This window comes from Delphinapterus leucas, chromosome 1 (assembly GCF_059928025.1).
Source record: "Delphinapterus leucas isolate spDelLeu-1000000601 "Yukka" chromosome 1, BTC_Dleu_Yukka2, whole genome shotgun sequence".
Lineage (NCBI taxonomy): Eukaryota > Metazoa > Chordata > Mammalia > Artiodactyla > Monodontidae > Delphinapterus > Delphinapterus leucas.
The window spans coordinates 90,214,094-90,464,413 of NC_143129.1; the positions used below are offsets into that span (position 1 = coordinate 90,214,094).

At 45.8% G+C, this 250,320-nt stretch overlaps 3 protein-coding genes and 1 long non-coding RNA gene across 15 annotated transcripts; 1 reads left to right on the top strand and 3 right to left on the bottom strand.

The window, feature by feature from the left end:
• Nucleotides 1-45,541: 45,541 nt before the first annotated feature.
• SYT6 (synaptotagmin 6) lies at nt 45,542-104,033 on the top strand. 4 transcript variants are annotated; one of them, XM_030759930.2, is made up of 7 exons: nt 45,542-45,848; nt 56,373-56,721; nt 58,501-59,056; nt 91,475-91,595; nt 96,080-96,251; nt 97,462-97,612; nt 102,896-104,033. In XM_030759930.2, the coding sequence occupies exons 1-7, from the start codon at nt 45,686-45,688 to the stop codon at nt 102,965-102,967; spliced, it is 1,584 nt and encodes a 527-aa protein (XP_030615790.1). In that variant the 5' UTR covers nt 45,542-45,685; the 3' UTR covers nt 102,968-104,033. The 4 variants fall into 4 exon arrangements, with proteins under 4 accessions (XP_030615790.1, XP_089773662.1, XP_089773666.1 ...); XM_089917536.1 differs by lacking the exon at nt 102,896-104,033 and adding an exon at nt 101,155-101,172 and having other exon boundaries at nt 45,557-45,848; XM_089917540.1 differs by lacking the exon at nt 102,896-104,033 and adding an exon at nt 101,155-101,172 and having other exon boundaries at nt 45,557-45,848; nt 97,462-97,591.
• Nucleotides 101,053-152,729, bottom strand: LOC111180002 (uncharacterized). 2 transcript variants are annotated; one of them, XR_004022170.2, is made up of 4 exons: nt 152,322-152,728; nt 103,436-103,627; nt 101,536-103,204; nt 101,053-101,430 (listed from the first exon to the last, which is right to left on the bottom strand). It is a non-coding gene; the product is annotated as an uncharacterized LOC111180002 (long non-coding RNA). The 2 variants fall into 2 exon arrangements; XR_004022168.2 differs by having other exon boundaries at nt 101,053-103,204; nt 152,322-152,729.
• Nucleotides 152,730-174,438: 21,709 nt separating this feature from the next.
• OLFML3 (olfactomedin like 3) lies at nt 174,439-195,777 on the bottom strand. Its single transcript, XM_022584011.3, has 3 exons — nt 193,746-195,777; nt 192,754-193,039; nt 174,439-192,441 (listed from the first exon to the last, which is right to left on the bottom strand). The coding sequence occupies exons 1-3, from the start codon at nt 193,857-193,859 to the stop codon at nt 191,621-191,623; spliced, it is 1,221 nt and encodes a 406-aa protein (XP_022439719.1). The 5' UTR covers nt 193,860-195,777; the 3' UTR covers nt 174,439-191,620.
• Nucleotides 195,778-195,881: 104 nt separating this feature from the next.
• Nucleotides 195,882-243,489, bottom strand: HIPK1 (homeodomain interacting protein kinase 1). Of its 8 annotated transcripts, none has more exons than XM_022584013.3 (16): nt 243,406-243,489; nt 231,883-232,960; nt 224,242-224,365; nt 218,041-218,160; nt 217,174-217,260; nt 216,287-216,471; nt 215,781-215,943; nt 214,691-214,916; nt 210,757-210,878; nt 209,677-209,811; nt 206,905-207,047; nt 206,314-206,496; nt 205,617-205,820; nt 203,784-204,025; nt 201,759-201,889; nt 195,882-200,678 (listed from the first exon to the last, which is right to left on the bottom strand). In XM_022584013.3, exons 2-16 carry the CDS (start codon nt 232,956-232,958, stop codon nt 200,190-200,192), a joined length of 3,630 nt encoding a protein of 1,209 aa, XP_022439721.1. In that variant the 5' UTR covers nt 232,959-232,960; nt 243,406-243,489; the 3' UTR covers nt 195,882-200,189. The 8 variants fall into 8 exon arrangements, with proteins under 8 accessions (XP_022439721.1, XP_022439723.1, XP_022439720.1 ...); XM_022584015.3 differs by lacking the exon at nt 243,406-243,489 and adding an exon at nt 243,007-243,111 and having other exon boundaries at nt 206,905-207,044; XM_022584012.3 differs by lacking the exon at nt 243,406-243,489 and adding an exon at nt 243,007-243,111.
• Nucleotides 243,490-250,320: the final 6,831 nt, after the last annotated feature.

Here is a 250,320-nt window from a genome sequence, read left to right on the forward strand (position 1 = left end):
ATCAACATGAACTTGGAAAGAGAACACCAGAGACAGGCCACAGGGTTCTGTCTTAGACGCTGACACAGGTTATTTTAAGCAATAATTCAGACAAAGCAGTGGAAATCATACTTATCAGATTTAAAGATGAGACAATACTGGGAGGGATAGCTGCTCAAATTCAAAAAGACCTCAAGAGGCTAAAAATAACAGGTGATATTTTCTAAGCACTTAATGCAAACCAGGCTCTGGGTTAAATGCTTTCCATAAATGATCTTGCTTGATGCTTATTATAACCCTATGATGTAGGAATATCATCTCCCTTTTCAAGATGGGAAAACAGAAATTTTGAGAGATTAAGTACAGAGCTGGTAAATGAGAGCACTGGGGTTTGAACTTGGACTCTGTGGTCCTAACCACTGTCCTAAGGTCCTAGCCACTACCTGACTTAAGTCCGGGTTCATCTGGGACAGTCCTGGTTATGCCTGCTGTCTCAATGTGATTATTATTAGCAATAATTGTACCACTTTCGCTCTCAAAAATTTCCTGATTCAGATGATAAATTATAGGGTCCCCTTAGTGATTCTTGCCCAGTCTGAAACTGACAAGATAAGATTAAGGAGAAATCAATGTAGAGCTCCATACATCAAATGTGGAAAATTCAATGAATTTTTTTCTTGTTAACATCATACTGAACCAATAGTATGATGAGGCTGTCAAAATGCCACTGGAAACTTAATGTCATTATTGATAGGTGTGAGGAGTCCAGAACAAGGTACAGGATGGTTCTATTGTACTTGGTGCTGGAGAGGCCATATCTAGACTGTTGAGATCTCTTCAAGGAGCCGTATGTTCAGAGGGACAAGCACAAATTGGAGCACATCCAGAGGATGATGTGTTAGTGCAATATCAGGAGACTACATCATAGGAGGACTGGGGGAGGGCACAGGGAATGCTTTGCCTGGAGTCAAGCAGACTTTAGGGACATGTGAGCTGTCCTCATATATCCCAATGGCTGCCATGTTGGGGAGGGATCAGGCTGATGCCAGCGACTCCAGATGGCAGATCCAGGACTAGGTGGAATGACAAGAAAACAGATTCCAGCTCAATTACAGGAAGAGCTTTCTAACAATCTGAGCTGTCTGAATACAAGCCTGCTTTGCAAAGGATGGAGCAGCCGGTCCCTGATGTGTTCAAGCCAAGGCAGGCTAGACCCCATACCTTGGGAGGGGGTTGAACAAGGTGACCTCTGTTTCTTTCTCAAATTCTGTGATTCCAACAACAGAAATAGAAACAGACTGGTGACACCAACAGGGCACAGAATTCATTCAGAGTGTGAGTAGAAGAACCAATCACAGCCTGGATTTTTTTTTTTTTTAAAGACAAGTAGACAGTGCCCTAAATCTGTGCTTTGAGTGGTCCATGGTCCCTAAACAGCTCTGAGTTACTAGACCTGCTAAGGCAAGTTGGGGGCTTGAATGAAGCTAGTCAGGGATGATTCTGTAAGTGGGACCAGGAGTTGGGGATTGCGTCTTAGGCAGATAGAAGAGCTCCTGAGTCTGCAGGGCCCAGGGGAGCTGAGGGAGGGACGTCTGACCAGCCTTTGAGTAGGAATAGGGGAGACAGAAGTAGAACCAGCCTTTCCAGTTACCAGAGTAGAGAGAGCTGAGTGCTTCCAGGGCCTGCCCTGTGCCTGTCCCCAGGTTTCTTACCCAGAACAAAGAAACTTCTTCATTCACTCAAAACAAAGTGTGAGGTGCTATGCTGAGGCCTCCAGAGAGGGTGGTGATAAGGCAGAATTTGAAATTAGCATGTTCCTTAGTTGCAAGTAGCAACAACAAATAATCAAACCCTCAACCTGGTTTAAATACAAGGGGAATTTATTGGTCTGTGTAACTGACAAGTCTAAAGGTAGCTCTAGTTTCAGGCAATGCTTGATCCAGGGGCTCAAATAATGTGGCCAGGACTTTGTTTTTTTCTCTCCATTTCCTAACTCTGCTTGTCTCCATTGTTGGCCAGACTCACCCACCCTAAGCCTCACCCGCATCCGTCCTGGGTGGCTTCCAGTATCCCAGGAGTTTACATGAACGGTAGGGGAGAAAGGACAGGGTGCATCCTTTCCAGGGGGGAGCACTGAGGTTCATTCTGATTGGTCCTGCCTAAGTCACATGTCACCCCTGAGCCAATCACTGTGACAGGGAGAATGGAGGTAGGGGAATGGTGGTTAATCTAAGCTCCACAACTGGAGCTGGGCATTGGTGTCAATCTCACACAAAGCACATGGCTGAAATGGGGAGGAAGGACATTTCCCAAAGGAAATATGATAAGCTGTCTCTTAGAGGAGAGTGAATAAACACTAGGCTGCAAACAGATGCCCAACAGGTATGGTCCCTGATCTCAATGAACCTCTATAGGGACATCAGGTAATTGTGAATCCAAGGTAGTAGTCCCCTATTGCAGAGGAAATCTTGGTTGCCAGCAGAGCAGAGACATACCCAGGCAGGGAGTGAGGTGGTTAGGGAAGTCTCCCCGGAAGAAGTGACATTTGCACTGAGACCAGAAGCAAGAATGGGCTTTAATCAGGCGATAAGAGGGAAAGATTGTTCTAGGTAGAGGCACAGGCATGACCTAAGCCAGTAGGTGAGAGAACCTGATGAGCTCTGGGACTGAAAGAAATTCCGCGTGGCAGGAGCAGGGAATGATGGGAGGCAGGTGCTCCACACGCTGTCGAGAAGGGGAGGGTGAGGAAAAATTGATGGGTGGGAGCTTTGTTTGTTCATAAGGCGGTAGCCAGCGACAGCAGTGGAGGCTGAGTACCCTGCATTGGGGGACAGTCCTGGCTTGTCCTCGCCCAGAACCCTGAGGGAAGAGGCCACAACATGGGTAAGTGTGGGTGAGGAGGGCAGAAACCCAGGGCTGCCCAAGTCTCACCCAGGACTCTGGGTTGCCCCGACCTAAATGTCACAGTTTTGTCCAAAACTGGCTTGAGAGTAAATAAATGTTCTATTAAAGTATAGATTGAGGTAGGCACTGCATTAATATTTTTCACTGGATCTTGAAGTATAAGACAGGATGCTTTAGAGCAAAGGTTCTTATCCCAGGCTGTACATTAGGATTTCCCAGGGAGAAGCTTTAGAAATGGTCTAATAGTGACTGGGGTCCTATGAGGACAGGGCCCATGCCCTGCAGATGCTCTTGGCGGCCTCTGCCTTGTTGCTGGGGAGACAGTATACCTCAGTGGTGAGTGTGGGCCGTGGAGTCAGACAGCCCTGGGTTCCGATCTCAGCTCTTCCTTTTACTGTGTGACGGCTGGTAAGCTTCCTCCTCTGTAAAATGTTGGATAATGGTCATATCTACCTCGTGGGATCTTCATAAAGGTTAAATAAAATTATGTTTATATATTTCCTAGAATGTAATACCCCCCAAATGGAAAATACTATTATTACTGTGTTAGAGATGATTTCATCTTTACATACATTTAAATGGCATTCATTCATTCATTCTGGCAACATTTACTGAGAATCCCCTAAATCCCAGGCACTGGGAATATAGTAATGAACAAAACAGACAAAAATCCCTGCTCTCATGGCTCTTACCTTTTAGACAGGGAGGTGGACAATAGACAAACACAAACATATATACAATTTCAGTAAGTGTTAAGTGGTCTGAGGACAAGAAAATAGAATAAGGGGGAGAAGAGGAGCTATAGGGGGATGTTTTAAGTGGGGGTGGTCAGGAAAAGCCCCCAGCTCTGTTAAGAGACCCAAATGATGGGAGGAGGACCATGTGGGAAGCATTTGAGGCAGGAGGAACAGCTAATGCAAAGGGCAGGAATGGGTTCTGTGTATTCAAGCAAGAGCAAGACAGCTCCTGTGGCTACCGCAGCATCAGTCAGGTGTGGTGGGATAAGTGTGGGCAGGTAGGCAGAGGTCAGAACCTGAAATGCGGATGTTGTGCTAAGATGTGATGGAGGGTTTGCAGAGATTAGTAATAGCTCTTGCCTACACTTTATAAGGACCACTCTGGCTGCTACAGGGAAAAGTGACTGGGAGGTGTAGTCCAGGTGACTATTAAAGGATGTGCATGCCTTTGTTCTATTCTTGGGGTGGTAGGCAACCTTTAAGATGCCTTCAGTGATCCCCGCATCCTGGTATTCACATCCCTCTGTAATCCCGTCCCCTTGAGTGTGAGCTGGACATAATGACTCTCTTCCATAATATGGCAAAAATGATGAGATGTCACTTCCAAGGTTAAGATATAAAAAAGACTGCGACTTCTATCGTGCTCACACTCTTGCTGGCTTGCTTTGTTGTGAGCTCCAAGTGGCAAGGATCTGATACCTTCAGCTAGGATTCTGTGAGGACCTGCCAACAGCCACCTGAGTGATCTTGGAAGTGGGTCCTCTTCCAACTGAGCCTTGAGATGACTGTAGCACTGGCTGACACCTTCAATGCAACCTTGTGACAGACCCTAAACCAGAGGGACCCAACCAAGCCACACTTAGATTCCTGACCCACAGCAACTGCGAGAAATAAACATTGGTTGTATTAAGTTACTAAGTTCGGGGGTGATTTGTTACACAGCTACTGATAACTAATACCCTTGGTATGAGTTAGTAAAATATAAACCCAGTGTAGCCAATCAGAAGCGTGAGAGTTACAAAAGAATCACGGTGAGTTCTTCTCTCAGCTATGTCACAGCTCACCCACCTCCGTCAGACCTTTAGTCAGATGCGGTCTTCTCACTGAGGGCCTTCTCAAGTACCTTTAGAAAATGACACCTCCACCTCCACACTGTCCTGCTTTCTTGTCACCATCTGACACACTACACATTCCCCTTGCTTATTTTGTTTATTACCTGTCTTTCCCCCACCCCACCAGCTCTAAAGTGTAGGTTCCACATGAGCAGGGGTTTTCGGCTGTTTGAATCACCACTGTATTGCCAGTGCCTAGAAGTACATATCATGCCTGGAACGTACTAGGTGCTCCAAAATATCTGTTTCCACATTTACTGCTGTGCCTGAGCAGCAAAGGTAGGAACAAAAGGAACGACTAGAGTTGGCTGGAGACTCTAGTATTCTGTTCATCAGAACTCCGCTTCACAAAAACAAAGAGCAACAATTAAAGCAAACCACAGGGTCTGGGAGGCAGTGAGAATTCCAGAACATAGAACACGAGCAGCAAGACAGGGTGTGCAAACGGTGAGGAATGAAAGGGAAGTCTGGAGGAGCAAGATTTGTGGGCAGAGCTCACCACGCTGAGCAAAGCTCTCTTTTGTTGCGTGTCGGCCTGGCACCTTGGGCTCCCACGCCACTTCCACTGTGGCTGAATGTAGTCACTCCCATCAGTGTGTATGTCAGGTTACGGCATCTAGTGCAGCTCTGAACTGTCCACTATGCTCTGTGGTATTTGTACATTATGTAAGCTCTCTTTCTCCCAAAGTGGTGTTAGGGGAGAGGAAAAAGGAGTTAGATGGGGAAAGTGACGCATGTCCCAGTGGAGAGTCTATTAGGGCGCAGAGTTTCAGATTCTTAATCTTTGGTCTTTAGACTGAACATTGTTGGCTTCCGTTTGGGGGAATGATCATGCGGAATTTTCTCCCTTCACAATCCCAGTAAACTTTTCTTTAGGTTCCTTAGAACCCTAATTTCCCCATCCCATGGCATCTGTTTCAGGATAGGCTGCTGTCAGCCTATAAAGTATGTAAATTCTAAAAGGATACCCCTTCTGTGTGGACACACTCCACCAGCATATGGCTTAGTGGAAAGCTGCCGCTTTTGTGCAAAAAAAAAAGGCATCCCTTCCTGCAGGACTGGAATTCAGCCCTATTTGCCTCCTTGGCTGGGCACCTTGGCACAGTGTATAAACTCACATCCATACGCAGTAGCTCAGTCTTCAAGTTCTTTCCTGCCCTCATCTGTGAACGTGAAATGCTTAAAGAGTAAAACCCTAAACCATCTGAAGTCAAAGGGGGATGTTGAATGGGATTGCTCAAGAAGTGACCTAGAATCTACATTTCTCTCCAATGGGGGAAGCTCAGATTCAGTCCGGAAGCAATTCTTGATACCAAGAAATCCAGTTCCCAACCCAGTCCACCACAGAGGCAGCTGAGCAGAGGCAAACAGATGCTGATGGTGGAGCAGAAGGGCACATTGCAAGCAGAGAAAGGAGCCATTTGTGGGTTATAAATAAGTGACCGTAGGCATTTTGCAGAACACATTGGAAAAGGCAACCTTCCTAGATGTTAACAGATACGGCCTTTGATATTTAAAATCTGAACTTTGAGAGATTCCAGATATGGAGATTGAGATTTCTCTGCAATTGATAACAAGAGCCTTGATACAAGAAACAATCCCCTGAACCTGGACCAGTATGAGTCAAGAATTAGGTGGAATAGAAGAAGCAGAGCAGCTAGACCTGGATACCATAAAATCAGCAGACTTCTCAGTTCCTTAGGAAGGAGTGAAACTCAACATCAGAACCCAGCTGCAGTTTTCCCAAGTTAACAGTATAGGAAATTTTAGATGCTTCTCATTACAGAATGTGAGACTCAGCCATTCTCAATTAACCTTGGTTTTGTCTTTATTGAAGTCTAAATTAAAGAACACTTCCAGGTATTTTCATAGATGGAATCTGCCTGGGAGAAGAGCCCCACCTAACCACTGCTGACAGGATCCTGGTGTCCAGAGCGGACAGGGCAGGGAACACAGCCTCTCTCAGGGGATGCCGCCTTAGCCAGCCCTCGCCCGGTCCAGAAGGGCTGCACATTCAAATCACATGATGTATGGCTGCTGGCCAGGCTGGCTTTCATGTAGCCATCTGTGTGACAAAGTTTCCACTAAGCTGCCTTTGTGTACATCACCTCATGGCATCAGTAACCCAGCATATTCCTGTGCGGGCCTTGCAGCTACTCCAGAGCGATCCCTGGGAGCTCCATCCTTGCCACGAGCCAGCTCCCCGAGGTGGGTCTGTCTTTGCCTGTCTCAACCCTCTTGTAGCTGTGGGGGTTAGGATGGGAAGAAGGCAGAGACTAATAAAATTTAAGTAAACTATTTTGTGGGCTGCCCTGGTGGTGCAGTGGTTAAGAATCCGCCTGCCAATGCAGGGGACACAGGTTCGAGCCCTGGTCTGGGAAGATCCCACATGCCGCGGAGCAACTAAGCCTGTGCACCACAACTACTGAGCCTGCGCTCTAGAGTCCACGAGCCACAACTGCTGAGTCTGCATGCCACAACTACTGACGCCCACGTCCCTAGAGCCCATGCTCCACAACAAGAGAAGCCACTGCAATGAGAAGCCTGCGCACTGCAACTAGAGAAAATCCCGCACAGCAACGAAGACCCAACGCAGCCAAAAATAAAAAAAAGAACTATTTTGTTTCAAGAATGAAATAATGCCATTTGCAGCAACATGGATGGACCTAGAGATTATCATAGTAAGTGAAGGAAGCCAGAAAGAGAAAGACAAGTACCATAGGATATCACTTATATGTGGAATCTAAAATATGACACAGCTAAACTTACTTACAAAACAGAAACAGACTCACAGACATAGAAAACAAACTTGTGGTTACCAAAGGGGAAAGGGGGTGGGGGAGGGATAAATTAGGAGTTTGGGATTAGCAGATACAAACTACTATGTATAAAATAGATAAACAACAAGGTCCTACTGTATAGCACAGGGAACTATATTCAATACCTTGTAATAAACCATGGTGGAAAAGAATATGAAAAACAGTATGTATTATATATGTGTATAACTGACTCACTTTGCTATACATCAGAAACTAACAGAGCATTGTAAGTCAACTACACTTCAATTGAGAAAATAAAAAAGAACAAATAGAAATAGTTTGTTTGTAGGAAGGGAGAAGGCAGAACCAATGTATTGATACAGGCCAAAATTTTACTGGTAACATTTGTCTCTCTTCTCACCCTCCTTTCAAGGCCTTGCCCCTACCTCCTCTAGCTGGCCACGAATACTCCCTTTCACCTGCACAGATTACCTTTTGACAACTCAGAACTCCTGGCCTTGGCCTGTTTACCATCATAGGGTTCTATGCCTTCAAACTATTCTTTATCTCCATTCCATTTTCTTACACTAGGTGTGGGGAAAGCAATCTGATTAAACTCCAGAACGTTTACCACTGATTGGTGAGATTTTAATTAGTCATAAGCAATCTTTCCCTGCCAGCAGCATGAAGGGCTTTTGTGACAGCTGTGGTGACACTTTTACACTTTGTACAATGCCGGATATGACATTGCTGCATTATTTTGGAGTTTTTTTTGGTGTATTGTTGAAAATAATCCTTTTTTTTTTTTTGCGGTACGCGGGCCTCTCACTGTTGTGGCCTCTCCCGTTGCGGAGCACAGGCTCCTGACGCGCAGGCTCAGCGGCCATGGCTCACGGGCCCAGCCGCTCCGCAGCATGTGGGATCCTCCCGGACCGGGGCACGAGCCCGCGTCCCCTGCATCAGCAGGCGGACTCTCAACCACTGCGCCACCAGGGAAGCCCCAAAATAATCCTTTTTAAGACTACAAGTGCAGCTTGCTTCTCACCACTCCTTCCCTTCCTCTCTCCTCTTCTCCCTATTTCTGAATGTTCCTTTTTCGAACTAAATTACTCCATGTAGATTTTTCTTTTGACCTTTATTCTGCCAGAGAAGGGATCACTGTCACTTTTGACTTCCAAAGGCTACTGGGATTTGATTCTGGGACCAATTACTGCCTCCCCACCCCTGCATTTTTTTGCTTGTTTCAAATGACTGAACAGCTCAGCCCTAGTTTTCTGTCTCTTTCTTTTTAAAAAAACTTTAAAAAATTGTGTAGAAAATGCATAACGTAAAATTTATCATCTCAACCCTTCAAAAATATACAGTTCAGTAGTGTCAACTATATTCACATTGTTGTGCAACAGCTCTCTAGAACCTTCTCATCTTGTAGCATTGAAACTCTGCATCCACTTAACTCCCCACCCTCCCCCTCCAGCCCCTGCAACTCTCATTCTACTTTCTGTTTGTTTGACCACTTTAAGATACCTCGTGTAAGTGGAATCATACAGTAATTGTCTTTCTGTGACAAAATACTAACACTTTCACTTTGTATAACGTCCCCAAGGACATTACCCTTGAGAGCATAACAGTGTAATGTGACATTACATGGACATTCCATCCATGTTGTAACATGTGTCAGAATTTCCTTCCTTTTTAAGGCTGAATAATAATCCGTTGTATATACACACAATATTTTCTTTATCCATTCATCTGTCATTGGACATTCGGGGTGTTTCTACCCCTTAGCTCTTGTGAATAATGCTGCAGTGAACAAGGGTGTGTGATCTGGTTCTCTCTTATACTATAAGTACATTAAAAACATCCAGAAAGCAAAACAGAACTGAAAGGATAAAGCTCCACTTTGCCACAATGGCAAAAAGGAAAAAAAACAATCTGCTGCCTACTTTGTCACTCACTCTGGAAGCTGCTTGCTAGTAAGAACTTTATTTTGCATAAGATTATCTATTAACTCAAAGCTTTCACCTCTATTGAAAGCTCCACTTTAAAGTTTGACTTTTTTTTTTTTTTTTTTAGCCCTTCAGAAGTTTTTATTATCTGAAAGTACTCAGAAATGTCTCCATTCTTCTGCGATCTCTAGAATACCTTATTCTAGTACAAGGGTATCCTATAATTCACTCTGATATGCCAGCGAATGTTGAGCAGTCTCCCTACCTAGCTTTAGCTTTTAAAACCAATATACCTTTACTTAGTAGAGTTGAAAGTAGGTATTGAGAAGGTATTTGTGGGCAGAAATCCTCCTTTAAATCGATAATTCCCAACCCTTTCTCCAGTAGGGCACACAAGCAAGAAAATCTCCCCGAACCAATGTCAGGGTGATGACGAGGTCATGCCTGCTTGCTTTAACATCACCTCTCTCCCGCTCAAGAAAGCATAAAATACAAGTGAATGCAATGGGTGTTGTTATAGGGATAGCCTTGGATTTTCTCTGGTTTATTTTTTTAAGGGTAAATCGTTTGCAAACTCCAATATTTTAACTATTAGTAAAAGAGATCATTTGCAAGGCACCTTATGAGTGAGTCACCACACCAGTGTGAACACGTTGTGGTTGAGAACTTTTGCCTTAAATGATGATGCTTGGCTTATTCTGCATACTGTATATTCAGCCTTGGAAGGGATAATGAGGCGTGTGCTTGTGGTTCCCTCATTCTTTCCCTCCAACTGGGAAAAGGCAGAAGAATATGAACGGAGCAGAGCAAAAAGTTCCTTGAGGATCCAGGGGTCTTGAACTTACTGTCAGGCTCCCTGCAACATCAGTTATTTTGGGAGCCCTGAATGACAAGCCCCAAGTATTTGAGCTGAGATAATTTAGTTCCTGGGGATCCTGGAACAGTTTAGATAGTAGAGTTTAGTGGTTAAAACATCCATATTGGAGGCAGAAAAATGTGACTTCAAGTCCAAGCTCTGCAACTTTCTAGTTTTGTGAACTTAGGTGAGTTATTTAACCAATCTAATCCTCAATCTTCTCATCTGCAAAATGGGTTTAAAAACAGCCTATTTGATATGTATGTACGTAATTAAATTAGGTACAGTTTTATGTAGAGCCAAAAAAGAAATTACATTGCTATATCTATAGGATGTTAGTATTTATTTATGTGCAGCAAATTATATATTTCTAAGTTACATATATGTATTTAAAAAGCAAAGAAAACTGTAGGCGATACTAAGAAAATGATAATATTGATTTTATCTAGGATATTTTATTGAGATTTTTGCCCTAGACGTGTCTCTGAAGTTTAAACTGTTACTATAATTATGTATTCATGTATAAGCTATATGATTAAAATAAATGTTTCTTTAAAATTACAACGTAAAAAAAAAACAACAGTGTATTTGAGGACATCTGATGTCTTCATCTGTCTAGAATCCCTTCTTTACCCACTTCTTTCCTGTAGGTAATCCATGCCCTGGGGTTCAAGTGGGGTTGGACCTCACCCACTTCATCCTCCCAGTCACAGGGAAGGCATGTGACCCAGGTCTGTCCACTCAGAGAATTTCATCCCTCGGCCACAGAGTTTGATTCACAGAGTAGCATGTGACTTAAGCTGGTCAACCAGATTTTTCTGGTGGGGTTAGTGAGAAAGATAGATTTTTTTTTCTGCTGGAGCTGCTAACTGCGAAGGTGGAGTATGGGGTGTGGTTGGCAAACTATCCTACCATGTGGGAATATGCTGTCCAAAGAATGTAGCCAAGTAGAAAGAGCAGAGGTTAAAACAGAGAGAGCCCTAATGAAATAGTTTAATTTCTGGTTCCAACTATTTCTGAAAGCAGCCCTCAGTTTCCTAGTTATCTGAGTCAGTAAATTCCCTTTTGTGTTTAAACTGGTCTGAGTTGGGCTTCTGGCAACCATCACCAGAAGTCTTGACCAGTATACTACTTGAAGGGTGTTGTGGGAATAATGTCTGTAAAGGGATTTAAGGCTGGGTCATGGCATCCCATCTTCCTCGCCCAGAACAAGGCGAGGCAGCCTGGGCCTCAGTCATCAGCCCTCAGGCCTGTGGAAGCCAGTGTTCCTCCTTCTGTGTGAACACGGCAGGGCAGAGCCCACAGACTCTTTTCCCCTCTCGCTTTGCTTTGTGCATGTGACACCAGAAACAGCTGTTCTGGAGGGAAAAGTAACACTAAGTATAACTCTTTGAATGAACTTCTGAGCATTTGTTTCTGTAGCTCAGTAACAACTATGGCCTTCGCATACCTGTACTGGGTTGATATGGTTGTAAGTTTTACTTGATTTTTACATTAAACTCCATTTATGGAACTATAGAATGTTAGAGCTGGGAGGTACCCTGCAGGAGGAAATGTCTGGACTGGATACCCCCTGTAAACAGAACAAGAAGCATTGGGTTGATGCAGCCCCTTCCTCCAGCCAACTGGCCAAGGCAGGCCTACATCTAGTCTCCTGATCCCCAGTTCTCTGAAAGGATCCTGCCCTCAAAACTGAGCTGGGCCTCTTCTCAGCCACACATCCAGCCCTGTCTTCCCTCTCACAGAGCGCCCATCTGGTGTTGCAACCCCCCGAGGTCTGCTTCATTCACAGGTAAGGTGGGGTGAGACCCAGGCCCAGGGGTTCTGAGCAGGGCCGAGTCCCCACCTGCTCCTGCAGTGGGCTCTCCTCTGCCTCCCGGCTCCTCCAATCTCTCTCGCTCTGTCCTTTCTCCCCACAGTTCACTAGCTCAAGCCCTTGCCACCTGCCCTTGACTCCCGTGCTCTCTCCCTCTCTCCTTTTTTTTCTCCCTCTCCCACTCTTCCCTCCTTCTCTCTACCAGCCCCCTCCTTCTTATCCTGTCTGGTTGGCCCATTATTCCTGGAAGGTTAAGTCCCAGATATGGAGGCTACTGTTCTAAAGTCAGAATTTCCCAAAAAGCGATCCAATGACCAACAATTCCAACAACTGTTAATATGGACTCCATGTGTTCAAAAGATTTCTGTGGACAAATAAAGAGTTACCAAATTTAACGGTAAGAATTTAAAATCAAACTTGGCTGTGTAAGAACTGTTCTTGATCTGTTTTTTTTTTTTTTTTTTTTGCGGTACGCGGGCCTCTCACTGTTGTGGCCTCTCCCTTTGCGGAGCACAGGCTCCGGACGCGCAGGCTCAGCGGCCATGGCTCACGGGCCCAGCCGCTCCGCGGCATGTGGGATCTTCCCGGAACAGGGCACGAACCCGTGTCCCCTGCATCGGCAGGTGGACTCTCAACCACTGTGCCACCAGGGAAGCCCATGATCTCATTTTCTTAAAATCAGTTTGACACAACCTGAGCCTCCAACCCACCAGGCTAATGGAAAACTCACCTCCTGATCCCACCCGCCCCCTCCAGGATTATGACAATGTCCCGGGGTTTGACACAGGGCAGGACCCTTGAGGCTCAGCGTGGCGTGGCATCATCAAAGGGCTCTTGGTGCAGGGCCCATGGCCACGTGATGGGGTGGCGCCACTGCACCTGTGCCAGGCTTGGGCACAGGGAGCTTAGCTGAGGCTGGAGCCTCAGTGCCCGGAGTCCGGCTTCCCCACAGGCCCCCATCAGGTCCTGACAGCTCTCATCAGGCCTGGTGCCAGCTTCTCCCAGAAGCCCCCAACCTCTGCTTGCCTTTCATCTTAAAGAATTTCTAGCACCTCTCTCTGCTTTTGCCTCCCCACCCCATTCTCCACCAGGCAAAAGCACTTGCATTTGAACTATTACATATAGAATGGGTAAACAAAAAATTCCTACTGTGTAGCACAGGGAACTATATTCAATACCCTGTGATAAACCATAATGAAAAAGAATATATATATATATATATATATATAATTCGGTCACTTTGCTGTACAGCAGAAATTAACACAACATTGTAAATGAACTATACTTCAATAAAATAAAATTTTTTAAAAAGCACTTGCCTTTGTCTTCCCCTCTGGGAGAATCTAGGAAATTTCTCCCAAAGGCAGGAAAGGGTGTATCAGCAAGTGGCTACTGAGACCCTACAGAACTGATCTCCCCTCCATTGACAGGGAACAAAAGGCTGGTTACTTTCTCAGGGAGATGGAGTTGGTGGAGGAAAAATAGAGTGAGAACAAAATGCAAAATGTTATCTCAATTAATTGCCCTGTCATGAAGAGAGACTGGTCACTTCCCAGAGAACCTCTCAGGAGGCAGATGGACAACCTCTCCTATGTGCATTTGACCTGGGACCCTCTTCTCTGCCCAGAATCTCAAGGACTAGTCCATAGAACATGCCTCAGGAAATTCTGCATTAGGAGTTAGCTGTTCACAGTTCCTAACTCTGGCCTTTGCCTGCCAGCAGTTTATGACATTATCAGGTGGACACATGAAAGGACAGAGAGACACTGAAGTACAGTGGTAATGCACTGGCTGAGGGTTCAAGTCCTGGCTCTGCCACTTTCACACTATCTCTGAAGCTCAGTTTTCCCATCTGTAAAATGGGATTAGTAATAATACCGACCTAGTGAGACAGGGTGAAGATCGCATGACATCATGTACATGAAGTATCCAGAATAGCTTCTGGAATGTAGCCAATAGTCAAAGTGTCCTTGTAAGCACTGTTGTCCGGCAGCCTGAATCTGAGAGGTCTGTGAGCAGCGGAGTGACCCATCCCAGTGGGCTTGGGAGAGTTCTACCTGGCAGAGCTGAGGAGTATGAAAGGGAAGCCAGAGCTGGAAGTCAGAAGAGCAGCTGCAGGAAGAATGAGGGAGAAGGGGGAGCAGCATCCCTTCCCAGCACAGCTCCTCAGTGTGGTGCCCTTTCCACAATTTGAAGAAGTATGTTAACAAGGCTGCTCTTAAGACCATGATAAAAACAACAACAACAGCAACAGAGACCTTGGAGTGCATGCAAGACTGAAACACTGGCCCATCAACTTAGAGCACAGGCCCCGGTCCCCATGTCTCTATCCTGCTGTTTAGAACATGGCTTCACCACTGTGAGAAGGCCATTGTGACCTCTAGGTGAGCATGTAAAAGGATCTGAATTCAGGCAGCATCAGGAGAAATGGGGGAGCAGGGAGAGCTGCCCCGATCACACAGAATGAACCTCCCCATCAACCATGGCGGGCGGGGTGTGCCATGGGCCTGGCCTCCTCCAGCTGGGCTTCGCGGGCAGGAACTGGACTGAGGTGTGGTTCAAGGCTGGTGTTCAGGGGGATGGGTGCCTGATTCATTTCGGTATCCCTTTCACTTAGCACAGGGCATGGCCCTTCTGTAGCTCCTTGGTGAGAGGGTACTAAAAGGAGAGAAGCACCCCCTTCTTCCTCATGGCTGCAGGGCTGGCAGGCAGGGCTCGGACAGGACAGGACAGGACGTGGGCACCTGCAAGACATGGCTCCCACTGTCCCCTTCAGCCCCTGCACAGCTGGCTAAGAAGCCCAGGGAGGGGCGAGGACACTGAGCAAGGTGCAGGGGCAGCTCCTGCCCTCCTCCCGCCCTCCCCTCTCTCCCCGCATTCTGTCTCTTCGATTTCTTTGCAGCCCAGATTAACAGTTGTCAGTATGAAGGGACTCTCGCTCCCAACACAAAGCCATTTTCACAGGCACAGCTGATGCTCTGCTTGGCCTCCTCCTAACGCTGCTTCAGGGGCAAAGTGATTTCGGCTGCGTGTTAGGGACAGGCTGTCAAGCAGTAACGGCACATTAATTTTGAGCGTGTGCAGAGGTACAGGTGGCACCTCTGAACGTAGATGTTTTATTCATATAGAATTAAGGCTGTGACAGCATCCACCCACCATTAGTCTTCATTCACTTTGCTTTGTGGAGCAATGCAGGGTTGTCTTCAACAGCTTGGCTTCCGTGACAGGATCTATGAGATATAGGGCTCCGCATGGTGGGAAGGATGCCTCAGAATCGTCAGATCATAGACTGAGAAGGGGCCTTCGATATGGTCTAATCCCAGAGACTTGTTCTAGGGTGTGGCTGACCCTGAAGGCCAAAGAGGTAAAGGGACTTGGGAAAGGACACAGGGTTTGTGCCAGAGCAAGGAGAACCTAGGGCTTCTGTATCCCACCTGCATAGAATCCCTTCCGAGGACCTGGATGGTCTAGAACTCTTTGCCCTGAGCCATGTCTGCTGAGGGGACGGGACCCCAGTAAGTCAGCTCCACCTTGGGCTGGGCTGTCTTGAGTTTCCAGGAATCTGGGTCCAGGTAACTGCAGCATCTTGGTACAGTCCTGTCCATGGGGCCCTACTCACTGGAGGGCAGGACTACGTCTGTCCACTAACCCTGCTCTTTCTTCACCAGTCCCCTTCCATCTTCTCTACCTTTAAGAAAGCACACAGGGCTTCCCTGGTGGCGCAGTGACTGGGAGTCCGCCTGCCGATGCAGGGGACACGGGTTCATGCCCCGGTCCGGGAAGATCCCACATGCCGCGGAGCGGCTGGGCCCGTGAGCCATGGCCGCTAAGCCTGCGCGTCCGGAGCCTGTGGTCCACAAAGGGAGAGGCCACAACAGTGAGAGGCCCGCGTACCGCAAAAAAAAAAAAAAAAAAAGAAAGAAAAGAAAGCACACAGCACTATGGAGAGCAGCGTGGAGGTTCCTCAAAAAACTAAAAATAGAACTACCATACGACCCGGCAATCCTGCTCCTGGACATATATCCAGAAAAGACAAAAACTCTAATTCGAAAAGATACACACACCCCAATGTTCACAGCAGCACTGTTTACAATAGCGAAAACATGGAAGCAACCTAAATGGCCATCGATAGATGAATGGATAAAGAAGATGTGGTATATAAATATATACAATGGATTTTTACTCAGCCATAAAAAAGAATGAAATAATGCCATTTGCAGCAACATGAATGGCCCTAGAGATTGTCATACTGAGTGAAGTAAGTCAGAGAAAGACAAATATCATATATCACTTATATGTGAAATCTAAAAAAATGATACAAATGAACTTATTTACAAAACAGAAATAGACTCACAGAGTTAGAAAACAAACTTACAGTTACCAAAGTGGAAAGAGATGGGGGAGGGATAAGTTAGGAGTTTGGGATTAACAGATACACACCATTATATATAAAATAGATAAACAGCAAGGACCTACTGTATAGCACAGGGAACTATAAATATCTTGTAATGACCTGTAATGGAAAAGAATCTGAAAAAGATTAGATATATATATATATATAAAATTGAATTATTTTGCTGTACACCTGAAACATTGTAAATCAACTATATTTCAATTAAAATAAAATAAAAAGAAAGCACACAGTTCTACCCCCAGTGGGCTGGACTGGGGCCCTGTCTCAGAGGCTTTCCCACTTAGAACTGGAGGGACCCTCAGAGCTCACCCAGTTCAGTGTCCCAGGAAGAAACTGGGGACAGAGAGACCAAACTAAGGCCATACCTCTGAGGAGAAGCTGGCTGAGGTCAGAACCTAGGACTCTTTTTTTTTTTTTTGCGGTACGCGGGCCTCTCACTGTTGTGGCCTCTCCCGTTGCGGAGCACAGGCTCCGGACGCGCAGGCTCAGCGGCCATGGCTCACGGGCCCAGCTGCTCTGCGGCATGTGGGATCTTCGCGGACTGGGGCACGAACCCGCGTCCCGTGCGTTGGCAGGTGGCTTCTCAACCACTGCGCCACCAGGGAAGCCCAAAACCTAGGACTCTTTTTTTTTTTTTTTTTTTTTATTTATTTTTTTATTTTTTTAAACATCTTTATTGGGGTATAATTGCTTTACAATTGTGTGTTAGTTTCTGCTTTATAACAAAGTGAATCAGTTATACATATACATATGTTCCCATATGTCTTCCCTCTTGCGTCTCCCTCCCTCCCACTCTCCCTATCCCACCCCTCCAGGCTGTCACAAAGCACCGAGCTAATATCCCTGTGCCTTGCGGCTGCTTCCCCCTAGCTATCTACCTTACTACGTTTGTTAGTGTGTATATGTCCATGACTCTCTCTCACCCTGTCAAAGCTCACCCTTCCCCCTCCCCATATCCTCAAGTCAAAACCTAGGACTCTTGACCCCAGTCTTAGTGCCCTTCCCTCCCAACCCATGACTCGGGAGTGAAGACCCAGTATACTCTAAGTGGGGTTCCTCCAAGTGGAGCCTAAAGACCAATTGGCTTCAGAATCATCCCGGAAGCTTGCTTAAAATGCAGCTTTCTGAAGCTACCCCAGACCGACTAGATCAGAATCAGTGGGGGGGGGGACCAGGAATCTCCTTCTGATGCACCGCATTCTTTGAGAGCCACTGAAGGCGGATGTTACAATCGGTTTTGAAGGGTGTTGCAAATAACTGGTTACTAATAATACTTAAAGCACTCAATTTGGCGGCATTATTTCCTTTTTGAACAGAACAGATACAATAGCATGGATCTCACACACTTGCATAATGATTAGCTTCCTTGACCAGCAGAGAAAGTTATGGAGCTCCAGATACCGCACAGGGGAGGCACGTGCCTTAGAGGCTGCGTTTTTCCACACCACGTAACCAGACCCTTTATTTGTGTTTGGGCCTCCCCTAAAAGGATATCTGGGGGGACAGACGAGTGCACCAGCTTTGGAGAGAGGCAGAGCTAGGTTCGAATCCAAGCTCTACTGTTCACCAGTTGTCCATCAGACCCCCTGACTTCTGTCAGTTTCCTCCTATGCAAATTGGGAGTAGTAGTTCCTACCCCCAAGCGTTGCTGTGAAGATTAAACTAAAACATCCTAATGTATGTGTATTGGAACAAAATGCAGGCATGGGATGCACAGCTCCCCGCAGCCTGTAGCAGGGTCTCTGGGCATTGTCCCGCTACACCTGGCTTGTTCCCCTTACCCATTCAGAGGAGAAAGACCCTTGTGCTGGGATTCTTGAAGAACTGCACTCTGCAGGGGCTGTGCTCGTGTTGAGTAAGAGGCTCAACAAACGGGAGAGGCAGTATAACCCCAGCCATGGCTATCTTTCCCGCTCTCGCCTTCCCTCTGTGGCTTTCTGTGACCATGGTTGAAGCTGGGGTCCTCGCCCTTCTCCTCTTCCATCCCGGAAGTTTTTGCCTAGCCCTGAATCCACTTTGGTGAGAACAGGGCTGGGCAGGGCATCTGGTGGGAGGCTGGCTTTGGAAGCATTAAAAGACACACCCCTGGCTCTTGAGACGCTTCCAGCAAAGGAGAGAAGGGATGCTAAGCCTAATCATTTCTTGCATCTTTGCTTTAACGCAATTCCACTTCACTCTCTGGTTCATTGCCCACTCCTGTCTGACAAGGAGACAGCAAAGGAGCGGCATGCTTGAGGATTCTGGTGAGCTGGCAAGTCTGACTCCTACACAAACTCTCCCCCATCCCTGCCTCTGCCCACACCTTACTCCAGAGTGTGCTCACCTCCTGATCTAAGCCGCTTAATGGGCTTCTCTGTTGCAGTTTAAACGTATCGACAGGCGAGCGTTCACCAATAACGACATGCGGTATGAAACTAATTTTCTTATTCCTTGCACATTGGCTTCATTAAGGCCGCTAGTACATTTGACATCTCGAGAGGAAACAAACTTTTTCTCAGCGTGTCACCTTCTCATAAATAATGGGTGGAGGCCCCCTGGGGGCCACTGTTCCTACTAATATACTCCCCAGTTTCACTCACTGCCCAAGAAAGAAACATTCTAAGCAAGTGGAGAAATGGAATTAACGAGAGATCTCCATACTGGATCGGTACTCCTCAGAGCAATTGAGAAGAGAGAGGTGACCGTGGCTCTTCGTGGACCAAGAGCTTCGGGAGTGGCCTGGTCAGATGAGAGCCCCGGCTTTGATTTCTGATGGCAGACCCCAGAGAGTAGTTTTATGAACAGTGGCTGCTCCCCCAACCTTGCAGACAGCACGTCCGAGGCCCTCTCTCCACCTGTCGGCAGAGAAGCTCATTAGCGCTTCCGAGACTCACATCAAATGTGGCTCTCGTTCAAATTTGTAGGAATCAGGTTGCTTTAATTAGCCATGCCTTGGGGGCAGGGTCCTTAGGGCATGGACAATTTTTAAAACTGCAGTTTATCTGGACAGGACAGGATGGCTGTGGAAGGCCTGTGAGTTGATTAAAACAATTTGGGTGGTGGGAGCAATGTTGGGATAGTGTTAAAGAAGAGCTGGGTTTCTAAGCTGTCTTAGTTTGTTCATTGTTTAATCCCTTGGATGCACATAGACTCAGAGGTAGAGGCAACCCAGAGCTACACTTGGTAACCTCAGGGGGCTGGACTTGGATGAAAACCTTACAAGTGACCTGTGCATCATCGGGAGAGAGACCCATCCTTCTTCCAGGCTGCACGGAGGCTTCACAGGGACTTAGACCGGACTGTGCCTTTTCTGTCGGCGTTTCCCTTTCTCCAAACCCACTGTGCCTGAGTTGGCCCAGCCACGCCCCGCATATTCCAGGGGAGCCGAAGCTCCCCCCTCATCACCCCCACCTCCTCTATGACATTTCACAGATGCCCCCTGGAAAACTCTGTTTTTTTGTCCTCAGCAGCCTCCCTCAAGTCCCAGCTGCCCGACTCTAGGAAGTGGCCCTGACTGTGCCTCAAGCTTCTAAGTCAGTGTTAGGTATCTCTCCTCTGTGTTTCCTTGACACCCTGGGCTCACTTTTAGTGGCTATATTTTACAAACACTTACATAGCACTTGCTAGGCACTTTTAGGAATATTTACTCATTGAATCTTCATAACAACCGAGAAGGTATTTACTAATATGATGCCTCTTTTATAGATCAGAAAACAAAAGACACAGAAAGACAGCAATTTGCTCAAGGTCACCCAGCGCGTAAGTGGCAGGGCTAGAATTCAAATGCAATCTGGTCGCAGAATTTGGGCTTTTAACCACTCTGTTAAACTACGTGCCACCAGATGCCTTGTAGAACAGTCCATTTACAAGTCTTTTCTCCCTCACCCACCTGTGAATTCTGTGAGAGCTGGAATTCACTGCCAGGTACACAGTAGATGTTCCAAAAGCTTTGGGGAATAATATGCCCTGTGTACATACAGTCCTGCCTTGAGTCAAGCGGGAGCATATATCAGCCAGTAGTTTCTCCTGGTGCCAAGAAGGGGGCTCCAAAAACAGAGATAACGCTCTCTGCCCGTAAAGGACATGTGCTGGTTTTAACTGCTCATTCCCATCAGCACGTTGATTTCCTTTGGGGAAATTACCTGTTTCCTGCTGGGTATAGGATTGACAGGATTGTGAATGGAGGTGACCTGTCCTCCCCCAGCCAGGGAAGGCAAGGACCCCAAGTTAGGCCAGCTGGACTCTATTTTCCTGGACTTTGAATTTGGAATAGAGTGGCACGTGAACGGAAACACCAGTGGATGGCAGGGTTGCCTGTTCCCTCTTGCCTTGTCTGAGCCCCATCTGGATGTTTGCACTCCGCGTCTGCCTTCCTCTCCCTGCCCGGTCATCACCTCTGCCCCTTGACCTTAGCTTACTTTGTACTGAGTCTATTTGGCCTGGCTAGGCCTGACACCTTGGATTCCAATGAACTTGCACTGCTTTTTTCTATACAACTATCCTATCTGTACACTTGCTGTGGGTCACGCTGCTGCCACCTGGCCTGTTCTTGCTCTGGACATTCTGTACCCAGCTTCCTGTTCAGGCCCTCCCTGTGCTCTCCTCCAGCTAAAGTTTCCTGCTGTGTTCTCTGAGCTTCAGGGTACCACCCTGGGGGTGGGGTGGGGAGCAGAGGCCCAGCGAGAGGCTGAGTGGGAAATCTATTGGTGCCACTTTTATCTGTCTTATATATTCAAGTTCTACTTAAGACTGCAGTTAAAAAAAAAAAGCTCCTCTACTTCAAAAAAAAAAGTTTGAAAACCATTATCTTAGATCTTTCTGAAGCTATCATTTTATTTCTGTATATCGCTCTAGAATTTAAGCTTTTAGTTTGCTCAGAACTCAGTTAGCCATTCATTTGATATCTACTTAGTTCATACTCTGTGCCAGGCACTGTGCTGGGTGCTTGGGAAACCAGGTGAGGAAACACAGCCTCTGTCCTCAAAACACTCATGAGCTAAAGTAATGCCCCTCAAATTTGATGTTCACACAAGTCACCTGGGGTCTTTCAAAATGCAGATTTTGATTCTGTAGATCTGAGTTAGGGTCTGAAATTCTGCCTTTCTAACAAGTTCTCCAATGATGGAATCAGGAGCCCAGTGCTCTGGCATGCCCTCTGGGATGACTTTAAAAATCCTAATGTGTAGGCCGTGATGAAATCAGCATCTGTAATTTTTAAATATTCTTAGTGGTTCTAATATGTAGTTAAGTGGTTCGTAAACCACTGATCTGTAGGGAAAGACAGACTGTATTAATTTCCTATATCTGCTGTAACAAACTTCCACAAACAGTTATTTAAAGCAACACAAATTTCTTTTCTTACAGTTCTGGAGGTCAGGAGTTTAAAATGGGTCTCACTAAATCAATCTCACTAAAATCAAGGTGTTGGTAGGTATTCCTTTCTGGACATTCTAAGGGAGAACTTGTTTTCTTGTCTTTTCCAGCTTCTTCAGGCTGCCGCGTTCCTTGGCACGTGGCTCCTCCCATCAGCTCTGATGTAGTCTTTCTCGCCTTGTATCACTCAGACTCTCCTGCCTTTCTCTCTGATTTATAAGGACCCTTGTGATTATATTCAATCCATGCAGATAATCCAGGATAAAATCGTCCCAGCTCAAGGCCAACTGTCAGTAATACAGCATAATTTATGAACAAATTCTGGGGACTAGGAAATGGACATCTTTGGGGGAGACATTATTCTGCCTACCGCACAGACACTGAATAAGGTGAAGTAGTGCAGTGTGGTTCCGCCTTGAGGGAGATGTGCACAGGTGGGGTGGTCCTTACTCAACCTTGGAAAAGGGAGAGGAGAAGGAGGCAGGAAGGACTTTCTGGAGGAAAGTACTACAGTTGGCTCAGACTGGCTCTTGAGAGCTGACTGTCAAATTTCCAGGAGTGTTACCCAAAGCAACCATTCGTAGCTTGAAATCAGCCATGGGAGGAATATTTACACCATAGAAACTGGAAAATGCTACACATCAGGTGTCTTTTTTTCCCTCTTTTCCAGAGAGCCAGTTGGTAAACATTTACCAGCACACTACTGAGGAGGTACCCCAGAGTCTTAAAAGAACAGACATCAGCCAGCCAGGTGCATAAGGCACTTGCCTTTGAAGTATATCTGCTCTCATCAAATACAGTACAAGCTCCCACTGGACAAGTCCCAAATTTCAGTGCCTCTAGAGCAGGGCTTCTCCAACCTTAATACGCCCACAAATTATCTGGGGATCTTGTTAGATCTAATTTAGGAGGTCTGGGGTGGGGCCTGAGATTCTGCTTTTCTAACAAACTCCCAGGAGATGTCCATAATGCTGGTCCCAAAACACACTTTGAGTAGCAGGACTCCAGAGCAGTGCTCTCCAAAAGTGATCACAAAACAATCCATTCAGGTCCAAAGAAGATGATCCTGGGATTTCTATTTCTCATATTTTATTTACCAAAGATGTCAGTGATTACCATTATTTTGTGTACATTGGGGGAAAAAATTTTAATTTATTTTTAAAAGTCAAAATATAGTTGATGTACAATGTTGTGTTAGTGAAAAAATTTTTTTAAACTACCAATTAAACTATGACATGCTATCAGTTGTATGATGCATCCTAATTTCGGAGGTATTAAAATGTGAAAAAAATGTGTCTTTGAATCAATAAAATGCAGTGCTTGTATTTTATATTTAAAAAAAATAAGATATCACACTTAGCGTTATTTAATATTTTAATGACACTGGAGCCCTTACTTGGCCTACATGTTGAATGGCTCTGAACTGTGAATGGTCCAGGGACTCAGAAGCAAAAGTGGGGGCCAGAGGGGTTAATGTGGTGTTGTTTGTCAATACACTTTTTTTTTGTTTTTCTATAACCTTTAGTTTTTATGGAGTTAGAGATTATGTCACCTAATTTTAGCTAAAAGAGCTCTCATAAAATAGACAAATGGTTTAAAAGAATTCCTGTGGTTAGAAGTTAACACCGATAATAGAAGCCTGAATGAGCAATAAGAAAGAGGCAGAACTGGGCTTCCCTGGTGGCGCAGTGGTTGAGAGTCCGCCTGCCGATGCAGGGGACACGGGTTCGTGCCCTGGTCCGGGAAGATCCCACATGCCACGGAGCGGCTGGGCCCGTGAGCTGTGGCCGCTGAGCCTGCGCGTCCGGAGCCTGTGCTCCGCAACGGGAGAGATCACAACAGTGAGAGGCCCGTGTACCACAAAAAAAAAAAAAAAAAAAAAAGAAAGAGGCAGAACTGACATTTCTGCTCCCAAAATGCATTCTGCATCTGCCACATTGCACAGTAAAACAATGATGATCTAATCAGATCTGACAAGATATTGGCAAAAAAAAAAGGAAAGAAAGAAAGAAATGATCAGAAACACTTTTGAAATGTGGATTCACATTCATTTTTATTAGGGATGAATGTCACCCTTGGGACCTTGAGGTGTGTGTTAGTTATGGTGGTGCATGTGTATAATTCACGCATACTAGGAAGAGCAGGTCTGCTCATTGCAGGAACCCAGGGACCCTTGCTGATGGAGCTGCCACCAGCTCAAGCTCTCCAGAGGCTTTCACACCAGCAGTTAAGTGCTCTGGTGTGAAAGTGTCACATGTTTCTTTGGTTTCCAACTCACTGGCCCAAACCAACCATGTGAGCCCAAACACAAGGAGAGCCGGAAGCACCATCCTGGCAAACAAGACTAATGACTGCCCTGACTCTTGATTTTTTTTTCTTCACCTGTTGTGCTGTCTCCTGCCTATCTGGGGTCATGATCTTTTCAAAAAACAGATAAATCTGGATGCTCTATGCCAGAGAAATGTGCCCAGATAAGCCTGTTTCGCTCAGAAAAAATCTTGCCTGGACTTTGAAAGGCATTTGAGTATGATGATGTCTAATGTTTGGAGAAATTGCAAAGCTTCTGAACTGATGATACAGTCAAGCCATAAAGAAAAACCTACAAGACCTTGAAAACTTGCCTCTCTCCCAAGTCAGCCCTGTTCTGTGCTGGAAAATGACTGCATTCTCTCTTAGTTTTATGCCAGGGACTGAGCTAAGGAGATCTTTTCTCACCCTTCCCTTCCTGGCTTCAGTGGCATGAAGAGTAAATGAAGTTGGTCAATACGGCATTGAAGAATGGATTTAATCAGTGGAGAGGATCATGCCAAGGAGAATCTGGAAGCAAGAAAAAAAATCCCAGTGCAGATCATCTGTCCAAAGAGAATCCAGTTACAAGGGAATGTTTTCCACCTACAAAGATTATATATACATTCTGATCTTTAAGAGCACCAGGTGGTAAAATAAGCATCACTGGAGAAATAACTTCTTGGTGACTCCATAGGAATGTGTCAGAGCTGAATCTTACAGGAAGCAAACTTCATTCACATTTAGTACTAAATAGATGAGTGGGAAACAAAAGGCAGTGTTTAATTAGGATGTAATTATTCATCCATAGTGGGATCCCAGCACCACTGTGTTCATTAGAGGAACATCATGTCTTCATTAGCAATTGGAGTTGTGTCCCAATTTTACCTACCTGGGGGCCAGCAATGTTTGGAAGAAGCAGCAGCTGCTCCTTAGGGAGGAGATAGCACGATGGATAAGGAAAAGTGGCTCTTGTAGCATTTACTGTGAGTCTGGGGTCTGGCAGCCTTGCGAGCAGATGAACAAGGGAGGCTCTGCTGTGAGGAGTTGTGTTGTGCCAAGAGTATGGCCAGTTTGGCCTATCGAATTAGTACCAAACCTGGGATTCAAAGACATCTATCTAAATATAAAACTTCTGAAGGACCTAGCAGTCTCTTCTGAAAACTCCTCATAATACCCATGACATTTTCACAGAACTAGAACAAATAATCCTAAAATTTATTTGGACCCAGAATTGCCAAAAGACCCAGAATTGCCAAAGCAACCAAGTGGAAAAAGAATAAAATGGGAGGCATAACCCTCCCAGACTTCAGACTATACTACAAAGCTACAGGAATCAAAACACTGTGGTATTGGCACAAAAACAGACATACAGATCAATGGAACAGAATAGAGAGCCCAGAAATAAAACCACATACCTATGGACAATTAATCTTTGACAAAGGAGGCAAGGATATACAATGGGAAAAAACAGTCTCTTCAGCAAGTGATGTTAGGAAATTTGGACAGCCACATGTAAATCAATGAAGCTAGAACACACCCTCATACCATACACAAAAATAAATTCAAAATGGCTTAAAGATTTAAATATAATACAAGATACCATAAAACTTCTAGAAGAGAACACAGGCAAAACATTCTCTTACATAAATTGTACAAATGTTTTCTGAGGTCAGTCTCCTAAGGCAATAGAAATAAAAGTAAAAATAAACAAATGGGACCTATTCAAACTTATAAGCTTTTGCACAGCAAAGGAAACCATAAACAAAATGAAAAGACAACCTGAGGAATAGGAGAAAATATTTGCAAGTGATGCAATCAACAAGGTCTTAATTTCCAAAATATGCAAACAGCTCCTACAATTCAATAACAACAACAGCAAAAACAAACAACCCAATTGAAAAATGGGCAGCAGACTTAAATAGACATTTCTCCAAAGAAGACATACAGATGGCCAGTAGGCACATGAAAAGATGCTCATTATTATCACTTATTAGAGAAATGCAAATCAAAAGAACAATGAGGTACCACTGCACACCATTCAGAATGGCCATCCTTAAAAAGTCTAAAAATAATAAATGCTGGAGAGGGTGTGGAAAAAAAGGAACCCTCTTACATTGTTGGTGGGAATGTAAATCAGTGCAGCCACTATGGAAAACAGTATGGAGGTTCCTCAAAAAACTAAAAATAGAGCTGCCATAAGATCCATCAATCCTACTCCTAGGCATATACCCAGACAAAACTATCATTGGAAAATATACCCCTATGTTCATAGCAGCAACTCTTTACAATAGCCAAGACATGGAAACAGCCTAAACGTCCATCAATAGATTATTGTATAAGAAGATGTAGTATATATATATATATATATATATATATATATATATATATAATGGAATATTACTCAGCCATTAAAAATAATGAAATAATGCCATTTGCAGCAACATGGGTGAACCTAGAGATGATCATACTAAGCAAAGTAGGTCAGAAAGAGAAGGACAAATACCATATGATATCACTTACATGTGGAATCTAAAACATGACACAAATGAACATATCTACGAAACAAAAGCAGACTCACAGGCATAGAGAACATGTGGAGGGGGCTGGGGGGCTGAGTGAGGGATAGATTGGGAGATGCAAACTATTACATAGAGGATGGATAAACAGCAAGGTCCTGCTGTCTAGCACAGGGAACTATATTCAATATCCTGTGATAAACCATAATGGAAAAGAATATGAAAAGAATATATGTATGTATAACTGAGTCATTTTGCTGTAGAGCAGAAAGTAATACAACATTGTAAATCAACTATGCTTCAGTAAACTTTGAAAAAATCAAAGTCTTCCTGGAAACACCCCAGACCAGTTTACGTGCCTTGCTGCTGTGCCTGCCACGTCCTTGTACCTATTATAGTGCTGCTGTTATAATAGCATAATTGTGTAAGCACGATTGCTTACTTTTCTCTGCCTACTGGACTATGAACTCTCCGAGAATGGAGACTGCATCCTATTCAGTGCCATCCCCTGGGATGTGACACATGACACATACTTGATATATTTGATGGAAAGGATGGGTGGATGGGGTGACTCATTTCAAGTCCTCAATTGAAAACCCTTTTGAAATGCTGTGGAGGGCTGGGCTGTGTACGCTTTATTTAGAGCAGGAATCCTTAATCCGGAGTCTTTGTACCCCATGGGAGGGCGTGCGGTTCATGCATGGGACGGGTGGGTAAGTTTGAAAAAATTGAATACAATATTTATGTGCATGTTCATTTTTCTGGAGAAGGTGCCCAGAGCTTTTTATCAGTTTTTCAAAGTGATACATGACCACAAAAAAGCATGAGAAATTCATGTGCTTATGTAATCTTTGGCCTTGACCCTCATGGAGGAGGAGGGATGGGAGCGAGTTCTGGCTTTGTAGGGCAGCACCAGACATCTGCTGGAGATACTGAGTGGTAGACAGTCACTGGCAGGCCCTGAGCCTCTGCAGATCATGTGTCACTCTGCCCAGTGTTTCCTTAACACAGTGAGATAAACACATGTCTGAATTTGAGTTGCAATCTTAGAGTTTTACCATTTTGGATTTTAGAAGGCCACGGGCAGCAGAAGAGACCCTAGAAAATGGCAATCCCAAAGAGAAGTGATCAGAGATGTTGGACCAAAGGGAGATGGAAAGGTTGCCTTTTGATACATGAAGAATTGCTGTGTGTGGGAGGCTCTGGAAAATAGAATTGGGATCAACAGGTGAATGTGGCAGAAAGTCCATTTCTGTCCTTATGGAGGAAGAAATTTCTCCCAATTAATATTGCTTAAAAATGGAACGGTCTGTCTTCGCAGGTAGTGAGTTCCTTATCACTAGAGAAATTCAAGCAAAGGCTGAATGAACAAATATCAGGGATATAATGGGAGGGGGTATTGTTTCTAAGGCTCTGAGTTTTCTTTTCATTCTCTGCTTCTCAAGTAATTCCGTTCATTTTGAAAGACATTTCACTTTTCTTAATTTGATTCCTGTAAGAGATTCACTTTCACCAGCCTCACCCACAGTTTCTAAGCTTTTGTCTTCAAGTTGAAGTCAAGAGCTTGTGCCGGCAAGCTAACTCTAAATAAACTGATGAGATTCTGAGCAAATTCTCTCTGGAAAATGTACTGAAATATATTCTTCTAAACAATGAAACAGATAAGCAAAATAGCTTTTATTCTGACGTACTGTTTTCTTGAACACCCTAGAAGCAACCACTCTTGAAGATGGAGCTGTTGGAGCCAAAGGCTCTGAAATTAATAGAATGCAATTTCCTGCCATTTCTGATAAATTTCTGGCCTTTCTATGCATATGAAAGTCATAGGGATGAGCAGAAGCAAAACTAGTAGCCAAGAGGTTATTTTGACAAGCTTCTTCCAGCCATCCCTCTATTGTCTTTTCATGATCACAGCTTTTTGTTTTGCACTGAATAACAATAAAATAAAAAATGAGAACAAGTGAGAGAGAAGACCAATGACTCAATGTTCAGCCAACAATGCAAACAGAATAAAAATGTTCTTCGATTTTAGACAAAGATAGAAGACTTTGGTTAAGGGCAAAAAAAAAAAAGTGAAACTTTATAAAAAAGCGGGTATTGGGAATACTATAACTTTTCTGAGCCATACAGAGATTCATCAGGAATGTTCTTTTCAGTTCTAATACATCCCGAGGCATTGCAGACAAACAACTCCAGTTCAGGTCTTATTTCTTGGGGGCTCTGTTTGGCTAAGTTCCTCTCTCAGACTTGGAGCCCAACCCCCTAAGTCTGGAGGATCCTGACCTTTTCTGATCTTGCTTCAAGCATCATGCTTTTGAACTTGTCTTTACACTTGCTTTTCACTATTCCTGGGAATCTGATCCCCACAGGCAACTCACTGAGACCACCCTAACTGGAAAGCAGCTCTACCCCACTCCCAATGGCCAGACACCATCAGTAACATCACCATTTTCATTTCCATCATAACACTTCTCATTTTCTGACATTATCTTGTATATTTATTTATGTACTTTTATATTATCTGTCTTCCTCATTTGAAATATAATCTTCATAAAATCCATGCCTGTCCGGTTCGCAGCATATTCCCAGCACCAGGAATCCAATATCACATACACCTCCCTGGACCCAGACCTAGGGTCGGTGCCCTCACTCCTCTTTGCCACTTTCAGGTGATTTTCTCTCTTTCCTTCCTAGAACTCCTCAGCTGCTTAGGAGCAAGGTTGTCATGTCATACCACCCAGTATCTTCCCTTTTTGCAATTATCTACTGTCCCTCCTAAAGACTCCCCCATTCACTGATTACTTTATCACCTGCTTTACTTGCTCTCTCTACCTGTCATGATTCCTGGTGACTTCCACAGCCATATCAAAGTCCCTGGCCTTTCAGTTTCTTGGCTTGCTCACTGCCCCAGCCCTGTTCTCCTCCTTAGCCACTTGCTCCCATTCATCTTTACCTACAATGTCACTCTGACTTGATCACCCCTCACTCTCCATTCCCCAGCTCATGCCCGCCTTCTTCCTTATGTAGTTTAGATTCCCACATCCATCTGCAGAATCACCACCTGGCATCATTGTAATAAACCCTCTTGCCCCTGTCTCATTCTTGGTATTTGCCTGGCAAAATCCCAACCCTGATTAAATCCAACTCTGCCTACCCCTCACCTGCAATCATGGCTGAAAAAAAAACAAACCCACACACCCATATTGATTTGTCTCATTTTAAATTCAGGACCGCAAACCTCAAGTGGGCCCTCAGTGCGGCTAGGCAGTGCTCCTACATTCATCTAGTTGATTCATGCTCATACGCTCCAAGAGGACTTTTTCCTACTTTCTCCATCTCCTCAAACCCCCGATACCCATGATCCCATCCTCACTCCCAGCTGATGACCTAGCGTCACTGAAAGAACAGAAATTCCCACATCTACCCACCCGCACGGTGTATGCATGAAGTCCACCTCCCTCCTGTTACCAGGAATGAAGTGTACATGCTGCCATCAGAGGCTAAGCCCTCTCTCTCAGTACTGGACCTCTCCCCTCCCACTCAAGGTCACCGTTTCTGCACAGACTCCTCTTTCTGCTGCATCATCACTTTCCCCTCCCTCCTTGGTCATCCTTATCAGCATACAAATGTGCTGTAATATCTCTCATCTTAAAAATAAAGGTATCCCTTGACACCACAATCTCCTTCAGCAGCTGCCTCCTTTCTCTGTGCCCCTTTATAGTAAAACTCCTTGAAAAACTTGACCATTCTTGTAATTTCCACAACTTCACCAACTGCTCTCTCTTGCATGCTCCCCAGTCATGTTTTTCTCCCAAACACTCCTCCCATAGAGTGATTGTCAAGGTCCCCACTAGTCTTAGCTTTAAAGGCTGCTACTTTAAAAATGCCATGGACTGCATGACTTAAAAGAAAACATTCATTTCTCAAAGTTCTAGAGGCTAGGAAGTCCAAGATTGAGGTGCTGGATGATTCATTTCCTGGTGAAGGCTCTCTTCCTGGCTTGTAGACTGTGGCTTTCTTGCTGTATCCTCATATGGTGGAGAGAGAGAAAGAGAGAGAGAGTGAGCACATGCTCTGGTCTTTTCTTCTTGTAAGGGCACTGATCTCATCTCAGGGGCCCCACCCCCATGACCTCATCTTAACCTAAGTGCTTACTTCTGGAATTCCATGGGAGATGACTTAGCATTGGCAAAAAATGCTTGTATAATGTGGAAGATCCTGTGAGAAATGCTGGGACCTCCACTGCAATCATTGAGTGCAGTGTGTGTGGGCAGGTCTGCAAAGATTGACAAGGAGAGCAAAAGTGATGCAAGAGAAGCTTTCCTGAAGAAGAGTGTGTGAGGGCAAAAGTGATGCAAGAGAAGCTTTCCTGAAGAAGAGTGTGTGAGGGGCACGATATGACTGAAAGGGTTTAGGCAGGGTCCCTAAGCCAGGAGAACACCTTGAGCAAGGACACTGAGGCCACAGACTAGACTGGAAGCCTTCCTCTCTCTTTATGTGTGAGACCTCCCTGAACTAATGATCCACAGCTTCTCCTGGCCCATGCTAAGACAAACTTCTCAACGTCAAACTCCAAGGTCCACTCTAATGAAGCTCTGACCTGTTTACAAAGCATTTTACAAACTGCCTGGTATTTCTTTAATGTTGCCTTCTCTTCTCTGCAGCCTCAATGCTTCCCTGTTGCATTTAACTTAAAATCACTCAGGACGAGGAGCAGGCAGCCCCTTTGGGCCTTGGATCTAAGCTGTTTTCTCCAATTCAGCTTTACCTCTGATAAAGTAGATATTTGATCTCTTTCTGATTTCCATGTCTGCTTCTGATTTAAAATCTGCAGATTTGACTTATTGGCCCCTCAGAAACCACAGAAGCAGTTCAAAATGTGACCCCTTCTGGAAGTCTTCCCTGACTCCCAGCGGACTCAGTGGCTCCCTCTGGCTTCTGCCACTCTTTGCACACACTTGCCAAGGGGCTTAAGACATTGTCTTGTGGCAAGCTCCTGTAGCACCCAGACTGTGTCTTCTCCTTGTCTGTTCCCCCAGCTCTCAGCTCAGAACAGATGCCCATAACCATCCCTTAAATCCATGAGTGGAAGAGACAGCACAACTTCTGAGGCAGGAGCAGCACAAAGGCTCTGGCAAAGCCCCTAGCCCAGTTTGTAGTGATCACGGGAGACCTATCCCAGAGGATGGCTATTGTACTATGCCAAAGGGGTATCTCTGTTCCCAAGGCTCCGAGGCACGCTCCCCAAAAGCCCAAGCTTAAAACAATTTTCTGGGGCTCAGGCCTTGTCTTTGGAAAATGTAGATTGTTTTTCCGTATGTCCTCATCCCCACCCTACATTAATGACTACCAGATTTTTCTCTAGATCATTCCGTCGGGTCACCAACTTTGACTAAAAAGCCATTAAAAACCAACCACTTTGAGGACTTCCCTGGTGGTGCAGTGGTTAAGAATCTGCCTGCCAGTGCAGGGGACATGGGTTTGATCCCTGGTCCGAGAAGATCTCACATACCGTGGAGCAACTAAGCCCATGTGCCCCAACTACTGAGCCTGCGCTCTAGAGCCCACGAGCCACAACTACTGAGCCCGTGCACCACAACTACTGAAGCCCACGTGCCCTAGAGCCCACATGCTGCAACTATTATTGAAGCCTGCACGCTCTAGGCCTTGTGTGCCACAACTACTAATCTTGTGTGCTGCAACTACAGAAGCTTGCGCGCCTAGAGCCCGTGCTCCGCAACAAGAGAAGCCACCTCAGTGAGAAGTCCACGCACCTCAACAAAGAGTAGCCCCTGCTCGCCGCAACTAGAGAAAGCCCGAACACAGTCAAAAAAAAAAAACCAAAAAACCAACCACTTTGGATCCTAATTGAAACAAGGCAACTATAAAAAGACATTTTTTCAGACCACAGGGTAGTTTGAATATGGACTGGGTAATATTATAGAATTATTATTTTGTTAGTTTTATTAAGTATGTATAATATATATGGTTTTTATTAGTTAGAAGCATATGCAGAAGAATTGGTTGGCGAGTGAAATGATATAAAATCTGTAATTTGCTTTAAAATACTTTAGGAAAGTAAAGGGATGGGGGAAGAGACGAAACAAGATTGGGAGGATGTTGATAACTTTTCAAGCTAGGGGATAGGTATGTAGAATTTCATATTACTCTCTTACATATGTTTGAACTTTTCTATTAAAAAAAAAAAAGGTCAACATCTTGGTTCTTCCCTCTCAAGGCTGCAAACTAACAGAATCCCCCTCAGGTTCCAGAGAGTCATGGAGTGCCCTGTGCATTTTTTGTATCAGTTCAAGAACACATAGATCTATTAGTATCTCAGCTTCATTAATAACCCTCAGGTTCAACTTAAAAAAAAAAAAAAGAGCTGGCAATGATATCAAGCTTAAAAGAATGATAAGTTAATTCTGCAAAGGTCAAGGGATTAGAAAAGCCCAAAGGGGGACAGCACCTGACCTAGGGTGTGACATTCACCACAGTGAGAGAATTTTCCTCCCACTAAAATAGCCACACGAACCAGAGTGGATGAAAGCAGAAGCTCTAGGCCATGGGCTTGCTGACTGTGAGAAGAATTTGCACCCTGGGGGCCTAGCACCAGAGCCCGGACCACCCAGCAGCAGGAGTAATTAAGCTAGGAAAGGTCACCCATTCATAATTTATGTCAAATGGCTCGATTTAACCAGCAGCCCCCTCCTCCACTAGTGCCCACCTCAGTGTTGAGGCAGAGGGGCCATCTGAAGATTTCCAGGCCCGCAAAGACCCTGCCTATCTTATCTGGGGGCAGAGCACTCCTGCTGGACCTGAAGACAAACTGGGGCCGGGGCAGGGGTGGGTCATGACTGTCCCCATGTGGTTAAGGTGCTCATTTGGGGGCCTGGGATAGGGGACTTTACCAAGGCCATCCCCTTGTACTTGAGGTCACTCAGTAATCACTTACCAAGTCCGAATCATCATTATTATTAATAAGTGCTTACTGTATGCTAAGTCTTTTTCAGGTATTACCACATTCAATCCTCCAGACAACTCAACAGGTGGTCATATTAGCCCCTTTTACAGATGACAAAAAGGAGGTTAAGTCGGGGGGTGGGGTTTTATATACATTAAATTAATAGGATTCCCAGTATTTATAATGATCTCTGCCTAACTTCAAGGCCCATGCTCTTAACCTCTGCTGGGTCTTGCCCAATGACAATTGCCTTGGGCTGAAAATGAAGGTCATCCAACTCTCTTGGTGACAGTTTACTGTGGCCCTATTTCATGTTTTGATCAGAGAGGTCAGTGTAGCATGACCAGCTCATCTGAAGATTGGCAGTGGCTGGAAGGAAAGGAAGCTTTCTGCTCAGCCCCAAACTCTCTCATCTTGCTCAATCCACACAGCCACACTCACACCACAACCACTCCGTAAAGGCAAGTTGTGAACATTCACAAGTGTTTGTGGCACTTGCCCTGGGGCCCAGCCTGCTTTGTGTTGACCCCAGCCCTGCTGGCCTCTGACATTCTGGGTCTGCGGCAGGGATCTCAGCTCCTGCCCCCGGTTCTGGTAGCCTTTCGCTTTGGCCTCTATGGAATTGCACAAGCAACAGATGAGCTGCTGCTGCAGAGCTTACAGTGAATGTCAGGACCCCCTCGTTCCAGCCACTTAGTTGGTGAGCCCTGAGAACCCAGCCCTACTGGCTCAACCTCGCCGGGCCAGGACCCCAGTGAGGCACTGGTGACGTTCACCTGCTCTTTCTGGCTTGAGTGTGGTGACTCTGATCGTAGGCTCTGCTTTGGGAATCTAACTACCCAAAACTTTTTATATGATCTAAAATTCCTTCTTTAGTTGTTCTTGAGGTTCTTTTGCAAACTGCCAACCTGTCATTGCACCCTGAGAAGACCCAAGGAAGAGAATTCTGTCTTCACTTGGGTGGGACCACTAAGGGATGGAACAGCTCCTCCCGGAAGCAGAAGGTGGCAGCAGAAATCTGCAACAGCTCTCAGGTGAAACTGAGCAGAAGCAATGAGGCTCCTGGTCCAAGAAGAGGATTTCCAGGGTGTGGAGCCAGTCAGGCAGCACCTGCCCTGAGCTACATCTCTAGAGGCACCTAGCATTGGATCCTGGGAGATCAGAGAAGGAAGGGAAAGGCCTCCTCTGATGGTTGCCCCTGGCTCTGGTCCAGGTGACTGAGCTTCTGAGAAGGTCTCAAAGCTTTACTTGGCAGATCTTCAAAGCAGTTATTCTCACTGTGCAGCTGATTTTAGGAATTTCAGGTTGAGGACACGCCCCTTTCCCATCCTGTGGTCCACAAACCTATCCTTTGCCTTCAAACACTTCATGGCTATTCCCTTCTTGGCAAGAAGGAATTAATCAAATTAAAAACAACTCCCCTCATCACTACCACCAATTTTGAAACTCTTAGTTAATCCATCTGATTAAAATTGATTGAGCACCTACTAGGCAAAAGACCCTAAGCGAGGACTGAGAAAACCAAAGTGAACAAAACAGATGCAGAACTTGCCCTCACCCGGCTGATGGTCTGGTCCTTATCTGGTCTAGGAGACAGATAATTAGGTAAGTCGTTCCCATGAAGTCTGAGGACAGTTAAGGCAGCAGATATATAGGGTCTATAAAGGGTTCTCGGGGGTCTAACCCAGATAGGAAGATGGGACCGTCCCCTCCTCCCAAAGCAGATCCTCAAAATGAGGAAAGGCTCAATGTTTGTGTCTCGGGGCCGTGTAGGGGAATGAGGAGGCAGTCAGAGCTGAGGGAGGTGCATGGGAATTGCTTTCTCGGCCAGGGAACTGTCTGAGCAGGGTTTGAGGGTAGCCAGAGGGAACTGAGGAAAGCAGAGCCCAAGTTCCACTCACAAACCGCAAGGCAGCCCCCAGGCCAATCAAGACGGCTTTCAGGGAGAGCAACTGACTTCCTTTTGTTGTACTGTTTGGCTCTAACAATTTAATGCAATGAATAGTGGAAAGCCCCCCCCCCAACCCTCCCTGCCACCTTCCACCCCAGGTGAGCACAGCTGTGAGGAAAGCGATTGGGTTTTGGCAGTTTTCACGTGCAAGAATCATGAACAATTGGATATGAGACAAGCCAGGCTGTTGGCGCCTCCTGTAGGGCTGGAGGCACTTACCTCACTCTCTGTGGCTTCCCCGAGCTATGGCGCTGTGGCCTGCCTGCCACCCCAATGCCTGCTGTATCTGGAAGTCTCCTCTTCATCCAGACCCCACTTCAGCCACCTCCTGTCCCTGATTCCTCCTCCTTAAGCCCTAGGCTTAACCGTTTCCTCCTCCTGCCTTGTTTCTTCCTCTCTGCCCACCGCCCCACCTCCCCGCTGCCCCCATAGTGCTAGGCTTGGGCTCCATCAGCCACTGTTGGTTTCCGCTGGCTGGGGCAGTTGGGGGCTCTCCAGCCCTCCCCCCACCCACTGTGAAGAAGCCCACTCAGGAACCGAGGCCTCAGTGGGCTCTGGGCCTCCCCTCCATGATGTTCTCAGTACTTTCAAAACTTGCCCCACTCCATCCTGCAAAGACTGCTGAGATTTCCTCAAAGCTCAGTAGCCTCCCAGAGGGAGAGTAAGTCAGAGAAGCTGTCAGGTGCTTTCAGGAGCAGGGCTGAAAACCCCCCCTGGCGGCATGTGTCTGACTGTGGCCCGTGTGTGTATGTCGCTGTGGCACGGTAGGTGCGTGTGCGCAGGGGAAAGAATTGGTCAGAATGAAGCAAAGCATGTTCCCGTCAGCATGTTCCCATGTTAGCTGCTGTCCTTACCAGCAGCCTAAATGAACAAAAATGCATAACCTGGCTTCAGCACTGGGCCATCTCCACACTGCTGGGGCAAATCCCCCAATTTCCAAGGCGCTGGACAGGGTCCTGGGGGGCAAATAGCTGTCAGGTTGCTCCCCCAGGCTACAGGGATCCTCCCTTTGTAACTTTACAGATGTTCTCATCCGAGGCCAGCCTCCACCTCCCCTTCATCCAATGCCCTTTGTTCTCTGCCCCCCTCCCAGCTCCAAGGGCACTTTGCTAATTTGGAAGGCCTGAGAGTCCCACCCTGGGCCCTCTCTTCTCCCACAGCCAGCTCAGCAGTTAGGGGGAGAGATGGGAGGAGAACGTGTGTGCAGGGGTAAGAAAGAGCAGAGATGGTAGAAAGGGAGGGAGGCGAGTGGGAGGTGGGGTGTGTACTCCGAATTCCCCTTGCAGCGCTCATTGCACAGTAATGACTTGGTATTATCAGAAACGTTTGCTCGAAAACAGTGAGCTGTGCCAGCAGACACACGCTTGCTTCCCAGCAATGGCTTGATACCTGGAAAAACGAGCAATCTCTTCTCATGAAGAAACTTTTCAGGACCCAGACTCTGGTGTGTTCACAGAGGACTTTGGAGCTGGTTCCCCCCCAGCTTCCTGTAGCTTCATCATAATCTCTCTGAGGGCAGGGTTTGGGTCTTCCTCAGCTGGCCTCCTGACTGGCTGGAACAAACTGGGCTCTTTGTAAAAATCCAGCCAAGTGAGATTGAGCTTCCTAGAGGTGAATCTGGGAATGCGTGAAGGCTGGTGGTTCTCTCTCCCACCTGTCCCTCACCTATGCTCCAGCCAAGAAAAGCTGCTCACTTCCCCTTCACATGGAGGGCTTATTTTTGCCTGAAAGCCTTACCCCAGGCTGCTCCTGCAGCCTGGAAGGAAGGTGTTCCCCCATTCCTTCCAGTCTCGCCTGCCTAAAAAACTCAAAACTCTACCCCCCCAGGAAGCCTTCCCTGATTTGGCCCATTTAATTGTATTCTGGGATTCTTCTGGCACTCACATCCTTGCTTTGCACTGTATTACATTCACATATGTACCTGTCTTCAGAGCAGTAGTCACTCACTGAATGTGGATTAGGTGTGAGGCACTGAGGAGATGAAGATGAATGAGATCCAGACCCCAGCTCAAGGAGCTCATAGCCTAGTTAACCAAGTTAATGGTGTGCCGTTGCAAAACTCTGTGAAAAAAAAGTGAGCATTGGGCTGACGAGAAAGGGGACATCTTGAGACAGCTTTGGAAGTCAGGGAAGCGGCTGTTCTGAGTGCTTCATGTATGTCAACTCATTTAAACCTCTTGGTAAACTGACGAGAGAGGTACTGCTATTATCGTCTCCATTTTATGAACAGGAAAACTGAAGCACAGATAAGTTTAGCAACTTGCCCAAGGTCACACAGCTACTACACGGCAAATCTAAGATTTGAACCCAGACAGCCTGGCCCCAAAGCCCACAGTCTTTACCTCTATACCCCTCTATGTCCTATAGGAACCAGCTGGGTGACGAGGAAAAGAGGAAAGGTGTTCAAGGCAGAGGGACAAGCAATTGCAAATTTCCAGAATTTAGAGGGGTCATGGGTAAAGGAGAGAGGATGTGCGGGAACAGTCAGCAAAAGCACGAGGTTGGGTGGGGTGGGAGGATGAGAGACAGGAATTATCACTCTGTGACCGCAGCACAAGCAGCCTCCAGGGATACCCGGAGTGTCTGGAGAGGAGGCTACATAGGTGGACGGAGGCCATGTCTGGAAGGGACTTGTATGCGATGCTAGAGAGTGTCAACCTCATCCTGAAGGCCCCGGGAAGTCTGTGAAGGGTTTCAAGTGAGAGGATGACATAATTACAGTATCCCGTAAGGTGACTTCCATGATCCAGAAGAGGAAGTTTGAGTGTCTAAGCTGGGGCAGTGACAGTGGTGCAGAGAACCGGGGTTAGATCATTTTCAAGATAAAAACAAGAGGATTTGGTGACAGGCCGAATATGGGTAGAAAAGGAAGAGGCAAGAATCAAGGTTTTGGGTTTAGATTGGTTTGGTTATGTCCTCCTTTAAGGAGGTACAGCAGGTTTGTGAAGGAAAATATGAATTCTACCTTGAACATATTAGATTCAGGAGGTCTGGGGTAAAAGTGTTCAGAAGGGGAATTTAGAAATGCATGTGTAGAACCAAGGAGAGACTGAAGAGTCAGATGCAGAATTGGGAGTCCTTAGGATCTAGGTTCTGGAGTGAGACTGCCTGGGTTCAAGTGCTGGCTCCATCACTTGATACCTATAAACTGCAGATAATAATAGGGTTGTTGTAGGAATTAAATGATGTAATCCATGTTAAGCAAGCAACATAGGCCCTGAAACACAATAAGTCTTAATAAGTGTTTAGTACTATTACTATTCATATTATTTAGTATTTAAAGCCCTCTGAGTAGATGAGATCACTGGAGAGAATGTGCAGAGACAGAAGAAGGGATGAGAGTTGAACCCTGGAGAAAATGGAAGGGCTGGGAGGAGTCAGAGGAGAAAGTGAGAGAATCAGGAGAAAAGAGCAATCCAGAGAGAGTCATGTCACAGGAGCGAATTTCACAGTCGATGTGGGCATGGGCAACTCTGCAGCAAAGAGGTCAGAGAACTCATCTTAAACCAATTTCATGTGTGGCCTCTCTCTGCAACCGATTATGCACACTCCCCCAGGACAAAGGCCGTATATGCTTAGGGCTCTGCACACTGTGTGTGATGGAGGGCTAGTGCTTATGGGAAACAACACAGGACTGTTCTTATGTGCCTGGTCCAGAACTGGGACTTAGTAGGACCTCAATAAATGCTGAATGAATGAATGACGTAAAAAGACAGGCTCAGGTTCTGGCTCTGTCACTTGCTAGCTGTGATCCCAAGTCAGTTATTTTTAGCCTCTCTTGAGACCTCACCAGTAAAAGGAGGATAATAATATTCACTTCCTAGGGCTGTTGCAAGTATGAAATGAGACAACATACGTGAGACCGCTGTATAAACGGTTCCACTTTACAAATGTACAGGAGTAGTAATGAAGGTGGGGACTGAGCCAATAAAACCACTCACTGTACATCTAGCAAACAGCAGACACATAGATGATGCTTGGGGGCTGGGATGGAAAAGAATTTTTATCCTACTGAATGGATGGAGGCTAAAATTTAGGGAACAGATTTGTTCTCTCCAGGGGCTCCAGCCCTTCATTGCACAGGGGGCAGTAGGCCCCTGACCCAATGCACACTCTGTTGATTCTTCCTGCTTGGGTTCTGTTGAAATCCAGGATTAAGACTTCCTAGTTTTGACAGGGCCTTTTTTGGATTTGTCACTTTAATTAGTTTTGGCTTTTTTTTGCGTTTTTTTTTTTTTGCAGTACGCGGGCCTCTCACTGTTGTGACCTCTTCCGTTGCGGAGCACAGGCTCTGGACGCGCAGGCTCAGTGGCCACGGCCCACGGGCCCAGCCGCTCCGCAGCATGCAGGACCCTCCTGGACCGCGGCACGAACCCGCGTCCCCTGCATCGGCAGGCGGACTCCCAACCACTGCGCCACCAGGGAAGCCCAGTTTTGGCGTTTTATCCGGTTTCTTTTCATTAGTGGAACAGCCAGAGTCCTGAGATTACAAAGTCTCTCCAGGCTCCTTGGGGATAATTCCAGTCCTTGGGGTCCTGGTCGTACAAGAATCTTGGCTTGGACCTTTCCTGGAAGCTGTGCTATGACCACAGGACACAACCCAGCTGTAGCAGAGACTCCCTAAGCTGTCCTCTGAGGAGTCCTATCTCTGTTGAGTGAAGCAGCCAAGCATGTCCTGAGCCATGAAGCTGTCTGGTCCCAGCCCTGTGTTTCATCAATGACACTGTCTTTTCTCTAGACCAGCAACGGGGTCCAAAGGGTAATTGGATGGCTAAGGTCAGAGGGCCAAGACCTTTGCAAAGAGACACAGGAGTGAATCTTTCAGTACTCTGTAATTTCTTTCCAAATACTTTGTATTTATTATGAAGTCAATTTGAAAATATTATAACCTTTTTTTGTAAAAGAAAAAAGTTATTCATACCCTCACCATCCTCCCCAGTAGAAGGAAGAGACACTCACCAGGGATCAGAAGGCCTAGATTCCAGTTATCTGCTACATCCTAGCTTGTGTGACCATGGACCAGTCACTTAACTTCCTCATTTACCAAACGGACTACTAGCACCCACCCATTCTGCCTCTTAGGGTTGTTATAAAATTAAATGAGGCAGATTTGCTTTTGGCAATCTTCAGGGTATGGTTAACCTTTAGACAATGTTCCTGCTGGCTTTCCCTCTATGATCTGAGAGAAGGAAGAAAGGGATAGGAACTGTCATTTGTTTGAACACCTGCCATGAATCAGCCATAATATAGTAAGCATTTAACTCCAGGTATTTAATCCTTGTACACCATAAAGCAGGCCTTATATGTCCCAATTTACAGATGAAAAGTTGAGGTTCAGAAAGCTAAGTGCCTCAAGTGATACAGCTACTAAGTGACAGAGCCAGGATTTGAACACAGGTCTGTCTGACTCCAAAACCGATGCTCTTTCTTCTATCCAAGGTCAGTGTGAAGAAGAGTACAATTGGCTTCCTTCCCAGCCCTTCCCCTCCAATATCATTCTCACTTCTCAAGTAATGCAGAGGAAGCCCTGGACTCAACATTGTTAGGTCCATGTCTAAAACTGTTTTAGGGAGGATGTTGCCTTCTGACCTTGAACCTGTATCTGCTTTTCTGGTCCCCAGCCTACGTTAGCCCACAAAGCCAGGCTGGAAGCAGCAAACTCTGTCCAGTCTTCCCAAGTCTGATCTGGAACTCTGTATGCTTGAGCAGAAAGCACAACAGAAATGGGGCCTCTGAAATGGGGAAGAAATGAGACAGGGGCAAATATACCCTCGGCTCAGGAGGTTTGAATTGTCAAGGACCTTTCCTAGAATAAAAGCAAGACTGGACTCTCAAAAACACCTGGGCATCGACTCAGGGCTCTGCAATGTCTTCTGCATCTTTCAGGCAAGGAGGAATTCCTGAAAACTCTTATAATGGCTTGGAAGGGCATGGTTTGCAGAAGTCACCCAGCTTTGGCTAGAGTTGCTATGTTGGTGTGAGGTTGGGGGCACAGGGTGACATCTGCTGGAAACACCGATAAAGCTGTTTTGGCAGAAACCCCATGGGGATTCCATAGAAGAGTGTGTTCCAAATAATGGGATAAAGTTACTCCCACTCCCCAATTCAGGACATCAACTGAATTCTCCACCAGCAGTAGAACAGGTTCAGTCTGTTTTCTTTAAGTTAAAAACCTTCGCAGAAAGTGGCCAGATGCCTCAGTAAGCAGGAAATGGGAGAGGTGAAGAGAGGCGATCAGTGGTCCTCGAGGTTGGCTCACAGCCCCCTTGGCGCCAATCTGCTCGGCAAAGCAGTGGGTCTGCTTGTGTCTATTTCTCTGTATCTCTCCCTGAGCGTCAGACAATCCACCTATGAATATCAGACTGATTCCTTCACATCTCTGCTGGGGGTTTGGAGGGGAGGAGGGAATGGGGAAAGGGTTCCCTATTTAGAAATTGCATTGAGATGGAAAGACAATATGACACATCGGCTCATGTCAAAAGAGCTCATTCTTCCCGCCTACAGCATTAGCAATTTCCTACTGAGGTTTAATTTCTTTTTTGAAATTATTATTTTGTTTTAATTTATTTTATTTGTAGCATAACTCAACAGGACACTGCTGCTCAGAACAGGTTGGGAAGCTTCCAAGGGCAGTCAGGCCACTGCCTAAGAGACTTGGGGTGGGGGACGAAGGGGAAGTGTACTTTGGCTATTTCTGATCAGAGGACTGATGGCAAAGGAGTGGGAGGCCGCTGGTTTTTGCCTCAGGCCTCTTCTCGTTCTTCCTCTCGCCTCACCCCCAACCCCCTCTCCTGCTTCTGAGCCGTCTGGCCTCGGGGGCTCCAGGCTCAGGATGCTCCAGCCATGACTGTACAGGAGATGAGAGTAATGAGGCAGGAGAAGCCCAAAGTGGGTCTGAACATCTGTGACACACTCTTTTCTTGAGAGCCAGAAAAACCTGCTCCTCGCTCCCTCCTTCCTTTTCCCTGCTCAGCTTCCTCCTTTCCCCTCCTGTAAAATCCTAGAGTGTGGTTGCTGGACGGAGACTCAAAGAGCTCCTTATCCCACTTCATTGTCTTGCCAATAAGGAAACCTAGGCCCTGGCAGGGGAGGTGACTGCCCCGCGGCTGGTTTGGTGCACCAGTCGTGGAACCCAGCCCCCTGTGCCTTTGTTTGCCTATGCCATGCTGGCTGTCTCCGCCCCTCCTTCTCTTCCCCACCCCTAAATAAAACTCAGAATGGTCTTCCTGTGAGAAGTAGCATTGAGGGGCAACAATTTCACTTCTTCCCTCTCCTTCCCTCCCCAGGTCTGAGTAGGACGGACCCTGGGAGTCTGAATTTGGTCTCTTCACATGGGAAGAAGCATAGATGTGTTTTGGGAGTGGGCTTGTAAGGGAAAGGGGTTCTAGAGAGGAAAGGGTCCCATCTTTACATGAGGATATTTTTTCTGCTTTGTGTCTGGTTATGTGACCACAAGTATCAGCAATTAACTGTGGGGGAGAGGGCAGGAAAATGACCACTAAGGCAAAGCTTTGTTCTTAATGTAAGAAAAACCACCTTTCTCTTTTCTCTCTCTTTCTGAATGAGTGTCCCTTTATACATCCCTTTACATGCATGCCAGTTCTGTCTCTCTCTCTGCTCTCTGAATCTATCTCCTCTATTTGTCTCTTTGCATGTCTCTCTCATTCTCTGCCTCTCCAGGTGTCTCTGTCTTTTATCTCTATCTCGGTCTCTGTCTCTCTTGTTTCGCTCTCTCATTCACACGCACACAGTCACTTGCACAATCCAGATTCAATGGTTATTGACTGGGGAGCCCCAGCCCCTTTCCGCAGCCCAATCAGAGCAGAACCTTTTTCTCCCCGTTAGGATGAGAAATGCCAAGTCCGGAACTGCTGCCGGGGCACCAGAGACGCTGCAGAACCGCCTGCTGAGTGTGGAGGCAGAATCCTGGAACAATGAGAAATTATCTGTTAATTCTCGGTTCCTACCACCTGCTCTGCTCCGAACAGGCTCCTTTGCCTTCAGTTTAGATGCAAATTCCCCCACTCGTTGTAAAGCAAAATATTGATTTCCCTGCATCAGGGGCCTGGGCCCTTGGAACAGACCTGTGTTTTTTCATTTTCTGCAAAGGCAACACAAGGCGCTTTGTTCTGCAAATTTCCCCGGGAATTTGAGAGGCGGAGGGAGAAATCGCCGCGGAGTGAGAGTTGCCATAAACATGGGCAGAGAGCGGTTCTTCTCCATTTGTTGTTTTACATAAACACAAACCAACCCCCTCGGAAACTGCTAATGAGCGTGTGACAAGGGGCCTCTGAGCTCCAGTCTCTCCCAGCTACTGAGCTCTGCATAGGGTGGTGGAGGGAAAAGTGATGGGGCCTCTGGGCCCCTCAGGTGAGTTCTAAGAGCACTGGGAGAAGAATGGGGACTCCACAGCCTCACCTGTTCTTGGAACAGCAGCTGAGCACCTCCCACAGGAAGGCAGCCTGGATTGCATTGTGTGGCTGGGATCATGCCTGCTCAGTCCCTCCTGCCTGAGTTCCTAGCCCTCCCCTGTCGCAAGCTCCTGAAGTCAGGGTGGAAGCTTCGAACCCACCGCAATTGCCCGCCCCACCCCCCCTCCCTAACGGGGTGCCCACGCGACGGTCGCACCAACTGGGCCTTCAGCACCATGGACAGAGCTAGGAAGCGCATGGGGGAGAGGAAAAACCGCCCAGTTAGGCCACGGTCCTCTTAGGCCTTGGCTTGACCCTCTGTACCCAGGGCATGCCCAGGGCAGTCAAGTGTCGGCTAGCGCGGCTGGTGCAGATGGAGCACGATGGACGCCGCCAGGAGCTGGGGCTCTGAATCTCCTGCCTCCGGAACGTGAGTCACCTCCCGAGCCACTTCCAATTAGCGTGTTAATTAGGAGGAAAGACCCTCCTCCTCCATCCGCCACCCAGGTACACACCAGCCCCGTGGCTTCCAGAGGCTCCAGCTAAAGTTTCCTTCCCAGCTCCGGGAAGGCAAAGGGACCTGAGCCTGGGGTTTCAGGTGAACCGCACAGAGGAAGAGGCCCACCCGCCGACCAGCTGATGACGCAAGACTTTTGTGACAGGGCCCCTCAGGGCCGCGACCCGGTGGCTCTCCACAGACATCCAGGCTGAGTGAGGCGCCTAGGAGCCCCTCAGTCAATCTGCTCCTGGACCTCACGCCACGATTCCTGGAGGGAATTGTTCTGCCCTATCTAGCCTCAATCCTCCCGTTTAGTTTTCGGTCTTCCTGGACCTTGTTACGCTTAATAGCAAGCGTAACATCAGTGGTGTTGCACGGATGCGGAGAGATGGGTCTGGCGGGAACTGAGAGCCCTCTTGAAACACCCCCCATTCCGATTCGCCAGAAACTTTCCCTTCCCGTTGCCATGGAGAGAGACGGCCGCTGCCTCCCGTCGCCATAGCAACGTGCGGGTACCGCGGACCTCAGGATTGCGGGGCTCAGAAAGTCTTTTTGCAGTTCGCATCGCCCCGCAGTCTTAGGGTTTTCTGTCTTCGAAGATGCTACTTGGGCCAAGTCTGACTAATTTCTCCCATCAGGAACCTTGGCCAAGGTCTTCCCACCCCCTGCGGGGTCATCCTTCTTTCTGTAATAGGTTTGTCTATTTCATTTCCACTTGTGTGGCATGTGGCAATTTACCAAGTGTTTTCACAAGCACTATCTTTATATCCCCAGGCAACCCGTGAAACACTCGTAATTATTATACCCCTTATAGAGAGAGGAAAAATTGAGGCTCAGAGAGGCCCAAGGTCACACCAGGCCGTGAATGCGGAGCCAGATCCCAGGCTCTTTCCCGAGTGTTGCACCCTCCAGGATGCAGAACAACCTGGCTCCCCCGCCTTGAACCGCCCGGACTCAGACTGGTCGCTGAATGTAGAGGGGGCGGCCGTGAGGCGCCAGACTTGCCAGCTGCTGCGGGATGCCACGTGAGGGGCGGAGACCCTGCGGGAAGTGATTAAAAGCCGAACGGAGCCCGAGGGGGCCGCTGCGGGGAGGGTCTTCTTGGGGACGCCTTGCCCCGCCCCAGTCCGGCCGTGGCGCGGTTTCGGGCGGCTGCTTGGAGGGCTGGGGTATCCAGGGCATGAGCGGGGTGTGGGAGACCGGGGAGCCTCGGTGCCAGGCGGCGCTCGCGGTCCTGGCCTCGCTGTGCCGGGCTCGGCCGCCTCCTCTCGGGCTGGACGTGGAGACTTGTCGGAGCTTCGAGCTAGAGCCCCCAGAGCGGAGTCCGAGCGCTGCCGACGCAGGTAACAGAAAAGCCGAGGCCCCCTCCCTTCCCGGATTCTCGCCCTGGCTGTCCCCGCTCCCCAAAGCCCCAACCCCGGGAACCCCGGAACCTAGATGGAGAACTCCGGCGCAGGATTCTGGATTCGGATCCAGCCTCGGCCAGTGCCCTGGCCCATCGCCTGCAGGGCAAGCAGAGAGACGTGAAGGGGACCCGGGAGGGAGAGAATCCCACTGCCCCCTCCTGTGTGACTCTGCGGGGCCCCCGCGGAAAGCCGGGCTCCCGGGACGCGGCGCCCCAAGGGGCCTCAGTTTCCCTCCTGTCTCTCTGCTCGCTCTGCGGGCGATCTGCCAGTGGAGGGGTCTATAGAGCGAGCAGGAGACCAGGGACATCCCGGCTGAGGAAGTAACTCGTCTCTTCGGGGGTGTCGACGTCCCTGGGTGCGTCTGTCGGTCTGTCCGTTAGCTTATCTGTTCTCTCGGGGAACGCGGCCCGAGCCCCCTGGGTCTCTCAGGGAGAAACTTGGATCTGCGGCTGGCACGAGGTCTTTGTGTCCGGGTGTCTCCGGCTGCGAGTGGCTTTCTGCGTCTCCGCTGGGGGGCGGGGGGCGGGGTGGGGGAGGGTGTCTCAGCACCCTATCCCCTACCCCCCGCCCCTATAACTTGCTCCCTCGGTCTCTCTCTGACTCACTCGGACTCGGGGCCGGTGCGCGACTGAGCCGGTGCCTCTTGCCGACTTTGCCAAGCGGGCGCCTCCTGCCCGAACGGTGCGGACCCGGCGCCGGACGCAGTCCCAGGCGGTCGGCGAGCCCAGGCGGGAGCCCGCGCCGGTCGAGCTCGCCGGAGCCGGTGAGTCTGGAGCCCGAGCCCCGCGGGGCCCGGGCCCGGCGCACAGCTGCGGCGTCTCCCGGGAGTCGCGACAGCGGGAATGGCGTGTCGCGCCCTGGCGGCCGGAGCCGCGGGTGGGTGGGCAGCTTGGCGGCCGGCCGGTGGCGGGTATTTACCTGTCTCACCGGCTCCGCGCGGCCGCGCTCGCCCGCTACAGCCGGGCTTCTTTGTCCGGATCCCGACGTCTGGAGGGTCCTGGGCGGAAGGGAGTACCGGGTCGCGTTCCCTCTGCGCGGGGAGAGGCTGGGAGCAGTGCGAAGCCTCGAGAGAATGCGGAGTGGGGGTGGGGAGATCCTGCAGGGACCAAGGCGCCGGGGGTTCCTTTGGCTCCGCAGACTGCACCCCTCCTTGTACCCCGACGCTGACCCCAGTGGCACTGGGCCTAGAGGTACGCTGGGGTCGCTCCGCGGCTGCGCACCACCCGCGCGGGAAAGCGAGGAGGGGGCCTCGAGAGGCGGGAATTTCGTCTCCACACGCTTCTCCTGGGACCGGAAGCCGCGGTTTTTGGAGGAGGTACAGGTGGGGTAAGCTCCCCAGAGGCCGCAGGTTCCAGGGCCCTGTTTTCACTTGAGGTTAGAGGTCGGAGATACAGATAGGTTCTAGGTTAGGAACAGTGCCGCTGGGGGATGGGGGAGAGAGAAGAGGGTGGTGGGCCAGGGGAGGCTTGTGTGCGTGAGGTGGAGCTGTGTCCAGCCTCGGGGCGCGTGGAGCCCACCTCGGCCCTGTGTGGGTTGTAGGGGGGCGCTGCTCCCTCTCTCTCTCTCTCCCCGGCCCTGGCAATGTTTAATCAATGGGTCGATTACTGCAGCAGAAGGGACTGAGGTTAGACATGCAGAAGAACTTTTAGAGGGTGGTACAGTGATGGAGGTTGAAGAGGTTGATTCTTCTTGAAGAATCTCTGAGCAAATTAGGCCCAGCAAGTATTATCAGACTTCGGTTCTCCGTGCCCTCACCATCTACACCACCCAGCTCCCTATATCCAACAGACACACAATTTTCCCCAAGTCACGGTGTCTCTTCCTTCCTGCCTCCCCAGCTCCTTCCATTCTTTCCTCCAGTGATCCATCTCCAGTGGGGCCCTTAATGCTGGTTCTGACCCCTCCGATCCTAAAGGGGCTAATTCAAGGTGAGAACACACCTGTCGAGTTCCGTCGGGTATGGAGGCTGTTTCTCCTGTCTGTTTAGCGCAGAAATGCTAAGAGTGGGGGGGGGGCGGCTGGCATATGTGTGTAGCACATCCTGATACAGGGAGGCACTGGTGTTCCAGAGGAACACCCCATAGTCTGGAATGACAGGTACCTGGATGGCCAGGCTGCGGGTGAGAGAAGGCTGAGGGGTGAGAGCCAGCAGGCCCAGATGAATCAGTATGCCTTTCCTGCAGGCTGCTTCAGAAAGCGAGGTTGAGTTGTCAGCCTTGGGGAACTTTAACTTTGGCTGCTGAATCACAAGTCTGAGTAAGCCCTGGGGCCAAGCTGGGGCGGGGGAGGGCTGAAGGGGATGGGGCAGGCCGAAGGACACCCTTGATCATAGCAGAAGAAAGAAAATGGTTGAGTGTGGCTTTGGGATCTTGGGGGTTTAGGGGAGCATGGCGTCTGGGGAGATGCTGTGGTATTCGGGACCAGGGCCCACAGGTATCACATCTCCCAGCCTACTCCCTGCATCCCAGAGCCACTGTCTGGGTCCAGATTCTCCAGTCAGAGAAACGCTGCATCTTTTCATTTGCAGTTTTGTGAAAAATGCAAGTGACAAGAGCATGCCCAGTTCCCTTTACCATTGTATGTTTTCCCCTGCCTTCACTCCTTCTCTAAGTCTCTAGCTCATGGGATTTCTAGTAACACCCTGAGATTCAACAACAGAGATTCAGACTCTGCTATCATTTACTGGGACACTCCTATATGCCAAGGTCTGTGCTAGGAACTGCACAGGAAATCTCAATCAGACCCTGACTGGGAAACATCTCTACACAAACTGTCCAAGCTGAAAGCAAGTCCCATCTTCTTTTTATAAAAAAAAAAAACTCTAAAGGTAAAGGGTCTGCTCTCCTTCTTAATATCCACCCCCACAACCCCACCCCAGGGGAAATTGGCAGGCAGTTCGTCACCTTTCTTTATGTCATTTGCCTTATGGAGGTGAATAAACTTTTTCCATGAGCCAAGTTGAAGAGAGTTAAGTGTGGGTAGCATGGGTTCTGCGTTGTATGGTTCTCAAGGTAGTGAGCAGAAGTAAAGAGTTGTTCCAGAAAATGCAGGAATCTGTTGAGAGAGCCTGAGCTGCCCTGCCCCTCCCAGACTGGTAGGCAGGAATGGTTATTCTCCGGCTTACCTATGGCCATGAGATGTATGTGATGTTTGTTCACTTTTCTAATGACTATGGAGATGTTCTGTGATTCAGCCACCTGGCTTTAAAGTTAGCCTTTTGCAGCACAGGTATTTTTCCTGCTTGTGATGCCAAATTAAATGCACAGCATTTCATCAAAATACAAAAGTCCTGTTTCTATAACTGAGTGAGTCACTCCCTCACTCCTTGATGGAAGGAAGGAATTCTGCAGATTTCGCCTTCTTTGGGGAAAGGTGCAATGCACAATCCTTTAGAACCCATGGTGATGCTATTCGGACACTATGGTGTGTCTCGGGCTTTACAATTCTAGAACCAGGGTCCAGTATCTAGGGGTTGTAGAGCCCTTGGATTTACAGGTCTAGAAGTTCTCTTCTCTCTGTGTGGAAACTTCAAGAGTGGGGATGGTAGATCCAGAATGCTGCATCCCTCCAAGCTCTGTATAAAAGCTGTGTTCTCTTCTAACTGTCCTAATGTTACTCTGTCCTCCCTGTCCACAGAGTTGGGGATGTATGACTGAAAATAAGGAGGAGTAAGACTGAGGCATGTGGATCAGGCCAGGTTTCCTTGGTCTCTGTAGGGCTGTCTGGAGCGGGGTGCAGCAGGCTAAGAGAAAGACCTGACCCAGCTAAGTGGCACCCCTGCTGGTCCAGCTTAGGAAAAGAAGCCTCTAAAAATGGAAGGACTCAGCCACACTTGAACTGAAGGCAGAGGGGCTGAAAGTAGAAGTGAGCAGGGCATCCAGCCCTGAATGCTCCAGGTGTCTGACACTACCTCATCCCTCCCTTCTCTCTGTGCGGGGCGCTGAACTGTTTTTCTCGCTCCACTAGGACCCAGGCAGACCTCTCTTCTCACTAGTTGCAGGTATAAACAGGGAGAGGGGAGTAGAGGGAAAAGAATGAAGCTTTCTGTCTGCCTCTCCCCCCATCACCCCAGGCTTGATTGCCCCATTCAGAGGGGCTACATGCCCTGACCAATCAGGCAGAAAGGCACAGTTATACCATCTGCCAAAATACTAATAATTGCTAAATTAACGCCTATGCTCTAACACTCCACATTAGTCTCTGATTTATCCCTGAATCCCCTAATGATGGTGGAAACAGGCTCCCGGTCATAAAGCTTGGTGCGGCCGTAATTAACCCAGCATTGTCTTCCTCATCACAGCTTTTCCAAGAGCATTAATTCCTTCTCTGTCTGGACTCTGCTAATTATCCCCATCGGTAGTTCGGCCTGGATCTCAGAGAGGAAGCAAAGGCTTTCTGCTCCCCCTCCCCCAAACCCTAAATTTTAATTATACTACGTTCTCCTAATAAATTTACAAGCCACAGCAGAGCTTATTATTAATGGAGAACGTCTGTGAGCCTCAGAACAGAATAGCCCCTGTTGCCCCAACACATACACACACGCTCAGGTATTTCTCAGGTACATCTCTGAATGGGACTTTTCCAGGGGCCATTGGTTATTTGCCTGGTGGCTGTAGTGTCTGCATCTTCCAGGGAAGGAGAGAGAAATGGAGGATGGGGAGGCTGGTCATAAGCCCAGTCCCCGGGGCTCTGCCCAGGTTCAGAGGGTCAGGCCAAAAAGTAGATTATGCAACCCACCCTCTCCTGATTATAGTGAAGAAATACCTCTCTAGCTTCTCTGCCCAGGCTTCTCCTCTGTAGTTCTTCAGCTCAGCCTTCAGACCCCTCAAGGGCCCGGCTCAAGAACCTGGGCTTTGGCATCAGAAAGTCCAGGTTCAAATACCAGCTCTTCCACTTAACTGAGGTACACTTGAACAAGTTATTTTGTTAACATCTCTAAACTTAGTTAATTTAACTTAACTGAATTTCTTAGGGAGGATGTGAAGGTTAAATGAGATCACTGAGGGCCACAGTGCTTACCATGTAGAAATAAATAACAAATACTATTACTAGTATTAGTAGTAATGTTTCTGCCCAGAGTCTTTTCCCTTCCCAGACTACCCGCTGCTCCTTCCAGGCTTTAGGGCCTCTGAGTTTCTTGCTGATTGGTCTCTGGGTTGTGCTGGTCTATCTCTCCATCTGTGTCTGAATGGCAGCTCCTTGGCCAAGGCAGCTCCTGCTCTGCAGAGCCTGGCGTTGCCCGTTTCCGAGGGTCCATCAGCAGCCCCAGACCCTGAAGCTAGCCTTCTCCAGCTTTGAGGGGAGCAGGGAAAATGGTCCTTTCTTTTCACTTCCTCTCCCCAGTTTATCTTTTCAATTACAATCTGTTAGCGAGAATGTCTGTTACTATTACAAAATGGATCTTCCTGACATGGAGACCCATTAGAAAAATGGAAACAATAGCAAGCGATGAGGACTGCTGATAAATCCTAACACTGTGGGTGGAGAGAAGAGGAGGGGGCACTGGGGCACCAGGGCTCTGTCTCTGGAGAAAGAAGTGTCACTGGGGTGATAAGAAAGCCCTGGGTTGCTAATTAATAGCTTACCATTTTCCAGAAAGAGAGGGAGGCCATGAGCCATCACCCCTGTCAGACAATCTCACTTAAGGTGACAAGCAGGTCCTCCCTTGATGGCATTCAGGGGACCTTAACTTCCCAGGAAAGAAGGAGCCTGAGGTCTCTCAGGTGCTTTGCCCTCTGGTCCTGGGTCCCCTTCCCTGCCTCAGATGGCCAAGCTTTGGGTCCCTCCTGTACCCAGTAAACTATTATCCTCCACCAGACAAACAAACAACAGACAAACACAAACAAAACAAAACAGGAAGAAGTAATAGCAGCTTACTTTGGGGAGCATTCACCATGCATTGGGCACTGTGCTCAAAGCCTTAGTTTATTTAATATTCACAATGATTCTGTGAAGTAGTGATAATTAGAATCCCCATTAAATAAAAGAGGAGACCAATGTTTGGAGAAGTTAAGTAACTTGCTCAAGGTCACGCAATTAGAAATGTGGGCGGGTGTGCTCTGTGGTCATTCTGGCACTGGTGCTCAGCTGAGATGTCTGCCTGGTGTCTGAGCACCCAGTGATGCCCACTTCCCCAGCCCAGGCTAGAAGCCACGTGCCCTGCACAGCGCCAGGTCACTGGGTGTGTTTCTGAAGCCGAATTCCACAGCTATTTGCTCTCCCAGAGGCTGCTGGGTGACTGGCCAATAGGGTTTCCCAAACCAGGGACCCATGGAATACTGGTCTCCTCTGATACCTCCATGAAGATGCTTTGCACCTAATACTGGGTAACGGACTTCTTTCCTCCAGTTTCCAAGAAAACTTTGCAAAAGCATAGCATGTTCTCGGTTGAACATTTTTCTTCCATGAATTTCTTCTCATTGCTTTGGAGCTTGCTCCTGTTCACCAGCTGGCTGGTGACAGTAATGACAAAACAACTGAATAAGTAGCAAGCAAATGAGTGTTGACAGAAAAACTTGGAGATGTGAGATCTTTGATATATTATGTATTATGCCTTGAGATACAGAGACACCTAGCTATATATGAAATCGTTATATTATTTCTACTAGTAAGGCGGTTCCTAGTTTGTAATGATAAAGTTAAAGCTATCTCTGTTTATTAGTGTTCATGGTTTGCACGTGTTCTGCCCACTAAACAAATTTCAGAACTAGGAGATGTCCAAAATCATATTGGGCAGAGCTAGATAATTCTAATAAAAATAGCAAATATTTACTATATGGCTTCCTACATTCTAGGTACTGTCCTTAGCAATTTTGATGCACTTGATCTCGTTTAAATCTCACAATGACCCTATGAGGTAGATACTATTACTGTACCCATTTTACAGATGAGGAAACCGAGGCTGGGAGAGATTAAAACCAGTAGAGATGGACATTGAATGAGCCCAGTCTGACTTTAGAGCAGTGCTTCTTTCTCTCCAGCCTGAAGGGGAAATAAAGAAGGAAAAAGACAGAGAGGAAGAATACAAATAAATACAAAGAGCACTGGGTCAGGACTCAAAAGGTGGCTGAATTGCCCGTCAAAATTCTATCTGCCTCATAAGGTTGAGGTTCAAACAAGACATGAGTGGGAAGAAGGCTTTGAAGGCTGCTGTGCACCTGTGATTTACTAGAGGGCAACACATCCTGGTGGGTTGGTCCCAGCAGGCCTAGGGTAGGAAGGCACATATCTTAGGTCATCTGGGCCTTTGGACAGCCCTTGGGCCATTATGTACCTTCAGCCAGGCTACACGGGCTGGCTGAGTTCAAGGCCACATGTAGTGATTTTAAAGGGGCTAAATCCTATACAATCATACCCATCCTGGCCTAATTCTGGTCTTACCAGCCTTGCTCACCACCTTGTTCCCCTGTGTGGGTGAACCCACTCAGCATCAGGACCTAATTCTCCTTGCATTGCCTGCCTGTGAGATATCCCAGAAGAAGATTCTCCATTCCAGAGGAATGGCCTCCTGGTCTTACGTAACCAGTATTGAGCGCTGGGTGCCAATTCCCAATAATCCATACCTCTGCCTTCCCTAATCACATCTCTGAGGGAATGACAGCCAGGGCGGGGGTCACGTGGAGACGCATTCAAAATAGCAACCACACGGAGGAAAAATTGATTCCTCCACCTCTCTTTTCATTTATGAATTCAGTTTTTTTGTCAGGCTGAACATTTAAATGCACTCTCCGCTCTCTGGATTTCCCCCATTCTCCCGCTTTCTCATTAAAATTCTAATTATTACCAGAGCAAGCAAGATGTATGATCAAAGGAAAGCAAAACCCTAGAAATACCTTTTGTTTTAAGGTGACCCATATTGCAGAGACTGCACCCGGAACAGAGAACAGATGTGGAGGGCCCAGAGATGGCCAGATGCTTAGAATAAGGACGCCCATATCCGTGGTAGCGTTCCTGGTGAACCCCAAGGGGATCCAGGCCTAAAAAGCAGTCTTCAAATCATTTAGATCATGAACTCATAACAGCAAAAGCTATTTTGATTTAATACCTCCAATATGTGTTTTTTGTTCCCACGTTCTATACACACATACAGAGGGTGGTATTGTAGAGCTGAACTGTCTGGGTTTTATCTCAGTCCAAACACTTACCAGCTGTGTGACCCTGGGCAATCTATTTAACCCTCTGTGCCTCAGTTTCCTCATCTGCAAAGTGAGGATAATAATCTTTACCTATTTCACTGGAGAGTATTAAATGAGTGAATACATAAAAAGCGCTCTGTACCTTGGACATAGTAATGTTCAATAACTCGACTAAATCCAACAATAAAATGGTATCATTCCTATTACTGTCAACCTGTATATTACAATTTTGCTTTCTTATTTTTAAGATAATAAATAAATATTAAGCAATCTTTTTTTTTTTCTCTTGTGCTCCCAGGATGCATGCACACCATAATTGCAGACCTTCCGTCTAGAAGTTAAATAGGAATCAGTTTTTCTGGTCCCTGGCAGTCTCTGGTGGACTAACCTCAGTTCCTATATTGGGGAAAGACTCCGCTGTCTCCATGCAGGGACTTGGGGGCTGGAGTAGGTTGCTAAGGACTTGAGGATCCTGTGCTCTCATCCCTTATTCCTGCAGGTGGTAGCTGGTCAAGGCCAGTACCCTCCAACCAGGGAGCTGGGAGGCAGTGCTAACTCCCCAGAGAGGGTGGCTGATGTTCTGGCCTCCTTCTCAGGTGCCTTTGGATGGGGGACAGCTTTCGCGGGGGCCCATGTGCCGTGAGAGTACTCTTGATCCCCCAGGGAGGGACTGGGTATCTCTATACTCCCAGTCTAGCTTAGCACCTAGAACATGGCAAGTGCTCAGTAAATGTTGGCTGAGAGATAATGACAGCTGTTTTATGTGCCATTGATTGACTCATTCATTCATTCATTCTCATGTGTCAGTTTCTGTGCTGAGCCCTGAGTCAGACAAATATAAAAAACACAGGGCTATAGTAGCCTATAGTTTAATCAGGGACAAACAGTCTGGGACAGTGGGATGAGCCCCAGGCTGGGCAGTGGACATCTGTACCCTGGTCCAGGCTCTGTGTCTGACCTGTGACCCCAGGCAAGTCCTTTCTCTGGACCACTTCTCCCATCTGCAAAAGCACAGCCTCACTTGTAGGGTCATTTCTCACCTTAAATCCCAAGATTCTTAAGGCATGGGGACAGGATAATCCAGAGACTACAAACTCACAGGCCTGCAGGGGCCAGGAAGGTAACAGTGAGAGCAGCTGGTGAGCACGCAGCCTTCCGAAGGGCATCGCCAGTTCCCACCATGTGGAAGCATAGGTCCAGTTAGCAAGTCCTCAGGCCTTTTCCAGAGAAGCCAGAAATCTGGTGTGATGACGATGATAGTGATGATGGAATTGCTCAACGTTTCAATCATCATGTAAGCCAGACGAGCCTCCTCTGCTGGCTTGTCTACAAGTGACCTTTGTGCAAACCCATCATTGGTTCAAGGCCTCTGACATCTCAGAGTAAGAAGAGAGAGGCCTTGGGCTCAAAGGTTCATTCCTAAAGGTGGGGTGGGAAGCCTGCTTAATAATTTCTCCCAGAGGGAGACATCCTTCACAGCTCTCCTGGGGTATTGGGCATCCTACTGGGGGCAGAGGTGGCCTGGGTGTGGGACAGTGAATGCCTGCCTCTGAACAAATCACGACATTCAGTTTTACAGCAAAGCTCTCACATAGCCACAGGAATGGGGGGAAAGGACAGCTATCGGAATCATCTGTATTTAGCTTTGAAGTCAACTGTGTGGATCAGATTCCGACTTAATACAAGTATTTATTGAGCCTACTATGTGCAGAGTTCCGGGAGTACGGCAGAAGCATTAGACCTAATCCCCCTCCTTGAGGAGATTATGCCCGATCTCATTCACTTCAAGTCAACCTACTAACTGTACATTAGCTCCTGCTGTGGGCTTGGCAGGCGCCGGGTAAGGGAAGGGAATGAGGGTCCCCAAGGCCCCACAGCCTGTGGAGGAAGAGAGCTGTCTGCAAAACCAACCCTGCTGTAAATCTGGCCATAGTGACAGCTCTAATAGAAATTCAAACAGCATCCAAACGTGAATGCTTCACGAATTTGCACATTTGCTTAGGCTGCTATTTAAATTACGCTCCCTTCCCTATACACGTGCCCATGGGGAGGGGAGGCAACCCAGGTGCTCCCCAAGCTGGCAGTGGGGAGAGGGGCAAAGCTGGAGAAATGAGACCGAGGTGAACCCGAGGCTGCAGGTATTTTACAAGGTGGATACGGAGCATCAAGCCTACAACCATCCCTCCTCTACCTGGGCAGCCTTCTCATGACCACTCTTTTCTCTTCTTCCGTCTCTGTCCCTTCTGTGTGGCCCCTCTTTGAACACCCTTCCCTGCTTCTCCCCTCCTGTGTCTGTCCCTGTCGCTCCCCGCCTGGCTGAGGGCAGGCACCTCTGTCAGCCTCCTCACAGTGGTAGTTATTGTGTGTGGCGTGGCCCTGGTGGCAGTTTTTCTCTTTCTCTTTTGGAAGCTGTGCTGGATGCCCTGGAGGAACAAGGAGGCCTCCAGCCCCTCCTCTGCTAACTCCTCCCCGGAGGCCCTCCAGAGCCCCAGCTCCAGAGGCAACATGGCGGACAAGCTGAAAGACCCCAACACCCTGGGCTTCCTAGAGGCAGCCGTGAAGATCAGCCACACGTCCCCAGATATCCCTGCCGAGGTGCAGAGGTCGGTCAAAGAGCACATCATGCGTCAGACACGGCTGCAGCGACAGACCACAGAGCCAACGTCATCCACCAGGTGAGGGGTGGACCCCTCCCTTCCCTACCTCCACATTCCTGGATCCAATACATTAATGAGATTCCGGCCTGTGAGGATCAGAGACCAGAAATAATCATGTGCATATTCTGGTTGGAGAATATGTCCGATGATGTGCTCCTTGGTGGGTGATCAACTCGGAGGTGGGCGCCAGGAGAGGGGAACCTTTGAGGTGGGGTGCTGTGCAGGTGGTAAGCCCTGGGATGTGTGTGGGTGCGAGGTGTTGGCTTATCCGGAGGGAAGGAAAGACTTCAGGCTGAGGGAAGAGAACATGCAAAGGCGCAGAGGCATAGAAGTTCATGATGTGTCTATGTCAATACAGCCTCCTAGATGGAGGCTGCAGTGCGTGGGAGATAAAGCAAGAGATTCCTAACACTTTGAGAATGAGGATAGCTTTTGACAGCGTTCCCCGTATGACAGCAATTGTATACATGGCATTCTTTAACTGAAAAAACAAAATGACAACAAAAAACAACCACCACATAATGACAGAAACCTACTCCAAATTCAGAAACACTTTTAAATGATGTGGTACGTGCAGGTATAAGGCATTGTATTTATTAAAAACTTGGGGCGACGCAAGAGATATGGGAACATATGTATATGTATAACTGATTCACTTTGTTATAAAGCAGAAACTAAGACACCATTGTAAAGCAATTATACTCCAATAAAGATGTTAAAGAAAAAAACAAAAAAAACTTGGGGCTCTTGTGGATTCCTGGGTCCAGGCCCCCAGGGGACCAGCCAAAGGGAAGCAGGCCTGGTCTTCAGATTGAAAGCCAGAAATGATGAACGTGCTGGGTCACGTTTACAGAGTTTGTTGTTTGACCTCAGGCAAGTTGCTTACCTTTCCTGAGCCTCACTTTTCCCAACTGTAAAACAGGGCTAATGACTCTCATAAGGGTATCCATGAGGAGCCAGTGAAAGAATCCGTGTGATAATAAGAGCTTAGTATAGGGCTTCCCTGGTGGCGCAGTGGTTGAGAGTCCGCCTGCCGATGCAGGGCACATGCGTTCGTGCCCCGGTCCGGGAAGATCCCACATGCCGCGGAGCGGCTGGGCCCGTGAGCCATGGCCGCTGAGCCTGCGCGTCCGGATCCTGTGCTCTGCAACGGCAGAGGCCACAGCAGTGAGAGGCCCGCGTACGGGGGCGGGGGGGGGGGGTGGGAAGAGCTTAGTATATACCTGGCCCTGTTCTAAGCACTTTCTTGTATTTATTCATTTCACCCCCACAGCAATCCTATGCAATTGCTACTTTTATTATTCTCATAACTTGCCCCAGGTCATACAGCTAGAACGTGGCAGAGCCGAAATTAACCTATGCAGTCTGACTCCAAAGCACAATAAATGTTAACTATGGTGGTGGGGATGGTAGTGGTGGGGATGAAGGAATGCCACGTGGAGGGTGGGAAAGGATGGTCCTTCTCAGTCAGGGAGCTTATGGTTTAATGGGGGAACCAGACTCATGCCTACCAGGAAAGAAACCTAGAAAGCAGGTAGCAGGAAAGCAGGAAAAATGATAATGATCACAATGGCTAACACTTACTGAAGCTCGTTATGTACCAGGCTCCATTCCAACTACTTTTCATATATTAAGTCATGCACACCGAGTGTGTGCAGAGGGAAAGGGGGTCAACTGGCAGGAGGAAAAGGGGGCCTCACAAGGGGTAGGATGAGCCAGGGCCCTGAGCCATGCCTGCTGGCATTCCCCCACTACTTCCCCCACCTCACTCTCTCACCCCCTCCTGCCCTCCGCCAGGCACACGTCCTTCAAGCGCCACCTGCCACGGCAGATGCATGTCTCCAGCGTGGACTACGGCAATGAGCTGCCCCCTGCGGCGGAGCAGCCCACCAGCATTGGCCGCATCAAGCCCGAGCTCTACAAGCAGAAGTCAGTGGAGGGGGACGATGCCAAAACTGAGGCCAAGACCTGCGGGAAGATCAACTTCAGCCTGCGCTACGACTACGAGAACGAGACCTTGATCGTGCGCATCCTGAAGGCCTTCGACCTCCCCGCCAAGGACTTTTGTGGCAGCTCTGACCCTTACGTCAAGATCTACCTCTTGCCTGATCGCAAATGCAAGCTGCAGACACGGGTGCACCGGAAGACCCTGAACCCCACCTTCGATGAGAACTTTCACTTCCCCGTGCCCTATGAGGAGCTGGCTGACCGCAAGCTGCATCTCAGTGTCTTCGACTTTGACCGCTTCTCCCGCCATGACATGATTGGGGAGGTCATCCTGGACAACCTCTTTGAGGCCTCTGACCTGTCCCAGGAAACCTCCATCTGGAAGGACATCCAGTACGCAACCAGTGTGAGTACCGCCCTGCTCCCTGGGCTTCTTGAGGATTTGCAGTCCTGGATTTGACTGGGATGTGTCCCGCATCCTCCTCACCCCTAGAGACAAATGGGCCTCTGCCCTTCAGGGTACGAAGGGGACTCTGACTAATAGCCCAGCCCACTCTGGGGAAGTCCTTGCCCTGGGGCCCACGTTGCGGGGTGGGGGGGGGCCAGGGAGCAGAGCCCCCATGTGGGTGGGAAGGGAAAGGAACATATCTATGGCTTCTGATCGCATGTTCTGAAGTGGTTCTCTCTACCTGCCAGGCCTCAGGTCTACCACCTATAAAATAATATATGTCTTTAATCATGGGTAAGGATTGGGCCAGGCCCGTAGACTGACTCAGACAGCAGTGTGAGCCATGGGCATTGGTGTGTACTGGAAGCCCGGCACAAGCAATCAAGAACAGGCTGTATTAATTGGGATAAACCAGGTTATGCCGTAGCCACAAACGATCCTAGGATTTGGTAGCTTAAAGTAGCCAAAGTTTAGTTCTCATTCATGTTACATGTGCTTTGCAGCTTGGCCATTCTTCCTTGTTACTTAGGGATCCAAGCCAACAGAGGCTCCGTTTTGACCTGTGCCCCTATAGTTACCACCTGAGGAGGAAGAAGATGTGGCAAATCATGTGCTAGTTCTTAAAGCCTCCGTGCAGAAGTGGCACATGTCACTTTCACTCATATTTCATTAGCCAAAGCAAGACACATGCAACTCCTACTATCAAGGGGGCCGGGCAAAGCAATCCTACCATGTGTCCAGAAGGGGGGCTGGAAGTACTTAACGACCAGCACTAGTGACTACCATGCAGCAGAGCCCCTGCTCTTAGGCCCTGCCTGCCTGGGCCAGTCCGGGAGTTGGAGCGGGGCGGGGGGGCTTGAAGGGAGACCTGGCTAATCCACACATGCGGGAAGGGGATGCTTGGCTGTTCATGATCAACTGGAGTTAACCATGACGGTGTCAAGGAGCTGGGGCTCAAGTTGACTTTTAAGAGGGAGGACAGGTTTGGCACAGAGAGTTAAGAGGGCATCTCCAGAGCCCTTTGGTCCAGTGTAGACAGTGTTCTCCAGTCCCCTGGGTGGCAGTTGAGGAAGCTGTGTAATTGCATCCCACAAATGTAGGTAGCATGCCTCTCTCTAAGCCCAGCCAGACAGCTGAGAGCCCTGCAGGGGTGTTGCCACCAAACACCAGTGGCCTTGTGTCTGGTGTCTTGAACGCTAACTGATCATCTCCTGGGATATTTCTTGCACTATTTCCCTGAGTGCAGACCCTCCCTTTGGACAATCAATACTCAATATCTATGGGCTGAACTTGTAAGGAGAGAGGCTGGGAGAATCAGCCCCACTCTGGTGGGAAAAGGATAAGAATTGATTTGTTCAAAGAGAGAAAGCTTGGTGGACTCCGTTTCTGCTCCAGAGAAGGTCTCTGGGACAGCCCATTCTCCTAGCTGCGGCGGACCTTGACCAGCCCAGTCCGATGTCTCAGTGCCTCCCCTACTTTTGCTCTCCCGAAATGTCATCCGCAAGAACAGCACAAGCAGCGGGGCCGGCAGACAGGGCGGGCAGACGGGGCGGGCTGGAACAGCAGCTGTGTGCCAGCCTGAAGCCCAAGAGCTCCGCTTTATAAATCACTCTGAAGTTTACATCTGGTGCAGCTCTTCCCTTGTGGTCTCGTAAGGCAGCAGCTTCATTATCGTGACTATACAGGTAGAGAAAAGCGGCTCAGTCCCCCCCATACTGAGGCTGAGGCCCAAGTGCTCAGAGAGAGGTAGGTGTGAGGGCCAGGGGCTGTGGGAAGCAGGACTCAACTCAGCCCTCTGAAGAGCCTCCCTTCTCCTCTCCAGAGGCCTCCCTCTCCTGTAACTTGAGCACCAGGCACGATGAAAGCCCTAGTCCTGGAGCATGCGGTCCGTGCCCAAGGATGCCCCTCACCTGAATGCTAACTTCCTACATCCTAGAATTCTGTGGCTGTCCCTGCACTCATCCCACACCCCTTCCTCAGCCCCGCTTCAGAAAAAGGCAGATCGTCCGAGAGGAGCTGGACAAATCATTGCCACCCTCATCATCCTCAGTCAGTACCACGCTAGCCCTCCTCCATCTCCTCCTAAGCAGGCCTGTGCCAGGAACCGGGGAGCATGGGGGGCTGGGATGGAAGGCAGCCTCTTTGACCCACAGAGCTTTAATGCAGCAGCTAGTGATGCAAATACCGTGAGGCTGTAAGATCTGAGAGCTAGGACAGCCAGGGAAGCTTTCCTGGGTGGGGAAGGAGAATTCAGGTGGGTAGGGAGGGACTGTTCTATATAACTTGATAGGCAAAAGCAGGAGGGGTCTGGGCCCAGGAGTTTCTGAAGCAGAAGATCAGGTGATTTGCTCACACTCTCTGTCTTGCTCGCAGTTTGTCTGCACTGAATGTGCTGCCTGGTGAGGCCCCTGGGGCCCTCCCATCCACAGCCTCTCCAGCAGGCCAGCTCTCAGGGGTGGGCTCTTTATCCTGGGGGGTGAGGAATCAGACAAAGGAAAGGAAACGGAAATAAAAGACTGGTGCTTTTACCTGTGCTTACTCTAAAATTGTAATTATTTTGAGGCCAGAGAGGCCCAAGCCCTAGTAACGGGGAATGATTGAGCACTCAGTGTACATGAAATCCTGCAGCCAGCACTGTGGGGCGCGGTGCACATGAGCACAGCCGGCTCCCATCTTTCCTGCATGCCAGATTCCTGCCAGATTTCATTCCTAGAGCTGCATTTTGGCCCCCAGCTCCTCCGGCCTGCAGGCTGGTCGCCGAACACGTCCAGCATTTCTGCCTCTTGCCTTTGCTCCCAAGGTTTCCTCTGGCAGACAGGCTTTTCCCCCACCTCTCTGCGTGGCCCAAACCAATCCACCTTTCAAAGCTTCCCTGAAGTCCTTCCGCTCTCACAGCAATCACTCCTCTGGATTTATTTTCTGGGTCCCTCATTTATACACTGAGTCATATTCTGCCTTGCAGAGTCCCCAGTGGCTCAGGAATGGCTTGTGTCCCACATTTGACTGTCTCTTGTATTTTCCCTCAAGGCTGAGCGTGTCATTTTATGCAAACGTAAGAACTCAGCATGTTCTTGTTGAATGACAGATGGCTTAGTTAATTCAAACAAAACTACGTATTGGTGCACAAGGAAAGGATCATTAAAGAAGCAATGGAATTTGGGTGCAGTTAACCTGGGAAGGCTTCCTGGAGGAGAAGGTCAAGTAGTATTTTGAAAGTGAGTAGAGCCAGGCATGGTGGGGAGAGACCTGGGCTGTGCATTCCTGCAGAGAGATGGTTCAGGTAGATGGTTTATGTCTGGAGTAGCAAAGAGATTAACCAGCCTGGACTGAAGTAGAGGGTCAGGGACCCCACAGTCTGGACTGAAGTGGAGGATCAGTGACCAATAGTCTGGGTAGAAGGAGAGGCCCTGTGAGAAGTGGGCTTGGGAGGCTGCTCTGATGTCACAGGAGTCCATGAATGCTGTCCCCCTGGTACTCCTCATACTTGTGTGGGAGAATCAGGTGCAGCCCTGGCAGGTGGAACCAGGCAGGTTCCTTGTTTTGGCCGCTGCCCCAGTGCCCAAGGTGGTCTGAAGTAGCAAAGCCTGGAGCATTTGTGCTGTTTTCTTACAACCACTGAACATGGAGCTTCAAGGCTCGTGAAGGGGAGGTGTTCATCTGGGGAGGCTAGCCCTTTGTTAATTGCAAACCTTAAGCCCCGAGGGCCACTCCCCTCAGCATCCCCAGGTTGTTCTGGATGGAAGCCTAGGCTGTAATGGAGCTAACATACACCCCACCAGAGGGTGAGAAACAGGCAAACAAGATGTGCTAGGACAGTCAGAGGTCTCTGCTGTTCCCTGGAATCAAGGAGCTCAGGCATGGGCAGGTCTGCCACTGAGGCTCCCACCTCTTGCCTGGCTTGAGGTCCTCTGGTGGTCTCCGGGCATTGCCCGTGGTGTCCTGGGCATTGCCCGTGGTTTGCCATTTTCTCTCCACACAGAGCTTCGATTGGCTGAAATCATTCTGTTCTTCCCTTCCCCCCTCTCCAGCCCCCAGTCTCATTATTTCTATATGAAGCTGTAGATTTATCATTAAAATAGAGCCACCATCACCAGGGTTTGGTAACATCTCTGTATTCTTGTAGTTATTGTTACAGAGGCCTCAGACCCCAGTGCACACAAGTATTCCTGTTGCCATTCCAGCTCCTTCATGGAGGCTGTAATTGGGGCCATAAATATGTGTTGTGCTTGGTGGCATTAATGGACTCGGCCAACTTCCTGCCATACCAGGTCCCCGCCAGGTCAGAATGAGTGTGTGTGTGTGTTTGTGTGTGTGTTTGTGTGTGTGTGTGTGGGTACAGGTATGTGTGTGTTTTGGGGGTGATGGAGTGCTCTGTATAATTCCAGGGAGCCTGGACTCGGAGTCTGCAGGGAGGAGGGGGGGCCTTATGTGGTAGAACAGTCTCTTTTCTAGCCTGGGAATGAGCAGAGCTGTGTACAAAGAGCTCAGGCTTTGATACCAGACAAACCTGTGTTGCATTCTAGCTTCTGCACTTTCTAGCTTTGAGACCTTGGGGACATTGTCTAAACCATGCCTCAGTTTCTACATCAGTAAAATGGGGATAATGATGGTACATACCTCATAGCGGTATTCTGTGTAGTAAATTAAATAAAATGCACAAGATGCCTAGGGCAGCACTGTCACAGAGCAGCCTCCTGAGCCCCATTCTTACAGTGCCTTTCCTTCTAACTCGGCCTGTGGGTCACTATTTGTACCACTCCCAGGCCTGATCCCCCACTTTTTTCCAGATCACCTATTCCAACAGGTTGTTGGTTGTTATTATTCCTGTTTTATTTATTTCTCTCTTTTACTTCTTGTCCTATCATGTGTTCTCTGTGTGACCTTGGAAAAGTGATTTGCCCTCTCTGAGCTGTGGTTTCCTCAGAAACTAGTTTCCAAGTTGTGAGATTCTGAGATTCTCAGCTTCCCCTATAGAGAAGTGGTTGGCTCTCTTGCTTTCAGAGCAGGGATACCCAGTCCCTGGAAGTGTGGTCTCCCTAGTAGAGGCCTAAACCCCAGGCTGACAGGCCACAGGGCAGAACTTCCAGACACACCCTCCTCCTTTCAGTGTCAGTAAGAATCAGTCCTCTCTTTAAGCCCCTTGGAAATGTCCTCCGGGGAGTTCCTGCCACAAGCAAGTCCCCACCAGCAAGCTTCCTTCCTCCTTTTCCCACGAGGCACAGTCCTGCAAATGGGCTCAGCGCCCTCCCCACCTTTCAGATCCCCCATTTACTGGTTATTAATATGCAGGTTATTATTTGAGCTCCTACTAGGAGCCAAGAGCACAACCAACTTTATCGCATTTCATCCTCACCATAAGGCTTATTATTGTGCCCTGTATGTAAGTAAAGAAACGAAGGTTCCAGGTTCAGTGACACCCAGTGTCACCCAGACAGAAGGTGCTAGAGAGCCAAGACTCAAGTCCAGGTCTTCAACAGAGCCCACATCCTTGCATGGCTAGAGGGGGGTGAGTGTGATTACATTGCTCCTTGGACAGAAGATAGACCCTGAAACTGTGCAGCTCGTCAGGGGATCCAGACGAGCGACTGGTTTGATTTTCTCTTTGTGGCCTGGATCATTCCTCTCGTTTCAGGGGGCAGCTTTTGTGCTGACACTTGGATTCCGTTACCACCTCCCCAGTGTTCTTCCTGCGGCACTGAGTTTGACATTCATTCCTCTTTCGTTCAACAAACATGTATTGAGTGTCAGCTATGTGCTGTCAGTTTGATCACTGAGCATGTGTTGGATACAGAAGCTGGGCTGGGCTGTGGAAAGGATGGCAAAGAAAAAGCCCCACCTCTGACCAAGCTACTGGGAAGTGTGGAGCATGCCCAGTGACCCCCAAACCCCTCAACCCCCTTGCACACAGGGCACACACTTGGGGACAGAGCAATTCAGGAAGCTCACAACCAAATCATGCAAGCCGCTGCACTGCAAGCCATGTGCAGAAGTGTTGAGGCGAGATGGAAAAAAGAAATCAGAGTCAGATGAGACTGGTCTGGGAAAGCTTCTAGAAGAGGAAAGTTTTAGGCCAGGATTTGATGGCAGTGAAGGAAGAGAGTGTTGAAAGAGGGAGGGTCAGAGGGAGGGGAGTGTGTTTCTCTATTTTCTTTGGATTGGGGGAAGGATCTAGAAAGAACTTTTCTCGAATACAGTGGGTTTCTTTTCTTTGTGCAGCAACTACTTGTGGTGTAATTACCGTGTACCAGGCACCAGGCCAGCACAGGGGATACCATAACTTCAACTCAGTCCAGTCCTCAAAGCCTCACAGTCCTATGGGGAGTCAGGAAAGCACCTCCACCATCCCAGGGGACACACAGGTCCCAGCATGCTGATGGAAGGCTGGCCTCCTGGAATGAAATTGCCTTCCTTGCCAGAAAAGAGTTAGTTGCATTCTTTTCTCACACCCACATACTCAAGTCCAGTGTGATCCAAGGGTAGCTTACAAGAAGCCTTTTCAAGTAGAGCCAAAGAATCGGCACAATTGATTCGCTGTGACTCAGTCAATCACCTGGGATGAAGCCTCCCAGACGCTCATTGACCAGCAGCTTGATGCAATGCCTTCAAAGTACCCACCTTGGATCTTAGGCTCCCAGTTCTATCCTGGCTAGGAGCCGGGCAGGAGAAGGAGGGAAGCATCATGAACCTTCATCCACTCAACATGTCTTCAGTGATCTCTTAAAGAACTTATTCGGGTCCAAGAACACTGGGTATTGAAGGACAAATATAGTCCTTGCTTTTAAGGGGCTTACAGTTGGGTGGAGCTTTCGGAGCAAGTAAAAATGTAATCCAAAGGACACAATTATTTAAGTTGCACGAAATGGGAGAAGGGGAAAATAGAGGTGATTGCTGAAGCTGGGAGAGTAAGGGAGTGGAATGGGAGATGCAGATGGCAGAAGGAGAATTTGAGAACAAGAACTGAGTTTGGGGAACACCCAGAGTCAAGAAGAAGAAGGACAGGGACCAGAAAAGGGTACCAAGCAGGGGGAGATCCGAGAGAAAAGAAGAGAACTGAGGAAGGCAAAGGAGGGATAGTTCAGGAACTAGGCAACCAGAAGTGATGTGTTCCAGCATCTGTGGGGTACCAAGCACCGTCTTAGACACTGGGGATGCAGTGGTAAATGAAGCTTACACTCGTGTGGGGGAGACAATGAGTATGTGAGATAAATAGTGTGGCTGAGAGTGGTAAGTGGCCTGGAGAAAATAAAGCCAGGAAGCAGCAGGGTGGGAGGGGGGCAGTATTGGGGTTGGGAGGGTGGCTGGAGGAGAGGATTGCAGGGTAAAACAGGGTAGGCGGGGAGACATCCCCAAGAGGAGGCCATCTGAGTAGACCTGAAAGACAAGAGGGAGAGAACCATGCATATATCTGGAAGAAGAGAGGTCCAGGTGAGAGAATGGTAAATGGAAAGACACTGAGGTGGGAGGATGCCTGGCTTTTTCAAAGAACCGTAAGGGTCCAGTGTGGCTGAAGCAGAAATGGGACTGGGGAGAAGAGAGAATAAAAGATGAAGTGAGAGAGGTAAAGGGGCAGGAAAGGTTCATGGAGTTCCACAGTCAAAAGTTTAAAAGCATCACTAGAGTTGATGGGTTGAGAACAGACTCTACAACAAGGGCAAAGACAGGGAAATCCGTTGGGAGGCTATTGCCATGAAAAAGAGACAATGGTGGCTTGGACAAGGATGGGGGGTAGAAATGTAAGATGTGCTTCATTCTGGATGCATTTTGAAAGTAGAACTAGCAGTATTTGCTGACAGATTGGGTGCACGGTCTAGGGTGTAGAGAAAGAAAAATCAAGGTTGTCAGCCTGAGTAACTCAGGAGGGAGTCGCCATTGACTGAGTTGGGGAATGCTGGAGGAAGAACCCATATGGAGAGGAAAGTCAAGAGCTCAGGTTTGAACATGTTGTAGTTGAGATACCGTTGGGACATCCAACTGGAGATGCTGGATAGAAACTTGGATACAGAGTGTGGAATCCAGGGATTTCCCTGGTGGTCCAGTGGTTGAGAATCTGCACTTCCACGGCAGAGGGCACGGGTTTGATCATCCCTGGTCGGGGAACTAAGATCCCGTATGCTGCGTGGCCAGAAAAAGAGTGTAGAGTCCAAAAGAGAAGCCTCGGCTAACCAACTGAATTTAGGGGATGTCAGCATATAGATGGTGTTAAAAGCCATGAGACTAGTTGAGATCCCAAATTTAGAGAAAAGACCTAAGACTGAGCTTTGGGACACTCTAATGTTTAGATGTGGGGACCATGAGGAAGTAAAAGAGACTGATAACCCCCAGCCAGTGAAATAGGAGGAAAAACAGGAAAGTACAGTGTCCTAGGAAACAAGGACAGTGTGTCCAGGATGAGAGAGGGAAGGATCAAGTGTATCAGACACCGCAACGGATCAAGTAAGATGCAGACCGAGACGTGACCACTTTGTTCAGCATCAGCCTTGCCAAGAGCTGTTTGGTGGAGCCCCATTGGAGAGGAGGCCATTTGCGAAGATTGGGACGTGGGTTGTATCATTTTGGGGGAACTCATTTTTATCATTTATGTATCATTTAGGGAGACAAGATTTCAAGGCCTAGGAAGGCTGGTTTTGCAGTGTGCCAGCAGGCTAGCTCCATGTATGGGCCATACTTGGGGAAAAGGTGGGGCGGGGATGGGGGAAAGTGGGTGAGCAGCCCCCGTTCACGCAGAGCAGATCAGGCCAAGACAGCACGTTGCATCAGGAATTTGCAGCGAGTCTAGGTATCCCTAGAATTCTGCCTTGAATTCCCGAGTGTCTGGACTCTTGCAAGCAGAACCAAGCCAGGATAAAAGCAGAGAGAGAGAACCTTCTAAAAGAGATCAGATCAGGGTCACATGGAAGCCCCAGGAGGTGTGAAAGAAGCAAGGCTGGGCCTGGGCTGCCCGCCAAACCCATGAAGACTGTTCCCCAAGCCCTCCAGCCAGAGCTGCTCTGAATCATGTATGAATCCGGCCAGCCCTGCCTACTCTTTGAGTGGCCTGGGCCCCCGCGAGCCCTGGCTGTGCCCTCCCGGCAGCCTGACCCCACTGCCCAAGTCAGAAGCCCTGGGTCACTCCAGGGCTGCAGGCCTCTCTTGTTTACTTTCTGCTCAGCTGGAGCTGCTTGTCTCTGCTAATGTTCATTTACCCACACACTCCCTGGGGCCTGGCCTCCTTATACTCATTATTCTCTGGAATGCTGAGCTCTCCTCCTGCACCCACACCCTCAGGCTTGGGGAAGGGCAACAATGTCCAGTCCCTGCCCCCACGCAGTTTATTCCTTCAGCCCCTGCCAGTGCAGAGGGCAGCTGGCTGGGCTCTTTCCTCTGCTCTCCTCCCTGAAGAGGGGGGGAGGGGAAGGGCCTGGTTGGTTGCCTCCCACAAGGATGCCATGTGATGTGAGGGATGTCGAAGCCAGGAGCAGCTTTTCCTGCTCCAGAATAAGACCTGCAGCCCCGCCCTCCAAGCTCATGTCCTATAATGACCAGGAGGAAGTTGGAAGGGGGTGCGCCAGGGGTCCCTCCATGCTTAAAGCTCAGGTACTGGGAACGTGACTCAACCCGCTAGGCCCCAGGTTCTGCAGCCAATGTGACCTTGACTTTTCTGGGAAATACTCAAAGGGCCAAGGCTCCTCTAGCAAAGGGTTGCTGAAAATCCATCAAGAACCTAGAAAGGGGGAGAGGCGGGGTGTAGGGTCCAAGCTCCATTCCACAGGCAGCGTGTCTGTTCAGGAGAGAGAGGGGATAGAATCCCAGAATGACAACACGGTCCCTGCACCACAGGTGAAAGCTCCAGGCCTGCAGGTTGTCCCTTCAGCAGAGGTGATGGATGTGCACCTTCCACACCCTCTCACTTGGGCCATGTGGGACCAGTAGCTGTTCTTGGGTACATGGGGTTAAAGGTTTCCCATGCGGGGCTGGAAAACATAGTTAATCGTTCCATGCAGGGCTCTGACCCAGCTGTAAATAATGGCTCCACTGGCTTCTTTTAAGTTGTTTCTAAAATCAGCCTTTCACAATAGGTCCTTCCCTGCAGCTTCGGAAGAAGTGGCCTTAAGAGACTGCCAGAGGCTCAGAACAGTGGAAACAGTTCCCTTCTCACCCTTGATAAATTCCTAGCTTCCAGACAGCCCCACTGCCCACTTTGGCCAGCTGCCTGCAGAACCCAACTCCCACTGGCAACCGGACCGCAGCCCTGGTCTGCCTCCCTCCTCTGCCAGCAGCTTGCCATAGCTCCGATCTGGCTGGGCCAGCCAGCACTGCCCTGCCCTGGCCCCACGTGCCCTTCATTAGTATGCTGTGCATCTCAATGGTATAAATATCCAATCTTTCCCTTACAAGAGAATGAACGGGAAATCAGTAGGCAACAAGCTCATGCATCAACAAAAATCTGTTCCTCCAACACTGGTGCATTTTATGCTTCCCCCACCTTGCCGTGCAGAGCATGCACTTGTCTTACGGCTTCTACCACCTGATAACTCACAGTGACATTTTTCTCCTGGAGAGAGATTATTTGGTCACAAGGGAAGCAACAGCCAGACATCCCTTCTAGACACTATCAAGGACATTCAAACTGCAGGATTCATTAGGGGGGAAGGGATTGCAATGGGTTCCCTACATCAGCAGCAATCCAGAGAGACTGGGGCCACTGGGTATAACTACGACCAGAATGGCAACTGACTTGGAAGAATTGGGGCAGTCCCTGAGGGGTTTCTAATTTCTGCGGATCCCGGTGTTATGACTCTGCTTTCTCGTGGACTCAGGGAAGGTCAGAGCTGGAAAGGGCCTCGGAGATGATCTGGCCCAATGTCCTCCTGCCACAGATGAGCAAGTTAAGACCAGAGAAATCGCACAACTTGTCTGGGGTGGCTCAGTGAGTCTGTGTGAATCTGGACCCCAACCCCGGTCTCATGAGACCCAGCCCCGTGCTCTTCTGACTGTCTTCCTTGCCTCTAGGCTTTTATAGGGAATTCTCTTGCCCTGGTTATTTTACTCCCTCCTTCCTCCCTTCCCTTCCCAGGCCTCTGCCCATTCCCTGTCTTCATTCTGTGCCTGTGAACCTCTCTATCCTGTAGGGAAGAGGGCCAAGACTTGGAGTCTAAGGCATGAGGTGTCAAAGGGCACAGAGCAAAGACGACATTCTCTCTGTCACAATTAGTCTCTTCCACGCAAGAGACGTCCAGTCTCTACTGGGAGTGGAAATAGGCGAACCAACAAGCAACGCCAGCAAGGAAACCAAGGAGGGAAGAGAAACTACATATCAAAGTGCCTCGGACCCTAAGCCAACTAACCCCCACCTCCAAGCCTCCCACTGCGCACACATATTTATTCCTTGGAGGAGGAAGGAGACAAAGCTAGCTGTAGAGTCTGGGTCAGCCTTGTCCAAGTGCTAGCCTATTTTTATGATGTTTCCATGTCAGCAACAATGAAGAAAGATGTGGCCTCTCCAGCAGGCAGCTCCCATCCCCACCCCAATCCCTTGCCAACCCCGTGCCCAACTGGTCCTCATTCACCCTCATCCGTCGTCCCCTGTAGCCACGTTTTCTTTGCAGGTCTGAAATGACACCTACTCATTCTCCATGAATGTTTAATGCCTTCCTCTCTGGACAAAGTCTCTGAGACCTTGAGGGTTTCTCTAGGGCTGCAGCGAAACTTGGGATGGAGGGTTTTCCATGGAATCCACTTGGCCTTGGGAATTAGAGTGGGGGAGACAGCCCCTGGGATGGGAGGGGCTGGGGCAAGATGTTTAAACCCTCACCCCTCTCTGGCCAGTGCAGGCTGGCATTGCCTTCGGTCTTGATGGCCCGAGAAGTGCCAATGATTGCTTCAGAAGACTGCCTGTCTTCCTGCTAATGGTCTGGACTTGGCACGGCTTGGAGTTCAGGGAGGGCGCCAACATCCTTGACAATGGGACCAGTTTCTCCAGGAGCTGTTTTCTATTGTGATAAGAAATCGTGTGTCTGAGCACGTACGTGGTGGGAAGGAGTCGAGGTGAGATGGGAACCGATCAGAGAACAAGATTGAGATCGCCGTCTGTGCACACAATTCCGACTGCAGGCATGAGCGGGGCATCAGCTGGGGCCTCTCTCCCTCCACCTGCCAGGCTCTGTGCGCTTACCTTTAACCCTCACTACCACCCTGCAGAGCGGGTACTGTTGTGATCCACTGCTCACAAAGCCAGTGGGAAGCAGAGCCCGGAGTCACACTGGGTGCGTGGGCTCCACTGTATGTGCCCCTAACTCTCTCTGCTGCCTCAAGAGCTGGCTCGGGGGGCTGTCCCCGAGAGCCGCCTCTTCCTAGGATGGATGGGGACAGCAGATGTTCTCCGAGTCCCCCTCTGGCGCTAATTGTCTGTCTCTTCTGAAGGGTCCCCTTCTCAGCCTTTTCTTTCACTGACCCAGTCACGGGATGCAAGCCCAGCTCCACCCCACCCCAAGCAACACAAAGTGAGTAGCAGAGCTCGATTGGAGGTTTGTTCTCGTGGGAATCGGGTATCTATGCCCCTCTGCCCAGTGAACAGCCTCGAGCGGCAGGGGAGGCTGTGGGAGGCACCTGCTCCCAGAGGTTCTTGCTGCCCTGCCTCCCATAGAATGCCTGCTCCCCTCAGCCTAATGGCTCCTCTCCACCTTCCCCAGGCTCTCTGCCTCAATCACAAACAAACTATGCCCCTCTTTAAATTGCCCTGGGATATTTTGTTCTTGCCAGCCCTTAAGCCCGGGCTCAGTTCCAGCCCCATCTGCAAACATTCACAACCCAAGAAGGTATTCAACTGAATGACGGGCCCCCTTCCCCAGGAGCAGTGGAACCCTGAGACTCTTATATTGCCTTTGCTGGCTCCACCCTCCATAGAAGGCAATTGTGGTTTCAAATAGCATTTGTTTTCTCTTTTTACCTAAGAACTGCTATGGCCACTGGCATTCCTTGAGCCCACAAAGGGGCATGTAGGGCCGTCCCTGTATATGCAGGAGAGGCCCCTCTTTAGGGGGACAGGTGAAATTGCTACCTGAGATAGGAAGGGGGACCCACTTTCCATCTCAGCTCTCCCAGTTCTGCCAGTAGGCTGAGAATGAAACAGCCCCGCCCACCAAAATGAGGCCTAAGTGGGAGGCCCCAGGTGGTAGGATTGGATGAGGTTTCAGCCAGGAAGGATACAGGCTGTTAGGAGACCACAGATGAATGTCCGGAAAAGAGAGGGTGCCACTCCCCAGAAACGGGCAGAGAGCTTCCGGGGAGGGGCGTGTGAAGTTGTCCCAGCCCTTTGGGCCTGGAGCCCAGTGGTGAAAGGCTTCGAAGGCGCCCTATCTGTGTGTCGTTGTGTTTTCTGTGGTTACTTCTTTTGTTCACCCTCAGCATTTGGAGTTCTTTTTCACATTGCAGGGCTATTTCAGGGATGCCGTGGGAACCAGGAGTAGACCAGGTATGGGTGTACACCTGGGTTGGAGCTTTAAACAGAGTGCAGAAGGTGATAGGGCAGATAGAACTGAAGAGAAAACCCTAAAGGGAAGATGGGGCAGCTCAGGGTCGGGGGAGAAGGGAGGTACTGCTTCAGCCCTTCCCCCCCCCCAGGCTAGCCTTCTCCAGAGCCCTTGTGGGGAGGGATGGCGTGCGGGGTTCTCCCAGCCCAGCCCTAGAACAGCACTGGCATGGGACTCCTTCCCCGCGGGGCTGATTCCACTTTCGGAGAGCCTTCAATTGACTCACAACCCTGTAGTGACACATTGGACCATGTGCTCGGAACAGTCCAGCTTCCAGAGAGAGAAAAACAGCTCTGGTGGTGTGTCATGAAAACACAATAAGCATATCCCTTCTTAAGAAGTTGGGGACAGCCTGGCTTTGTGACTGGAGGCAGCTGCCTGGAAATGCTCTAAGGGGAAAAACATGGGACCAAACTTTCTTCTTGCTTCTGGGCTGTTTTGGTAGACCTGGGGAGAAAAAGGGGCCAGGGAAAAAAGGCAGGCAGCGAGGGCCTTTGTAATTCCAATTCCTGCTGACACGGCTTTTTGTTTTGGTTTGGTTTGGTTTGGTTTGGTTTTAGTAAATCCTATCCAAGGCTGGGCAGACACCCAGCTCACTTTCGGGAGTGAGTGCACCCTAAGGAAAACTATTTCCCCAGCCCCATTTGGGCAATGTTTACCAGAGAAACTCTGGTTGAGCAACTATTCCTCTTGCGTGAGAAAGGAAGGGAGGACTCAGCAGGGTCTCTAGACCACCTTGGGTCTGGCCAGCTGGAGGCAGCCTGGGCCTCCCTGGGCCAGACCTCAGGCAGCCCTGTACGCACGCGCGTGTACACACACACCTGCACGCACGCTCCATCCATCAGACACTGGGGACCCAGCAAGAGGCTTCTTCCCATTCAATCTTGCTTGATTGGCTCTCTGGGACTCCGGTCCCCCAGAGAGAGACACCTTTTGGTTGCCCCGAGAAACTGCATTTGGAAAAGAAGAATTTCAGGAAGACCTTGCGTCCTGAAGGTTATGCAGCTTGTGACATACCCATATGGGTGACGATAATAAGCCCACAACTGCTTCCACAGGCTGCCCCCCACATGTTGAGAAGGGAGGATAAGGATTATCTCTTCACTCTTGGGGAAGCTGAGGCACTGATAAGGGAGCAGGACTGTTCAAGGCCACACGGCCAGCTCTGGTCTGTCAGTCAGGATCCAAGAGGCCTCCGCAAGGCATTAGGCAAACACGGTGCCATCCCCCAAGAACCTGCAGGTCAGCAGGACTGGGAGTCAGGAGACCAGAGCGAGAATCCTGCCTCTGCTGTGTGGCCTTAGACAAATCACCTCACCTCTCTGTTTCCTCATTAGAAAAATGTGGGAAATAACCTGTATTTCACAAGGTTGAGGTGAAATGCCAATGAGAAAGGGCCTCCAGAGGTTCTTGCCGCACTTGATTGTTCCCGGGACTAACAACAATAACACCTAATGTGTTTATAAAGCATGTTCCAAGTACATTATCTCATTTGACACTCTCGACACAGTAAGAAATCAGCATTTCAATTTTGTAGATGAGGCAAACTGAGGAGATTCCCTGGAGTCAAGTTTTAAAGCGATAGAACAGAGAACCAAAAGTGAGATCATTTTCTTTAAAAGCTGTAAGACTGTAATATATTTTACCCTTCCTTGCCTCAAGGCAAAGCATTATATTTTTGTTTTAGATATTCTGGAAAATACAGAAAGCCACAAAAAAAGAAATGCAACGCACCATAAGCCCATTATCCCGAGATAACCTCCATTAACATTTTGATGAAATCCAGAATCTTCCTCTTACTTAGAAAAATCACCTGACGGCATTGAGGGGCAGGAATGCTCTGGAGACCAGAGAGGGTTGAAGCATTGTCTAGGTTAGGACTGGAAGTTCCTGGGATTAAGCGATTCTGGAAGAATGCTAGCATGAAGGGAAGGATGCGGTGTGGAGAACAGGAGGGAGAGACTGTTAGGCGAGCAGGGCCGAGGCTCAGAGGTGGGGTTGTGAAGACCAGGCTCAGGAACCTGGGCCCCCCAGGCCTGCCTTCTCACCATGGACCATGGCCATTTCTCGTCTTTATCAGTGGACCCCTGAGTTCCTAGGGATGTGAGGAGTAGTCTTCTCTTCCCAGCTGAATGAGGTTGGGACATCCTGGAAGACCCTCTGGGGAGCCCTACAGCCTCACAGTGAGCGTTTGACCTTCTTCTGGGGCCCGGGGGTGGCCCTGGGGATATTACCTCTCCCTCTTCAGCCAGCTGGCTTCCTAGTGGGCAGAGCCCCAGGGACAGCCTCCAGGTATGGGCAGTGTGGTCTGGCACAGCTCTAACCCCACCACGGCAGCATTTGGGCCACTCTGAGAAACCCATCAGCAACTCTGGGTGTCTTCCCAACATGCAGGACTGGGTTGCAGCCGACCAGGCCCTCCTCACGCATCCCTGGGTCCAGACCGCTCACGGGGCACGTGCCCCAAGGGCCGGCACCCCATCTTGCTATTAATAACAATATTACAAGTGCACCTGGTCCTTACATAGCACTATTGAATTTACAGGACCCTTTTACACACATTGCCTCATTCAGTCCTCAGCAAGTCTTCGCAGGGATATTATTCTAATTCTGCAGATAGAGAAAATTAAGCTGAGGCAAGACAGAGTGAATTGTCTGAAGGTTGCACAGCAAGTACTAAAAACTTTCATTTATTTGTGTCTGTCACTTTGTGTTGCTCTAAAAAGGATTTAGCTAGCTCACAAGACCTATAATATGATTACAAATAAACTTAAGACAACATACCAATGTGGCAAAAGAATAAATGAAAGAAAGTCAAATGGAGTCCAGAGGGGCCAGCACCCAGTACGTGTGCCCCACCATCCGAACGCTGTCCGGAGCAGACTCACACTTGCCTGGAAGCATTCTAGCAGCTATGCGAGAGGGAAGCCTAGTCACAGGGTTCTGTGTCCATGAAATAAGTATAAACCAGATGCTTGGGGAAAACAAAGCTACCCCCTGCTCCTGGGACCAGAGGAAATAATGAACAACATCGCGGGGCCAGTTCAGAGCCTGGTCTTTGAACTCCAAAACCTTATGAACACCTCTAAGCTTCAGTTTCTTCAAAGGGGGTGGAGGTAATCATAAGACCTAGTTCATGAATTTGCTATGACATGTAAATGAGGTTCTTAAAGACACAGACCTACTAGAGAATGGACTTGAGGATATGGGGAGGGGGAAGGGTAAGCTGGGACGAAGTGAGAGAGTGGCATGGACATATATACACTACCAAACGTAAGATAGATAGCTAGTGGGAAGCAGCTGCATAGCACAGGGAGATCAGCTCAGTGCTTTGTGACCACCTAGAGGGGTGGGATAGGGAGGGTGGGAGGGAGGGAGACGCAAGAGGGAAGAGATATGGGGATATATGTATATGTGTAGCTGATTCACTTTGTTATAAAGCAGAAACTAACACATCATTGTAAAGCAATTATACTCCAATAAAGATGTTAAAAAAAAGATTTATAAAAACAAGTAACTGAGATAAGAGACGTAAAGCACTGACACACACTGCTTCACCAGGGCTCCAGAAGCATTAGAGGAAACCAGAACACTGGCTAGTGAGGGTAGCGGATATGACCCCCGAGGACAACCTTTCAGAAAACCAAGCTGGTTTGGCACGGTGGTTGAGCGAGTGGCCCTGTGGTCCGGCTGCGTGGGTTTGAGCCACATCTCCCTCCTCTTTAGCAAAGTGGGCTGGTTAATATCTTTGTGAATATCTCTGGTGCTTGCGTCCTCATCTGTAAAATATGCCCAAGAGTAACCCCTAATCTATAAACACAGAGCTCTTAGCCACGTGCCCAGCACACCGCGAGTGCTTGATGAGTGTGAGCTACGAGTGGGACCTTGAAGGCTCTTCCCTTGTAATAATCCTCACCGTGGTGGAGGTTAGCAGTCTCTGGAGTCCAGGGCTCTCGACTTTCCACTGCTGCCCCTCGGGGTCTTGTTTATTTGCATGTCCCCTGTAGCCCTTAACCCTGGCCTTCACCTGTAGGTACTCAATTCATACATGTGGAATGAAACTGGAAAGTGAAAGAAGGGGATTCCAAAGTGGTTTAGGGGTTAAAAAACTCCATCTAGCATCAACTGGGCCGCCCAGGCTTTCAAAGCCTCTGTTTTCTGATCTGTAAAACGAGAAGGGATCTTTGTAATATCCAAAGACCCTTGAGCTCTTATACTGATTATCACAGAGAGGTCTTTACTCTCAAACTGCTAATTGCAGTAGTTGCAGAAGGTGCTTGGCTAGGAATTCTATAAAGAGACCCACTTCCCACCTTAGTCTCTAAGAAGGGCGTGGGCCAAAACAGAGTGGCGGGTGCTCTGCAGAGCCGTGGGGTGCGTGGTTGGTGCTGAACGCAGGTCCCGGAATCTGTGATTTCGCATTGCCTGGCCTGGCAGGAAGGGGCCCGGTTCAGCCTGAGAAAGGCTTACCACCTTGAGGACAGGTGGCCTCGCTGCTGCAGACAGGAGATGGTGCTGTCTGGCGTGAGAGCAGAGGCAGGTGGAGGTGGGGTGAGAGGAGGAGCTGAGAGAGGACGGCAAGGAAAGCCAGGCTGCATCTTGCGTAAGGAGCCTGAGAGGTGGGCCTGAGAGATGGGGGTGTCCAGGGAGTAGCAGGCCCCCGGTCAGCAGCAGTCACCACAGCAGGAGTAGCGGGAACCCTGGGGATGCCCAGCATGAGGGGCTGAGGCTGGGCTGGGCCAGGAGTACGGCTGTGGGGTATGGCCTTGCCTTAATGCCAGGCTGGCCTCTTCCTGAACCTGGGGGCTGTCCAGGCTCATTCAGTGCCAAGAGGCAGTCCCTCCGGGAGAGGGAAGGAAGGATTTGAAGGAACGTCCGCTCTGGAGCTCAGGCAGCACTAGCCGTGGCTCTGGTACAGGGCAGTCAGGAACACTGATTCCACGAAACCTCTCTTCCCCACCCCCGGGGCTGCCTCCCAGCCTGAGCCTCATTCTTTGTTTCTGCCACTCTGCACTTGGTGCCTGGAAGAGAGGAAATAACCATTAGTGTCACCTGCTCCCCAGTGGGAGACATTAGCTGGCTCTGGCAGAGCATGTGGCCTATAATTTTTGGAGGAGTTACAATAACGGGGCTAATTTGGTGTTTCATCATCATGCTTCTGGGTGAGCAGAGGGGGAAGGGAGGCCCTGGGCCTGGTGCAGAACAATCTCCTGGCACAGAGCTCTGTACTTCCTCGGGCAGCTTTAGGGGTCCTGGAGCCACGCTCCCTCCTCCCTTGCCCTCCTCTTCCACCAGCAGCTTCTCCTTCCAGAGGTGGATTGTCAGAACGCAGCCTGGAGACTCCTGAGGCCAAGCCCAGCCCGAGGCAGCGCCACAGCAGGACAGAGCAGGAAGGGGCCTGGGCGTTTGAGGAAGTGTATGAAGAGCCTGCTCTGCACTAGACCCCCCGTGCGAGCGGTTTAAGTGCACACATTCGTTCATCTTCACGGTTAAGCCCATTTTACAGATGAGAAGGTGAGGTCATCTGGTACAATGCTTTCATTTTACAGCTGAGGAAACCGCAGCTCAGGGAGGCCCGATGACGCACCCTAGATCACTCGGCCAACCGTCAGCAGAGCTGGGATTTGAACCCAGGCCTCCTGGCTCTAAGTTCAATGTTACCCCTAAGTTTATCCTGTTGCTGGGGACACCTGAGCTGGTGCCTGGAGCCCAAGAAGACCCACAGGTGTCCTTCCCTAACCCCACTTATTGAAGATGCTTCTGGGTGGGGAAGCCCAGGGCTGGGAGGAAAGAATGAGGCAGGCTGCTAGCCAGCACAGCTTCCCATGGGCCTTGAAGTCAGGAGCTGTGGCCTCTGAAACCCAGGCCAGAAGATGTCCTCGTTCCCACCCTCTACCCAGGGACGTGCCCAGGGCAGCTGCCCCTCTTCCTCTTCCTGACTCAGATGTCCACAGAGCACACCTGGCCCCTCAGCCCACCAGGTGGGCTTTGGATAGCACATCCATTGGGTGCAGGGCCACCGCCTGCCCCAATATGGCAGGAGAATGATTGTATGCTCGCTGCACATAAATTTTGATTTTTCTACTAGCAGCTGGCAAAGTCTTCCCTGTGGTTTCCTCATATGCCTCCAAATCAGGGGCTTAGAGCAGCTGCCCAATAGGGAACCATCTTGAGGATGGCTGATGCTCGTTGTCAGAGAGGGTTAGACAAGTTCAATGGCGTTCACGATTATGCAGCTGGAATGGAGTAGAGTAGAGATTTGAACCCTGGGTTCTGCCCCAAACCCCACGCATCCCCCACTGGGGCTGTTTTGTAGCAGAATTGTGATGCCCTCCCCTCTGGTTAGATGAAGAGCCAGGACCTCAGTGTCCCACCAACCCCCCAGCTGAGAGTTCTTTGTTGATGACTGTTGTGGGTCTGGATGAGGGCCACTGAAATGCCTGGAAACTTGAGAAGGCCAAGGACACTGGACTTCCCAGCTTTGGAGAAGGGAAGGCAGTCAAAACTGATACTGTCTTCAAGACTGTGAAGGCATAATGTCTGCGTTATGATGAAACAGCAGGTGGGAACTAGGAGGGAAGGGTGTAAGTAACCTGGGAGGCACTGGGTTGCACGTCAAGGAGAATTTCCTGAGTTCCAGGATGATGGAACACTGCGAAAGGTGTGAGTGAGATGTCTTTAAAAAAGGCCTCATTTGTTGAGTTTAATGTAGTCCTGCTTGGAAGCTAGGATTGGATGAGTTGACCAGTCACTCGTGGTCTCTTGCTGCCTAGTGGCATGTGGAGCTGTCTTGCTCCGATCCACAAAGATCCCACACCAAGGGAGTGAATTCCAAGATATGATGCTTGCAACTCTCCCAGGAGGCCCACAGGGACTGTAGACCATCCCCTCGCCCCACCTTAAGACCTGAGGAAGCCGGAAAACAAAAGTGAGGAAAATAACTCCAACTCTGCAGGACACAGAGGGAAACACTTTACCTGCCCAAAATTTCTTCATGAAGGGTTTCCTCCTCCCAGACCTGGTGTCTGCACCCCAGAGAAGTTCAGGTGGGAAGATCCATGCAGAGAGAGCACAGGGTCCTTCCACTGCTGGCCCGGCTTCCTCCTCTCCCAATCTTCTTGCATGAGGCAGTGTCCACTGGAGCAACTTAGCACTGGGTGAGATGATGACATATAGGTGCATTTCATGAGGAACGGCTGACTGAGGATGCCGGCACTGGCTGGTTGAAGTGAGCAGGAGATGGATCCCCTCACATCACACACTTGTCCCCTTTGAAGAGGAAGCAGACTGGGGCAGCCAGAGAGAAGCAATGACTCTGAGTCTCAGAGCCTTCCTCTTTAGGGCTTCTTGCTTCCAGAACACTGAAAAATTTTGCTTTCAAAACCCACATGGGAGGGACTTCCCTGGTGGTGCAGTGGTTAAGAATCCCCCTGCCAATGCAGGGCACACGGGTTCAAGCCCTGGTCGGGGAAGATCTCACGTGCCACGGAGCAGCTGGGCCCATGCACCACAACTACGGAGCCTGCGCTCTAGAGCCTGTGAGCCACAACTACGGAGGCCACATGCCACAACTACTGAAGCCCGTGCGCCTAGAGCCCGTGCTCCTCAACAAGAGAAGCCACCGAGATGAGAAGTCCGCACACCACAACAGAGTAGCCCCTGCTCGCCGCAACTAGAGAAAGCCTGCACGCAGCAACAAAGACCCAACGCAGCCAAAAATAAACAAATAAATTTATTAAAGAAAAAAAAAACCCTCACGTGTCCTTAGCCCACCTGATCCTCAATAACCAGGAGCAGAAGGTAGGTGGAGTGGAGCACAATTCCAGAGGAGGCTGGGTGGCATGAAGGAGGAGAACAAGGCCTCAGAGTCAGCAGACGGGAGTCCAAATCCAGACCTGGTCGATCACTCTGAGACCCTAGGTGATTATTTGACCTCTGTGATCCTCAATATGGCAATAATTGTGGGTTCCTGCCAGGAATGTTGTATGAACGAAATAAATTAAGTACAGTATGGTAAGTACCCAGCATGGTCCCTACAAACAAGCAGATGCTCCACATCTGTCAGTCCCCTTCTCTCTTAACTTTGGCTTTGATCACGAAAATAAGGAGACAAAGTGGAAGAAACGTCAAAATCCCAGCCAGAGTGTGTGTGGTCAACTGGTTCTTCTAACTCCGCAAGGCAATGGTTCTCAGCCCCTAAGACTTCCCTACAGGGCTTGTTAAAATATGGAGTGCCAGGTCCCACCCCCTGTGAGGGTGGGCCCAATAATTTGCATTTCTGGCAAGTTCCAAGTTCTGCTGCTGTGTCAGACCTTTCTAGAGTGCCATCCAGTTTTCTTAAACCACCTAAATTTGGGTGAGGCCCCTTCTTGCTAAAACTCAGCTCTGCGGCGTGCCTGAGGCACGTAGGGAAAAAGTGGAGGGTGACGGTGAGCAAGCGCTCCAGGTGGATCAGCGTGGCTTTGATCCATCGGAACTTTGTTTGCACCTAAAAAAGGAGAAGAGGCCCTTCTATGATCCTAACTTTTGCTTGGCAACACTGATATTGAATGACTTTCGTCATACTCCATGTCACAGAGGCTCTAATAGGGTCTTGTCCAGGGCAGCCTCGGAATCTCCTCGTTTGCCTTACGTTACAAACCGAGCATACAGAAGAATCACCTGGGAAGCCTGTCAATCATTCGCACATGTAGGTCCCACCCTCAGAGATCCTGACTCTGTAGACCTGGGGCGCAGCTCAGGAGTCAAGTCCCCACCTCCCCAAGTGAGTCCAACTCAGGAGACCTCCAGACCATGACCCTGCCTATTATGAAAGCTCTGGGTTCGGGAGCTTCACAAGTCATGTCCTCTGTCCCTAGAAAAGGCCGGTGATCAGAAGGGAGTCTGTTGTTAGAAGACAACCCCCTTGTGGCTGAACTGGACCACACCCTGAGCAACAACTTATGAGGCTCCACCCTGAGCTGTCACCCACATGGACACTGCCGGACAGACCCAAGGCTGAGGTTATGCAAGGGCCCACACCCGTCCTTTTCACCGCCTTCTAACCAGGTGCACCTCACGAAGCTGAGTTGCTCATTAATTCAACAAATATTGGTGAGCCTGTGTTATTTATTTACCAGGCACTGTGCTCAGTCCCGGGAATATAGTGGTGAGTAAAATACGGGACAGGGACCAGGGTAAGGTAAGCAAGGCACCAAGAGGGCAGAATGTATGGAAGCATTTGCTCTTGGAGGCATGCGTGAGTGAAGCTAAGAATGAGGGCCTCCACCGCCTTTGCTTTTGCAACCTGGGCACTTTGGTTTACTCTGCCCTAGTCCTGGCCCTGGTAAAACAGATCCAGTCCCTGTCCTTTGGGAACACACAGTCTAGAGCAGGGGCTGTGGCTTTGGAGGAAGCGGCCTGAAGGATGAGAGGACACCTGCCATATGAAGAGTTGTGAAAAGAATGATCAAGCAGAGGGAGATGAATGTGCAAAGTCCCAGGGGGCACAGTTGAGGAGCTGAAAGAGCCTGAGGGGCTAATGCGTAGTGAGGAGGGCTGAGGCAGGGGGAGGGGGAAGGGTTGGGCCCTGATCATGTAGGGCCCTGTAGGTCTTGGGAAGGGTTTTGGGCTTTTATTCTACCACAGGGGGAAGCCACTGGAGGGTTTCAAACAGAGGAGTGACGTGGTCCATCTTACAGTTTTGGAAGTGCTTTCTGGCTGCTGTACGGAAAGTGGGGCAGGAGAACAAAGGGAAGCAGGGGGCCTGTTAGGAGGCTGTGGCATGGGAGCAAATGAGAGGGGATTTTGCCCTCTGTGTGGCACTGGAGGTGGAGAGAGGTGGGTAGACTCAAGATTGAATCGAGAAAGAATTGACAGGGCTTGGTGTTGAACTAAATGCAAAGGAGCAAGGAGGGCAGGCATCTATGACGAGGTCTTGTTTCTGCCTGGAGAAACTGGATGGATGGAGGGGCCATTTCCTGAGTTGGAGAAAACAAGAGGAAAATGTAAACAGAAGAAGCTCAGAGTTCACCCTGAGCATCTGAGAAGTTTGAATTTCTGTGAGATGTCCAGGATGGGATGTCATGTTGGACATACGAGGCTGGAGTCTAGAGGAGAGGTCGGTGAAGGCGCCATAAATTCGGGGGTCACGAGCATGGAGATGGGTGTTAACGTTGTGGGTGAGTGAGGAGAGAATGAGTGTTTAGAACCCACTGCTTAGCAGTAGGGACGGGAGGAGGATCCAGCAGGGACTGGAAGGTAGCTGCAGAGGTGGGAGGAGAACTGAATGAAGAGAATGCTTTAAGAGCAGCATGGGCAACTCCATGAAAGGCTGCAAAGAGGGTCTTCGGAGAACAGCCTCATCACAGCAAGACCCAGAGGTCTGGAGCATCTGGAGACAGGTGAAAACCTAAACCTTCAGGTCAGCAGAGATATGAAGAAGCTAAAGCCCCCATCACTGGTGGTTCAAGCACGTGCCCTCATCTGGCAGCAAAGCCCTGCCTGTTGACATCCCCGGGGCACCTGTTTGCAGAAATGTTCCTCCGCTGTCCCAGGAGACTTGCCCCGCTGGGACCAGGGCAGCTTCCCTCCTGCTGAGAGCCCTGCGGCCACAGCCCTGCTCAGGCAGAGAGCAGATCACTCACCACTGAGTTGCCCGCCCTTTCTGGGGGAAACTGAGAGCTGTTTGACAGACATGCAGCAGGACAACTTGAGGCAAGAAATGAAGACAGATTCTCATCATTAAGTTCGTTAACGTGCCATTAACTCCTCTCTGTCATTAGTGAAGATGCCCGTGGATGGACCAGAGCGGAGGTGAACTCCTCGACCCTGGTCTCTCACAGACAAGCACCCATGGTGCAAACTTTTCCACTTGACCAGGCATTGCCTCCATCTCTTCTAGAACTTCCCCAAACTCTGCTCTCCTCAGACTCCTTCCAGCCCCTCATAGCTCCTCTCCCTCTCTACCCACTTTTTTTTTTAAAGTCATTAGGAAGAGATCTGTACCTCCCAGTGTGATTCTGACTCATGGATATTTGCCCAAAAGTAATGGTGCGTGTGAAATGCTAAACCTCTTTTCAAGGGCAGGTTCACGAAGGAGAGGCTGTGAAAAAGTTTCCTAAATAAAACCATCTGTTTCCCTGAAGATGTTCAGATAGAGAAACATTTGTCTCCCACTGATGTGCTGTAGTGTCTCAAGGGGTCCCCCGGGACCAAACCCACTGCGAGAGTCTCCCTCACCTCCCCGCTCCCTGTGAGCTGGAGGGCCTCCTTCTCCATGGGCCGGGCTGGGTCCCAGGCTTTCAGTGTCCACAACACAGGCTGCAGCCGCAGTGTATGGAGTTCGTTTAAGGCGCCTCCATTCCGCTAGATCATTTATTCATAACGCTGCAATGCCCAGTGGGGCAGAAAACACTTGAGAGAAAAAGCAGGCATGCAAGTCAGAAGAAATAGAAGCTGCCCCAGCTCCCAGCAGGGAGCCCAAGCAGCACAACAAACACAGCCCGCCCTTCTACCCCGGCCACCCCCAGCACTGGGCATTCTCCCCAGCCCTGCAAGCCCAGGCCCGAGGGGGAGCAGGGAACAGCCCGGGGCTCACAGCCGGAACCCCCATCTGGCACCCCAGGAGAAGCACCCACCCCCTCCGCTCCCCTCCCCCAGCAGAGAGTTGATTCAGCCATGCGGGCACGGGGCAGCCGGGGTGCCAGTCTCCACCCTCCTCCACTGCATCCCCTTCGGCCAGTGGGTCACCAGGTCCTGCTGATTTCTTCCCAGATGTGCCTTGCCGGGCTTCAAGGCGTTTGTAACTCCTTTCCGCTAGGCCATTAGACCCAGGGGCCATGGGAGACACCCCAAGTCTGACCAGAGGAGTGAGAGGAGGTGACCCAAGAGGAGGGAACAGGACAGCTGGGCTGGAAAGAGGAGTGTTGTCCAGGACAGTCAGAGGGAGGGAGAGGTTATTTCAGGCAGTGGAAAGAACAGGGTGAAGACACGAAGGTACAAAAGAACCTGGAGGGTTTGGGAGGGGCAGTTATAGAGAGGCAAGATGCTGTAGTGCCTGAAACTGTGGGCTCTCGAGCCTGGCTGCCTGGGGTCACATCCCAGCTCTGCCATGTAGTAGCTGTGGGCTGGGCCAGAGGCACAGCCTCACTGCACATCAGGGTCCCCGTGGAGAAAATGCAGATAACCATAGGCTTTTGTGAAATTTATATGGCTCGGTACGTATGAGCACTTAGGACAGGACAGTCCATAATAGGGCACCTGGACCAGAATGGTTGGCAAGAAAGGCAAGGGCCAAATCATGAAGAAACCTGAATGCCACACGATGCTGTGGGTAAGGGATTTTCAAGCTGACTCCTAGAAGCTCCAAGGAGGGGTTGAAGGTAGGAGCTCTGGGTGCTTTGTCTCTAAGCCACTTTTCATCCGTTGTGTATATTTGGACTTCTAACAATGTTTCATTTGAAGAAGAGTTTTCCAGTTACAAAACAGGTATGGAATGGGGAGCCACTGAAGGATTCTGAGCAGGAGAACGACCCCCTGTTTATAGCAAGAAGGATAGATCAGAGGGGTCGGGGGGAGGGAGTCAGAAAGCTGGGAGGTCCAGGCAAGAGTTGGTGCAGGTCAGAGCTAAGGCAGTGCAGGCGGGAGGGGAAGAGAGGGCCTCGGAGTCTGCGGACTCTTAGGTGGCAGAACGGCATGGCGGGGTAACTGACTGGGTGTGGAGGCTGCAGGAGGGCAAGGAGGCTGGGATCCTTCTGGCATCCACTCTTCCCCCGGCCATTCATTTTCTGCAAGCCTGCTGAGGTCCTGCTTTTCAGAGGAGAGAAAATGCAAACATCTTTCAGGGCCTCTGAAACCTGGGCCTGTCTCCCTAACCCGGGGCTCCCCAGCACAGCGCCTGTCAGCCACTCCCGTGGTGGTCCTCACTGTTCCCTCCTGGCAGGCCCCCTCCCCACCCCCTCAGGTCAGACCGGCTTCCCGACCCCTCTGTCTAAACTGCCCCACCCCCACCCCGCCATTCACTACCCTCTGTCCCAGCCCTGGTTCACCCAGCGCCTTCGGATACTCTCTTGCTTACTTTATTTTTGTCTCCCTCCTCCAGAATATAAGATCCTGGAGGGCTGGGACTCCGTCTGTCTCACCACTACTGTCTCCCCGTATTTGGGAACCTTTAGCAGGCGGGTGACGAATGAATGACACACATGAAGATGGTCTCTGGTGTGGCGGTCTGGGTGGAGGGTGGTGCGGTGGGCTGAGAGGGAAATGGGGCAGAAGATACCTGCAGGGTCAAGGGCAAGCTGCTAGGTGTGGGCCCTGAGGCAGACACGGTGGGCCCTGCCCTGTTCACAGCCTTGTCTGGGCTCCTGTTGCCCACCCTGTGTCCACGTTGCCCTCTAGCCACGTGGGACCTCCGCGCCTGCCCCCTGTGTCTTTATGCACCCACTGACCCCCTGCCTGGAATGTGCTTGCTTGTTTCTTCTGCCGTCAGCTCCTTTCACTCGCCTCACCGGATCCTACCAAGCATCACCCCCTCTGGGAAGCCTACCCTGAAATCCCTCTTAGGGTTTATTCTTCCCTCCTCTACCTCCTACATCTGTCCACACTTCTCTTACAGTGCTCACTGATCAAGCCAGATACCACTGCTTACCCACGTGCCTTTCTCTCCCCTGCCCCTGCACCAAGACTGTGAACTCTTGATAACAATAGTCATTATAGTTATAATAATTATAATAGCAGCTAATGCTTCCTGAGCGCTTACTCTGTGCCAGGCGCTATGCTAAGTGCTTGACACAAATTACCTCATTTAATCTTAACAGTCCCAAGAGGTAGATACTGTTATTAGCCCCATTTCACAGATGAGAAAACCAAGACTGTGAGAGGATTAAAGTAAGCCACACTCCTCATAAACGTCAGAGCTGGAACCTAGACCCAGATCGGCCTGACCCCAAATCCATAGGCTCAACCATTCCTTCGTCAAGCCAGTTATTTCCTGAGCTCTTACTGTGAATCAGGCCCTGGGCTAGACGTGGGGGTTGATGAGTAACACCAAACCCTATCCCTGCTCCCAAAGAACCCACCATCTAATGAAGACACAGCATTCATCATACAATCCCCACAATCAAGGTAAAGGTTACAGTCGTGGTGTGGGCTCTGAAGAGGTCTGGGGGGCTGTGGGAGCAGTCCCGGCATCCAGCCTCCACATCTGATTCACCTCTAACCCCGCTTCCAAGCCCCAGGCCTACACAGAGGCTCACTGGCCATTTCTTTACCCATTGGAGGCAAACTCGCTTCCACCCCATCTCTCTTCCAGCCCCCCAGCCCCAGGGTAACTTAACAGCACTTCCTGCCTAGTGCTTCAGAGATCCTTGTACCCTCCTGTGGCTTTTCTGAAAGTGTAGCGGATGCTTCTCTGCTGTTGATGGGAAATTCAGGCAAGCCACTTAATGATTAAGAGACTAGAAGTGTTCTCTAAGAGATGGGGAAGCGTGGTTCTTGTTTCCGCTCAGACTGGATTCCCAAGAGGGATGCTGAGGCATTGACGCCGCTCATTGCCTATTTAGGAGGAGGAAGGCTAGCCCTGGAGAAGAACAAAAAAACACTTGGGGGGCATTAGGAACGGAAGGAATGAGTGTCTTTGAATTTCAAAACAAAGTTGCTAGATACCTTGAGGTGGGTAATAAACAGACACCAGTTAAGCATCCTTGGGCCATCTCAGTTGATGATGCCTGACAATGGATTTTCCAGTTTGAATGCTTGGTTTTTATGGCTGGCAGGGGCCTTAAGGCTACAACATCTAGTGCAACGCCCTCATTTTTACAGACCGAAGCCCAGAGATATGAAATGATGAGCCCGACATCTCTGGGCTAGTTAGTGGTGGAGGGACTAACGCCTCCACAAGCAGTGACTTGTGGTTCACTGCTCTTTCCGGCACAGTCCACGGATAGGAATTCTTTTTCTATGCCTACGGCTGTGTGAGTGCATCAAGGAGAGAGAAGTGCTTTAATGAGCTGTTGCAGATGGGCAGCTGGGGACAGCAAGGGCAGTGTGGTGCAATAGATGGGCCTTTACAAATCTTCCTGCCCAGACGCCTGGATACTGCAGCCAGGGGAGAGTGCTACCATAACGGGCGACAATGTAGCTGGACAGGCTGTATGCCTGTAAAGACAGACTGCTCCAGGAGCCGACATCCTGGCTGAAGGCCTACCCACTGCAAGCATTAGCCAAGACGCTTACCAGCTGCTACTGGGCTCAGACCCACGCTGTCAGCCCCTGGGTTAGCAGTCGAGAGGGGCAACTTGGATTCTGCTGCTTTCTGGACAGCAGTGACCTCCCCAGCACCAGGGAGCTCATTACCAGCCAGGGGCCCTATGGCGGCCTCCCCTGACAGAGGGTGAAGATGAAAGCAATAAGACGCTGGCTGTTCTGCGGCCCCTGGTCACCCCTGGTTTTATTAAAGCCAAAGTCGCAAACATCCCTAATGAGGATAAAAGGCTGGCAAGGTGCACAGGATCTGGGGCTGAAACCCCCTGAGAAAGGGGGTGGTGCTGAGAGAACCCAGGAAGGCCGCCCATGGTGTCAAGCTGGGCCTGGCTTTGCAGAGAGGAAGGTGGTGAACAGGAGATGCTGACTCTGTTTGCTTAGCTCCATCTATTTACTCAAAAGTAACCCATTTATTTTCCTTTATCAAATAACCCGTCCTCTCCTGCCTACGTGTGCAGGGGAATTAAACCCCCCTTGATCCACGGAGCCAAGAGCAGCTATCTTGCCATCAGGTCCAGCGAGGCCCAGTCACCCACGGCAGAAGGTCCTGGACTGGGCTTCGGGCCCCCTGGCCCCAGTTTCCTCTCTGCGTCCAAGTCGTAGGGGGATATTGGCTCACTCCCTTTGCCTGTCCAGGCCCAACGATGGAGGGTGGACCTCACTATTCAGTGCAGGGACCAGGATGGGGGTGGGGGTTCCAAACCTCGCTGCAGACTCAGCACCACGAGTGCCCCCCAGCTGCCACAGTTCTACCACAAAAGGAGGGGGCCCGCTGGGTCGGTGCTGTCCCTAGAGGGAGCCATCCTTGTGGGCAGCCCATAGCACCCCAGGTGATTCCATTCACCCTGAGGGATCTCCCACATCCCCAGGCAAGTCTCCCAAGCTCACAAACCAATCATCTCAGACTCCTGCGACAAGACAGCCTTCGAAGGCTCCAGAGTAGCCATGTGGGGAAATGGTGACAGCAGCCTTTTTTTCACCCCCCTCACAGGGGGGCCCTAGGAGCTTCCAGATTCCTCACCAGAGCCCTAACATGATCCGGGCGTGTGTGTAGCTCCTCTTGTACTATCGGGCACCCCTGAAGCTCAGCAGGTGTAAAGCAAAGCCCCTGCCCCTAAGGGGCCTCCAGTCCCTGGACGGCATGGGAGGGCCCAGCTGCAGCAAGGCAGGGACTCCGTAACACCTGTGAGCAGCTCAGGGACAGAAAGTGCTGCAGGGGTGTAGGGGAGATAATGCTCTGTGTGGGCTGGACCCTGGGCGAGGACCCCTGTGAGGGGCATGGCCCTGGGCCCTACAAGATGCATGGGATTGTCCAAGCAAAGATAAGAGGAGGAGCCATTTTGGCCAAAGGGACCAAAGATATACCAGCCAGTTGGAGCAGAGGGTTGGCATAGAGGAAAAGAGAGAAATAATCAGGTGAGGAGGGAAGACAGGACCCAGTTGTTGAGGGTTCGGAATGCAAGCTGGGAAGATGGGTCTTGATTCCAGGAGCCGAACAAGGGGAGCCACTGAGAGCGTGCAAGCAGCAGCGCTGGCCTATGAAAGGCTTAACTTCACCAAATAGTCATTTCCTCCTGTGTGCAGTAGGGATACTAAGATCACCTACCTCACAGGCCTGTGGTGCGACTCGACGGAGATAATTTAGCAAAGGATTTGGCGCCTGGTACACATGCAATAACCTTGGTTCTTATTCCTGTTATTGAGTCTGAAAGGGTTTCTCTAAGTCTGGGCAGGATTGGAGAGCTACAAGGAAATAAAGGGAGCTGGGGGTCTCCTTGTACCTCGGTGCCCCCGCCAGAGATGGAACATTCAGCCAGGTGCACTGCTGACCTGACCCCTGCTGCATGAGGGGACAGTCATACACCCACAGCACCTGTCATGGGCCACTTCCTGTGTCTCCCTGAGGGAGAGGGAGATCCTGATGCCTTCTTTTAATTGGTTACACCCCACTAAACATGGTGCCTCTAGCAGGTTCTCAGCAAATACAAACAGAAGAACAGGTGAAGTTGTGGTCTAAGGTCTAGAGGAGCCAGGGTTACCTTGAGGTGCTCCCTAGGTGGGCTGGGAGGGCGTTGCTCTCCTAAGGGTCGGAGTCCAGCTGTGTCTCCCACCAGCCACGCAAGCCTGGTCGGGACTTTACACCCAAGTTTAAACACTGAATTCTTCTCTGTGAGATGGAGGGAATAATGACAATGCACCCTGCCTTGCACAGTGGCTGTGAGCCTCAGAGGTGGAGCTGCCCGTCACAGAAGAGCTTCGTGGGGCACAGGAGCTCGTGGGTGTTGGTCTTGGCTCTTGTGCTGGGGTGAGGGGGTGGGGGTAGCTCTCTCTACGCTGTATCCAACTCTGCCCCAGCCAGACACCACCCTTCCACCCCTCACACCCACCCCCAATACCCCTGCCCCCTCCACCTCTTCACCCAGGGAGCCGGGAGGATTCACCTGCTACTCCTGGGATTTGATTCACCAGCGGGTTAAAAAAGGACAAATCCTGGGCTAGGGAAAGGGTGGGTATCAGTGCCACCTAGGGGAGAGCATTGAGACCACAGGCTCTGGAAGGGGTGGCAGGTTATTCTCCAGGTGAGGCCAAGTATCAGGGGTCTCTTGGCGTCCCCAGTAGAGGGTGGTTCTTTGTGAGGAGAAGGGACAAGAACATTGAAGCCACCCTTGACTGCTCTCTTTCTCAAAAGTCACCTCCTCCGGGAGGCCTCCCCGGCTAGCCTGTCTAAAATTTCAACAACTGTGGTCTCACCCATGAGCATTTCATATCCTGTTTCCCTGCCTTATTTTTTTCTCCTTGATCCTTTTTACCAACTTACTTACCATCTTTCTTGTCCTTTGTCCTATTAAAATGTAAGCTCCGTTAGAGCAGCGATTTTTGTCTATTTTGTTCTTTTCCATATCTCCAGTACCCAGAGCAACACCTGGCACATAGCAGGTGCTCAATTACTACTTGTTGACTGACTGAATGAGCGAACAAATGGATATCTGCATCTGAAATCAGAGCCAGCCCAAACCCTGACCTCCTCTTCTTCTACCCTGGGTCTGGGAGATTTAAGAGAGGAAACACCTCCATGTCTTGGAGCCCCACGTCAGCCTCAGAGCCCGAGGGAGAGGTTTTGCAGTAACAGCACCCTCATCCACCAGGCGTGGCACAGGAAGAGGAGGCAGTCCAGCGGGGTGGGGAGAGGGCACCCCTGATGGCCAGAGTGGGTCTTGTACAGAATACTGTCATGACCCCAGGCCAGGCAGGGTGGGGAGTCAAGGGGTCCAGTGACTGAGAAGGGTAAGTTGGAGAATAGGGCTGGGCCCCAAAAGGCCTGGTGGTCTGGAGGCTGCAGCCAAAGAGCATAGGTAGGGCAGGTGAGGCCAAAGCAGGAGGGGGAGGACCAGGACTAGAGTCTGATTAGAGCTCAGAAGGAATACTGAAGGGGACAAATTCTGCTGAAGAGCCAGCGTTGTTATCATTGCCTTTTATACCCAGTTACTCTCAGCATAGAGGCCAGAGCGTCAGGCCTTAAAGACATAGCACTCTCCCTCAGAGAGCCTTCTCCTGGGCTCCGGAGCGGCCCTGCAGCTGCACTGGAGCTGTGTGCCCCTCATCTGCCCTCTTGTCTGCTTCTTTGCAGGAAAGCGTGGATTTGGGAGAGATCATGTTCTCCCTCTGCTACCTGCCCACAGCAGGCAGGCTCACCCTCACTGTGATCAAATGTCGGAACCTCAAGGCGATGGACATCACAGGCTACTCAGGTACCTCTCCTACCCGAGTGCTTGCCAAGTGGCCTCCCAGCAGCCTAGATATTAGGATGTGGAAAGATGTTCAGAGAGAAGGGGGAAGAAATGTCAGTATTCTTCGAACAGGAGCACAGCCCTGCAGGCAAATGGTCTGGCTCTGAATTCCAGTTCTGCCACTTCTTTGTGGTGTAATGCTTTGGTTTCCTGATCTGGAAAAAAAAAAAAAAAAAAACTTACACAGGTTGCTTTAAGGATAAACGAGTTAATTCAAGTAAATGCTTAGAAATGTGCCAGATACATAATAAGCAGTCAGTAGATATTGGCTATTACTATCATTCTTTCTCTTTGAGGATGGAGAGAATAAGAAGAAAATAAATAGGTGAAAAAAATTAAGGAACATCTTTCTAGTTTGTGTGAGGCCTCAGGACTTCCAAGGGTTATGTCAAGTTTGAGTGTCTTAAGTGTTTGTAGGTCCACGCAGCGACGGCAGCCCTGCAGACCGAGCCAAAGGAACAGAGGCGCTGAAAAGCAAAGTGCACTTGTATTTGAGGTTTTCCTGCAGGGCTCTGGGCCTCTGTCTCAGCACCAGGAGAGCTGCTAGGTACAGCAGGAGAAAGAAGTCCTGTTCTAGCAACCGAGGAGATGCTGGTTTGGATGCAGCCTCAGAGCCTACAGGCTGGACCCGGCGTCAGAGGTTTGATCCTTTTCCACGATTCTGCAAGTCATTGTCAGAGAAGGTTTTTGAGTTTTGATATGACAGAGGAGTCCCAGGAGCCTCCTTCCCTGTGTCGGCTCAAATTAGCCCAAGGGATGGGGTAGAGCATCCCAGAGAGCAGGCACGTAGAACCGCCTGGGCTGCACTCAGTAGCAAATGCAGGGAAAGGCTTGGTTTGTTTCCCTAGACCCCTACCCAAGAGGCTCTTCTGGAGATCCCAGTTAGCGATGTAAATCCACTCCACAGGTGCCTCTGAACTTGGCTGGGAGTATATGGAAGAGTTTTCCTTTTGCTCATTAATTATTTCCTTAGTGTAATCACAGTTGCCATAAAGAGGTGACCGTCTAGCTGAAAACATCTTGGCCCAGGCCCAACCTGGTGCATTTGGAAGAAGATGAGATATTAGGCCTTGAAATATGAGATTTCAGGGAAGGGTGGTCAAGAAACGCTGAAGTGAGGTGTATCTGTTTGTGGCTTTGAATCCCTCAGAGCCTCTGCTCCCAGCCCGCACTGTCTCTCTGCAACACTCATACCTTCCAGGCCCAAAGCTGCCCCAGATAGCGCCTGACCCAATGCCTCTAGCACCTGCCCTGACGCCTCTCCTTCCACTGAAGCTACCACCACACATCAGGATGTGGTGAGGAGCTTAAAGAACCTCTTCCGACACGTGCAAAGCTCTTAGGCAGCAGCAAGCTGGCTTCCTCCAAAAATACAACCAATGTAGATTGCATTTTAATATCAAAATAAGTGTGTGCAGGGACAGAAATTCACTGAGGACGCTCAAGACTGCTGAAGGAAATAGGATTTTGCTACCCAAGTCCCCACACTATCTTCTCTGGTGTAATTAAATTGATGTGCTAGAGAGAGAGCTTACAGCGAAGTCGCCAAGGTAATCGTAAAGGCTGTTCCACATCAGAGGGTTGGGGGTGAGAGACTTTTCTCACGCTAAGTTCTAACCTCCCTCTCATGATTGCCTCTCTTTTCTACCTGGGTTTGGAATCTGGTATTAAATCTCAGCTTGATTCTGAAAATTCAGGGGTCCTCTTTTTGCTAAGGATTTCTATTTTGTTCATTGAGGTAAGCAAGTGTCTGGGACAGTTCATGGAACACACTAAGCAATGAATAAGTATGTATTGAATGATGAATGAATGAATGAATTTATAGGATAAAGAACTTTGTGGGGACACACCTGCCAGGGGCCTCTCAAACTAGATCTCCTGTTTTGGAGGATAAGTTTGAGGTTGCCTTCAGCCCGGACTGCTTTGATGTTGGACTAAACTAGGGAGCGGATGTTCTTGATTCTTACCTGTTCTTGATTTATATGACTTTGACCTCTAAAACCAAAGACCTTCCTATTCTCCTCGATCTCAACTAGTCGTGAATCAATTCTTTAAGCCTATCCACTAGAGCCATGACAATAAAAAATAATACAAAATAATAATAAGGATCAGTATACCCCAAAGGGATGGTGAGTGAGTAAACACACCCATCTCTGCCACATCTGGTCCGTACTGCTTTGAGTCTAGTGGTTACAAATGTAAACTTTGGAGTCAGACTTAAGTTGAAATCTTAGGCAAGTTTCTTAATCTCTCAAACCTCAATGTCTATAAGAGGGGGATGATGAATATTTTACAGGGTTGACATGAAGTTTAAATGACATGATATGTGTAAATCTCTTAGCGTGGTGCCTGACACACACTGCATGCTGAATTATGATGGCCCTCATGACAAGGAGGCTGAAACACACTGCTGGTCGTTGTGCCGCCTCCCTCAGCTGCATAAACATCATTGGCTGCTGGAGGAAAGGACCTCAAAGGTCGTCTGGAGCCAGCATTCCATTAGAAGCACAGGCTTCTGCCCTAGAGCAAAAACCCTAAGGAACAGTCCTCTCTCTGCTTAGCCTCTTGGATGATGGTGAGAGTATGGGTTCCTTCAACGGAAACACCCACTGAATTTTATAAATTAGATACGCCTCATACGAGTGAATAGAGGTAGGGAAGGAAGCTGAGAATCTCCCAGCTAATCATCAGGCATTTGCCTAGTGGCCCGTGGGACAGGTGGCTCTGTCACATCTTTCCTAGCCTGGCGACATGGAGGTTTGCTCTGCTGTGGGCGTGTATGGAAATAGGCATGGCAGGGGATGAGGCAGCACTTGGGCAGCCTCAAGCCTGAAGACGCTTTCCAAGACAATGTTCACACTTCAGGAGCATAGAGGTTGCCAAGTTAACAACAGGTCTCGGAGGTAGCTATCCCACCCATCTGCTTGGACCTCAACACGGTCCGGGGCGTATCCATAGAGAATGGAGCCTGCGGACACGAGAAAGCTATCTCACAGCAGTTCTAGGAACTCCTCCTTCCTTTTTACTGAACGTCCTCCTGAGAGAGAACACTTGCAAATGGGTCGTCAGAGACAGCAGGGTGATTAAACACCTCATGGTCTCCCCAGGTACCCCATAAACCCAAGTGCCCCCATGGCTAAGGCACAGCTGCTGCTGTCACGTTGGTGAGTCCGTAGCACATGTGGGCATCTACAGAACTGCCTTTAAGGCTTGAGTTTCTGATCCCATGTCACGGGTCTCTGTAGCTTCCCCAAAGCTGTGCACCTCTTCTGCCACCTGAACAATTCCCCAGGGAGAATGAGCGCCTCGTTGGGTACTTGGGTGCCCAGGAGATAGAGCCATACGCCTGTGAATGAGGAGCCGGGAGCGGCTGCTTTGTCCGCACCTCCTGACAGAGTCACAGGAGCCCTGGCTTCTGGGCAAGCAGGTGTCTCAGCACATCAGTGTCTCAAAAGCTATTATTACCTGTGAGTTGCCGTCCCGTTTCTTGAGTTGTGCAGCATAAATAACAGTTATGACGGTGACTGAGACACCTGAGCGATGAGATACAATCGGTGTCACTTCACTTGGATGAGTAGAAAATTTCAGGGTAGGAAGCTGACCATGAAATACCCATTCAGAAAACTAAAGAAGAGACAAGGATGGGAGGCGCGTGGGAGGTCAGTAAAAAGACATCTCCTCGAGGGTTGGAGAGATTCCAAGATACCACTGAGAGATGAAATGGCAGCCGGCCACCCTGAGTCCCAGGAGGCTGCCTCACTCAGTCCCCCGGCCACGGCCCCCTCCTCCTCCACTGCCCAGAGTGGGCAGGAAACAGCTTCCGGGGAGGCAGAGAGCAGGGCTCCTACCCCCTCCCTGATGCCAGATGGAAATGAGCTTGATGGGACAATGAGACCCATAATCCTGTCCTCAGGTAGGGAGGACCGGACAAGCATCGTGACTGTCCCTGTTCATTTACTCTGTCTCATTGCTACTCCTCGGGTGTCATTGATTCTATTTTTACCCACTTTATGCTTTGGTTAATAACGCTGACAAGACCCCCCAGAGAAAAGGCTCCAAGTAGGTGAAAGGAACAGAGTGCCTTTGTTCAGCTTCCCCACCCTTTGGAGCCAGCCAGCCAACCATAGAGTTGAGATTTAGTGAACTGCATACCCGTGGGCAAGTATCCTGTCTGATTTGGGGCCAGCTTCCCCATTAGGGGAAGTCCGTTAAACACTCTGCTAAGAAGCCTGAGGTCACCAAAGACTCTGTGTTTATTAAGCACAGAGCATCTGCAGAGACAGGTGTGCTACATAAATACAAGGTGGTTTCATTACTTTAACAGCCCACTGATACCATCTGAGAATAACAGTAGGTCTGGGACTTCCATCCTTCTGCTGCACACGATGTTTAAGGACATCTGTTTAACACGCTCCCTTCCCTTCTCACTGCCCCCATTGGCACAGATCCATACGTCAAAGTGTCCCTGCTTTGTGACGGGCGGAGACTGAAGAAGAAGAAAACCACCATAAAGAAGAACACCCTCAACCCCGTCTACAATGAGGCCATCATCTTTGACATTCCCCCGGAGAATATGGATCAAGTCAGTCTGCTCATCTCGGTTATGGATTATGATCGGTAGGTACAGGTCCCTGAGGGCCACGATTCCCTGCCCCTCGTCCCCACCTCAGTGCAGCACAGGGCTCTTTGACCTTGGACCTTGTGGTTCATGGCTCAGACACTCATTGGTCTCAAATCTGGCTCCACCCAAGGAGGGTACAGGAGTTTGAGGAAAAGCATGGATTCCCCGCCAAAGTAGAAGCTCAAGCTTCACTTCCCAATGGGCTCATTTCCATCAGGGGCTGCCCCACCCATCAATTTCCCTGAATTCCCCCCCGACTATTCCCATTCCTCCATCTGGCATCTGTCCTTTAGAATCCTGCCCACCACCCTCCCCCCGTCCTCTCCATTTCCACTGCTGCTACCACTCCCACTTGGGGAGGTCTGTGCAGCCCTCCTAGCTGACCCCTGGCTCCATCACTTCCTGCCTCAACCCAGCCAACATACCAAGGCACACCTTCCTAAAAGACCACTTTGTTCCTGGGCCTGCCCCTCTCAAGAACCATCAGTAGCTCCTGCTCTCTGGACAAGCTCTTCCCCTGGACTCCCGAGACCTTCCAGATCTGGACCCAGCATATCCATCCAGCTTGATTTCCCCCACCTTGTATGTGTTTCTTCTCCACCACTTTCCAAATCCTGCCTCCCCGTCAAGGCTGGCTCAAACACATTCTCCAACTACGTCAGCCACTGTGACTCCTTCTCTCCAGGTGTCACTTTCACTGAAGGAGAAAAAAAACATGCAGTAAAGCCTCAATCCAGGATCTTTAGCACAAGTTCCCAGACATAGTAGATGCTGGGTGAACAAATATGAGTGATGACTGATGTTCTTACTGAGCGAATGAATCACATCACAGCCGCTAGGTATGGAGAAATGGTGCTCAGAGCAGGTTGATTTATTTCCCAATAGCGCTAATGTCTCAAGTGCTCGCTGAGTCAAATAAAGGAAGAGACTTAAACTCTCCCACTCCCCAGAGTCAGGCCACCTGCCCACCATTCCTGAGATTCCAAACAAGTTGAGAACCTTTTGCTCATCTGTCTGTGTCCAATGTCCACCCAAGGAGACTGGGCAGTATGTCACTGCCGCTGGCACCCTGAGGCCCTGCCGAGCATCTGTTTACAGAGCTCAGTATTCTGAGTTAGACCTGGGAGGCTGAGACCCAGACCGTGGGACTTCCCTTTCTGAGAGCATGTCTGGTCACCGATGCCGGGCCCTTTGTTTCTCCCTTAGAGTGGGCCACAACGAGATCATAGGAGTCTGTCGTGTGGGGATCAGTGCCGAAGGCCTGGGCAGGGACCACTGGAACGAGATGCTGGCATACCCGCGGAAGCCCATCGCACACTGGCACTCCTTGGTGGAGGTAAAGAAATCCTTCAGAGAGGTGGGTGAGGTCACGCTTGGCCCTTGGCATGTTTGCTGCATGGCAGCGTGGGCTGGAGAATGGCAGTTGGCTGCTGCGAGACCTCGCCTTTGTGGGTCCTTGGGGGGCACTGGCGGGGGGAGATACACGCTTCTCACCCAGGGTGTAACAGGCAGAAAGGAAATGGGGGAAGATGGTGGGAAATTGCTTGATAAAAAGCCTTTGATGTTGAGTATATTGAAAGTGACACTGAGTTCAAAACAGAAAAGAAAAACTTGGAGGAAGCCTCCCCAGCAGCTCACTGTGCCAGGTCCGGAATGCTTCCACGAAGCCCCTGAGCCAAGTCAGTCCTTTCAGAGAGAGCCCCAAGAGGGTGAGATCAGAACTTGGCAAGAAATTCTACCCCTGTCGAAGCAGTAAGTCCCCTGAGGCTCTAGCCAGACAGTCCTGGGGCAGTTCTCGCCACGTGGATGGAGCTGGCCAGAGAGAGGATCCTACCCTCGTGAATGTTGCTTCTCCCCGTTGTTGGAGAAGAGAGTGTGGCTTCAAGGTGGCCCAGTTTCCAGCCGGATCCTAACAGAGACGTAATGGACACAGCACTGCCTGGGAGTCCCGAGACTTGGGCTCCAGCCCTGGACCTTTCCAACTTGCCTCATAACCTTGACCTAGTTATTGCTCTCTCAGCTGCAAAGAAAATGTTCCTTCCAGTGACACAAGCCTGCCCCACCTCCACCAAACGGTACCAATTTAAGATCCTGCCGTTCATCACCTTGGTGGTCCTCCGGCCGGCTTTTTCTTAAATGGTTTGGGACATGGGGGTAGCCAAGCAAGTTTTAAACCTCATCTTATTACTTCCACCCATATCCTAGAAAGCCAGGTGATCATTCACTCATTTTAATAGGTTTCCAGCCAGGGAGTCTAGAGAGTTGTATAAAAATTGGAAAATCTACTAATAAAAAAATAAGCCACATGGCCCCTCAGCTTAAAAAACAGCGTAACCCCTTCCCCGTGCTCTATGACACAGAAAAGGTGTGGGCAGCAAACCCAGAGAATCCGCCGTCTCCTCTTCCTTCTCAGGGTGGTCAAGCCTGCTGGCCAGCAGCGTGAGGCTTCACATTTCTGTCTGGTGTTTGCCTTGATTTTACCACAGCTGTGGAGCTTTAATGAGTGAGGCCAGTCCCTCAGCTCCTGGGCTCCCCTTTCTTCCAGAAGGCCCTCTCTGCAGGGTGTGGGTGAGGTACACACAACCAGCCTGCACCTACACAGGAGGCAGCCAGTGGGCATCCAGCACCTCACCGACTGCAGGGCTGATTCAGTCTAGAGAGGGGGTGTGGCACCCCTCCTTTTAAAATCCTTTGCAGGTATTTAAGGGTAGAATAAGTATACTAAAACGTTCAGGATGGCGTGGGGCAGGGGCAAGGAATGGGAGCTGAGAGGCCTCTGATGGGCTGCAGGGCCTCAGGCACCTCACTGCCCCACCTGCTCTTCAGTTTCCTGGTTGGTAAAATGAGGGGGTGGGCTCCTCCCATCTTAGCTTTTCTAGGAAACTCTGGCCCAAAATGACGGGATGACAGGTGGCAGGTGAGCCCACATCTTGCATCGCCTTTCTGACCTTGAAGCTGCAATAATCCATTGCTGTTGCTGGGTTAGTCTGGCCACACAGACTGGAGTAACCAGCCAACAGTGGCTGGAGATGGGGCTGAGGTGCAGGGTAGCACAGAGGGGCTGGGGCTCGGCCCCAGCATCGCTCTCCATGACGCATACCACCTAATTAAGCCAAATAATTGATTTCAAGTCCTGTTTCTTTGAGAACTCCGACTCACTCGTCCAGACTACAAAAGAAAGATAAAGTAGAACCAAGCCCTTGAAAATGAATATTTGATAAGACAGAAAAGGGAAAGTAACAGTATATGGAAAACGGAAAGAGAATAAATTGATTCATATCCTTTGGGTTTACTTTTTTCTTGACCTCGCACACCAAGTTCCAGAGACTTTCCCTTCCCCCACTCCCTGGCCTTCCATTTTCTGCTCAGCTGATCATTTCTCTGTGTGAAGAAGCTGAAAATGACATTCATCTTGGCAACTTAGGATTTCTTCAGTACAAATTTGTAAAAATGTGTACCTACACTTTTTTGCATCTATAGTTTAAGTACCTTTATAGAGATGCATCTAAAAACCACTAGGGTAATATTAAGTACACCCTCTTTGTGTTTATGTGATGCATTGTACTTGAACATTTATCGTCTCAACCATCCTTAGAGCTCCTGCCTTCTTTTTGGTCCTGTTCTGGACACTGAGCAAGAACCTTGCTCTTGGAGCTTGTTTCTCCCGTTTGTATAATACATACAAAACTCTTATTCTCCCCCTCCTGGGAAGATAAATGGCATCATATCTAGAAAGCACTATATTTATATTCCACATTTCTTAGAGGAGTTTCAAGTGCTGTGATCATTTCTTTTTTTTTTTTTGTGGTACGCGGGCCTCTCACTGTTGTGGCCTCTCCCGTTGCGGAGCACAGGCTCCGGACGCACAGGCTCAGCGGCCATGGCTCACGGGCCCAGCCGCTCCGCGGCATGCGGGATCTTCCCGGACCGGGGCACAAACCCATGTCCCCTGCATCGGCAGGCGGACTCTCAACCACTGCGCCACCAGGGAAGCCCTCATTTCTTTTTTATTAACGAGGACAGAGGGCACCATACTGGCTTGTTTGTTTGGAGTTTTAAAATTAGGTTGAAGGAACAAATTAACTGAAAAGGTATTTTTCCCTGCTGGGATTTTTTCATGAATAAAAATTGATTAAGCCACAGTGAGCATCCTTCCCCAGCAGAGGCTGTGGCCTCTTTCCTCTCAGCACTCCTGCCCAATGCTACGTGCTGTCGCTGTCACCACACACACAGCCCACGTTGACCAGCGATCTTCTCCAAGGCGGTTTACTATGAAGGGTCAAATTCAGATCATCTGCCAGAGATTTTATATCTCTGTTGGAATGTCACACATTTCAGAACAATAAAAGATCTCACTGGACCACAGCTGCCCTTGAATAATTATCCTCATTGGTGTCCCGGAGACCAATTCACTGTTATTTCAGAGCCACCATGATAAGCCTGCAGGAACCATTCATCTTCCCATTGTCCAGGAACCCCATCTCCTCCCTCTGTTTATCTTCACAGGAAAAATCAGGGGCTGGCAGGGGAGCCAGTGTGCCTTTTTCATGTGTCCTGGATAAACAATTATGCTCCGTGCGACTTCTCTTTGAGCTATTATATAAAGGAAAAAAGATGTACTCTGTGTAGCCGTTTCTTTTTTTCCTCCTCTGAGCTGGCCTATCAATCAGTCAGGTTGTTTAAGAGGCATGCTTACCCAGGGGAGAAGCCGGTAATTACAATGTACCTTTCACCGACATTAAAGGTTGTAACAGAAAAAGCAGAAGCTCTAAAATGAAGATCTGTTAAATGAAAGCATTAGTAATCATCTTATGTCACCTTCTGGTTAAGAAACACTTGAGTCAGAAGTCACAGTGGGCTCAAAAACCAGGCATTTATTTATGTAAAATATTTCACCAGGGAAACCCTCGGTTGTGATTTCTCTCACGTGGATGCTGCAATCAGAGAGACTGCCACCGGAGTTAGGAGTAAGTACCTGGTATGGCACCAAAGAGGTTAGGTTTCTTATTCCATTGTGTGTCTCCTTCTTCTCCTGATGTGGCCAGGTGCAAAGGTGGCCACAGGATGGAGCAGAGGGAACACTGAGTGTGGACGGAGTTAGGAGACCTGGCCTCAGATCCTGGCTCTGCTCCTAACTAGCTGTGCGTTGACCCCTCTGCGTCTTGGTTTTCTTATCTGCAAGAACAAAAGAGCTAGCCTCGATGATCCCCCAAACCTGCCTCTGGGTTTCGCATGCTAAGATTGCTCAGGCCCAGGTCACGCTATGGTGGTCATCAATACCTGCCTGTCCAGCCTTTGATTACTTGTAAAGATCTTCAGGTTGGCTTGCCCAGTGGGTACTAAAGGACCATGAAGTACCAAGCCTGGGGACAGGTAACAGAGGCTTTCCTAAGAGCCAGGAACATGAAAGCAATCAGCAGGTCTGGGTCTCTCCTCTGCGTTGTGGGTTCCCACAGGAGATGCTGGAAGGGATGGTCTAATCCTTAAGTGGCTCGGCTCTGTCTAGAAAGCGCTGTGTTGTGAGGTGTGGGGTGGAGAAGGGACCGCGTCCTTCCCCATCCTACCCCTACACATAACACAGAGGTGTAGTCCACTTCTCCTCAGCCCCATCACTCCACATGGAGACCCCAAAAACCCATGAGAAGCAAAAGGGGCTGCACTTCAGGTTCAGAAAGGCCATCTCACCCACGTACCTAACTTCTCTCCCTGGAGCCTTGTCCCGCAGGCACCTAGGAGAGTATCGCGTCTCCTCTGCTCACAGAAGGGATGGAGTGAGCAGTGGACACTGACTTGCTTTGAAGTTATACAGTCACCAGACGGCTCTGGAATATTCACAGGGTCAGATCCTTGTCCAGAAAACATGGCTCCAGCTCTGCCTGGCTTTTCAATGTAAAGAAGGGTTCGATGGGCCAAGCGTGGGTCATCCACCCTCAGCCCTCTCCTCACTCCATTACACCTAATTACATCACCATCTTCACAGAGGGGTTAGAGTCGGGCTGAGGGGGTGGCAGCCTGTGAGACAGGAGAGGGAGGAAAAGAAAGGTGGAGGCACCCGAAAGGGCAGGGGGCTGCCATCTCCTCCCACCTCTTCACAAGTTGAGTGTGAAGGCCCCCGGGAAGCGCTCAGACTGAAGAGGAGAGCCCAGCGCTGAAGCGAGATCAGGGCTTTAGCTGCACGAACAGCTCCCAGACAAATTGCTAAGAATTCATGATTGCAGGATCTTGGCCGTAAGGGCATACTCTGCAGACGGCCTCTTTCGCTGCTAACAAAATCCGATTTTCAGCGTGAAAAATGGCTGAAGCATTCAGAAATGGTCCAGTCATAGCACCTCATTAACTAACACACATGCACGCACGTGCACGCACGCACGTGCACACACACACACCTGCACACATGCATTCCACACGCTAGAGAAAGCTTTCATTATCTCTGCAGCAGGTCTTTTCTAAAACTCAGGCCTTCCAAACTAGAAGCTCGAAAGCTGGTCTCCTTACGTTTTTGCATGGCTAACAGCAAAATTCACGAAAGCTTATGAAAAGCCGGGAAAAGGTGAATTCAGTGCATGGGCCGGATGAGCTTCAAAAGTTGAAATGTACATTCCTTTGGCAACGGGTAAGTGGCTTTTTCTCCCCTCCCCAGTGGCAGGGCCGAGCCGCCAGCTTCGACAGCGAGAGCTCGTGCCCGTCTCCGAGACCACCTCCGACACCCTGAGCTGCACGCTGGCCGGGCCACACCAACGAGACTCAGCAGGGTTCTTTTTGCACTTGTTCAACCGTCTAAAGACAGTGCTGTGCAGCAGTGGCGGTAGGGGCAGTGCCTCTCACTCCAGAGTCTTAGCTGCCCCGTGTAGGTCAAGGCCGAGACAATTGTCGTGTGGTCGGATCTGTCTTAGTCTTTTCTGTCTCCCAAGGTGATGTTTTTCTGGTTCTTTCACTTTTTATGGATCTGCTGTCAGGAAGAAAAGAAGAGAAAAAAAAAAAAAAAGAGGGGAGAGCCCCGACATTGGTTCTATTAAATACAGTGTAACATAGTCGTCTTTGAGGGGGAGGTGGTTTGAGTTTCTGAAATTTTGTGTCTCCACTGAACTCCCTAACCCCGGAGGAGAGGGAAGTGGGATGGGCAATGGCTACTTTGTTAAGTGGGCTTCGGCGAAGAACCTTTACAAAGGCTACTACTTACGACTCTTAGAAGCGCTTTGCTGATGTGACATAAACCGAGATGTGGACTCCTGGCCCCATGTTGAAATTGGGAGCATTCCGAGCTATCTGTGAACCTTCAGCTGGTCGTGCAGGGCTCCTCTCTCCCAGTCCTCGTGAATTGAACATGTCTTGATTCCTCATGGGAACTGAGTCACTTCCTTTAGGAATAATTCTGTTGAAACGAACATGCCCTATGTTTTCTGGCGCGCCACAGTTAATGACCATATTTGTTTGAAAACAAGATCTTTGTTCTCAAAAATAACCTTCTTGTAAAAAAAGAAAAAGGAAGCACATATGTTCTGGAATGATTTCTGCATTATACCTAGCTTTATAGTTCCATGAAGTATCAAGCAAATGTTTAAAATGCCTAAAGAGATCAAAGAAAAAACTACATAAAACGTTCTTTTCTGAATGGGAAGTTTTGAAATCCAAGGAATAGGTGTAGTCTTTTTATGAACAGTACCTTCTTGATTAAAACCAAGTCAGCTTAAGTCTATTTCAGCCCCCTAGATGCTAGGACAATGTTCATCTTAAACTTTAGTTCTATAGATTATTAAGGACTTTAGTGTTTGTTTCAGTGGTAATGAAGGATTTTTTTTTTCTTTAGATCTCTACCGTAGGTCAAATTCAGTTTAGGAAAAAAGAATGTTTGAACTATTCTGTATTGTAATCGTCCATTTCTGTTGAGTTAATAGTGGCCTTCCCACCAACCCCCTAGAACTAGATTGATTTGCTCCATCTCAGTCTGTATAGCCCTGGTAGATGTGTGGGTGGGTTTTCACTTCAGTTTGTGGCTGTGAAATGCCAATTTCCAGAGCTGTGTGTGTGACTGCTGCTGAAGTCTGCTGAAGAAGCGCTTCCTTCAACAATGGCAGGTCAAGAACGTAAAAACTGTTCACACACCTTGCGTCTCACTCTTTACATATGTCACATGCTTTAGGAGCAGCGATTCAATAAAGTAACCCTTGTTTTAAGCCAAGTTATCAGGTTTCCGTGCTGATATTACTTTGGGTAGTGTCTCCTAAGTCCTAAAAATGACCAGATTGGGCAGGAGGTAACAGGATATTGTGGCAAAAGAAGTTTGCATCTTAAAACAATGTAGATAAACTGAGAATTCACCCTGTACTGAGCTTTAGGCTGGGGCTAATGTGTCATTGGTGTAAAGATAAGTTTTCTCCCCAAATGTCTTGTGACTGACAGGCCTTCCCAGTCAAGAGCCTTGCAGCTGGATGTTCTCTTGAGAGAAGAAGAAACTCAAGGTCATGACAAGACTTCCAACAGGCCATGAACTTCATTCTGTTTCTTGACTCTAGAATGACCCCATCAAGATGGCCATCTCAATCATTGGGCAGGTGCTGGGGGTCCTGTAACTATGAAGGGGACATTGACTTTCCAGCATCATAGGGAGCCCAGAAATTATTGTGAGGGGTTCCTTCCAGAAGTGAGCTTGAAATGCATCTCCAGCTGTCATCTTCAAACCTGTAGGCAGATGGGGAGGACTGAGAAGGGAATAGGATCAGTGCGAATCATGGAAGAGTCACTGCTCTGAGGCATTCCTTTTATGTCCAAGCAGCTATCTCACACGAGTGAGCCTCCCCAGTGGCTGTGAAAAATCATTTCCTGAGCAGGTTATGGTTAACCTCCACACCACCCTGACCAACTGCTACCAGTCCCGCTATGGCAGTTTTAGTAAACGTCTACAGTCTGGGGAGCCCACACCAGGGAGGCTCTCAGCTCCTGGACCCCCGCCTCCAGCATCCTCAGGGGAGACTAGTCCTCGACCCAAACCATGAATGGAACCTGAATTTCTGCCCATTTCGTTGTCTACCCTGATCTCTCTCCCTCAAAGATGAGCATAAAATGGTTACAAGTTGCAGAATAAAATGAAATACAAGGTTGATTCATTTGTCAGCTTCCTCTGCCACGAGTAACCTCTTTCTTGGGTTGGTGATGTGGGCTTCGCTGAAGTCATGATAACCAGGGCCTTTTGTACATCGATGTCTTTTTGAAAGTGCAAAGTTCCCTTTATGGAGCAGTGTTTCTAGGCTGAAGAATGCTTCTCCCCTCCCCTTCCCTCCCCTTACACTCAGGGTGCAATGTCATTTTAAAAAGTATGCTGTTAATTACTGCTTTGTGTCGTCCCACCCTTGTCACAGCCTGGAGTTTTTATTCAATTAAATCTCCTCTTGCCCGTTTCTCTTATCATCGTACATTCCTGAGGTTTAGCAGTCAGCACACACACAGGACACTGGAAAGCTTTTACTTTTAATCTGTGTTTCACATAGATAACCACTTCTCTTCAATCAAGGTACAGCGGAAGGGCTTGTTCATATTTTATTCTGCCCAAGGAATACCTGTGTACCCCGGAAGGCTGGAATCCACCTGTTTTGTCAGGTTTGTAGCTCACAGGGCATTTGGTACACGGGGCTCTGCTGTTTTCTCAGCTGTTGAGCTCAACAAGCAGCCACTCCAGATGCTGAAGCTTCTCTAGGGAAGGGGTCACACACTCATACTGGGAAAGTGCAATGCTTTCGCCTACCGGGAGAGGAATCCTGCTAATTCTCATAAAACACAACTTGAGAAAATCCTGTTGCAGACTCGAAAATTAAAAGAAAAAGAAAAACAAAAACATTCTAACTTAATAGAATATCCTCTCTGCTCACCCCCAGCTTTTAATTAATTTAGAAAGCAACCCATAGAGTAGAGAGTGGAAGGTACTATCTCTTCCTGCACATCTGCATCTGAATTACTGGCACTCCACAGTGAGATGACACCAAGGGAGCCAAACTGCTGAGACAAGCACTCTGTTGCCCAAAGATGCAGCTTCCTCTTGCTTCTGACTTCCCATCAGGTCACCCACCAGCCACCAGGATCTGCCGATGTGCTAGTCACATCTAGAGCAGATCAGCCATCAGGGTAAATGCGTCTGGCTGGCTGGACTGGGTTATACAGCAGTAACAACATTCAGATTTCAGCGACTGAAAACAACAAAGGCTTATTTCTTATTCATGCTATATGTTCATCACAGGTCGGCAAGGCGGGGCTCTGCTCATCGGAATGATTCAGGGGAACTCAGGATGACAGAGCAGCCAACATCTCAGACATTGCCAGTTGCCACGCCCGAGGGTAAGAGCACTCGGAAGGGTCTCATCCCGGCCTCAGTGCTCTGGCCCAGAAGGAATATATGTCACTTTCCTTCACAGTTCATTGCCCAGAACTACTCATGTGGCCTCCAAAACATAAGGGGTTCAAGCTCCCAGAGGAAGAAGAAGTAGAAATATTTGGTCATCAGGACTTGGTAGGACCACCGTGAACTTCACAGACCCGTGAAGGGTGACAGCCACTGAAGGTCTGATTCCAAGAAACCAATAAAGGGAAACTGTGGTCTATTCATTTTTGAATGAAATCAAGGACTGTACGTTGAGTCACACGGCTATATATTGGGCCACACACCTGTGCTAGCCTCAGACTTGAATCTTGCCCACAAAAAGCTTTTTAGTCTAGTAACTTGGTAATATAAGTAACTCTAGTCCAAGGTAGAAAGTGGTAAATGCAGGAAGGGAGGTGAAATAAAAGGCTACAGAAGTCCAAGAAAGAATACCACAGCTCTGCAGATGGAGTGACAGCTCAAGGAAGAAGGGGCCCCTGATCTAGACCTTTTAAGGATGGGTAGGAGTTGTGAGGAGGGGGCACATTCCAGGCTGAGGGGTCCATACACGTGAAGACCCAGAGCTGAGGAATTCTGAGGGCTGCCAAGCCACCTGCATCCAGGGGAGACAAAGGAGCCCCCTGAGCACCACTGCCCCCTTGCTTGCACCGCTCTTCCCAGACAGAATGCTGGACTTCTGCCCGAGAAGCGCTCCTTTCCCCTACCCTGGTCCCCGCGTACTTCTTGCCAGCTGCCTCCACTGGGAAACAGACTTGCTGCCCACCCCCCATTGGAGGCTAGGCTTCTGCTCCCAAAAGAGCTGATCACCTGGAACTTCAAAACTTGCCTGCATCTGAGACTTCGCCCAGCTGCCACACCTCATCCACTTACCCAGTCTTACCTCCTCAGGCTATTTCTCAGCGACAAGCCACTCGGGACTTTCTGATTTGTCCTGTCCTGCTCTGCTCCTCTTTGAAGTAAGCCCTATCCTCATGTCTGATCTTCTAGCTCAGGGAACAGGACTGGCCTTTCCCTGGCTTTCCTCTGGCTGGGTCGCAGCTGCACCCCCCACACAGCTGTGGCAAGCCCATTGGGAGAGACTGGAGACGAAGAGACCAGCAGGCAGTTGAGTGGACCAAGGGCTGGGCTAGCATAGGCAGTGCACAGGGAAACAAGGGCGCATGCACAGGATGTGGTGATCACAGGTGGAAAACACCACAGAGCTGACAGCTGAGCAAATCTGGAAGAAGGGAGAGGGAAACGGGATTCAGAGTTGTTGGCTTTACACTTGAGGCACCAGAAGAATGATGGTGCCTTCCAAGGGAACCAGAAACTCAGCAGAACAAGAGAAAAACCGATGAGTCCAGTTTGGGCCCAGCTGAGTTTGAGATGCTGGAAGGATGTCTAGCAGGCAGCTGCAGTCCAACATGCTACTTGGCTGAGAGGTCAGGCATGAGATGTTAATTTACAGAAAGCTTACACACCAAAATGAGATGTGAAGACAGGAGGCTGACGCTGCCACGCCAATACAAGGAGAGTCTCAAAGAGATGTTCTTCAGGACCTGTAAACATTGAGAGGTCAAGGAGAACAGAAGTGATGTGAATAATAATGGAGGTGTCCCCAAGTGAAGCTAATCGATGAAAATGCTAATGAACAAAAACATCAATCAAAGGCTTCATAAAATACTTCTTCATAACAAGTTAATCCAAAGTGCTTAAACGTAACTTGACTCACTAGTCTATTTTCACCCACATTTGCAGGGACCCACCTCTTTTTTTTCCACTTCAGCTATGCTCTTGCCTTTTTTTTTTTAATTGTAGTAAAATATACATATCATAAAATTTCCCATTTTAACCATCTTTAAGTGTACAGCTCAGTGACTTTAAATATATTCACATTTTTGTGCAACTATTGCTGCCATCCATCCACAGAACATTTTTCATCTTGCAAAACTGAAATTCTACACCCATTATTTACCAGCCCCACCACTCCCTCTCTCCAGCCGCTGGCAGCCATAATTCCGTTTTCTGTCTGTAAATTTGACTACTCTAGGTACCTCATAAGAGTGGAATCATATGATGTTTATTCTTTTTATTTTATTTATTTTTTGGCTGCACCACACAGCTTGCACAATCTTAGTTCCCTGACCAGGGATTGAACATGTGCCCCCTGCAGTGGAAGTGTGGGACCCTAACCACTGGACTGCCAGGGAATTCCCATGACGTTTATTCTTCATCCTGGATTATTTCGCTTAGAATAATGTCCTGAAGTTTCATCCATGTTATAATACGTGTCAGAATTTCCTTCCTTTTTAAGGCTGAGTAATAGTCCATTATATGTATGTACCATATTTTGCTTTCTATTCATCCACAGTGGACATTTCACCTTTTGGCTATTGGAATAATGCTGCTATGAACGTAGGTGCACAAGTGTCTCTTCGTATCCTTGATTTGATTTCAATTTTGAGGGGCATATACCCAGAAGTGGAATTGCTGTATCATGGTAATTCTATATTTAATACTTTGAGGAACCGTCATACTATTTTCCATAGCAGCTGCACCATTTTACATTCCCACAAGCAGTGTACAAAGATTCTAATTTCTCTATATCCTCACCAATAATTGTTATTGTTTGATTTTTTGATGGTAAGCATCCTAATATGTATGAAGTGGTATCTTGTTGTGGTTTTGATTTGCATTTTCCTAATGATTAGTAACACTGAGTATCTTTTCATGTGCTTATTGGCCCTCTGCATATCTTCATTGGAAAAATGTCTATTCAAGTCCTTTGCTTATTTTTGAATTTTTGCTGTTGTCCTTATTAAGTTTTAAGAGTTCTTTATGTATTCTAGATATTAACCCCTTATCAGATTTATGATTTGCAAATATTGTCTCCCATTTTGTGGGCTGTCATTTTACTCTGTTGATCACGTCCTTTGATGAACAAAAGTTTTTAATTTTGATGTCATCCAATTTTTCTATTTTTTCTTTTGTTACCTGTGCTTTTGGTGTCATACTCAAGAAATCATTGCCAAATCCAATACCATGATGATTTCCCCCAGTGTTTTCTTCTAAGAGTTTTATAGTTTTACCTCTCATACTTAGGTCTTTGATCCATTTTCAGTTAAATTTTGTACAGGCTGTGAGGTAGGGTTCAACTTCATTCTTTTATCATGTGGATATCCAGTTTTTTCCTACATCATTTGTTGCCAAGACTGTCTTTTCCCCATTGAATGATCTTGGCACCCTTGTTGAAAATCATTTGACAATATATGTGTGGGTTTATTTCTGGGCTCTCTATTCTGTTTCATTGGTCTATAGGTCTGTCTTTATGTGAGTACCACACTGTTTTGATTACTATAGCTTTGTAGTAAGTTTTGAAATCAGGCAGTGTAAATTCTCCAACTGTGTCCTTTTTCAAAATTATTTTTGGCTCTTTGGGGTCCCTTGAGATTCCATATGAATTTTAGGATGAATCTATTTCCAAAAAAAAAAATCATTGGGATTTTGATGGGGATTACATTGAACCTGTAGATTGCTTTGGGTAGTATTGATAGAGATCCAACTCTTAAGGACACTGTAATCACCCACAAATGCCATTTTCTGACAATCTGTACACAAATTCATCCTCACCTCTGGGGTTCCTACTTCTAAACACATGTTGTGATCCTTGGTGCAGGACCAAGTCATGGAGTTCAAACCAGCTAACTAGACCTTTTACACTAAATTCAACTCTTGCCAAGTTTCTGTAGAAGTCACCTCCCACAACTGCAAATGTCCTGGCACAACTCCCAACCTGCTGACCAAACTCAACCCTATAGCCCAGTTTCTCTTTCCTGCCCACTCAGTTCCAGAACACTCAAGAACTTCAGTTGGACTCATTCCCATGAATGAAGGCTCATCTGCTTCTGCATGCACATAGGTATTCACTCAGCAAACGTGTTGAGCAGCTAGTATATATCAGGTAACATGCTAGGGCTGAGGGCACACAGATTAATAATAACTAACAAACACAAAACATTTCCTATATGCCAGACACTGTTTTAAGTTCTTTACATCCATTATATCACTTAATTCTTCCTCTAGCCCTAAGAGGTTAAGAAACTTGCCCAAGGTCACACAGCTGAACCCAGATATCTAAATCCCAGAGCTCACATGCTTAAGCACGATGCCAAGCTGTCTTCTAACAAAACATAGCTCTTCAAGGAGCTCACAATTCAGATGAGGAGATAGACACAAAAATAGAAAATTATTCTACAATATGGTAAGGGCAATGCTAGAGATATACCAGAGATTTAAGGCATCCTAGAGAAGGATTTCCTACCCCAGCCATCTATGCATATCCCCTTCATGGCGCACCCCAAATGTACCCTCTGACAGCCCAGCCTCATCCCTTCCTGGAGACAGCCCTACAATGACCTCTTTGTGAACCCTCAGTCACGCATACTAACTTGATTCCCTACATCAGTTACTCCTCTAGGAACAGCTAAAGACTTGGGGAGTCTGCCCATCACACCCAGCCCCAGTTAGTCAGCCCATAAATGTGTTCTATGTTGGACAATACAAGGAAGAGTGAAGGCTGTAATTCAGCAGCTCTACTGGAAAGCAGTGTTAGCACAGTCAAGGGCTCATCACTCTACCATGTGCAGCTCCGAACAAAGCCTCTGCCGTTAGACGGGATGAGAAGGGAAACTGATGATGAGCTGCCATGGGAGAGGACAGGCAGAAGAATTCAGAGGAAGCCTGGAAACTCAGGAATTCACACAGGCTAGCTCTGCCTTCTTGTATCTCTTTCCTTTCAGAACCAGAGTGGTGAGTCTCCTCCTACAGGGATCTCAGCCGAGGACAAGTAACTCGCGGTAAATTAGTCCGGGGGGTAGGAGTGGGGAGGTATGTGACTCTTTTCCCCAGGTGGCTCTTTTTTCTGCACAGATTGGGGAAGTTTGGTGACACATCAGGAATTATCCAGAGAGACACAGAGCGCCAACGTGGGCAGGAGCCTCAGGCATACTGAGACATGTAGCAGTTCTTTTCTCTGTGGCTTCACCTTGCAATCTGTGCCTGAGTCAGGTTTGTGAGGCCCCTTCAGTCTGGAGCAATAAGGAATGAAAACTCGTGGCTAGAAATTCTAAGTGTTTTCGGAAACGTGAGTCCCTGAGATGACAGAGGACTTGCTAATCATGGTGGAAAGGGCTATGGCCCTTTATACCATGGTCTTTCATCTCCCTGGAGAAATTACTGACAATGACACACTGTAGTTAAAATGGATTGTGAAATCAAAGGGCCAGACGAGCTTCAGACACTGTCATCCTTCAATTACCAGGAACTTTCTTTCCCAAATGATCCAAATATACGTGACTTGCTATGCAGAGAAGTTCTTCCTGTAACCCCTGGTCTCGAACCTGGAGCTGCCCTTATGCTCCCAGGGGCTCTCTCCCTGGCAATGAAGCAGGGGGTAGAACTATATTCTCCAGTCTTTCAATCCCAGCAGCTACCTGTTTCCTGCCAGATTTGCCTTGTGAGGGTGGATTCAACACTCTGACCCCAGTATATCTGGAAAACTCAAGAACCTAGAACCAGAAGATGTGGGTTAAGTCCTGCCTGCCTTCTCAAGCTTCTCCAGGCTACCCTGGGCAGATCACGTAACCTCTCTGGGTCTCATTTCCTTCATCTGTAAAACAGGGGTGTAGTTGCTTTGATGGCATGGTCAGGCTCCACCTCGGATCTGCATCCTGAGAGCTTACTGCAGCACAGCGGCCTGGACGCTCTCCGTTTTCCTTGAAGACCTGTCACTTTCACAACTGAGTAACCTGAGAACAAAGGGGATAAGCCAATGTACTGCTCTTAAGCTTGGAGAGGGTGGGAGGGAGCAGGGAGGGGGAATGTAAGGAATAAATCAAGTGGCTATGTAATTAATTTAGAATAACTTAAGCACTGAACGTTGACAATTTCAGAAACAAAAGTGGTGACATTTAGTTAATGTGTCAGTCAATACCTCACTCATTCCAGCTGTCTTTTTAAATGTCAAATCTCTCACAACCCCTTTTCCTTGCAGGTGGAAGGCTCGTGCTAACAACCACCACCAATTCTGGTTGATACCCAGTAGGTCAGCACGGGCACATAATTTCAGAAGTGGGAGGTCCTAGAGGCTGCGGGAACAGTAGACAATGCCCGTCACCCCCAGAGAGCTGGGCACCGCAGCTGTTTCCCCAGGGTCCCCCACTGATCCATTCTCCTGGCCCTTCACCCATCCGCGGCCGTCAACCCCAAAAAGCACACAGGGTGTCCACACCAAGAGAAGACAGTCAGTGTGTTGTCATGTCCATCCTCCATTTGTGCCTCCTCAAACTTCTCAGAACTTGAAAGTTTTCAAGAGAAAACCTTAGCTGAACTCCAGGGAGAGAGAAAGCCAAGAGCCGGTTGCTCCAGAGAACTCCAGGCTCAGGAATTTCCATTCCGAGCTGATTGGCCCTTGGTTCGGTCCTCTATAAATACCGGATACAGCTTCAGAAGCAAACCAGGGAGAACGAGCCAGCTGGGTTTTCACTTTGGGGAGAAAAACGTGAAGCCAAGTGGCACGGATCAGTTTTCATCCCCAACTCCATGCCTGCCCCCCGGAGTGAGCTTCCCCACATTCAGCCACAGCTGAGCGGCCAGTCTCTTCGACCTCACCGGCTGCCGCCGAGGTGCAAGGAGGAGGGGCAACTCAAACCCAAACGGAAAACCAGCTGGTGTTCAACCAATTTGGAAGTTTAAGTGGCCTAGGCGGACGAGAAAGTTCCAGCAAGTCCAGCTCATTTAGCAGAGTGCAGTTTCTGGCTCGAGGAGCAGAGAAGGGCCATGGTGTTCTAGACTGCCTGGGGAGCAGGGCATGGGAAGCCAGCACGGGGCAAGCGGTTACAGCTCAGCCTTGGCCAAGCCAAGTTGCACAAGGAGGACACGGTGACATGTCAGAGGAGGGGCTCCCCTTCTACTGCCCTGTTTGCAGCCCGCTTGTGCGAGAGTCCATGCCAGCCCCTCAGGGAAGCCAAACGCACAGGTGCTCCACCGCCCAAGTGTACCCCACTTAGAGCAGAGCCAAAGCTCGTGAACACTCGCCTCCACTGTCTCCTCACCAGTACGCAGAGCCAATGGCTTGTTAAAGCAAGTGTTCCCACTCCATCTCTGTGGCTCCCGGATGGAGTGCCTCCTGCACCATCAGCTCTCCGTCCTTGAGGCTCTCCCCTTACCTGACTCTGGTCTCCTTCATAGGATCCTGTTTTGCATCCATCCCAACTCTTATACCGACATCCCTAGAAGTGAGAAGGCCCCCAGGCCCAGTGCTTGGCATCTCTCCACCTCTCCACCCTCTCCCTGGACAATTTCACCCACCGCCAACTCCACGTCACCTACCACCTCCGTGCCGATGGTGGTCCACATCCCAGAGCCCATGACCCTTGGAGCACCAGACCCAAACTGCCACCTGCCACAGACAAGGCCCTCCTGCTGCAGCATAAACCCAGGATTTCCCAAAGCAAACTTCTCCCTCGGCTGTCTGTGAACTTCAGCATTATCCTGCTGGTTTGATCCTCGACTCCCAGCTCTCCCCACATCGGTGAACACGATCGGACCCTTTTTCTTGTCCAGCCCCCCCTGCTGCCCTGCATGTCCAGGCGCCCCATCATGGTGGGCCTGCAAGAGAGGAAACCTCTACGGCCAGAAGCTAGAGGACACACGAGCCTAGACCAGAATCAAGTACCCAGATTCAGAACACAAGCGTGTGGTTCAGGAAACAGTTTCTAGAAAACCAAGCGTCATGGTAATACAGATGGTCTCCAGCAGTGGCTCTCAAACTTTACTGTGCATTCGAGCCACCTGGAAACCTTGCTAAAAATGTAAATCATTATCACAGGGATTCTGATGCACCAGACCTGGGGTGGAGCCTAGGAATCTGTATTCCAACAAGCTGGCAGATGATCCTGATGCTGGTAAAGTCCGAGCCCGTGCACAGAGGACCGTTTGGTCCCAGAATTAGAGATTGGCTTTACCTGGCGTGGGACAGCTGTTCCTAATCAAGAAGACCCTGACCCAGACCCACCTCATAGGGTGATTGTGCTCTGAATTCCTGAATTCCACACAGTGGGCAGTCACAGAGGGCCACATTCATGGGAAGTCTTGGGGTGGGATTATGCCCCCCACCAGGTATCTGTCTGGCAGCCCCAAGGGCAGCACACTGTCAACCTGAACAGGAAGGGGTGTTAGCAGCAAAAGTACCCACTCTGGAAACTCTGCTCAGTGCCCCCACCACCAATATTGCAATTCAGTCCCGAGTACAGCAGGGCAAGCCATCTGCTTCCTATTCCACACCCTTGCTCTGTCACCACAGAGCAAAAGCAGAGACAGAGAGGTTGATCATGACTGAGAGCATCTGCTCTAAATCAGGCTGACCACAGGCTGGGCACGGACACAGGAGGTGGTGGCAGAGTGCCATCCAGAGCCCCTCCATCCACCCTGCTTCCTAACCCAATCTCTGCCTTCTGATAGTCAACAAGCATTGCCTAGGCTCCAAGGGGCAGATACAGGAGAATTTTAGGAAGTAGACTCTATGTGATCGGGGATTGATTGGAGCATACGTTAAAAGATAAGGTGGAATATTTCAAAAAAAGTCATGTAGCACAATGCTCACTGCAGCTCTATTTACAATAGCCAGGACATGGAAGCAACCTAAGTGTCCATCATCGGATGAATGGATAAAGAAGATGTGGTAAATATATACAATGGAATATTACTCAGCCACAAAAAGAAACGAAATTGAGTTATTTGTAGTGAGGTGGGTGGATCTAGAGTCTGTCACACAGAGTGGAGTAAGTCAGAAAGAGAAAAACAAATACCGTATGCTAACACCTATATATGGAATCTAAAAAAACACAAAAGGTTCTGAAGAACCTAGGGGCAGGACAGTAATAAAGATGCAGATGTAGAGAATGGACCTGAGGACACGGGGAGGGGAAAGGGTAAGCTGGGACGAAGTGAGAGAGTGGCATGGACATATATACACTACCAAATGTAAAATAGATAGCTAGTGGGAAGCAGCCGTATAGCACAGGGAGATCAGCTCGGTGCTTTGTGACCACCTAGAGGGGTGGGATAGGGAGGGTGGGAGGGAGACGCAAGAGGGAGGAGATATGGGGATATATGTATATGTATAGCTGATTCACTTTGTTATACAGCAGAAACTAACACACCATTGTAAAGCAATTATACTCCAGTAAAGATGTTAAAAAAAAAAAGATAAGGTGGAGGCCTAGGATCACTAGTCCCACCCACTGATCCTATGCATTGAGCCTGAGGATAGAAGGTCAACAGAGCCCCAGTTTTTCTGCCCATGAGGAAATGTCTTGAGATGCCCCCCAAGCTCCCAACCTCCTGCTGGAGAACTCCACGTGGATGACTGTAGGCCCCTCAAACTCTGTATCCCACTCTCTGCTGACTCCTCCCCCTCCCAGCCACCAGTGCTCCTATGCCCCCCTCCCTTGGTTAATGCACCACGGATGGTCTCATCCCCAGGCCCAGGGCCTCTGAATCACCTTCTTTCTTTTCCTCCCTCTCCTCTGCCCCACTCCCTCACAGGTCCTGTCCATTGCACCCACAGACTGTCTCCCACCTATCCCTGCCTTTTGGAAAGCACAGCCCTGCCTAAGCTCAGTCCCCCGACTTTGGCCCAGGAGACCGTGGGCATTTACTAAGGGGTCTGCAGATCTCTGCTCTTTGACCACTCTCGATGCCCTTGGTCCCCAACCTGGCACTTTCAGATTATCTATGGATCTTCAATATTTAAAGGAACTACTAGAAACTGTACATTTACCTCAATACAGCCTCACAGATGTTAATAAATAGAATTTGTTAAATGGCCCAAATCAAACTGTGAGATCTATGGAGGTAAATTAAGGAAAGGGGTTTCCTCGTGGTGAAATGTTGGGAGCAAACCTACCTTCACACAGTCCCAGTTAGCTATCTCTCTGAAAAAAAGATCTGATGTCACGTCTCTTTGGCCACCCGCTCCCATTCCTTCAGACTCCCTACCGGAGCATTCAAGTCCAATGCCATGTTCCCCTCTCTCCACACAGGCTGCATTTCCCAAACAACTATGGATCTCCACTTCTCCATGACTTTGCTAATGCTGTTCCCTCATCCTGGAGTGTTCTTCCATTCCTCCTTCGCCTTGAAACCTTTTTTTTTTTTTTTTTTTTTGTGGTACGCGGGCCTCTCACTGCTGAGAGCTCTCCCGTCGCAGAGCACAGGCTCCAGACGTGCAGGCCTAGCAGCCATGCCTCACGGGCCCAGCCGCTCCGCGGCATGCGGGATCCTCCCGGACCGGGGCACGAACCCGCGTCCCCTGCATTGGCAGGCGGACTCTCAACCACTGCGCCACCAGGGAAGCCCCTTTGAAATCTTTTTTGTCCTTCATGTTGTTACTCAAATGTCCTTCCTCCGCCATCCCTGAGTTCTGCACCTCCCAGGTCAAAATTAACAGCTTCTTTTTCTCTGTGCCTCTAAGTCCAACTTCTGTATCTCCTTCCTAGAATATGTTTCATTCTGATGTATGTCATAGTTAGGGTCTTCCCATCAGAGTAGAGCCTGCTTGAGAGCTGATGTCCCCACTGCACCTTGCATAGTAGATGCTTGATAAATGTCTGTTGGCTAAGTTGGCATGTGAATGAATGAGTAGATAACCCCTCCTACACACTAAAATCAACGTCATCACCATGACTCAGAATTATCCTACACCATCCACAGAACACAGGATAATTTCTGGGAGAAACAGGCTAAAGAGAATACATCTTTGGAAGGTTCTCTAAGTATTCCCACTGCCCCGTGGTCCAGAACGGCCACTTAGGACCACATGGCCACTGCCTTCCAACAATACTAATACTAATGCTAGCAGCTATTATCTGTTACATAGTTATGATGTGCCAGTCACCATGCCGGTTTCTTTACCTGCATTGCCTGATTAATTCTGACGTCAGTACAGGGAGGTAGGTACAATTAGTATTATCTCATTATACAGATGAGGAAACAAGTAAGAGATGTCAAGTCACTTGTCTAAGGCCAAGGGGAAGAGCTGAGGATAAAACCTGGAAAAGTCTGACCCTAACTACTCTGTCCTGCTTCTAGCAGGCGGGGGCACCATCACAGCCTGCACCCCTGAGTCGTCAGCATGGACAGCAGGTTTGTCTCTTGCCGGGGAGGCTGTGAGCTCCACAAGGCAAATTGGGCCCAAGCCATGAAGGACAGGCCACTGGCTGCTTGCCCAAAGTGCTGGCTCCTCCACAGGTCCCCAAACACCGCCCAGGAAGCATCTTCTTTTCTGCCCTAGAAACCTGGACCCGTGCCACCAAGTGTCACCAGACAAAGCGCTGCTCCTGTCCCATGCCAGCCTTCTTTCCTCTGCAAAGTGGTACCTGGAATCTATGTCTCTGATGATAGATGCTTTCAATACTTTGGCCATTCCCACTAAGAGGCTTTGAATATAAACTGGGCCAGCAGGAAAAGGTAATTAGGCAGCACCTTCCTGATGAGACGGGAGGATCAGCAGGTGTAAGATCAGGGATCTGAGTCCTGGTGTGCATTTAATTAAGCATCGCTGTTCTGTTTACACATTGGATGGCAAAGCTTGAAAAGATCCCAACCAACCTCTTTCCTCATAATTTCAGGCAGAGGTAGAGGAAGGAGGCCAAGGGTGCCAAAAAAAAAAATCAACGAAACAAAACCAAAACACAAGACAGAACACCCACTCAAACCTTCTTCTTCTACATGCTCAGTCCTTGATTATGAAAAAGAATAACCAAAAGGCAACAGAGAAAACCCCGGGGAGACAGCGCTCTCGACAACCCCAGGGCACACAAAAGGGTTGTAGGAAGGGGAGGGAATGCTTAAAATCAGTAAGGCCAAAGCTGGGAGTCTTTCCATTTAAATTCTAACAAGGTGAGTATTCAGAGATAACAAAGGCCATGGTGTTTAATTAAGGGTATAAATGGTAGAAATGTGAGACAGGAGCTGTATGAACTGTTAATGAGGGGGATGGGAAACCTCTAAAAATAAACCAGGGCAAGTTGAAAGGGTAATTAGGGGTGCAAAAATAAACAGAGGGTGTCAATTTGAGAGAAGTTCCCTGCAAGGCTCCTCCAACCCATCCTCAGTAGGTAGGGCAGGCCAAAGAGAGGGCCCCCAAGGGGTCAGGGCCAGCAGCAAGGGCCCAAGTGTCCTCTTATCTTGCCTTGTCTCCTTCCTAGACTTTTTTTTCTTTTTTTTTACTTATTAGGATTTTATTAAAACATATAATAAATATGCATTGAAAGGTTTTATAATGAGCACTTTCAAAAACAGAATTCATGAGATCACAAACATCATGGTGAAAATATAATTTTAGTAGAAAGTAGCTATTGGAAAAAACGATATAATAAGCCAACTTTGATAAGAATGATAATGAGCTCTCCCACCCTGCCCTGCCCCGTTCCAACCAACTGGAGACACACACACACACACACACACACACACACACACACACACCCCACCACCACCATGTGAGGCAGGCTGTGCCTTATTTAACAGGGAGTCCTCAAAGCTCAAAGGGACCTGAGCAAATATTAGATGAAAGACCTTAAGGGCTAAGTGATAAAAATCAATCTGGTTCCTGCCTTTGAGCTGATGGCCAGGAATTCTGTCTGCTTGCGTGGGTGCATAGACACAAATACACACTTGCTAAACACACACACACACACACACACACACACACACACACACACTTATCAGTCAGGAGAGTTCCCGTCCAGGCCAGTAGCTTGCAAATAGAGAGGGGTGGTTGCTTACCCAGGAGGTGTGTTTGAGCCTCCGGCCTCCCACCTCCACAGTATCTCTCCCTCCCCCATCAGAACACAACCACATTCGGAAGCTTTCTGGGGTCAAGTAGGTTTAGGAAATTCTTTCCATAATATGCTCCTTGGGGAGATGCACACTAACACATCTAACGCTCTGAGAAGTGTGGTAAAGAAATCTCTATGTTTATTTAACTCAGCATTTCCCAAACTAACCCTCTGTCCAAAAAATACCATTTACCATCTCCCCCCACTACCCACCCCCAGCTAGTAAAATTTGGGGGCATTAAACGCATCTCAGAGGGACTGGGAATTGACCTTGGGAGGGATAACTTTGTCATTTTTTTGTGTGGGGGGGATCTTATTTCCCCAACCAGGGAGCCAACTCGTGCCCCCTGCAGTAGGAGCACGCAGTCTTAACCACTGGCCCACCAGGGAAGTCCCAGGGAGGGATAACTCTCGAGCACAGGTCCCTCCCTGCTGCGATGATGGGGCATCAGTGGTCTTCCTTTAAAGGTTCTGGAGACCAGCAGGCTCGTCGTGGGGATCAGGGAGGAGGAAACGTCCCTCATTTCATTTACTCTCTTGACAAGTTCTCTGCAAATAGCAGGCAATGCTGGTTCTTAGAGTTACAAAGTGGTGCCCACCTCAAGGGGAGAATGATCCCCCCAGATTCCTACCCAGAGCAAACAGCTTGGCTCCGTGGGTCCCTATCTGTTCCTATCGGGGGATTAAAAATGGATCAGTCAGAAGACAGGGCCCATCGCTGCTATTGCTATAGGCTGTGTGACCTGGGCAAAGTGATTCAACCCTCATTATCACCTCTCCTTATTTGTAAAAATAAGTTAATAATAATAGCTACTTCACAGAGTTATTTAGATGGGAAAGTAAAATCATATACACAAGGACTTAGTGTCTTTTAAAGCATGTAAAGTATTTAAAATTATCAAAAAAGCAACATTTTCTGTTTCCCTCTATACCTTCCTTAGGTGATTTCATCTACTCGCAGGGTCTTGATTCCATGGAAATGTGGATGGGCCCAAAAACCATATCTCCACCCAGATCTCTCTCCTGAACTCTAGATTTCTGCTACAGTGTGGGATTTAAAGTAAGCAGAAATCCAATGAACTCCAATGACAGAAAATAAAACATTGCCAGATATGAGAGGATCTGGAATTGAAATCAGGAGAAACCCATTAGGAACAGAAGCAGCAGTTCTGTCTCCCCACCCTCCAGGGTCTGCTCTGCTATCATCTCACACCCCATCACCTTCTTCTGCCTACTCATTAACCCCCAAGTGCATAGGACCCAACTCCAGAGCCCACTCCAAATGGCAATAGATTCCATGAATCCTTGTGCAAGTGTTGGAAGAAAGAGTCTGCTTGGATGATTCTATCCACTCAATCCAGACAACAGAAGTCATAGGATTGGATGCCCGGGGTTAGGTGTCCATCATGGGTCCAAGAGCTGTGACACGATAGAGGGAGGCAATCATGCGATAGATAGAGTTGTCCCTCTAGCATCACTGGACAGGACAAGTAATAAAGGCCTGTCAATTTCATTCTTCTGCTTCCCTGCCTGGCACACAGAACTTTTCCCTCTTCAAACATTTCCAAAGACACTCTCACCTAACTTGATCACATTTACAGCTACAAATCATACACCTCCCCAACAGAAACACCAGGAAGTCACAGTCACATTCTGCTCCTCATCCAGAGTTGGTGAGTATCCTAAGGCCATCTCAAAGATTGCTTGCTTGCCCCAAAATCCACAACATTCAGTCTCTGTCTATTCCTCTTCTATTTCTGTGAGATCCTGTCCAAATATGACTGCTCGCTTTCTTGCAATCTGTGAGCTAAATGGTAAATGTAACCCCTGCCATTCCCCTGATATCCAACAATGGAGAAAAAAAACAGGATGACAGCAGGGGGGAAAATCATTCACTTTGACAAATAGAGGAAAGAAAGAAATCTCTAGGACAAGAATCATACAGTGGCTCCTGGTCCAAGCATATATCAGATCCCAAAGCAACAGGGAACCCCTAGCTGGCACAGAAAGGCCAATGTCCTTGAGAGGCTGCCTATCCTTCACAGCCCAAATGAATCCTGAGGACCAGGTCCACAAATCTGTTGTTTAGAACCCAGGATTAGCTTCTTCAGTCTGACTGTCCTTCTCTTAATGGCTGATGCCACATGGTACAGAAGGGATGTAGCTGAAAAACACTTGGTTCGTCTTTCCTAACCTGTCTTTCCTTATCCAAGTTCCAACTCTGGCTGTGAGACTTGCCTCTCAGTGGGAGGGTTCTTCTTGGGGAAGGCAGAGTGAGAAATACGTAGGAGGAGCTTGTGGGGTGTGTCATCTTCTCCAGCAACCCTTTCTCCTCCCAAATAATTGTTTTCCCATGGCCTGAACATCCATCTTTGTCTATCAGAGTTTTTAACTTTGGCACTAGAAACTCAATGAGACAGAAAATTAGGACCAGACCAAACTTTGGCAGGGCTCACTGGTTTTTGGACTTGGTTCTAAGTAATCAGACAGCTCCAGCTACAGGCAAAATGGGCTTCCTGCACCAGAATTACATAATCACCCTGTTTTTCTCATTTGCTCATAGACAGGTATTCTGGACAGAAACTTGTCTCTTTGCTGTTGGCCCTTATCTAAGGTTTCAAGCAATAAGTTATCTACTTCATTATCCTTACATTCAGGCATCAAGCCTCCCAAAGTTTCACCTTTGGTGTGCCTATGGTCTGGGTCTCAAGGGATAGCAGGTGACAACTTAATTAGTGTTTTTCCACCAAAAATCACAGACTGCAAACTTCCTATCCTATAATGAAAGTTTTTTATTATGTCTCATTCCAATGATACCATAGCTGGTCTCAAGTCTTAAGGCTCTAGCACTTGAAATCCCACTCCTGGTACCAATTTCCATCCTAATTACAACTTTTCTGGTTGCACACTTTTAAAAGAACTAAAGTAAAAAATTTTGAATATGTTTATGTAACACTTAAACATATATATGTATATATACGTGTGTATGTATGTGTGGGTACATGTATGTGTGCATATATATGAGTGTGTGTATGTATGTGTGTATATATATCCATATATATATATATATATATATATATAGAGAGAGAGAGAGAGAGAGAGAGAGAGATTAAGGAATAGAAAGAACAAGGACAGCCAGGCTCAAGGAAACTGGAAGTAAAAATTAGAAAATAAACCAGACATCTTCTCTTTCTCTGTCTCTGTCTTTCTCTCTCAGAAGGGGTGACATGGTCACCCAGTTGTTCATCAGTCTGTGTCTATTCCATCCTCCTCTCTTTTCAGGCCTTTCAGGAAGACAATGGGGGACCAACTTGCTGCCCTCTCAGCAACATACTTATGGCCCCAGTGACTGCTACCACAGCCCCTGACTCTATAAGACCTTCCAACACCAATGTCCATTAATGACTGGCAGTATTCAGTGGCTTCATTGAAACTCTCCAGAGACGAAGTCTAATTGGCATCACTCATTTGTTTGAGCCAGACCACACACAAACAGTTGCTGGTCAGCCAGTGTCTGCCATCAGTTCTATGTCGAGCCAGCATCGGCAGTCACGTAAGAACAATGTACTCTTTAATTCTGTCCCTTCCTGCAGTTATGAGCAGCCAAGCATCATGAAATAAATATCAGAATAGCCAAATACTATGTCTGTCTCTACATGGACTCCATAAGCCCTGAAAATGAGTCACAGCCCAAACTGAAATTATCATCTTTCTATATGGCCATCCTTCTCCTTCCATGATCTTGACCTGAGTAAATGGCACCACCATCCATACAGTTCGTCAAGCTGGAAATAAGGGTGTTACCCTTCACTATCTCTTCTACTCCAAGCCTCATATCTAATTAAACATCAAATTTTATTGATTTTTACCTCCCAAATAGCTCTTGAATCCATCTACTTCTTTTCAATCCTCCAGCATTAGCTTAGAGAATGCTACTGTAATCTCTTAACTAGTTTATCCCTGTAGCCTTTTAACTGATCTTCCCCATTCAGTCTTCCCTCTTTCCAAAATATTCCTCATGTGGCTTTTAGACATATCTGAGTGTCACTCTTAAAACCTTTCAGTAGTGCCTCAGTGTTCCAACCGCCCCCCCACCCCATAATCTAGTTCTGCCTGCCTCTCCAGCCTTACCTCTGGACTTCACTCTTAGAGCCATACTGAACAACTTACAGCCCCCAGAAGCCTCCGTCTTCCAGTCTCTCTTTTGGCTCAGCTTTGCTCATGCCCCACACCTCTTCCAGGAGGTCTTCTCGGAGTTCTCTTAGTCTAGGGTAGATGTGTTTTCTGCGCATTCCCGTACGGGACTTAGCATTACCATAGTTCTTATCTCTCTGAATTGTAAGCATCTGTTTTCTTGTCTGTCCATAACACAAGACTTTAAGTTCCTAATGCAGGGACTGTGTCTTATTGATCACGGTACTTGGCACATACTCAATACAGGTGTGTTGAATAAAAGAGACGCGCTTAGCTATTGCTGTATATATACCTCCCACCTCCTAGAGACGCTTCTTGGTTATTACAACGACTGCTAACTTTCATGCAGCGTCTTATATTTTGTAAAGGATATTCACAAGTTGTGTCTCATTGGATAATCCCAGCACCCCCCCCACCCCCAGCCCTGGCACAATGCCAAGAAAGAAGGATGGGAGGAATGTTACTCTTATTTACTTAAGAAGGATATATGATTCAAATATACTAAGTGACTTGCCTGATGGCAAGTGGTTAGGGATGGTTCCTACTAGGGAAATCCATAAGTGACAGCTGGGGAACAGGTGCCAAACTCTGGTAGCAGAGAAAGCACATGAATGAGCATGCTCTAAAGAAAACTATGCTGGGAATTCCCCGGTGGCACAGTGGTTAAGAATCCACCTGCCAATGCAGGGGACACAGGTTTGAGCCCTGGTCCGGGAAGATCCCACATGCCACAGAGCAACTAAGCCCATGCACCACAACTACTGAGCCTGCACTCTAGAGCCTGCGAGCCACAACTGCTGAGCCCGCGTGCCACAGCTACTGAAGCCCACGTCCCTAGAGCCTGTGCTCCGCGATAAGAGAAGCCACCGCAATGAGAAGCCCGCACACCGCATCAAAGAGAAAGCCCATGCGCAGCAACGAAGACCCAACTCAGCCAAAAATTTAAAATAATTAATTAATTAATTTTAAAAAATAAAGAAAACTATGCTCTGAGGAGTGAGATTTGAGACCCCAACTCAGAAGACACTGTATTTGTTAAGAAGGCAATGACGGACCTATTCCAAGAGCTTACAACTGCTGCTTGGACACAAGGGAGAGGGCAACCTTGTGTTCTAACCATTAGAGTGGATATTATGGTCCTCAAGCGATGATTTGTAGTGTTCTCTAATGGCAGCGCACATGGCTAGGCTGAGCAAGGATTAGATACAGCACAACAAGCCCAATAAGTGGCTAAAAGTCATTGACCAGGGGAAAGTTAGGTACAGGGTGACCTGATTTTCTAGAGAACAACATGACAGGGTAGACCGAGCAGACGCAGGATCAGGGAGGATGACAGAATACAAAACAGGCTAAGCAGCAGCCACCTATGAGGGATGAGGTCTGCTCACCTCACACAGCGCTGTCCCAACTGCATTCCAAGCACCATTCAGAGCCTCCATTCTTGACGAGCGATAAAAGCACTGTGTGTGTGTGTGTGTGTGTGTGTGTGTGTTTTGTGTTTTAGTGCCAGGACATCAGAGCACTTTAGCGACAACAACAACAACAAAATGCTTTACACATAGGGAAAAAAACTCAGGCAGAAAAAGACCTGGCTCCATTAAACAAGATTCTATCCAGAAAATCCAAACCATTGATAGATCCACAGTGACAGACGCACATCTCCATTTGTCTTACCAGCTGTACAGAAAGGAAAAAGAAAATGGTGACACCAAAAACAAAGAGCTACCAACAAATAGCTTTGCCTCTGAGCAGATCACAGGCAGTCAGGAGTCCCTTCACTGGCACCAGTACTTGTGGCTGTATTAAAGCTCCCTAAATGCTGACACAGTGGTTCTAGCAGCTAAACAGGTGTTTGCACAGTTGATCTCACCAAGAGTAAATTTGAGGTCTGTGTTTCTGGGTTCCACTGCTGAAATGCATTATGGAATGGCCTAGTATGGAAAAAACCATTTCATCCAGGAGAAGATAAACCAAGGATTTTCCCGGAAGTTTAGGACCACAACTTCTAATGGGAAGTGATTTCTTCCAATTACCTTGTAGAATTACAGAATTTGCAGCTGTTCCAAACTTTTCAGCCAGTCTTCCAGTTCTCCCTGCCTCTTTGCTAGCTCCCTACAGTTGTATTGCTAACTTGGGCTCAGCCCAGCCCCAAAGCCAAGAACATAAAATTGACCTGTGACATGAATAATCGAAAGAGCTTTAGGTCCCCATTTCTCCATCCCCAATCTAGTGGGGACTAGTTTGAGAATGAAAGACCTGGGGTGGAAAAATGAGCTCCTGCATCGTCCCCAGTGTCACTTTCTTATTAGTCTTACCCAGGCTGCTACCTATCCTTCACATCCAACCTGCAGGCTCTGTTGGGTCTATCTCTGAAATCTCTATCTTTATTCCCATCTCTGCCCCAACCCTACCACATTACTGTAAGCCACCATCGCCTCTCTCCTCTTTTTGGATGACTGCCAAGGCCTCCTGACTGGTCTCTTTGCTTCCACTCTTGTCCCCTGCAATCCATTCTCCACACAACAGCCAAATTCTTTTCTTTGTAACTTTTAATATGCATTTCCCCCCAGTTTTTTTGAGGTATAGTTGGTTTACAATGTTTCAGGTATACAGCAAAGTGATTCAGAGATATATGTATATTCTGTTTCAGATTCTCTTCCATTATAGGTTATTACAAGATATTGAATATAGTTCCCTGTGCTATACGGTAGGACCTTTTTTACATATTTTATATATAGTAGTCTGTATCTGTTAATCCCAAATCCCTAATTTGTCCCTGCCCCCTTCCCCTTTGGTAACCATAAATTTGTTTTCTATGTCTGTGAGTCTGTTTTGTAAATAAGTTCCTTTGTATCAGTTTTTTAGATTCCACATTTAAGTTATATCATATGCATTTTTTAGAAGACACCTAAGTAGAGGGGCTTCCCTGGTGGTTCAGTTGTTGGGAGTCTGCCTGCCAGTGCAGGGGATGCAGGTTTGAGCCCTGGTCTGGGAGGATCCCACATGCCGCAGAGCAACAAAGCCTGTGCGCCACAACTACTGAGCCCATGCGCCGCAACTACTGAAGCCCGCACGCCTAAAGCCCGTGCTCTGCAACAAGAGAAACCACCGCAACGAGAAGCCCACTCACCACAACGAAGAGTAGCCCTCACTTGCCGCAGCTAGAGAAAGCCCGCGCAGTAATGAAGACCCAATGCAGTCAAAAATAAATAAATTAAATAAATTTTTTTAAAACTCTAAAAAAAAAAGATACCTAAGTAGAGAACATAGTATAATGAAGCCCCAGTTTTCTGTTGTTTTGTTTGTGAGTTTGTGTGTGTGTGTGTGTAATATGTCAAAGCAAATCTTAGATATCATGGCATATCACCCATAAACACCTGTGTATTATGCGTCTCAAACTAATAGGGAATTTCTTTTAAGAATCATGCTATTATCCCACTTAACAAAACTAACAATAATTAATTAATACCATCTGACACCAAGTCTGTATTCAAATTTCCTAGGTTGTCTCAAAGATCTCTTTTCACAATCTGTTTAGATAAGGATTCAAAGCAGGTCTATACATTGTGTTTCGTTATGTCTTTAAGGTTCTTTTCTTCTATAATAGTTCCCTCTCCTTCTTTCTTTCTGTGTCATTGATTGATCTGTTTAAAATATAAATCAGATCAGGTCATTTCCTGCTCAAAACCCTCCAACAACTTCCCCGCGCAGTTAGAACAAATCCAAAACCCTCACCAAGCCCACGGTCCTGCATGGTCCAGTCCCTGCCCGCCTCTCCAATGTCCTCTCATCACTTGTTCCATTCAATCCAGCCTGTGGCCTTCCTTGATCACACCATACCTGTTCCCCCCGGGATTCTGTTACTTCTGTTCCCACTGCCTGAAATGCTTTATCCTCCCTCACCCCCGACACACCAGCAGAACTGGCTGATCTTGGCAGAACTGGTTCCTTGTCTTTCAGGTCACAGCTCAGGTCGCCACGTCCTCCAAGATAGATGCCTTCCCAGATCACACTTTCTAAATTAGCTCTTCTTCCCCTCAGGCCACCCTCTGTCACATCATCCCATTTCCATTTCTTCATGCAGCTTATTAAAATCTGAAATTATCTTCTCTTTGTTTACCTGTGTAATAGGACATTGAAATGGAAGTTTCCACCAAAACACCAAGGAACAATTGATGTGAAATTTCAAAGCTAGATAACTGTATACAAAATCTACAAAGAAAATGGTCAGTAATGTTTCCATGATTGTTGGTCCCCTCAGCCAGTTCACGTTTATAAAAAGAGAGGTAAGAAAATGAAGAAGGAGGGATTTATAGAGGATTTTTTGGGAAGGAATTGTCGCTGTCCTGAGAGAGCCAACTCCTTCACCCAAGCCTGGAGAGAGGGCATTAGAGGACCACTTGGAGGGCTTACTGTGTGTCCTCTCAGGTTGGCAAGAGAGGAAGAGGGTTAGATATTGGACTTGTGCCCAACTCCCCTCGAGAAAACCAAAGTGGTCAGCCTGGGAAAACAGGATGGAGGGTGCTGTACTGGGTTCAGTCTGTGCTTCCAGAGCCTGTTGGAATATGAGATGCTTGAGTATTTCCTTTGGACCAATGTGAACATGTGAGAAAAATCAGAGAAGGTTTGTCTTGGGTTCTTCCGCCCAGTGAGGCCCCCAGTGGATGCAGTAATCCCAGCAGCAAGAAGCTGGAAGAGAAGACCAGGTTTCTCGGGACCAAGGAAGAAAAGCAAATAACCCCTCACAATGAAGGTACATCTACCTAGGCCAAAGAAACTGCAGTGACTGTAAATCTCCAAAGAAAGGGTCAGCTTTAAACATCTGTCTGACCCAAAGAACACAGAATCTCCCAGTCTAGTAAGAACGGCCCCATCCCCTTAACACACACCCTCTCCCCCTCACATACACAGTCTCCACCCTGAAAGGAGCAAAATACTGGCCAGGAAGAGGTGAGAAGGTGAGGTGGGGAAGATGATGTAATAAGAGAAAGCAGAAGCTGGCCACATCCCTCCTTTTTGCTAGAGTCAAGAAGCCAGCTTTGGATGAAATTGGAGCATTTAATCATTATCTTGCACCAGACATTCTGTTTTTCAGATTGAGGCTGTTTTTACAACTTAAAGTGACCAAAGGATTGTCTACAACCCAGGAGCGAGCAGACCAATCCTCAGATCTGCCCACATTTCCATTGCAGAAAAGATCACCACCACTGAATTTATTTTGCTCCTATAAGTCACGCACTTAACGTGCCCACTTGTTACCTGTCTCCCTCCGCTGGCGTTTAAACCTCACAAGACTGTGGACTTTGTCATCCTAACATTGGATCTCCAGATGGAGATACAGCTACCACCACTGTCACAGTAGCCACCTGAAAGACTGACAAAAGCCTGTCTTGCTTGCATAAATAAGTCCTCTTCCCAGCAGAATGGTGCCCAGGTGATGACCGCAGCCAGACATCTGGGCTGAACTAATCCCAGACTCACCTCTCTGGTGCCTGTTACTTACTCCAGCTTCCCCTCAGGGTCTTTACTATTTAGAAACCCTGCTATTTCATTAGGGGTCTCAGACTGAATGTCTGCCTGCTATATCAGTAAAGGTGTCCACTCATTCTGTAGGGCTAGAAAGGCCACATTCTCCCCCCACAGCTGGGTCAGCTGCCAGGTGCTAGTTTCATCTAGTAAAGGCCCTCCACTCTGACCCATCCTGCTGTGAGTAAACACAAGCCTCCGAGAGCCCTGAAATACCTCCTTCACTTTACAGAAGAAGAACTTGGACCTGGCACTTGACTTGCCCAAGGTCATGGCTGGTCAGAGGCACAGCTGGAATCAGATCCCGGACCCCCATCCACCTTTTTGTTTGTTTCCTCGATTAATTTATTACTTGATCTTCTGACTTAGAGCTCACACTGCAGTTGGTGAATAAGAACTTTTTTAAAAATGATATTTTATTGAAGTATAGTTGATTTACAAAGTGTTAATTTCTGATGTGCAGTAAAACGATTCAGTTACACATATAGATGCATTCTTTTTCATATTCTTTCCCTTATGACTTATCACAGGATATTGAATATAGTTCCCTGTGCTGTACAGTAGGACCTTGTTGTTTATCCCCCGTCCACTCTTTCCATCACACCACACACCTTCAAATCTTCATCTCTACTCAATCCCCAAATCACCTACTATTCTACCCAAACTGAGCTTTCCTTATCCCCATGTCATGGAAGCCTTTCCACATCTTCTACCTCAGCTGCACCTCCTTCACTTAACTCCCAAGTCACACCTTCCCCAGGAAGCCTGCTCCTTCCTGCTAGTCTGATACCCGACCCATCCTTTCTCCTCAGGTCCCATTTGGAAGTTTTGTTCTATGCAGAATGTTGAAATCAAAAGGGACCTTAATGACTGAGTTTACTGCCCCATCTTCCTGCCCTCCTACCTCACAGATGAGGAAACTAAAGCCTGAAGGGCTGAAACGACCCACCTGAGATCATACTGCTGGTTGTGGCCATTTGAAGAAGGAGGCACTGCATACACACATCTTCAGACCCTCTTGGCCTTACCGCTCTCTCTTTATGCAGTAGTCGGGCCTCTGTGGGCTAGGACCACCTGCATGCTGTTAAGCCTGGTAGTCACTACTGCTTGCTCCCCAGCCAGGACTTCTCAGCTACAAGGAGGGGAAACTAAAAGAGCTGGGGAGTCAACACTTGGCCAGTTGGTAGAGGGACAAACCTCTGACCAGAGAGGGATGGGAACCCATGGAGAAATGCTTTCTCTTTCTTTCCTTCAGACAGGCGTTCTCAGACAGTCCCACACAATCAGGCAACCAGGAAGTAGCCCACTTGATAACGCATCTTTGAATTAGCTCTCTCCGTCCCTGCTTCATGCCCTCTGATTCCCACTCATGCTCTCTTGTTCCCACTAGCAGATAAAATCTCACATTTAAGGCTTTGTCTCAGGCTCTTCTTTCCGGAGATCCCAGGCTCAGACAGAGACAGGAAAGGTGACCCCAAGGAAAGATGACTCAGAGACAGGAAAGGTGACTCGCCTGGCTGCACAAGTGGTTCCGTGAGAGGGCACTGATCTTGGTTAATTCACCAATCTCCACATCTTGTCCTCAGCCTTCTCGGCTCAGAAATTTGATTTTTCCATAATCAAATAGAGGATCTCTCCCAAGGGAAGCTTATGTTACCCAACCTCACCAGGATAGAATACCCATCTATTTAATTACCATACAAAACACAACTGTCAAACAGGCCAGAGACTGAAGTGAACCTAACCAGTGCCTCTTCTCTCCGTGGATGAGAAACACGAGAGGCCACATGACCAGAAAGTCCTTAGTGAGCGGTGAATCCCTAGCAGTTCTAGGAGATCCCATCACCTCGGGGCATATCACTCAGCTAAGTAGCTTGAGGACCTCTCAAGACATCAGAAGTAGCCTTGTCAAGAAGATCTTAGCAGCTAGTCTACTTGGGCAAGAGCTCCTTTCTCTAAACAGTGCTTAGATTGGGACCATCGATAATTGCTTCTGTTACATTCCTGTTTCTATGCATCTATATCATTATTATTGTTATGATGAAGATGGTGAAGTCAGTGTTTTGAAAAATTATTGATGTGCTTTTCTCTTTTGCCTTTTATGACTTTCCCTCTACTTAGCCCCAAGTATCATGTCCCTGGAGAGATTAAATTGTTGCAGAAGAACGCAAAAAGAAATAAAGAATTAATATTCTGCTACGGACATTTAAAATGAGGTTTCTCAGCAAGACACTAATCTTTCGATCCAGGCTATTATCTTGAAAGAGTTAGAATTGCCAATTGGCTAAAATGACAGACTCGGAGGCATAATATCTGTATTCAGATCCAGGTTCTACCATTTGCCAGCTGTGTGACGTTAAGAAAGTTACTGAATTTCTCTATGACTCGGTCTCCTTATCTGTAAAATGGGAGTAATTATGGTACCTTCCTCAGAAGTTTGTTATAAGAATTTAACAAGCTAATACACATAAAGCACACATTCAACAAACTGGATTCCTTTTAGATAACAAACTCTGAAATACATGGAAGTAGTTAGAAAGTGTCTGGAATACAATGAGTATTCAATAAACATAGGGTATCACTTTCAAAATTCCTTTATCTTCCCCTTTAGTGTATCAGGAACCAGCTCTTAGAGCGCCAGTGAAGCTGTGAAGCTCTCTCTATGGTAGATGAGGGACATGACACAGAGAAAGTGATGAAAACCTTTCCTTTCAGTCCTGAGGGATTATGGGGAGAGGAGGTGAGAAAGTGAGAAAGAAAGGAGATAACTTCCCCCCTCTCATCACACACACATACCGCCACACATATACACACTTCACACACCACACACACACACCACTGTTGGGACTGACCTTCTCAGACACCCAGAAAGTGAAAAGCACTAAGGACATAAAGACCTCATGAGTCAAAGCATAGACAATGAGGACCGAGTAGCCATGTCAGGCAGAATGAGGGTCTAGAAAAGACTATGAACAGACCACCAGTGTAGGGGAGCCAGGTGAGGGACACGATGGAAACCCAGAGGAACCTCCTCCCAGCCAGGAACGCTTAGGGTGGCTGAGTTAGCCAGGGAGTAAGGTAGGGCTCTGCCTAGGCTGAGAGGGACCAAATCACAAATCCCTCTAGCTGCCGGCTTTAGCAGAGCGAACAGTGACCAGGACCAGGGACAGAGATAGAGCCCTGGAGACTCAGGAAACAGGGACACCACCACATGATTCCAAGGGGGCAGCGGGGTGGGGGTGAGTGGACAAAAGACTCCAGAAACTGGGAGACTGAGCATTTTCACAGAGAGATTCTTCCCCAGAGGTATTGTTTACATTGTTGCCTGGATTGAACTGAATCTACACTTTTCTTCCAGCTACACAAAGGCTGGAGACAAAATAAAGATTCCAATTCCCTCTGGATGTCCCAGATATGGTATAAGTCTCATGACCCTAATCCAGTATTCATTGTCAGTATTGTTATTTAGTGGATGCTATCGTCCGTGGAGCCCCGCTTCTGTGGGAACTGCCGTCCACATCCACAGGGCGGACAAACGAAACATCTTCCCATAAAGAGGTCCTGCTCCCCCTCCCCCCAACCCCAATTCCAACCTCATGGATAGCTGGTCCAGGATGGACACCAGGCTCAAGCTGGCTCAATCTGGGTCAATTGCAATCTCTGCCTTGGGATTTGGAGATTTTGATCCGAGGAAGATGAGTGAGCTGTTAGTTGCTGGAAATCATGGTAGATTTCCAGAGCAGTGACTCCCAAAGTATGTGGTGAGCCTCAAACCTTCCCAAAATGCAAGGCCTTGCTTCTATTCTTCTGTGCAAATGACATTTCTATATAATGCCATACATTTTATATATAATGAGTGACTATTTTCTAATACTCTACTGAACGGGTCATTGTGGATCACTAAAATGTAGGGTCCACAAACTAAAGTGACTGTTATAAAAGAGAACTCTAAATTGATGTTCTGTTGAGGAAGCTGTCTGCCGGGCCAAGTTGGCAATGAGGAGATGCTCTCACAGCACAGGCACACAGAGAGCTGGAATTCCTGGAATGTGGGATAATGACACTTCATTGTTAGTGCCTCGTCAGTGTTATTTAGAATTGACTGTGGGTTTTGATAGCTTAATTATATTGATCATTAATTATAAATTGCATTCATTATAAATTACTGTAGATTTGGCTTCTTGATTGTTTAGCTTTATAAATATCAGTTTAGTTTATTGTGTTGTGTTGTCATTTTTCAATAATTAGGCCTTAAAACTATGCATTATAATTCGATTAACATTGTCGTGCCCCTATATATGCATATGCATGCATTTTTCCCCCCTGCAATTTTATTAGTGCAGTAATAATTCATGTAATACTTTTATCCTCTTGAAATTGGGAATAATTGAAAGGTTTCATGGTTTTTCTCCTCTTCAGTGAGTCACAGTGGAGGAAGAACCACAAATGTCTGACGTTAAGCCCCTGCAGCTGCCCTTTTTCTTACCTCTTCAGGAACCTCATGAGTCAACGCCTCTTTTGATTCCATGAATGTATGTAATAAGTTCTCCTTTTGACTTAAACTGGCTTGAGTTGGTTTTGGTTACTTTTATCCAAAAACCCTTAATTAAGAAAGTCATCATATTTTAGATAAGGACATAAATATTAGTGAATTCACAATCATTCCTCCTCCCTCTACATTCTAAGGAAAATTCCTCTACCTTTTTTTAGGGTATGGGTGGAATGGAGAAGGTAAAAACTAATCAGATTTATGTTACAGGAGGCATGGCACCAGAAAAAAATAAAAAGAGAGAGAGAGAGAGAGAGACTCAGAAGGCAAGAGGAAGGGGGTTGGAAAAGAGAAGAATTAAGGAGAAGCCAGATGGGTTGGAAGATTCTGGAAGGAGAGTGAGAAGAGCTTTGCCAAGAACAGCTGCCATAATGAGTGGGGAGATATGAGGATTTTTAGGAAGTTTTGCTGTGCACAGAGACCACCCAAAAGTGGCCAGCGGTATTCAGGTTTGAGCCTGACCAATCCCCTTCAGTGTACACAGATTTTTCTTAAAATGGGTGCAATGATTAGAACCTCATCACTGGATTACTATCCACTAAATTACAGTCACATTTTAATCCTACTTCCCTGGGATTCCTCCCATAACACCCTGAGTGGAGGTTGGGGTGTTCCCAAATTCTTCATTCCCACTTTATAGACAACCTCTTGGTTTACTCCCACAGACATACAATCATATCCACTGATAAGGGATTCTTTTTTCTCTTTCCACTCCTCTTGCCTCCAGAACAATTCAATCCAAAGCCATTAGATGGGTCAGAAAAATTGGGCACCTGCACTAGAGGAGGCGAAGTAGTGGTGTCTCAGAGTGGGATGTCAGAGCCTAATTAAGGTGAAGTTGTCTACACTGGGTAGGAAGTGGGCGTCCAGTGCAGAGTATAAGGGCCTGAGTGGGGTGAGGAGAACATCTGCAAGGGAGGGTGAGTAACACAGGATAATGGAGCCTGAGCAGGGTAAAGGAAGGAGGTGTCCGTGCAGGAGAGAGTGTCAGAGTCCAAGAGGGTGAGGATGGCAAGCATGTGGGGTACGACCCAGTACAGGGTGTCAAAACCTGAGCAGGATAAAGGACGCTTTTGCATAAGAAGGTGACCTGGGGCAGAGTGTTCGAGCTGAGAAGAGTGAGAAGGATAATCACATAGGGGTGGGGCCATCCCAGCAAGAGTATTTGAGTTTGAGAGGAATGAGGAGGCTTTGGATATAGGGGGTGGCCCAGTGTGCAGTTTGGGAGCCCAGGAAGGCCGAAGAGGGCATCCACACAGGGGGCAGTTGCAGTGACTCAGCACCAGTATCAGAGCCCAGAAAGGGTGAGGAAGGGATACTTGCTGTGGAGGGGGAAGCAACAGGAGACTGGCTACATATAAGGAAATTGACCGAATAAGCAAATTAATATTAAGCATAATGAAGCTAGGTTTCTTACTATTGGAGGTGGAACGGGAGAAAACTAGAGTAAACACTGTGGTTTGAGAATTGAAATGGAGGTATTGGTGTGAATTCATGGTTTTCAATATAAATAGAGAAATAAATACGTACGTAAATTTGTGTACACACACACACGTGCATGTGAGCTCATATGTGCATTTCCCAGCCCTGTGTCCTGAGAGAACAGTGACACCACCAGTGTAAAGAGCACCTGTAGCACCCAGATGGTAACTTCTAAATACCGCTCTCAAGTGAGAGAACTACAGCGTCTTAGAGAAACAGCTAGTTCCATGATCTCTTAGTCTGCCTGGGCTGCCGTAACAAAATATCACAGACTGGGTGGCTTAAACAACAGAAGTGTATTTTCTTACAGTTCTGGAGGCTAGAAGTCCAAGATCAAGGTGCAGCTGTTTCGGTGGCTGGTGAAGTCTTTTTTCTTGATTTGCAGAAGGCTGTCTTCTCACTGTGTCCTCACATGGCACACAGAAAGAAAGGAAGCTCTCTGGTGTCTCTTCTTGTAAGAACACTGATCATATCGGATCAAGACCCCACTTTGATGATCTCATTTAACCATAATTACTTCCTCATAGACCCTATCTCCAAATATAGTCACTTTCAGGCTTAGGGCTTCAACATATGAATTTGGGGACACAATTCAATCCGTAGCACAGAACTGGAACAGGGAAACTATAAGTTGAGCCTAGAACATCTTGTTTTTCCAAAAAGTAAGGAAGTGCTCAAGGAATGATGGAGATGTGTCCAAAAAAGTTAGAGAAGTCAGTTTAAAGGGGATCACAATGACAAAATCTTGGGGAAAACATCATCATAGTAACACATTATAACCCTTAGAATAATATAGAAAACAATGAGTCACTACTGATATAAAAATAAGAATAAATTGACAGTTTGATAAGGAGGAAGATATTTACATAGTCTCTGTGTACCTCCTCACAAAAGATTAGTTACAAAAGTAATAAAGAATAACTGTATAGTGGAGAGGGCTGGTAAACATCACCTTAAATTAAGTGATCAAAGTTAATGCCATCAGCAGTGGAACAAATAGAACTCCTGTGCCACCTGGTAAGATGCAATGAAAATAAAGAACATCACTCCTGTGTTATATGTACCAAAGGTTCATAACCTAAATACAATCATGAAGAAACAGCAGACAAACCCAGTTGAAGAACGGTCTACAAAATAACGGGCCTGTGATCTTCAAAAGTGTTAAGATCATGAAAATCAAGGAAGGATTGAGGAAAGTCTTCCAGATTAAAAAGAGACTAAAGAGACATGACAAATAACACAACATGTGACCCTCAGTTGAATCCTTTTGCTCTAATAAATACTAACGGAACAATCAGTGAAACTGGAATAGGGTCTAAGAATTAGACGGTAGTAATGTATCTGCCTGCATTTCTCTGTTTTGAAGGTTACGTCTTGGTTATGCGGGAGAATATTCTTTTTTGTAGGAAATACGCACTAAAGGATTTGAGGGTAATGAGGTACCATGTTGGCAACTTCCTCTCAAATGAATCAGAAAAAAAGTTCGTCAAACTGTGCTTGCAAATCTCCTGTAAGTGTGAAATTGTTTCAAAATAAAAAAGAAAATTTAAAAAAAAAACCCGGGAACCGTAACATGACACATGTGTACTCCACGCCCTGCGTCACCACTTTTCTCCCTCCGTTCATCAACCACCTTACTCCCTCCTCAAGGGAGAGTCGGGACTGACTTCCTCCACCCCCGCACAACAGCCCGGCAACTTACCTTCCTTCCCATCCATCCTCGCTGCCTTCGCTCTGGGTCAGTGAAAGTGACCTCCCTCCCCCATCCAGGCCAGCCCTGCCGCTTCCACCTCAGGTCCCACTTCTCTTTCCTCCTCCCCCTCAAAAACATCATTCCTTCAGGCAGTCCTCAGCCCTTTATCTTCAGCCTCCTCTCCATATTGCTTCTGTCCCTTCAACAACAAACCGTGCTTATGCATCTTCCACTGCTATATTTTTTCAAAGCCCTCTCCCTTCCTCCATGATTACTACTTCAGACCTTCGGCATTTTCCTCAAGCCCACTGTTTCATCAAGGATTCTTAATTTTAGGTAGCAGAACCCACCCTAGTAGTTAACTAGAAAAAAATATTATCAGATATGATTAGGTTAACTCATACTATCTTGGGAGCACCGGAAAGTCAGATCCAAAGGTGTGTGACTTCGAAACAACTCCTGTGAGCCTCTCTTACCAGCCCCCTCCTTCACTTCACGACCAAACTTTTGGCGAAACAGGTCTACCTTGACTGCCTCTACTGTTTTCCTCCCCTTGACCCTCTGCCCTCACATTCCACCGAAATTATCTTTGCCCAAATCTCCTGCAACATGCTAGTTGCTAAGTACGTGGGCTCTTTTCCATTCTTATCCTCCCTGAAATCTTTCCAGCATCTGAGGCTGCTGTCTTGCCAGATAATTTCTCCTCACTTGATCACCCTAATCCCTCCACCCGCCTCACCTACCACTGGTTTTCCTCCCACCTTTATGGCTGGCGCTTCTTATTCTCCTCCACAGGTTCTACTTACTCACCCAGCTCATAAGTGCTGGTGTTCCTCAGACTCACACTGTCACTTTTTTCTCCTGTCACTGTGTCATTCTTCCTGGGTGCACCCCCTTCCTAGGTGCACGTCCACTTCACTGGCTTCAACTCCTACCCACATGCCGTTGGCACCTAAGTCTTTGTCTCTAGCTCAGATTGTCCTGAGTTTCTGACCCATGTATGTTATCCAGTTGACACCCAACACTTCCACCAAGATGGTCCCTGAAAAAGTTGGTGTCAATGCTACAAGTGAAAGAAAATCCAAAATGCTTTAAATGGAAAGGAAATTAATTGGAACAGCCATAATGCATGTGTGTTATTTTAAGCTGCTAAGTTTGTGGTAATTTCTTACTCAGCATTAGAAAACCAATACAGGGATTCCCTGGTGGCGCAGTGGTTGAGAGTCCGCCTGCCGATGCAGGGGACAGGGGTTCGTGCCCCGGTCCGGGAAGATCCCACATGCCGCGGAGCGGCTAGGCCCGTAAGCCATGGCCGCTGAGCCTGCCCCTCCGGAGCCTGTGCTCTGCAACGGGAGAGGCCACAACAGTGAGAGGCCCGCGTACCGCAAAAAAAAAAAAAAAAAAAAAAAAAATTAGAAAACCAATACAGCCTCTCTGAGGCAGGCAGATTATTCTGCAAGAAAGCTAAGCCATGCAAGTGGAATAACTCACAACTCAGATCCCTGAGAGAGGCCAGGACTGTTCTTCTAATGAAGGTGCCACCACATGGAAACATGAAACCAATGAGAAGGAAAACTTTCCCCTCCCTCCCCCACCCCCACCGACCCCTGTCTCAATAGGAAAAAGAGTGGAAAGAGAGAGAACTGTTAGGAGGCTACAACCATAGTCCAGGCAAGAGATGATGGTGGCCAGGATGAGGAGAATTATATGGATCTGAGACATATTTGGAAAATATGTAAATTGCTAGAATTGCTAATTGCCTGGTTACAGAAGATGAGAGAGAGGAGAATCGGGATGACTTCTAGGTTTCTGGCTTGAACGGCTGGGGCCACTAACCAAGTAGGAAATGCTGGAAGAGGGACAGTTTGAGGAAAAAAGTAGAAATCTAAGAGTTTCATTCTGGACATGTTAAGTTTGAGTGCCTGTGAGGCATCCAAGTAGAGACGTCAGTTAGAGGGCTGGGTATGCCAGTCTGGAACTCAGAAGAGAAGTCGGGACTGGAGATATAAATGTATGAGTCATCAGCATAAAGATGTTATTTAAAGCCACGGAAAGGGATAGAACCACCAGGGGAGGGAATGTACAATCCTGCCCTTCCAGTCTCTCCTCCATCCTGCCCTCAAACTCGTCTTTCTAAAATGCAAATCGGATTTTGTTGTTCTGCTTAAAATTATGCAATGGCAGTCAAAGGGGTTTTTTTTCGTTTCAATTTTACGAAAAGGTTGTTTAAACTGTAAAAGGAAAGTTATATTAACACGTTGTACGTTGACCTACTTTCACAAAAGAAATTATATAGCACTGATTAAAAGCCAGTACAATATTTGGAAAGTGGAGGAGAAACAGAACCGGAAGAAACTATAATGAAGGCAAGCAACTAATTAAATTACAGCAAATGTGTCACTTTTTTTTTTTTTGGAAGATATTGGGGGTAGGAGTTTATTAATTAATTTATTTATTTTTGCTGTGTTGGGTCTTCATTTCTGTGCGAGGGCTTTCTCCAGTTGTGGCAAGTGGGGGCCCCTCTTCATCGCGGTGCGCGGGCCTCTCACTATCGCGGCCTCTCTTGTTGAGGAGCACAGGCTCCAGACGCGCAGGCTCAGTAGTTGTGGCTCACGGGCCTAGTTGCTCTGCGGCATGCGGGATCCTCCCAGACCAGGGCTCGAACCCATGTCCCCTGCATTAGCAGGCAGATTCTCAAACACTGCACCAGCAGGGAAGCCCAAATGTGTCACTTTTAAGGTTATTTTCTCAGAGTAACTATGATCATTTATAAACCCAGCCAAAGATTTTAATTGCTTAAAAAACTACTCGCTAGCTGTGTGACCTTGTAAACTGCTTTAACCTTTCTATGTCTCCTTTTGCTTTTTCTATCAGGTGGGAATAATGATGCTTGCACAACTTTGCTGGAAAGGTTGCTGAGAGATCATGGAAATAAAAACACTGAAAAGTTTACAGAAGGAAGAGGAGGTCATAAGCTCCTCAAGTTCAAGGACTGTGACATATTATATTTGTATTCTCCCTGCCTAGCAGAGTGCCTAGAGTTCATCACAGGATTACTATCAGAAAAGAAAAAACTACATCGAGGGCTCCCTATTGCCTTCAGAATAAAGCTCAGTTGGGTCCTCTGAGAACAGAATTGAAGATTGAGGCTTGGGTGCACATAGTTTATAAAATTGTCCAGAAAGAAGGAATGAGGGAGCAGGAAGAAAGAGAATAAAGGAACAAACCAGTGTGTGCTATGATAGGGACATCGCTGCTGAAGCCTACGGGACTCAGTTCTGCAGAGATCCCTGAGATGCTTACTGGGTCGCTCCCAGAATTATTCACCTAAAAGACAGGAGGCTAGAACACTTATCCACCTGGGCTCTAGCCCCTCCACTGCATGAGGTTGTCCCGAAGTGTATTCACCACCCATCCCTCCCCAAGTGGAGCAGCTCCTGTGGCCTCAGAAATACTCAGAGGCAGCAGGTGGAGCGGGCCTGGGTGGAACCTATCAGGGAGCCGTGAACCTGAGCTTGCACAGAACCGATAGGAATAGAGTAGGATAATGAAATAGTCAGTTTAGAAATCCCACTAGGGGGTTGAGGACAGGAAGGGAATTTTAAGGGAGTTTGGGAGACTGTCGTAAGCTAATGACGACTCAAGAAAAGAATCCAGTAACCTAGCAACAACCTACGCTACCTTGAAGGAAGGCCAGGTGCGTCCAAGTGCCGGACACGCTCAAGCCACAAACCCCGATAGTTAAAACATAAGACAGTAGACATGGGGTCTGAATCTTGTTACGTGAAGTCAGGGAGTTCACAGTCCCTGAAGAGCAGCATTTCTGCGCATAGCCAAGACAGAAATGGGAAAGAAACTAGGTGAAAGGGGACATTATAGGGAAACCTGAGATGAATTACCATATTTTAGCATATGTTACCACCCTTTTGCTAATATACAGATGATTTAAATAGCCCCATGACTGTCTGAGTTAAACCACATAGGGCCAAAGGAGGAATTGATGATGTAAGCCTTGACGTCTGCCCAAGAATGAGGAAGAAGGTGGTCTTCTCCCCTCCCCACTTCTTCTTTGATTATAAAAATGTAGCGCTCTTTGTTCTCGGGGCTGCTGCACTCCCTTGCCAGCCCACTTGTGTCTCTCATAAGCGTCCTATGCTAATAAACTCTCTGCCTGCCACTGTGCCTCTCGCTGAATTCTTTCTGTGCTGAGGCAAAAGGACCTGAGCTTCAGTAAGTCCTGACGCCAGTAAGTCCTGAGCAGTTTCAATTGAAAGACAGTGGGTTCAAGTCCCTTCCTAAGTCAGGGATTGTGAGTTCAAGTCCCAATCTGAGGTACAGGTGGGTTTAAGTCCCACCCAAGAAGGAGTTTTGTTTCAGAACCACCCACCCCTGCTGCAACTGAAATCAGAAGTGGCCCAAGGGGACGTGATGCAAGGCACCAAACGCTGTCTGCTACACGATCCAAAACCTTTCCCCTGACATCGGTCCTCCAAGTTTTCCTGCCATCGGACTCTGGGGGCTCTTTTATACTTCACAGCTCTGCCTGCCTCCCTGTGCCCCAGCTGATTGGACAGTGAACAGACACCCATCCTGTCTTAGTCAACTCAGGCTCTTATAACAAAGTACCATAGAATGGGTGGCTTGAAAAATAAAAATGTATTTCTCATATTCTTGAAGCTAGGAAGTCCAAGATCAAGGTGCCAGCTGACTCAGTTCCTAATGAGATCTCTCTGCCTGGCTTTCAGACGGCCACCTTTTCACTATATCCTCACATAGAAGAGAGAGAGGTTATTTTCCCTGGGATTCCCCGAAACCACCACACCCTCAGCTCCATGGCTCTCAGACCCCTCCTACCCTTAGATGGTCCCACAGGGGAGTCAGTCCTCATCCCGGGGATTGATCTGCCCTTCGTGTTTTGTTGGATGGCAGACTAAGCTACTTAGCTTTAACTCAAGAATATCAGTTTTGACACCTCTTCTACATGTGATGGAATTTTTGGTCTCTTCCAGAACCTTCTTCCAAATCTCCGCACCCACTCTGGGCACCTTGAGCTGTTCTGCTTGTAAACTCTGCAGCTGCCCATGTTGGCACTTGTGGACTGTGCCCTGATCCCTGGACACCAGGAAAAGAAGGCCGGACCACACCCACAGATATTTTCTCCCCTGGTTTGGGGGTGTCCTACACAGACCTGAGGGTCACAGCACCATCATCACTTGCTTGGAAAACTTCAGTAGCCCCCTAACTGGCCTCCCTCCAAACCACCCTCCACACCATCACTAGAGTGACCTTGCTAAGCACAGAGCTGATCTCCCCGCTCCTTTTCTGGTGATGCTTCGAAGTCTCTTCATGGCCCCAGAATCAAGTCCACACTCTGACAAAGTCTACGAGACCATTCATGATATTGCTTTGACTCAGCTCTCCTGACATCAGCTTTCAACCAGAGACTACTAGGCTGTCCAAGTTCTGTCTCACCTGTGGACCTTGACGTGTGCTGTTTACTCCATCTGGGAAGTTTGCCTCCCCTGCCTCTGCTCCCACCTCACCCCACCCTGCACCCCAGGCCTGCCTCACTCCTGCCCACCTTCAGGTGTCAGCTTGAATACCACCTCTTCGAGAGCATATGCTTCAAGCTCCCACTTTTCACACTCAACTGAATTTTGCTTGTTTGTCCATCTGTACTGTTAAAACCTTGAAGGCAGAAACCAGGTCCTGAATCTTTACTGCCGACCACAGTTCCTGGCTCATAGCACTTGCTCAATGAACACTTCGGATTGAATGAATCAATGAACAGAGGCCCCTCACTGCTCTCCTCCAGGCGTCTGTGGCTCTGGTCTCTGGAAGGCCTGCCTCCTCGGCCCTGGCCTGTTCCTGCCACATGCAGCTGCCTGTAGAGCGCTGACTTAGTACATAGACAGATGGGTGCTAAGGTGAGCTCAGCTCTCCTGTGACCTCTGCTGCTCTGGGCCACTATCACAGCTGTCCCATTAGCTGCCATGTGATGTGGCGGACCGGCATCACCATCACCAGCTTAGGTCTGGCCCTGTAATCCATGCAACAGGTCCCTCCAAATCTCCAAGTGGCAGGGGAACTACCTGCCGTCTTGTCATCCTCTCTGCCTGCATCATCAGAGCTGTGGTGTCGGATGACCACTGAGTATGGATTCTCCTTTTCCTGGCCAGTCTTGGCCAGGCTGTAGAGCCACATTTCTGACGGCAGTTGAAGCAGTTCTTTACCAAAGGCATCCGAGCCTGGGAAGACCCCAAGCACGGGGGTTGTGGCCATTTTGCTTCCATCTCCTCGTACAAGTTCAGTGAGGGGTTTGAGAGCTGAGGTCCAGACTCCCACAGCCCAAGATGGATCCTACTCCTACCACTTGCTGGTGGAATGACCCTAGGCAAGTCATCCCTGGATTTTGTCCTTTATGCCTGTGCCATTCACAAGACAGTCTTGACGTAATGCTCAATCTTCAGTTCTAACTCCAGATCCTTCCACAGCTGAGCAACATAGCCCTCGCCACCTGCCCGCTGAGATCCTTGCTTTCCATCTATTGTATTCTAATGCTACAATCTCTACATTTCCTAAACAACAACAAATATGATTCCTTCCAGGGGAAGAGAAGGCCCACCGCTAGCCTCCAAGAGTTAATTCCACCTAAATCTCAAGCCCCACACTTCCGGAGGCTGCCAATATACCAGGCGCCCATAATGGGTGCTCCCTCCACCCCAATTTTCTAAGTCTGCTGGGCAACCAGAGCCATTAAATCCAGAAACTAATTTGTAAGGAAAACAAAGAAGAGTAATCGTCTCTCTGTAGGATTCCAGTGGAAGCTTCCCCTGGACTGGTGCTCTGTAAAGAACAGAGAAGGGCACCTGAAGAGAAATGCCTATTAACGTTCAAAAGCCCCCTAGTGGAATGGAAGTTGACCTGCTGGAAAACGGAAATCTGCCCCGGCCCACAGGAGTCCGCCCTCGGAATAACATTATTTATCCTGCAAACGGAGTCGCTTAAGAGGAAGAAGCAATCTCAGGGCCGTTCCTGCAGCTCAGGGGCAGCCGGCAGAGCCATCCCCAGGACAAGTGTCTGGGTGATTTGGAGCAGTGCTATTTGGAAAAGAAGAAAAGGAAAAATAAAGTGGGGAACTGGGAGGGGGAGAAAGAGCCGGAAAAGCTGAAAAGCGTCAGCGGTGGGAAGAGGGGGCAGTCTGGGAGTCTTTGCGGGGCCCCTGCAGGGACAGCCAACCTTGCCGGCAGGGAAACACGGCTTTGGTCTTCTGTTGCTCATGGCTGGGGGCCGGAGACTCGGAGATGTGCAGAGAGAGATTCACCTTGAGTCATCCCATGAGTCAGAGGCAGGAGGCAGAAATAGATCTTATGACCCGCTGTTCCTTGTCACAGACATCTTGGAGCATCTTTAACCAGGACTCCTGAGTGGGGATGAATTTGGCTGCTTCTTGCAGCCAGGTTGGTTCATTTGATGAGATGCCTGTCCTCTCTCATGCCAAAGGCAAGTGATTTAAAGTCAAGAAGGACCAGGAGCTTCAAACAGACGTCCGTGGCCAAAGCTGCATTTCCCCTCACGTCAGGTACCTGTTTACCGTCACAGCCAGGGGTGACTCATCTGCTTTCTGTTTCTCCTTCGCTTCTACCACCTGCTCACTTCCACACACCACACACGCCAAGTCTTCTAGGACCCCCAGCTCTCACTGGAAGCTTGTGCACTCAGAATGCCTTCCTTGATTAGTTCCACCCAATTTTTATCTTTTCTCTTGCTTGTATTCTCACAGGGCTTGTGACAGAAAGTGTGGATGGCCTACCCAACAGCCAGGGCCCCCCCAATTGCCCTTCAACAGAACTCAGATTTGGTTCTGATACTCACCCTCCCCAGGTGCTCAAGGAAGGTGTTCCTTCCCCAGCCCCTTCCTGTTTTGAACTCATCATGTGGGGACATTATTGTTTTTAAAATGTGAGTTTTATTATTTTTCAGGTGTGGTGAAGCCAATAGATCAGGAGTCGATTGCCACCAATAATTACAACTTCCAAGAGGAAGGACCATGCCACACCACACCGGGGCAGGGGGTGAGAGATCGGGGGGGTACATAGTGAAGCACTGGGGCAAATCTGGAGGGAGAAGTAGCCGGGGGAAATGTGGGCAAGAGAGTTTACTGCAGTTTCTACAGGCAGAACAAGTGAGGTAGGGTAAGCAGGCTTAGGATTGGCTAGGTGAATAATTTCTCTCTCTGGGGCATTGGGGATGTTCCTATTTGCCTGGTACCTGACCCTGGGATGATTAGGGCAGGTGGCCCAGAGAGTGAGAGCCCTGTGAGAGCCTGATAAAGAAGGTGGTTGAGGTATGAGATATGGGATCTGGATTGGTTGGTTTGCATATGAAAGGAGGCCAGCAGTTTACTATCTCTAGGAAATTAGCCAGCCCTGGGAGGGGCAGTTTCTCTCCGGTCAGCAAGAGTCCAAGAGGTCAATGCATCAAAAATACAAAAAATGGAAGGGCGTGATTATACAGTTAGACTTGAAGCTGTGGCAGACATCTTGTGAGCAGAGGAAGAAGCCAGCCGGATCCCAGAGAAGCCACTTCAAGCCCCCTGACCTCGTTGAACTACTGAGTTAAGCAACCCTGAATTGCCTTGTTCTGATGTTCTCATTATGGGAGATAAATCCCTTACTGCTTCAGCCACTTTGATTCAGCTATCATGTTACTTGCAGCCGAAAGCATCCTAACTCATATGGCATTTAAACCATCACTTTACTGTAAAGGTAAAAATTCTAACTCCAACTGTTTTGTTACACTAGAATTGCTTTTTAAAGAATGAGTTGCTTGAAATAACATCATTCCCGAGTTGCAGGAAGTCTAGATGAAGTCATAATTACCTATTACATTTGTTTAGAGTTTTATATATTACAGCCTCTCAGTTGCTGCTTACCCTCCCCAGAGTCAAACAGGGAGTGAAAAATAAGTGTTCTGAATCCAGCTGGAAAAGGAAGGAGGTATCTTTTCCCTCTTCTGATTCCCAGATCTTCTTGTGTGATGTTTCCTCTCAGAGAGAGGTTTGGACTTTAGGTAGGTGGTTGGTTGGAGGGGAAGACTTGATTAGGAAGGGGCAAAGGCAGTGAAATTCGATTGCCATTTGACTGCAGGATCAAATAAGTATAATGGGAGAAATGTTATCTTAGAAGAGAGAAAACAAGCTTCCCAGAGTCAGCCTGACTGCTGTCCAGATATGTGCCCTCTGCCAATCACATCACATTTCTAGGCGTGGGTTTCCTCAATGACAAAATGAAGGATTTGAACTAAGTTATTCCTGGTCACTTCAAACTCCAAAAATGCCATGATTCTAAGTACAGATAGATCATCTCAACTCTCTGTTAAAATGCCAGTCACATACCACCAAGTTCTCTATTAGAGACCAAGGCTGTTCCGTGAATTGAAAGAATTGGTTGTAAGTGTTTCTGTTTGGCAGGGCCCTCTACCCAGATAAGGAAATAACTTATCAGTGGTATTATTAAGACTACTGTTATGGGCTGAATTGTGTCCCTCTCCCCAACCCAGAGCACCTCAGAATGTAACCTTACTTGAAAGTAAGGTCCTTGCAGATGTGATTAGTTAAGATGAGATTGTACTGAAGAAGGGTATAAGCCCTTAGTCCAATGACTGGTGTCTGCATAAGAAGAGGAGAGAGAGACCCACAGAGGGAACACTGTATGGAGACACAGAGACACACAGGAAGAAGACAGCCAGTGACAACAGAGGCAGAGTCTGGAGCGATGCATCTACCGGCCAAGGATCTCCGGCAAACACTAGAAGCTAGAAAGGGGCAAGGAAGGATTCCCCCCTACAGGTTTCAGAGGGAGCATAGCCCTGATGATACCTCGATTTCAGACTTCTAGACTGCAGAACTGTGAGATAATAAATTTCTGTTGCTTGAAGCCACGCAGTTGGTGATACCTTGTTTTGACAGCCCTAGGAAACTAATGCAATTACCAATAACAACTATTTATTGAATGCTTACCACATACCAAGAGCTGTGCTCTATGTGCAGAATCTCTTTTAATCTTCTCCACAACTTTGTGAAGTTGATGCTATATTTAATCCATGTTTTACAGGTGGAGAATATAAGGTTTTAGGAGTTAAGTTCACAGACACAATCATTAGGTAAATGGTGAGTTTGGAGCTTTGAGGATCCTTTGTTGTAGGATCTTAAGTGTTAGGGATTTTATATATCTGAGGCCTCTTGTGAATAACAAGCTTCTATACTACTTGAATTGTTTTGCCTGTGTATGTTTGTCCAACCAAGTCGTATAGTAAAGCACCTCAAAGTTAACATGTCCAAAATGATACTCATTGTCTTCCCCTCCAAACTTCTCCTTCAATGTCCCACTAAAACATCTCCTTCCCACACTTCCCCAGTCTTAGTGGGGGCTCTGTGCTCAGGCCAAAGTCCTGAGTCATCCTCAATTCTTCCACTCATCCCCAATAAAGGAACCTCCAGCAAGTCCTGTCCCCACCGCCCACCACCCCGGTCCTAACCACCAACATCCCCCCTCTGAGCTTACCACTCTGGCCTAACTAGTCTCCCTACTAGTAGCTTCCATTCCTGCTCTCCTGGAGTCCACTCTCCACAAAATGGCCTTTCACAGTTTAAAACAAATCAGATCATATTACTCTTCTGATTAAAACCCTCCAAAGCCTTCTCATTCCACCTAAAATAAAATCCAACTCACGGGCTTCCCTGGTGGCGCAGTGGTTGAGAGTCTGCCTGCTGATGCAGGGGACACGGGTTCGTGCCCCCGTCCGGGAAGATCCCACATGCCGCAGAGTGGCTGGGCCCGTGAGCCATGGCCGCTGAGCCTACGCGTCCGGAGCCTGTGCTCCGCAATGAGAGAGACCACAACAGTGAGAGGCCCGTGTATCGCAAAAAAAAAAAAAAAAATCCAACTCTTTCTGTGGTCTGCGAGGCTAAGATGATCCGGCCTTTGGCTCCTCTGTAGCCCCAACAATTATCACCTTTCTAGCTGTGCTGCTCGTTTTTGTGGTCCTCAAATATTCCTTGGCTTTGTTGTTTTCTTCACCTAAAATGTTCTCCCCGGGCTTCAGTTGACTGCTTACTTCCTTCTCATTATTCAGGCCCCAGAGACTTCCCTGACCACTGTATTTAAAATTGTCTCTTTGCCCAATCCCACTCCATCCCATTACCCTGTTTTATTTCCTTTAGTCTCTGAAAATTAACATATGTATTTATTTTTCATTAACCTTCTTTCTTGTCTCCGTCTCTCTTCATTAGAATTTAAACTCCATGGGACCAGGGACCTCATCTACTCAGGTTCACTATCTTATTCCAATGCCTTGAATGTGTCTAGGTGCTTCATAAATGCTGCATGACTGCATGAATGAAATGCTAAGGTTCTCAAAGTATGATATGTGCTTCTGGTGACTCTCTTATGTCTTTTGCTGCTCCCAGTTCAGTTTTGTGGCCCAAGTGTTACTGAACCAAACTTGGGTCTGCTCACCCATGCGCAGTAAAGCCAATCTACTGAGGCTGCAGTTGCGGTGAAGGAAAGTGCAGCATTTATTATAAAGGCGCCAGTACAAGGAGGATGGGTTGCTCGTGCTCTAAAATCCCGAACTCCCTGATGGGTTTCAGCAAAGCATTTTTAAAGGCCAGGTGAGGGAAGGGCATCCCAGGGTATGTGATCAGCCTGTGCACAGTTCTCTGATTGGTTGATGGTGAGGTAACAGGGCAGAGTCACAGGGTTAACATTATCAACCTTTAGGCTTCAATAGGCCTGGGGGCTATGGGCTCATGGACATCAAGCAGTTAATTTCTTCCATTTGGTGGGGGTTTTAGCATCTGTAAAACAACTCAGGAAATGTGCATCAGACACTATTATCTAGGTACTTAGAGGAGCTAAAGCAGAGGATATGGGGGGGGGTCTGTCCTGAGAAGGCCCCATAAGGTCCTGCTGGTTTACAAAAGCAGGTGTCCACCAAATGCTTGCTGGTTGGATGAGCAGAGAAACTTTTCTTCTAGAATTTCTGATCTCAAATAATAGAGCATTCTCTGGGTGGTACCAGGATTTCACATTCAGAAACCCATCACTCAGTGTGCCTAGATAAGACTCAGAAAACTGTCCTCAATTTTTTCCCTAGAGGAAGTCTCTGTTCAGTGAGACAGATTCATCCTCCACACACAGAGAGGCTTGACTTGCCCCAAACTTGGGACATTGCTGTTCTAACTAGGCTCACATATGTAAATATTTTCTGGATTTTTAATGACTTCCAACACAGAGGACACATCATTTGGAGGCCCTTGCCAGTCATTCTGCATCTCTTACCCTCCAAATTGCTTGGAGAAATGAGTTTTTCCGTCATGGGGGACATAGAAGAAAACTAAGGACTTTTTTTTTTAAATTAAGTCCATATTTGGTGCTCTTCTCAGGTACATTGCATCTGTTTGTAACAAATGGAAGCGGACTTGTATTCTTGGAAATTGATTTCTCCATTCCCCTTAGTACTCTGTATTTGCTGGCTCGCTAACTTTAAAGCCCCTCGCAAAGCTGTTCTGAACTCCAAATCTACTGTGCAGAGGTGGGGTAGTGGTGGAGGGGTGGCCAGGTCCAGCAGCTAGAACTGTGGCAGCAAGTTCCTTGAGACCCTTGAAAAGCCTGCAGGAAGCAGAGTCTGATGAGGGAAACTCTGAGCTTTAGATGATGAGTCCTGGGCAGTTGCTGCTCTTCCGAGAACACGAGATCACACAGGACAGAAAGTCTCCAGTACAGCTGTTTGTATTCTGTCCCTGCCCCCTGTCACCATATTCATCCATTCCCATTCCAGCCTAATGACTCCAGGCCAGGAAGGAGGAGGAAGAAAATGATTTAAAGCAAGTTAAGTAGGCTTGGCATTAGCCTCAAAGAAGGAAGCAGCTGTGTCTATTTTGGGCAATATCATTTCTCAACAAAATTATCCAAATTCCTCTACCTTTTGCAAAAGGTCTTGGGAAACCAAGCTGACTAAGCAATGTATTTTGGTTAAGGCTCTTTTGGTTGCAGATAACAAATACCCATTTGAGCTAGCTTAAATAAAATAGGAAAATGGATCATATGGGTACAAGAGTATCTCACAGAACCGAGGACCAGGGAGTGGATATGGGTCTCAGAACAAATCTAAAGTAGGAGCTGGAAAGTCCACGGGAAACTAATCAGCCATTTTCTGTTTTTCTTTTACTTTAGGGTCACATAGACACTCATCTCTGCTTCTCTCTGTACCTCTGTTTGATTCTTCTCTCTCTCTGTAGACTGTTTTTTTCTGCTTCTCTCTACCTGAGAGCCACCATTCAACTCTCAAGTTTATAAGTTCTCAGTTCAAGCCACACACAGGAACTCACCGTCCATGAATCACAGCTCCAGGTTCTCAGGAGAAAGAGTCTAATTAGCTCAGCCGAGTTGAGTACTCAATCCTGATCCAACCCAATTTCAGCCAAGGGCACATAAACTAACACATACTGGGAAACCATCCCACAAGTGGACGGGGCCCCTGAGGGCTAGGCAGCAATCCCCCAAATACCTATTCTGTATTATTACCCTGCAGGGACAGAGAGCCACTTTTTCATTGTTGCCATTCGGTTCCTTTAATTCCAGCAACCTTGAAGTATTAAAAATGACTATAATCTGACTCTTTATCTGAGAGAGGATCGTTGGTTATTAGAATTTTCTAATGAATCCTAAGACCATTTTTTTCCCTGAGTAGTTTTTTCCTTCTTTTTGAATGTCTGAACAACGGTTTTCAAACCCCTAGCTCACAATTAGTCATTCAAACACTGGGAGCTAAGGTAGTGGTACTGGGACCACGTTAGTTAAGGCTAAGGAATAATAGTAACAATAATCATTATGGGAAGAGGGAAGTAAAGGAGAAGAAATAGATGTGAAAGCAGAGGAGGGAACATGTATCGAACACTTATGACTGCCAGGCATTGTAATAGGCATCTTAGGGACCCAGTGGCCAATCCTTTCCTCAAGCAAGTTAGAGACACTGGGAGCTCTAACTGTATTACCCACCCACAATCAGCACTGCTGCTCTCCCCCAGCGAGTGCTTGGTTTAATTGCACAAAATATTACTGACTATTTTCATTTACAGAAATAGCTTTGATTTATACCTAATCACCATGCAGCACAAAGATGATTATGTGTTAATTAACTTTGCTTTAAGATTAATCTCACCATTAAACCCTGCCCATTATTTTCAGGTTTCCTAGTTTATTGCTTGTACAGAATTGTCTACTCAAACTTAAAAATAATTAGAGGAAACATCATGATACGAGGCTGTAATATAGATGGCACACGTACGGGTCCTTCCCAAGCAGTGGGGGAGAGTTGGATATTTTGAAGAATTAATCTTAAGATATCTGGATATCCCTTTGGAAATGGAAAGAATATTAGTGTCATGGATATATACAGTATATTCCAGTTGCATTTTTGAGGCGCTAAATAGAGGGTGGGCAACAAGATACTGTGCAAGGATACCAGTACTAAAGTCAAAGCCATGGCCAGCCTGGGTCCAGCAATGACTAGCTATGATACCTCGGGGAAGTGAGGGCTTGGGGTCGTGTAGGGGGAAGCTAACACTTGTTGAGTGTACACCATTATGAGCAATAATGCTGTCTCATACTCTAGTAACAGTAGTAAGAAATGACAATACAGAAGCAATAGAAATAAGATAGCTAGCGTATTTTGAGCTCTCGTGCCAAGCAATATAATATTTAATCCTCCGAATAACCCTAAGGGACTGGGGCTGTCATTGTCCTCAGTTTTCGAGAAGAGGAAACCAAAGCTCAGAGATGCTAAGTAATTTGACAAAGACCATGTCGATCATTCACAGCTAGTCTGGATTTGAATCCAGGTCTGCTGGACATCAAAACTTAAGGTCTTTCCTGTTCTTCTAGGCTGTCTCCAAGATCTCGAATCGCCAAGAACCTCAGCTTCCTTGTTTGTAAAGTGGGATGATAGTATTTTACTTCCATCACAAGGTCTTCATGAAGGTCATAGGGTCACACACCTGAGAGCACTTTGTAAAATGCTAGAAAATGTAAATTTGTTAGACTCATAAAGCTTACCTGTTTTCCTTGAAAAACATAGGCAAACCTACCTCCTTCCTTCCTTCCTTCCTTCCTTCCTTCCTTCCTTCTTCCCCTCCCTCTTTTTCTCTCTTTCTCCCCTTCCATTCCTTTCATCCCCCTTTTGTTCTTCCTCCGCTGTCTTTCCATCTTGCCACAACTTCACCACCCTTCCCACCCCTGCCTCATTTGGGAAAGCATTAACCAAGGAGCCCGGGAGAGCGTGCATTTTAATTAGTCACCTGTGATTTACCTGGAGACGGCTTTGTTACTCTGAAGACAGAGGAGACCTGAGAGCTGGTTGCACACCCAACAGTGGCTCAGGGCAGAGTTGCTACATGACGGATGATACTGTTGCTCCAGTTAGGGTACTCCCTGGAGAGATATGAGTAATTTCCTTTCATAATATCATCTTCATGCTGAGTCTCAGGCACCAACCTGGAATTCTCCTAGAGGAAATTGGACATCTGCCCTTGATAGGGTGTAGTGGATACGGCATAGCATCTGTGATCAGAAGATTTAGATCTGAGTCCCAATTGTGCTACTTTTTCGCTGTGTAATCTTGAGGAAGTTATTTAACCTCTTTTTCGCTGTGTAACCTTGAGGAAGTTATTTAACCTCTCTGAGCCTCAATTTTCTCAACTCTGAAAAGAGGCTAGTGGTAATAACATGTGTTGGAGATGTGTGTATAAAATGAGGTAACAGATACTTTGTAAACAGTGTGCTTGTGACTAATCACAAGTTAGTTGTGATTGTAATTATGTATTTTTCCAGCAATAAGGAGAGGACAGGGTGAAAGGTAGTGGCCTGAAACTCTCCCTCATGGGTCGGTTCTACAGAGGGTTCAGCTGGCACTTATAGTCCTTTATAATTTTTATTAGCTATAAAAACAAGCACAGGTGTCTCTTATCAGAACGTGCAGCGTGGACACCTGCACCTGAGACAGAGGCAGTGATGCAGGTGGGCAGGTGGGGTAAATTCCAGGGGACTGGGCTTTGTGGGGATGGGGCCATTTCCTGTAGGTGACTCAACAATGGCTCAGGGAAGTAAGTGAGGGAGAGGCAAGTGTCCATAATACACAATTAGCAATGACCCCCCCCTCCCTGGCCCTTGTGGATTCTGACAGCCCCAAAGGTGTTGCCTTTATGCAGTGTCCTCCTCCCTACCTCCAGCCCCAGCTGCCCAGACACTCCTTCTAGTCTGAGTTTGAGGAGGCAGGGATGCTAGAGAAGGAGGACATCTAGTAAGGTTTGCCCTGGGACTCTCTTGCCCCTGACCGTCAGAGCAAGCTCAGATCTACCACATCCTTAGAGAGAGCAGTGGTCACACCCGCACTGAGAAGGAGCGTGACCCTTGACCACAAACTGAACTTGGTGTTAGAGGACAGGGAACCATTTGGGTTCTGCCCCCAAAATGCTGCGACTTCGGCAGTTCACTTAATCTCTGAGCTGTGTCTCCTCAGTCAAACGGAGATGTTAATATTTGTCCTGACATCCTCACATTGCTGAGATGAGGATCAAATTAAAAAACAAAACAAAGGGGCTTCCCTGGTGGCGCAGTGGTTGAGAGTCCGCCTGCCGATGCAGGGGACGCGGGTTCGTGCCCCGGTCCGGGAGGATCCCACATGCCGCGGAGCGGCTGGGCCCGTAAGCCATGGCCGCTGGGCCTGCGCGTCCGGAGCCTGTGCTCCACAACGGGAGAGGCCACAACAGTGAGAGGCCCGCAAAAAAAAAAAAAACAAAAAACAAAACAAAGAAACCACGGGAACAAAAGAGTCTGTTTAAATGTTTCTTTTTAGGAGAACAATGAAGCAGTTAAAGACAATAGGCTAGGTGTACACATGTCAACACAGTTGGACCTTACATTTCTTGCCCTGAATAGAAAATGCTAGAAACGTAATGAGCTCTATAACACAATACTAGTCACATAAATTTAAAATATTTGCTCACAAAACAGTCATATATATTTTTCAAAGATTCAGCATTAGGGACTTCTCTGGTGGTCCAGTGGGCAAGACTCTGCGCTCCCAGTGCAGGGGGCCTGGGTTGTATCCCTGGTCATGGAACAAGATCCTGCATGCCACAACTAAGTGTTTGCATGCTGCCACTAAGAGCCCACGTGCCGCAACTAAGACCCAGGGTAGCCTAAATAAATAACTAAATATTTTTTTAAAAGATTCAGCATTAAACAAATTAGAACAGTGATAAGACTAAGGATTAGGGATAAAATGAATGAATGAACAGGGTTTTGCATGGACCAATGGTGATAGTATTTCATGAGCTGAGGAGTAGATTAATCCAATCCTATGCACCTGAAATTCAAGAAAAAAGAAACTGCTATTATTAAGTGTCGAATTTGTGAAGTAAGAGAGGAGTATTGACAATACTTTCTTCTGCAATGTGGTCTTTCATTCATTCATTCTTTCAGTTAACATTTGTTAAATATCTACAACAGGCCAAACTGTGCCAGGTACTAGGATTATAGAGCTTAAAAAAAAATAGCTCCTGCCCTCACACCTCTTGTTTACAGAAACGGAAAAAAATGATTACAGTATATGTGATGGTGACTGACAGAGGTGAGGACACGGGGACCCAGAGAGAGGGCCCTCACCCAGCCTGGGCCAAGGGAGGGGGCGAGGGCAGCAAAAGCTGGGAGAGGGGTGCTTGACCTGTGCTGGAAGGATAGAAAGTGGGGATAGAGACTTCAGGTATAGGAAATGGCAAGTTCAGTGGCATTGAAGCTTAAAGCACCAAGGCCCTGTACCAAGGCAGGGCCCTGAAGAGCTGAGGCTCGAGACCCAGGCAGGACCCCACTCTGAAGAGCCTTTAAGACCAAGATGGGGGTTCTGGATTTTCCCTAAACTCATGGGTGCCAATGCGGCTTTACACAGGAGAACATCATACCCAAACATGCGTTTTAATATCCTCTCTGGACACAGCGTGGAGACTGAGTTCTAGGAGGGAAGATTGAAGGTGAGGAGACCATTTAGGGGGTTGTAGGAGCACTGAAAGTCTGAACTAAGGCAGTGGCCGTGGGATGGAGAAAAGAGACCAATCGTCTCTGACCACCTCTGACCGCTTCTCTACCCCACATCCGGTAGGACACAAATCAACGTGATCCTGGATTCTTCCTCCCTCTTCCTATCTCATGTCCTTGGTCTCCCTTCTCCATCCCCATGGCCACCTCTTTAGTTCCAAGTTTCTTTTCGGACACCAAGGTCAGCTGACCATGCCCTTCTCCAGAACAGGAAATCCAGGCGGAGGCAGGCTTGTGCAAGACAATGAATTTGGTTTTGGAGACACTGAGTTTAAGTTGCAGAAGGTGGTTGTATATGCAGGTATGCAACTCAGGAGAGGGCCCTGGGTTGGAAATATCCACATCTGGCAGCACCGAAATGTGAAGCCACTGGAGGAGATGACACATCAGGGGGAACTTAGAGGTGAAAAGACAAGAGGGTCAAGAATGGACCATTCGTTTAAGGGGTGAATGGAGGAATTGGAAACTGTAGAAAGAAGAAACCAGAGGAGAAGAGATTAAAAGTGAGTCATGAAAATTAAGGAAGGAGGTTTCAGGAAGGAGGAAGTCGGGGTCAGCAGATAATGCAAACCAGTCAAATAACACCAAGCCTGAGATGAGGACAGCCTCCAAAAGGCCACTGGTAACAACAGGGAGTGGACTGAGAAACAGAAAATAGAAGCAGCAGGTGCAGAAGACTTTTTCAAGAAATCTGACTGGGAAGGGAAAGAGGGAGATAGAACTGTGACTAGAGGGAATCAAGGAAGGAATTTTTGGGGTTTCCCTGGTGGCGCAGTGGTTAAGAATCCACCTGCCAATGCAGGGGTCAAGGGTTCGAGCCTTGGTCCGGGAAGATCCCACATGCCGCGGAGCAGCTAAGCCTGTGCACCACAGCTACTGAGCCTGCGCTCTAGAGCCCGCGAGCCACAACTACTGAGCCCGCGTGCTGCAACTACTGAAGCCCACGTGCCTAGAGACCGTGCTCCGCAACAAGAGAAGTCACTGCAGTGAGAAGCCTGAACACCGCAACGAAGAGTAGCCCCTGCTCGCCGCAACTAGAGAAAGCCCCTGCGCAGCAACAAAAACCCAACGCAGCCAAAAATAAAAAAAAAATTTTTTTAAAAAAGGAAGGAATTTTTAAAGAATGAGAACATACAGCACACGGAGCTGTATTCAGTATCTTGTAATAACCTATAATGGAAAAGAATCTGAAAAAGATTAGATATTATATATATCTGAACCACTTTGCTGTATACCTGAAACATTGCAAATTATCTATACTTCAATTAAACATTTTTTTTAAAGGATGAGAACAACTTGAGCATCCATAGAGGAAAGGTTTGGGAAAAGAGGAAGAGATTGAAGATACAAGAGTAATAGGAAAACTGATGGTAGGGGATCCTGGAGAAGGTGATGAGGGCGGAGTTCAAGGGCACAGCTGAAAGGGTTCACATGGATTGAAGAAGGGACACCTCTTCCCCTGGATGCAATGAATTTTCCAGCTTTCCTAAAATAATGCTGTGTACACAGCTTTCTGCTCCCTGTAAAATAAGACTGGTATCTGTTAATGAGATTACTGTAAAGTTTGCTCCACTTCCTCATTTCCTCTTTCCCCAGCTTCCTCCAACAATGACAAGAACATTGAGGTACCTGAGAAGCAGGACGAAGGGCCAGGAGCCGGTAGAGGTGTGGATGGGAAAGGGAAGCAGACTGTAATGGGACATAGAAAGGTGTTGACATCCCTCATAATCCCCAACTCAATGCCTCCGCTGAACCATAAGGCAGGCTGAGAACTCTCACTAATTTATGGGGAAACTGTCCTGGCTTCTCCACTGTTTAAACCTGTTTTCACTTCCCCCACCTCCCAACTCCAGCCTCCACCTCTCAGTGTTTAACTTCCCCCTGCTCCTTTGGTCTTTGGTGTTCTTTCATTGCTGGATCCTGATGCTTCGCTCCGCCTCCAGAGTTTTGCCTTGTATTCAATATTTTGACACTCCAGCTTTTGTCCATCTTGAGTAAAGGGATTTGAGATGGTTAACAAAGATATATTGAATATAGCAAATGTTTTTTAAAATTAGATCATGAATCAAAAGGAAAAGCAAAGTTAGAAGAAATAGGATAAATTCAAGGGTAAGGTGAAAATGCCAAAAATACATTCCATAAGTCTCTGTAAATCTTACTTTAAATGGTTATAGATTTTCTGTGCCTCCTAGCAACCAGTGTAAAGAGGAAACAGGAGGAGGTATGCAATTCACTGTGCTTTTAAATAAAAACAAATGTATTGAAATACAAGAAAAAGGGAATCCAAAATGAAAGAGGGGCAAAGAGAACTCTCCAGGATGAGAGTAAGGAAAATCCCAGGGTACTAGTCATTAGAGATCACCAGAACGTTCTAGGAGCTGTCTCCATCAGAGGAAATTGATGGAATACCTGATTTGTTTGGAAGTATTAAAGAGTTTAGACAATTAGGGGAATGTTCTGCATGAAATAATGATAAATACTTAGAAATTAAGCATAAAGACAAGATAATAATTATCCCCAGCATAAAAAAATAAAATAGTGTAAGAAGGAAAAACTAATAGCTCTGCTACAAATATCATTTCTGTGGTCCCAATTATGTAATCATGAAATATCAATATAATGATCAAATGTATTCTATAATATATTGAGAGGAGAAGGAAGTGATTGTGAGAGATAATGTTTATTGTTTTAATCTGCTAAGTTTTGGTGTATTTCTCACTATAAAAATGAAAAAGTGGGAAATTGATAATGCCTAAAACAAACAAACAAAGAAATCAGGAAGTAGCAGTTTAAGCTTGTTATTTAGAGATATGAAAGTTTGTAACAAAAAATTAGCTTACAAAATTTGCGGCTGGAGATCTGCTTCTAAGATGGTTCATTCACACGGCAGGCAAGTTCTTGCTGGCTGTAGGCAGGAGGCCTCAGTTCCTCACCACACAGACCTCTCCATAGGGTTGCTTGAGTGTCCTCATGACAAGCAGTCAAATTCCCCGAGAGTGGCAAGATGAGAAAGAACATGGTGGAAGCCACAGTACCTTATGATCTATCTTCAGAAGTCACACACCATCATTTCAGGTATATCCTATTGGTCACATGGGACAGCCCTACTCAGTGAGGGCAGTGACTACAGAAAGACATGAATTACTGAAGGCTGCTACACAAGTATTCAAAAAGTAGAAACTTGCCTAATAAAGTGAACCTCATCCTTAACATTCTTATGATAAGGACATCATTAGGCCAGTGGCATAGCAGAGAAGACCTGTTCTAAAAAGGTAGCCAACCAGAGGCCAAAATGATATGTTCCGGCACCCAGCTCTCTGAAGGTCTCTGTAGTTCTGACTTATATGTAGATAAGATTGGGAATCTAGAGGAATGGTGGGAATGCTTGTCTTTTGCCTCCATTGATGCTATTTTTTGCAACCGAGCATTTGGTAAATGTTGAGCTGCAGGGAGCTCAGTGTTATGCTATCTGACAAGTACATCGAGATCAGCTCCTCCCTGCTACCAATTAAGGGCAGATCCACATTCTTTAATAGGCTGAGCAGGAGATGGGCTGTCATCCACCCGGGAAAGTTCAGGAGCCTGGCTAGGATACATGCATGGTTGGAAGGACAGCCTCTTGCATGTAATACCTGTCCTCCTTGCAGACAGCCATGACATTTAGGGCATCCCAACTTTAAATCCACACCCTTCCTTTTTGCCCAAGAGCAGAAAAAAGGATTCATTCCATCTTCTAAAATTCCCTCTTTTATAGTTCTCTCGACCCTCAAAGTCCAGCTCAAAATCTCCCTGCCCATCAAGGCTCCTTCACTCCCTCCAAACCTGCTCTTCTACTTCCTCCAGACCAGTGTCCAGGTCTCTTGGACCTTTCCTTGTACAAAGTATGGTTAACAGGGTGGACGTAGTGACCCCAACAAACTCCACTGTCTCATTCAGGTACATGACACACTACATCCAGGCTTGTACCTTCCTAGACCTCAGGTCTGTTCACAAGAAGCCCTTGTCACTTTTGCATCTACAAAGTATGCCTTTAGAACAGGATGATTCCAGGGCCACAGGGACGCCCACAAAGGACATCCACCATTTTGTGTGTTTGTTCAGACATTTTTTTTCCCCCTAAGGAAAAGACCAGTTTTCATCAGATTCTCAAGGCCCAAAGAGGTTCAGGGCATGCAGGCCAGACGCAGTCTTCTAAGGTTATTGGTTTGGACCCACAGATTTTGGGGGAGAGAGGGCTGCAATATTTAAAGGTCAGAGCATTTTATACAAAAATAAAGATTTCTAGCTTTAAAACAAACAAAAAAAAGGAAAATGAGGCAACCCCAAGCCCACACTCCCTGGCGGCAAGAATTGGCTTGATTAGGGCAGCAGCTGCCCTTCAGATGGAGCACAGGCTCCCCACAGTCCCCACAAGACCAATTTCTTTTTGATGATTCTGCCTTCTTGACCCTGGTTTAGGTTCTTTGTTTTAGATCTTCAAAAACTGGTGAATGTTTCTCTGCCAGCAGTTGGTTTCACTGGTTTCAGGCCACTGCTTGCCATTTTAGGAACTCTGTCCACCCGGCGGCTCCTCTCACAAGGGAGCTCACCCTCATGCATGCTCTTCTTCCCATTGCTTACATTTCCTTACCCAGGAAGGGACCTACCTGAGTGGACACTCCTGCCTGACTCCACCCCCCATTCCTGATTGGAGGGCGGGCTGGGAGAAACCTAGCGATGCGGTCCTTCCTCCTTCTTCTCAGGCCCAAACCTCCCACCCACCAAGCGAGGGTTTGCTTGGGTGTCTTCAGGACTTGTGGACGTATGTCAGAAGGAAGAATGTTAACGACCCCATTTTGCTCTAGATATGAGAGCTTTAATCGTTAATAAAGGTGATACTTTGTTCTCCATCAGTCTACACAGTTGTCTATTTTCTCTTTAAATCATGGATTCAGGAATCACACTGCTCTATACTTACTACCTCTGTGACCTTGGGCAAATCACTTAATCTCTCTTCTCCCTCAGTTTCCTGCTCTGTAGAAAGAGGATAAGACTAGTGTCACCCTCATTGAGGTGTTGTGAAGACTACATGAGATAATCCAGGTTTTAATGCCTACTTGGCCTAATATTCAAAACATAGTAAGAACTCAGTAACTGTAATCTATTATAATATCTGATCTCATGACTTAAAAATTAAACCAAACAAAAACAAGAAAACCAAAAGCAAAATAGAGAAATGCAGATTTTCTCTGGTTGGAGCACTCCCCTTCCTCCCTTCAATGGCCTCTGAAGTGATTCCAGGAAATTCCAAGGGATTCACCCCCAGGGGTCCTCCAAACTTACTTTAAAACCACTTTTCGGGCTTCCCTGGTGGCGCAGTGGTTGAGAGTCCACCTGCTAATGCAGGGGACACGGGTTCGTGCCCCGGTCCAGGAAGATCCCACATGCCGCGGAGCGGCTGGGCCCGTGAGCCATGGCCGCTGAGCCTGAGTGTCCAGAGCCTGTGCTCCACAATGGGAGAGGCCACAACAGTGAGAGGCCCACGTACTGCAAAAAAAAAACAAAAACAAAAAACACTTTTCTTCTTCTGACTGTACTACAAACTACAGTAATCAAAACAGTGTGGTATGGACACAAAAACAGACATACAGATCAATGGAACAGAATAGAGAGCTCAGAGGGAATGCCGCTGTCTGGCATTGGGCACCTGCCAGCAGCTGCTGCGGGGGATCACACGCAGCTTGCCACCTTGGGCTGGGAGGTGGGGTGCCGGGGTGGCAGCACGGGGTAGGCAGGGACCCTGCACTCCCGCATGGACTTGGAGGGATCCAGCAAGAGGAGTCTTCAAGGAGGAGGCAGAGGAGGAGGAGGGAAGAGAGAGGAAGACTGGAGTGCCTGCGACCATAGCAGTGGCAGTCCAGGCTACCTGCAGGCCAGCTGCCACCTTCTTGAAGAAAGACCACACCTGTGCTTATTCCTCACTTTGGAAGAGAGATGTAGGAATAGAAGCTCTGAGAATGGTGGACTCTGCAGAAAAGAGGAGTGTGACTATGTTTCTGGAACAGCCCAAGACTCTAGAAGTGGAGTATACTTTCGTACTGTACCATTAGCACCTGCCATCACTTGTTTTAAGATTAAAATCATTTGGGCTTCCCTGGTGGCACAGCATTTAAGAATCCACCTGCCAATGCAGGGAAAACGGGTTCGAACCCTGGTCCAGGAAGATCCCACATGCCACAGAGCAACTAATTCCATGCACCACAACTACTGAGTCTGTGCTCTAGAGCCCAAGAGCCACAACCACTGAGCCCATGTGCTGCAACTACTGAAGCCCATGTGCCTAGAGCCCATGCTTCTCAACAAGAGAAGCTACCACAATGAGAAGCCCATGAACCACAACAAAGAGTAGCCCCTGCTCACCGCAACTAAAGAAAGCCCACGTGTAGCAACGCAGCCAAAAATTAATTAATTAATTAATTAATTTTAAAAAAGAATAGAGAGCCCAGATATAAACCCATATACCTACAGTCAATTAATCCTCAACAAAGGACGTAAAAATATAAAATAAAAAAGACAGTATTTTCAGCTAGTGGTGTTGGGAAATTTTGACAGCCACATGTAAATCAATGAAGTCAGAACACACCTTTACACAATACACAATAATAAACTCAAAATGGCTTAAAGACTTTAAGACAAGACACCATAAAACTCCTAGAAGAGAACATAGGCAAACATTCTCTGAAGTAAATTATACTGATGTTTTCTTAGGTCAGTCTCCTAAGGCAATAGAAATAAAAACAAAAATAAACAGATGGGACCTAATCAAACTTATAAGCTTTTGCACAGCAAAGGAAACCATAAACAAAACAAAAAGACAACCTATGGAATGGGAGAAAATATTTACGACCGAAAAGATCTTCATTTCCAAAATATACAAATAGCTCACTCAACAACAAAAAAACAAACACTCCAATCAAAAAATGGGCAGAAAACCTAAGTAGACATTTCTCCAAAGAAGACATACAGATGGCCAATAGGCACATGAAAAATGCTCAACATAACTAATTAGTAGAGAAATGCAAATCAGAACTACAATGAGGTATCACCTCACAATAGTCATAATGGCCATCATTAAAAAGTCTACAAAGAGACCTCTGGGACAACACTAAAGGCAACAACATTCGCATTATAGGGGTCCCAGAAGGAGAAGAGAGAGAGAAAGGACCCAAGAAAATATTTGAAGAGATTATAGTCGAAAACTTCCCTAACATGGGAAAGGAAATAGCCACCCAAGTCCAGGAAGCGCAGCAAGTCCCATACAGTATAAACCAAAGGAGAAACATGCCGAGACACATAGTAATCAAATTGGCAAAAATTAAAGACAAAGAAAAATTATTGAAAGCAGCGAGAGAAAAATGACAAATAACATACAAGGGAACTCCCACAAGGTTAACAGCTGATTTCTCAGCAGAAACTCTACAAGCCAGAAGGGAGTGACGTGATATACTTAAAGTGATGAAAGGGAAGAACCTACAACCAAGATTACTCTAGCCGGCAAGGATCTCATTCAGATTCAATGGAAAAATAAAAAGCTTTACAGACAAGCAAAAACTAAGGGAATTCAGCACCACCAAACCAGCGCTACAAAATAATGCTAAAGGAACTTCTGTAAGTGGGAAGTACAGAGAAGAAAAGGACCTACAAAAACAAACCCAAAACAATTAAGAAAATGGTCATAGGAACATACATATCAATAATTACCTTAAACATGAATGGATTAAATGATCCAGCCAAAAGACACAGGCCTGCTGAATGGATACAAAAGCAAGACCCATATATATGCTGTCTACAAGAGACCCACTTCAGACCTAGGGACACATACAGACTGAAAGTGAAGGGAAGGAAAAAGATATTCCATGCAAATGGGAATCGAAAGAAAGCTGGAGTAGCAATACTCATATGAGATAAAATAGACTTTAAAATAAAGAATGTTACAAGAGACAAGGAAGGGCACTACATAATGATCAAGGGATCAATCCAAGAAGAAGATATAACAATTATAAATATATATGCACCCAACATAGGAGCACCTTAATACATAAGGCAACTGCTAACAGCTCTAAAAGAGGAAATCAACAGTAACACCAAAATAGTGGGGGACTTTAACACCTCACTTACACCAATGGACAGATCATCTAAACAGAAAATTAATAAGGAAACAGAAGCTTTAAATGACACAACAGACCAGATAGATTTAATTGATATTTATAGAACATTCCATGCAAAAACATGAGATTACACTTTCTTCTCAAGTGCGCACGGAACATTCTCCGGGACAGATCATGTCTTGGGTCACAAATCAAGTCTCAGTAAATTTAAGAAAATTGAAATCACATCAAGCATATTTTCTGACCACAATGCTATGAGATTAGAAATGAATTACAGGGAAAAAAACGTCAAACACATGGAGGCTAAACAATCCATCACTAAGTAACCAAGATATCACTGAAGAAATCAAAGAGGAAATCAAAAAATACCTAGAGACAAATGACAATGAAAACACGATGATCCAAAACCTATGAGTTGCAGCAAAAGCAGTTCTAAAAGAGAAGTTTATAGCTATACAAACCTACCTCAAGAAACAAGAAAAATCTCAAATAAACAATCAACCTTACACCTAAAGGAACTAGAGAAAGAAGAACAAACAAAACCCAAAGTTAGCAGAAGGAAAGAAATCATAAAGATCATAGCAGAAATAAATGAAATAGAAACAAAGAAAACAATAGCAAAGATCAATACAACTAAAAGCTGGTTCTTTGAGAAGATAAACAAAATGGACAAACCACTAGCCAGACTCATCAAGAAAAAGAGGGAGAGGACTCAAATCCATAAAAGTAGAAATGAAAAAGGAGAAGTTACAACAGACACCACAGAAATACAAAGCATCTTAAGAGACTACTACAAGCAATGCTATGCCAATAAAATGGACAACCTGGAAGAAATGGACAAATTCTTAGAAAGGTATAACCTTCCAAGACTGAACCAGGAAGGAATAGAAACTATGAACAGACCAATCACAAGTAATGAAATTGAAACTGTGATAAAAATCTTCCAAGAAACTAAAGTCCAGGACCACATGGCTTCACAGGTGTATTCTAACAGATATTTAGAGAAGAGCTAACACCCATCCCTTCTCAAACTCTTCCAAAAAATTGCAGAGGAAGGAACACTCCCAAACTCATTCTATGAGGCCACCATCACCTTGATACCAAAACCAGACAAAGATACTACAAAAAAAGAAAATTACAGACCAATATCACTGATTAATACAGATGCAAAAAATCTCAATACTAGCAAACAGAATCCAACAACACATTAAAAGGATTATACACCATGATCAAGTGGGATTTATCTCAGGGATGCAAGGATTCTTCAATATACACAAATCAATCAATGTGATACACCATATTAACAAACTGAAGAATAAAAACCATATGATCATCTCAATAGATGCAGGAAAAGCTTTTGAAAAAAATTCAACACTCATTTATGATAAAAACTCTCCAGAAAGTGGGCATAGAGGGAACCTACCTGAACATAATAAAGGCCATATACGACAAACCCACAGCAAACACCATTCTCAATGGTGAAAAACTGAAAGCATTTCCTCTAAGACCAGGAACAAGACAAGGATGTTCACTCTCACCACTATTACTAAACATAGTTTTGGAAGTCCTAGCCATGGCAATCAGAGAAGAAAAAGAAATAAAAGGAATACAAATCGGAAAAGAAGAAGTAAAACTGTCACTATTTGCAGATGACATGATACTATACATAAAGAATCCTAAAAATGCTACCAGAAAACCACAAGAGCTAACCAATGAATTTGGTAAAGTAGCAGGATACAAAATTAATGCACAGAAATCTCTTGCATTCCTATACACTAATGAAGAAAAATCAGAAAGAGAAATTCGGGGTTAGTAGGTGCAAACTATTACATATATAATGGATGGACAACAAGGTCGTACTATATAGCACAAGGAACTATATTCAATGTCCTGGATAAACCATAATGGAAAACAATATGAAAAAGAATGTATATATATATGTATAACTGAGTCACTTTGCTATACAGCAGAAGTTAGCACAACATTGTAAATCAACTATACTTCAATAAAAAAATGTACATAGAGCAAAAAAAAAATTTTTTTTTGCAGAGCCCTTAAAAAAAAAAAAGATTTTCCAGCTGCTTGAATGCCCTCCACCAACCTAGCACTGGAGTCAGACACCAGAAAGTTGCCCTAGATTCCTCTCTCCTCTACTCCCCACATTCAGCAATGTCAGGTCCTGTTGGCAATCCCTCCTAAATTTCTCCCCACCTCTCTCCTTTTCTCAACCCCACTGCTACTACTCTTGTCTTCATGAATTTTCTTTCATCCATGAACTCAATAATTCACTCATTTAGCAAATACTTTTTTCTTTTTAATAAATTTATTTATTATTTATTTTTGGCTACCCATGGGCTTTCTGTAGTTGCGGTGAGCAGGGACTACTCTTTGTTGCGGTGCACAGGTTTCTCATTGTGGTGGCTTCTCCTGTTGCGGAGCACGGGCTCTAGGCGCACGGGCTCAGTAGTTGTGGCACACGGGCTTAGTTGCTCTGCAGCATGTGGGATCTTCCCGGACCAGGGCTCAAACCCATGTCCCATGCATTGACAGGTGGATTCTTTACCACTGTGCCACCAGGGAAGTCCTAGCAAATACTTATTGATACCTACTATATGCTAGGCACTGCAGTAAATACTATGGATATAGCCGTGATCAAAACAGGCACATCCCTGCCCTCAAGGTACTTCCATTCTCCCGGAAGAAGACAAAACATAAGCGGGTAAGTAAAAGATATAGTGTGGTGGATGGAAAGAGACAAACAACCATGGAAGTGGGACATGGAGTTGAGGGTGGGAGTACTACCTTAAGTAAACTGACAAGGAAGGTTTCATTGAAAAGGAGACTTTAAGCAAAGGCTTGAAGGACATAAGGGAGTGAACCATGTGAACATCTGGAGGAAGATCATTCCAGAGAGAGGAAAGAGAAGGTGGCAATGCCCTGAGGTCAGTGTGACGGGCATGTTCAAGGATCAGCTTGAGTGGTCGGTGTGGCTGAGCAAGGAAAGACTGAGTGGGAGATGAGGTCACAGAGATAACAGGTCAGTCTGGGGGGACTGGTGCTTCATTGTAATGGTTTTGGTCTTTACTCAGAGTGCAATGGGAAGCCTTAACTGAGACTCCCCATTTTTCACCTGCATTACTGCAATGGCTTCCTGTCTGGCCTCCCTGACTCCAGTCTTCACCTTGTCTGCCCCACTGATCAGTACTGCCAGAGTCAGCATTCTAAGACTCATCACTCCCATTCATTTTTTTTTAAACATGTTTATTGGAGTATAATTACTTTACAATGGTGTGTTAGTTTCTGCTCTATAACAAAGTGAATCAGCTATACGTATACATATATCCCCCTATCTCCTCCATCTTGCGTCTCCCTCCCACCTTCCCTATCCCACCCATCTAGGTGGTCACAAAGCACTGAGCTGATCTCCCTGTGCTATGCAGCTGCTTCCCACTAGCTATCTATTTTACATTTGGTAGTGTATATATGTCCATAGCACTCTCTCACTTCGTCTCAGCTTACCCTTCCCCCTCCCCGTGTCCTCAAGTCCATTCTCTACATCTGTGTCTTTATTCCTGTCCTGCCCCTAGGTTCTTCAGAACCTTTTTTTTTTTTTTTTAGATTCCATATATATGTGTTAGCATATGGTATTTGTTTTACTCTTTCTGACTTACTTCATTATGTATGAAAGACTCTAGGTCCATCCACCTCACCACAAATAACTCAATTTCCTTTCTTTTTATGGCTGAATAATATTCCATTGTATGTATGTCCCACATCTTCTTTATCCATTCATCTGTCAATGGACACTTAGGTTGCTTCCATGTCCTGGCTATTGTAAATAGTGCTGCAGTGAACATTGTGGTATATGACTCTTTTTGAATAATGGATTTCTCGGGGTATATGGCCAGTAGTGGGATTTCTGGGTTATATGGTAGTTCTATTTTTAGTTTTTTAAGGAACTTCCATACTGTTCTCTATAGTGGCTGTATCACTTTACAATCCCACCAACAGTGAAAGAGGGTTCCGCTTTTCTCCACACCCTCTCCAGCATTTATTGTTTGTAGATTTTTTGATGATGGCCATTCTGACTGGTGTGAGGTGATACCTCATTGTACTTTTGATTTGCATTTCTCTAATGATTAGTGATGTTGAGCATCCTTTCATGTGTTTGTTGGCAATCTGTATACCTTCTTTGGAGAAATGTCTATTTTGGTCTTCTGCCCATTTTTGGATTGGATTGTTTGTTTTTCTGATATTGAGCTGCATGGGCTGCTTGTATATTTTGGAGATAAATCCTTTGTCAGTTGCTTCATTTGCAAATATCTTTTCCCATTCTGAGTGTTGTGTTTTCATCTGGTTTATGGTTTCCTTTGCTGTGCAAAAGCTTTTAAGTTTCATTAGGTCCCATTTGTTTATTATTTTTTCCATTTCTCTAGGAGGTGGGTCAAAAAGGATCTTGCTGTGATTTAACACTGTCATAGAGTGTTCTGCCTATGTTTTCCTCTAAGATTTTCACAGTGTCTGGCCTTACGTTTAGGTCTTTAATCTATTTTGATTTTATTTTTGTGTATGGTGTTAGGAAGTGCTCTAATTTCATTCATTTACATGTAGCTGTCCAGTTTTCCCAGCACCACTTATTGAAGAGGCTGTCTTTTCTCCACTGTATGTTCTTGCCTCCTTTATCAAAAATAAGGTGACCGTATGTGTGTAGGTTTATCTCTGGGCTTCTATCCTGTTCCATTGATCTATATTTCTGTTTTTGTGCCAGTACCATACTTTCTTGATTACTGTAGCTTTGTAGTGTAGTCTGAAGTCAGGGAGCCTGATTCCCCCAGCTCCATTTTTCTTTCTCAAGATTGCTTGGGCTATTCGGAGTCTTTTGTGTTTCCATACTAATTGTGAAATTTTTTGACCTAGTTCTGTGAAAAATGCCATTGGTAGTTTGATAGGGATTGCATTGAATCTGTAGATTGCTTTGGGTAGTATAGTCATTTTCACAATGTTGATTCTTCCAATCCAAGAACATGGTATATCTCTCCATCTGTTTGTACCATCTTTAATTTCTTTCATCAGTGTCTTATAGTTTTCTGCATACAGGTCTTTTGTCTCCTTAGGTAGGTTTATTCTTAGGTATTTTATTCTTTTTGTTGCAGTGGTAAATGGGAGTGTTACCTTACTTTCTCATTCAGATTTTTCATCATTAGTGTATAGGGATGCAAGAGATTTCTGTGCATTAATTTTGTATCCTGCTAATTTACCAGATTCATTGGTTAGCTCTTGAGGTTTTCTGGTAGCATTTTTAGGATTCTCTATATATAGTATCCTGTCATCTGCAAACAGTGACAGTTTTACTTCATTTCCGATTTAGATTCCTTTTATTTCCTTTTCTTCTCTGATTGCTGTGGCTAAAACAAATGTCCAAAACTATGTTGAATAATAGTGATGAGAGTGGGCAACCTTGTCTTCTTCCTAATCTTAGTGGAAATGGTTTCAGTTTTTCACCATTGAGAACAATGTTGGCTGTGGGTTTGTCATATATGGCCTTTATTATGTTTAGGTAGGTTCCCTCTATGCCTACTTTCTGGAGAGTTTTTATCATAAATGGGTGTTTTATTTTGTCAAAAGCTTTTTCTGCATCTATTGAGATGATCATATGGTTTTTATCCTTCAGTTTGTTAATATGGTGTATCACATTGATTGATTTGTGTATATTGAAGAATCCTTGCATTCCTGGGATAAACCCCACTTGATCATGGTGTATGATCCTTTTAATGTGCTGTTGGATTCTGCTTGCTAATATTTTGTTCAGGATTTTTGCATCTATGTTCATCAGCGATATTGGCCTGCAGTTTTGTTTTTTGTGTGACATCTTTATCTGGTTTTGGTATCAGGGTGATGGTGGCCTCGTAGACTAAGTTTGCAAGTGTTCCTCCTTCTGCTATATATTGGAAGAGTTTGAGAAGGATAGGTGTTAGCTCTCCTCTAAGTGTTTGATAGAATTCGCCTGTGAAGCCATCTGGTCCTGGGCTTTTGTTTGTTGGAAGATTTTACATCACAGTTTCAATTTCAGTGCTTGTCATTGTTCTGTTTATATTTTCTATTTCTCCCTCATTCAGTCTCGGAAGGTTGTGCTTTTCTAAGAATTTGTCCATTTCTCCAGGTTGTCCATTTTATTGGCATATAGTTGCTTATAGTAATCTCTCATGATCCTTTGTAGTTCTGCAGTGTCAGTTGTTACTTCTCCTTTTTCATTTCTAATTCTATTGATTTGAGTGTTCTCCCTTTTTTTCTTGATGAGTCTGGCTAATGGTTTATCAATTTTGTTTATCTTCCTTTTGGTTTTATTGATCTTTGCTATTGTTTACTTCATTTCTTTTTCATTTATTTCTGATCTGATCTTTTGATTTCTTTCCTTCTGCTAACTTCAGGGTTTTTTTGTCCTTCCTTCGCTAATTGTTGTAGGTTTAAGCTAGGTTGTTTATTTGAGATTGTTCTTGTTTCTTGAGGTAGGATTGTATTAATATAAACTTCCCTCTTAGAACTGTTTTTGCTGCATCCCATAGGTTTTGGGTCATCGTGTTTTCATTGTCATTTGTTTCTAGGTATTTTTTTGATTTCCTCTTTGATTTCTTCAGTGACCTCTTGGCTATTTAGTAATGTATTATTTAGCCTCCATGTGTTTGTATTTTTTACACTTTTTTTTCCTGTAAGTGATATCTAGTCTCATAGCGTTGTGGTCAGAAAATTTACTTGGTAAGTTTTCAATTTTCTTAAATTTACCAAGGCTTGATTTGTGACCCAAGATATGACCTATCCTGGAGAATGTTCCATGAGCACTTGAGAAGAAAGTGTATTCTGTTGTTTTTGGATGGAATGTCCTATAAATATCAATTATGTCCATCTTGTCTAAAGTGTCATTTAAAGCTTGTGTTTCCTTATATATTTTCATTTTGGATGATCTGTCCATTGGTGAAAGTGACTTGTTAAAGTCCCCTACTATGATTGTGTTACTGTTGATTTCCCCTTTTATGGCTGTTAGCATTTGTCTTATGTATTGAGGTGCTCCTATGTTGGGTGCATAAATATTTACAATTGTTAATCTTCTTGGATTGATCCCTTGATCATTGTGTAGTGTCCTTCTTTGTTCCTTGTGATAGGCTTTATTTTAAAGTCTATTTTGTCTGATATGAGAATTGCTACTCCAGCCTTCTTTTGGTTTCCATTTGCATGGAATATCTTTTTCCATTCCCTCATTTTCAGTCTGTATGTGTCCCTAGGTCTGAAGAGGGTCTCTTATAGACAGCATATATACGGGTCTTGTTTTTGTGTCCATTCAGCCAGTTTATGTCTTTTGGTTGGAGCATTTAATCCATTTACATTTAAGGTAATTTTCGATATGTATGTTCCTATTACCATTTTCTTGATTGTTTTGGGTTTGTTATTGTAGGTCTTTTCCTTCTCTTGTGTTTCCTGCCTAGAGAAGTTCCTTTAGCATTTGTTGTAAAGCTGATTTGGTGGGCTGAATTCTCTTAACTTTCGCTTGTCTGTAAAGGTTTTAATTTCTCCGTCAAATGTGAATGAGATCTTTGCTGGGTATAGTAATCTTGGTTGTAGGTTTTTCCCTTTCATCACTTTAAATATGTCCTGCCACTCTCTTCTCGCTTGCAGAGTTTCTGCTGAAAGTTCAGCTGTTAACCTTTTGGGGATTCCCTTGTATGTTAGTTGTTGCTTTTCCCTTGCTGCTTTTTTTTTTTTTTTTTTTTGGCAGTACGTGGGCCTCTCACTGTTGCGGCCTCTCCCGTTGCGGAGCACAGGCTCTGGACGTGCAGGCTCAGCGGCCATGGCTCATGGGCCCAGCCACTCAGCGACATGTGGGATCTTTCCAGACCAGGGCACGAACCCGTGTCCCCTGCATCAGCAGGTGGACTCTCAACCACTGTGCCACCAGGGAAGCCCTCCCTTGCTGCTTTTAACATTTTTTCTTTGTGCTTAATTTTTCACAGTTTGATTAATATGTGTCTTGGCGTGTTTCTCCTTGGATTTATCCTGTATGGGACTCTCTGTGCTTCCTGGACCTGATTGACTGTTTCCTTTCCCATGTTAGGGAAGTTTTCAACTATAATCTATTCATATGTTTTCTCAGACACTCTTTCTCTTCCGGGACCCCTATAATTCGAATGTTCGTGCGTTTAATGTTGTCCTAGGGGTCTCTGAGATTGTCTTCAATTCTTTTCATTTTTTTTCTGTATTCTGCTCTGTGGTAGTTATTTCTACTCTTTTATCTTCCAGGTCACTTATCCATTCTTATGCCTCAGTTATTCTGCTATTGATTCCTTCAAGTGAATTTTTAATTTCATTTATCGTGTTGTACATCATTGTTTGTTTGCTCTTTTGTTCTTCTAGGCCCTTGTTAAACATTTCTTGTAATTTCTCCATTATATGTCCAAGATTTTGGATCATCTTTACTATCATTATTCTGAATTCTTTTTCAGGTACACTGCCTATTTCCTCTTCATTTGTTTGGTCTGGTGGATTTTTACCTTGCTCCTTCATCTGTTGCGTATTTCTCTGTCTTGTCATTTTGTTTAACTTACTGTGTTTGGGGTCTCCTTTTCACAGGCTGCAGGTTCATAGTTCCCGTTGTTTTTGGTGTCTGCCCCCAGTGGGTGAGGTTGGTTCAGTGGCTTTTGTAGGCTTCCTGGTGGATGGGACTGGTGCCTGTGTTCTGGTGGGTGGGACTGGATCTTGTCTTTCTGGTGGGCAAGGCCGCATCTGGTGGTGTGTTTTGGGGTTTCTGTGACCTTATTATGATTTTAGGCAGCCTCTCTGCTAATGGGTGGGGTTGTGTTCTTGTCTTACTAGTTGTTTGGCATGGGCCGTTCAGCACTGGAGCTTGCTGGCCATTGGGTGGAGCTGGGTCTTATCATTGAGATGGAGATCTCTGGGAGAGCTCTTGCCAATTGATATTACATGGGGCCAGGAAGTCTCTGGTGGTCCAATGTCCTGAACTCAGCTCTCCCACCTCAGAGGCTCAGGCCTGACACCAGGCCGGAGCACCAAGACCCTGTCAGCCACACAGCTCAGGAGAAAAGGGAGAAAAAAAGAAAGAAAAATAATAATAATAATAAATAAATTAAGTTATTAAAATAAAATGAAATAATAATAAACGGAGAGAGCAACCAAACCAATAAACAAATCCACCAATGATAACAAGCGGTAAAAACCCCAAGTCTACAGTTGCTCCCAAAGTCCACCACCTCAGTTTGGGATGATTCGTTGTCTATTCAGGTATTCCACAGATGCAGGGTACATCAAGGTGATTGTGGAGATTTAATCCGCTGCTTCTGAAGCTGCTGGGAGAGATTTCCCTTTCTCTTCTTTGTTCACACAGCTCCTGGGGCTCAGCTTTGGATTTGGCCCCGCCTCTGCGTGTATGTCACCCTCAGGCATCTGTTCCCGCCCAGACAGGACGGGGTTAAAGGAGCCGCTGATTAGGAGGCTCTGGCTCACTCAGGCAGGGGGGGTGGCGGGGGAGGGGGGAAGGATACGGTAGTTATAATTGGAATGCAGGGTGAGCCTGTGGCGGCAGAGGCCGGTGTGCTGTTGCAACAGCCTGAGTGGCGCCGTGCGTTCTCCCGGGGAAGTTGTCCCTGGATCACGGGACCCTGGCAGTGGTGGGCTGCACAGGCTCCTGGGAGGCGGGTTGTGGATAGTGACCTGTGCTCGCACACAGGCTTCTTGGTGGCGGCAGCAGCAGCCTTAGCGTTTCATGCCCGTCTCTGGGGTCCGAGCTGATAGCCGCAGCTCACGCGCATCTCTGGAGCTCATTTAGGCGGTGCTCTGCTTTCTGTGGCAGACAGGCAAGGAATCCCCTCTCCTCATGCACCCCGAAACAATGGTCTCTTGCCTCTTAGGCAGGTCGAGACTTTTTCCCGGACTCCCTCCCGGCTACCTGTGGTGCACTAGCCCCCTTCAGGCTGTGTTCATGCAGCCAACCTCAGTCCTCTCCCTGGGATCCGACATCCACGTCTTACTCCTCTGCCATCTTGAAGGTCTCTCATCACTCCCATTCTTAACACCTTCAACAGGTCCCCCTTGTTGCCAGAAAATGTCAGTTTCCTCATTGAGGAAATTTAAAACTTTGTGACTCACCGCTGCCCAAGGAGCATGCTCTGCCCTCAACAATGTGAAACCTATTCGAATTCCCTGTGTGGACCCAGCCTCTCACCCTGTATTTTTTCCAGCTGCTCCCTCTGCTTGAAGTGTTCAACCCCTTTCCCTTCCCTCTCTACCCACCAAGTGCTTCCCTAACCAGCCTCGGGGTGCGGAGGGGCCAGGAGGTTCCCCTCTTGTGTGTATCTCTACAATAACGCTGCTCCATTGCTTTCTCATTGTTCATTCATCTGTCTGCCCTAGAGATGCTCTGAAGACTAGACAGTGTCTTTTTCAACCCAGTATCTCTAGTTCTTGGTACAATTCCTTGCATGTAGTAGCGGCTCAATTAAATTTTAGTTTTAAAATGAGTGATCTCTTTCCTACCCTCTTCAATCCCAACCCATTAAGCTAGAATTAATCTTTCCTCTGCTCTTCAGCAGTTTCTTGCATTTGACTTTTAGCTGTTATCACAATCCAACCTTCATTAGTTATGTGTGTACAGCTGTTATAGCCCCTCCGGGGATATAAACTAACTGTTCAGGAACATTGGCATTAATTTTTGTTTAATTAATTAAACTTTCCACCCTCATCCCCACACTACCTAGAATGATGCCTCTCACAGGGAGATTCTAATAGAATTAAGAGCACAGGCTTTGGGATCCGACTGGCATTTGATTCTTGGCTTCCAGGCCTGTGTGGCCTTGTCCAGCCATTTTACCTCTAAGCTTTTTTCTCCTTTTTTGGGAAACGGTGATGAGGATGGGGATGCCTGTTTTGTAGCGCTATTGAAGGAGTTAAATGAGCACAGGGCTTGCCACTGATCAAGGGCTCAACAAAGGCAGCCGTGATCATTAGAGACCCTGTGCAGAACTTCTCAAATTTGTGTGAAGTTCTGTCCTTTTTTTTTTAAAACATCTTTATTAGGGTATAATTGCTTTACAATGATGTGTTAGTTTCCGCTTTACAACAAAGTGAATCAGTTATACATATACATATGTTCCCATATCTCTTCCCTCTCCCTCCCTCCCACCCTCCCTATCCCACCCCTCTAGGTGGTCACAAAGCACCAAGCTGACCTCCCTGTGCTATGTGGCTGCTTCCCACTAGCTATCTACCTTACGTTTGGTAGTGTATATATGTCCATGCCTCTCTCTGGCTTTGTCACAGCTCACCCTTCCCCCTCCCCATATCCTCAAGTCTGTTCTGTAGTAGGTCTGTGTCTTTATTCCTGTCTTACCCCTAGGTTCTTCATGACATTTTTTTTCCTTTAAATTCCATATATATGTGTTAGCGTATGGTATTTGTCTTTCTCTTTCTGACTTACTTCACTCTGTATGACAGACTCTAGGTCTATCCACCTCATTACAAATAGCTCAATTTTGTTTCTTTTTATGGCTGAGTAATATTCCATTGTATATATGTGCCACATCTTCTTTATCCATTCATCCGATGATGGGCACTTAGGTTGTTTCCATCTCTGGGCTATTGTAAATAGAGCTGCAATGAACATTTTGGTACATGACTCTTTTTGAATTATGGCCCTTTTAAAGGAGAAAAAGTTTCCTAAGATCCCTTAGAACACATGTGCAAAGACATCGACTTAAAAATAAGTTGTATCTTTATAAATGGTGTCAGAACTTTTGTAAAGCTTACCATACGATTGAAAAGTCAAAATTCAAGCAATTGTTGGAGAACTTGCAGAAGCTCAGACTGTGTCCATAGACTCTAATGGAGGAGCCTTTGTTTACTAAGTGGCCTTGGGGCAGAACCAAAGGCAGAGGCCTGCGGAGCAGTTTCCCTCCAGAAGGCGTTCATCGTGTTGGTCTGCAGAGCTGGGAGCCCTTTGTTCTTCCCGTGGGGGGAGTGGGGAGACTAGGGAGGAGGAGCCAGAAGGCCAGTGGTTTGTCCTTGGCGACTCTAGCCGGATGTGGGGCTGGCCAGTGGGAGTGAGTGACCTCCCACCAGAGCCCTGGAGCCAGTAGCACGTTGCAGAAGACTGAGTGGAGATGAACTGTGGACAGAGGCAGAAAGAAGTCCAGGGAAAATGATTTAACTCAGAAATCTTTTATCTGCAGCAGAGGGGAAAAATGACCTAGTCAAGAGAGGGTCATCCAAGCCAAGAAGAACCACGGCAACTAAATAGAAAGCCAGACCCCTGTCCCCACTCCTTCCTGGCCCCAGACTGGGCAGGGGCTGAGGAGCCTTTGGGGTCTGATGCACTGCTGGTCTCTACAGGCACTTCTCAACCCCACGCCGCCCAGAACACACTCCTCATCTCCCCTCTCCCCTAGCAGAAGCCAGTTTCTGGGACTTACCCTGGTCACAGACCCAGCGTGGAAACATCCAGAGATTCGCAACTTGCATTTCAAAGAGATTTCGAGAGCTCCCTCTCCACCAGCAACATATGGCAGCTTCTCCCACACAGTCAGACAGGCCTCGGCCTCTGTAGTAAACAGACCAACCACGCACCATTCCCCTCCCCCAAACCTAAATAAAAGTCTAAATGATCAAGACAGCGACTGGCAGACTCATTCTGCAAATGCAAACAGAGATCATTTTACATTCGGAATGAATCTGCAGAGGGCAGCGGCCTCTCCAGGCTCCTATTTCTCAATCAGAAGAGGCTATCAAGTTTGGAATGCTTTTTTCCTCCGCTCAGGAGACTTTGGAAGGAGTACAGATGTGAAGCCAAACCTAGCTCCCTAAAACGTCCCCAGTAGCAACTCTGCAGGGGCAGACAGTGCCCTTGTCCTACAGCAACCGAATGTGACACAGCTCCTGGGAGCCCTCCTTCCGCCAGCTGTCAGATCGCCGGTGACAGCACTGGCAGAGGCAGGAAATACCAGGATCAGAACGCTGGAAATGTTCTGGATTAGTGGAAAACTAGCTCTGTTCCAAATCACTGTAGTGTAGACCACGATCTGAACCTGAAAGAGAAACTCCGCTGTTGGCCCAGAGCCCAAAGGCCCAAGCAGAGCTCCCTTGTCTTCTATTTTCTTCTACCCCTCCTTTAACCCCCTCCCTCCTCCCTTCCCCACTGGAAATTGGAACCGTTTTCCGGAGGCCTATTTGTGATGTGTGCCAGAGATCTAAGTCTGATTTCTAGGAACTGTCCCAAGAAAATGATCTGTTTTGTTTTGTTTATATCTGTGTGTTCTCTTTGGAGTGTTATTTATAATAAACATGAAATAACCCAACAGTAAGGGACTGAGTAAATGACAGTATCCTTGTACACTAGAGTACCATAAAATCTGGGGGAAAAAATATGGGGAAAACCCCTGCTATGTTGGGAATTTTTAAAAAGCATTTTCCAGAACATTATTTCCACATATTGTCAATGATATAAAGATAGAGGAAAACAAAAATATGTACAAAAGAGGACTGGAAAGCTACATTGTCGTGTGGTAGGTATATGGATAATTTTTTTTTTCTTCTTTGTACTTCTCAATTTCTCCACAATTAACATGTATTATATTTTAATCAGGTGTAAAAAGCAATAAATTGTCCATCTTTCTAAAACACAGACACATAGTTTTACCTAATACACATATTTGTAGAGCAAACATCTTATCGTTTTGTCCTCTGAGAAAAGCCAGAGTTGGAAAGGGCAGAAGACACAGGGCAGGTGATGGATCGATGAAAGAATTACCGGTCGGTTGGTCTGTCTACATAATTTGTAAGGCCCCGTACAAAATGAAAGCGAGGGGGCTCCTTTTTCAAAATTAAGAATTTCAATACAGCAATAGCAGAGCATTTAAACCAAACATGGGGTCCTGTGTGACTTCAGGGGTCACACGCCCAGGAAACTGGCCCCGGTCATTAGCCTGGAGCAGGACACAATGGCCCAGCCGGTGAGGGCTTGCAGGTGGGCAGCAAGCCAGGATGAGTTGCCAGGAGGTCCCACTGCTTCCTCACCTGTTGCTAAACAGATTTCATTCTTCATGAGTCCAGCTTCTCATCAATCAACCTCTGGAACAGTGGCATACTTCGTCACATACATGCAAATCAGAAGCCAGCGAAGATGACTTGAACCCTGGATCATAATCTCTTCTTTTTTTTTGCAGGTAACTGCTTATTTATTCCATTTTAAGCGTACCAGAGGGACTTCCCTGGTGGCACAGTGGTTAAGAATCCGCCTGCCAATGCAGGGGACACAGGTTCAAGCCCTGGTCTGGGAAGATCCCACATGCCACAGAGCAACTAAGCGCATGCACCACAGCTACTGAGCCTGCGCTCTAAAGTCCGTGAGCCACAACTACTGAGCCTGTGTGCCACAACTACTGAGCCCACATGCACAACTACTGAAGCCAGCGCACCTAGTGCCTGTGCTCCGCAACAAGAGAAGCCAACACAATGAGAAGCCACCGCAACGAGAAGGCTGTGCACCGCAACGAAGAGCAGCCCCCGCTCGCTTCAACTAGAGAAAGACCCGCACAGCAACGAAGACACAACGCAGTCAAAAATAAAACATAAATAAATAAATTCATAAAAAAAAAGCATACCAGAAAGATGCCAAGCCGTCTTCTACCCTGAAATTAATGACAGTCCCTACTGAGAACAGAAAGTAGAATTTTTTAAAACAGCAATTTCTGATTGTTTTCTCTCCAGAATCATCAAGAACCCCTATTTGCACAGTTTCATGGTCTTTTTCTGGTCCCAGTCCCCCCCACCTTTTTTTTCCCCAATCCCTTTATTTTGAGAGCAGAGAGGAAATTCATTAACAAATTCACTACAGAGCATTATTCATTCCGCATGTCTCACTCAGCGATTTTTAATATCAGGAGTTACAGTAAATCACCCCTGAGTTGTGATCCCATGAATCTAACAAGGTGCACAGAGCCGCATCCCTGCTAATGACCAAGCGAAGGCAAGGTTGGAAGAAAGCGTGTTGATTCCCCTTCTGGGGCGGGGCGGCAGGCAAGCTCATTGGATTAAATTACGTGCAAAGCAAATTTCTCCCTCTGCAGTCAGTTGCAGCAGCCGCCTGCTGCAGAAATGCAAACAAATCCGATTCAAACCATAGCCAGACACCTGCCTGAGACAGAGCTTGTGCAAAATGGATGGGGAGCTGCTCAGGCAGAAAAGCACACACTAACTTCTTCCTCTAACTTCTCCAGGAGACTTCACCAGGTCAGAGGTGGGTGGGGCAGGGCTCCAGTTCTACCCCTCGCCCCAGTGGCCAGAAGAACCCCTCTCATTTTCTAAAATATGGCACGTGGAGCTTTGACCCATGGCCAGCCATTGCAAGGGCTTTGAACCTCTTCCCTCATAACTTTTCTTCTTTTTATCTTGCTGAAAACTGGAACAAAATCTGAATGTTGGAAAATATTATGAGGAGCATCTATTCCACTCCTCTAACACTTGCATCCTCCATAAAACCCCACCCAACATTCATCCAGACTTTGCTTGAACACCTCCAGAAACAGGGAGCTCACTACCACCACAGGTAACGCAAAACATTCTGGCACAGGGCTGACTGTTCTTCCCTTTGTTAAGTGGAACTCCCTCTCTTTGTGTAACTTACCTCACCTCTGTTGAGAGCCTTGTTCTACATTTTTGGGCCAGATAAAACAACTATTATGATGACCTTTCTGATATTTGAAGAGAGTGTTCTTACTTCCCATAGGTCTTCTTTTCAGTGGGTGTTAACTACACCAGTTCCCAGTGATCTTGGCCTGTGACAGGAGGCTCAATTTTTTTGCTTGTAAAATGGAGATAATAACATCAACTTTTCAGGATTGTGGTTGGGATTAAAAAAGAATGCATGCAAAGCATCTCACAGGAGGCTAGCACACAGTAGGTGCCTAACACATAGAAGCAACTCTAACTGTCCTCTTCACCTGGGACAGAAAAGAACATTGCTTCTCAGACCTGACCACAGCAGAGCGGCCAGACTGTTTCCCCTCCTCTCCTGCTAACGCTGTGCTTCTATTCACTCGGCCTAAGGAGTATCATCTTTGGGGGCAGCCATTCCACACACACAGCACCTACTACCATAAACCTTATATCAACCAAAACCCCGAAGTCTTTTTGCTTTAAGCCTATCATGCAATTAAAGATGGTTGTGAAATAGGAAGATGCCTGTCTTCCTATTAATTAATTAAAGCATAGTAAGGGATCAAGAAAGTGAGGAGCTGTTAGCTGTTAGCAGTGGACAAACATCGTCCAGGAGGAGGAGGATAGGGGATGCTGGCCGTGAGGCGACTCGCTGTGGACCCCGGTAGTTTCAGCTGGCCCTCACTTCCCAGCCATATATCTCCGCCATCTCTGCTGCCTTCATGCCAAATTCCCTTTAGCGCTGGCTATTCCCCTCTTCTTCCTTCTCAAACTCGGAGCTACTTCCCAGCCCATCACCCTCACCTTCCCAACAAGACGGGGATCCTTTCTAAAGCCAACGCTCTCCATGTCACTTGGTATCTCGTCTCCTTGCTCCTCTCCGAGAAGCCCTGTCCCTTCTCCTCCCCACACGTCTGTCCTCATCCTAAACAGGCTGGTTCTCTCTCTCCATCACACCATCAGCCTCTGCCCAGATGCCTATCTTTCCCCTTCTGGAAACAAACACTGAGGAGAATCAGGAATGGGGCAGCCACACCACACACACTCCTCGCTTTGAGGAGTCCTAGCGCCCGGTGAAACTGAAGACAGACGTACCGTGATGCACAGCTTGCCCCACTTCCGGGGTCTGCCGAGGACCCTCCCGCGTGGGCACAGGGAGGCCTGAGCAAGAATGCCCCACGCTGTGTGTAAGAGTGAGAAGTGGAAACAACCCTCAGGAGGGGAGGGTCATGACTTATGAATACAGCGGTAGTTAAAATGAAGGAACCAGAGCTCTATGATCATCCTGGGCAGTCTCCAAAATAATGCTGGGGTTTAAAAAGATTGCATACATGTATTTATAGGAGATACCTTTTAGGTGAATTTTAAAACATACAAAAGAATTCTACAAGCTGCATTGGTACAGATATGTGCAATAAACATGTTGGTTTAAACACAAGGGGATGATACTAACTGAAGGATGGTAATTACCCGTGAGGAGGGAAAGGGGCCAGTGAGGATGGGAAAGGGAAGGGTTGGCCAAATCTGTAAGCTTATATGTCTTTTTTTTTTTTAAAGAAAGAAAGAAAGATCTACAGCAAGCATCAAAAATGTTAACGTTTTAAGTCTGAGTGGTGGTTCATGGTTGCCAATTATATTATTTTCTGTACATTCAAAATATTTCATAATTAAAAATACACTGAAAAAAGAAAAGCCTTCCCTTCACCCTGCTTCTCTTTCTCCCTCCTGCCTCCTGCCCACCCCGGCTGCCTGTTGAGCACGCAGATTCTTCAGTGAGCAGCCTTGTTTCATGACCTCCCCTCCCCTCGCTGACTTGTGCTCCATGGCGAAAGCCTCCCAGCCTCACTCCAGCTCTTTCCCTCGTCTTCCCGACCCCCCTGCATGTTTGAGGGTCCTGCCTGCCCCCTCCTTCTTGGTCCATCCTCCTCTCTCGGATTTAGAGATGAGGACTTTTCCTAGTTCTACTCAGTCTCTCTCCTACACTGGCTTCTCTTCATTCTCCCAGCCCCTGAGTATGCGGTGATGCCGCCTTGAACTTCAGACATTTTCCATCTGTGCTGTCTCCCTCGTCAGGCTCATCCACTTTCATGCCATCACCTCAGTGACAAAGGTCAAGGGCATGACCTTTGGTACAAGAGCCAGACAGACTTTGGTACAAGTTCTGGCTCTACCGCTTTCTAGGTGTGTGACCTTGGACAAATTGTGTATTTCAGCCTCAGTTTCCTCATCTGTAAAATGGAGACATCAGTCCTAATCTGCAGGGTTGTTGTACTGTTAGCTCAACAAATGCTACCAGTTACTTGCACAGCTTCAACAAGTTTACCTCGAGTCAAAAGAGCTCCCTCAGCAATATGGCTTGATCGGGGTCTTTTAACTTTTATTTCCCTGTGCACCCTTAGAGGCAATTTATATTCTCATGAAACTAACCTAGTAGCTCTTTCCTGAATGCACTTGTACCTGACCATCTCCACACCTGGGGTCCTGCCAGTCCCCCTCCTGGAGCACCCTCTCCGTCCAGCCCTTCCTCTGAGGCCACCTCAAATGCTACCGCTTGATGGCGCCTCTTCAAAGCCCCCTCCTTGGAGTCTGACCGCTTCCTCCTTGGAATTCTCATGAGGCACCCCTCTCTTAAGGCACTTATCCTAAACTCCTCAGGCAGTGGGTAGCAGAGAGAAACGTATGCCTGTCTTATCACCCTACCCTTGGCCGCCTCCCACTGCCCCACCCCAACTAAGTAGCCAGTTTCTGAGGCACAGAAGTCATTACCATGTCTTCTCAGCCCCCAGCACAAAGCCTGGCTCTCATTAAATGCATTGGAATCATTGTTTTGAAGGCTGAAACCACTGCATTTGTGCCGTGTAGGGTGAGTGCCAAAGGCTCCGTAAACAGTGCTGCCGTTTATTATTTCTGTAGGTGGCAGGGCCCGGAGGTGAGTGCCCTGCAGAGGCTGCAGCCCAAGGCAAAGGTGAATTCGAGGGAGAATCCAGTGAGACTTGCTCCAGGGCACGCAAAGCTGGCAACAAGGTCCTGTTCCCAAGAGACTTGCAAAGAAAACTGTGTGCAAAAAAAAGGAGAACTGGCCTGGGTTCTGGCTGCTGGCCGTCCCATGAGGGAAGCTGCTGCTTCAGGGAGAGCTTACACCTGTGCAAACTCCCAGTGTCCGGGGCACTCACCTCTCAAGCTCACGGAGAACGAGCTTGGAAGGAGAGGACAGCCCTGGACCCTCCTTCCTCCCTTTGTGCCTTCCTGCCTTTTCCTCTCCCTGTTCTCCTCAAACATCCACTGAACCCGAGAAGTAGGTACCAAAGCTATAAAGAGGAAGTCACTGTCTCCGTTCTCCGTTCTCTGAATCTCCCCAGAGAGGGAGAGTTTCACAGTCTAGTCTGGGGAGATGGGTCCATTAACAAACAATGACATAGAGCGAGACATAATGACATGGGTGCTGGAGCCGGGAGAGACCCTGGGGCAAGGAGGTCAGTTGGGAGCCTCCTGCAGTGGCCCAGCTGAGCGATGATGACAGCGGTGGCAATGGTGTGCAGAGCGGTCCTGACGGGTGTCCCTCCAGCCAGGCTGAGGACCCTCCAGAAGTTGACCATCCCCCACTGCAGGAAAGGCTTGGGTAGAAGGTCCTCCTATAGAACAAGCCCTACCGCACGGCAGTGTGGCTCCTATTGATTCATCTTTTTAACCACCAGTCCAGGAGCTGTGAAGACGTGTCCATGACTGTCTTATTCACTGTTGTGAGGAAGCACTTAGCACATAGTAAATACTTCGCCAATATCCATTACATTTTTCATTAATCAATTGTCTGTCCAAGTTGGCTTTGACATTGAAGGGTCCCCACCAATGCTGCCTCTCACACGGGCTCCATTCAGACTTCAACATCCCTCAGTGACCTTCCCAGACGCGGATGTGCGTCTCACCCCCAGATTTGCTTCCTGCTCTATAACTAGGCATTGGGTCTCATTCTGCACAGTCATGGTGTTCTGACTTTACCGTCTGAACACCGTCTCTGACTTTGCATTTTCTGCCTGCTGATGACCACTCACAGCAATTCAATCCCATAACAGGGTCCGGGTTCCATAGGCGTCATATCCCCCTTTTTGAGTCTGATACACCTACAAGTTCCTTTTGTTTGTAATAATCAACTTTCCTAATGATGACTTTTCATTTGTGCAGCAACCCTTTGCTCCTTCTTGCTGGATGGGGTCCTCAGCCTGTCCCATTCCTTGGCTGCCCGAAACCCAGCACATACACAAGACACTCTACATTGACTCTTAACTGAGTAATCTGAGCAGTGAGTACTTGTGTGGCTTTATGATTTACAAAACACTTTCACATGCATTATCTCATTTCAGTCATCACACTGCCCCTGTGAGGAAGATATAAATATTGTTGTTCTCTTACAGATGAGGAAACTGAGATCACACAGGCAGAAAAGAGTTGAACTACAACTTGAACCTCAGATGTCTGCTCTGTGCCCTGCCACTGCCCTGTCCTCAGGGAGAGGGTAAGCCAGGCTGATCTTTCCCAGACCATGAATCAGTAAGTGTGGAGCTGCCTCCCTTGCCCTCATTAAAAACTCACAGAACATAAAATCCCACTTTGTGGCTGATAATTTGTCTGCAATTTACAGGCTTTCAGATGAATACTGAAGTCTGTTTAAACGAGATTACTCCTACCTCAACTTAAAATCCAGTGATAGGGACTTTCCTGGCGGTCCAGGGGTTAGGACTCTGCGCTTTCACTGCTGTGGGCCCAAGTTCAATCGCTGATCGGGAACTAAGATTCTGCAAGCCACGAGGTGCGGGCAAAAAAAAAAAAAAAAATCCACTGATAAAAGAAACATTTCCCCTATGTCTCCCCTTACTTACTTAATTATTAAGCTAGTGTTTCTAGTTTACCTCTTTAAAGATTCCCCTAGATATCTAAACAGTTTACAACAGTAAAACGTATTTCACCTCCATCAGGACTAAGGAGGGCTGGAAAGGACAGAGAGAGGAAGAGAAGGGAATTTCTAGGTCATAATCAGGCATGAGAGGAGAAATCCACATCTGTGTGTTTACCTCCCCTCTGCTGGGAGGGAAAAATGCTCAAGAATCCAGGTCATTGGGTAGAGATTCCAGGGGGTAGAAACCATTGAATCCTCAGTCACTGCCAGCATAAAACATGCACCTGCTTCACAAGTCACTGAGTAAACTGATCACACCATGCTAGAAGGCTCTGGAAGTGTACGGTGAGTTAGAAAACACTTGCCTGACTTGAGGGTCCTAGACCAGATGACATTAAGGTCTCTTCCAGATTAAAATAGGCTGTGCTTCTAGTCTGCGGAATACTCGGCCACACTCTTCGTGATGCCAGTAAAGGTACCTGGCCTGTGTGCCAACTTTACGTCTTTCAAAGCCCTTTAACTCTTGTTCTGTCCCAGCCTGAGTGGACAGTCAATTAGAAACAGTGAGGGAGATTTCTCAGAATGGATCCAAAGGCTACAAGGTAAACTGACAGGTGACAGTGCGGGAGGAGAGACGAGACACACAAAGAAGAAAAGCATCACAGCCACATCCTACACAGCATAATTGGTTCTGAAGGCATCAGGGCACAGAGGTACAGTACAGTAATTGATGTTGATAACCCGAGTCATCGAGAGGTTAAATCATAGACATGTCACTGCGAGCTGACTGCTCAGCTCATTTACAAAATATTTGTTGGACACCCAGTATGCGCCTAACTCTGTCTGTATCCCCAGGATAGAAAGATGAATAAGGCATGGTCCCTGCCCTCAAAAGGCTCTCTGGACTTCAATTTCTTCAACTGTAAAATGAGGGAGCTAAACTCAGTGATTCCTAAGATTCCTTCCCGGAGGTCCTAAAAGCTTTATGCATTACGACTTGAACTTCCACAGTCCTACGAGATGGTAATCCAGGTAACCTAATCCTATTTTGCAAGTGAGCACTGAGACTCAGAGAGGTTAGCATCTGACTCAAGGTCACACAGTTAATGAGGAGCAAAGCCAGGACACTCAGCCACATGAACCGGTCACACTGAAATAGAAAGGTCTTCTTCCTCCCACCCCTGTGCTCTCTCCACACTGTCTTCCTTCCTCCAAAAGGGCAAGCAGACTAGATGGAGAACAGCTCATGCATTTGACAGCTGCCTGGATTTACAGGGCTGGAACACAATATTCAGCAGCCACAAAACAAAACTCATGTGCAACTGGACACCAATAAATATCTGTAAGACCAAGTGCAACCAAAACGGCATCGAAGGATCTGGCAAAGTCAACAGCAAGATCAACAGCAAGATAAATCCAAAAAGTCAATAGTAATGGCTACTAGGGACACATGCTGAACAACTAGAATATCTCTGAGAGAGAAAACGTGGTAGAAGGAAAAAGGCAGCTTGGGAGCACTATATTTAAAAAGAAAAGAAAAGAAAACCAAACACCAAACACTGCTGGTGGAGTTGGTACAGGCACAGAGAAGCGGTGGGGATGTTCCCACACAGCCTGCTTTCTTCCCTCACCCCTGGCACAGGACACATGTCAACCCCGCTGTTACTGATAATGTACAGATTACGGTGGGAAACAGGGGTCCTGCCTTCTTGTAGACAATGTACAAGTGGAGAGAGAAGGCTGCCAGAGAGCCACTGGATCAAGACAGAGGGTTGATCACCAAACAGAGATAATCAGCAGCATACTGTCCAATATGAGACAGCAAGTCACAGTCCTGGGAATGAGCATGTAGTGAGCAACGTTATTGTTCTGGATGCTCTGCTAGATATTTTACACACACTAGTCCACCCATCCCTCACAACAAGTCTTTGACGCTCAGACTCTCAGAGAATTGGTTTGCCCAGGATTACCTGGCCAGCGAGCGGCTGAGCAACGATTTGAACTCAGCTTGTGTTCCGAGCTCCAGTTCTCCCCACTCCTCCACACAGCCTCCAAGACTAGGTTCTGGCCCCACTACCTTTATTAGCTCTGCAACCTTAGACGAATCATTAAATCTCTTATAATCCTCGGGTTCCTGAGAATTGCCTGTCTCACAGAATTGTTGAAAGGATCCAAGGAGATAAAAAGCATGAGCATTTCTTAATCTGAAAAGACTCCTGCAATCAAGATGATATTGATAACAATACTTACTGAGCACCTACTATGTGCCAGACACCGGTTTACTGCTTTACAGGGATTACCTCGCTTAATTCTCACAGCAATCTGTGGAATTGGTATTCTCTACATCGTACATAGATGAAGAAACCGAGGCTCACAGAGAAGTAACTTGGTAGCAAGTGGCAGGGCCAGGGTGGGAACAGACTTAACTACTCCACAACCCCTGCTGTGAACCAGATGCTGAACAACAAAGGTCTTCCCACTGCCTTCCTTCCGTCGTTTTATTGCCTTCCTCCCCCGTGGCCACAGGGCTTAGCTGTGCCGGCCTACTTTGAGACGTTCCCCTTAGATGTAGGAGCTAGAAATCGCCACTGCGGGAAGGCCAACACGTTCTGCAGTTGAAGAGAGACTGCTTTCTGTTTTTATTATTTTTTTAATTAATTAATTAATTGTTTTGGCTGTGTTGGGTCTTCGTTTCTGTGCGAGGGCTTTCTCTAGTTGTGGCAAGCGGGGGCCACTCTTCATTGCAGTGCGCGGAGCTCTCACTGTTGCGGCCTCTCTTGTTGCGGAGCACAGACTCCAGACGTGCAGGCTCAGTAGTTGTGGCTCACGGGCCCAGTTGCTCCGCGGCATGTGGGATCCTCCCAGACCAGGGCTCGAACCCGTGTCCCCTGCATTGGCAGGCAGACTCTCAACCACTGCGCCACCAGGGTAGCCCTGCTTTCTGTTTTTATCTGTAGCTTGTCTTTGTCCAGCTGAATTGAAAAATGTCACCAAGAACATTTACTGCTTGCTGGTCTGAGTTAGGCCCTGAGTTAGGAGACAAATCTGCCCAGAGTTCCAAGGGTTCACAGTCTCCTGGGGGAGCACGATACAAGTATTCATTGAGTCCCGTCTCTGAGCCAGGCTCTGGGTTAGGCTCTGGGGACACAAAGATGAGCAAGACACAACACACTGTGGTACCGGCTCCAACTGGGATGCACACAGGGTAAGTCAGGGCCCAGAGGAAAGGCCCCTGACCCTGCCAGGTGGGATTGAGAACAGCCAGAAAAGCATCCCAAAGGAAGTGGGGCTTGAGAACTACATTCTGATTGTCTGCACTGCCAAAGAGTTGGCATATACCATCTCTGATCCTCACAGCAACAATCCTGTTTGGCAGATATTATTACCTTATAGATAAGGTATTAAGTAACTTGCTCAAGGTATCAGAGCAGTAAGTAGCAGAGGCAGACTCTCACCCCAGGAGCTCTGACTCCAAGCTTGCCAGACCCTAAAGTTATGTCAGGTTGCCTCAGATAACACTGTGCTACAAGCTACAATGGAGAAAGAAACGCCACACCATGAGACGCCAGAACAGGAGAGGGTAAGTGAGCTGCGGTCTGTGGGGCGTCGTGGAGGATGAGTGGTGTGGCGAGCCGTGGTACAATGATTCAGGACAGGCCTGCACAGATTCTTCAACACTCTAGTGAGTCCTCTAGGTCATGGGCAGGGAGGAACACTCTAAAGGCTGAAGGCCACGTGCCCGGCCGCCCAGCGGATGGGGTGATTTTTTTGGTGGGAAGGTAAGGTGTAGACGAGGAGTCGGATTTGGGTTGTAGGAAACAGAAACCTACTCATATTAACTTGAGCAAAAAAAATAAACACGAACAAACAAGAAAAGGGAGTATTTAGTTTAAGGATTCAGGCATTTTGTAGAACCCAAGGGCTAGCAATGTACTGGGACCACAGGAGAGCTGGTTTGAGATCAGACATGCACACTGGCCCTGATCAGTCACCCCTCACTCCTCTCCTGTCTCTGCTTCTGTCTGGTGTCTCCTTATCCTTTTCCCTCTGCAGCCTGGCTCTCACTGTCTCTCCGTAGCAGGGCAAAAGATGCTTCCAGACACTCTCTCAGACCTAACATCTCTGATCTGCAATTCTAAATCCCCAGGATAGAGAATCTGATTTGTTCCCATTGGGCCACGTGGCTATGGATGGGAAGGAAGGGTGTCCGTTCTCAGAGAAGGTGGAGCTGGGGAGGCTGGAGGTCATGACCCCAGAGGTCAGGCTGGAGTGTTCTGGAGATGTGTCCAACTCCAGATATTGTCAGACCCATGTTCTGGAGACAGGGTGCTGAGAGGTCTTCGTTTTTACCTTCTCATTCTGCCCTCTAAAGTAATACACTGTCTGCCACATTTATAATTCTTCTGTGGAGTTATTAAATCCATAAATAAAGATTTAATCTTTTAAGCTCTGCATTGTGAGAGCAAAAGTTAAAAAGCAGGCAGAGGAAAGCTTACCAGCCTTGGTGGCCGGGGGTAGCAAAGGAAGACTCATCCAGGCTGCTGGGGCAGAGGATCAGGAGAGGCTGCAGCTGCAGAGCGGGGCGAAGGGCAGAAGGACGGCCCCTGCCCTCTGGCTGAAGGTCGAAAACAGCCCTCCTGGAGCAGAGACCGCATTGCCGAGGCAGCCACAGAGAGGCTCAAGAGACCAATCCTGCAGGCTGGGAGAAATACCAGAACAGTCTCAAGAGCTCTCAAAATGGGCATGTTTTGACGTAAAGCAGGTAGAGAAATGTGGAGCAGTAGAAGGGGATGCTTCCAGGCGTCTCGGGGAAGGGCGCCTGTACAAGGAGAGGGATGAGAAGGAATCCAGAAAATCTGAGACTGGAGGAGGAGGAAGAGGGAAAGGCCTCTGCTTCCTGTTTAGCTCAGAGCCCGATTCCAGAGGAAGCACTGTCAGCTGAATCAACAACTTCATTCCTTATATATCTCTGCCCTCTCCCTTCGCCACCATCTGGGGCTCTGACAACACTGGCTCAGGTTCCCTGATGAAAATGACAAGGTGAACACGTTCGTTTCTCTCATGGGCAGACACAAAGACCAGCACCAGGGAGGAAAGGCTATTGAGAACAAAGAGGAGAGCTGGGAAGTTAGGGTGGGGAGTTCTGAGGGCAGAATAGGGGTAAAGGAAGCCCTCTCAACCCTGCCTTGTGATAGAGAGGCAGTGCCTGGACCAGAGATCTGGCAGACAGCTGTCCCCACAGCAGCGGCCCTTCCTGCTTCTTAACGTTATTCCCACAACCCCATCCCCGGCTTTTACTGTCTTAGGGCCGGGTGTTGGGGACACACGTGGAACTTCTCTTTGGACTCTTAGCGCCTTTTTACCCCACAGGGCCTCTGCTCCCCACTGTCTTCCCACTGTCAACTCAAACCAGAGGGCATAACCCGTTTCTGTCAAGTGACATGTTATGGAGGGTCTGAGAAGGAGCAGTGAGGCTGCTTTTTGATGATAGGATTCAGCCACGGAGGCTCTGTCCTTGAGCAGCAGATAATTAAGCTTAATGAATTTGGACAGTTCACTGGATCTGCCCACACAGTTCCACTCACCGTCTAAAACGCTTCCAAAATAGCACTAGCTATTGTACACAAGCCAAAAAAGAAAAACAAAAAGGAAAAAGTAGTAAGTGACAAGGCCCCAGAGATTTCTGCCCTTTCAGAAAAGTCTGAGTGAACTTTTCCAAAGAAACTTTAAGCAAGAAAAAAAAAAAAGGTGCGTCTTCCCTCATTGAGGAACCAGGGAAAAAAAGATGCCACAAAGACAGGCACACACGTTGTGAGGTGGAAGGACCCGGTGTTGGTACTCACTCCTCACACTGATGTCATCTACACACAGAGTCTCCGAGCTATTCCCTCCCCAGGGTCGTCAAAAAGCTGTTTCTGGCAACTGGTGCTGGATCAAGATGCCTCTACAGGCGGGGCCTCACCCTCTCACACAGCGGTGTCACACTAAGGAGACGAGCTCCCCCCATGTGTGCACGTGCCCACACACTCCTCCTCGGGGCCCGGCCCCCACCGAGAGCTCCCTCCCTCCTCCACGCCCTCCTCAGCGAACCGCGCGCTGCTAGAGCCAGATGTTCCGTGGGCAGACCCCTCTGTGGGCTGACAGGCGGTGATTACTGCTGCCAGCCCCGTATTAGAGAGAACTGAATGGGAGCGAGCCTCCGCCCGCCCAGGCTCCCCACAATAGCGTCTTTGTGAGGTGCTTCACTGCCTTTCATTTCCCCTGCCTCGCCAACCTACGTCAGGAGCAGCTCTGCCTGGGGAGGGAAGAAGACAAAAGGAGGATCACAGGGTCCTGACTGATCCACCCTACCCCGGGGGTGGGGGAGGGGTGGGGGGAGAAGACCGGGTCCCTTTCTCCTCCCCCCGCAAGGGGTAAATAACCAGGAGGACTCCCAGGGCTGCTTGAGGTCAACTTCACAGTCTAAGCAGTGGATCTTGTCCATCAGATGGCCTTGCTCCGGAGAGTTGGACATGAGGATGAGGCTGGAGCGGGGCCTGGTACAGAGCTCAGCAGATGCCTAGAGACTGGAGTCCGAAACCAGGGTCTCCTCCTGTCCTTTCTCCCTTCTCCCTTCCCCAGATGGCCTTCCGCAATTGCAGCCCAGAGGCCAGAGTGCTAGGCAGTAAAGGGTTAAGTTTCCGGGACTTCTGGACAGACTTCAGCCAGGTTCCAGGACTGGGGTAGGTAAGTGGGGGCGAGGAGAGTGGCGGGAGGGATGTGTTGGGAAACTGGTAAGACTAACATCTGGGACGTGGTCACTGCCCCTCCTCCTCGCCCAAACCGCAGACGCCGTGGCAGCAGGAAAATCAGAGCAGTTCAGACCAAGCGCGATTGTGCAACCTGGCCCTGGTGATGAGCTTGATGCTGGAGATGGGAGTGGGGTTCGGTCCTGGGGGCAGAGCCCACTTCAGAGGTGAGGCTTAAAGTTCTTACAGAACCCACACGCATTCAGGGCTCTGGTTTCCACATTCGACTAAACCCCATTGTCTGCATCAAAACCTCCCGGAGGTGTGGTGCCGCTGGTGGTTCTGGGAGGGCTGCTGCGGAGGACGGTGGGCACCGGGGGCTTTTGCCCCAGCCTCTGGAAGTGCTGGGATTTTGCCGCCTCCCCAGGCACCTCCCAGTGACGTCTGAAACTGGAGAAGCCCCTCTCGCTAGGCAAGGGAGCCCAGCCAAGTCCCTAATGCGGTTTAAGGAGCGGGGATGTGGCAGAGGAGAAGATGGACGATCGGGGAGAAATCTGATCTGAGGGCTACCCCAAACAAACACGGGCAAGGAGCAGTGGATTTTCCTTTTAATGCAAAACGCTGCAGTACAGAACGAGTTCCATCCTCTAGGGCACTGAAGGGAGAGAGGGCAGAGTCTAACATCTCTCTCCCCTGACTCGCACTGAGGCAAGAAATATTCTGTTGCCTGTTCACTGGGGTCTCTCCTCCATATGTATAAGGGTCAGAGCTCTGGAACTGGCTCATCTTTCACCGGCCTGAAATCTGCTGACATGGGGCAAGAGAGGAGTGAACATTTAGGGCTTTCTCTCTTTTAGCTCTAAAAGGATTCCTCGAGATCTGGAGTCCCATGTGAAATGAAGGGGCAATGAGAATTTGGCTTCCATTGGCTGAAAATATGAGATGTGAATCACAACTTGCCCGGAATGACGAGCAGGAAATTTAGTCGGGATATAAATGTATGGAGGTGAAAGAGATTCAAAACACAAGACTAGCTCCCTCAAACTTCTTCCTCTTTCTTCCTCATCTCCAGCTTATAGACAATCTGGTAGCCATCATCCCAGGCGTAAAGCTGGCGCTCTCGGGGGTTATAGCGGAGGCTGGCGTGGGCACCATATCGGCGGGGGAAATAAGGGAGTGCTGCCCTTTCAGGGGTCAGGGTGCCACTGGCATCAAAGGAGCACTGGATGCGGGCCCGACTGGCAGGGCGGGTATTATAAACAACGTATAGGGTCCCACAGATGACAAAGGCAGCCTCAGCATTCTCTCTGGGACATGGTGTGTCCCACTGCTGCTCTGTGTCCAGTGTCTGCGGGTCTAACTTGGCCAGACACAAGTGCCTGTCGTCCTCCCGGGTGGCATAGACAGCCCAAAGGCCCTCCTCATCAGCCGCCAGGTCTATGTACGTGTCTGCCGTCAGCCCGTACGGGGGGATCAAACCCTCTGCTGGGAATACTGAACTGTCCACCACTGTTCGGTTTGCCAGGTGGAATTTGATGAGCTGTAAAGTGTTCTCCAACTCACCGCCCCCTCCAGGTCCTCCAGGGGGCCTCCGGGCATAGTAAAGAAAGCCACCATATACCAGCTGGCCCGTGCCTACCCAGGGGAAGGGCACCCGGACTCGGGAAGCTTTCCGGGCAGCCATGGCAAGGGTGAAGTCACGCAGCCTTGGGAAGACAAAGGCTGTGTCATTCTGGGTCCCATCTAACACGTAGATCTTCTCTGCTGGCCCCAGTGGATCCTTGGTCCACAGACCAGCTGGGCCACCAAACCGCTTCAGGATCTTCATTGATCTCACCTGAGAGATTGTGTAGCCACAGTCTGGTGGGAAAGGAGAAAAGCACAGGACAAGGAAAAACAGGCAAGAGTTAGATGCTCACTGCAGGAACCCCCCAGGGTGGGCTATTTGGAGAACAGTTGGGCCTTTGCCCAGTGGACGCCTCCACTCTCATGGAGGATTGGGGCAAAGAGCACCACAGAGGCCTGGGTCCCCAGAAACTCTCCTTAATGAACCTGATAGTACAGAGATTTCCCTAAAACAGATTCTAGAAGACAGAGGCAAATGGACTGGGATAAGGAGAAAAAAGGGGAAGAGCCAAGGAAGAATACAGGGGTCTGTTTCAGATTGCTTACCTGTCACCATATCATACTTCTCGTTTCTTCTGCCCTTGCCTTTGGCCCCAGGGCCTCCAGTCACCTTCTCATCAACCTCTACACAGGGTAGGGCTGGGTTCTGGGTCTCCAGATAGTCCACCTCCCGCTCCAGACGGTCCACTCTCCCCGAGATGGTGTCAGCCTCAGTTCTGAGTGCCTCCCGCTCCTTCTCGGCCACCTCCAACAGCGGCAGCATCTTGTTCTTGAAATCCCGCAGCTCAGCAGCATGCCGACTACTCTGGTCCTGGCACTGGGCCAGCCGTTCCTAAAGGGATGGGGCAGCAGGAAGGAGGGCCTAAGGGTTACAACTCTCAGGCAGGGAGAGGCCCAACCAGGGAGTCAGGAATGGGAAAAAGCAAAACTCAGCCAGACATCAGCATCCCCTTCAACCTCCACAGAGAGAAAACCAAATGTTCAAGATGCTAAAATGTGCAAAGAGCTCAGCTAAGATCCATCTAGGCCCCAATCCCGACTTTGCATCCTCCGGCCGTGCTGTGAGCAGTGCCACTGACTTCTCTGAGCCTCTAGGGCAGTCTAAGTGCATGAGGGTGAGAAGGGACCTCTGCTCCATTATATGATCCTCCTCTTGGGAATTAGGATGCTACAGACTCCAAGCTGTTAAAAAGGCAGAAAGTTGCAGATTCTCTGAGAACTTCCAGCTTTTAAAAGAATCATCAGCTCATCCTGAGATGCATTCCCATAATTCTAGCTCTCAATTTCCACTCTCTTCCCTTATCCCATCTAATCCCAGGGGTGAAACACAAAGGTCTATTTGCTTTGGAATTGCTTTCTGTATGTGCGGAAAGAGGAGGACTTGCAATTTTGAGGATCCTCTTATTAAAAGATGGAGTTTTCTGTAGGTTCTTACAAGAGCCCTAATTTGTCATCCCCACATCCCTGACAAACTGGTTGAATCAACAGGAGATGTGGAATCCTTCCAGGCTGGGCCAGAAGAGAAAGGAGACACCTACCTCTAAGGCAGCTAGTCGGCGTTCCATGTACTCCACAAGGTGGTGCTGCTGTCCTCGAAGGGGTCCCGACCAAGACAAAAGGAACAAGATAAGGAGCGGGGTGCGGGGCCCCATGGCTGCGGGAGAGTAGGGCCAGGGTAGACCAAGTGTGTAGTCGTGTGCACACGGCCTCTTCCACTCAAGCCGGCGGGTTAGCTTTGGAGGCCGGGCTGGGGGCGGTGCCTTCTCTCTTGCAGGATCTCAGGGCTCTCTCACTACTCTGGAATGCTTTCACAGTCTCTCTACGGGCCCCACCCCCTCCTTTCCGCTTGGATTGATCAAACACAGATGGCCCTATTGCAGAGCAGCCAGAAGGCTTAACCGCCTCCCGCCTAGGCCGTGGGCTCCCCAGGAGAGGAGAAGGAGATTGGAAACCCTAGGGCAAAGGCCTTCTGGGCAGTCACCCAGGAAAAGGAGCTAGCAGGGGGAGGCAGAGGCCCCGGAGGAAACTTAGCAAACTCTATTCCTGCTTTAGAATGCTTCCAATGCTGACTTAAGAACCATCCTTCGTTAATCCTTTCCTTTCCCAGCAATAACAGCATGGATTGTTTTCTGCCTTTAGTGGAAGCTGGAAGCAGGGGAGATGAGGTTTGAGGGGAAGGGGTGGGAAGAAAGGCCACAGTAGTCAAATCTGTAGTACCTTCTTCTACAGCTCACTGGCGCCATCTTGTGCTAAGCACCTGGTGTCATCTCAGAATTAATAGGGAAACCAAGTTCACCTCCAGTGGAAAATTTCCCGCAAAGCAAGCCAAGTAGATTGAATTTACAGGGGTTTTCATGATTAAAATGCAGCTTTCCCCACGGACTATCCAATTACTTATGGGGCTATCCCAATCTCTCTCTGATTTAGCCTAAGAAAGAGAATGTATCTGAGATTAAAACTAAAAAACAAAACCCAAAAAACCCAGAACAGGTCATTGAGAAATTAGTAAATTAATTCTTGATTATCTGGAAGTGAGACTGACTGCAGTCTTTCTATATACAGTTTTTCTTTGCCTGAAAGTTTCTAGGCATATTCTCTTACCCAAACTGGGGAGTGTTCAGTGAGTTCACACTAATTTTACATTCATTTAGGAAAAAAAAATGAAAAATATATATGTTACAGTCTAAATCAAAATAAATGTACTCTGACTTCCCTACTAATGGGAGAGAACAGATAACGTCTCTTGGTTATGGCCCAAAAGGGTGTTTCTAAATGTTTCTCATTTCCATATCCCAACTATGACTACAGGAGCCCAAAAAATTAATGGCCACTGTAAGATAGACTTGTCCTGAAACACATGCGTCAAAAGAAGTCAAATGAGCATAGCATTTATTCAGAGCCCCGCAGTGATGAATCTAGACAAATCTCTAATTCTTTATCAGGAGAAATTTTACTTTAATCACTCACTTAAGAGAAATCTGAGCCAAAGTCCTCCTCTAAAGAAAAAAAAAACCTACTCCTTGGACTTGAGGACATGGGGAGGGGGAAGGGTAAGATGGGATGAAGTGAGAGAGTGGCATGGACATATACACACTACCAAATGTTAAACAGCCAGCTAGTGGAAAGCAGCCGCATAGCACAGGGAGATGCGACCACCTAGAGGGGTGGGATAGGGAGGAGATATGGGGATATATGTATATGTATAGCTGATTCACTTTGTTATACAGCAAAAACTAACACACCATTGTAAAGCAATTATACTCCAATAAAGATGTTATAAAAAGAAAAAAAAAAACGATTCTTCTAACAGTGCAGCTTTCTGAAAGGAGGGGAAAACAGCATCATCTTGTGGTTATTCTTATTTGCATTCTGGTACTTTAGATGTTTGGTGGAGCGTGCTAGGAAGCAAAGTTTAATTAGCCTGTGTCAGAAGTTTCTGCATCTTTCAAAGGGCCAGATCCAGATGATCTTAAGTTAGGGCCCTGGACACTCCATTCTTGGGAAGTATTCCCTACCGACCCCTATTTATTTCTGGGGCGGAGATTTGTATGAAGAATGAAGTTGTCTCTAACACTCTACTGGCGTTCAGATGCAATGTATTTAGCCACTCCAAAGATGCCAATTGTTGATCCCCTTTGTACCCCTATAAGAGAAGTCAAGAACAGCCACATGAATCAGAAAATTTACCCATTTTATTGATGCATTGCAATTGCTCTACATTTTACCATATTATGTAGAAAATACTGAAAATACAAGCTACTTTGTAAAACCAAAGACAAACATTGAATCCAAAGATAAACTATGTTTTTACACAATGGACCCTTTTCCCGTAGTTAGTATTAAATTTTAAATATCTATTTCTTTTTGTTAAAATGATTATTTTACATACTCCCTAAGTACATCTGCATTACAAACATAGCTCAGTAATTCTCAGAAACTGTTTCTAGAGGCTTGTCATAAAAGGAAGCGCACAACCAGAAAAGGGAGAAAGCAAAAAAAGTTTAAATCGCACACAATAACTAGCATATCAAATACATTTAATAAACTTGGAATTCCATTGCAATATCAAGGATTCAAAGCAGAAATACTAACGTTACATATAATGTACATAAAATGTACTGCTACATGTAGTGAGATTATTTTTCAAGCTGAATCAAAACCACATATTATATAAAGTTTAGCAACGAACAACCATGTAGACATGCTGCACCATCCATCAGTTAAAAAAAAAAAATTGAAACAGGAAGCAGGCTTGGGTCATTCCTGTCACTGAGAGGCAATTTCATTTCCTATCCTAAAACAAACCATCCTAACCAGTGGGTTTTTGCATAATAATGCTGAATAAAACACACACTACTGCGCTTGCCTGGCTAAGGGCAGTCAAGTTTAGCCCCTCTAGTGGAGGACGATGGATGGTCAGAACTGTTTAAATGAAGTTCTCATTCCTGGGGCTGGGATTTTAGCTGAGCACTGACCATAGTATCACTTCCTGGAAGCTACTAAAAACTCCGGAGTGATCAAGTGTCCTGATGAGCCTAGAGTGGCTGTACCTACCCATTTTCTCTCTCACCCTGAAGGGGAGAAGCTGGAAATACAAGTTCTGACAGGACTTAAAGCCTTAAGCTGGTCTGAGGTCAGGCCACTGTGACCTGGGCCAGCTGCTCACTTTATTCTTGGAGCTTCCCCCATCCTGTCAGGGCCAGCAATGTTAAGCCCCAGAGACAGAATCTAAAGCCACACTGAGCACATACACATTCAGCAGACACAGATGGATTTTTATCTTGGTAAATCTGAAATGCCAATTTGCAAAACTAATACTGAAGATCTCTAAAATTCTTAAAGCCACACACTGCTAGTAAGGTGATTATGGTAACAATATAAGCTCTTGGTATTGTCTTCTCCCCGTGAAGACTCCTATCTTAAGTGGTATCCACTTACTGCACTGAGGGTGGGGGGTAGGGTGCGCAGGAGTGGAGTGTTTTTTTCCTGCATCTCATTTCTTACAAAAACAACAAATCTTATCCCTTGTAAAGATAAGGAACAAAAAATATTTCCATTAGAAACTAGATCTGCCTTTGAGCATGAAAATGAGAATGCGCTTGGCAAAAAGACACAAAGATTGCACACACTGACCATAAAACTGTATAACACTAGTGACAGAAACTATACAAACTGCTTGGGTATCTTGATCAATATAATGCTGAAAACACAAAATAATGATTAAAAAAAAAAAAAAAGTAGAAAACACCAACATGTTCCTGGTAGGCTATACTGACTATCTGCCCCATCTTGAAAGCCCTTCCTCCTTACAATGAAGAAATTCCAAATACCCTGACAGCTCCTCGGTGTTCAACCTGGTACAGAGCTTGCCGACCAGGCTCCATGAAATCTCCCATCTCCATCCTGCACCTCCTTGACACCATCTCTACAAAGAACCAGTCCTAGACTTATCCCTCAAATACATAATTTTCAGTTCAGATGGAACATGTCTACATCTTAGGGTTAACCTTCTTCCCCCAAATCTTTAATGGGCAGGAACTCTGCCATCCCCAGTACTCTCTACTTGACCCAGATCCGTGTAGGAGCTGAGAGTACAAGGACACTTTCACAGTTTGAAGGGCCCCAAGAATACACAAGTTGTTAAAAAGAAACCTCAAAAGCCCGATGGCTCAACAGGCTTTGGTTCCTTCTAAATATTCTTCACCGGCTAAGAAACCTTTCTTTGAGTTCCCTGTCACCAGCGGCTTCACAAAACTCCTCCTCATAGTATTGGGGATGTGGGAAGCAATACAACAGGCTCTTTGGTATAAACACATCTGTTACATGTTTTTTTCAACAAGCAAATATTTTACTAGGAATATCAACTATTTGCAGGAAGGACTGCCACATGGGAAAAGGAAAAAATAAATCTCATCTAAAAGTGATTGCACATACTTAAAAAAAAAGAAAGAAAAAAGAAAAAAAATGCATATTTAATATTGGCCTGACTCCTCTCACCTGCTTCCCGAATTCTCACAGAAGCAAGGTAGCAATGCACAGTGAGAGAGCCACATGGGGAAAATGCTTCTGTGAGAACTCGGCTGAGAATTCAAAATGGAAAGGGGTAGAGGTGGCGGTAAAAAAGAGAAGCTGCTGTTTTTATTTTTCAGTGTTGGCAGGGAAACTGAGAACAATGCATATACACAACACAGCTATTAATCCTGTTCTGATAAATCCCAGTGAACAGCTTAGGGTCCACGGGGGCTTGCTGGTCCGTCCTAAGGCAAGCTCACTGTAAACTCTATTAACCACTACATTATCATATAAGGCACTACAATAAGGGAAGGAGGAGAAAGGGAAGGAAGAGACACACACTGAACAACTCCTCACCAGACACACCTGTGCAAAACAATTCCAAGGGTCTCCTCTCCTTGCAGGCAATGCCCCTGCTCACTCAGCACTACAGTAATATGCTCTAATATAATTGCAATTAGTTCACATACATTCCAACAAGTATCAGTTCATTTTGGTTTAAATACAATGGAGACATCAATTCCATCTCCGGGGTAACACTGGAGGATCAGAAACACACTAAATACACAATTCAAGTGTAATCACTACACATCTGATTACAAATAACATTTTGGGTTAGCAGGAAAAATTGCTTGTTATATTCTTCTAATCAATATGTACATATTTAATTATGCAAAATATTAAAACACCACCATTACAAAACTTCTAAAATATTTTTAAATTCAGTAATAAATTTTTAAAATATTTTTTGCAATTCCTACATGCACTTATTATATAAGTCTTAATAAGAGAGCATTCAATTTGCTGCTGGCATACAAAGAAAGCTACTTTAAAGTATAAAAGCTATACACAACGTTTCTTATCCGGTTTCAGATCCTTTAGCTTTCTCCCCAAATAAATCACATAGAATGAAGGGAGAGCTGAGGCAAAGAGAGAAAGAGGTGTATTATTGAAAATTCATACTAATATTCAGGCAAAGCTCATCGATGCCAACAACCTTTAGGCAAAGCTCATCAATGCCAGTATCGCATAATACAAAGAGATTTTGCATATAATAAAACAACTACCACCATACAATAATAACCACCTTAATGGCTTTTCCAATAATAAAATTTAAGCTAAATCAGAGAGAGAAGGACTTTTTAAAAATAATTTAAAAAGAATGCACAGGGTTCATTTAGAAAGAATACCTGGTGCTTTCACGGTTAGGTATGGATTCTCTCACACTAAGTTACCAGCAAATGGTGAGCTGCCTTTTTAACACTACTTTAATAATAAACACAGGAGCAACTGAGAGAATCCCAACAGTAACAGAGAGTAGTATGTAACCAGTTTTGCAAAAATAACAATTTCCCACTAAATATAACATGACATGAAAACAAAATTAAAACACTGTAAGCTTAAATGTCCCATTAGCAAAGGTAAAATCTTGAGGAGAAATGCAAGATAGTAAAATACAGACTTGTGCAAGCTGCTCTTAAGATAAGCAATTAAGTCTTGGTTTTTAAACAAGCAGAAAGTAATGATTTTTCTTTTCTTGTTATCAGATTTCAAGTCCTTCTATCAGCATTTTTCCTCTGACCAGCAATTACAATAAAATAAAGTTAAATAAAGAGGAACTTCACTTGTTTTTAAAAGCATTTATAGAAATCAAGTCAGAGAGAGAAAATAGTTTTCAAAGGTTAACTTCAGAATGATCTCTCTTCCTTGGTAACTGCAGATGATGGGCATCTGAACTCTTCCAAATACCAAAAATGCTGTCACAAAAATAAAGAATTAAAAAATAGGGCAGACTTTGGGAGACTACAACAATGCAGTCAACACTGAGACAGGTTCCCCAGAGAAAAGCCTTCTGCTTCAGTGGGCCCCTGCAGAGCAAGTTGCTGGCTAAGGAGTTTCAGGAGAGGGTGAGGGAGGAGCTCATCACAGCCCATTAAGAACTCTGACCCCTCCTCCCTCATACTCACCGACTACAAGTAAGAATACTGGCTGATCTTGGTAGGGCTCAGTGGGTATCCAGTGTAAATGGTTGAGCCTCGGGAAGACCCAATGTAAGACTGGGTGGCAAACTGGTGTTGGTACTGAGCAGGGGCCACGCTGGCAGAAGTGAGGAGACTGGGCCCAACACTGACAGGGACCTGGTGCACCAGAGTGCTAGGGTGGGTGGTATACGCTGCAGCATGCCTTGAGGAGCCCTGCGGGGAGAAGAGATGAGCAATGGAGCTGGTGGAGCCCAATGCAGCAGCAGAAGTGGGGGCAGCATACGTATACAGGTGAGGCTGGCTTGTCAGGTGAGCAGGGGCTGGGGCCAGGTGTGGGTGCCCAGTCGAATGTAGTGGGCTGCCATGCTGGAAGGCGTAAGGGGCTTGGGAGAGCGGGGCCACAAACGCCTGCTGCCTGCGGGGGGCAGGGTTGCTGCTTCTCTCCTGCGAGGTTGGAGCTGATGATGATTGCTGGTTCTGGAAGGAGGAAGAAGGAAGTGAGGAATCTTGAGGTCACCCTGGCTCAGGGCACGAAAGGCCAATTTGAGAGTTGAGGTTCTAACTCATACTGCTTCTGGGCTGCCATAGCACAGAATCTCCCAGACTGGCAATGCTGTCAGAAGTCAGCCACCCATCCCTCTGCCTCCTGGCAGAATAGATCCTAACCCAGCCCAGACAGCAGCAGTTTGCTCTCAAGTATGACAGAGGAAAGGGGGAAATCAAGAGTTCATAGGGTTACTCACTCCTGCAAGTAAATAACTGTCGACTCAACTCACCCTATTCTGGCATCAGTGACTGAATTTTTCCTAACCTTTCTTCCTTGCCATTGTTTTCTCTTGCTCTCCTCTAAGTTTTTCATATCCCTCTTGAACTGTGGAGCCCAAGACACATGTACTAACTCGAACTTACATTTGCACTTGCATGTGCTCTCTCTCTCTCACACACAACCACACTGCTACACCCTCATATTTACACTTTCTCACTACTAGTAGACATCATACAAGCACCAGAATTTCAGCTGAGGAAAAAGTGAACACAAATAGAATAGTGACCCTCCCCACCCCATCAGAGGATCAGATGGGGAGAAAAAAGCCCCAAATCCCAGACTCAAGCACCATGTAAGACTAGAACCAGTTGATTAAGTATCCAGAAAGCTTTTTCACTGTCTCTTGCTTCAAGTAAACAGAGTAAGGCTCAGGTTATTTATGACCCAGGAGATAAAGAAAGAGAATCTAGTCTCAATGCATGTGGTGGTGCAGAACGAGGCAAGAACTAAAGCATCCTAGGCACTTTCTAAATTCCACACATTTCTCTAATCTTCCAGGATAGACTAGGGAGGTCTGCTGGAAAACCTGGAACGTACATTCTGAACACATTTACAGAGGGAGTGAAGAGACACAACACATACAGATATGACACAGGCCATGGAACACCAAATTGTTTGACACAAAAGGGGCTTCATTTGGCTTTATTCAGCAGTCCAGCCAGAAGCAGGGTTCTCCAGAGAGTAACAATAGCAGGGGCCCCAAACAGAAGGCAGCAGCCCCTAGTGCTTACCTGGCTAAGGTTGAGTGGCTGTGCTGCGCTGGTCCCCCCGCGCTGAGCTCGATATCCTGTGGGGGTGATACAGCATCCAGATGACTGCCCACTCACTGAAGCCACTGGCTTGGTCTTACTGCTCAGGAGACCTAAGAAAGGGTCAGGCTTTAGTTATGAGCAGGCATGGACTCAGTATCACTGAGCTAAACCTCAGATGGCATCATATTAATCAGTCCATGTTTGTATGAGGTTTGCAAGAGTTAAGGTTTCATGTGTATCTTATTTCCTCAATTACATTTACACTAGAAGAACAAAAACTGTATTATCCATTTCTTTTCTGTCTTTCTACAAAGCTCCATAAAGATCTTCAAAAGGTTCACTTCAGTAAATATTATCTAATCTCCAGTAATGTGAAAGGTACTATAAGAAATATAAATACAAGTAAGACATGGTCCCTGCTCTCAAGGAGCCTAGAGTTTATGTAGGAAGGGATTAAACAAGTACAGAAATGACAATGTGAAGCTGAGTAAGATATTGGTAATATTTAGGAACATTTAGATGTCAAAGGGGTTTAAAGGAAGACAAGATTATATCTCGTTGGGAATTCACTGTCTTCAAATTCTAAGAAACTGCAGAAAGTGCAGCTGAATATAAGCACGATCAATTTTCAAAATTTTGCTTCCTTCTGTGGTCCCACTAGGAAAACTGGAGCATTTATTCAGTAACTTGTGGAGCAACCGATTTTCTTTGGACCCAATAGTGGACAGAGCTCCTAATAATGTTTCTCAGTAGCCTGGCATCAGGAAGTTTTGCCCTGTCTGCAATGGACAGTTGTCTACTTCTCAGGAGGAGAACCACACGTCACCCCCAAACTAGAACACTGTTTATGTCTTCGGCAGTATTATAATTCATGGTAAAACACTAATTCATAAAAGTACGAAGAGATGGCTATATCGATGCCAAAATTTCACAGTCCTCGCCTTTGATGTATAGAGTTGCCACTGGAAAAGAGCTGCCTAGACAAGGACTACATTTTTCTGGGCCCCCTTGCCTCTAGGTGGGGCCATGTGATGAGTTTTCACTATTTCCGGGGCTAAAGAGGTTAAAAACTGTGTGTGCCTCCTCCATACTTTCCTTCTCCTTCTGATTGGATGCCGAGGATTCCAAGGCTCTGATCCTTAACTCACTGCCAGGCCTACCAACCAGGAGCACTTGCACTGGGAACTCACGTGACTAAGAAATAAATTTCTATTATGTTAAGCCACGAAAACTGGGGCTTGTTACTGCAGTTAGCATTTCATTACCCAATAACTGAACCCGGGAACCTAAACCCAGCATCTCACAGAGCAAAACAGATGGAGGTAATTTGGTTGATAATACAACCCACAAAAGCATCACTGCTATGCCACTGGGCGAGAAAAGATCTAAAGTACATATTGTTTTCCAAAAAAACTTTTACAATCACTGTTTTGTTTTTTTTTGTGGTACGCGGGCCTCTCACTGTTGTGGCCTCTCCCATTGCGGAGCACAGGCTCCGGACACGCAGGCTCAGCGGCCATGGCTCACGGGCCCAGCCGCTCCGCGGCATGTGGGATCTTCCCGGACCGGGGCACGAACCCATGTCCTCTGCATCGGCAGGCGGACTCTCAACCACTGCGCCACCAGGGAAGCCCAGCAATCACTTTTAATATTATCAGTTCCCATTCATTTCTGGATTGTCAAATCTGAATCACCTGTGGCAAAAAACCTGCCTGTTAATTCTCCCTGCCATCTAACAAAAGTCGTATCTACCTTCTCCCATCAACAGTGAGTGTATTACTGAGTCTACAAACTCACTTTATATTGATCCAAGCAAAATAAACACAGGAAGATAAACTGATAGCCAAAAACAATTTCATATCACAAGGAACTGATTTCTGAACTAGGCAATTTTTAGGAAAATCTACACCACTGGTCTGTACCATTGGCAAAAGTAGATTATAGCAAAATACTAAAGATACACACATCAAAGGAGCATTCAACTCCAGCTGTGAACAAACTCACCTGAGGCCTGGGTTGCTACAGTGCAGTCACCAAGCTGAGTTTTCAGTGGAGGTACAATGATGGTGCGGGTGCCAGTGCCATCCCCCACAACTCTGCCGGGACCCTCCGGAAGGGGTCCACTATTGCCCCGGAGAGCACTCAGGGTATCAGTGGAATATGGGCTGCTCAAGGAAGAGTCAGAGTCTGGAGAATCATTGACAGTGACATAACTGATGACATTAGACCTTGCCTTCAGGCCAGAGCTGAGGAGAAGAAAATACATGAAAATTCAACCCCCTTTTAGCAATGTTTCTTTGCTGGTCTCTGGTCTTCCCATAATAAAAATGATGATAATCATGATGATAGTAATAATAACAACAGTAGCAGCAACAAATTTCTGAGTGCTTATTATGCATCAGGCACTATTCTTACACTCTACACATATCTCACTGAATCCTCACAACACTTCCATGAAGTAGGTACTTTATCCCTGTTTTGCAGATAAGGCAACTGAGGCAGAGGCAGATGGAGATTAAGAAACTTGACCAAGGTCACACAAGTGATAAGTTGTGAAGACAGGATTCAGATCCAGGACAGAATGACTCCAAAGTACACACCTCTAGCAACTATGCTATGTTGCCTCTTAGCTATTCCCATTCGCAGTTATTTCAACAGTATTCTTCAAACACCACTTTATTTTCATATCACCCTGCTAGACTATAAATGGTTCTTTACTGTATCTAATCAAACTTCTCGCTATAGGTGTTTTTAAAAAAAGTTTCTTCACAAAATGATCCCTACCTTACTAACTTTACCTTTTCCTTAATTTTTAATAGGCTTGCCTCCGGTCAAAGCAATCCTGCTGGTTATATAATTTTTGCCAGTACTAGGCCCCTTTTCTTCACTGGAAAGTTAACTTTTTTCTTCCCCAAATCAGTTCAATAACCACTTTCAAAATTTAGTTTCAAGTCTATTTACCATTTGTAAATAGCCATTTGTAAATACCATTTGTAAATAGCCCTTTTGAAGTATTTCATTCTAAATTTACTCTTTCAAGTTCATTTAAACTTCATTTACACGTGACTCTGTTAAGTCTCCTAAGTTACTTTCATGCGTGAATCCTTCCTCCTCAGGTAAAAGTAGAGTTATTGCTTCTTCTATATGCCTAACACCAAAAACACAATGAAGAAGAACACAGAACAATCAAGGCAACTGACTATGTTCACACCAAGAGAGGTGTGTATCACAGTTCTTAAATGTATCCTATCTCTCTTAGTTAACTGCCCAATTAAGGACTTGGATTAAGGTGCTGGGATAAGAGGAAATAATCTGGTACTTAAATTTTTAAACTGAATGACCATATAGCAGAGGGGGGAAAAGAAGGTAGCCCTACTTAAAGTTCTACCTCTTCCAAAGAGGTCTGTTCAGATTAAAAAATTACACGAATTTCATATAATCTCGTATCTACCAACTTGTTCCAATTAATTGTTTTTTACATGCTTCTGTTATAGTATCTGTTTTCAGACTCTAAAGTTCCTTAAAGGCAGGGGATCATGTCTGTAGTACATAATGTGCATTCCAAGCCAGAACAGCCTGACAACGTAATCTATACCTTCCATCTAATGTATCTGAATGACTGATTTAACTGATGAACATGTATAATATTACAGAAAACTTGACAATGCTCAGTTATGGAAACTTGTGTGTTCTGGCTCACTCATCCATGGCCATGCTTCCTAAATACCCCTTTTTAGTCCTTCCTTTCATAGCCAAAATTGAGCCACTTGTGTGAAGCCAACAGACTAAGACCAAGGGCAGGAGCCACAGAGCCAGGGAACCATTCACCTGTCTTACCTGTTGGGCTTATATTTGTTGTCCTCTTCCTCATCAGTGTCACTGCGGATAGTGATGACACTCACAGGAGGGCTGGGAGTATCTGGAATGATGATTGGCTGATGCTGATCTTGTACAGGGACTAGGGAATTATAAGATGTGGTACGGAGGGGGCTGCTCCCAACCAGAGAATAGACTTGAGAAGGCAGAACATCCAGAGAGGACCTGTAGGAAAAGGTCACAAGAAAGATCATTCAGTGCTTGGTCCCCAAAACTAGATATCTTTCCCCCAGACCTCTTTCCAATTTGCTCTTTGATTCCTTCTTACCAAATCATTAAGCCAATACACTTAACTATAAAAGTCCCAATAAAAAATAAACTAACCACTCTAGCCAGGGTTTCCAGGACAAGAACACCAAAATTAGAATATAGATTTTATTTTTGTATGCCCTTTACCCCGTGATTTAAATTTCACTCTGTGAAGTGGGCAGAAAACTAAAAACATCAGCCAAAAGAAGGCTGGATTCAAAGTGGCAGCAGAGAGAAAGGATTAGCATAACCAGAACACCTCTGTGTGCATGCCCGAAGGTTAGCTCTTTTCAATTTGGCAGCTTCTTGCTGCTTCATACCAAAAGTGTCTATACTCCAACACTCCAAATGCCAGGCGACATATCTTTCAAACTGGCAATTTTAACTATCAGCCCTAACAGAGACTTACTTAGAAGAGACTGGAGCAGGCTGCTTATTCTTCTTTGAAGGGAGGGAACTGGATTGTTGTTGTCTGACAACATGGGCAACGCCAACATTAAGGGGCTGAGCAGTGGCCAATGTCACATGGTTAGTCAGCAAGGATGGCTGCTGCATAATAGTGCTGTACTGGTTGCCATGAGAGTGGGCATTCCTGTATCATCAGAAAGAGAAGTATGAATGCTGAAAACACTGGGAAGTCAGGACCAAATAGGTACTAAAAGCAATTAAAACAACCAAATAAAGCTGTGTTTTATTTTTATAGTTGGGCACCTGGATTATAAGGCTTTAGGGGGTTTCACTGTATGGTTTATTGCATAACACTTTCTTTAAATCTGAAGTAAATAATTTCTGAACTTAGAATCTACTGTTTTCCTGCATTCAAAGTTTTCTTGTAACTCCGTCTCCTAGCCTGATGTGGATTCTTTTCTTCAAGGATTTCACACAGAGATAAATCTCTCCTTTCCTTTACCTTCTTCCTGTCTCACCAAATCCTCAAGTGGTCCTTCCCTAAGGGATCTGCCCTTGCAAATTCTCCCAGAGAGGAACACAGGGCACTTGCCTCCAGTCTGTGAGCTGCTGGCCACTGCCCATGGCCTCTGGAATCACTGCAGTGGGCTGGACTGAGTTGTGTAGAGCTACCCCAGGCAACTGTTGCCAAGTTGAAGGCAGGAGAATTTGTTGGGTTCCTCCAGGCCAAGCCTGCTGTAAGGAAACAAACACAAAAAGATCCAGACTTGACTCACTCTTGGCTTTTTCTTCTGTTTTTTAGATGAAAGAAAAATTCATAGCTTAAAAGAAGTTTCTTGTAGATTGTTAACTTGCAGAGATTTAAAAAAGGAAGGTCAGAGGGGCTCAAGGTTACAAGTCTTATGAACAGGGAAAAAGAACACGCTGCCTTCTCTTGGCCACCTCCATAACCTGACCACCAGGGTATTAAAGAAAAGAAGATCCCTGTGGTTAAGAGTTTCTATTATACTGCAGAGTAAAGGAATCTGAAAGTTCAGAAGTAAGCTCTAGTTAAATGCTGGAGTAACATTTTTGCAAAGAGTCTAAAAACATCCCAAGAAAGAGTTAAGACAACTCCCTTGAGATTAAAAATAGGAATTTAAAAATTTGAGTGCCAATCAGATAAAAGACATCAGGTCAATTCAACACATAAAACAAAGAGGAGAATTGTTCCTTTTTAAAAGGGTAGTCCTTGGAAAATGGAGCCAGATGTGGATGACCAAAGGCCAAAATCCTTTGGCAAACAAGCTTAATGCCAGCAAGAGAAAGCTAACTTCATCATTTATAGCCATGTGATAGCATTTTTTAAAAAATGCAATAAGAAAAATATTTAAGAAATAGATGCGGAGAGTACCATATTTTGTTTTTAGTAGTTTCCTAAATATGCATCATTTGTAGAAACATAACTCGACATAAAAACTAATCACTAAAGGAAAATACATTGCTTGTAGTTCTTAACAAGCCATGCCACTTGCAATAAATAGCAACAAATATGTTTTCTGTACTTCTTACGGAAATTGTGGCATTTCCTAGAAAAATGGGAACAGATTTGAAAGTCTGCTTTTTAAACGTGAATTCCACAGTACAATCACCTACAATGCTTGGGTACATATGGTTCTGTTTCTGGAATTCCAAACTGCAAGGCCATCAACACACTGTTTTAAAAATATTTCTGCAAGTAACAGATCCACTTGTTACAAATACCGGTTCCAAACAAGAAGCCTTCAAATCAGAGAAACTGCAAACATGTCTGCTACCATAAGCAGAATTCAAAACAAAACAAAACAAAACAAAAAATAAGAGAAGTATGTTAAGTCACACCATGCGTCTTTCCATAAGCCAACACCTGCACAAGACAAAGCATGTAGTTTAATACAAAGCAAGAAATAACATTTCAACGTGAGGCAGAAATCTGGCGTTCCAAGCGACGAACTGTTTTGACAGAGGAAGAACAAAAATATGCAAAGCTTAGCAAATGGCTAGTGCAAACTTAAGAGAAGCAGCAAAGAAGTGTCAACTAACATTCCCAACCTCAAAACTATAGGTGTGCAAGTTAAAACCAGTGGCTTGGATCAATCAAGTTGGAAATATATCTGACTCCCTCACACTCAGGGCTTATGCTTATGATGTAATTAATTTGGCAGTGACAAAGACTCTTAAATTGAAAACCAAAGAAATTCCAGCAACTAAAGTATGTATTCTGAAAGTGTTTTTCACTCACACGAGTCCTTGAGAAACAACAAAAGAAATTTAAAGCCACTCTGAAAGATGAACAAATATCAGGGGTCAACAGTATCAATTAGGTTTTCGAATGCTTATCTAATTTTAAATTTTAAATGATAAAATGCCAGATGTCAAATAAATAATTCTAACTCCCCCAAATAAACCAAACACATCCAAAAATCACTATTAAGGTTACAAATGCTGAAATATACCTCAAAGTCCTATTTGTTTGTTTTCCTATCTCTAAAACCCACACTACATTTGCTGCTATATTTAATAAATTTTCCCCATGACTTTTGATAACAAAGATATTCTTACATAAGGTTTTTCAGTATAAATAGGTCTTTTGTATAAAGACCTATTTGTAAAATAATTAATTTCTCCAAAACCCCTATAAACGAGTTCACCTTTGATTTCAACCAACAAATGAAATATGATCTAAAAAGGCTCTAAAGGGAAGATATTTAAATGGAAGATATTAGCTATCACTGACCATAAGTGGCAAAGAGTTATCTTCATGTGTTCAGAGATGGAAAGTTAATGTCAACTAATAAGGAAATAAAGTAAGAGCATCTTAAACATTTCTACATACACAAAAGTTTTAGAAGCTTAAAACAGTCAATAAAGAAGGAAGCTAACTTGCCAAGGAGTTCCAATTTTGGCCATCCGGTACCTGTAGCAGAGTCAAACTAAAGGCCATTTCCTTCATTCTCAAGGTTCAGAGGGTAAAAGATAGGGCAGAGAAACAGATAACAGTGTTGAAGCTCTTCTGATGCTACACCAAGAGCTTTTATCACACTAGGCTGGCAAAGAAGAATCAAGGGGTCTGACCCCTTTCAGAGCCACACTGAACATCAGAGTCAAACAGTGCTTCAGCAAATGTTGGGGAGGAAAACAATGAGACATTAAAGATGTAGCAAGAACACAGCCACAAGATGGCACATGCTTCCATGCCCTCTGCAAAGACTAAGTTAAAAAAATTTTTTTGGAAAAATGAGAAAACCAGAAGAAAACAGAACAAAAACAAACAGGAAAAAGTAAAAAAAAAAAGAAAGAAACCAAAGAAACTCCGTTAGTAACACAATCAAGTGAGGGGAATTACCAGTACAGCAGCAGTCTGTTCAACCAGCGCCGGCCGGCCGGCTGCGCAGCTCAGAGTAAAGGGCACCGCATACTGCGGTGTGATGGTGGCTACTTGAGGGTGGAGAGTTGCTACCATTAGTGGTGTACAGCTTCCCTGAAATGTAGATTAGGCAGGTGAGTGAAACAAACACGGAGGCAGGTTATCTGGATTCAGAAGGGTTTTCATTCCCCCCAAGTTATTACCAACAATAAGCAGTAATTTCATATCACTTAAAATGCATGTACCAAACACAACTTTCCCCTTCAACTCCGCACAGCATTGGACCACTAGGTCAAATGTCAATGGCCTAAAGCAAAAAAGTATGGGAATCCTTCTTGGGCTGGATTCAGAGGATCAGTTCTAAAAAACTCAGTTAACAAAGGCATGTATTAAGAATTCTTCCTCTTCCTACTCACAAAATCAGGGTTTTGGATTTCAGATTTGCTATGTGTCACGGGCCACAAACATTTATACACAGAATTAAAAATATAGTATTTGTTGCTTATATGAATATTTCATGAGTTTCTTGACCATCTTAGCTGTGTTTTGCATGGCAGGGATACAGTTTTAAACCTTTCTACAGCCTAGTTAAACACAAGGAATGAAGGAATGTAATACTCGAAGAGGCATCCTGATATAATCCAGCCTCTCAACTGTGATGAAATTCTCAAAGAGTGAGTAATGGGGACACTAAGAGAGCAAAAGGGGAACCTTTTACTTTTAGAATCAAAGTGTTGTTATATGTGTCCTATACCTTTAAGAGCATCAAGATAAAAAATTAACTTCATCCCACAAAATTAAATTTACTCAGTAGACAATTTCTCAAAGTCTGGATATTTATGTCTCCAAGTCTAAGGAAGTCACTGGCAGAGTTGCAATAGTGTTAGGAATGAGTATGTCATTCCATTATAGATGTTTCATTTTAAGTCCACTGAATCGTGACCAAGAAAGATCTTACAGTCAAAGCAAATACCATTTTCTAGGACAAAATATCTGATTCTCAACAGTGCTTCAGAGAACTTCAGCACTATTGAGTATCCAAGCTGCTCTGTCTTTTACCTGTGTAAGAACTCCCGACTGTATCTGTAGTGGCTGAGCAGCTGGTGCCTGGGGTACAATTGGCACAGCATTATCCATCCTCACAGGGAATCCAGAATGCTTTGTTGTTGCTTGTAGTCCAGCTGTAAAAAGTAACATCACAGTTATATTGCTTTGCTAGGTCTGGGGGTACTGCTTGTTTGGGGGTTTTTGGGTTTGTTTTTAGCTTTTTGGTTCGAAAAATCTACCACCCAGGTTTTAGTTCTAGACACTTAAGACAAAGGCGTTTCACCAAAGTCTGGGAAGTTAAGAAAAAGGAGACTTGATTCCCTTCAGGTTGGATTAATGGAAAGATGCCTGACAGAGGGAGGGCTGGCTTCAGGAAATTCAAAACTTTTTTTTTTTATCCAACAAAGCTTAAAACACAACACTCATCCCACTCCCATTAACAGTAGAGGCAAAAACAAACAAACAAAAAACCTTCACTTAGTAAGTTATGTTCAGCTTTTAATCCTAGAGGGAAAAAAAAACTTAAGCATTTAAAAGGTGTAATCTATTAAAAGCAAAGACTTTATAACTTCTGGTTAATTAGATAAGAAACATTATGAAAAGCTCAATAATTTATTATCTTAGTTACCCTTTTATTTAGACTATTTTAAGGGGATGTTTTTACCCAACTCCTCAAAAATATATAACCTAGTTCACAATTTAGTCATATATTTTATCTTTAACCAGTATGTGAACTGAAGGAATTATGCCTAGGATAAAAATATTTTAAAAGCAGACATTGTGGTTTACAGAAACACTTTTTTGTACTTATTTTAGAAATCTGCTCTCGTCACTGACAGCTTTCTAAAGCTCTTCTCTAGCTAATGGAAAGCTAGGAAAATTAAGAACTTTTTGCTGCCTTTAGAACAGTGACCATGTCTCTTTATCATTTTATTCATTATCCTCTGGGCACAAATGTTGAATAAATGTTTCCTGCAATCAGGAGTATCTCATTCTGGGGAAAAGAGGGGCTCAAGATAGTTCTCCCTTTTGCCAAGACTTGAGAAGAGAACCTTCAAAACTTTCTTTTAAACCTACCCTATCAAAGCTTTCAACGTAAAGAATTTAAGTTTCTATAATGCCTCTTGATTCACTGATGCTTACATTTTGTTAAGTGAGGATACAGCCATTTTAATTAGAATATTCCTTCAGTGACACTTTCTAGGCTATCACCAACTAATTTCTCTGAATATTACTATGGAGGTATCAAATGAGCGTAACTCATAAACTCTAATATTGTTGTTTTCAGCAAGTTAAGTCTTCCAATTTTGCATTTCAGTAATTTAATTTAGTAACTAATTGTCACATAGGAAAACATAATCCAGAAATGTACAAAGTAAAAGAGACTAGTAAAATCAGAATTACAACACTCTAATAATAACTTTTTTAAAAGTGCTACTTACATAAAAAGAAATGGAAACAAATCCAGGTATCCAGATTAAAAAAAAAAAAATTGCCAGCCATTCTTCCTAAGGCAATGCTATCTAATCAGAAAGCTAAGTAACATCAAGGATTCTTGTCTATATTTCCATGGCTAACTGCAAGACAACATTATTGCAATAGCCTCCTACGGCAAAATTTAGGAAGAAATGTTCACTATAGAAGCTCATCTTTGTGTCCCAGGATGATGAAATAAAAGAGGACAAAATTACAAAATTATAGTTTCCACTGAGCAAAATGTCTATTTTGGTCAACTGGAATACTATAGAAAGTAGTATTTATATACTGACCCACAAATGTGACTCTAAATAAGTATTAGATTGCTATAGTAATTTAGGCTAAGCCACAGCAGTCAAGCTAGTTTAAAACTAGCTTTTGCAGGGAACCCCAAGTGGAAACAAAGAATTAACAAAAGGCAACCCTCTGGGAAGGTTCTCCCTGAACCCTGAACTTGGATTAAAGTTTTGTTTTTATTATTTGTTTTGTTTTTTGTTTTTGTTGAACATAGCCCTTTAAATTAAAAAAAAACAAGAAAGTATGGCAAGAAGAGTAAAGCTGTCAAATGGATGAGGGTCTATTCTCCTCTAAGTGTAGGCATCTTGTGAAAGAGCAGATGGTGAAAGAAAAGTAGGCAACCTGGTACAGAGGCCTGCTGGGCAGAAACCAGCATATGGCTGTGGTTGGCAAATGAACTGACGACTCCCTACAGCTCTTTGAGTTTAGACACTGAAAGGCAGTACAGAGTATAACACTTCAAGATGTATAAGCTACGGGCCCACTGCCTAGGTTCAAAATCATGGCCCTACCGCTGACTGGGCATAAAAACTGGGCAAATGAGGGAATCACGATCAGTTTTCTCACCTATAAATTGGGCATAATGACATTATCCACTTCCCAGGGTTGTTTGTGAGTATGAATACATACATGTAAAAGCACTTAGAACATTATCTGGCATGTAGTAACTAATACATATCAGTTTTCATTACTGTCATCACTTTCATTTTAAAACTCCCTTTCATTTGTAAATTTTAAAATTTGCTCTATCTAGCTCCTCAGGTTATTTAGACTTCCTAAACAGGAAAAAAATTTCCAAAGCTTATACTTCCCTAATTATACCAAAAGGGGTTAAACCACTTTTCCCCTCTACCTCTTCTCCTTACATTTTGTTTTGTTAAAGGAACTAAAAGTTCTTCTGCCTCATCTCTTAAATATCATCTGAGAAGAAGCAGAAAACTTCAGTTGCACATCTGAAAACTGTTCCAATGAAACTCACTTTGGGAAAGGTGAAGGAGAGAGGGGTGGCTATTTGCTAAGTTCAGTAGAAGAATCACTCAACATATGACAACCCAAAGTATAGAATTTACTATTATGAAGCATACGAAAAAAATAATTGGGTAAATTAGGCTAAATTTGCATTTACAGGTTTTGAATCTGCTCCTCCTCTCTCCCTGTGGTTTCTCCCTGATTTACATTGCTATCGCTCTCCTGTACTCCCGGTAATCTCTCAATCTCCCCTAGCCCCTCTTTTCCTTCTGTTTGCTCTGACTCTGTCAGAAACCAAACAAGAGTCACAGTCAATAAGTAGCTGAAGTAAAAAGATAAAAATGCTAACTGCTTCTGTGTGAACTGCTATGAGAAGTCTGAATCCTGGTTTATTCCCAGAGGGCATGACATTGACTTTCTATTGGGAAAGTCAAGATGTCATCAGAATATATCCTTAAAATAATTTATTTAACCTTTTAAATAGCTCACCAGATCAATAAACACGGAACAACAATGAGAAAATGAGGAAGGATGGAAATGTAAAAATTAAAATCTTATTGCAACACATCAGGTGAGAGCCCCCTTCTTCAGCTATTCTGTTCCTCTACTGATAGGAGTTTGCAGGAACAATATAATTCATAAGCTGAAGCAGATAATCTTAATGCCTTACCCACACAAATACCTCAGCTTGTAGAATTTTTCAGTTCAATAATGATCTTTACTTCTGAATGTAACTTAAGAGGTTTCTACATTCTTAAACATGATTTTTACATTTTTTAATAGAATTACCTTTTATTTGGAATACTAATTTTATTTTATAATGGAATGATACAGGGAATAAGATTCAATATATAGCAGTTCTATTTCCAACAAGTTTTTCCAAGATGTATATACTCTGCACATTGAGAGATACGTGTTTATGCTAGATATAGGACATCAGTACAAGGTCTCAATGGGCAAGAAAACTGGTTATCAGGCAGTTCAAATAAGGAAACATTAATTGAATGCCTATGTGTCAGATAGCATCACAATTAGACAAATAACCAACGTAAAAAAGATCAACCTACTTCAGTTATCTTCATAATCAAAGACTGAGTTTAAACTTGTCAAAGATCAAAACTAAACAACTAGATACTTACTTAGGATCTGCCTAAAGCAGGTAGGTCTGATATATACCATATGATATAGGAGTTTCCCCACTTACTTTGAAAAGCAGGTGGACATACTATAAATGTTTGTTGGAATGGATCTGTCTGAGTGCAAATCTGGGTGGTTCCAGGCTGCAAGGAAACACCCTGCTGGGCAACTCCAGGAACTGGTGCTGCAGATGATGGGTACAAAGCCGACTGGTAGTTTAGCAGTGAGACATCTGAATTAGCCAGAGAAAGAGTAGCAGCTGCTGCAGTAGAACTGGAAGCTAGAACACTGGCCTAAAAACAAAAGGATACTGGTATAAACATTTTTACATACATAGATTCTATCCAGAAAAACTAACAATGAAGTTTTAAAATGTAATGTTAACTGTCTTTGAAATAACTCTCTGCTTAAGAAATTCTTCCTATCTGTTAAATTTAAGGTAGATTATAAAGCTGAAAAAGAAAACAAAGAATAAAAAAAACAGTCCTGCTCTGGTTGAGGCTATATAAATAAACCCCTACTACTTCTTTCTTTGCAAAAAGTTACTGGATGTGAGATCCCACCAAATCTCATATGATCTTCCATTTAGAAAGTAGACCTAGCTAAGAAATTAGGAAACTTACATCTTCAGAAACAAACTTCAATGTAAATATCACTGTTTGGCAAACAAATGCAAAACCACTCTTAAAGTTAATTATTGGAATTCATAGAAACAAAGAGTAGATCAGTAGTTGGTGGGGCAGGGTAGGAGATGGCTGGAGAGGTGGTCAAAGAGTACAAACTTCCAGTTATCAGATGAGTAAGTTCTGAGGACCTAATATACAGCATAGAAAAAAATGATTGGGAACACCTTTCGATACATGTAATGAGAGCTATCTAACAAAAAGAGTCATTTGGCTGAAGTCAGTACAATCAACAGCAGTAAGTAGTATAGAAGCCAGGTTCCACTTATTTGGCTATGCTAAGACTATGAGGGCATGGATTAGGACTTTGTTTTTAATTTTTGTCAGCACATGATGTGTAGGTATTATCAGTCTGAAAATTCTTACGAAGCTACAAGACCACCAAAGCAAAGACTGGTTTCTCTACCTCACCCTGTACTCTTACTAGTTTTTATCCCACTTAGGTCTGAGTTCCCAAAATCATTTACTGAATACCTGATTGTGCACTGTATTGAGTTGGTTGCTGAAGCTCATGGTTAGATTTGTGCTTGTATTTGGGGCAACATGCGTGGTGAAGGGACTCTTGATCTGACTCACTGTATCATACATGTGAACCCTCCGTTTGCAGATCTCCATGTTCTGAAAACAAGACTTAACACTGAAAAAAGAGATTAAAAATTCAATGAAATAAATGCCGAGATTTAAACAGATAGCAAATAACTCAAGATAAATACAGATTAATGGTTTTTTACCCCTGAGTACTTTCAGAGAAAATGAACCAAGAGTTTTTATAACCATAAAAAGGAAAAATACACATCTAATTTTTTTTTACACATCTAATTTTTAATTTCATGATTTTTCAATGAGAAGGAAAAGCATCAGTAAGCCAAATATGCAAGTATCAAAGCCACTACTCTTGTGATACTTCCATTTAGCTGTAAGATGGTAACTCAACAGAAAACCACATCATGGCAAAATGCCCCAGACCATACTATACTCACTGATTGCTATGTGGAAAATCCAGAAGGTGAGTCATTGTCACAAACTGATGGTTAAGAGTTTTCAGAGGAGTAATTCTCTTATCCGCATCAATTGTTAGCATTTTTTTTAACAGATCTATGTATTCTCTTCGATCTGCCTTCTCTGCCAACATATCTGTTCCCTCTAAGTCTGTGGACATGTTCACCTTACAAGGAAAATTCAGAAATATTATACTTCATCACTCAGCCTTTAATGCTGACATTTAACATGTGCACTATGTATACATATTTATATATATAATATTCATATGTATAATATATATGTGTGTATGTTTGTGTGTGTGTGTGTGTATATATATAGCTCAAGAGAAAAACCTGAGGAAATTTTTTCACAAATGGAAGCTCTTCTTATACTAATTAAAATCTTCAATTTGGTACAGTTTGTTGGTAGAATAAGCTCTTTTCATTCAAAATCCAAATCAAAGAAGTAAAAATGATTGTTATTACTTAAATATAGTTTCTATTGCTGAAAAGATTAAATGACATAGTATGTGTTTAAACAGAGTTTGGAACAAAAGCACTAAATAAATGTTAGCTCTTATGTAAGTGTTTATTTAGTAGAAAAAATGGACAAGAAAGGAAACTTCGTAAATAATATTTCAAAATACTGACATGCAAAAGACTAGTTAAGCAAAAGCAAAGGAGAAATATATAATTCTAAAAATATCCTTTGCTAGGATTCAAACATTCTTTTAATATGTGGAAGAATATTAATGTATTTATGTAAAAAATGAAAACATATATTAGACGATAACAAATTGAATCTATCTTTAGTATAACCAATGGAAGTGTATCTCTGATTAAAGAGATACATAAATGTCTGGCTTTCTGAAACTTTCCATACTTACCTGAGCCATATCATCTAAACAATTAAAAATGTACTTTCGAGCTTCTTTTGATTTGATCCCAGTCTCCAATTCATGTTCTTCAGGTGTCTACAAAATACAGATTTTTTAAAAATTCCATCTGTATGTTTTCACCTCTTATTCTAAATTAAAGTCAGAATACAGAGATACAAGTGTTGTCACCTTGCCAACCAGAGATCACAAACGTGAAAGTAATTTACAACAAGAAAATCTTCTGGTAGAGAGATGGGACCTTGATACCTGGCCACCCTTTCAACAATGCTAAAATAAATGTGCAAGCAATGATGTAGCACAGTTCCTGAAGAATGTCAGTTAAGAAGAGACATTACCATTTTTCTCTAAAAGCTACTTTCAAATGAAACAATATTTCAAATACTAACTATTCAATAGGCTCAGAGACAGAGTCACTGGGTTAATCAAATTACTCAGACATCTATTTGTTTTAAGAAAATATGTAAGGTCTTAATATGGGCAGTTATAAAATTGTGTTGTTTTGTCATATTTATTGAGAATTCTCTAAAAAACAGCCACTACTAAATTACTCTAGTTCTTCCTATCACTTAATGATAAGCACTACTCTCCATACCCCCTTCTTAGCTGCTAATTCAAATATATAAAATAACCTCAGCCAACTGAACTGACATTTAATGTTTTGTTTTTTTAACTAAGGATAAGGCCATACGGGTACAATGATATAATTTCTCAAAGTATTTGCTCCTGCAAACGAAAATTCCCACTGTCCCCCCTTTTGCCCCCCTCCACCTCAAGAATTTAATAACTAAACTTTGAATTCAAATTGGAATTAAGGAGTACAGGAATGAATAGTATAGTATAGCAAGGGAGTCAGACCTTAAGCCTCCACAGTGGGTACCCCAAATTAGGATCTCTGTTGAAAAACCTGGTTGTTTTTGTTCCGGCACTGAGAAGATATTCAGCTGGCAGGCCTTGTGTTTGTGAAATGTAACGAATCTGAAATGTCAAAACCATCAAAACATAGATTTGGAGTGAAAAGGTAAATTACTAAAAACTTTTACACTAAAATATTATAAATATTAGCTCTAGTCAAAAAAAAAAGAAAGGTACTGCAAAGAAATTAACTATTTGATCAATACAAATGAAATTTATCTGTAGATATATATGCTAACCCACTCACAGATAATTCCCAAATATTTATTCAGTAACTTCCTTGTTACTATACCTGTTATTTACAAGGAAAACTCAGTTTTGAAAATTTTCTGTGTGACCTTTTTCTTTGTAGATTTCTGATACAGAGTTCAAAAAACTTTAAGAAATTTCTAGGACAGAACAGAATAGTTTCCAACAAACTATTTCATGGATTACCAAGGTTTTGTTTGTTTGTTCATACATTATCAAATTTAAGAGATTAGGAAAAAATTTCCATAAACCTCTTCCTTCCTTGGCTACTCTAGCTCTTGTCAATTGTCCCCACTCTAAATTGCTCATACCATAAAATTAAACAATTTAGTTTCTCTATCCCCACATCAATAAAGGGCAGGTACTATGTTCATTCATTCAATTTTTATTTTTAGTTGCATTAGGTCTTCATTGCTGTGCATGGGCTTTCTCTAGTTGTGGCGAGCAGGGGCTACTCTTTGCTGCAGTGCACGGGCTTCTCATTGCGGTGGTTTCTCTTGTTGTGGAGCACAGGCTCTAGGCGCACAGACTTCACTAGCCGTAGCACGCAGGCTCAGTAGTTGTGGCTCGCGGGCTTACTTTCTCCGTGGCCTAGAGAAATGTGGGACCTTCCCGGACCAGGGATCGAACCCGTGTCCCCTGTATTGGCAGGCGATTCTTAACCACTGTGCCACCAGGGAAGTCCCCATTCAATATTTATTGAACACCTACTTTGAACTAGACCAGCAGTTCTCAAAGTGCGGTCTGGGGAACACTGAGGGGTCCCCAAGATCCTTTTAGGGAGTCTATGAAATATAAACTATTTTCATAATAATACTAAGAAGTTATTTGCCTTTTTCATTTCTTTCTCATGGGTATAGAGATTTCCAGAGGTGATGTGTGATGATGTCATTGCTCTGATGGCTAATGAGACATGTGCCTGTATATTCTTATGTTTTAAAAGTTTCCCAGTTTTGGGACTTCCCTGGTGGCACAGTGGATAATACTCTGCGCTCCCAATGCAGGGGGCCCAGGTTTGACCCCTGGTCAGGGAACTAGATCCAACATGCATGCCACAACTCAGAGTTTGCATACCACAACTAAGGAGCCCACCTCCCGCAACTAAGGAGCCTGTGTGCCACAACTAAGGAGCCCACCTCCCGCAGCTAAGACCCAGTACAACCAAATAAATATTTTAAAAAATAAAAATAAAAGTTTCCCAGTTTTATTGTTCACATTTCTGTTTGCTTTTACAATTCTCCCTATCCAAAAAAGCAATCTGCTTCTTTCCTGACCTACTGAAAGTAAAACAAGAGGTAATTTTTTTAACCATCCCTCCCTTCACATAAGAATGGCTATATTTAATGACGAAATTAGAAAGAAACTTTTAAGCAAGGAAATCTTACTTCTCACTTCTCCTCCCCAAAAATTTCAGTTTTAATTTCTAATGCAATATATATTAATAGATATAAGCTATATAAACAGGGCTCTTTGGGGTCCTCAACAATTTTTTAAGAGTGTAAAGCAAAGGTCAGAAAACTATGGCCTACAGGCCAAATCTGGCCGGCTGTCACAAGACAATTTTAGAAAACAGCAGGATATTACTCTGAATCTGTGAGAGGTACCTAACTGGAAGCCAAAATACAGCATTGGCAAAATAGAAAAAAAAAAAATTAATGTGGATGAGAACATTTTAAATGTGAACTTCTTTTCCATACAAAAAGGGAATTTAAAATCCAGGATAAAATCTGTACAATGAAATACTATGCAGACATTTTAAATGATAGGGTAAAAGTATATTTATCGACATTGTAAAGAAAGATATTTCATAATATACTAACTGAAAAAGCAGATTACAAATTAAATATGACCTCACTTAAAAAAAATACACTTCACTGATTCTAAGAGGCACATTTTTTCACATTAACATCTTTGAAATTAGGATACGTCTTAGAACTGATAGCCATGATAAATCATGGTTTAATTGGAAGCATTCTTTCTTAGAGGTACAGAAAAGTAGTTCATCTCTCAATCAACGGTGTCTTAGATTTGATGAAACACAGTATATGTATTCCTCTATGTCCATAAGTTTATATATGAAACATAACTATATGTAGCACATATTCATTCTTTCAGTAAGTACTTATTGAGCCAGGCAGTGGTGATTGTTAAAATAGACATGGTTCTTGCTCTCATAGACTTTGCAGTCAAGTGAGGGAAACAGACACTGAATGCATAATTCAAACTGAATTGGCATCCTGAAGAAAATAAACAGGCTTCTATAAAAATACATAACAAAGGAACCTGACCTAGACTGGGGACTGGTGAGGAAAACATCCTTGAAGAAGTGACACGTTAGCTAATAAATGAGTAGGGACTGACTAAACGAAATGAATGGGTGGTGGAGAAGCATTCCAGACTAAGAGAACAGTATGTGTGAGGGCCTGTGCTAGAAGGAAACATTCTTAACCAGTGCTGAAATGATGCCAGTGGGGCTAGTGCAAGAAAAGCAAGAAGAAATGGTATAAGATCAAATCTTGAAAGGAAGAGAGGAAGAGGAGAACAACCCAGGTAGAGGCTCAGAGGCCATATTAAGGATTTAGCCCTTAATTCTAAATCATGGGAAACCATTAAAGAGCAGGGGAGTGGCACGATCAAATTTGTGTTCTGAAAAAAAAATCACTCTGGAAAAAAGACTAGAGGGAGGCCAGAGTAGATAAAAGGGAGGTTGTCTAGTACCCATGTAAGTGATGAAGACAGCCTGGACGAGGGTAATAGCAATAGGAAAAAATGAGTATAATCAAGAGGCATTAGGATATACATGGTCAGAAGATACATGCATGTCCATACGTGCATATGTACGTGTGTGCGCGCATGTCCGCTCTCTCTCTCTCTCTCACACACTCTCTCACACACACACACACACACAAACTGCAAAACTACATTTCCCTTCATAGAATTTATCTCAATTGTACTATATTATTATTTGTGTGATTATTTACTTAATGTCTATTTCCCACCACCAAACTATAGCCTCCATGAGGGCAAGGACAATGTTTTATTCAGCACTGTATCCCCAGTAACCAGAGTACCTATGACAGTAGTCAATAAATACATAAAGAAAATTAACAAATTAAATATATAAATAAATACAAAATATACCAAAATGTTAACAGGTTACCTTTGAGGGATAGAACCACTAAAGGTTGAAATTTTTGTCTCTTGGCTTACTGCATCTTTTCTAATTTCTCTACAATAATGCACTTACAACATTAAAACATTAAAAATGTTTAATATTATAGAATGAAAAGAGTTAAACTGTGAAAGCAGAATGGGAACTATCATACAGATACTGCTTTTCACATAGCTTAAAATAAAGCAACAACAAAGGCCCCACCTTTACACAAACATAAAGTATTATTGTCATTGTTTTTTTGTTTTTTTGGTTTTTTGGGTTTTTTTTGCGGTACACGGGCCTCTCACTGTTGTGGCCTCTCCCGTTGCAGAGCACAGGCTCCGGGCACGCAGGCTCAGCAGCCATGGCTCACGGGCCTAGCCGCTCCGCGGCATGTGGGATCTTCCCGGACTGGGGCACGAACCCATGTCCCCTGCATCGGCAGGCGGACTCTCAACCACTGTGCCACCAGGGAAGCCCTCCCTTGCTGCTTTTAACGTTTTTTCTTTGTGTTTAATTTTTGACAGTTTGATTAATATGTGTCTTGGCGTGTTTCTCCTTGGATTTATCCTGTATGGGACTCTCTGTGCTTCCTGCACCTGCTTGACTATTCCTTTCCCATGTTAGGGAAGTTTTCAACTATAATCTATTCATATACTTTCTCAGACACTCATAGAATTAGCAAGACACTCAGCGATTCTACTTCTAGCTCTATACCCAAAGAAACAGAAAACAGGGACTTAAACCCTGGTACACCAATATTCATAGCACCATTATTCACAACAGCCAAAAGGTGGTAACATCCCAAGTTTCCATCAACAGATGAGCACATAAAAAAATGTGGCATATACATACACACACACACACACACGCACACACAGACATACACACAATGAAACACTGATCAGCCATAAAAAGTAATGAAGTTCTGATACAGGCAACAGCATGGATGAAAAACATCATGCTAAGTAAAAGAAGCCCAGCATAAAAGACCACATATTGTATGTGATGAATATGCTATGCTAGAATAGGCAAATCTATACAGACAGAAAGTAGATTACTGGCTCCCAGCGTGGTGGTTGGGTGGTTAGGGAAGAATGGGTACTGACTGCTAGTAAGTACTGGGTTTCGTTTTAGAGTCATGAAAATGTTCTAAACTGATTGTGGCTATGGTTCACAACCCTGTGAACATACTAAAGACCACTGAGTTGCACACTTTAAATGGCTGAATTATACGGTATGTGAATTATATCTCAATAAAGTTGTTTTTAAAAAAACTCAGCTGTAAGAACAAGGATCCTGCCACAGGAGCCTTTCTGTATAAGCAAAGATGCATCAAGATAAAGTACTCCCAATCCTGCTCTACAACAGTAACACCCTATTTATTCATTATTAAGCATGGGAAAAAAACAACTTTCTCCTACAACCCATTTTCACATCTGTGCACCAGGCAAAAATTCTCAAAACTACTATATCATTTCTTTACAAGGTAACCCCCCATTGTACCTTAGCTTCTAAATCTAATTTTATTTGGTTCCACTTCCTAGGAATATTTACAATGCAATCTGTTTACTAAAGTTGAAGAGATGCCACAAAACATTTGGCCTAGGAATGGCACTTTAGAGGCTATAATTGCTCGGAGCAAGGTTTCTTAATCGGGGGGCCCACAAATTCCCTAACTTTGTATATAAAACATTGTGAGCATATTTTTCTGAGAAGATCCATAGCTTCATCAGATTCTCAAGAGTCTAAAACCGAAAGAGGAGAATCAATGGACTGGTTCAAGTAACTGTGGGTTTGCATCATTTAATCTCCCTCACACTTCTTTGTTGTTGTTGTTAAAATAAGGAAGGTGGTTCACGTCTCACAAGGTGGATGAAAGACTGAAAAATTACAAAGCTCAATGTAACTGGTTACTTATCATATGAACAACTCATTTTTTATGTCTCACTCAGAGACAAATCCAAAGAGTCAAATTTTTGGAAGTTGGTAAATGTTACATCTACTGGAAAATGGACTGAGGAGTCAAAATGCCAGGTTGAATAGGGAAAAACACTATTTTGCTCTTTTCTCTTTTAATGGTTCGAAATAACCATAGAACCATTTTTTTTAAAGAACAAAAAATGAGAATTCACAATTTACTTCCATGGCAAAACTTTTTTCCTTAGGACCAGTTTCTTAGGAAGTTGTAGCATATCTTCTGAAGCTTGTCTGTTTTGAAACATAGATAATTTGTTACAATACTTTTCAACTCATAAGATTTCCCTCCTAAATCCTATGTTACAGAGGCCTAATACACATCACAACTTCTAGGGTCCAATGTGTTTCAGTATGCAGAGAGTAATTACTTCAGTGTGTGTCATGTATAAAAAGGAATAAATAGCACTGAATGAGCCAAAGTTTGCTCTTAAAATTCCAACTTCACATCCTTACTCTACTTTCATATCCTAATTCACAAGACACATTGGCTGACAAGTTAAGTCTCTAATAAATCATTACAGACCTGGAAAAGTAGCAACCTAAAGTAATATAAAATAAAATCCTTTTTAAAGTTTAGAATTGCAAATATAACTTCAGACTAAGAAGCAGGTAGAGAAAATTCTATTCTTTAAAAAATTATTTTTAATTGGACTAGTCTTTCCCTACAACCTAAATAAATACTTCACTAGTACTTCTATTCCTCTAGAATCTTTCATCAGTAACTACTTGCTTTCTATTGCCATCCAAATAAACACTCTTACCTGATCATATTCTGAAGCACCAGGATAAAGAGGCCACCCCAGGAACAGCTCAGCTATCACACAGCCCAATGACCACATATCAATAGCTTCACAAAATGGTAATCCAAGAATAATTTCAGGGGCTCTAGCAAAAACAAAAATAGCAAATTAAAAAAATTACACATTATTTTGGGAAACTAACTATGTTGATTTATTTTGGGAAACTATGTTGATTAAGTCTTGTTTTAGTATCAGGTAAAGGTACATTGATTTGATGAAAATGAAAACAATCTTTGGTATAAAATCCATAATTCGAAACTCTTGGCCCCGGATGTGTTTTGAAATTCAGAGCTTTTTGAATTTCAGAAAGGTACTACCCATGCATAAACTACATACGTCATAATAATCCCAATGGAGTTTAGGGAAGCATCCCATAATCAAACACATTAATACTTCTGCAACAAAACATATGAGCAATCACACTAAACCAGACAAATACTTTAAACAGCCTTACATTGATTCAAGACAGGTCTTGCCAAAAAATAAGTTTATACCAAACTTAGAAAAAGATTTTTAGCTTTGAAAGCTTTCTGAATTTAGAAATTACAGATAAGGGATTATGGACTTATTCTTTTTATTCTTAGAAACTTTTTAATTACAGAAAAATCAATTAAATGGCCTGATCAATAAATACCCCTTTATGACAGAAATGCCTTCTGTAGAGACACAGTGGTTCAAATCCTAATTCCATTTTTTTTTTTTTTTTTTTTTTTGCGGTACGCGGGCCTCTCACTGTTGTGGCCTCTCCCGTTGCGGAGCACAGGCTCCGGACGCGCAGGCTCAGCGGCCATGGCTCACGGGCCCAGCCGCTCCACGGCATGTGGGATCTTCCCGGACTGGGGCACGAACCCGTGTGCCCTGCATCGGCAGGCGGACTCTCAACCACTGCGCCACCAGGGAAGCCCCTAATTCCATTATTTAACAGCTGTAGGCAATTAATCTTTCTGAGCCTCAGGTTCTTTTTTTTTTTTAACAACTTTATTGGAGTATAACTGCTTTACAATGGTGTGCTAGTTTCTGCTGTACAACAAAGTGAATCAGCTATACATATACATATATCCCCATATCTCCTCCCTCTTGCATCTCCCTCCCGCCCTCCCTATCCCACCCCTCTAGGTGGTCACAAAGCTCTGAGCTGATCTCCCTGTGCTATGCGGCTGATTCCCACTATAAGCCTCAGGTTCCTCATTCATAAAATGGAGATGAGTACCTCTTACTACATCAGGTTGTGGTAAGGTTAAAATAAATAAGTAAAAAATAATGATGATAATGATGTCGTTCAAATATTAAAGCTCTTGACCAGCGCCTGGCACATGGTTAGCATTATGTAAGTGTTAGATAAAACAATGACTATTATTATTATACCATCATTCTTTTAAAACTTTGAACTCTCTGTGTGCCTTCAGAAATATTCATTTCCACTAACGCTCCATGTGAGAAACCCAACCCTACGAAACCTTAAAGAGAAAACTATGGTAATACCATAAACTAAGAGCTCTCTCTATATGAATATATCCAAGGCAAAATTATTATCCCCTCTATGTTATACTTATAGAGGAGGAAACAGAGGCAAAGAGATTAAGTAATTTGCCCAAAATCACACAGTTAATAAGTGGCAGAGCTAGAATTTGAATCCTGGTAGCCTAGCTCTGAAGTTGAGTACATTATACTGTCTCTAAATAAGTAAAAGTTAAATACATACCCATCTATACTCATCTATTTGGCATGGTGGTATACATGGTATTTTTCAAATTGTAACTAAAATTAAGAGATAAATGGATTCAAAAGGGGGATGATAATAATAGGTTATATTAATAACAATAGATGACATTTATATAGTACTTAGTATGTGCCACACACTAAGTTCTTTAAAATGTGGGGTTCACTTAATTCTTACAACAATCCTATGAAAGTAGATCTTATCACTGTTAAGTCATCAATTATAAGGTACACATTTTTCACATTTTAACATCTCTGAAATTAAGAAGATTCCTGCAAATGATGATATATTTTAGTTTAATGGCAGTGCCTTTACTTTCTTATTGGTACATAAATAATATTATATTTCATCTTATAATCAATGGCACCTTAGATTCTATGTAAGAAAGTATTATTTCCATTTTACAGATGTAGAAACTGGGCACTGGCAGGTTAAGTAACTTGCCCAAGGCTGGAGCCCAGGCAGTCTGGATCCAAGGTCTGAGCTCTGAAACACTTTATCATCTCCAAATAATTTCCTTTCCTTCTTACAAGTCACAGAATTTGAATCTGTAAGGACACTCCAGATCCAGATCCCTCATTAATCAGGAGCTAAATGGAAAAGCAGATCTCTCCATTAGGAACCATTGGCCATGTCTCCTCATGAAGTGCCTAGGTTTTCCAAATTTTATTCTTAAGTAGTATGTGCTTGTTGTGTTGTGTGTATGGGGGAGGGGGGCAGACAAAGACTGAGTGGGGAGGGTATAAAGATATTTCCCTAAATAAGAATATCCTCCCAGAGTAATTTTCTAAGTAGCCCCTAGAAAATGGTAAATTAGAGGACTCCAAAGGGTCTAAAAACTTTCCTGATCCTTGCATAGAAACAGCAGAAGATCCAGGCCTGCTGGGACTTACACTATTTGACAGCTAAGGGTGGAACCACTAATACCATCAGTTTGGGGGCTATTTGATGTGAACCGTGGTTCTGTTAGCCAAAGAAAACAAAAAAGTGATATTCCTATTGCAGGTGGCTAGAGCCCCATATTACTGACGGAATTTCAGAGTTCAATTAAATACAACCACTGTGGCATGTTTGATAGCTTTAATAAACTAGAGGGTAAGAGTACCCAGAAACATAAAAGCCTTTCTAAAATTGAAAAGGAACACAATTTTTACTTTCACTGAGCAGACTCATTAATTTCTAAGTTCATGACAGTGCCAAAAATAGCTGGCAGGGAGAATGCAAATGGCTTTGTGCCAAAATAAAAACTGGGCTTAGAACATTCCTAAACATCAACTGAAGAGCAGCAGATTGATTTTGCCATTCCTACTATACCAGGAAGACATTTTAAAATCCAAAAGGCAGGTCACAGGGAGGGGCCAGGCCACCCAATAACTTACTTCTTTAAAAAGGTAGCCATAAGATGTGATAACTGTTAGGCTTCTAAGGCTTAAAGTTTAAGGGAAATTAAGAAAAACACTAATTCCATCTCCCAAGCCCACTAAACAAAAAAACCCTGAAGACTGACTGGAATCAGTTTTTCCATTTGGTCTTGCTCTGCTTCTGGAGTAACAAAAGCAGCTAAGTATTTCAAGTAAAAGCTCACTCAAAACAGTTAACTCTACCACATCTACCATGCAAAAAGATAAGTATCAAAAGAAAAACAAGGAAAGCAGTAAAAATAAAGTAAAATAAAATAAGGCTGCTCAGTCTATTGAGGACTTTTCACTTTCATTAGAGCCTAAAAATGTTAGACTTATGTAAACTCCAGGAAGCAAAAAGACTTAAGTTATCTTCTTTTACTGAACATCATTTAGAGCAGGTTCACCTCTAAAGACTGAATGTTTTAACCTCTGAATTCAGATCAAAATTCTTGATAATATTTTCATTACTATATCATCTTTCCCCTTGGCCTCCAATATTTCTCAATCCCTCAATATAAACTATACACTGAAATTCTTGTTCTACTTCATCTATATAATAAGTTAATTACTCTTTTAGGCCCCTTTCCAGCTCTGACATCCTAACAACTGGGCAGTAAAAAAGATTACGTATTAAAGCACAGGAAAAAGGAAAACAAAACTAGCAGTCTTCCCTTTAGTAGGAAAATGGCATTAATTGTACTTTGGACATGGTGACTCTCCTCTTTGAAGATACATCCCATCCTTTGAGAACAAATACTAAACAGGCTCTCACTGCTATAACCAGGAGGTAGAAATAGCAATGCTTGCGTTTTGATTTCCCAACTTCAAACTCCTTTAAATTGAAAACTTCCACCTAAGTCATAAAGCTCTATTTCACTGGAACCCAGAGCAAGCTAAGGTTGGAATCACTTAACAGCACAAATCATTCTCTGCTCATCTTCATGAACACTCTTGTTTCTTCCCACCCATCTCAGAGGCATCAAACCAAATAAGAGATGTTACATAAAGTCTAACTTCCTACATCTGTGGCTTAGGTGTTAACTGTGGTTTCAGTGTCAGATGAAACTGGATTGTTTGTTTGTCTAGGATAAACTGAAAATATGTTTTCCTTATCTAGATCTTGTCCTTCCGTACATAACAAAGTGATCTCAGCTTTAAGGCCAGCTAGCCTGTTCAGAATGGAAAAGCATTGAGCTTATAAGCATGACAAACCTTTGTGCCTAAAACTCAAGCCCCAAAGACAGCAACTTTTCTTGGAATTAATCTACATTTACATTTACAGTGGGCTAGGAAATAAAGTACTTTATTTTAACTGCTTGAATCATTTAGCTGTGCCCACGGCCAACAGAGACAGCATGGTGGCAAAAATTTACGTCAACTGATAGTACTTTGGCATGTTATCAGCAAGATGAAGCAATGTAAACAATGCAATGTAAAAAGGAGGGTAAGAGGAAGGCTGGCTCTGGAGCCAGAATGCTTCAATGGTCAAAAGGATTTCAGAGAGGTTTTCTGAAAGACAAGAAGGTGAGGATTTAATGGACTCTAATAAAGCAACAATGCAACATGCACAGGACCACTGTGGATAAAATTTATATAAAGAAGGAATGCCTGAGCTGCTATTCCACTTGCCTTAGGCTCATCATCAAGTATTACTGTGATAGAGTTTTAGAAAACTATAAAAAGAATAGATAAAAACAGATTAGGGTGGATTGGAAGACAATGTTGTTAAGACGTCAATACTGCACAAAGTGATTTACAGACTCAGTGCAATCGCTATAAACACCAATGATGTTTTTTTCAGAAATAGAAAAGTCCATCCTAAAACTCATATAGAATTTCAGGAGACTCCAAAACAGCCAAAACAATCTTGAAAGAAAATAAAACTAGAGGTCTCACACTTCCTGATTTCAAAACTTATTACAAAGCTACAGTAATCAAAAAAGCATGGTACTGGCATAAAGACAGACATTTAGAACAATGGAACAGAAGGGAGAGCCCAGAAATGAACCCTCATATATATGGCCAAAGGATTCTGACAAGAGTGTCAAGACCATTCAATGCAGAAAGGACAGTCTTTTCAGCAAATGGTGCTGGGAAAACTGAATATCCACATGCAAAAGAATGAAATTGGACCCATACTTTATACCATACAAAAATTAATTCAAAATGGATCAAAAACCTAAATATAAGAGCTAAAGCTATTTGAAGAAAACATGGGGAAAAGCTTCATGACAGTTGTTTGACAACGATTTCTTGAATATACCAAAAGTATAAGCAACAACAAAAAAGACAAATAGAACTTCATCAAAATTTAAAACTTTTGTGCTAACAACACTATCAATATAGTGAAAAGGCAACCCCATGGAATGGGAGAAAATATCTGCAAATCATATATCTGACCAGGGATTAATACTCAGAATATATAAAGAACTCCTACAACTCAGCAACAACAAAAAACAATCCAATTCAAAGATGGACAAAGGACTTAAGACATTTCTCCAGAGAAGACATACAGATGGCCAATAAGCACATGAAATGATGCTCACCATCACTAAACATTAGGGAAATGCAAATCAAAACTATATGAGATATTATTTCACATACATAAGGATGGCTATTATCCAAAAAAAAAAAAACAAAAAAAAAAAGAGAGAGAGAAAGAGAGAGAAAGAAAATAACAAGTGCTGGTGTATTGGTGAGGATATGGAGAAACTGGAATCCTCATGTATTGCTGGTGGGAATATAAGATCATGCAATGGCTGAGAAAAACAGTTTGGTGGTTCCTCAAAAAGTTAAAGAATTACCATATGACCCAGCAACTCTACTTCTAGTTTTATACCCAAAAGAATTGAAAACAGGGACTCAAACACTTGAATGCCAATGTTCATATTACATCATTATTCACAATAGCCAAAAATGTGGAAACAACCCAAGTGCCCATCAACAGATGAATAGATAAATAAAATGTGGTATATACATGCAATAGAATATTATTCAGTCCTGAAAAGGAATGAAATTCTGATACATGCTACAGAATTTCAGAGATTAACCTTGAAAACATTATGCTAAGTGAAGTAAGTCAGACCCCAAAGGAGAACTATTGTATGATTCCACTTATATGCAATATCTAGAATAGGCAATTTCATAGAGACAGAAAGTCAAATAGAGGTAACAGGGGTAGGGGGTAGGAGGGTGGAGTAGTTACTGCTTAATGGTTACAGAGTTTCTGTTTTGGGTGATAAAAAACATTTGGAAATAGTGGTGAAGGCTATACAACACTATGAAGATACTTCACAACACTGAATGGTACATGTTAATGGTAAACTTCATGTTAGGTAGGTTTTATCACAATTAGAAAAACAAAAATATGTAGATGGCATATTTTCTGAGTCCCTATACAGGTTAAAATGTCCTTACATTATTTTCACACATAATATAAAATTCTCAGTTCAGAATTTCTATTTCCTCAAAATTTATTATAGGCATTTGGCATGTTGGACATATCTCTTGATAAAACTTATTTTGTGGGTTATCTTTTTTTATTGTTTCACTTCGTGATTGGGTGAGTGTACAATCTGTGTTTAATGCATGACCATTAAAATAAATATCAGATTCTTTAAAATTAATAACTAGACAGATAAATGATGTACTGAGAAATAAAAGCTCATTTAAAGACTTTTCCGTCTTCTCTCTTTCAGTAATGCTCCTTGATTACAGTACAGACAAAATTCTATATACCAGCATTTAAGTTCTGTCCCAATAATTATTATATATTGAAAAGGTAGTTTTATTAGAAGTATCAGTATGGAAATATAAATCACTAAAGTATAAGGTGTTTGGGTCAAGGCCATTTTAGGATAACCAAATAAGTTCATATGCAAATAAGTTCAAAGGACTATGGAACCAAATAAGTTCATATGCAAATAAGTTCAAAGGACTATGGAGAATATTAAAACGAGAAGAGACCTTAGCAATCATCTAATCCAATTCTCTCTATTATGCAAGAAAGAAAATGTAAAATAATAAAACGTTGCTAGAGTTAAACTTGGAATTATTCCCAAGGCATCTTACCTGCCAAGAGAGGAACCTGGGAAAAATAGCAGCATATGCCCAAATTCATCACATATAAGTAAACATCTTATATATTTAAAGATACTTTAAAATGGGAAAATTAGGTATAACGGTAGTAAAGAAGGAACCAGATGCTACTATAATTCAACTAGAACAACCTTCAGAATCAGACTGAATTAATTTTTCTAGAGTTAAAATTTCAGAAATAAAATAATGTTACATATAGGAATGCCACACACATGGAATATTAAATACTAAATATATTTAGGATAATACTAAAATATATTATCCTATTCTGTGTTGAAATCTGTAAATAAATTCATTGTTATACGTAGCCCTTTGTAATATATGTTAAATATAAAGACAGATCTCTAGTTGAAGACATGCTCTTTAGCATTTGCCACTTGCCTGTAGTAACGTGACTGTAAGTAGGTTGAGCACACAGCTTTGGAAACGTGACTAGCAGAACCAAAGTCAATGACCTTCACTCGGTAGGGTTGGCGCACTGGATCGACCAGCATTATGTTTTCAGGCTTAAGGTCAGCGTGAATTAGACCAAGGCTCTTGAGCTTCATCAGGGCTGTGGCCACCTGCTGCAAGATTGGTCTGATGTACTTGAGTGGCAGTGGGCTAAACTTGTTCTGCTTTAGAAAATCATATAAGTTCTGCTCCAGCATCTCGAACACAAGGCAGGTGTGATTCTTATGCTGAAAGCACTCATAAGAACGGACAAAATTATACTCATCGGCATTTTCACTGCTTAGGCGGGAAAGGATGCTCACTTCAATCTGTCCTTGTCTGGCATAGGAGGGGTGGTTCTTCAAGATTTTAATAGCCACAATTTCCTTGGTGCTCCGCTTCCAGCACTTAGCCACCTGTCCAAATGTTCCCCGGCCTAAGAACTCCAAGACTTCATAGCTGTTTGTCATAGAGCAAAGGATCTCATGCTGGACCAGCTGGTAATCCCCTTCTCCACTGGAACTGCTACTCTTTGTGGTCACAGTGGTGGTCGTGGCAGCGGCACCCACCACAGTCCTGTTTTGCAGCATGAGAGGGGGATGTTCTTCTATGATTTGCACGCTACCGTTGCTGTCAACTTCCTCACTTTTTCTTTTCAATCCACATTTTTGATATGGCTCAAGCAAAGAAACGTTGCTTCTGTGAGTCAGGGTCTGGCTGCTTTGGAAGGTTGATGTAGCAGCACTGGCAGAGCTATCAGCAGCTGTTACAACAATATGCTCCACTGCAGGAGCTGGGAGGAGGAGGCCCTGGTCGTAAGCAGGGATGTTGAAATTTGCTACCTGGTGAGAAGAGTTGGCTTGCCCTTGTGTGGCTGGGAGGGTTTTGCTGTGGGTATAGTATTTGTCGTTGCTGCTCTGTCCAGAAACATCCCAACCAGAAGGCTCTATTTTCAGTTTCTTTGCACTGCAGAAGGCACTCGACGACACTGATGGGGGGGAAAACACCTGCAGCTGTGATGCCATACCTACACCAAGAAAGAGGAAGAATTAGGCCCTCAATTTTATACAACCCCTCAATTAGTATATCAGAAAACTTTCAGTTTAGAAAAAAACAAGTAAACGTGTATCTGGCTGAGGTTTTATTTTATACATTTTCCAAAACATGTTTCCTATTATAGAAGGATAAATTTTTTGGTCTAATTACACATCCTGAATCACTTTTTTGAGACTCAGCAATAATACGACATACTGTTAAAAGAGTATGAACATCTAAGATGGTTTATAAGATAAAAACAACAACAACAATAGCTTAGATGATTGATCACTTAGTATGTGTCAAGTGGTAGTCTAAGCACTTCATACACACAACTCATTTAATTCTCACCACAACCTTTGGAAAAACATACTATCATTATTTCCATTCTACAGATGAGGAAACTAAGACACAGACTGGTTAAAAGAATCTGCCCAAAATAACACAGTTCTTAAGTGGCAGCACTAGAATTCAAACCCAAGCTCTTTGGCCCCAGAGTTCATTCCACAGCTGTCTTCATTCCTGCCCTGCTTAGCTTTTAAATCAATTATTTAAATGTAGACATAGATGACATGCTTATAAAATTCATAGATGAACCAAATTTGGGCAGGATACTCAATATTGCTAAGTAACAGGTCCAAAAAGATCACAAAGAGCAGAAACCATAAGGTAAATCTAGCTGATGACATCTAACACAAATATTGACTTCCTACTTAGGTCCAAAATCTGGCTAGCACAAAGCACAAGGATAAGAGATACAAGGTTTCACAGGATCATATATGAAAAACACTTTGTTAGCAAGAGAAACATTATGTAATAATGTTCCCCTCCCCTCAAAAGCTAATTCAATCTTAAACTATATTCACAGAAAAAGTAGTGTCCAGAATGTAGCAAAGTGAAGGCAACCCACTCTGCTCAGATCACAAATAAAACAGTGTCTAGCTCTGCCCACTACGTTGTAAAAGGGCCATTGATAAACTGACCAGGAGAAAGTAATCAGGATGAGGCAAAACCCAGACGGGATCTTCTGAAGAACCTCGGGAAGTCATCCTTAGAAAAATATGGGGAAAAGTAATAAGAACTAACCACCTTTCTGTCCCTGAATGTCCCACAGACACCTCAAGCTCAATAAGCCCAAAGACTAATCCCAAAGCTAATATTTTCAGAATAAAGTCCAAACATTTGACCTAGCATACAAGCCATTTCATATTTATCTTCTTCCTTCTGAATCACATAACCCTCAGGTGCCTCGGGGCTCCACACTAATCCCTCTTCTCTTGCTCCACATGTTCCCTCTTTTCACTACTTCCCAGCATTAGTCATCTGCGAAAAAGTTAACAAATTTCCCTCTCTAACCCAGACTTCTCTCTTGAACTCCAAATCCTTATTTTCAAATAACCACTCCACACTTCAACTTGGATATCTCAGAGACATCTCAAATTCAAGATGTCCAGAATTAAACTTCTGAGCCTCCACCCCACGCCCAGTTTTTTACCTCAATTATGAGACACCATCATGCATCTAACACCTCAAGCTAAAAAATCAGGGAGGCAATGAGTCTCAGTTTCCTCATCTATAAAATGGTGAATTAAATGATTTAATACACATGACGTGCTTAGTGCCAAAAACTCACTTAATATTATTATCCTGACTCATTCCCCTCCCTTGTTTCCCTCCCTTAATCCCCATATCTAACCTATAACAAATCTTACCTACTTCCTAAGCATATTTCAAATCAGCCATTTTTTCTCTACCCTTATTGGAACCTTTCTAGTTCAAACTGCCAGGAGCCTACAAACTCATCCTGAATGCACTCAGGGGACCTTTGCTTTTAAACTATGTATTATATATTGGAGGACTGCTCTTTGTTAACCATCTCCCTCCTTCTGCCTCCAGGGTCTTTCATTGCTTTAGGGATAAAATCCAAAATCCTCAACTTGCCTTAAAAAGCTCCCCCCAAATCTAGTTGCTGTCTTCCAAAATCTCCCCACCTCGATTCTTCCACCACTCCAGCCATACTGCCCCTTCTTTCAGTTCTTGGGAGGCCCTCTATGTTGGAGACTCTCTGCTAGGAAAACTGTTTCTTCCCTCCCTCCCTCCCTCCCTCCTTCTCTCTCTCTCTCTCTCTCACACACACACACACACACACACACACACACACTCCCCACAATCATCACCACCACTGCATTCCCACAACACCCTGTACCTATCTTATAACATTATTTAATGTTACATCCCCAGATACTGTAAAAGTTCCATGAGAGCAGGTACCATATCTGTCTTGTTCTTTTGCTTTTATCACCAGAACCTACCACAGACTCTGACAATATACAGACACTCAGTATTTGCTGGGTGATTTGACCACTGCCTACCAACTTCATTTCTACTCCCTGCTACTCATGTTAAACTACAGGATTCTCAAATGCTTCTTTTGTTTTGGTTTTTTGACGTCCCTCTCTTTTATCTGTGCAGTCCTTGAGATATGGGGGAAGTCTCCACTCTAGTACACACAGTGTAATTTTATTAGTCATAAAAGAATAAACACACACAACTATAAAGGAAGGAAACATGACAAGGGATGTTACAGAACATAAAAAAACAAAGTATACATTTCTTTGTGCTTGAATGCAACTAAAAACTATCTGCACTGGACCAGATAGCTAGAAGGAAGAACAAACCCTCAAACTTCAATTTCTAAAATGCTGTCTGAATTTACTTTAAACAAGAGTTTCTATAATTTATATGAACCTTGAAGAGAAAAAAAAGTATAAATTAAAAGAATGTTATTGCGGGACTTCCCTGGTGGCGCAGTGGATAGGACTAAGCGCTCCCAATGCAGGGGGCCCAGGTTCGATCCCTGGTCAGGGAACTAGATCCTACATGCATGCCACAACTAAGAGTTCACATGCCACAAGTAAGGAGCCCACATGCCGCAACTAAGGAGCTCTGGAGCCACAACTAAGACCTGGAGCAACCAAAATAAATAAATAAATATTTTTTAAAAATGTTATTGCAATTTAACTCCTAGGTTACAGATTTACAAATCATCTTATTCTACCTATATCACTGACATAATACCAAACTATAATAAGAGAAAAACTGAAATCAAGTAGTGCCTTTACAAAATTTACCTATTAATATACGCAAAAATATTTCTTGTCATAATATCAAACCAATTTCTGAACAACGAAAAGGAAGCAAATTTTTGAAATTTGTTTTCCATCGTATATTTGTTGAGTTACTACTTTTAACAATCTATCAAAATACGTAAGCACAACCTTCATGTACCTAAAAGTACTTAGTAAAAAATTTGAATACTATACAAAATTTGCAGTTTGTAGCTATGTATAGGAATACGGGGGCTTATACTGAAAAGAATTCATGAAATGTAGCTCCAAGTTTTTAAAAGTATGATGATCATAACTGGACACTTTTCAAAAGTATTCTGTTTACCAGAGGAATGTTAATGACAACCTTTCACCCAGTGAACAAAATAACAGATACTGATGGCTTCAAATTCACACTGAGTACTGCAAAAGGCACAAGTTCTAGGAAACTGCTCCAAAAGTTTAAGTATATAAATAAATATAATAATTCTTACTCAGTAAGACAAACTTAAGTCCACCCATAGGGAAATAACCCAGAATTTCACTGGCCTTCCCCCCAGCAAGGGTGTATGGTACTGAAGTCAATGTCATACCACCAGGGCTCTTACAGTGTGGCTGAGGCTCAGCCTGACCTCAACAAGCACTAGGTGAGAAGAAAATACAGAATCAAAATTGCCTAGAAAAATCTATACTCTTATTTATATAACACTCTGAAATTCAGCTAAAAACAGCCATTTCTAAACACGAAATAAAGATACTATGTCCCCCCAAAAAAATTTTTTTTTTTTTTTGCAGGGGGTTGGGTGGGGGGGTGAGAGACAGTTTTCTCCCTAGGCTGAGACTTCCCAAACAAAACCATGGAATAGAATTAACATCTGTGGGAAATTTTAAATGTATCACACTCCGTTAAGCACATTACACTATTTTCAATTCACATGAGAACAGCTCCCAATAAATTAAAAGCTAACTTCCTGAAAATGTTTCCCCTCTTGACTCTAGCAATAAACTAGTCTCTTCATTTCAAACCTGACTTTCCAAGGATTTAACCGTCTAAATATAATGACAAACTTTCCCACTGCATTAATCCCAAACTAGAGCAAAAGGCAAAAGGCTACTGGTACTTGTACATGTTGGTAAAAAGAGAATTGAGTCTTCCTAGACTCCAAGGCTTTCAAAAACAGTCAAATTAACAGCTTCTCCACTCCCTGCCATGGGCACATCTATTTAACAACATTTACTGGGTGCCCCATCCTCTAGGCACTACAGTTAGATAATCTTACCATAAAGAATTCAAATATTATAACTATGAATGAAATACTTGAGTATGACAATGGAGGTAATCATTTATCAGTGTTTTGCCCTTAGTCTTGACTAACTTCCATCTTTTCCCGGACATACCAATAATAAATTCCTAATGCTTTTGCTTGGAATCATCTTTGACTTTTTGATACCATTTAACAATTGGTGATCTAAATAACCTACCATCAGTACTGCATATTGATTTCTTACTCTAGCACTTGTCCTCAGCTGACATGTACACAGATGTACGTATTCTCCAGCACACTGATATATAAAGAGTATTCATATCATTAAAGTGGGTAAATAAGAATACACATTCTGGAAAAAGATAAGATTGGGAAGAAAACTCTCACTGGAACACCAAATATCTCCCACCTACTGCACAATCCTGCACTACTTAGTTCAACAGCCTAACTTTCCCCAAATGGTACTCTCTAGCCCTTCTCAATTCATTCTTCACCTTACAACCGAAGGGTTTTTTTAAGGTCTCTCAATTCATTCTTCACCTTACAACTGAAGCTTTTAAAAATGCATATCTATCCCTCATTTAAAACTTTAGGATAGGGACTTCCCTGGTGGCCCAGTGGTTAAGAATCCGCCTGCCAATGCAGGGGACACGGTTCGAGCCCTGGTCCAGAAAGATCCCACATTCCACAGAGCAACTAAGCCCCTGCACCACAACTACTGAGCCTGCGCTCTAGAGCCCATGAGCCACAACTACTGAAGCCCGCACACCTAGAGCCTGTGCTCCACAACAAGAAGCCACCGTGATGAGAAGCCCGTGCACCACAACAAACAGTAGCCCTCGCTCACAGCAACTAGAGAAAGCCCGCGAGCAGCAATGAAGACCCGATGCAGCCAAAAATAAATAAATAAATAAAATAACAAAATAAAATAAGAACTTTAAGATAAAGTCCAAAATCTCTAATTTAGATTGTCAGGCTTTATAAGATCTGGACCCTGATTATTTTTGTAGCCTCATTTCACTGACTCTTTCCCCCAGGCACTCTCTTTTCTAGTAATTCGAAATGTTTCTCCTGCCCCAGTTCCTTCATACATAACATTCTCTCTCTGAACTTCATTTTACCCTGTCTTCTCTTCTTTTAACTACTACTTATCCTTTTAGCCTTTACTTAAAGCTCACTTTTTCAATGTGGCATAGGCTGTTGGTCTGGGCCACAATCTACTTTCTCCTTCATCCCAGGCACAAGGCTAGACAACATTTTACCAGTCCCTCCCTCCAATAAAAAGTGACGTATGAGCCTTTAGTGTTCCACTCCCTTTCCACCAGGAGGAACCCATGGAGATCCAGTTTCTGCCCTGAGACAACACTCAAGGGTTGGCAGAGCAGCAAGATGGAAAGAACATGGGTACCTGAATGATCATGTAGAGCAGAGTAACCTGCCCAGCAGGAATGCTCACTTCAACCTGGAACATTTACTTTAGGCTGTTAATGAGAGAAAAACAATTTTCCTTCAGCAAGACTGTTTAGCCAGCCCTACGCTGACAAATACATTCAGGAAAGCCTTCTCCAGACCACTAGGTTAGATTTCCTGATAAAGGCTCCCACAGGATCCTCTACTACAGAAGTAGTAGCACTTACCACACTTGTACTTACTTATTTCATTTATTCATTGAACAAACGTATTTTGAGTATCTAGTATGTCTGCTGGCACTGTTCTAGATCCCAGGGATAACAGTGGTTCCAGATGGACAAGATCCCTTATCTCCTGGAGTTTACTTTCTACTGGGGAGATAAACACCTCTTCTCCAAGAAAATGGCAGCTAGTGATAAATGTTATGATGAAAACAAACACAATGACATGATAGAGATGGTGGGAGGGGGAGAGATACTCTTTGGTGGTCAGGGAAGGCACTGTAGGATGGTGGCACTTAAAGCTGAGACCTAATTGACAAGAAGAAGCCATCCCAGTGAGAGAACAGTTAGTGCCAAGATACATTCTTGGTCTATCTGAAGAAGAGACCAGAATGGATGGAACGGAACAAGGGAAAAAATAGTAGAAGCAGAACCCAAAAAGGCAGACAAGGGCCAGAATACATACTGACTTGCGGTCACTCTGGATTTTTATTCTAAGTATGACTATTTGTAGTCATACTTAGAATAAATAAATACTTATTTAAAAGTTGACTTCTCTTCTAAACTGCAAGTTCCATGATGGCAATTCCCAACAGCAGAATAGGTATCTTCTTCTTTTGTATCACCGGCATCAATTACAATGGCTGGCACACAGCGTGTGTCAAATTTTTGCTAGAATGAATGACTATAAAGAGATCACATTACTGCTCCATATATAAATGTAAGGGGATCTCAGAAGTCATTCTGACTAAATTAGAGAAATACTCACATGAGATAGAAATTATAGTCTGTTGTCTACAAGAGAATACTTATTCTAAGTATAGTGATACAGAAGGAAAAAATAAGCTTGAAACCCTGAGGACGGCATTTGAATCAAAGTTCCCCACCCCCTTTCCTGTAGCACTTCCTTCACATGGAACCATGTGAAAGAGGCAGTTCCTCAACTAGTATGCAAAAATAGGGTGTGGAATAGGTGGTGGTAGCTGACAAAGAAGGAACTCTACAATTCTATGTAATTTACAGCCATTTAAACCAATTCTGTAATATTTTGGTAAACTGGCTGAGTGGCGTTTTCCTTCTAGGCAGGATATTTTTTCCTAAATTTCAATTGCTCTCTTAGATTTATTTGGAATGAAGAATCTATAGCAACAGAACAAAAGAAAAGTGTTTTTTGTATTTGGTAAAATGGCACTATCTTAGTATGTGCACAGGACAGTCTATAAGGTCTATAAAGTTTAGAATAAAGAAAACTATACCTCGGAGTTTCAATCATAAGAAAAATGACAAATTAGCAAATCAATATGAAACATAAACACTAAGATAGAACCCTGTTTAGATCAGCCAGAAAAGGCCTAAGGAAAACAGGACTCAACTAAGGTAATGACAGTTTGGCAGATGGAAGGTAGAAGGTCTTAGATGAATGAGATAACTTTTGCCAGTATGCCAGGGGATATGGAAAAATGAAAAACCATTTAGAGTAATGCATTTGATTGGAGCAGAAGACACTGGCAAAAAAAGTACAGGGATTCTTACGGCTAAAATGGACCTTAAAAGACTTTCTAAAACCCTGTAATTCCAAGATGAGAAAAAGTAGACCCAAGAAAGCCAAACAAGTTTTACACAGAGCTAATGAGTAGTAATGCTGGCAAAGAATTCAGGTTTTCTGATTCTTTTTCATTAAGTATGGTGGGAAAGCACTGTACAAGGTGCTCTTAAAGAATCCAAAAGAAATACACCTAAGTTTCCCTATCTTCAAAGAACTTAAAATGTTGCTTAGGTGATATGACACAAAAAATATATATATAAAAACAGGATGTAAAATTTTTTAAGTGCCAAATTATGCTCTACAAAAATACGTAAGGCATTTAGGGAGATGGGAGATTAGGAACAAAAACTAAAAAACAAAAAAAGAAGCGAAAAGCAAATCAGTGATTGTTGAAGTGGTACTTGAGAGAAAAATTATTTTGATGACTTGTGTTCAGAATGGCATAACATTTAAGGGAAGAAACTGGGGAAAAATTAATAACTGTAACTTTTTAAAAAATGGATTGCTTTATATAGTCATGAAAATGAAAATAAAAGGGCCAATCAGGAAGTTCATGTTTGCAAAATTACTTCAAATTACAAAAGAACCAGTTACGATATATAACTAACAACAAGCTGCACAAGTTCCAACTGTAAGAAGTTTATAAGGCAGTTTTGGCTCACTGATTTCTACCAACACAACCACTGACTAAGCTGTGCTTATGAAAACAAAACCAGAGAATAAAAGAAGTCTATTTTCCAGAGAATTGTGAATGTTGAGATTATCTTTTTTTCTTTTAGGAGAGAGTTTTGGCTTGGTTTTCAATCTCAAGTTACCAATCAACTTGCTCTGCAATCCATAAAACTACAATGCCCAAAGATAGGATAAACTATTCATGAAGATATCACCAGCAAAAGTCCTACTTACTAATCAGACTCAGTATGTTTACAACATCTCATTCACCATTCTACTAGTAAGATGTTTTACTGGCGTGGCTGCCTCCAGTTCCAGCCACAAGTACTTTACCAAAATATCCTTCAAGCCTGGAACAGTATCTTAAAGTCAGTGATATCTTTCATCATACCATCGTACCAGTTTTATAACACAGAACCCTGAGATGATTACAGGTATCTCCAAAATCACCAGCTGAATTAACAACTATGACTTGTTAGTAGATTTTTAGATGTTTTACAGAAAGCTTTAGACCTACATATGAAAAAGAGCTGGTAAAGATTTGCATTCTCTATAATCTTAAAAAAAAAAAAAAAAAAAGAACCCACTACAGACCAGGAATCAAAAATAGCTTTACACAAACAAGAGCAAAACTGTAGGTTCTACTGAGGGCATCAGCCACTTAATTTAAACCCCACTTCATCGGAAGAAGGAAGCCATGCTGCTGTTTTCATCAGTTACCAGGAAACAAATAAGATAAAGGACAGATTGGGCAGAAGAGTCTACAGCTGAAATTAATATTTTGATGCAATGACTGAAAATTCCCAAAGTGTCACTAAGAAAAAGCATCTAGAGCTGCCTCAAAGCGTATCTACAACTGAGTCAGGGGGTTAAGTGGAGGAAAGACACTGGAGTTTGGGGTGGTTTTTTTTTCCCTCCTCTAGCCCCTCCTCCCTTCCCCCACCTAAACAGGAAAGAAAGCGCGCCGAGCGTAAACACAGGCCAGAGCTCACGGTTTGTCACCACAACAAATTGGAGGTTAGACCAGCGCTCTTGGAGACCGAGCCCCAGGTCTTGGTTGCTAGGCACAAAAAACGGCCTCTTTCCCACAGACCTGTGAACAGCGGGGGGCCTTACCAAGAGTTTTGGTTGTTTCCCCGCCCCCCTCCCTTTTTTTTTTTTTTTTTTTTAAACGAAAGCTTTGGGAAAGTGGCGTCAAACAGCAGAAGTTTCCCTTTGAGCCAGACATCTAGATCTGCCTTGCATAGATATACATTAGATGGGCCGGTCCCACGCAGTCTCCACCATCATTACAATTTACCAACCTAACGATTAAGTAACAGCAGTGGAGAGGATAGGAGGACTCCCACACCCACATCTCCGCGGCCGTCCGTTCCAGACACCGCTTCCTGGTCGCCAACAGCACAAATAACCCCAAACACGGCACTAAGCAAAGCTGTGAAATTCACACGCACAAGCCACATACTGGGAACCGGCCACGACAGCCGAGAAAAAACCGGCCGGGTGAGAAAACGCCAGGCGGTCCCCTGTCATCTGAGGACAACAACACGCCCAGGAGAGAAGTGGCAGGACACGGGGGAGTTGCCCCGAAAACAAGCCCGCAGCCTCCCCACTTTCCTGGGAACGCTAACCCCTCCGCGGCCGTCACCGGCCGGGTCGCAGGGCTCGGCGCCTGGTCCCGGGTGGGGGCCGCTGAGGGAGGCTCCCCCCGCAGGCCGGGCGCCCAGGAGAGCCCGTGGCCGGCCCGGCCCCGCCGCGGGAAGCCGATGGGAGATCGCTCCCTGCCAAGGCCACTGCCCCCCCCCGCCTCGACTCACCGCCGGTGTGTCTGGTTCTCAGCCGCGAGCTGGGGCTGCAGTGAGGAGGCGGCGGAGGAGACGAGATCCGGGGCCCCGCCGCCGGGTCATCATACCCCCCGCGCGAGCCGGCCCGGGCCCCGGCCCCCGCCCCCCGGAGCCGTCCCCGCGCCCGTCCCACGGGGGGAGCCCCCTCAGCCTCCCCCCAGCTCCGCCGCCCGGCCTCTCGCCGCCGCCGCCGCCTCTGCACCGCGCGCTCCCGCCTCAGCCTCCCGCTGCCGTCCGGGGCCACCGCCGGGCCCCTGGCTCCGCAGCCGCCGTTGTCGCCAGACTCGACGAGCTGAGCGCCGAGCGGCCGCCCCCATCCGGCCGGCCCCTCCTCGCGGGAACTAGTCCCCAGCCCCGCGCCATGACACCTACTGAGGCGGAAGTGTCGGAGAGCTGGCGGGTTAGGATGACTTCATAGTACTGGTGGGAGGGGGAGGGGAGTGGGAGTGGGAGTGGGTGGGCCTCCGTGGGGAGCCAGCGTGGATCGAGTGCGGGGATCGGCTCCCCGCCCCCTCCTCACGGCCGACTCCGCGGTGATTTAAAGGTGCTTGGTGGCGGTGTGGCGGTCCAGCTTTAAAATGTCATCCCCGCCAGTGTGACATCACCACCGCCTAGCGTGACGCCCCCAGAGATTGGACAGCGCGCGGGGAGGCAGTGCTTACCGAGGAAGCCCCCTGCTGGTGAGGAATTACCTCAGTTTAGGCTTTAATGTATCGTTGCAACCTAGGGACGTTCTAGCTGCTTGACAGCGGTGTATAGGATCCGTAGCCTCCACACACATGAGGAGCCCCTGAGCGGGCTCTTCCCTTGCCTCCTTGGGAACCTGGGTTTGCATTAGGAGGTGAGAAAAAATAGCTGTGCTCTGAACCCAACCCCCTCAAAACCTGCAGTGAGCTAATACATAATTTTCTCTCCTCTACCAGGAGATAGCAAAACCGGGTATTCAGGAAACGGAATGCGTTGGGCACACAACGTTCTGGAAAAATAAACACTGCGTGAAAACTAGGTTATCCTAATAGAAAGACAGTTGCCATCTCCCTGGGCCAAGAAATTCTGGAAAACTTCAGATATACCTCTTGCTGATTCCTAAAGTGTGGGACATTTGTAGGGAGATGGTAGTATATTTTTTTCCATCCCGCAAGTGCTGGAGGCGACAAGGATCTGTGCCCTAGAAAGTGGCTGTGCAGCACCATGGGTATTTATTTGCATATACGCTTTAAGGAGAGGGCAGATGTGGCTAAGACAAGATTCTGCTATCAGGTTATATTTCTCAGATGTCATTCATTATACATCCTTGACCTCTTTGGATGGAAGAGATAATTTTTGTGAAGATGTGCTAAAGTGGTTATGCTACCTTTGGGTTTCTCTCCTGGCTTAACAGCATTGGGAGCAGTTCTCTTTTGTTGGGAACAGGGAACTTTATTTCCCTAGAAGACCAGGGTTAGCAAGAGTATTCAATCCCACAGGGCAGGTTTGTTTGCTTATTTTCACAGAAACTTAGAGAACATAAAGTCCTACGATGGACTGCCCTGGGAAACCTCAAGACATGGAGAGTTGGTGAACATGCCTGCTTGGGGAGCCAGGAAAAAGGCAGAACTTGAGCTCTGGGGTAGAACAGATCCTGCTTGAAAAGCAGGCTTCCAAAACATTAATTGCTTACCATGCCTTGGTTCAACCCAACTCCATGACAGGCCTCTAAGCTCCTACTCTTCCACATTATGTCCCTTTCCTCTTTTCAAACACATCTCAAAATTTGCCTTTAGGAAGACTTTCCTCTTTGACCCCCACTTGATTCTGGTTATTCAGTTCTGCATCATCATTTGACTACTTCATTTACTTCTTGTACCTTATTTATTTATACTTGTTGATCTCTATTTTCATTGTTCTTTGGTCATTTCCTCAGTCTGTCTCACTACATTGAGACCTTCTTAAAATCTAGTATTTTCCTCTCTCCAGTATTCGTATATCCATCCAACAAACTCTCCCTACTTGATGCCAGGTACTCTCCTACACATTGAGTCAGATGCAAGATGAATAAGTCATGATCTTTTCCCTCAGAAAGCTTACAGTACAGTCTAGTGAGGAAAAAAAAATGCATGGGGACATATATCTAAGATTTGAATGACAGAGTCAGGGAAGATCTTCAGAGAAGGTGATGTTTAAACATGGTACACTCAAAGAAATTTCAGAGTTTAGTGTAACTAGAGTTCATTTGTCAATTCAGCAAGTATCTATTGAGTATCTTCTGTATGCCAGATACTGTGTTAGAATTAAAGATAACAAAGAAGCAAAGGGTATGGTCTGTGCCCTGAAGGAGCATACAGCTCAGCAGAGAAGTGGCAGAATATGGAAACAGTAAGGTAGGCCGAGTCAGATTTTGAAAGGCAATGCGGAGCTAGTGGAGGTTTAATCAGACAGGTAATATGAAGGAATCTGTGCTTTAAAGAGAGAACTGGTAGCAGTGAGGAGGATGGCAGGCTGGAGTGGGCAAAGACTGGACAAAGAGAGCCTAATTAGAAAACTGTGATGAGGGTTTGATCAAGCAGGGAGCATGGAGAGAAGGGAGAAGATATGTGAACTATTTCCTCCCAAAGTCGGGGCAGCTGGAGAGGGAGATGGAGCTGTTGCCAGTTGGAAGCACTGATGTGTCATCTAGGGTGTGATATCCCTCTAGGGCCTAGATTCAGCGTTGTAGACTAGAAGTCACTGAGGAGCTGCAGTGTTTAAGGCCAAGTAGGAGAAGCTGACCAAAAGGCTGTGTCTTGAGAGAAATTGAGTCCGAAAGCTAGGCAAACTATCCAAACAAGTAGTAAATCCAAGAGACCCAGAAGAAAAAGAGAATTCAAGTAGAAGCCAACAGTTCTAAAACTGGGAAAACCAGATGAGAGTGAAGGCCTGAAGTAAAGAATAGGAGGCAGAACGTGGGCAAATCCTTTGAATCAACAAGAGAGAATCCTCACTGATTTTTCAAATCTAGACTCCAGGAAACTTTTTATTTGGAAAAGATTTCACACTCATAGAAAAGTTGCAAGAATAGCAAAAGGAGCACCCATATACCCTTTACTCAGATTTACTTATTAACATTTTGAGCCTGTTGCTTTAACATTTGCATTCTCAGCCAAATAGATTACACACACGTTTTTATCTGACCATTTGCAAGTAAATCGCATACGTCATGCCCCTTTATCCCTTAATATTTGAATGTCCTAAGAATAAATACATTCTTTTACAGACACAATACATACAATTATCAATTCCAGGAAACTTAACATTGATAAAATACTTTTATCTCATCTACCATCTGTATTCCAAATTTGTCAATCGAATAATGTCTTTCTTACCATCTTTTCCTCTTCCAGCACAAGATCCAGTTTAGAATCAAATATTCCACTTAATTGTCAGTCTCTTCAGTCTCTGTTAATCTGAAAGAGATCCTTAGCCTTTCTTTGTCTTTGATATTTTTGAAGAATACAGAATCCTTCTTTAAAATAACACAATGCTCCTCATTTTAGGTTTGTCATTTATGTTTATCTCGTGTTTCTTCATTACTAGGTTCAAGTTATCCATTTCCGGTCAGAATAATGACACTGCGTTCTTCTCAGAGTATCACACCCAAAGTTAGATGAATGTCTCTGTCCCTCATTGGGTGATAATATTTTTTTTAATTGAAGTGTAGTTGATTTACAATACTGTGTTAGTTTTCAGGTGTACAGCAAAGTGATTAGGTTATATATATATATTTTTTCAGATTATCTTCTATTATAGGTTGTTACAAGATATTGAATATAGTTCCCTGTGATATACGGTAAATCCTTGATGCTTATCTATTTTATGTATAGTAGTTTATATCTGTTAATTCCATACTCCTAATTTATCCCTTCTCCCCCTCTATTTCCCCTTTGTTAAACATGTTTGTTTTCTATGTCTGTGAGTCTGTTTCTGTTCTATTCCACAGGGACACTTCCTTGACCTTTATGTGAACTGCACTTTACCCCCATTAGCCAGTCTTATTTTCTTCTTAACACGTGTCACTAACTGATATTTATTCATGTATACTGCCTGTCTCTCTCTTTTAGAATTTCAGTTCCATGTGGGCAGGACATTTTCTGTCTTGTTCACTGTTTTATATCCTCAATGTCTGGAACACATGCCTGGCACATAGTAGGCATTCAATAAATATTTGTTGAATGAACAAATGAATGAAGGGATTTATGGACACTAGTTTTCACATAGGGTAGTTGCCAGTTATAGAGATAATATTTATACAGTATCTGCCGAACTAAGCATTCAATGGTTGCCAGCCCCCTGAGGGCTATGAGCTCTGCTTTATTCCCTCTTGGAGAGAAATAGTATTTATTGAGGAAGGATTGCCTAAAGGATGTGCAATCCATCCATTCCTTCAGATTGATTCATTTATTCATTCACCCGATGTTTATCATTAAGAACGTGCTATGTGTTCTAGACAGTAGGGATGAAATAGTGAACAAAACAGACATAAAAAAAAAAGAGTCCTGGAGTTTACATTCTAGTACAGTGAGGCACACACTAACCTCAATAGGTAAATGATATCATATGTGAAGTGCTCTATGGAGAAAAAGCAAGGCAGGGAAAGAGGGAGTGGCAGGCAAGGTGGTTGTAATTTTAAATATGATGACCAGGAATAGCCTCACTGAGCAAAACCTTGAAGGAGGTGAGGGAGCCATGTGGGCATCCTGGGTGGAAAAGATGGTAGGGAGAGGGAAGAAGTGAGGTGAGTGCTTACCGGGCACATTGCAGTAACTGCAAGGAGGTCAGTGTGCCAGGAGCAGAGTCAATGAAGTGTGGGAGACGAGGAGGAGAGGAACCGGCAGATGGTGGGCACCATTCAGACCACCAGGAGAACTTTGGTTTTTATTCTGAGTGAGCTGGAAAACCATCGGAGGATTTGAGCCGAGAAGTAACATGCTATGATTTATGTCATGGCTGCTGTGGGGACTCTACTTGTGTATTTGGAGAGGAGGGGGGCAGTGTTGGAAGCAGGGAGAACATTTAAGAGGCTACTGAAGAACTCGGACAAGAGACAAAGGTTGCTTGGACAAGGGTGATAGCGGTGAAGATGGTGAAAAGAAATAAGATTCAGGATATGTTTCAAGGTACAGTCAACAGGATATACTGACAGATGGTAGTGTGGGTAGGAGGGGAAAGAAACAGGAAAGGGAGAATAGGAAACCAAGCTTACTAGAGACACATAATAGGGTTACTCAGCAGTATGGAACGCCATTCTGGTGTATGAGATCATGACTTTAAAATGAAACCAGTCAGCCTGGTTGAATGATTTCTCCAGCAACATCTAGCTGCTCTAGTGCAGGCAAAGAGTAGATAGATATTATGATTTATCCAGAATTGAAGTTTTTCGAGGTAAGTTTGAGTGAAAGAGAGCAAGGGAGTGATATTATATTGATGGATTGTAGCATACAGTCCAGTCAAGGTAGGAAGTGAAGCTCAGAGAGAGCTTATGAACAGTAAAACATTGGCAATGAGGGTACTTGAGCAGATAAGCTGGGAGAAAAGAGGGTTTAAATTTGAGATTTCAGATGTAGTACAACTTATGATAATGACAGGGTGGTAAGGTAGAGAGAGGGAAATAAGGTCTTTGGAGATGAGGAGGTCAAAGAAACTGAGAGGCCAGAATGTTGAAGTCATCCAGGATGAAGACAGAGTTCTGAAGGAGGAAGTGAACAGGTGGAGATATGGGGAGAGTGGCACTCAGAGAGGGTGGAAACTCCTGGCCCTTTCCCACATCCTTTGCCCTATGCATCGCTTCCATCTGGCTGTTCCTGAGTTACATCCTTTTATAATAAACTGATGATCTAGTGAGTAAAATGTTTCTCTGAGTTCTGTGAGTTGCTCTAGCAAATTAATCAAACCCAAAGAGGGGGTCATTGAAACCTCCAATCTATAGTGATCAGTCAGAAGCACAGATGATAACCTGGACTTGTGATGGGCATCTCAAGTGGTGGCGGGGGCAGGCTTGTGACACTGAAGCCTTAGTCTGTGAGATCTGATGTCCTCTCCGAGTAGATAGTGTCATAACTGAGTTGAATTATAGGACACCCAACTGGTATTAGAGCATTGTTGGCTGGCAGGGGAACCCCTGCTTGCAATTTTGGAATTTTGGGTGCTCAGACCTTTTAGCAGGTTTTCTCCAAACCTTATATTCCCAACTTCCTAAGCACCAGGCGTCTGGTCTCACCCTCATGCTTTGTTTCTACAGAGCCTGGTTAGTAGGGTGAGTGAGCCTGACCCAATTTTCTTGGCTTCTTAGAAGCACACCTTTCAGTGAGCACATTAAGGATGGGGTTGTAGCACTGGAGACAGACTTCATCCTCCACTCCCCAAAGTTATTATAAATTGATGGGAGGAGTTAGGACTGGTTAGATAGCCCTAATACAATAGTGGTTTAAATATGTGGATACTGCAAGGGAAACACTAACCCAAGGCTAACCAGAAGTTTTGTGTGATTGAAAGATGATTCAATAAGCTATCCGTTTAGGGAAAGAACCAAGCCCAAGAATCTGGGAGCTTTCTGTGATCTGGTGGGTCCAGGATGTGGTCAAAGAAGAGAAAGTTACCCAGGAATGAGATAGTCAAGGTGGAAGGGTGTATCTAAATAAAAGCATTGTGGCCAAAATAAAGACAAGCTTAACCATTCTGAGGATGAGAATCCCCCACGGGCAGCTGTAGATACAGATACTAATAAGGGCAAGCAGAATCATTCTGTAGTGATGTAGGTGGGATATCTTACGGAAGAGAAAGGGAGAAGTGCCATGAACCCAAGACAAAACAGCTTGTGGTGGTGGTGGTTAGAGAGGGTGAGAGGTGGGAACAGGTTACGGACTGACAGTTACTCACTAGTGATAGCATCGGAAATATGTGCACATACAGGGAACTATATTCAATATCCTGTGATAAACCATAATGGAAAAGAATATGAAAAAGAATGTATATATATATGTGTGTATATATATACACATATATGTACATATATATGTATATATATGTATAACTGAACCACTTTGCTCTACAGTAGAAATTCACACAACATTGAAAATCAGTTATAGTTCAGTAAAATAATTTTTCTTTTAAATGGACCTCCAGATGGAATTTCTCCTGCTTATGAACCACTCCAAGAATGCAGAGAGAACTGTCTCCCTGGGGGTGGACTTGAGATAGAGAACCCAGGTCTAAATCCCTTTTCTTGAACAAGTGGACTCACTTATCTTCTATTTCCTACCACAAAGGGTAGTC

Bases quoted from the DNA above. Each gene is read 5' to 3' on its own strand.
- OLFML3 (XM_022584011.3), bottom strand. From the start codon at position 193,859: ATGGGGCCCCGCACCCCGCTCCTTATCTTGTTCCTTTTGTCTTGGTCG. The intron at 193,040-193,745 runs GTAGGTGTCTCC...CCATCCCTTTAG, and splicing joins GCCGACTAGCTGCCTTAGAG to GAACGGCTGGCCCAGTGCCA. The intron at 192,442-192,753 runs GTAAGCAATCTG...CTTTCCCACCAG, and splicing joins GAAGTATGATATGGTGACAG to ACTGTGGCTACACAATCTCT.
- SYT6 (XM_030759930.2), top strand. From the start codon at position 45,686: ATGAGCGGGGTGTGGGAGACCGGGGAGCCTCGGTGCCAGGCGGCGCTC. The intron at 56,722-58,500 runs GTGAGGGGTGGA...GCCCTCCGCCAG, and splicing joins GAGCCAACGTCATCCACCAG to GCACACGTCCTTCAAGCGCC. The intron at 91,596-96,079 runs GTACCTCTCCTA...CCATTGGCACAG, and splicing joins GGACATCACAGGCTACTCAG to ATCCATACGTCAAAGTGTCC.
- HIPK1 (XM_022584013.3), bottom strand. From the start codon at position 232,958: ATGGCATCACAGCTGCAGGTGTTTTCCCCCCCATCAGTGTCGTCGAGT. The intron at 218,161-224,241 runs GTAAGAGTGTTT...TTGACATTTCAG, and splicing joins GTGCTTCAGAATATGATCAG to ATTCGTTACATTTCACAAAC. The intron at 214,917-215,780 runs GTATTCAGTAAA...TTTTGTTTTTAG, and splicing joins TCAATACAGTGCACAATCAG to GCCAGTGTTCTAGCTTCCAG.